At 44.7% G+C, this 262,010-nt stretch overlaps 3 protein-coding genes across 4 annotated transcripts; 2 read left to right on the forward strand and 1 right to left on the reverse strand.

Annotated features, from left to right (window-relative positions):
• Positions 1-19,318: 19,318 nt before the first annotated feature.
• NIBAN1 (niban apoptosis regulator 1) lies at positions 19,319-73,612 on the forward strand. The gene is made up of 14 exons (XM_058808296.1): positions 19,319-19,430; positions 44,700-44,830; positions 45,890-46,021; positions 46,734-46,848; positions 48,273-48,437; positions 60,417-60,532; positions 62,800-62,904; positions 62,999-63,161; positions 63,959-64,146; positions 64,395-64,556; positions 66,576-66,686; positions 67,232-67,339; positions 68,227-68,338; positions 69,387-73,612. Exons 1-14 carry the CDS (start codon positions 19,376-19,378, stop codon positions 71,051-71,053), a joined length of 3,330 nt encoding a protein of 1,109 aa, XP_058664279.1. The 5' UTR covers positions 19,319-19,375; the 3' UTR covers positions 71,054-73,612.
• Positions 73,613-74,245: 633 nt separating this feature from the next.
• Positions 74,246-99,640, forward strand: EDEM3 (ER degradation enhancing alpha-mannosidase like protein 3). 2 transcript variants are annotated; one of them, XM_058808373.1, is made up of 21 exons: positions 74,246-74,479; positions 76,154-76,199; positions 79,584-79,684; positions 82,074-82,113; positions 82,554-82,666; positions 83,281-83,434; positions 83,917-84,051; positions 84,444-84,549; positions 85,033-85,130; positions 86,360-86,485; positions 87,185-87,268; positions 88,208-88,291; positions 88,471-88,595; positions 89,105-89,270; positions 91,480-91,634; positions 92,403-92,556; positions 93,055-93,249; positions 93,990-94,155; positions 94,509-94,694; positions 95,496-95,543; positions 96,170-99,640. In XM_058808373.1, exons 1-21 carry the CDS (start codon positions 74,319-74,321, stop codon positions 96,577-96,579), a joined length of 2,853 nt encoding a protein of 950 aa, XP_058664356.1. In that variant the 5' UTR covers positions 74,246-74,318; the 3' UTR covers positions 96,580-99,640. The 2 variants fall into 2 exon arrangements, with proteins under 2 accessions (XP_058664356.1, XP_058664357.1); XM_058808374.1 differs by lacking the exon at positions 95,496-95,543.
• Positions 99,641-105,649: 6,009 nt separating this feature from the next.
• On the reverse strand, positions 105,650-207,778 carry C7H1orf21 (chromosome 7 C1orf21 homolog). Its single transcript, XM_058808658.1, has 6 exons — positions 207,651-207,778; positions 164,051-164,256; positions 146,639-146,733; positions 117,259-117,335; positions 113,720-113,780; positions 105,650-106,585 (listed from the first exon to the last, which is right to left on the reverse strand). The coding sequence occupies exons 2-6, from the start codon at positions 164,142-164,144 to the stop codon at positions 106,547-106,549; spliced, it is 366 nt and encodes a 121-aa protein (XP_058664641.1). The 5' UTR covers positions 164,145-164,256; positions 207,651-207,778; the 3' UTR covers positions 105,650-106,546.
• Between the last annotated feature and the right edge of the window lie 54,232 nt (positions 207,779-262,010).

A 262,010-nucleotide genomic window follows, 5' to 3' on the forward strand; every position in this document is an offset into this window, starting at 1 on the left:
AGCCCTGTCCAGCCTGGCCTTGGACACTGCCAGGGATCCAGGGGCAGCCACAGCTTCTCTGGGCACCCTGTGCCAGGGCCTGCCCACCCTCACTAGAAGAAATCTGGTAAAGTGCAAAACTATACACTGGCATGTAAATTAACAAACTGTAAACATTTCTGGGAACCTTTTGCTGAAAGAGACGCATAAAGAAATTCAACACATTTATGCTGTGCTAATGGTGTCCAGCTCTCTGTATTTCTAGGAATATTTGCTTGATTCTGTTTTATATTTCCTGTATGATTTCATAGTGGCACCATGGATCTCCTCTGCAATGTGGTGCTCTTTCTGCTTTTAAGGATGTGAGAAAAGGCTGCTAAGTACTTTCCAAGTGCAGGCTGTCCTCCTGCCAAGCCATCAGCATCAGGGTTTGTGCTCAGGGCAGCTGTGGTGCAGATGCAGAGCTGTGCTCCCCAGCAGGAGCCCTGCTGGCACAGGGACACTGCTGCCACGTCCAGGGGATTGGGGACCGTGTCCCTCGTGCTCTGCACTCCCTAGATCATACCCAGATACTGTGTCCAGTTTGGGGCTCTCCCTGCAGGAAAGGCATTGACAGGCTGGAGGAAGGGAAGGCAAGGCAGGCCCCAGGATGGCTGGGGCTGGAAACTTCCCCTGGGAGGAAAGGCCATGGGAGCAGGGCTTGCTCAGCCTGGGGCAGGCAGGGCTTTGGGGACCTACACATCCAGCCCTTCCTGTGAGGTTACTGAGCCAAGGTCAGGGGTGACAAGAAGCCAAAACAAGGTGTTCTAGATGAATACAGGGAAAACCTATTGCCCATGAGGTCACTCAACCGCAGCACAGCTGCCCAGCAAAGTTGTGCCATCTCCATCCTTGGAAGTTTTCCAAATGCAGGCAGTTCAGGCCCTGAGTTGACCCCAGAACTGACCTGCTCTGGGCTGGAGCTTGGACAGGGACCTCTGAGGGCCCCTCTAGCCCAAGTTATCCCATCATCCTGTGATTCTGCACTTGGGTGCAAGACAAGGAAGCCTGGGAGATGGATAATATTGTATTTCAATACAACACAATGCTCTGTGTTGGGAGCATTTTTGTTCTCTGCAGCAGGTAGCAAAACCATGCAGCATGAGAGCTGAGAGAGCTTTCATCAGCTCCTGCTTTCCACTGTTCCTGCTGTAATGGAAACAATTCTTCTGCTCCTTGCAGAAGGAAAATAATAGTAAAGAAAATTACTCCAGTCAACTGAGACATGTTGTTTCCATGTCATCCTTTCAGGTAAAATATTTATTACCTGTTAAAGTGATTGAAGGTCACCTGTTCATTTCCTTTCAGAAACCAGCATAGAGAGGGAAAGAAAGAAAATACTCATGGTGTAAAAATCTGGAGGGAGAGAACTGTAAATAGGAGGCAAAAGATGGGGAAAATCAGGAGAAAATGTCCATGTTGGTGCATTACTCCACTGTAACATTACAGTACATTATAGTAAAGCAAGATAAGGGTATAAATAAATTATAGCAAAGGAAAACTAAATGGGCATTGGCAGGATGAGGTAAGGTCTGCCCTAGCAGTAGTAAAAGAATCCTTTTCCCATGCCAGACAGAGCAGGAGGGATTTCTGAGGCATTTACCCTTTGTGCAGGGTGCAAACTGTGTGCAGAGCAGCTTTGCTCAGGATCAACTCAGGTACAGTGGGGCAGGAGGAAAAGGTACTGAGGTTCTGAATCAACTCTGGCTCAGGACCAATGGCTTTGCTACAGTTTAAGATTTAGATTCTTTAAAAAATAAAGCGGAGCAAGCAAGCTGTGTGATCTTTAGTGAAAAATGTTTGATGTTATGAATGGGAAAAAAGGGAAATTAACCAAGATTGCTCAGCACAGATTGGTACTGTGTGGTAACTGTGATGTGCCTCTTCCTCCTGCCAGAGCTGTAGCAGGCTGGTCAGAATGTCCAGTGGCAGTCAAGGGGAAAAGCCCTTTTCTGGATCTTAAGAGACCTGCAAGATAATACCCCAGTGATATATCTGCAGAACTTTGCAGATTGTGGCTTTATTTTGAGGCTTGTAGACAAAATAAGTGAGAGGGAGAGAGTTGGGGCCAATTAACTACTCACAGAGGTAACTTGAATAAAGGCAAATGGTAACAGAATCCATGTTGTTCAAGGATCAAGATGTACAAATTAGGGATTCTAATAGCTGTATTCCTCTGGAAAAGAAGGTTGGCATGAGACATTACAGACTCTTCAGTATTCAGGCCCTGCCATTATTAAGTATTTGCTTTCAAAAAAGTAATTTAAAATCAGTATTTTGTAGCCAGCATTTGACCCTAGAGGAAAAGATACTGCTAAAAACAGCAGCTGGTAAATCCAGAATGAGCTGGGAGTGGAAGAGATAGGAGCAGGTAGTAAAAGAGTAGATCTCATTTAGGAAGGGTCAAAGACTTATTTTTACCCCTCTGGTGTATCCCAAAAATTTCCATGTACTTGATCCCAGCAGAGCTTTAGTGGAGAAATGCACTGCTCAGGCAGTGAGCAAGCAGGGACACCAAATCTTCCACCTTTGATGGGAACAGTGCCAGGCAAAGTTCTTTGATGCAAATAGGGAAATAGATACCTCAAATATCTCAACTCCAAACTTGTAATATAACAAAACAGAAGGATGATGATGATGATAATAATAATAATAATAATCCCACAACCACAGCTGGGGAACAACAGCAGGACACTGCTATCAGTGACTGGCAGTAATTCAGAAGTGTTTTCATAGCACCATTCAGCTGCAGGGTTCAGAAAGTGATTGTATCAGCAAAATAAAAACAGAGATCAAAACTGGCCAAGAATTGGAGGAGTAGCTGCAAGATACTATTTATTATCTGTTTCATAAAGTGAAGTTTCAGGCAGTGATCAAAGGGCTTTGCCAGTTTAATAAATGAGGGATAGTTCCAAGTAGCACATCCTCAAATCACAGAAATGGCCACGCAACTGAAAAAGCATCTGAAATTCACATTCTTCAACATTCATGAGGGAAAACCCCAAACTCACTTAGACTGAAAAAAACCATGTTTACAAAATCTGTAGCCTTAGGGCTTACCTCAGAAATGCACTATGTTTTCAGAGTATGGTTCTTTGAGAAGATATATTACATCTCCTTAGCTTTGAAATGTCTCCAAGGCACATTAAGACATTTGACTGAAATAGAAGAGGTGGATAATTAGTGGCATAATTTGTAAACATATGCTTAATTGGGCTTTTGGAGAGGGGTAGCATGCATTTAATGCCTGGTATTAATTCTGCATTTGATATTTACAATAGTGTATTTAACAGCTGTAGGATGACAGAGCATGTAATCACTTAATCAGATAATTAGCTTATTACAAATATTTTCATTTGTCAAGATTTTTATTTTAGGCTTTACCTATATATCCCTTTAATGCAGCAAGAGAATTAATTGCACTCATCTAAAACTTGTTGTTCAGCCACTACAAAACACAGGTGGGACTTCCCAGCCATGAAATATGGGCAGCTTGTTCCACAGGGTGGGAGTAGCACACTGAGCACATGGGGTCCCTGAGGGGTGCTGTGGGCATGGTCTGTCCCTTGTAGCCAGTGCATATTCCAAATTCAGGCTGCAAAAGATAAGCTAATTTCTTCTATTCCCAGAAATCCAGGGCACTGAGGTAAAGGCCAAAGAGTGGGATCTCATTATAAGTAACTTGGGGAGAGCAAGAAAATGTTCTTTCTGTGCTCTGCAAAGGGGGCAGTGAGTAAAACAGAACCCAACTTTGATATCAAACTGGTTTTCCTTGTAACTTTGTTTACTACTTTTATTATTGTAAGTGGATTGAACGGAAAGAAATCTTGTTTTTTACCTTGCTTCCTTAGAAGATTTTGCACATCCTTTCAGAAGGGTTTAAGTAGTGTCAGGGTAAAGAAAGCAGAATGCTCCAGCTCTGGTGCCTAGCAGAGATGGTTTGAACTGAAATAGGGACATAATTAAACCCTGTTTACAACTTTTTAATCTGTCATTCAGCAAACAACATCCTGCTCTCTGCAGTAAGGAAACAAGGGTGTTTAAAGCCTGCCAAATGAAGGGAAGTTCTGTATACGATGTTTGGAAATAGTTTTAAAAGAAATAACTACATAGAAAGTGTTGCAAAGATGAAGTCAAAGATTTATGAGGTGTATAAGGTGTTTGTGGGATGAACTACAGGCTGAGACTAACCCACAGTAAAGCTGTTCCTTGCACTGATGAACTTTTCATTGAGGTGAAAAGAATGTGCTGTACCCTGGAAAACAAATTTAGCACTGTTAGGCTGTTCTCATCCTAGGGCTGTGGGTAATATTTTAAATATGTGCAATATTTTAGGTATGTGACGTATGACAACACAGCAGCAGGGTTAGAAACAGGAGAATATTGGGAGGGAGAAGCAATGCCTGCACGCAACTTCTAGGGACCCAAACAGGAGCTGGAGGCTGTAGATGGAAACAGTGCCACTGAGTGTTGCTGTTTTGAGGCCTGACTTGTAGATGATTAATACATCTACTGATCGCTAATTAGGTGCAATTAACAGCCTGCACACAACAGCCGCCTGGCTGATATTTAAGATAATTATCTGGTGCCCTCTAGTGGAGCAAGATATAATCGGACTTTTTTTTTTTTTTCTTGAAAAGACAGATTTATTTTTCTTCCAGCGAATGGCCCAACCAAGAACCTTTGCTGAAATCATTGAAGGGTTATGTTTGCACTGAAAATCGTGCAAAAGGTAAATAAGTGTGAGGATGACTTGGTCTGTTGTGCTGATCTTTAAAAGTAGTGTAAAGATCAAAATTTAAAAACCAGTGACCAAAAGTATATTTTTTAAGAGACAAGGATAAGGAGAAGGCAAAAAGGCAAGAGGGCAGGAGGATTATAAAAAGGGGAAAAAATACTGAGAAAAAAATCAGGATGTGTTTTAATGATTTTTGGATTAAGCATCTGCTACAGGAAATGAATGACTATTCCTTCTCTATTTGAGATCTTATTTTGGAAGATTTCCTGTAGCTCAGACTTACTTTGTTTTGTAGCTGTGCAAAGTCTGCAATCCTCGACCCAACTGTTTGAATGGAGGAGCTCAGGGGATGATTGTGCCACACTGTCCAGAGGCTGCTTAAATTGTGCAAGGCTGTCCCTGAGCTGTGTGTTTCAAATATAGCTTAGGGAGGTTTGCTTCTAACTCATCTGGTTTTTCCATTACTTGAACTTCAGCGGTGACCTCAAGAAAGGCTGGAAAATAGGTGTTTGCCAGCTGGGTCCTCGCTCCAAACCCACATGTGACTCACCAGAGCAGCTGTGCCCATTTCTTCAGAACACAGCTCTGCTCTCCAAATGCTGGCAGTTCCCCGACTTTCTGCTCCAGCCTGGACAGCCCTTGGCTTCTGTAGATCTGAGCTCTGATTTATTTGGGGGTGCTGGAGCCTACTGAACACACATTTCAGCCCTGCATATTAGGTAGGACTTTGCATTTGGAGTTTCTTTCCAATATCACAGTTGCCAGTCTTACGAATTAGGGATCTGCAGTGAACTTGGTAGGTACTAGGGACAGGCATTATATTAGGGTAGAAGTCTAAAAAAATAAATAATTTCTCTTTTTGGGTTCTACTTCCACTCTTTGATTATTTTCAGGCCAAGGGATGCAAAAGTGAGATTGTGGCTGTATGTTGTTACTTGCTTCTAAAGTCTCTGGTTCTGCTATTTGGCAAATTGCTGCCTTCTAAACAGCAGCAAGAACATAGTTTGGAGAAATACAGCTTACACCTGTTTTCTGCAGCCTCACACATCTACTTCAGATTTGCAGCAGGAGGAGAAATGGGATGTGCAATGCTGGTTGACGGACACAGCAGATGTCCATACATCAGCACACACACACACTCTGAATAAAGAAGATTTAACCTTTTGGTATTCACTGCAATGAGGCACAGGGCTGGCAAGAAGTACAGAACCATCTGTAATAATGGTTTCCACAGCACTTGTAAGGAACCTGGATTTGTGAAGTCCTAATTCTCCCCAGGTTTTATAATGAGGAGAGCTTTGTTGCTGAGTGTCTCTGAACAGTAAGACAAAGAAAGCTGTTCGGGTCTTATTTCTACACTGTTTTTTGTTCCTCAGAAGAAGTCTGTCAGAATATGGATTTAGGAGTTAATGGCCTGGAAGTAAAATCCCACAGAACGGAGTGTCTATGTAAAAAGTTGTCAGAATTTACTGCTGTCTTTAAAACCATTAGTGGAAAGGATAGAACCTATTTCAGGCAAAGAGGGAAAGATGGAATAAGCCATTTTTTCTCCAGACAGAGAAAATTATGAGTATTAATGTGTGGCCATTTTCGATTTCTGGCAGGACCCCTCTCCCCACAATATTTGTCTTGTGTTGTTAAAAATGGCAGCATTAATACAGTCTGCTTCCATGAGCCCCTTCATGGTAGCTGATTGGAAAGATCAATAATGTGCCTCAGATTGTGAGTCATTAGCAGCTTATTTTTCAGTGTTGATTATTACAATGTATGTGAGCAAGTGTGATCAAAGCAGATTATCTACAATACACAGCAGTGTGGTCTGTTGGAGCAGCACGTTTCCAAAGCTGTGGAAAGTGGTTTCAGAGAGAGCTGACAGATTACTACAATGTTTATCATTGTTACAGCCTCAGTGGGAGTCTGGTTTAATCTAATTAACATAACAGTGGGAGCACAATGACAATAAAAATTAGAAGCACTGAAGAACTCTATTATGTGGCTGGTGTGACTGGGAATGACAGACATTACAAAGAGTGCACAACAGGAGGATGTTAAAGGGTGACTACTGCTCAAAGAAACCTTTTTTTGTACTCGTGACATTAAGCTGAGGTTTATTTTTTTTTCCTACACTGTCTGCTCTGAGCACACACTCCAGGTGTTCTGCACTGCCTTCTCTGTTCTCTGAACTGGCTCAGCTGACACAATAGCTCTGGTCAGAGAATCTCAGACTGGCTTGGAGTGGGAAACCTTAAAGTTATCCCAGTCCCACCCCCTGCCATGGGCAGGGACACCTCCCACTATCCTGGGCTGCTCCAAGCCCTGTCCAACCTGGCCTTGGACCCCTCCAGGGATCCAGGGGCAGCCACAGCTGCTCTGGGCACCCTGTGCCAGGGCCTCAGCACCCCATTGAAAAAAACTTCTTAAATTCAATCTAAATGTCTTAGTTTTTGCAGGAGCTAAAAAAAAAAAAAAAAAAAAAAAAAAAAACCACAAAAAAACAAAACAGGTTTTTTGGTGTTAATTTAGCAACAATAGAAAACACTATCATGAGAAAACAAATTAAAACAAGCCTACTTCAAACTTTGGAAGCAATTTAAGTAGTACTGTTTGAAAGGGGTTCCAGGCATCTCTAGTGATAAGGTAAGGGGCAGTGGGATGAAACTGTCAATAGATACCAAAGCTTTGACTACCATAAAAATGTAGGCATTTTTGGGAGCTTTGTTCCACACTTTTGTGTTCTTTAGAATCTGTTGTGTTCCAGGAACAGGTATGCTGAAGTAAATCTCACAGGAGGCAGTTTCAATTCATGAAACCTGGTGGGTTCCTTTTCCCACTGCTTTCAGTGGTTGATTTTGCAGAAGTCTGGTGGGTTGGTGTGCATGGGGAGGGGAGACCTAAATCCAGAAGTGGAGGAACAAACTTTCACAAACTTCAGGCCTGGCATGTATCCTGGTCCTGAACAGCTCCAGCAGAAACAGAGGAAAGAAAATCATCTGTGTCTGAACAAGTCAGGGATACAGAGCTGTTGGACAATGAAACTGTGGAGTACATGCCTGATTTCACAAAGCAACCAAACCCAGATTTTTAATGTCCTTTTCTGTGAAATAAATGACAGCAATACTGTGTAGCCATTGATCAGAGAAGACTCAAACAGGCCACCCTGCAGGAGGATTTGTCCAAGGCACCTACAGACCATGAACAGTGAGTATCTATGAAATTTTACAGAAAACAGGCATCTACTCCTCATCCCCAACCTACAATAAAAAATCTTCTAAAACATATGCATCAAATAGCATAAATGTTGCAGCAGAGCATTGGCCAAAAGTCAAAGATCTCTCTGGTGTTCTCTTGGACATAATTTCTCTTCGTTTCTGGCAGTTTTTTTTTGTGATAAACTAGGAAAATATGATAAAGAGAAGTCTTGGAACAGAGAGTGGGGATGAGGAAGCCGTGTGAACAACTTGACCGAGTGTGAAAAAGACCAGAAGAAGGCAGGAAGCAGGAGAGAAAGTGGTTTGGTAATCAGCCCGTGAGAGGAGGAAGTGTTCAAGTATTGGAGCAACCTGACTCCAGCAGAAGGTGTCCCTGCCCGTGGTACAGGGTGGAATAAGATGATCCTTAAGGTCCCTCCCAACCCAAACCAGTCTGGGATTCTATGATTTTAAGCTGAGGACACTTGGAATTTGCTTTGTAAAGAAAACTAATTGCCTGGTAACTCTTTATTGGCAAAGCTAAGATTGCCTGGGACCTTTCTGGAGTGTAGGGAGCGGGCACAAGTTGGGTATGTGAAAACCAGGGAGGTGTGCGGGGTCAGGAGGGGCTTTTGTGTGGAAGGATTTTACCGGAGGAGGAGGAGGAGGAAGAGGAAGAAGGATACTCTGTCACCAGAACAGCTACAGAGGTGAACGTGCAGGAGAGGGCGCCCGACAGCAAGGAGTAATTTCTGGTGTGAAAACACCTCATTAAAAGGGAGAGAACAGCTGGTTTGAAGGTTTGGTTGAGGTTATATTTTGCATAACCTCCGAGAGTCAGAGCGGCCAATTGAGCATCCGTGGTTTTGGTAGCTAGTGCATTCAACAGGAGTGAAAATCTGATTGCTGCCACTCGTGTCAGCAACTCCAGCCTTCAGTCAGTGAGGAGTTTAATCTTTACAGTCCTCTCTAATTAGATGTGTGAGAGCACTGGGTAGGAAGTGTACAGCTTCCTTTATTTCTCGTGTCACAGCACTACCTCAATCCCAGCCGTGGACACCAGCCTCCACAGTGAGCTGGTTCCTTGTTAAACCAGAAAATCCTCTTACCAAGCCTCCACATTGCTGCCCTTGGTGTTGGTTGCCTGTGCTCCCAGAATGCTGGATGAGCTTTCACCTTGGGCTGTGTTTGTTTTCAGGGCTGTAGCCATGCAAGGCTTCTGCAGACACACAAACATTCAGAAGCCTGGACACTGGAGCACTGTCAGGATCTACTAAGCCATTTTTCCATGGCAAACCCAGCATTTAGGGGAGCTGCACTGAGTGGCAGCTACTTCTGTCCATGCTGTCCTCAAACAGAGTGTTCTTCCTAAGCACTTTCCCATCTGCTGCAGGTGCTCACTTGAGGCCAAGCTGCCACTGGGCTCTCTTTAAACTGAAAATTCAAACTCCAACCCTGTTTCACTGCTGGGAGAGCTCACTGGCAAGCAGAGCCCTGTGCACCACCGGTCCATAGCCCCTCTTTGTGCCTCTCTGCACTGCAGCCTCTACCACAGCTGCAGTCACAGCCCTGACAAGTTGCTTCTCCTTATCCTCCTTTGCAGATACACCTCATACACACACAGCTGTGGTTTGGGCAGCTCATTCTAGTGACACTTGTCATCTGTGGTGACCACACTTGGGGCTCGTGCTTCATGGGCTCCACCTGGAGAGCTGCATCCAGCTCTGGGAGCACAGCTCAGGGAAGATGTGGCCCTCTTGGAGCTGAGGAGGCCACAGAGATGCTCCCAGGCTGAAGCCCCTCAGGCTGGGAGAGCTGGGGGAGTTCATCTGAAGAAAAGGAGGCTCTGGGGATACCTTAGAGCCCCTTCCAGTGCCTAAAGGGGCTCCAAGAGAGCTGGAGAGGGACTTGGGCAAGGGAGGGAGGGGCAGGACACAGGGAATGGCTTCCACTGCCAGAGGGCAGGGACAGATGGGATGTTGGGCAGAAATTCTCTCCATCCCTGGTAGTGTCCAAAGTCAGGCTGGACAGGGCTGGGAGCAACCTGGGATAGTGGAAAGTGTCCCTGTCCATGGCACAGGTGGAACTGGATGGGCTCACTGCCCAAACCATCCCATAATTCTATGATTACACACGAATTTCAGTTCATTTCTCCTTCCTTTCAGAGGATTTTCGCTTTGCACAAGGCAGAACTCTGCAAAGGCTCAAGTGAGCTCCCCAAGCTTTGTTGTGGTGCATTGTTCTTGTCCATGGACTAACAATGCAGGCAGTGCCTTCAGCTGGGAGCCAGGAGCCAAGTGGAGAGCAGAGATAAAGAGAGGGAAGGAGGAGCAAGGGAGAGTTTGACCTCACAGCTTTTGTTTAAATTGCTGGTTCTTTTTCGTATTTCCTCTTGTAATTCTTTAGGTATTTAGGGAAAGAGAAGGGGACCAAAGCCAGACCATTATGCATGCTTAGTCCATAATCTGCACATTTTTATAATCTCTTTTTTTTGGTTTTTTTTTTTTTCCCTTTATTTCATTGGTTGTTTAAATAGCTACAGAAATATACCAGAGAAATGGAGACTAGAAATTTGCAAGGTTTTAATTCTGGGCAGTGTGCCAAGTAAAAGGTAATTGTTGGCAAGGCTCCGAGGTTAGCTTTGCGTGCTGCTTTCAGTCCAGAGCAGGGATCCTTACAGCTCAATTATTCTGTACAGACAAAATGCTCAGAAAGCTTCGTTTTCAAATGGGTTGAGCAGCTGTTAGAGAACCTAATACCCCCCATTTCAGCCTCCTGCCCACTTCTGTGTTCCTGGGCTCTCTGGTCCTTGACAGAGGAATGCAAGCCCCCCCCCCCCCCCCCCAGTTCTATCCAGCAAGATGTGGTAAAAGCCAGGCTTAAGGTAGCTCAACTGCTGAACATCCAGTGTGCCATCAGAAATGGAGCAAGGCCACTGCTGCTTCTTCTGCTGGTTATTTACACAGGCAAGAGCTCATTTGTGCATCTGAAACATCAAGGGAAAACACATTAAGGCTAATACAAACAACTTGCCCCAGGGAGAAATTCTGTCTGGGTTTAAGTGGAAGAAAATCGCTGTGAGAACAATTAAACATTGCACTGGGTTGCCAGGGAAGTGGTAAAATTTCCCTCACTGGAAATATTCAAGGTTTGGCTTGACAGAGCCCTGGACAGCCTAACACAAGGGTCCTGCTTCCAGCAGAAGTTTGGAGCAGATGGGCTCCAGAAGTCCCTTCCAAACTGGATTTTTCTGTGATCTATGATAATACTTTTAATCATCATGTTTCAAAGTTGGGATAACAGAAGAATGCTGTTATTTTCTCTCATGTTAGGTAAATGAGGATTCCAGTGTCTACGGAAATACTGACTTTGTTATGAAATAGAAAAGGAAGAAAAAGCAATAGTTGCATTTCACTTACAAACATTAGTGCAACTGACTATTGTCAAAACCAGTCTGGCAAAGCTGAACAGAGTAGGTAACCAGGAGAACATAGGTTTCTGCTAAACACCATCAAAAAAAGCAATAAAATCATCTCTTTTGATCTGCAGAAAGAGGTTTTCATGCAGTAAGTATGTCAGTGTGTTCAGTACTGCACAGCAAAACAGCTGGGACTGTGATGTGTCTGAAAGCAAGCAAGTTTTTAAATCAGTATTATGCTTTCCTATAACAGCCAAATAAGCACTGGCATTTAAAATGCTTTGAAAAAAACCACAGAATTACTAGAGTAATTTGATAGAGTTTATCAACTCTATCAATTCTCAATATTACTAGAGATGTGATAGAGTTTATCAATTCTAAGTAGATCATTGCTACACAATCAAGGCCACTGCTATTTCTTCTGTTGGTGGTTTAGAGAGGCAAGAGTGAACCCAAGGCAGGTACTGTGTTAGAAAAGCAGATTAATTGTTACCCAGGTTAACAACTAGAGAAGCAACTGAGTGTAAGAAAATTACTAGTACACTAGTTAACTACATCTGCACTCCTAAACGATGCTGAAAGACCTTGTGCCCAGGTTTTATCAGACAAATAAGTCATGGTAATAATTTCTTTGAAAGATTTTTGCTGCTCCACCATGAGGATGTGCTGGTGCTGCAGAGGAGGTGATGTCCTCCTGTCCAGGCACACTTTGGGTGAGTGCAGGTGAGCTGGAGAGGAGCAGGGGCTGACAGGATCCCAGGGATGAGATCCTGTGAGTGTGGGATTGCTGTCAGGCTGCTCGCTGGGTGGCTTTCCCAGCCCAGCAGCCTTGTGCTCTCAGCATCTACACTAAGTGAACAGAAAAACTTGTAAACACTTTGTGATCCATCTACTGTAAGTTTAAAACCTCAGAGGGATTAAGTTTTTTATAAAATCATCTGGAATGAAAATGAAGCAGACGAGACAATCACTTCAGAGAGGGGGAAATACATCAAAAATCCAAACTATTCAGCTTTCCTTTGTGTGTCTCCTTTTGAACTTTTGCAGCCCCTTCAGTGTGCAGGATGGTTTAGCAAATCCCACTTTATTTGTTACACATGCCTCTCTGGATAGGGTCCTGAGGAGAAGCTCCTCCATGGAAAATGGAGACTTGGAACAGGAAAGCTGTGTTTAAACCCCATGCTTGGGCCTAACGAATATACTTGGAATAAAAAGCAACCAAAACCATCTGTGGCCAGAAGAAGCAAATCCAGATGTGGTGGGGATTTAGCCCTCTCCTTCATTAATCATGTCTGCAGGATCATTCAGCTGCTGCAGCCTACGCCTGCTGGACTTTTGAGAGGCTGTTAATAATACAAGAACAGCAGCTCACTTGGGAAGAAAGGTTCAGTCAAATCTTTGATAATCAAATGGAAGTAGAATTTTTTTACTCCTCTATGCAGTGTCACTATGATTTCCTTAGTTAAGCTGAGAAAATGACAGGTTTAATTTCTGGATTTGGCATCTTGCCTCACTAAACTCTGTTCAGAGGCAGTGAGACGCCTCAGCCCTCCCTTCTGACCAGGCTGCCTCCTACAAAAACCTCCCTGTAAACTTATTCCTACCACTCAGGAAGGTTTTGGTCTTCCCAGGCAGGTGTGGCTGCCCACTTGAAGCCGTAAAGAACCCACTGGATCTCCACCAGATGGATTTTATTCTGGATGTTCTGCTGAGATCAGCAGATTGGGCAGAGTTTGCTGCTCTGCAGCCGTGGGAGCAGCGGGCAGTGGGCAGGGCACTGAGCTGTGCTTTATTCCCTGTTCCTGAGCACCACCTCTGCTTTCACATGAGGGAACAAACCCATGGGTCTTGTTTGACAACGAGGGAGCTCCAACAATGGATCTGTGAGGGCCTGTGCATTAGTTGTTTTGACATGAATGTCCCAACTAATTAAATTACAGCCTCTAATGGCAGCTGAGCAGGAATGATCACCTCATTTGTCATTTAACAGATTTCATAACTAGTGACTAAGCAGAGAAGGAAATGGTGTTTGAATTTACCAAATACATGTTGTGCATTTAAAAAACAGGAAAGTTCAACTCATGTATTTTATTTTAATTTACATTTACACAAAACCATGCCATTTCTTGGCCAGTGGGGCAGGCAACGGGAGTGTGCCACAGCTGGAGGTGATTCTTAACTCTAGGATTCCTTACTTTATAGGAAATAAAATCCAGAACCACATCTTCCAGTTTCTGAGTTTTGCATCCCTGTTCAGGGTTTTTATTCCTGTCCCAGATGTTTATTCCTGTCCCTCAGTCCCATGGCATGTCCTCACACTCCATTTCCCTCCCTTACTCATTCCCAGGGATGCTGGGTTTGCTGCACCTCTTTCCTTTCCTGTTCTTCTAGATCCAGCATTGCTCCCCAGCCTTCCAGAGGGAGACTCCAACTTCAAAGAGCCACAGGGCTGACATCAAAAGAACAGCAAACAAGCTTGAAACAGTGCTCCCATCAGGGTCCTGACATGGCAATGACAGGGCCAGCAGCACTGCCCCAGGAAAATGGGAGGCGAGGAGAGAAGTCCAGGGGAACTTTTCACCACAGGGCTGAAAGAGAAATTGCTTCACATCAAGGTGAGGCAGAGTCTCCTGTTCTTGTGGGATTACTGATTTGAGAGGATTTTTTCACTCCAGGTGTGCAGTGCTTTCCCCTCTCCACAGCTGCTGCCTGGAGCTGTACTTGGGACAATCTGTTTATTTGCAATAAATCAATTTTAGACTGTTTTAAAAAGCAGTCTTGACATGGCAGTTGGTAATGTGCCCGAAGTACTAACAGATTGTGTGTTTGGTTTTAAGGAGTATCACTTGCTCAGGATGGATTTGCAAGGGTTTGGTTGTACTCCATGAGAACTGGGAACCTGAATGCCACTGAAGGGCCCTTGTGGACAGAAACCAAAAGAGCAGAGCTCTCTGCAGAGAGCACCACAAGTACTGTGCTCTGAGAAGGAATTCTAGGGGAGCAGCATTCTTTTGTGGGGCTGACCTGGTGTCTTAAAGGTCCAGCTGCTGGAATCCTCCAACTCCAGAACCTCAGGGGTCAGAAGAGAGAGAACTTCATTACTGGGAAGTTCTCATCACCCCACCCCACCACACTCTTGGACTACAAAGAAAAGAGAGGTTTTTAACCTCGAGTTTTCTACCTTTCCACTCAAAAGTATTTGGTGTTTGAGGAAGAAGATGTGTGTTGTTTGGATATTGAGGGTGGAAATGCTCAATTTGTAGCAATACTGGTATCTAGCTGAGCCCTGCTATGGGCTAGGGCTATGTTTGTGTGTATATAAATTTATTAAATTTATAGAGAACTACAGAACTCTGCCATGTCACCATGAATGCATTATCAGAACATTCTATTGCAGGAGTTTCAAAAACCTCTCAGATTATGTATCACGTTCAATTCTGTGGGCAAAATTGACAGACCTAAACAATTTGCAAACAAGCAGAGTAGAATAATGAATGTAATTTGTAATTTGTTTTTTTATGAGCACTGTTTTTCAATAAGTAGTCTTATGAATGTTGTTCACATGTTGAATGTGAGCAACATAATAAAACATAATTGGGAAGAAAATAAGGAGTGAGAAAGGCAAGCAGCAAAGCCTCCTCCTGCTTTGAACTGTGCACTCAGCAGCTTGATTATATTTTGATCTACAGAACCTTTGAAAGGTAGAACTACAGATAAAATTATAGAATTTTACCACCATTTGCTACTGAAATATTCCTTTGCCTTGCCTTCCCTCCTTCATGAGTGGTTCAGCCTGTCATCCATACTTTTCAGTTACAAAAGTAAGGAGTTTTATCTGATTCCTTCATTTGAATAATGACCATAAACATAATTTTTACTTCTTTCCTGGAACATTCAGTTCATAAATGAAGCAGCACATCACACACTGTCTCCAGACCATGCTGTTCCATTTTATCTTGGTGAAAGAACGATACTTTCTCTAGCAAGAACAGCAATTCACTGGCACAACCACCTCAGGGTCTCTGTTGCTGAAGTTCTCAAGGTGCAATGGCAAGGGGTGTTAGATAATTTCCTTGGACTCCCTTCCCAGGAGAGGTTTGAGAAACTTTTGAAGTCCCTTCCAAACCTGGGCTGCTCCATGATTCTGGGATTAGGAACTTGTCAAAATCCACTCTCCTGTGTGTGGGTTTTCAGTGCTGGTTGGTCTCTCAGAATTAGGGCAGCAGCTAAAGCACAACCAACTCTTAACTTTTTTTTTTTTTAAGGCTATTTTATCAAAATGTTAGTTTTGCTTTTCCAGACAGAACAGCTGTGATTCTCTTAGAGTATCTTCTGTAGCTAGATTTTAAGACCTCCTTCTAACCTTTTGAAAATAACTCATAAGAATAACATTTTTGTTTTACTTACAGGGAAAGGATTCAGAATATACTTCAGCCAACAGTCTGTCCTGAGAAAAGGGCTGGTTTTATTTTGTCACACATCCCTCATACTGTCTGCAACCTGATTTTGACTTTCAGACAATAGTGATTAAGAGTTTCCTCGAGCAATAGATGATTATTATTTATTCATTACAGTTTCATTACCTTTGCAGCTGGCTGTGTCAACAGCACATTGTTATCCTGCCTACAAAGCCAGGGGCCTTAAAATGGCTCCTCTCCCTTGGAGAAATCCTAGAAGGTTCTTTTGGATAATGAATCATCTCTCCCAATGGATTTCACACACCTTTCACTTCAGTGCTTCTGTTTGGTAACAAACCATGTCTCTGAGGCAACCAGGAGGGCTGAGGGGGAGCACACACAGGGTGAGCCTGCCCTCCCTCTGGAGCAAAGGGCACAGCCAGTGCTCTTGTGCAGCGTGGCAAACAAGCTGGTTCCTTGGCAGGGCCCCTTTCCATCACACAAGGAGGAGCAGCCAGCAAGGTGGCCAAGATGTCATCAGTGCCTCTGAGGACACCTCTGCAGGCTGTCAGCCCTGTGGTTGTGTTAAGGACTGTGTGTTTCACTGACAGCCCCAGGGAGTTCTTTCCATGGTGAGCCTGTGGGGCTGGGAATGGATGGGGCACATCAGGGTTCCACTACAGTGGGAGATCAAATACATGAGATTGTGGAGACAGCCTCCTTCTCCCTCCCTCTCTCCCTTCCTTCTTTCCCTTTCTCCCTCTCTCCCTTCCTTCCTTGCCTCCCTCCCACCCTCCCCAAGCAGAATTTGGCAGTGACAGCGCACTGCACTTTTTGGGTACCAGAGCTCCCCATACTCCACTGGCTGCCTCATGGGTCCAGAGCATGAGGAAGACTGTGGTGATGTAAGAAACCACCTCCCTCCATGTCCCTGTCCCACAAGGGAACTCACAGAGGCAGCAGAGGCAGATCTTCATCCATTTGTTTGGAAAGAAGGATTTCTCCTGATCTCCTTCACTCAGGAATTCACTTTCATTTTGCCCTTTAGGATATAATACAACCTTTAGGATATAAAGGTGTTTAGAGAAGGAATTTTGGGGTGTGTAAAGATAAACACAACCCTTAAAGATCAAGATTTCATAGGAGAAAAAGTAGGAAAATACTTGTTTTGATTGTATTACTTTATCATGTCTAGCTGCAGTGCAGTTGTGTCATATCAGTTTAAAATTCAATGTGGCAAATTTCTTATCCTGAGGATGGTTTTTATTTTAAACAGTACATAAATAGGCTCATTTATCTTTGTTCTTGATTTGGTTCATGTTTCTTATGGTGTCGTTTTAAGAAGATAAAGACACAAGCTTTGCCATTAAAACACAGCATTTCCCTATCTTAAAAAGGAAATCACAGTCTTTAATTAGCAAGCATTTATGAAATGCCTGGGGATCTTGGGGATCAGGTAGTAGCAAAGTATAGAATGTTATAACTAGATAAACTCCTCAGTTCTCATTTTGTTTTTAGCCTAGCTGTAATTAGCCAGGGAGGTTTCCCACTCAGTGCACGTTCTGTCATCTGTTGTGGGATGTGAAGTTTCTGGGATTTGGGATAATTTCATCTGCTAAATGATGGGACAGAACTGCAATCCACTTCATGGCTCATGAATTCTCCAAGGTTTATCTCTCCAGACTCCTGGAGCTGACGTGCCCATTTCATGTGATGAAAAGCTCCTCAGCTACATTTGATAAACTATACACTGCACTGAGCAGAGCCTGAATTCTCCTCTCAGTTAATGCCTTCAAAAGGCACACCAGGAACCAGTATTTCCTCACTGGTGTCTGCTCACACAGCTCACAGAGATCCAGTGAGAAAACCACAGCAGCCACCTTGCTGAGAGCTCTCAAATATATTTAAAACAGAGCCTGGTTCACATTTGACCTCTGGAAGTGCTGCTGATTTAATGTTTTAGCTCAGCTGAGGTTTCAATATACTTGTGACTGGCTCAGTGATGCTCTGGATGAGTCTGCCCTCCTCAAGGTAGTGAAGCAATTGCTCCATCATACTTAGATACAACCAGAGAACATGAATTTTGGAAGGAGGGATGTTGTTTAGCACAATACTGAACTTGATGTCACATATCATCTGCAGGATTTCAAATCTGATCAAGTTCAGTGTTGGTTTAAAAACCCCAAAATGGTTGGTTTATTCAACCCCAAAGTAGTTGGTTTACTCAACCCCAAAATGGTTGATTTCTTCAACCCCAAGATGGTTGGTTTACTCAACCCCAACCTGTTCTGTGATCAGCTGAGTGGCATAGGATAAACCTCCCCACCCCACAGCACACGTCAGCAAAGCAGAAATATGTGAAAGCAATTTCACAGTGAGTGGCAAATGTGTACAAGCTGAATGAAAAGTATTTAATGGTAAAATGAGTAACTTCCAGTCACTGTGAGCCTCCAGCGTGTCAGCAAAATCCACATTCATTGCAACTCATCAGCTCTATACAAAACATATGAGGCCCAATAAGGGATGGCACCTTTCCCATGGCCAGTCAGCTGGATTAATGTTATAAAAACACCAAAAAAAGAAGGAAGTACTTTAGAAAGTCACATCTGGGTATGATGTGAAATTATTGTTCAGGGGCAGGAGAATTCAGATATCTGTTCCATACTGCCTTACATTGCTGTGCTGAGGATCTGCAGACTGGTGTGCTTGCCTGATTTAGGAAGTTGTTTCAATGCCTGGACAATATTTACTGAAGTGATGTGTATTTTAGTACCTGCTTGTGTAGGTTTATTGTTCATCTTGGAATGAAACATACAATAGCAATTTGCAATATTCCTGGGAAGAGTGGGACAATATGGCCCTGAAGACTGGGCCATAAATCACAGAATCACAGAAGGATGGAATGGGATGGGTTGGAAGGGACCTTAAAATCATCTCATTCCACCCCCTGCCATGGGTAGGGACACCTTCCACTAGCCCAGGGTGCTCCAAGCCGTGTCCAACCTGGCCTTGGACAGCGCCAGGGATCCAGGGGCAGCCACAGCTTCTCTGGGCATCTGTGCTACCACCTTTATCACAGAATCATCAAGGCTGGAAGAGTCCTATAAACTCATGGAGTTCAAACATCACCTCAGCACTGTCGCTGTCACCCCTAAACCACCGCATACATCACCCAGCGCCAGACCCCGCTGCCTCCTGGACGCCTCCAGGAGAGCCATTTTGGTCCTGGTTTAACCGAGCTTTTACTGCGGCACGGTCTTTAACGTGGCCTCTGGAGAAACTCCGGGGACAAACTCCGGACAGAAACCCCGGACAGAAACTCCGGACAGAAACTGCAGCCGTGTCTCGGTGGGGATGTGGATTTTGCGGTGACAGCGGGGTAGAGCGGAGTGAGGGCACAACGAGCGGCCGGGGACGAGCGTGCCTGAGCCCAGAGCCACCGTGGGGCACCGCGCGGCACCGCGGGTCCCTGTTGGTCCCCGTTGGTCCCCATTCGGTCCGTGCCGTGCCGAGCGGGGCGGGGCGGGGCGGGCCGGGGGCGGCGCCTGCGGAGGAAGCGGCGGGAGCGGTCCGGGCTCGGCGGGACCGCGGTGCTGCCGCAGCTCCGCACCCAGCCATGGGCGCCTCTGCCTCCGCGCCGCTGGACGACAGCAAATGCGCCTACATCCGAGGTACGGGCTGGGGCAGCAGGCCGGGTATCCCGGCTGGGGAACCGCCGGGAGCGCTCCGGGTGTCCCCGGGATCGGGAAAGCCTCTGGAAGCGTCCCGGTACCCCGGAGCTCGGGAAAGCCGCCGGGAGCGCCCCGGGTACCCCGAGAATCGGGAAAGCTGCCGGGAGCGCTCCGGGTATCCCCGGGGATCGGGGAAAGCCTCCGGGAGCCCCGCGCATCCCGGGCAGCGCTGGCAGCCGGCGGGACAGCGCGGGTTGAGCCGATTCTCGGCGTCCCATGGAGTTCGGAGCAGTTTGTTAAATGCGATGCTTTAGGAGTTTCCACTGCGGGAGTTAGTTGTAAGTAGAGGGTGAAACTTGAGAGAGTGTGGAGCGCCGCGGCTGAGCCTGCCCGTGTGACAGAGCCCGGCTCTCCAGACCCGGCAGATTCTGGGCTCTGCCAGGGTGAGCCCAACCAGCACCATATGGGCTGATGCTCTGCCAAGCCCGCTGGAGGCAGTGGCAACGCTGCTGGGTGGGTACCGAGGTAAAAAAGGTGGGTACCTTACACAGTCTGACTGTGTAAGGGCAATTCTTTATCCATTAAAATGTTAGAAGAGAGAGCAAACAAAAAAAAATAGGCTTTAAGTTATGTATATTGCTGTTAAACTATGAAGGAAAAGTGTAATTCTGGGGTTTGGGGTGTTTTTTTGTTACTTGAGTGGTTTGGTGTGAACCCAGCTGACTCTTACCTGTGCTGCTTATCGCTCAGCCAGCAGGTAGAGTATTTGCAAAGCAAATTTTAAGGCTGAAGATTTACAAGTGGGGTAAAAGTTTGCATGAGAAAAGAAAGCCCAGTTCTAGCACTTGATGTGTGATGCATGCAGAGCCTCTGGGAGCCCTCTCTTGGAGATGAACCTCTGTGCTGAGGATTTGGGCTGGAGGGACTCCTGGGTGATGCCCACAGCCCAGCTTGTCCTTGGGTTTCTTTGCTTTGGGATGTTTGTGTGGTGCAGAGAGAGTGCAAACATTGAGCTGCTGCTCTCTTCGGACTCCTTTGAAATCACAGTGGGTCTTTCAAGAGATTCTCATATTGGGAAGGATATTCAGTTAGTAAATGGCTTTTACCCAAACAGCAGTCAGCGGAGCTACTGGCCTCACACGCTGAGATTTTTCAAACAAGCCCTCCTATAAGTACTGTCAGTTTTTCCTGCCCCAATGAGGGTGGCTTCAAGTCCCATCAGAGCCATGAGGATGCAGTCCCCTGGATTTCTAATTTTCTTTACATTCATCCCCACGCTGCAGCCAAAATTGCATTTTCACAGTTCAGCATTCAATTTGCCTGCTGCTCACAGGGTGGGTACCTTGGTCATGCTGAGAGCCCTGCAGCATTCCAGACACAGTTCTTGTTTGCCCATCACATCTTTGCACGGGCAAGAGCCAGAGGGAAGTCACTGTGGAAGAAGGATTTAAATCTGTGCTCATCATCCCCTGGCTCACATCTGCTCTTGGTGCTGTGAGGATCCCCCACTCAAAGCTCCTGGCTGGAAAAATAATTAATGAGGCACTTTGTACAGAGGCTGCCTGTGAATCAGCACTTCCAAGGAGGAAAAAGAATTGTGAAGAGCATCTTAAATGGGAACAGAGTGAGGTTGAGCCAGCTCACCAAACCTACTGCTGATATTAGGCTGGAGTCTGTGAGAGTCAGGCCTGGCTGTCTGTCCTACACACCTGGCTGTGATTTATTTGCAGAGGAGCTCTGTGGTGAAGGAGAACCATGTGCAAGCACTGAATCTGTAGCTTCAATAAGCAGTATGTTTTTCAGCTGGCTTCATGAAGTTTGGGTGGGTTTTTCTGGTGGGATGGCAGCTTTTGGAGTTCTTTTCCTCCACAGGTGATGCAGGGGTGACCTCAGTAAAAAGGAAAGGGAGAGACTTGGTTGTTGTCAGCAGAGTTTTCAGTCCATAGGTGCTGGAATGGGACAGCACTGGTGAGGGAGGGAGATGGGGAGACAGCAAGCCAAAGAAGCCAGCAACACTCCCAAACTTTGTGCATTTTGGGATGCTCCCTCATGCTGGCCCAAATAGCAGTAGCCTCAAGACAGGAAATCCTGAGTATTACTTCAAGTGAGACCTTGGTGTAGTTCATAGTTGTTTTCATGATGGTGTAATTTAATTTCTTGTTGCTGTAATGATAATTTAATTTGTCTGGAATTAAATGGATTGTAAAGCCTTGTAGTTTACTCAGGCATCATTTAAGCTAAAGCTTAAATGTAATGAATGGAAATGAGGGGCTGAGCAAGGGATGTCCTGTGCAGGGCAGCAGTTGGACTTGATGATTCTTGTGGGTCTGTTCCACAGTTCCATGTTACAGCTTCTGCATCAACACAGCTACAGTTCTACAGGTTTTCTGACTTCTGTCAGTCTGCTCACGTTGATGTGGGATGAGAGGAGAACCAAATGAGGACAGGAATTACGTGAGATGTAACATTCTGTTGGGAACATGCAAACCCAGTCAGCCAGGTGCCTGTGTAACCCCTCAGGAGCCTGCCCTCAGCACAGGCACCCCCAGGTAGAGCCTGGGAGCTGCTTTGCTCCCTGTGCTTTCCCTGGTGAATGGGGTGAGCCTTGTCAGACCAGCTGGAGAAGCAAATCCCAGAGAAAAGCAGGAAGGCATCCCACGCAGAGTCTCAGTTACTGAATGCAAAGCCTGGGATTTCCACCTAAAACTGCTTCCAGCTTCCATCTCTTAGGGAAAATGGGGTAGGACTGAACACACACAGCTGTGTGTTGTTGTACATGGGACAATACTTAGGCAATATCGTGACTTGAAAGGCAGCAAATGTAATTATTGACCTGGTAATGTGCATGCCCTGCCTCAAACAATGCCTAAGGAGAGAACAGACAATGCCAGTGGGTGATTTTCCAGGTGGCCTTCACAGGGAATTGGAGGCTGTGTTTGAAACTGCAAGGGCAGGGATCTTCCTTGTGAAGTTTGAATCAACTGCCTAAACACTTAGTTGGGGATGAAAATGCTTTGCAAAGCAATTTTTGCACTCAGAAAATCTCTGTATGTGTTTATATCTTGTGAAGTTACAGTTTGCAAGCCGTTGCAACATCTTTTGTCTGTCAAGTAGAAATGAACAAAAATTGGTCAGTGTTGGGGGATGAACTCATGAATAAAATATCAGGAATTGATATTCCTTACTCCTGCCTGAAGGAAATGAATGAAATACTGGAAAGATGAGTCAGCAGGGACTCCTGTGAGCAGTGGGGACAGTTTGTGTCCTCTAGGAGAAGGTGTGTGGAGATATTTAGGGGGAAGTGGGAGAAAGCCAGACCACATGCACTGCAGCATTAGTAGTCTGGAAACCTTAGCAGTTTAAAGGTGTTTTTCTGTTCTGTGCAGCACAGGTCTGTTTTTCTAACCAGAGCTATGGAAAAATACATTTTCCCACCAAGATATTTTACATACACACACACTGTAAGCAGTAAAATTATTTAAAGCCCTCCAAAATGAAAATTTTATAGTAATTCCTCTAGGTTTTGGACTGAGGCCTTGAAAAAGATGACTCGTGGCAGAGATAATCCTGCTTTGTGAGATTTTGGTGGGACTACATGGGGATTATTCAGGATGTGAGTAAAACAGAGTTTAAAACATGGCAGTAATAATTAGGGGACTGGGAATTGGTCATGTGAAAAGAGTTTATTAAAAAAATTCATGCTCTCGGTTTGCTGAGGCATGGGCTAACCTTGTGATGGGAGTTGTTTGTTGGGTGAATTGTCTAATGATGCTTGAGCAGTGCTACACCCAGGAGGGAGCGGCCCAGGGCGGTGCTGGGGAGTTCTGGGCTCGGGGTGCAGTCATGAGATTCAGGAATCAGCTCACAGTGCCTGCTGAAGCAGCCCAGGGCTGTGTCCTGAGAGCTTCCACTGAGAGAGTGTGCCAGAGGGATCATCACTGCTGGGGGAAAGGTGTTGTTTAGTGACCCTGCTAGCAGGCAGGCAGCAATCAAGGATGAGGATCTTGCAGCTGGCACAGATGGAAATGCCCCCAAAGTCTTGGTGATTTTCCATTTCTGCAATCTCAGCAGCAGAAGTAGTAGGTGACCAAGCTCTGCTGTGCCATGAGTTGTGTGTCAGGACAATTTTTTTTAAATTTGCAGAAGTGGAAGGATTTCAAGCACCTAATACCAATTTCAACAGGTGCATCTCCAAAACAGCTCAGCATATGAAAAAAAAAATTAACTTCTCTGAAGGTTGCTTTTTCATAAAGATAGTTGGTATGCTTGACCATATCCTGGCTACCCATTTCTTTAAACAGACATCTGTCCAGAGGATGAGGCTTTGTAGTCATTTGCTTTGGATTTGTTTGTTTAAATGCATATTCTTCCTTCCCTTCTCTTCCATCTCTTTCCTCCCCCAGGCAGGTGGGACAGTAAATATTTGATTATTTGACCTGTGGCACCCAGGATTCACCCTGTGGATTTCCTCATTGTTTAGGAAGCTTTTCCCGGCAGACCTTTGTTGTTCTTTTGAGGTGACAGTGAAAGCTATTACTGAATGTCTGTAAGAAACTTCTTTCTACCCATTTGTTTTAATTAGGAATTTCAGTGTGCTGGTAATTTAGTTGGGATTTTGCACAATGATCACACACTGTAGGTGTGATCCTACAAGATGCAGCATACTTGAAAAAGCAGAGACTCCTATTCTGTCCCACTTTAGAGGCTGAAGAGGAGCCTGCTTTACCCTTCACTTGAAAGAGAAGATAGGAAATGGTTGTCAGCTTTCCAGGAAACCTGTTGAATAAATTCCAGTGGTGGTACAGAGATGAGTCCCACCAGCTCAGAGGGACAGAACCCTGACACAGCTCTGGAGTGAAAGCCTCAGCCAGGGTGCACAGAGCTGGCAGGAGGAGGGCTGCAGGATGGAGGAATGACTTGGAATTAATTGTGGAAAAGCTGGCCTTTTTTTGGACAGGCACTCAGGCTGGATGTTGGATTTTCTGCTTTAAACTGTCCCTTATCCTTCTGGTTTTAATTTGGTGTGTGACTGCAAGTACAGCAGGGTTCTGCACAAGTCTTGCTGCACTCCCTGCCTTTGCTTCCAGCCTGTTCCAAGCTGGGTTGTTCTGTGTTACAGAAATTCTCTCTTCCATTTTCTGTAGGTGAGCATGGCTGGGACATTGTACAGAGCAGGAGTGCCCATCCCTGAAAGGGGATGGAATGAGATGGGCTTTAGGGTCATTCCAACCAAATTCTACAAGTGGGGTCTCTCTGGATTTAACAGCATCTTAGAGGCTGCTTTTCCTTTTCACCTGGTGAGGTTTATGTTAAAAGCTGATTGGATTTGCCTGCAACTCCCAAAGTCTAAGGAAGAGGCAGAATAATATTTTCATTCAGAATCTTGTATTAAATCCAGAATTCATGGTAGTACCATCTAATCCAATCCAAATAGGGATAAATACCCACGGAAAGAAGAAGTGAGGTAAAGCACGCAGGAAATTCAGATTTCAATAAGCATGTAAGATTCTATTATATGCACCTTGCAAAGTTTCCAAGTTCTTGAAGACTGTAAAAAATGAGTGTTTTAAAGGAAAATCCTTCTGGCTTTCCTTGTTTTCTGAGAAGTTTTAGTGCTCAGAGAGATTGTTGCTTTTGGAGCCAGTAGCAGATTTTCATCCCATAGTTTTAATAAATGTGGTAGGAAGGAGAGGAAGCTTCTCTTTGGGTTTTATGGCCTTTAATTCAAGGGGCCAAGTGCATTTTCTTACTTTTGACTGAATGCAAGCAAAAGGCATCCAGGGATGTGATTGGTGGAAAAGGTTTTTGCCACCCACATGGGCAGAATTTACTGTCCTTGGTAACTTTCAGGTTCAGCTGTGGGAGACTAAGGAAGGATGTAACAGAAGGTGTATAATGGACAATTTGAGCATTTCTGTTGCTCAAATTGTCCATTATTAACTTCTCTCAAAAGCTCCACGAGCAATTTGGAAGTTTCCAACCATGTTATCTTGCAACAGGCACGGTCAAAATTTCCCTAATCAAAGCAGGTGAAATCTTTCAGTTTCCTTCATTGGTCAGTAGAAGTATTGTCTGCGATCACACCCCATTTGCCTTCTCTATGTGGCTTGAGGTTCCCCTAATCCCAGAAATCCCAGTTGCCCATTTGTGTCCCAGAGCTGCATTAGGCTCTGTGCCTGTTCAGCAGGATCATCTCAAGGCCCTGCACCACAGCAACCCACATACAGGAACTACCCTTGAAGATGATGTGCAGCATCACTGGGTCTGGAAGAGGAAAGGTGGCTTTTCTCTGGTCTTTTTTTGGGTAGTGTGAGGGGAGAGAAAGCACAGGGTTGTAGGGGAAGGCATGTGGTATTTTTCATGCTTTTCTTGTCACTGTAGAAGAAACTAGGTACAATGCTGAATTAGGCACAGGGATCAGTGGAAAGAATATCTCAATAGAAAAAGTGAGAAACAGGCTCATCCTTGCCCCGAATCTGTAATTGAGAGACACACTGTAGGTGTGCTGTGCCTTTGTACTTGATGTTTTCCACAATCTTGAATACTGGAAGTTCTTAAATTAGTGCAGCTTGGCCACAAATTTTAAGACACACTTTGCATCTGATAGACATTTTATTGGTATGAAAGGGAGAAAACGCAAGCTCTGAGATGATGAAAGCATCTTTGTTGGTGGTGCCTTTGGGCAGTGGCAGCTGCAGAGCCAGTGTCTAGGTGGGGAAGGGTGATATTCATAAAGTGCTTTTAAAGTACAACTTTCTCCTTTGCATGGAACAACCACACTGTTCTCTTCACACGTGGAGAACAATTAAAAGTTGTTTCTAGTTTTTGATCATACTTGCAAGCCTTTGACTTGCTTTTGCAGTTAAAGGACAGTAATGAAACAAGGCCAACTCTTACATCAAAGCAGGATTAAAGCTTGTGCAAATGGCTCAAACTTCTGTGAAGAAAGGGTTCTCCTGCCTGGGTCTCCTAAAAACTTTGTCCTGTGTCTTTCTAGTAGTCTTACATATATATAAAAATAAGTTTGCTGCTGATTCTGCACTGAAGCTTATTTTGGTATGGATAATTTGAGATTTTAGTGACTTTGTTTCTCTGAATATTTAATTAAGTGTTATATCTTGAATTCACAAGCCTTTAATTTTCATGCTTTTGTGGTATTTGTTAATAGGTCTGACCAAGTAGTTGCTGTTTCACTTTGGCTAGCACTGAAGCTTTAAGACAAAATATTTGGGTCATTGTAGTGCTACCAAAGTTGTTATGTAGTTATTGCATCTTTTTTATTGCATGTTTTTTAAAGCTAGGGAGTTGTCTTAGCTGCAGTGCAGGAAGCAGAAAACCAAAGCAAGGCTGACTCTTGGGCTTTTCTGAATACATGAGTAAGAGGTTAAAAGCAGTACGCGTTGCTAAAGTATGTGGATAGTTTTTGTATCGTTGAAATTCTTTTAGGAAACAAGTGAGATCAGGAGTAGAGCAGTTATTTTCTAAGTAAATATTTAAAGCCAAAACTGGTGATTTGAGTGACCTTTTGGGTGCTGTTTGTGATGAGATTGGTTCTAAGCCTGTAGCTGTGCCATGCCCTGCACCCTGTGGTTCCTGAGGAGTGGGCAGTGCCAGGGGTGACACCCAGGCTGTTGTGTGACACCATCACTGCTGTTGTGCACTCCTGGCTGGGAGCCCACCAGCCCAGGGTCTCCCAGGTGGTTTTTGGGGTGTAACTGGGGGAGACACCCCTATAACCATTGGGGAGAGATGGGTGCTGCTGCAGGTGCCTGGTCATGCTCAGAGGGACCTGGGCTGTGCCTCCCTTGGGTGTAGGACACCTCGAGCCAAGCTGCTCCAGGGCTGTCACAGCAGCAGCCACTCCACTCCTTGGTGGAAAAGAGCAGCAGGGTTTTGGCTTGCTGGCCACTTTCTGTACCGTGCCAGGAGCAAGCCATGATCTGTCCTCCAGAAGGAATTCTGCTTTGGAGCTTTTGGCAAAGTGAATGTGTCAGCTGATCTCCAGGCTGGGCTTTTTACACATCACTGCTGAAGGACATGTGAAGCATCCTCCTGTTAGTGGTTTCTGCTGAGAAAAGCTGCCCACAGGAGTGCCTGGCAGGCTGTGGGCTCTCCCCAACACCTCAGCACCAGTGATGCCTTTTCAAACCACAGAGAGCTTGTAAGGAGATCTTTGATAATGCTGTAAGACAGTCTTGTTCATAGCTCCCCAAAATGCTGGTGTTTTATCAGGTTCATTCTTTGTTCACAGCTCCCCAAAATGCTGGTGTTTTTCCAGGTTCATTCCATGTTGTTCATAGCTCCCCAAAATACTGGTGTTCTTCCAGGTTCATTCCATGTTCATAGCTCCCCAGAATGCTGGTGTTTTTCCAGGTTCATTCCATGGGAAGAGACCTTAAAGCTCATTCAATCCCACCCCCTGCCATGGGCAGGGACACCCTCCACTATCCCAGGGTTCTCCAAGCCCTGTCCAGCCTGGCCTGGGACACTGCCAGGGATCCAGGGGCAGCCACAGCTTCTCTGGGCACCCTGTGCCAGGGCCTCCCCACCCTCACAAGGAAGAATTTCTTCCAAATATCCCATCTATCTCTGCTCTCTGGCAGTTTAAAATCACTCCTCCTTGTTCTTTCACTATCTGCCCTATCCTTCATTTTTTATAAGCCCCCATAAGTTCTGAAAGGCTTCAACAAGGTCTTCCTGAAGCCTCCTCTTCTCCAGGCTGAACAATCCCAGCTCCCAGCCTGTCACTAAATGCTTTCACATCCAACCTTAGATTTAGAAAGAAATACCTACAGCTTCTGTATGTAATAAATCCATCTGGGGTTTCCCCTGGAGGTTTATGTTCCCTGTGAAGGGAGCTGCAGGTTTTGCAGGGCTCAGAGGCCACTCTGGCCATGCATACCAGATCCCTGCTGCTTTCCTGGGATAGCCCATTCACTACCAATTTTTGGTTTGTTGTGCTTGGGACCTCAGCTAAAAAAATTACCCTCACGTGCTGTATCTGGAAATTTTCTGCCTGCCAAGGAGGTACATGGGTGTTGCTGCTTCAAATTTCCAGAAGATGCCAGCTCCATCCCACTCAGTATCCATCTCACTCAGCCCCTCTCATGTCCTGTCTCAGGAAGGCATTTCTAAAGCTCTACATGGTATTTCCCTTCCTCTGCATGAAACCACAGTTGCTGTTTGTGCTGTGATTCTCTGCAGGGCATTGTTGTGAAGTTGGAGACACCGCTCTTGGAGCAGGATTTGGGATGTTAAATACCTTGGGTGAACACTCTAAAGACCAGCTTGCTTTTACTGAGCGTGATTGAGAGGATCTTTATGTATTTTCACTTGATAGTCCAATATTGCAGTGGTCACACAAGAGGAAAGGCAAGTTTTCATCATCCCCAGGCAAAGATTTAATGGTTGGGTCTGTGCAAAAGAAAGGACAAAAAGGCTTTTTTGTTTTTTAAGGTTATTCTGTAAAGTAATATCACTGTAATTTAGTCTGCCAAACACTTTCCAGTGTTTGCAGTTGCAGATGAGGCTTTGCCAGCCTTCAGCTGTCTAGACTGAAGTTTCCATGCTGAGCATCTGCCTGAAATAGCCATTTTGAGAAAACTGCAGCTAAAATGGATGAGGTTTTTTTTTTCATTTGGGTTTTTTGGTTGATTGGTTGATTTTGGTTTGTTTGTTTTTGGGGGGTTTTGGGATTTTTTTTTTTTTTTGTGCATTAAGCTAAAGAAACCATGCTTTCCTCTTCTTTTGAGCAGATCAGGCATGGTCAGCAGGCAAGGGAAGGGTTGGGGGCCATAGAGGTAGAATGAGGGAAACTGGAGGTGAGTGGGAAAGGTTTCCAGCCACTGCCCATGTTTTCCTGCTGGACTAAACCCTGCTGTTTCCATCTTTGTCCTTGGTGCAGGCCAGAAAAAGCTGCCACAGCAGCTCCCAGCAGCTGTTCACAGCCATGGGCAAAGCCAACACAGCTTTTGTACCTCGCAGTATTAAGTGAGAGTGGAAAAGCTCCATGGATCTGAAGCCCTGAACTCATTGCTGATGCTTGAAGGAGCCTAGGGTGCAAAGGCTTATTTTTGGTGTGGGTTTTCTACTGCCTCATTCAGTAGGAAACCCCAGATTCATTGCTTGGGTTTTTTTTCTTTCCTTCTGGGATTTCCTGTGCACCTGCCAAGCTGCAAAGTGCTGTGCAGCCTTTGCTTAGCTGATCTTGGTCCTGTTTGATTTCATGCCTGAGGAGTTATGGCTGTTAATTTGGGTCTGGGCAAACCTGGTGCCTAATTTTTTTGGGGAACTGACCATTTTGATGCTCTTCCCAAGTTTCCAGCCAGGTTCTTGCTGTGCTCAGGCACTCAGCACTTCTGTATATCAGGAAAAGAAGGTGGCAGGAGCCATGTGTGAGCTCTTCCTGTAAGTGCCATGTGGTTTTGTCCAGATTTACATTCTGCAGTAGAAACAGATCTGCTTCTCTGGAGTGGTGTTTACCTGCTTTTAGATACAAATCACGTTCCTGCTATTTCCAGGTCACTGTGCCACAAACTTTCAGAGCTCTGCAGTGAATGGGACAGGTACATATGAGGTAGAAGTTGTTTTTTTTTAGGTGTGATTGTAAAGGAAAGTAGCTTTAATTACTGCTGCTTGTGCTCCATGTGTCTGGACATGGCACTCAGTGCTCTGGGCTGATGACATGGTGGGCATCAGGCACAGGTTGGACTCCATGGTCTGGGAGGGTTTTCCAACCTGAATGATTCTAGTACTCTGTGTTTCCATCATGTCCTACCAAACCCAAGGGAAACAATGGGGAGAAAGAATGCCCAGAAAAAACTGAGACTGTCTTTGGTGTGACACACACCTGAGAGCTGTGACAAAAGAAGCTCCTGGGGGAGACTTAGGAGCCTGGGCTTGGTGTGTTCATGGTGATCCCTTAGGAGCTGTGGCCACGTAGTGGTGACATCAGAAACTGAGGCAGCACTGCGTTTGTTCAAGGAGGAAGCTGAGTTCTGAGTGAATGAAGGAGGAAGGCCCCATCTGAACTGAGCACCAACTTCCCTTACAACTGGAAAAAACACAAAGCAGCTCATCACATCCCATGCGAGAATGGGGGTGACTAAAGCTGGTACCAACTGGGAGACAGAGGAGTTACCAGAGTAAACAAATGTCCCACACCACTGAGTGTAAAATACTACATGGTAATTTTGAGCAAGAGCTTGTGGTTTGTTAGTTACTCATCTCTTGCTACACGGCCTTGAACGTGCAGGCAGCAGGAAGTGTGGTCAACTGAAAAGTTGCTCTTTCTGTAGCGCTTGGCATTGGCAGGTGTTACTTTTGTGGCCATAAACCAAATTCGTGCTTCCCTCGGGGGTGCTCCTAAAGCTGGATCTCCCAGGGCGTTGGGGCTGAGCACTGGAGGGAAGCACTGGCTGGGTTTGATTGTTACCATCTGCAGAAGAGCTGCTTTAAATAAAACCCAGCCTCTCTGACAGCTGAGTGTCTGCAGTTCTGCTGGTGAGGGGCTGCCCCAAAACCCGGGCTGACTGTGAGTGGCAATTGCACAGGGCTGAGTTTCTGTGGCTGTTGAGTTTGGTGCCTTGGCTGAACCAGTGCCAGGGCTGTGAGTGTGCACAGCCTTGGGAGGATGTGAGAGCTGCATTTCAGATGGGGCCCATCTCTGTGTTCAGAGGTTTAGCTCTGCTTGGATGATGAGAATGGAGACATCTGTAAAAAGTAACAGGCCCCCTGCCTTCCAGAATAAGGCTATGAGCTTTCCAGCTGTTGGCTAAGACAGGTTTTCCTGTTGAAATAGCTTTTGTCTGAAGTAAGTCTAAAACAATATGGTTACAGTAACTGAAAATATTTCTTTGTCAATTCTCGTTGTAAATCCAAAGTGTTTTGATTCATTGCTACTTCTTGTAGCAGCTGTTTGATTCAGAAAACCTTATGGAATCTTCCAGTGAAGTGCCTGCTGCTGGTAAAATGCAGTTTTGCTTATTTTGTGTGTTTTCTTTACCATATTGTGTGCGACTAATTTTCTTTTATCTTCACAGTCTCACAACTCCAGAAAACACTTTTGCTTTCCTTCAGAAGTCCTATCATCCTGAATAATGCAAAACAAGCCCCATAACATTCATTCATGTGGTGCTTGTTTGCAACCACAATAAAATGGATTGTGCCACATATTTGTCAGTTGATGCCATCCTATATTCATAAAATATGCTTGGGATCTTTTCTTAGTTCTGCAGTGTTTAAAGATGAGCTTATTAGGCATCTCTCTGATATGTAATTATTCTGGGTTGAATAATGTTAATCAGAATATATGCAATTTATATACAGTAGGTAAGCAAAGAAGAGTGTATGTTTAAAAAATTGGTTTGCCAGAGCAGATTTGCAATAAAAGTGGATCTAATGCCCTTAAGAGATTTCTCTTTTCTTTTTAATGCCTTTTTTAAAAAAACAAATTATGTTTGCTGGCTCAGTAAAGTTTTACTTCTGTATGTGTCTTGACTACATTTCTGTGTTTTATTTCAATTTCAAGACATGCTGTTTTACAAATCAGAGGAACCCTCAGAGATCAGGAGTTTAAAAAGCATGTCAGGTTATCTGCTCAGTCTGGAAGCCAGGGCTGCATGATTTCCTCTGACTTGGTTGGTGTTGCTCTGTACTAGTAATTTTTGAATGAGATAAGACCTGATGCTTTCATGTTTCTCTCAGCAGCTTCTTCTTAAGCAAACTAAGTAGATATTTTTAATACATCCAAACAAAAATTGTAATTTTTAGAACTCCAGCTGGCATTTAGAGCTTCAGCTTGGCTTCAGAGGCCCTGAGCATCCACCTGGCAACTGGTGGTTGGTACCAGCTGTTCTGGAAACTGGGGGAGTTGCCTCACACCAGGGGCAGCAAAAATAACTTTGAAAAAAATGCCTTTGAATTTTCAGTGTCTGTGTCTTCTTAGTGGCAGGGGTGCTTCTAAAGGGGAAGTAATTACAACAGGAGGACCTGACCTCATTTCTTGTTCAGAAGGGGTTGTAAGAAGACTGTCACCTCCCGAACAATGGATTTATGGCTGTTGGCTAAGGCACATGTCCCTCAGAGGGAACAGAATTGGAAACCAGGATGTTAAATCTGTGTTTTGTTGTCCTGACCTCAGCATTTCTGAGACTGGCAAAGAAGAGGTCCTGACTCCATTTAAGCCCAAACCTGAATATACTTTTCCAGAATTCTTGTTCTATTACACTTTTCCCTGCTCTGCTTTTTCCTTAATCAAGAGCCTGCCTATTTGTGTGAGGCTGCTGGGTTTATGCAAAAGCTGTGGTGAAACGGTTGGCTCAGGGATGCTTGAAAGGGCAAATAGCAGAGAAACAGTGTCTCAGGGCAGTGAAAAGTTCTGCTGCTGCAGGAGTAGCATCTCATTGGCAGGGGTGATTGATTGTATAGTAAAGGTCTTTGGGAGTAGTAATAAGGGGGGGGGGGGGGAAGTCTCTGAAAGGTTGTTGTGGATTTTGGAGCTATTCAGGGTGTTTTGAAGCCACACTGGATGCTGTTAAGTAAGAAGATATTTCATAGAAATTCAGGGCTCATCTCTCACCTCATCAGGCTGATGAAGTCCCATCAGCCCAAATGAAGATAGAAAATGGGTTTTTGTGGTTTTCCCTGCATTTGTTTCTCAGAAAGCCACAGGCTTGCCTTTAAGGCACCCCTGAAGAATGCAAACATGGCTTGAAATGTAGCTGTAGTGAGGAAATGCAGGCAGGTTTTGGAGGAATTCAGGTTTGGATGAGACTCAGAATGAGCATTGTTAGACAGGGGCTAAATACGTTTCAAGTCACATTGCTAATGATTACTTCTGCATTCACAAAGTGAAAATGTGATCTGATATACATAAATTTGCCAAGTAAAACCCTTATGGCACAGCTCTTGCATACTGCATTCTTAGGGCTGCTCTTTTCTTGGTGCCATAAATTTTGCAAAACACAGAACGATGAAGAATTTAAGTTTTGATACAGACAAGTGAAACATGCCCTTCTCCAGAAAGAGAGAATGTATCAGCATCCACAGTGGCAGGAGCTCAGATTGGATTGATGGGCAGAACTTCATAGAGACCTTTGGTGGAAGAGCTGAGACTTAGAAAACTGGAGCTGCATAACCAGTCATACAAAGGTGTGAGAGATGAAAGCAAACTGTTAAATGCGCTGGCTGAAGCATTGCCACCATGGATATAAACCAGGCCGTGAACACCTTCTGGGTGGTTCTGTGTAGCCCTGGGTCCTGGTGTGCAGGCAGCAGGGTTTGGTGTGTCTGTCCATGGAGGGTCTCCATGGAGGCCTCCAGAGGCACAGGGTCACTGTGAACAGCAGCAGAGCTCTCACCAACCCATTTCCCAATAAATGCTCAGGAACAAATTTCCTTTCCTTAATAACAACCTGCCTTTCTGAGCCCAGACCTCGCATGGCCCCACTGTACAAACACAGCACAGGGAGAAGGTGGTTTGGATTTGGTTTTGTCCTTTCAAGTCCTGTTGTCAGAAGCCCTTTTGAACGTGAAAGATAAATGGAGAGGAAATGAGGCAGCTTATCTCCCTTTTTTTTTTTTTTTTTTTTTCCTCAAGAAGGAAGGAGCATTGAAACATTGGGGTGGAAGAGCCAAGGAGCCTCAAGCACAGGCTTAGTGAGAGGGGCTATGGCTGAGTGGAGCTTCTTCCTGGGAAGTCCTCTTAGAAATGGAGAAAACAAACACCAGTGGTAACTATTGTCCACCCAGTGATGCTTTCATGAGTGTTTGAGGATCTGAAAGTGGTCTAGGAGGAGGAAGAAGAATAATGCACAGCACTTGGCATGCCAGGTGGCTGGAGGGAACCCCTCTGAGCTGATTTCTCTGAATAAAAGGGGGATTTGGTGAAACCAGCCCCGTGGCGGAAACAAGGCAACTGGGACCTGCAGAGCTGTGTGTCACCACCTTCCTGTCACAGCAAGTGACACTGTGGCTGTGCCTGTCTGTCTGGGAGTGCAGTCGGACACTCTGTTGGACTCTGGCCTGTCTCTGAGTTACGGTTAAAAATAGCAGCCTGAAAAAGAAAATAAATACTTTTGAACAGTGTGCCGGAACAGAGAGGCCTTAAACCCCCACGTCTGCAGAGGAGAGACTGTGAGAGGAGTGTTCCTTTGTGTGTGTCCTCTGTGGCATTCACAACAAATCCTTTCTGAACACAGTTCTTTGGTTTCCCTTTTCCTTTAAATCCCCCTGACCTGTGCCCTTGTCACCTGGGAGTGTTTCTGCCTCTGGTGATATGGGCTGTAGGAGCAGCAAACTGGGGACTATAAAGGTGATTCTTCATCTTTGATACTGCTGCAGAAAGTTAGAGGTTGTTTGGATTTTTACTTGACCTCTTTTCAGTATAAAATTTCAGGAATTATTCCTGATTTGGTAGCAGAAGGTGTATTTTTATTAGTGAGGTCCCAGCTTTAATTCAGAAGGAATCAAAGGCATGAATTCTGCCAAGTAAGGAGTGATTATTGAAGTTTAATGGGTCCTTTTAGCCAGAGAAAAACCCCAAAATATTTAGATCACTTTATTTTATTCTTTTACAGTGCTTTGGAAATACTGAGATCTTGATTATACCCTTGTTCAACTTTGAATGGGAGAAAACGGGAAAGGAGGCCACTGGCAGGTCTCTCATGTTGAGAACCCCCAGGCAGCCAGACAGCCATCTCCCATCTTCTGTTTGTCCTTTCCCATTCATTTTGTTTTCATTTGCCTCATTTTCTCTGCTTCTTCCCTTGAATTGTCCCTGGACCAGACTTAGTAGGGGCTTTTGGAGTGGTTTCATTGGTTTCACAAGGGAAGAGGCAAATTCTCTTCCTTTTGCACCCATTTCACAGCTGGAAGAGAGCAAAAGGCTGTGACCCATCCTGAAGTGGGACTTTGGGGCATCCACAGCTGCTATGGGAGAGTCAGAGCAAAGTGTGAGAGAGAGAACCAGACCAAGACTGAGGAGTGACAGGAGATGTGGTCAAGGTCTCCCTTTCCAGCAGCCTCAGTACATCTTGCTCCCTTTGTGCCACCCTTTCTTGAAGGAGATCAGGGGCTGATGCTCTGGTGCCACTTCTGCACTAATTTGAATTTTAAAGCTGATCTGTTGCATCACAGAGCTGCAGTTTCCCTTCCCCATCTGTAATAAGCACAGAAAAAACTGTCTTACACACGGTTGGGTGAGCAGCTCCATGTAATAATTATACACTTGTCTTCTAAACTCTGCCTTAATCGATGCTTTTTAGCAGTCCTGTGAAGAAACCTTTCCCACAGGATGAGGCTCCAGTGCTTCCTCCTGTCTCTTGTGCAGAGTGAAAAGCAAACCGTGTGGATTTCCTGAGGGACATTACCATCCATGGAAGGGTAGGGAAGGGTTTGTTTGTGAAAGGGGAGACCTTCAGTTGCAGGAGTACAGACCCTTTTAATGCCTGGCAGTATTCCTTGCAAAGGAATGAATGCGATCCTCTTTTTAAATCAGTTTATCTCTGAAGATTTAGCAGACATTTTCAGAAAAATAACATAATAGCTCTAAACATGAGAACAGACTACCAGCAAGGAGAGTTTGTCTAGTTTGTGTTAGCTAAGGCTTAGAAGGATTGACCACAGTGTAGTAGAACATTTTTGTCTTGTAGGTTGTGTCAGCCTTGAACAATTCCTTGAACAATTCCAATGCTGTAGCATCTGCATGGCCAACAAAGCCCATGTGAGGTCAGAAAGGGATCCCCATTGTATCACCCTGCTGTGTAACAACAAAATATATAACAGATCAAAGAGGTTTTATAAGCTTTGTAACAACAAAATACATGACACATTAAAGAGATTTTATAAGCTTCACTCGAACTTCTAAGTTTTATAAAGTAAGTTCTCCCATCCTCTGCCCAATGTTTTGCTCTAACAAGTTACATTTTCCTGCAGTCATATTCCATTATTATAACCTGAAACTATTGAGAGCCTGAACAAATGACTAAATATGCACTGCAAAGGAAAAATGTTTCCATTTTTATTGTTCAAGCTGAATGTAAAATGGGAAGTCAGGTAAAAAAAATTTTAAAATTCTTTGGAATGTGAATTGCAATTTACATGCTCCTCTTCTTGTATTATAAAGTTTTATTAGAAGCTTAATTTTATATGCATACATATATGTATGTGTGGATTTGTGTCCTTTTGAAAAGAGGAGGAAGAGGAATAAAACCAATTACTGATTTTCAGGAGAAGTTGGCTCTTTGTCCCCCTCCAAATGCCCTTTCACAGTTTCTGCCCTGCAGAGGACCAAGGCAAGGAGGTGTTGGCACAAGCAAAGCAAGCCAGGTGAAACTGGAAAAGGGCCCCAGCTGGCACAACTGTGACATGGGTATGGCCTTGGGCTTCAAAACTCTGAATGGTGCTTGTTTGGGTTAAATCTGTATATTCACCCAGGTGTTCTTGTGGGGTTCAGAGTGGCAAGAAGGGGCTCTGAGGCTGAAATTATTTCCTGTGGTAAAATCAAGTTGTGTGGTTGTGTTGGGACATCATTAAAGTAAATGTCCTTGCTTTGAGACCTCTGTTTAGTTTAGAGATTAGTCTTTGTTTTACCCTTCTTGCACATAGACTTAGCTGAAAATCCTTTGGAAATCATTGTATTTACTCATTTTCAGTGTATACAGCAGCCAAAAGTGAAGCAAATGCCTTAGAATTGATGAGGAAAATGATAATAAAAGAGGCTCTGGTGTTACCATTATTCTCATTTTGCTACTCTGTTTTGTGCAGTTTGTGTTTTTGTTGAAGAGAAATAGAATAAAATCCTGCCATGGAATAATGGCCTTCTGGTACAGTGCTTAAAAAGTGATTACTTTGTGGGAAATACAGTACTCTGAGGAGTCCATCTGGGCTGATGGTGACAGGAGTTGGAATGGTGAGGGAATAAAGGGAATTTAGGTAAGGAAATCTCAGCATAAATGAAGTTCCTCGTGGAAAGATGTGTGTGTACTCATAGCTTTGGCCAATGTCATGTACTCCCTGGAGTGATTTTGTGATAGAGCCATGTAGAGTGGTACAAATTGGCAAAGTAATTAAGAAAAAAGAAATTAGTAAAAATATCTCCCAGATTTGTATGAGCATATGCCAAGCATGAAAATATGTTGAAGGTGTGTGTGTGTCTGTATAAATTATTTATATATTTTTAATATATATATATAATATATATAAATACATAAATAGATAAAATATATATATTCAGAAAAAAGCTTCAACTAATGTAATGAAGGTGGTTATTTCTGTTATCTGTGTCTCTGTGTGTTTTTGTCATTTTGTCTAGTGGATGGCTGGGCAGTGAGGTAACTGTCACCCGAAAGGGAGGGCAGGGGGAATACATCATCCTGATTTAAAGGGTGATGCAGCATTGGCTTACATTTTTGGAATGCTGTTTAAATGTTCCCAAGAAACATTTTTGTGTGACCTCCAGTGATGTGTAACGTGGTGCTGAGATCTGGATTGGAGAAAGCTGCTCAAGGCATGCCTGGTGTCTGTGTCCCCAGGAGTGGCTCAACTTGTGGCTCAGGAATTGTAAAAAAAAACCCAAAACTTGAAAATCATTGACCTTCACCAAATTTTTTTATCACAGATCATAGTTTAGTTTCATGTGACCCACCAGGAATTAGATTGGGTTCATTTGGTTAAATCCCAACTCCTTCTGGTGCTGTGAAAGAAGCTTATTTATAAAGTCTTGTCAGACCTTATTCTAGTTGAATCTGACCATGAGTAATTGTTTCTAGACAGGGTTGCTGCTTCTCACCCCATTACCAAGAAAGGTTGGATTTTAGCAGCCTTTGAGATAAGCTTATCTGGCACTGTTAATCAAACCCTTGGCTTGTTTCAGCCTGATCAACCACAAGCACTGGCCCTTATGTAAATCATTATTATTAGGAATTTTTAGCCTGACAGAAGTGCAAAGGCAATTTGTGAAATCTTCCTTCTCCCATAAATAAGGCTTGGGCAGTGGGAGTGGGGGAATGAGCTGCAGGAATGAGTCTCTGAGTTGGACCCAAGAGCCATTCTGTTTGTGCAGGATCTGTGCTGTTTGTTCTTCATTTTCAATAATCATTCATCATTCAGGATTAACTTAAACCAGCAAGCTCCATAGTTAGATCACAAGCTTCTCTTCACAAAACAAGCATTTCTTATAGAGTGCAGGAGGTCTCACTGAGCTCAATCTGCTCCCTCTGAATGTGAGATGCTCCTGAAGCTGCCTGGGAGCAACGTAAGGATGGAAACCTTTGGAAATCTATGGGATAATTGAACATCTCAGTGCAAAATACAGCCTTGTGTAGCAGAGCACTTGAGGAAGAGCAAAGTATAGGGGCCAAACTGTAGAAAGGGAGATCTGCAAGGTTGGAATGGACCCTGTTACTTTTGCCACTTCTTTTGTCAGGGATCATGTCTAGGTGACCTTACAAACGTGTTTGTTTGGCTTGCTGTGAAACAAAAGCTTTGCTTCTGATGGAGCACAAATGTCACACCCACTGGTCTCAGCTGCAAAACTTGTGAAAAAATCTGTTTTTTTCACAAGACAGCATCAGTTTTTTCCTATAGAGAAGATGGACTAAGCACCTGAGGAGTGCTATATGCTGAGATGTGAGGAGAGGCTGATCTGAGGTGTGATGGGTGTTACCCACTGCTCTGCACTGACTTTTGGGTGACTAACGGGGATTTTGCCAGCATGGCAAACAGGTGATTTGAGGGTGTGTGCACACCACTGGAGTCACAGAATGGTAAGGTTTTATTGAGAGCACTCTCTATTAATATAAACCAAGGCTGGGATAAATAATTGGCTTCAGTATTTTACCAGGTGCAAACCACATGTTCCTGCATGGGAAAGAGGGGTGACTGCACCAACCAGAGCTGCTGGGTTTGGCTGAGTGCAAACAAAGCTGTGAGAGGTGATCCAGCCAGATCAGAACCTTTGTGTCTGCCATCCCTTTTTTGTCCTAACAGGTATTAAGTCATGACTCAGATTAATTGAAATGCTATTTCTACAAATAAAGATCAAAATGAGCTGTGCTTTCAACAACAATGAGAGTAGTTTGCATTGCCTTCCTAGATGAAGTCTGGGAGCATTTGACCTTAAACACTTCCTGGGTGGTATTGTAAATACTGCACAAGGAAGAAGAGTGTAGGGAAGAGGGAATCACTTGTAAATCCCACTCCTTGTAAAAGGAAAGAGGGAATCACTTGTAATCCCTCTGTTCTATACCCCAGAGCACTGGAAGGTGGTGGGCACTGTCAGGATGTGCCAAACAGAATCACTTTCACAGGTTTTCTGGCTACCAGATGCATTTAACAACTGATAATGATGTTTGCAGTGAAGGGTGATCTGAGGAAAAGCAGTTTTTATGGGGAGTTTCTGCTTCCTTCTCTTCCTCTTGAGCATCCAGACCATGTTAGAGGTGCCAGTACTGACATCCAGCTTTCAGGGCTTACATAGAGCATCTGCAGTTTCAGACATTTACCTCAATCAGAGTTGTGCTTTTCTTGGACTTGGGATGAAGTTGGCCCAGGAGCTGAACACTGGAATTATTTTGTTACCTCATTTTGCTGCTACCATGATGGGCTGTGAGAATAAGACTGTGTGGATGGATGGATGGATGGATGGATGGATGGATGGATGGATGGATGGATGGATGGATGGTAGTAATTTTAAAGCTCAATTTGCATTTAGGCATACAGTACATCTAGATTAACTGGTTTCTAGTTTACAATTGAAAAGTTTGCCCCCATTTGTGGGCTCCATCCTGGCTTGTGGAGCACTGTGTGGGTATGATCAGCTGAGCATTTTAGATTGTTTTCTGACAGCTTTGCTCATGGTCTGGCGGAGGAAATAAGACAAAGTGATTTGTTCCTGTTCTGTCTCACTGCTTTACTTGTTTGAAGTGCTGGGTGTACTGACATTAAGCACACACAGTGCCTATTTCTTTTAGGCTTTATTTTGTCCAGGATTTGTTTTAATGCAACAAATAATTTACTTCCTTTACTTTTATGTCCTCTGGGGCTTATATGGTGTAAGAACATACATCAGCCCCCAGACCTCCAAAGAGATTCATATCACTGGTCGTGGTATATTTGGAAAACCCTTTCCAAAAGGTGCTGAGTGCAGGCAATTGTGCTGTGAAGGGGGATTGTGAACATTTTCCTGCTCTTGGAAGGGTGCCCTTACTGCCAAACACCAATATTTAAGTGAAATAGCTTTTATGGCAAGTCCTTCCCTCTTTCCATTCTTCACTTCCAAATGGCTGAAGTTCTGGGAGTGTGAGCAATGACTCTCTTGTATGACAGCCAAGAAGTTATTGTTTTCTGACCTTTTTTCCTGAGCTTTCCTGACGTGCACCTGGACTGGCCACGTGGCAACGTTGTTGAGAGCAGGGAGATGTGGCAGGGCGAGCTGGATAGGCTGCAATGGGAGCCAGACCAGCAGGAATCCATTCCTGGGAGAACTTGCTGAAGAGTGCCCTTGTTTGGAAAAGCTGAATGTCAGTTATTTCAATAAAAGCAGTGAAACTGCCACTATAAAATTGGGTATTTGAGGCCATTCTGTGGGCTTGGAGTTACATACAAGTGTCCAACATGGGTGCACAATTAAAAGGTCAAAGGCAGGGGGAAAGCATGGAAAAAAGATCTGGGAATGATTGCTGATTTCCAGGGGAGCAACAGGTAGATGTTTCTTGTTTCTCAGTGCAGTGACATTTGTTTTAATTCTTAAAAGAGGTATCATAGCTCATGCTAAAGTTTGTGGTCATGTGCAGGGGCAGTTGTTCAGAGCAGGAGGTGCATCATGAAGTATTAGCAAAGTTTATTCTGGAGCAGGATCTAAACCTTCAACAAAGGAGGAATTCCATGTTAATTTGATGGAAATCCTCCCACCTCCATCACAGTTTTCTTTTCCTGTTGGTAATTTTGGTCCATGGAATCACAGAATATCCCAAGTTGAAAGGAACCCACAGGGATCAGTCATGATCCATCTCTCCAGCACAGGAGCAGGAGGTTGCATGCAGGCTCCTCCTGGAGCAGATCAGACTCCTCATTCTCCCAGGATAAACATCCCAGCTGCTGGGCTCCAAGTCCCATTTATATGGGCTGGAGCTGTGCCACTGCCAGACCAGCCAAGTGGGAGCATTGGCTGTGCTCCATATAAACAGCTCTGACGAAGCCAGCCACACTAAATTTGGAAAAGAATTAGGGGAACTCATTTTTCAACTGCCCTGGAGTATTTTATCTCCAGTTGCCCCATGTTATCTTTTCATGGGAAGCGTTTCTGTTACTCAGGACTGTTCCCATCATGTTTATTTTCAGATAGCATATTTTTATTTTCTGTAAACCAAAAGTTTAAATATCCATTGAGGTACAATGGATCAAGGGTCTGTCTGCTTCTCTTCCCACCTTCAGGTAGGAAATTCCTGTTCAGCTGAGCCCTGCAAGGCCAGGCTCTCAAATGGTGCCACTCACAATCTCCTTAAATAAACCTTTCTTCTAATTTTAAGAGGGAGGAGTATTTTTAATGCAGAGGTCCTTTGCAGCAAGTAGTGTGAAGATGGGAAGAAGTAACCAGAAACATTTGCCTCTTGATTCTTGTTTTGGTTTGTCATAAATATAGTCTGCACATAAAAATTACATCATCAATGTCCCATTTCTGACGTGTATGTTGTGATCTGCAGAGTTTCTTTCTCTCGAATCATTGTGCTTTAAGCTGATCTAAGCAGTACTGACAGTGAAGAATGACACTTCTGAGGCCATTTAGCCTTAATTGAGAGACTTTGCCAAAATTACAGGTATTTCCTGTGATTGTTGCAGCTTTCTTCCCAACACCAGAATTTTATTCTTTGTCCCACTTCCTCTACAAACTTTTACTGCAGGATGCAGGCAGTAGCCAAGTGAGGTGCAGTGTCCCAGAGCCCTCTCTAACAAATTGAGAGGATGATGCGAGCTGGAAAAGAAAAAGCCGCAGTGCAAAACAGGGGCAAACCCTGAGCAGGAAACTCTGCTGGGGCTGAGGCCAACAACATCCTACTGCTGGCTGGGCCCAGGAGGGAAAAAAATGCTCTAAGGAAGGTTTTGGGAAACTTTGTCCTTATTTGGAGAATAAGTCTATGCCTCTGCCCAAAGCAGGCTAGTTTTTATGGGGCTGGGATATTCTGCTGTAGCAGCACCATATCCTGCTATTATACCCAAGCACATCCTATAATCAGTATGTCTCTAAAAATCCATCTTAAAGCTGAAGATTTGGAGTCCAGATTGTCACAGGGTGCTGTCCCACAGTAACTCTGTGAAAGGCTTACCTGAGTGGTGAACTGACTCTGCTTCTGACATCCCTCCAGCTGAGTGGGATGGCTGTGCCAGTGCTGAGCCGGCTTCTCTGTGTGCCCGGAGAGGGCTCCAGGGTGTCAGGTCTGTCTCCCAGGGCTGGTGTGGGATTGGAGTGGGCAGCAGTGGGGCAAGAGGGGCTTTCAGTTCAGTGGAAGGCAGCAATCACATTGGTGCTTACACAGGAGAGGGCTGCAGCTCACCCCTCTGAGCTGGTGACACAGGAGAGGCTGGAATGAAAGGTGGTGTCATGGAACAGCAGTGTTGGCATTGCTCCTGAGCATGGGGGTGCATCTTATTCTGCACCACACTGCAAATTCACCTGCAGAAGGAGAGGAGCTAGAATGTAGGTTTGTCTTCTCATGCACATCTGTGTTAGGAAATTAGGGAATTATTCATAGAATCCCACAATGGTTTGGGTTGGGAGGGATCTTCAAACTCATCCAGTCCCACGCCCTGCCATGGGCAGTGACACCTTCCACTAAACCAGATTGCTCCTTGCCCCTGGCCTTGAACACTTCCATGAATTCCATTTCAGTAATACTGTGTGCCAGTCCTGGTCTAGGAGTCCATCTAAAGGCATTAATAAGTCTTAGTTTGAGAATTACCTTTTTTTTCTCATACAGAAAATATTATGTTTTTTCCCCACCAAGCAGAACAAAATGAAATTTTGAAAGCATCAAAATTGCTGGAGATGTGAAATTGCATTTCTTTGTTGTATGCTCAGTAAAAGCCTTTTGGCATGGAGCGCTCTAATACCAAGAAGAAAGGGATCTCTCCAGGATCCAGGGTGTTTGGGATGCTCTCTAGATCATAGGGCAGGTTCTGGTTTTTGCATTGCTACAGACTCTTTCAGTCACATAAATGCACATGCCTTTAATTTTAGCTTCACTTCCCTGTCTGCAAAGCACCATTATTTCAGTGGTAGGGTTAATGAGTTAATTGCTTGTAAATAGTTTTAAGATTCTCAGAAGTGAGACCTCAGTGTGTTTATTGCTGTTGCTGTTACCCATGAGATCTTGATCACAGTGAGACAATACCAGATTAGTGTTTATTGCAGCATGACTGAGGATATGTTTACATTAAAACAAAGATGAGTCTGTAGTGCCCAAGCCTAGAAAAATCTTTTGTAGCGCTTTGAGTCATCTTTAGAATCTCAGTAAGTGATAAAATTGGCTCCTATGGCTGAATATTAGCCAGTATCACTGGTTGTCTTTGAAAACTCTTTCACCCCTTGACCATCCCTGGCTCTGAGGCAGCGTGCCCCAGGGAGAGGCAGAGAGCATCTTTCCTTAGAGAAATGTATTCGGGGAATTCTTTGCTTGATCTTAGAAGAAAGAACGAAGTCCCAAACCCAATATTTTCCTGGGCAAATTCCCTCTGAATGCATCTCCAAGGGTTTCCTGATCTGTGCAGCAAGTGGCCCTCGGTACACTGAGGAGGTCTTCTCATGGAATTATGGAATGGTTTGGGTTAGATGGACCTTAAAGCCCATCCAGTTCCACCCCCTGCTCTGGGCAGGGACACATTCCACTATCCCAGAGTGCTCCAAGCCCCATCCAGCCTGGCCTTGGGCACTTCCAGGGATACAGGGGCAGCCACAGCTTCTCTGGGCACCCTGTGCCAGGGCCTGCCCACCCTCATAGGGAACAATTCCTTCCCAATATCCCATCTAAACCCACTCTATTTCAGTGGGAAGTCATTCCCCCTCATCCTGTCACTCCATCCCTTGTCCAGAGTGTCTCTCCATCTTTCCCATGGGCTCCCTTCAGGTACTGGAAGGTCACTATTGGGTGACCCTGGAACTGCCTTTTCTCCAAAGAGAAGAATTTGGGTCACTGGTGAGAAGTGCCTTGGTTCTGTGTTACAGGCTGTGAAGCCATGTATATGAAATAATTTTTAATATCTGTTACACCTCAGGGAAAACAGAGGCCACCATCAAGAACTTCAGCCCCCACTACCGCCGGCAGTACGCCGTGGCTTTCTGCAGGCACGTGCAGGAGGAGCTGGAGCAGCACCGCCACTCCCAGTCCCGCTTCCTGAAAACCAGGGTAGGAGGACACTCGTTTTCCTGCCTGGGACCCATGTTGGATTTGGGTCATTTTGGTTTGGGATGGAAAAGTTGCATCTGGGTGCAGGTTTGAAGTTTAATTTTTGAAAATTCATCTTTATTTTGGTCTCGTTTAGTTGTTGATCATGGCACGAGGAGAGCCATGACGTGAGTTTCTGGTACAAGGAGTTGGGCATTTGGACAAAACTGGTTCCTTCTTGCTGGTTACAAGGTTCTGCAAAATCTAGGGACAGATATCATACTTCCAGGGAGGAGATTATGTAGGAAATGTAATTAATCCTGTCATCCATGGCTCAGGGTTCCTTAAAGAAGATGGCAGTAATTCCCTTTGTGGAGTGAACTATGGAAAGCTGGTTTTCATTAGAGGGGGGACAAAAAGTGAGACAAAAGTCTCTTTATTAGAGGAAAATGCAGAGAACCTTTAGAGCCTTCAAGATTAAGAAGATAAAGAATTAAATGCTCTGAACATACTGGAAATTATGGATTTCCAATGCTCTTGAAATGAGTAAGTAAAGCAGTGGGGTGGGATAATAGAAGATCTGTGTCTCTCAGAAGAGGGATATCAGTTACTACAGGACAGATGCAAAAGCATTACAAACAAATGGGAAACAATTTCCTATATTATAATAAAACCCTGCTTTTCATATCAATGAAATATTTATATTATGTAGTGGAAAATGGGAGGTGGTGAACCCCAGGTCATCCTGCAGGAGTTGGAACTGGATGATCTTTAAGGTCCCTTCCAACCCAAGCCACTGTAGGATTCTCTGATGTTGCATTCAGCCTGTCAGCTGAAAGGTGAATAAATCTCTGTCTCAGAAATCTGGCAGTGTTTTGGAAGGCAGAGCTTTCTCCTCACCTCAGCTACAAGAATTTGCTTGTGTCTGTAGAACCTTCTGAAATCAGAGATGTTTATGACTCCAAATTGCATTTGAAGGCTCCAAAGCCCTCAGAGCAGCATTATGGAAATGTAGAAGTAAAAGCTTCAGGATGGTGAGTGGTGCAGAGGGGTCTCAAGTGTCACCAATTGTCCCTGTAGCCTGCAGGGGAAGCTGGGACAGTTCTGTATGAAGCAGAGCTGCTGCACTTCGCTGAGGACCTGAAGAAGTGGAAGGACAGATACGTCGTGATCAAAAATGACTACACTGTGAATTGCTTTGAGACCAAAGAGGTGAGTGCTGCTTCCATGGATCTGCTTGTGCATTCCCAAATAAACCAATAGGGAGTGGATTTGCTGCTGCTGCCTTGCCTTCAGCAATAGGAGGTGAAACCTTGTCCTCGTTAGGGTGGCTCCAGTGGGATGGCTGAGGGTACAGTCAAGTGCCCTGCCTTGGCCAGAACTAACAAATGGGACATTCCTTGGCCAGATACGTCAGCAAGAACTAACAAATCCTTTTAACAGCACTTGAACCTTCCTGTGCCTGTCCCAGAGCACTTCTCACTTCTACATCCCTGTAATACATCCCTGTGCTCCTGCAGGTTTGGGTGGCTCCAGGCTGGCTACAGTGGAGGTTTTTGCCTGGAAGCTGCATTAGTTAAGCTAGTCCTGGCTGACTAATCCAACTAATTGGGCTCTGGAGAAAATCTCATCCTTTTTCTCTCTGTTCCACCCCTGACTCCCCACCACAGCAGATAAGCACTGAGAGATTAGATTTGTTTTAGATTTGACATGCCTAGGGAACATTTCCAAAATTCAGCCTGACAAAAAGATTCTCCCTTTGTGCAATATTCCCATGCATTAGAATAATAGAATATCCTGAGTTGGAAGGGACCCACAAGGATCATGAAGTCAGCTCCTGGCTTTGTCAGTGAATTGTATATTTTGTTTTTTCTCTCTTCTTAAATCTCTATTTGACAATACTTTCTCTCTATTGATTTTCCAGGCCTACCAGAAGGGAGCTAGCCCTAAATATCACGTTCTTCCTGCAGGAGGCAAAGTCCTGACTTCAGAAGAAGATTACAATTTGCTTTCTGATAAACATTTTCCAGACCCTGTTGGTAAGTCCTGTTCAAAGCTGAACTGCCAAAGCCCAGGCTCTGTTCCTTACTCTGCCCTGGGAAGGCTTTCAGGCTCCAGTTTAAAATGGGGTAGCAGAAGATGCCCACAGCCCTTTTCCCAAGTTCAAGCACAGCTCCAGAATGGAAGAACAAAGCAGATGCTGTAAGCCAACATTCAGAGAAATGCTGGCTCCCTTTCTTCCCAGCACACCGGCACAAAGCTGCTGGAAGCTGTGCAGAAGCAGGGCAGGAACCACAGCACCATTGTTCCCGGGCTTTGTTAATATTCCTGGTTTATTTGTTTCCATTTTTAGATGCCAGCTGTCTGTGTTGACTCACAGCTGATAATAAGTCCCACAGAGAGGGCAGGAAGGTGGCTGCTTCTGAGTTTGTTGTTTCTGGGCCAGGAACTGCTGTGGTCCTGCCTGCCCCCGCTCTACCAAGATGGAGAAAATTCAGGCTTTATGGAAGCAGGTCTCACATTGCAGAGTCAGATTTGGAGAATGGGATGCCACATAACAAAAGGGATAAGGGCAACTTGAAGACAAGGATTTGTTTTTTGAGTCCTTTAAATCCCCAGGATTTAAAAGTTAGGTGTCCTGTCACACCCTTTCCCAAGGCACAGGGTGGTCAGAGGGCTTGGAGGTGTCCTGTGTGTGTCACCACAGCTCTGCAGCAGGTGGGGTTGAGTGATGTGGAGCACCCCAAGGGTGCTTGTGGACTTCCCATGGCTCTCCCTTCAGAAACATCATCACTTCATCTTTATGGCACTACTCTCCATCTGTGTGGTGCTGAAGATGAACCTCATGTGTCTGGGCTCTCAGTGCATGTCAGTGCTTCCAGATTGGGTTTGGTCATCCCTACACATGCTGTGCAGCATCCCCTGTGTGCAGGGACCCAGGGCAGGTGGGAGCTGGAGGTACTTGGTGCTTTCTTCACATCACCTACAAGGGTTTGAAGTGACAGTTTTTAAGGGCAATTGTGTGTGGAAGTCCTGGAACCAGTGAAAGCTGTTCCAGCTGCTGTTCCAACGTGGTTTATTTAATGCAGCTAGTTTCTATAAGAAAGTCAATATGCTCCTAAATGGTCTTTATGTGGAACAGACCAGAGCTCCCCAGTAATTTACTTATCTGCCATGAAAACCATTTCCCTACCAGCTACAATCCAGTGGAATGGTTTCTTTGAAATTTTACCAAAACTAGATTTTTGCCACCTTGAAGACAAAGCAAGAGGCCATCAAGTTGCTGTGGTGTGACACAGAGAGGGGGTTGATGCCAGCTGAGTGTGCCCATCCCAGCTGTGTCCCCCTGCCCTCTGTGCCCAATCTCCTGGATTGGGAAGGGGATTATCCTGCTGGCAAAGCTGTGGCACAGAGCCAGCCCTGAGGAAATGAGGAGCTCTCAAACAGAGGTGTTTCTGTGCAGGCTCGAGTGAGGAGGCGGCCACAGCCTTCGTGCCGCTCCCGAAGGAGTTCCCGGTGTACCTGTGGCAGCCCTTCTCCCGGCACAGCTACTACTGCTTCCCGGAGCCAGGGGCACAGCAACACTTCAGCGCCGTGCTGGGAGACTGCGTGCGCCATTCCAACCACGGTGAGTGAGGGATGGGGACGTTCCAACCATGGGGAGTGAGGGATGGGATCGTGTGGGACATTCCAACCATGGGGAGTGAGGGATGGGATCCTGTGGGACATTCCAGCCGCAGTGAATGCGGGATGGGATCGTGTGGGACATTCCAGTCATGGTGAGTGAGGGATGGGGATGTGTGGGACGTTCCAGCCATGGTGAGTGAGGGATGGGATCATGTGGGACATTCCAACCACAGTGAGTGAGGGATGGGATTGTGTGGGACATTCCAACCACGGTGAGTGAGGGATGGGACTGTGTGTGGCATTCCAACCATGGTGAGTGTGGGAAGGGACTGTGTGGGATATTTCTGGAAGGGCTCAGCCTGGGACAGTGTCACCCACCCACCCAGCTGTGGGAAAATGCAAGTCACTCACAAAAGGTGCTTGGCTTCAGCACCCCGAGGAATGAATCAACACAGCCCTGCTGCTTGCTGTGCTGGGAACACAGTTAGGTAGGGTTTGGGATGCAGTGGGTGTGAGCTCGGGGAGAAAACATGGGAATTGCTTTGGAAGTTGTGTAATGATCCAAAATCTATTAGAGGTGTTCATTACTAAGGCGCAGCAAACCCTCACCTGCATTTGCAAGCTGGCTAATGCATCACAGCTATAGAATCAGGAATCATGGAATGTCCTGAATTGGAAGGGACCCACAAGGATCATGAAATCTGACTCATGGCCCTGCACAGACAATAATAAGAATCCCACCCTGTGCCATACAGGAGGCCAGATGTGTACAACATGGAGGGAGTGCAGTCCCCCAGTACATTCCCATGTTGTTACACACACATCTCTCCTGATTAAACATTTGGCCTTTCTGCAGATGTTTCAATGGCAGCTCCAGCCCCAGCCATGGTTAAGCCTTGTAGTTGGTCCATGAATGGTGTGTAGGACGCAGTATTGATTGTCTACACAACGATAAATGTCACTTTCTGAGTAGGTTAGCCTAGAAAACTTTAAAAAAAACCCTAGTTTGTTACTTGCTAGGGTTGTAAAAACAGCTTTGCTCCCATGAAATTGGAAGATCATTTATGAATTGGATCCTTCAGAAAAAGAAATGCTTTCCTGGTTTTCAGATGACATTTTTTCCACCAAGATGCCCTCAGTTCCCCACTGGTCTCCAGGGTCTTCCATGTCTTTAGTTCACTTTGGAGTCCCATCTGCTCCTGCTGCCCTTGGTAGGAGATGGGAACACTCAGCAACCTCTCCACTGAACTCAGCTGCTTGAGTGTGAATCCCAGGCTTGTGGGTAAATGAATTGTGAGTGCAGGGTGTGAACAGTCCCTTTTATTTACAGAAGTGGCTCCTGGTGAATGCTTTTTTAGCTGCCACTTTAGTCGCCTGGTCATCAGCTTCATCCCACTGCCCTCAGTCAGCTTTCTCCTGCTGTCCTCTCTGGATCATTCTCAACGACCATCTCTTTTCCCTGTCTCCACTGCCAAAGACATTCCTTTAGGTTTCCTTTAGGACTCCCATTTCCTTGAGGAAAACACACATGACTGCATTTCTAGGTGGTTTCCTAAGATGTGCAGTTACTTGTGTGATGCTCAGGGCTGGCTGGTTTCAGGAGTGTTCTTCACAGGAAATGTGAGATTCCCAATCTTGATGCTATCCCAGGTGGTGTACGCTCCCCATTGCTGGTCCCAATGCTGCCCAGGTGCTGTACAATCCCTAATTGCATTCCCAGTGCTATCCAGGTGGTGTGCAGTCCCCTTTCCCAGCTATCCAGGTAGTGTACAGTGCCCTGACACTCTGGACTTGGCTCCTCACTGAGGTTTGGTGGGGAGATGGGGACACAATCAAGTTTTCCTGGCACTCCATGACTTGAAACCTGTTCATGATGTTTGGGGATTTTCATTTCTCTTCTGGAACAAGTGTAATGGGTTTGACAAAGCTTTTGGCAGCCTGGTTTTTTCTTAAAGTTCAGCACATCACTCTAGGGGCCAATCCCGAACTGGCAGAGGCCGTGTTAGGATGACCTAAGAGGTCTTTTCCATCTCCAAAGCCTGTGAGTCTGCACTTCATTATATTTCATATGGCTTAGCTATTGCTCATTTAGGCATCTGTTCCAGGATTTATCCCTCTCAGCTTTTCCTGTGGTCCTGTTTTTATCTGACAGACAATGCCTCAAGGCTCATCCTTACTTCTGCCCAATGGGGTGAGAAGCAGATAAAGACAGTCTGGATTAGGATCTCCTGTTGAACCAGGAAATTAATTTCAACAGCTATCAAGGAAGCAGGAGCCCCTTTTGTGTGCATTTCTTGGAGTTATCCCCTGGAGATCTGGGTGCTGCAAGTGGAAAAATGATCACTGACAAGCACCTCAGTAACCTGAACTCTGCCCTTGGAGAGAATTTTTTTCCCAAGGGCTTCATATTGATTCCTATTCATTTGCACATCACTGAAAAATACTAGTTTATTAATACTTCTTGAAGTCTTTTTTGCAATCACTTCTGCTGAGAAAAACAGGTGTCTGAGCAATCTTACAAAGTTACAGCTATGAGCTATGTGCAGCACAACGATGGCCAGTAGGGATTGTGGTAGAAAAATTTGACTGTGCTCTTTTATTAAAAAATAGTTGAAAAGAGGAAAGAACTGTGAAAAATCCTTCATGTTTGATTATGAAATATAATTTAGTGGGATAAGGAGCATGGACCAGGGCAACACTCACTCCACCTCTTCCCAAAGTGCCGAGCTCCCATTTACCAGGGCAGATTAGGCAAGGACAGGACAAAGACAGGTGTCATGCCTGATCAGAGGTAGCCTTTCTGTCCCTGCTGTGATCTGCCACTCCTGGGAAGGAATGTATTGCACTGGGCTTTAGCCAAGGACTTGGAAGAGCTCGTGGCTACAATGTACTTTCTTTCTCCCAGGAAGAGAGTTAAACAGGGAAAGCTGGAGTCAATCAGTGCTGGGAGCCGCCCTGACATTCAGCTGCTTCCTGTCCCCCTCTGGTACAAATGCCCAGCCCAGCCTCTGTTTCTGGGATTTCTGGGCAGAGCAAAAGCATGGGGATTTAGTGAGCACCACTGGGAAATGGCATTCAGATGTTTGGACTGTGGGTTGTTGTGTCGTTCCCATCTCGACTTTCCCCTTGTCTTTGCCCTTTATACTCACTGATGAGGGCTTGGTGGTTTGAGGAGACAATGATCTCCTTCAGCAGCAATGGAACATGAAGATCAAATGCTTTTTGGGTTTTCATGTGTGAGGTGGTGTGATTAGGGCAGTGAGAAGGCAAGTACCCAGGGAGCAGCGAGGAAACCCAGCAGCCTGGTGGGTGCAGGGGGTCCCTGGTGGGCACTGCTGGCTCTTCTCTGCTGCTTCTGGGCAGCCTGTGCTTCCCAAGTGTCACACCTACAGCAGTGCAGGATTTTTAACACTCCTCAGCTTTTTAAAGTTTAAAACTGTGCTTGAGTTTAGGTGGAGTGTGGAGGAAGTGGTTTAGCATTTTCCTCTGATTTTCTAATCTGCTCCTGCCAGGTTAGATGGGGGTGGCAGCATGGGATTCTTTGGTTTGCCTTATCTCTTTGATCCACAACCTGGACTCACCTGGTTCCATCTTGCTCCCTGTTTCCTTAGTGAAATGCTGAGAAGTGCACACCTCAAATTTGGGGGGAATCTGCTGCTGAAATGGCCACCTAGCCCCCAGTGGGGATGTTCTACCAGTCCCACAATGGCAACAGTGAGGGAAAGGCTCATAATATTCACAGGGCTCTAATATTAGCTATTCCTCAGGTTTTAATCCTTTATGTTTGCATGCCTTGAAAATCAGACTGAAGTTTCTTCTGAGTACTTCTTAAATAACTGGTTTTTTTAGGTCTTCTTGCTTCCTATTTGAGTTTCATTCAGTATTTGCTGTTAGAAGTGGGGAACCCTGACCACTTGGTGCTGGGATAGAGGGAAGTCTGCATGATGGGAAGGAAATGACAACTAGCTCATTCTGGGAGACACAGAGTTTCACTTCGTGATTTTAGTTTTTTTCGTCTGGTTTGATTTCACATCCACATCTTGACAATCACCCTCCTGACACAGGAAGCTGAGGGACTTTCAAAACCATATCCTGTCATCTCCAGTTTCAACAGAAACAACAACAGAAATTATTTTGAGCAATACATATATTAAAGAAGTATAATAAAGAAATACATTAGGCAAGAGAGAAAGACAAAAGCTTATGGAGGGCAGATTTTTTTCCTCCATCTCTGACCTTCAGGGTTGCCTATTATTGGTGTTTGCATTTCTTTTATCAGCTCTGAATTTATCTGACAGATGTTTTCCTCATAGTTATTTCTAAATTTCCTATGTCACATGTCCATAGTACCTGTATAGGACTTAGCAACTCTTGGCCCAGAATTCAGAATAATTCTGGGAGCACTGGTAAAGGTTGAGAAGCTGACATTAAATCCTTGAGCTGAGGGATGAACATGTCTATATATCTCTATGTACAGAGCAGAGCAGCTGTCAGGAGTCCAGATACCACTTTGGAAGGGTTTCTGAGGCTTCATGCCACAAACAGGGTGGCCTCTCCTCCCTGGAGAGGGAGATGAAGGGAAGGATTTTCTTGTTGCCTGTTTCCAATGGATGTGGAGGGAGCAATTAAAGGAGAACTGAGGAGGAAATTGCTTTTTATGACATTAAAGAGAAATGGTTTTGTTCACTGGAATGAAAGTGAAGCCTTTTGGAAAGTTTGTGTGGTAATTTGGGGTGGGAGAAAGTACAAATGGAGATAATATTTACCCCTTCATCTACCAAGACTTGTGCCTTGGCTCCTCTCAAGCAGCTGCTGTACTTGGGTTAATTAAATCTCTTTTTGGTTAATAAGATTAGACCACCTGTGATCCACATGAGTGGCTGAGACTGTGGCTGTTCTTTCACCAGTCCATTTCACTAGAAATACATTTGATGAGACTTGTGGGGTGTCAAAAAAACTCACTAAATCTTTCAGGACATGATATAGTGTTTTGGTTTTTTTTTTTTTTTTTTGTATAATTTAGGGTATTTTGCTTGAAATAAGACTATTTCTCCTCTTTCTAGAATGTTTTTCCTCTGCAGCATGAGTTCATTCAGTCAGCAAGCATGGCTTTTGCCTTTCCTGCCAGCCTGGTTTCCTACACTGTGGTGAGGATTTTCAGTCTGTAGGAGTGACATTCATTCTGAAACAGCAAGATGATGAATGTGCTAAATTCATAATTGCCATTACGTTCTTCCTATCCCTCCCATCTCAGGCTGATTATCTTCTTCTTACAGACTGCCAAGTGTGGGTGGTGCAGGGGAGCCACTGCCCTGAGCCCACCACCCCAGCCTGTTTTAGGAGCTGTGAAGACTCATTTGTGCAGAGTAAGGTGGTGTTCAGGCTCCAGCTTCGAAGCAGAGAAATCAGAGAATCATGGAATGGTTTGGGTGGAAAGGAACCTCCTGCCGTGGGCAGGGACACCTTCCACTGGCCCAGATTGCTCCCAGCCCTGTCCAACCTGGTCTTGGACACTGCCAGGGATCCAGGGGCAGCCACAGCTTCTCTGGGCACCCTGTGCCAGGGCATCACCACCCTCACAGGGAACAATTCCTTCCAAACATCCCATCTGACCCTGCCCTCCTGCAGAGGGAAGCCATTCCCTGTGTTCTGTCACTCCATCCCTTGTCCAGAGTCCCTCTCCAGCTCTCCTGGAGCCCCTGTAGGTACTGAAAGGCCACAATAAAGTCACTCTAGAGCCATTTCTTCTCCAAATTCCCACCTGCTCCAGAAATACAGTAGCTGGTTTGGAAAGCACTTGGAAAATGTCAGAAATAAGTGATACTGTGATCTTTTGTGTGTGTTTATGCAGTGCTCATTAATTTTTTAGACTAGGAAACCCACACCTGCTGGGCTTCCCACTGGAGGTTGATTGTGCCCTGTCTGGTGCTGCTTTGAACAGCTTCAATCTCGGTGCTGTGTGCTGATAAGCGAACAGTTAACCCTGCTCAGTGTTGGTTTGGTGGCCACGGAAGGAACTTGTGCTGCAAAGCCCTATTTGCTATAAGTACAGGGCTGTATCATGTTTGGAAGTGACCTCATCTAGCTTCTGTTGGTGGTTAGCAGCTTCACACCACAGGCTCTGTGGATGATGTGACAGCACACTGCTCACAGGAAATCCCCTGAGCTGGGGGGTGCATGCCTCTCAGCCCCAGAGCACCATATATATCTCACTTTGTTCTCAGTTTGGATGCTAACAACACAGGACAGCATTTTGTGAGGGTAAAATGTGTGTCCTTTTGTTTAGAGGGTCATTTTCAGCTGTGCTTGAGCCATGTCCCAAGCCCCAGGTAACCTCCCTTTTCCTGAGGTGCAGCTCCTGAGCTTTCCTCCTCTCCCCAGGTTCAAAGCATGTTCCTTTTCTTACCTGCCATCCCAGTGGGTTGGGACCATTTGCTTATTTTTTTGGAGACAGAATTTCCACAGTTTAATTTTGTTGTGGTTGATGGCCATGGCTTTTTTCACCATCTGTCTGTGGTACTTAAACGCAGCAGCTCTTAAAACATGCTGGAGCTCATGTGAACTCTTAAAAAGGGAAATAATTTTTTTATCATGCTCATTTATTTATATTTGAAGGCTGTTCCCTAATTGTGGTGCTGGAAGGCTGGCAGAGTGATTCCTTCCCTGCAGGAAGGTCTCTTGTTCCCTTATGGTCTCCAGCTGCATCCACCCCAAATCCTTGGGGGCTGGAGGAGTGGAAGCACTGTCTTTGAAATGTCAGTACCACTGTCCTGTCTCTTCAGTTGGTTTGGGGTTGTGTATTTTCCTTTTTTCTACCAGCTTTTGCTTTAAAAGGACTAAATTAAAAACCCCAGAAATTTATTATTTTTTAAATTACAGAGTGCGTATAGTGAAAAGCAAGTCTAAATATATACAAAGGAAACAGATGCCAAGGTGAGAGGGGACTGACTTGGAAGGCTGAGAAAATTGGGAAAATGTAATTTGCATTTATTAGCATGAAATCTATTCTCTTGAGGGCAACAGTGTCTAGTGGAAATAAGAAGGGGTGGAAGCACCAGCTTTTGAGACTGCACTTAAAATTCCAAATACTTCTTTATCTGCTTCTTACTATCTATTTGTAACATCATAAGAAGGCCCTGCACCAACACCTGTACTGAGATTTTTTTGTGTCCCAGGAAAAAGCTCTCTAAAGTGACCAACAAGAAGGAGCCATGAGAGATGCTTTGGCACTGCCTTTACCAGAGCCAGCTCTCCATCAAATAGATGAGGAAGCAAGGAAATAATATTGTGAGATCACCTAAAATCAAATGCAGTTTTCTACTCATTTATCATATTCCAAAAATTAATAGTAAGTGACATTCTCCTCCTCAGTGAAAGGCCACCAGACTCCTTGGTCATCTTCATCTCCTTCCAGTGATTGTTCTCCTGCCTTCTCCAGTCTTTGTCCAAGGCCTGTTGCTTTGAATGATTTGAGATGATATTTGTGGGCCCTGCTGTCTTGTAGGAGAGAACTAAAAAGTCATGAGTTTTTGTATTGGTTGTGAATGTCTTGTGTTGGGAAGAGAGAGCTGCAGTTCCTGAGCCTGGCAAGGCCTGTGGGCTCTGACATGTTCATCTCCTACAAAACCAGCCATCACTGGGTACCACATTGCTAATATCAATTAGTACCTGCAGGAAGAATTCCAGGATCATATAAATTTTATTCCCTGCATGCAGAATCTGGCTGGGATGCTGTAGGAAACAGAGGAAGCCAGGGTGGATTGCTCCTGAGTTTTGGTGGTCAGATGAAGGGCGTTATGTCAGAGTCAGGATTTCTTTAATTAAAACTTGTGCTCTGTGAGCTCAGACTTCTGGATTCTGGCTTAACACTTGTTCAGCTGTGTCTTTGGGCCCCAGCCTTGTGTGAAATGTCAGCCAAAAGGCTGAGGTTATTCTTCGTGGTGGAGCTCCCTTTGGTGAAGCACTTTACCCACAGTCAATAGATCCCTTCACTCTTACAGGATTGCAGCCGAGTTCCACCATTTACTCACCACTAAACTGTGTCCCCAAGTGCCATTAGTGACAGTGATTGTTCAGAGGGACAGTTTAAATGGGATGTGGAAAGAATCACTTTTTAACAGCTATGCCAATGCTATGAAGGCATCTTCCTGTGCTTGTAACTAAGAAAAACCATTATTTGAGTGATTTAACCTCCTCACCAGCAGCCCCAAGGCAGTGGTGTGCAGTACAGACGGATGCACAGTTTGAACTGGAATGTTCAAATGCAGATCTCATATTATCTTGGTTTGCTGGCAATCCAGTTTGAGCCAGAGGCAGCTGGAACACTCACCCTCTCTAGTAACGAGGCCCATCTGCAGAAGTTCTTGCACAGAGCTCTCCAGTGTAAGAGCAGCTGATCTGTGGCTGAGACCAAATCCATGAGGGCAGTTCATTCCTGCTGCTGTCATGGGACACATGGGAAGTGTTGGTGAGTCACAAATGGACAGCTTGTCCTGAGGGGCTGGAGCCATGTCCATCTCCAAGGGTGCAGCTGTCCTGCCATGGGCAGGGCTGGGAGGGCCCACAGGACCTTGGGAATGGAGATTTGCTCATCACTCCCCAAACATTCACCTGCCAAGGAAGGAGCAGCTCATAGCCTTGGGCACTCTGTTAGAAGGCTGCCATTCCCAGGGCAGCCCAAGCATGGGAGACAGCTGAGACTGGGAACAGGACCCTCTAAATTAACCCTTCTGCACCACATGCAGGTGCTCTCAGAGGGTGTCCAGTAGCCTGGTTCTCTTGGTGTCATTTTGATGAGTTAAGGTTTGACATAATTATTTTTTTTTTAAAGAGGAGTTCACTGCATGGAAGCTCCTTTGCTTTTTGCAGTCCTGAACTAACTGAGCCGTACCATTGAGACATGAGCAAGTCTGGGAAGATTTATAAAGTTATAGTGCTTCCAGTTGTCCTTCCATCTCCCAAAGTCAAAGGGAGCTTTATAGCAGTTATTCTTGCATTTATAAAAGGAATTTGTGGTTAGCAATATCTGGGCTCTATGCTTGGATATGTAGAGTCTCTAGGTAGGTTTTCTTTTTTTTTTTTTTAATTAAACAGAACATACAGAATTTTGTTTTAATCTCTACACAAAAAGGATGTTTTGTTCATTAGCAGCTGGAGAAGATGTTTGGGTGATTTTCCAAGTGCATGACATCTTGGATTAAGCACGCAGTATCAGTCTAGGTACCTGTAAAGCCTCGCTGGCCTTTTGCTGGAGAACCCTCAGTAACCTTCCTGGCTTTGTGTGAGATTTGGGTGAGGAATACTGCAGCCAGCACTGCACCAAGCTGCCCTAAGCTGCTCCCCTCTGTACCATCAGCAGGACTCGTGGATCACTCAGAATAGGATGGCTGAGGGAAGCCCCTGTGAGGGGTTCAGGAGAGGGGAGCACCCATCGTGCTTTCCCCTGGTGAGCACTCGTCCCTGGCACCACTGGGCTTTGCCGGCTGCCCCGTTTGCAGCTGCAGCTCTGCTGCCATGGCCCAGGCCCAGCTGCTCCCTCGCACGCCAGCGCGGCTCCCCCAACAGCCCAGCCCTTGTTTCCCTGGCCTTGCTGTGGCTGCCAAGCCACCCCCTCCTCCAGCCCTTCCATGGACTGCTGCATGGGATGGGCAGAACTCTGGCAGAATGTGCATGGCAGCTCCTTTCAGCTGGGTACAATTCCCTTTTCTTGAGCCCTGTCCATGAATGTGCTTCTGTCTCGTGTGCCTCGCCAGCAGCTTCTGCACAGCCCGGTACTGCATGGATCTGCTTGTTCAAAGCCTTATCACTGAGGCACTCTTTTCCTCCTATGGAAAGTGAGGATGAAATTGCCTAAACTTAGCAATTGCAGCAGCCTTGAAGGATAAAGCTTTCTTTCTGCTTGGAGTTGTTTTTGTAGCAAGACTGCCATGATTGTGTTTGTGTCCTGTGTTTACTGGCATAGGAAAGAATGTGGGATTGGGATTTTATGGCACTTGCAGCCTAATGTTTTTCCCATGAGCTATTCAGATGAATCACTCTTGGATTTTTAGCACCTTCTTCCCACTGCAGCACAGGCTTGGGGACAGTCAGAACAGAGAGAGAATACTCCCTTGAGCATGGATTTAAAACTTGGTGATCTTAGAGGGCAGACTCCTGTCAGCACTGGTGCATCACCATCTCAGCAGCTCCAAGATCCAGCCTCTTGGATGGTCTGTTGTCCCTTTGGGTTAGGAGGGAGCACAGCTGTGAAGGAGGAAAACATGTGAGTCATGATTGGAGGGCTGTGGGAGCTGCAGTTTTCCTTGCCTGCAGCCAAACCAGGCCCTCTTCTCATCAAAATCTTTTCAGTTTTATTTTGGGAGGACAAAAATTTTTGAATGCAATGTTCCACCTCAGTTGCTCAGGTGGAACACTCCCTTCTTTCATTGAAACTGTGATCAGAGGATGTTCTCTCAGCACTGAACAGCCTGATTTACAATTAATACTGGTTTGTGACTTGCCATGACAAATGCTATAAATCCTGGAGGCAGCAGTGAAGGTAGGGTTGGGATTTTACCTGGCTGATTTTTCTTTTTTTTTTTTTTTTTTTTTTTTTTTTGTTTTTTTTTTTTTTTTTGTTTGATCATTGTATGAGCTTGGAGATTTTGTGTTATGTCTTTGGATCTCCAAATATCTGCATGTGAAGAACGGTATCAAGAGAGGCACTGAGAGAGTGTTTATTGCCCCTCAGTGTGTTTAACAAACCTTCCTGCAGTCATTGCAGCCAGGTGAAACTCTGAAAAGGCAAATTTTGACATTTGGGCTCTGAGCAGATCTGAAACCATGCAGTTTTCAAGCTTCAAGGATAAAGCCCTGATGAAGTTAATTATAGGTTTCTGTAGCTTTTGTTTTTGTTAAGTGCATGGAGGAGATATTTCAGGCATTACTGTGGTATTAATCCTCCATGTTTCCCATAATTTCTCTAATTCCTGCATTGCCCTTGGCATTTATGCAAGGCTCCTGTAAAGCTTCTGTCTCAAGCAGTCTCATGAACAAACCCAAAGAAGTGTTGCTTGACAAGCAAGGCTTGAGGACTTCCTCCTGAGTCTTCTCATCACAATTATTTGTATGTATCAGTACCTTCTAAAGCAGCATAATTCCCTTTGAGAGAATCAACATTCTTGTTCTTCCTTCCTTTGTTCTCAGAGTGCACAACAGGACTTCAGCTGCTCAAGGCTGCAGCAGACCATCTTGGAGAGGGGACAATAAGCCTTTGTGGCTTTGTTTTCCCACAAGACAGTAACCTGACTCTCTGATAGTGAAGACACAGCACTTCAATCACTGAAGTGTTTGGGGATGGTTTTGTCACTCAGGTTTGCCAAGCAGCCACTCTGCTTCATGTCTTGAGGCCAAGGTGTCCCCAGGCCACCACAGGAAAAGCTCCCATCTGGCAGAAGTGGCCTTGCACAATAACCAGATATTCCAGAGCTCTGGTTGAACATTCCTGAAATATTTAGGGAAATCAGCATGATCTTGTCAGGAGGTTTTGTTCTTAACTGGTACAAGCATGGTGCTTTCTTTGTTGAGGTCTGTTTTGTTGTATATCAGTGAAAAACCATCTTGATCCTCAGTTTCTTAACAAAACAGAAAGTTATTGGGGAGTGTTTACTTGGGATTTAGCAATTTATTCAATGAGCTGCCTGTCATTATTGTGAACTAAAGAAGAAGAATTCCCAACTGTTGGCCCTGCCACATGCTGTCAGTCTCTCTGTGTGCCACCTCACATTGCTCACAGGTGTAAAGGCAAGGAATGAGTTTTCCTATGTTAATGCACTTCTAAATCTCAGTGAACACCCAGGGTCTCCAGGCATCCAGGCTTAGTAAATTATTTAAAAATATTACTACTAGGTGCACGTGGAGTGGAAAATGGCTCAGAAAAGGATGGTTATTTTTAAAGCTTATTTCTGGGTAAATCATTTATGTTACTTTTTCTTCTCTCCAGACTTTCTCAAACAGACCACGTATGAAGTGGAGGCGTTCTTAGAGGCCATCCAGTTCTTCCGGCAGGAGAAAGGCCACTATGGCACATGGGAGATGATAACTGGCAATGAAAAAGAGGTAAAAGAATAAATTCCTGATGGGGTTTTGGCTTTGGGTATTGCAGCTCTGAGGACAGTGAAGATTATAAATTCTCTTACCAAAAAGGGCATCTTAAAAAAGAAAATTTCGTAGATGGAAATACCTGAGATTTTAAGACCTCTCTTGCTCATATGTAAGTGATAATTCTATTTTAATAAAAACTTCTAAATCAGAGTCTTGTAGAGTAACACCAAAAATCTGTGTACTTCAGTTCTTCAGAAAAGAAATTCTAAGGCCAGGGTTTGCGTCCATACTTGGGCACCTGGCTTTGGAGCACTCTCGGTAGCTGAGATTACCCCACAACTCCACATGGCTTTTAGGGCATTATTTACACCCTGATTCATAGGGTTTTTTTCCAAACATTGAGCACTCAGCAGCAAATGTTTACTTGTTTACTTTAGTGCCAACCGCTGGCTGTTTTCCTTGATGAAATCTGGCTTCCCTTGGAAAGACGGAAAAAACCTTAAGGAGAGTGGTTTGTTTTAAGGAAGCAGATTATTGTTTTAGGAGAAGTCTACCTGTGAAATGCTGAGAAATGTGGAATCTGGAGAAAAAACATCTATAAACAGTGTCTTTCCCGCTGCCATCATGTCAGTGATTGAAGTTCCCTGCTAACATCTGATAATAAATTCTTTACTTTAGGAGTTACTTGAGGGGTTTTCTGTTCTCCCTTCCTCCTTCATGTTATGGGGCTATTATAGTGCTAGTTTCATTTCATGTTTTATTTTTCTTATTGCTTGCCAACATCTTACTCATAGCCCATAAGTCTCAAGAGAGCTGTAATCAGAAGACATCCAGCCTAGTTCCACTATTATCTTCTTAGCAATAATTCATTCTGTAAGTATAGTGTGTTCTCATGGCCTGCTTGGACCAAACATAATAATTATTTTAGGCAAATATCCAAGCTAAGTGAGTGGTTTGGAGCAAGCAGGCTGAAATTTGTTGCTGTAAAATCCCTAAAGAATGCCAAGAAATGTATTTGCTGACACTTATTTGTGGTGGCTGAGTCCCCACAGTGTCAGCTCACACTGGGGCTGCAGCATGGCTGGAGTGGGAGCGTGAGCCCAGGCACCTGAGGGAAGATCCACCAATGCCTTAAAAATGTTCCCAGAGAACTCAAGATTCTTCACAATATAAAATTGTGGAATCAAAGAATATCCTGAGCTGGAAGGGACTCACAGGGATCATCCAGTGCAGCCCCTGTCCCTGCCCAGACACCCCAACAACCCCACCCTGTGCATCCCTGGCAGCATTGTCCAAACCCTCCTGGAGCTCTGGCAGCCTTGGGCTGTGCCCATTCCCTGGGGAGCCTGGGCAGTGCCAGCACCCTCTGGGGAAGAACCTTTCCCTGACAGCCAACCTAACCCTGCCCTGACACAGCTTCATGCCCTTCCCTTGGCTCTTAAATCCATCTGATCTGTTCTCACGTTTATTATTTGTGATAGTTTGGGTTATTCATGAGATCTTTTTTAAGGGAGCCATTAGTTCAGGACCTGAATTAGTGAATTGCTTTTGACAGACATTTGAGTCAGCAGTGCTGAATATGAAGTGCTGCTGTGTTATTATCTTTAAGTACCTAAATGAAACTACAATAAAAGTGTATTGCATATTTGAGGTATTTTAGAGGTATATTACAGCAGGTATTGTGTGTTGTATTTCCACACTGGCTGTTTATGCCCTGTTTTACACTGGGCTGCAGTCAGAGTCCTTCTTTACTTGTGCTGCTCTAGTTTCTGCCAGTTCCCTCTGCTGGTGTTGGTGCATGCCTCAGATTCCTCTGGCAGCTGTAATACATGAGGTGCAGTGTCTGGGAGCACAGACATGAGTGAAAAAATCCCTGAAAATGGATGAAAATGGAAAGTTGAGGGGTGTTTTTGCACTCTGTATTGGGTCAGCCAGCAGCTGGGTGCAGCAGGGATGTGATCCTGAATGTAGGCTGTGCTGGACTGTTGGTGCAGCTTTCTCAGGCTAGAGACAATGTCCATAAATAAAAACATGGAGAGGGAGGCCTAGACTCCCAAAATCAGATGTTTATGAAGTCTTGCATATTTATTTGGTGCATTTGAGTGGGGCAGGTAAGGAAGGAGTTGCAGTTCAAATCTAGGCAGAGAGAGTGCAAAGCCTCTGTGGGTAACTCCTGGCAGCTGGGAAGGAGGGAGAGCTGAGCCACTGCCTGCACACATCACTCTGTGCTTCAGGTAAAGAACAGGGTGTGAACTTGGCATTTTCATCTCCTGACCATACAGATCCTGAGCAACCTGGTGATGGAGGAACTGCTGCCTAACCTGCAGACAATGATCCTGCCTAAAATGAAGGGAAAGAGGAATGACAGGAAACGAGCCTGGTTTGGGGTAAGGACTGACACTTGTAGAGTAGCTGTTGCTCATGGTAGCTCTCTGTGGGTGCTGATTCTGATCTCTGCTTCTCAATTTGATTTGGGTCCAGATCGTAGAGGAAACCTATGGCTTAGTCCAGCAGCAGGTGGCAGAAGGATTAAACACCTTGAAAGAAGAATGTAGAGAATTTGCAAAAACTCTTGAAGGGACCATTCGTTCAGACATGGATCAGATTCTGAACTCCAAGAACTTCTTAGCTGGAAAAATCAAAGGTTAGTGGAGGAACAGCTGTGCTTTGGAGCAATTCTCCAACGTTTCCCATTGTGTTGCTCAAATTACCAGATGTACTTGTTTTGAAATCCTTGTGTGTTTTAAGAAATCCAACCGGAGACATCAATTTTCAGAACACAAAAGAGGCTCTGCTGCCTTTGGTGGGAACTGATACCTGTGGCTACTGTGTCTGTGATAATACCAGGTCTTCTCGAACTGGAGCTGACAGGTTTTGAGTATCCTGATCAGAGCTGTTCCTTCTGCTTTCGTTTTTACTTGCACAGTCTTAGGTAGTGAAGATACAGGTCACGTGAGCATAATTAAAAAACCTGATCTCTAGGAATGCACCACAAAACCAGGTTCTGGTTATGTGACAAGTCCATGGGCTTTCAAAGAATATTTAAGCCAAAAGGCTTCTTAGGTGTTTTTTATTTACTGTGAAGTAATCATAATTTTGTTATGAATATAAAAAGGAATGTAAAGAGCAGGCAAAATGTTGTTGGTGTTGCTTAAGCTGTCAAATAAATAAATAAATAAATAGCTGGTAATGATACTGAGAGGTGCCCATTTCTCTGCCCTCACAGTGCCCCCAGTTGCAGTGCTTGCTTAGGTGAGGCTTGGGACAAGAGTTTTCATTGTCACTCATACAACTGTGAACTCCTTGCACACACTCATCACCTCTGTGGAGGTGTCACTCCAGGGAAAAATACAAAAACCATTGAATTAATTGTAAAGAGATAAGTTCCAATTACTTCTTTCACTGTCTCTAAATGCAATTTTGTCCTGTGTGACCCTCCAGCCAGTGTTTCTGAGACTGCCCAGAAGTGCTGCACAGAGAACATCCAGCCATTCCTCGCCTCCATCCTGGAGGAGCTTATGGGCCCCGTCAGTTCTGGATTCACGGAAGTGCGCGCGCTTTTTGACAAGGAAGTGAATGAAATCATCCAGGACTTCCAGAAGACCAATGACATGACCAGGCTAAAGGAGGTAAGACAAAACAGAGCTGTGGAGCCTTTGTACCAGCACAAGGATGTTCTGGGCTAGGCCTTGGCTGGCAGCAGGATTTGCTTTCCCAGGTGGAAGCACGTGAGCACCTGGTTTTGTCATTTAGAAAGTCTTGTGCTATTTGTGCAACTAAAGTGCAGATACCAGAATTTGGGTTAAAGCCAAATTGTTACATTCTCTATTAAGAATTCACCTCTGGTTGCTTTCTTTCAACCTGCATGGGAATGCAGAATGTGGATCAGCTCATGACCCTGCCCTTCAACTCGGTGAAAATGGAGCCCTGCTATCTGAAAGTGAACCTGCTCCAGGAGCTCCTGCAGGACCTCAAGAGTCGCTTCAAGGTCTATCACATCGATTTTGTGATTCAGAGGACACAGAACTTCATGCAAGAGGTACTGTAAGATCCAGTTTTTCCTCCTGGGAGAACAGGTTAGTTTTGTCCTGCTAATCTGCTTCAAAGGAATCTTGATAAGAGCTGTGAAAGAGCCTCAGAGTGTCTCTCAGGCAAGGAACAAGTAACAAAACCTGAGAAAACCAGCTAAAAGCTGCTTGACACTTGTATTTGTGAGACTCTCTGTGTGTGAGTTGTTCAGCAAGGCATGAAAACTTTGCATGGATCATCTGTTGCCCTGAACTTTCAGATTCTGAATTCCCAGTGTCTCAGCACCCAAGAAAGTTGTGTAACTAGTGGGGTGGCTAAAATTCACCTGATTCCCTTTCCCAAGGCTTGGTTTTTCAGGAAGGGTATTAAATGTGTTTTACCAAAATGGAATGTCTCCTCCTTGGTAGTTGATTTTCTCACTAACATAAAGTAAAGCAATTAATGTTAGAAACTCAGAGCCAGATGTTTCAGGGTGTAGGTACTTTATACAGCCTCACTTTTCAGGGGACTGGTGGAGGTGACAATATCATTCCAGATGAAAACTGAACTCCAGCTCTTTGTCCCGTCTTATGTGTGCAGGTACAGGCTATAAGTCTGCTTTGCCTGGATTCCTCCTGGATGCCTGGCCAGAAGTGTCTGAGGAGCTGGCCAGCAGACTGATTTCAGATCACAAGGCAGATTTGGCCTTGGAGCTCTAAACTGAACCCTGTGATTTTAATCTGTATTTGGGAAATTTACTAATCTGCTCAGTAATCTTGTGAAAGGGAGCTGGCCCAGATCTATGGAGTGGAAGTTATGAATATGGAAAACAAGTGTCTAGGACAGTGCTGGGATAGGGTTTTCCTACAAGCAGCTCTTCTGAGTACAGCCAGGACCAGCAGCCAAGGAATTACTCAGAAATAAAATTTGATTTCATGTCTGGGTCTTTCAGGGGGGACTATTCCAAAATGCTGCCAAATAAAGTGTCTTTCATCGAGTGAAGACCATGAGTCAAGACAAAGAAATAGACAGAAAATAAATCCCATATAAATTAAGAGGTCGCTTTTTCTCTGAACAGGACATGAGTCAAAATTAACAAGAAATAAGTTAAATTATAACAGGAGTTGTTCAAAACATGCTGTTATTGCATCTTCCTCTTTAAGAGGCTGGTATTTTCCTCATAAAAATATTGTGTAGTTTCCCTTTTTGTCCGTGGACGTTAATTTCATAAATAAGTGAAATCAGACATGTCTGTGTTAGTGTAGTATTTGGCTAAAATGTACCTCGGGTGGAGGGTGGAGCAGGATTCCTTGCCTCGGGAGCCTGGCATCCTCTAGTGGCCAATTTCAGGAAATCTAGGAGCACGGTGCTCAACTGGCTGAAGGAATGGCCCCCCTGCATATCTCCCGGTATTTCTCCAATAAGAAAACGTTAAAATTTGAACGGGAACAGCTAAAGAAAAGGCAAAGCCTCATTAAATAGACTCAATTACCACTTGCAGAACTGTTTGTCTGAAATAACTTCAGAGTAGGGGCATAATATTCTTAATGATAAGCTGAAAATATGGTAAATGCCAGCTTAGCATAATACTGTGAGAAATGATTGCACTCTGTGTGATTTTTGCTGATTATTTATTTGTATTATAATGAAAGCTACCGAAAATGATGTGCAGTATGATTAAATACTGTTTATTATGTGCAGTATGATTAAATACTGTTTATTAATGATTAATGATAGAAGTCAATGGGAATCTTCTTATTAGGGATAATGAGTTTTGACTGTGGTCTGTATACACAGATAATCAATTCTACATTTTGGCTCTGCTACCATCAGTTTGGGTGGGGACATGAGATCAAATCTGTACAAGAAAACTGGGACAGCATGACAATGATACCACAGCTTTAATTTTATTTATTTATTGCAGCATTTCAGTGCTCTTCAGAGCACCTTCTCAGAAACACAATTTAAATTAACAGTTGTGCGTATCATGTTTGCAGGAATTTGATATTACTGGTCTTTAACAGTTTTTTTTTTTAATTACCGTTTTTAGCTGATGGAAAATGCAGTTTATACATTTGAGCAGTTGTTCTCTCCGAGCCACCAGGCAGACTCAGCCAAAGTTGCAACAACCATTGAAAAAGTCAAGCTGAGAGTGCTGAAGGTAAATGTCATATAGCACATTTGCAGGCTGCCTTTCTGGAAACAGAATATATTTTATATGAATGTACCTCAGTATTTGAAAGAGGATAAGCTGAAAATATTGATTTGGTGCCACTTAGCAAAGCTGCCCATTTGGGGGATAAAACCTAGTTCTGGGCAGACACTTGCAGAAGTATTTGCATGTGCAGTTGCTTTAATTGTAGGTAAATCAGATTATTAATATGCTGTGGATCTGGATAAATAATTTTAATTAACTTTACAAGTAGCCTGCCAGTGGGATTGGTTACTCTCAGAAAGGGCAGTGCTGAAACACCCGGAGAGGGCAGTCAGGGGCTGTTTCTAGCCTAGGAGTTAAAAGAAGCAAAAGAGATCCCAGAACAGAAGATTTTGGAGTGATTTTGTAGGAGCTGGACTAACCTGCATGGCCATCCCAACCCTGTGCACCTGTGATGCAGCAGCTGCAGGCTGGCAGGAAGCAGTTCCCTGTGGGAGTGGTGAATAACCCAGGCACGTGTGGGCTTGTTTCTCTCTGGTGTGTTTTGGCAGCAATATGACTACGACAGCAGCACCATCCGCAAGAAGATATTCCAGGAGGCACTGGTGCAGATTACCTTGCCCACAATGCAGAAGACACTGGCTTCAACATGCAAACCAGTAGGTGTCTGGGACTAAAAACCTCAAAAACCAATAAGGGAAGGCAGGGGAGGAACAGCACTTTGGCAGTAATTCCTTAAAACTGTCAAAACAGGCTGTTTTGTCTCAGAGGACTGTGCATATTTCCTGCCTGCTCAGTGCTTAGATGTGCCACTTCACAGGCTGGGTAGGTGTGGAGCACAGGGACAAGCATTTTATCACCTGGTATATGCGTGCAGACACCTCATGTCTCTGTCACAGAGGAAGCAGTGGTGGAGCACACCTCCACAAGCCCTTCCTGTTTAGTTTCCCACCAGCCTTTTGTATTTGTGCCTCTGCAGAAATGAGCAGCCAGCTCTAGAAGCCAAAGTGTGGCACAGCTGACAGGCCCCGCCAAGTCCTGACCTTTTAATTGAAAACCTCCAGGTGATTTATGTAGGTGCCTTTTCTAGAAATGGGCAGAGGTCACTTAATTTACTTTTTTATAGACCACCAAGCAGCTGCTTGATGACAGTGATTCAGTTAGACAGATGAGTGTAAATCAGGGAGCTCAAAGTGTTACACACCTATTAGAAAAACAAAACCAAACCCCGCATCTCCCATGCACCGTGGATTTGCCTCCTTGGACAAACAAGTTGTGAGGCATTTCCTCAGCAGCTGTTTGTTTCAGCAGGCAGTGCTCTGCAGTGCTTTTACCTGTGGTTGAACTGCAGGAACACCGTGTGGTAAGTACATAATTGATTGTGGACACACGTAGCTCAGGGAGTCATAGTTCAAACAGTGCACCCCAGGAGCTGTCACGGGGTGGGGCAAGACCTGCTCCATGGCATCTCTGAGCTGTTTAGCTGCAGTAGGACTCAGAATCCCTCAGTTTTCTCTATCTGTTCCTTTCTTGCCTACCTGCACAGGAGCTGCAGAGATATGAGCAGTACATTTTTGCTGATTACACAAGTGTGATCCAAGTAGAGAACGTGTACGAAGAGATTTTACATCAGACACTGCTTGAAGAGGCCCTGAAAGGTGAGAACATTTCTGAGCTGACAGGGATAACATTGCAGCCTGTGGCCCATGAGCTGTTCCTTCAGAGCTTTCCAGAGCTCTCACCTGGCTGCTCCTGTCCCGCTTTCTCCAACACTGGTGGTTACGTCCCCACAGTGTTTTTTATTCGGCTCACTGAAGATGTGTTGCAAGGCCTAAAATCTGATTTATGGGGCAGCTTTACTAAATCTGTGGAACTCAGGAGTGGTGGCTTGGCACAAGCCTTTTTCTAACAAAATGTAATTATGGCAACTTCACTTTATCTCGATTCCCTGGGCCAAGGAGGGGGATTCTGTCCTTACTTGTGCAGATTTGGTGATGACTAAATGGCAAGACTATGCCAGTTGCAAGACTAAGAGAATTGCAAAGACTAATGGTAACAGAGATCAATTTTCTCAAATGAAATGAACTGCTGGATTCAGTTTCCAGTACTCACTGATGCCAATGCAGTACTCCTTGCAGATCTCTCTGCTTCTGTGTCAGAAAACGAGACTATTCCTAATAAATACTATATATACATATGTGTGTGTATATATATAGATGTATTATATGTATATGTACATACATACATATATATATACATTTATATATATATAAATACTTCTAAAATACTTGTGTCTCTCTATATGTGCTTGTCTGTCTATACCCTGGATAACAGACAAGCAGATGTACTGCACAGGATATTTTCACAGGCCATAGGCACTCCCATTCCAAAAGAGCAGTATAATAATTGTAACCAGCAGACTTATATTGGCATATTCAATGTAAATTCTTCTGCACTGAAGCATTACCCTTGTGCATTGTGGGTCCTCTGGTTCAGAAATGCTTGGGTCAATACTAAAGTGCCATTATTCAAAAAACAAAATCCCCGTCCCAGAAAAGAAATGTGAACTAAAAGAAAGCTGAAAATGAATGTTAGTATTGTGTTTAATATCAAAATGTACTACATAAACTTGGGAAAGCACTGTATGTTGTTCCCTGTGCCTCTGTCAGCCTTCCCAAAGCAGTGTGGTGTTTCTGTTTTATTCAGTGATCAACGAAGCTGCCGTTCTGAGGAAGCACAACCTGTTTGAGGATAACCTGAACGTGCCCTGCGAGAGCGTGTCCAGCCTGACGGAGCTGAGGACCCCCGTGGGATCAGCACAGGGCACCCCCGCCAAGGCTCCCGCAGCTCCCCGAGCTGAGGGCTCGGACACCGAGAGCCACGGGGACGAAACGCTCGTTGTGACAGGGAAAATCGTCTGGGAGAAGGATGCTGAGGAGGGAAAGTCACCAGACAAAGAGGCAGGCGCCTCTGCTGGTGCAGCTGGTGATCAGGCCAGCAGGAGGGAAGCAGTGGTTGTTACAGACATTGGTGACAAACAGGAGTCCCCTTCGGCTGGCCACACTAAACAAGGAGCTGGAGAGGGGAAAAGTGCATTGGAGAATGTATCAGAGTGTGTAGTGAGCACTGAGGGAGAACTCAAGGCACAGCAAAAAGCCATGGAGGAAAAAGTAGCTTCTGGGACTGAAACTGCAGTAAAAAATTTTGAAGCTAGCCCTAAAAAAGAACTGAAGGTACCTGAAGGAGCCGTGGAAGAAGAGGTGACTTCAGGGAGTCAAACAGTAACAGCTGGTGTGTCTGCCAGCAGCACTGAGAAAGCAAGCACAGCACAGGAAAAAGTATCTGAGTTAAAGCTCACCTTCCCACCTGAGAGTGTAACAGATACAGAGATTTTAGCGAGTGCAGAAAAGAAAAGTAACGTAGAAAATGAAACTATGGGAAAACTATCTCAGAGTGAAAATGCAGTAGGAACAGGGTTTGAAGGGGATGGTAAAAAAGAAAGTGGTGAGAGTACTGAGACAAAGATTGTCTCCCAAGATGAAAAGACAGGGAAAGCAGAGTTTGGGGATAGTCCTAAAAAAGACAGCCAGTCAGAAGAAAAGAGTTGTAAATCCCCCGATGATGTGAATGAGATAAGGAGTTTGCTGACGCTGACAGTTGAGATCCCAGCAGATACTCCAGCTGAGAACATAAAGGAGGTCTGCGAGAGCGAGCTGCTGAAGTTGCAGGAGCACCATAATGGGATCTACGAGTTGAGCGAAGTGGCTGTGGCAGAAATTCAGGTGAGCCAGAAGATGAAGAGTGAAGATGCAACGGAATGTGTGGAGTTCAAGGAGGAGCAACCGTCCTCAGCCAGCCTGGGGACAGATGGTACGAGGGTAGAGAGCGTGCCCAGGGGGGCACAAGCACCGTGGCTGGTGGAGAGCTGGGCTCCGCCTCAGGAGGCAAAGGCAGAGGCGGAGAGCAAACCAGGTGTGCGGTATGCAGGGGCGGGAGGTGAGAGGCAGCAGCCAGAGGAACGGACGGGAATTGCGATGTGTGGGCAGGAAGGAACAGGGAACAGCCACGCTGTCCTGGAGGACGGTGGGACACAGAGCCCCGTTCCCAGCCCTGCTGCAGATGCAGCCACGAGGGACGTGCCCATCCTGGATAGAGCCAACCCAGGACTGCTGGAGCCCGTGTGCCTGGAGCCGCAGCAGCGCCGGGAGCAGCCCAGGGCAGAGCGCACGGCAGACACAGAGCCGGGGTGGCCACAGGGGGAGCCGGGACATCAATCCTCCTCACACGCAGGAGTTCAGAGCACCGCAGGAAAAGCGATTCTCCCAGAAGAGCACCGAGAAGATGGTCCTGCACAGCAAAACTCTGAGGAGTAAAGAGCAGCTTTCAGCCCAGCCCTGCAGGACCTATTCGCTCCAGTAATCCCTGTTCAGTTTTGAATACTTGTTCAGGTCGGGGCTGGAGGAAATGCGCTTTGTTGTGGTGTCCCCAGCTCCTGCAGGTTTCCCACGAATCCCTTCCTGAGGGATGGGTGATGGGTTTCGTTCTGGTTAAAACCAGATTACTGCTGAGGAATCTCATCTGTCACTTCAAATCTGCTCCCTTTTAAAGCTAGAGAAAAAGTCTGGAAATGTGACCACTGAATGCTTCAAACGCCCAACTATCATCAGCCTATTTTAACAACTTAGCTGTTCTTAGGGATCCTCTTGATTTTTAAATGCATGGTTTTGACAAGTACCGCTCTGATTCTGGTGGTTGGTACTCAAGGATGCTTTTAGTGTTTGCATGCAGTATACAGGAAATAAAAACATTTTTTAGTAGTAAACAGAACCAAATAGCTGATTTAGTAGATTGCTGAAAAGCCACACTGTGCAAAATCTGCAAACTGATTACGTAATTATTTTCAAGTTTTGGCAGATCTGAAAGACAAGCAAATATTCTGATTTTAATTTTTTTTTCTCTTATTGCTGTATTTAAAAAGGGGAAAGTATGGGAGCAGGTTTCTCAGTCCCACTCTGCACTTCGGGGTTATTTAGCCTTCCAGAGCACTTTATGGCTATTTTGTTTTGTTTTGTTTTATGGAAGGGAGAGAAGAGAATGTTTACAATAACTATAACCATTAGGCAGGATTTCTCTGGTGTAAATCCCACCATAAAATAGATTCACTTACAGCTATTTCATAGAGAATATTGAGCCCTGCCATTCCCTATCTCACTGAGTTACTCAGGTCTGTAGACCTTTTTAGGTGTGGAAATCATGTAATAAGAGGCAACAATTGTGAAATACCAGAATCATTGCATCTAATTTCTAATGCAGATATTAACTGAAGTGACAGGCAGCCAGAGGTTGTTTTTCATGTGCTTAGATTTTGGAGGGCAGAATCACATTACAGAAGCAGTTATTAAAATGAGACAGTTGCTTTCATACAAACGATCTGTATCAAGCCATGATCTTGGCACAGAGTTGCTTAAATGTGTTTTTTGCATCTCGGTTTGCACAGAAAAGCTTGGAGATGAAACCCAGTATTTTAGTAAATTGGCCTTTCAAATGCAAGACCTCACTTTAGAGGTCAGTTTAAGGCACTTAAGAAATTCTGGCCTGGTGTTTGGAGCCTGTTTCTGAATGTCACACAGTGCAGGACAGCAAAGATTAATTATAATTGCAGCAAGGACTGCAGGATTTATGCCCCATAAAGACACAGAAAGAAATAACAAAGTCCAGGGAGCATAATATGTGTTAGCATTTAACTTCAGCAAACTGTGCAAAGTCTTTTAATGCTATCAAAATATTCTTTATTATTAACAGAAAATTGACACTAGAGGAACAGGCAAATATTACTGTGTGAGGAAGGAACCTTGCTGAGTAACTGGATTAACTACTCTGTCACTACAGTAAAATAAATGCAGTTCTTATTTATTCTAGAAACTGTACTGTGGTGTGGAAACGTGAAGGTCAAAGACGTTTTCCTTGCAGAAGTACTTTGACTCGTTTCCTCCTTCTATTTCATGCAGAAATACCAATTTGGAAACATACAAACCACTGCCAGCATATTATTTTTTTTTTTACGAATCATTGGTTATTTCACTGACAGCTGCTTCACTTTTACAAATCATTAAGTATTTTAAATTGGTACTGAATGTTAAGTGATTTCAAATTTATAAAGTGCTCTATAGAGTTACGCAGCAGCAAGCAGCCCTTTTACGCTAAAATTAGGGGACATTATGGGGTTTTAGTACTTTTTTCTATGAAAGACAGCATGGCAGCAAAAAATACTTCAGCCTCCTGCAAAAGGAAACTAATTCATTCTAATATGAATCAGATACATCTGTACAGAGAGCATTTTGCATAAGTATTTCCATAATGGTAATTTTGGAGTTATTACTGTGGCAGGCCTAGATCTGGCTAATATTTTCCTGTGATACGTGTTGCATTGCTGAATGCAGATGCTCAGATGTTTTTCACCAGAGAGATGGGTAAGGATGGGGGAGATTCAGCCTGTATAATTTAAATTGCAGTTCCTCGTGGCCATGGGACTTTTTTTGCTGGTTTTGGGCATTTTCTTCTGCCCATTTGCAAATGGATAAAGTAGTGCTTTTCTAGTCTACCACAACTGGTTAGCAGCGACTGCTTGGTTAGAAGAGCGCAGCAATCTGCAAGGTTACGTGGGACCACTGATCAGAAATTATAATAATGCAGCCATTCCCTTGTTTTTGTTGCTTTCTTGCAGTTTCCTTCTCAAGCCGTGAACTGTAATAAATAAATCGCTTTTCACGGCCCACGGCCGAGAGTCGGGTGCCTTGAGGGGAGCGGGCTGGGATGTGGAGCTCCACGGGGCTCCCCCTGTTAAGGGCCAGAATATGAAACACATGTATTTGTATTTGCTTGGAACTTTGTACAAACGCTTGTCGCGGAAATAAAGACGCTCTTCCCTTCCATTGCTGGGAGGCTGCTTTTGTGAGGGTGTGGTAACTTGGGGGATTTTATTAAAGAAACGTTCCTCAGGGAGCTGGAAGTGACGGCGGTGTTCCCAGCACGGAGAGGGGAGTTTTGAGGATAGCAGGGAGTGACAGCGTGAGGGGGAACGGCCTCACACTGAGCGTTGGACTGGGTATTTAGGAGGAAGTTCTTCGCCGTGAGGGTGGTGAGGCCCCGTCACAGGGTGCCCAGAGAAGCTGTGGCTGCCCCATCCGTGGGAGAGTGCAAGGCCAGGCTGGACGGGGCTCTCAGTACGTCCCTGCCCACCATGGGCTGCTCCGCACGGCCCCTTCCGTCCGGAGCCGCTCCGGGAAGTGCCTGCGGCAGCGCGGCGGGCGGGGCGGGGCGCGGGGCACGCCGGGAGCAGTGTGCTGTCAGGACGCGGGGCACGCTGGGAGCTGTGGTTCCCCACCCTTTGTCCACGTCGACCCTCCCGTTACACGTTCCCTGCCGGCTCACGTGACCCGCGCGCCGCGCTCTCCCATTGGCCCGGCGGCGCGCGCTGGAGGAGGGGCGGTGCCGGAAGCGACGGCGGCGCGAGGCCGTTTCCTTGGCTACGCCCCCGCGGGCGCGCGCGGAGGGGCCGGGCCGGGCCCTTCCTGCCCCGGGAGCCGCGGGAGCGGCGATGGGCCCGCAGCGGGACTAGCGGGCACCCGGCCGGCCGCCATGGCCCTCAGCGCAGCTCCGGGCTGCCGCGCCGGGGAGCGGGGGCCCCGCTGGAGGAGGCCCTGGAAGCTCCTGGCCCTTGGCCTGCTCTCCGCCTCCTCCGTGCTGGCGGCCGCCCCGGGCGCCGGGGCCATGAGCAGGGAGGAGAAGCGCCGGCTGGGGTGAGCGCAGGGACGGACGGACGGCGGGCCGGGGCCGGGCCGGCGTGTGCGCTGCCCGCGGGGCTGGGATGGGCTGGGATCGGTGACTGCAGAGCTTCGGGACCGCGTCCCCTGTCTGTCCGTCCGTCCGTCCGGCCCCGAACGCTCCGGGGGCCGCGCGGTGCCGGTGCCGGCCGTGCTGGGGCCGCGTGTGCCGGAGCCTGGCCGTGTCCGGGCCAGCTCACCCGGCTGCGGGGCACGCCCGGCCCCGGCTCCGCTCCGGGATTGAGCCGTGCGCTCTGGGAACATGGAGCTCGCCTTGGAGCTTCAGGCAGGGCTTGCTGAAAAGGGGCTAGGGGTGAAAGTGAGCAAAGGTAAAAGCAAATCCCCGCTCGGCTGGTTTAATTGTGGCCGGGAGAGTGCGGGAGTCATAAAAAAGGTAAATGTTGACGTGTGTTCTGCCCAGTTCTGTATGTAACCTAAACCGCTCGGTCCCCGTGCACGTACGTGTAAGACGCTGATTTTTTATCGCAGTTTTTAGCTGAAGGGTAAATATTACAACATATCTAGAAATGCATTTTCCTGCATGGAGCGGGACTTGTTAAAACAAATTTGCAATCAAGGGTATTTTGTGTTAGTGTGCTTCTGGGGGCAGTTTCATCGTCCTCTTCCCATGCGGTGGTTAGTTGTACAGAACAATAATGCAAAAAGTCTGCTGGAGAAGCAGTGTGGATACTCTCACAGTTGTTAAGGTTGGAAAAGGCCTCCAAGATCATCAAGTCCAGCTGTCATGTATAAGTTGATATTTAACTCCAGTGTTTACAGTTACTGGGATTTTCCATCATGGGTTCTCAGGATAATTTGTGCAGTCTTTTATATGTTTTCTTCACGAGGCTACACAAGGAGTTGAAATTTCATCCCCCAATTTGTTTTAAAATTTTTGCATTGCACTTAAAATATCATCTGATACCCCAGGCATGTGCAGGCCGTGTCCTGCTGTGGTTTGTGTTTGCCTGTAAATGTAAGTTTTAAGCAGTTGTCTGTGTGCTGCATCACCCAGCAGCTCCGTGTGTTTATCTGGGGTTTTTTGCCTGCTGCAACCCGAGAGGCACCTGGGAAAAGCACCATCCTCTGCTCTTTTGATGCCTTAATGCGCTAGAGTCAAAACTACTTCTTGAATTTCCAAGTCATTGAACTAAATTGGATATTTACAATATAATTGTGGTGTTCCTGGCTCCTTTATGTTCTGTCTTATCAGCAGAGATTGTGAATTATGTTGATGGTAGAAATTAGCATCCTTTTTTCCTTGCAGGGCTCCTTAGTGTAAAGGTTAGGAATGATCACAAGTAGTGCTGTGTCTTAAAAAACAATGTGTTTTTTTGGGAGTTTTTATGTGTGGAAGCATTTCTGTTCTTTCAGACATAGGAAGCAAAAGTAAGAATTTTCTTTAGTTTTTGCTTGCCAAGAGATCCCCAAATAATTTCATGTTAGGTGAAGAAGGAGTCTTTCCTTACTGGAGTGGACAAGAGTAGCTGAATCAAGAAAAATTATTATTCTGTATTTCATGTACTTGAGTAGAGTATGTTAGTGGAGGACCTGTGCCTGACATTCAGATATTAAAGTGTGATGTAAGATGGTGTTGTTAAAGGCCATTGGGAGACAGACACTAATGCTTTTCCTTTTTTTCTTTTTTAGAAATCAAGTGCTTGAAATGTTTGATCATGCATATAGCAATTATATGGTAAGTGAAATACTTGTTTGGTGTTTTTCAGAGGAGTTGTTGCTGACCTAGGGGAGAAAACAACCTACAGTACATGACATTCTATAGAAATATCTGGGAAGAAGGGGTGAAAACAGAGCTAAAATAAATAACAGCACCTGTAAAGCCTTTAAAAAGACCACAAGTGTTACTTTCAGGAGGGTTGTGAAGACTTTTAGAGTGGTAACTAAGAATTGCTTGTGGTAACTCTCCTAATCCGTGCCTGACACCTTTCCCAAACCAGTTCATCTCATGTCAGGCTATCAACAGTAAAGAATTTGGTTTGAAACTCCAGGAAATGGAACTTTGGGAGAGCTGTCTGTAGCATTTGATTCTGGAGAACACAAATTGATCTTACTTATTTTGTAGGTAAAAATGACATTTAATATTTCTTCAGTGGTAAGCCATGTCAGATGCAGTTTGGGTGTTCTACAGACTGTTTGCAGAAGAGAAAGGGAATCTGGTGCCATATCCCAGGGTGTGACTGTCATATGACCATGGGCCATGCTGGCTGTGGTTTCTTTTGCTCTGACTTGTGATTCCTGTGCAGGTATCCTCCTGTTCTGGATCTCTGAGCCATCCCACACACCCTGCTCTGGCTCTGTTTACAAAAGCTTAACAATAAATGGTTACTTGGAGTGCATTTCCTCAAGTAAAATTACTTTAAAATATTCTATAAGTAATACACTTCTGAGGAGACAGTGTGGATTTGACTAAGATAAATATAAAAGATTAATTCTTACTGGCTTCATGTGAACATTCTTGCACATTCTTTGTGGCTGTTACAGAAACCCCTCTGAAGTTGCATCAGTTCCTGCAGCACAAACTGCTGTTTCCTTGCGGCATCTTGCCACATGTCCCAGGTTCTGTGTTATGGGTTAAACTTTAATATGTAATTCATACTTAAAATCTCAGGAGTTTAAACTTCATACAGCATGGGAGATACAGGACTGTAGAGTGGACAGAAAGCTAAGCCAAGAGGATTTTCAAAGGGGTGCAGTTTCTCCTTTTAACTTAAGCTCTGGACTTTTGAAACCTTTAGCAGTTAAACATCAAGGCTTTTTTGGTTGTAATTTTTGTAATCTGGTTCCATGAAAAACACTTGGCTTGGATTTCCTCAATGGAAAACTTATGTGTTTGGCAAAATTGGACAAAATATTACAAGGAGCTGTGCTTCTACTGTTCATTGTGTGATAAATTGCCAACTGGTGGGGGTCTTGCCACATCTGAAGCAAGAAACTTCTGTCTGAAGGAGAGAGAAAACTTCAGTTATCCTGGAGACTTTGAAGCCAAAAGGATATTTATTTGCCACGTATGCTGGAGCACTAAACAAACAGAGAAATGTGACTTGCTTGTTTAAAGCTGAAGAAAAGATTAGAGTATCAGACTTGATTCTGACAACAGGAGAATGAAGTGTTTTTGCAGGTGTTTTTGAAACAGCCAGCTGAAAAGTTTTGATTTTCTGTTTCTATTAATACATATTTTAGACATTTGTATTTAGAAGACTGAAAATTCATGTTTGATTGCAGGGGAAATTCCCTTGCCTTTTTTTGTCTTTTTAAAGTTGTTAACAGAAGCTTAGAAAAAGCTGCTGGGTTTTTTCAGTCCTTGAACTACATTTGTAATAATGGGAATATTTCTCTTCTTGACTGTCAGAACATGTGAAAATGACATGTCAGTCACTTGAGGCCAGTGACAAGTTGGGAAATAACTCAGTGCAATAGCTGCTTATTCTCTGATGTAGGCAGAGAATAAGTGAACTTTTATTTTTCAAAATGCTTCAAGTTCTTTATTTGTAAAGCTAAAAGTTTATTTTTCCAGATTTTTTATCACTTCTCTTATCCAAAATTTAAGCCGAAGATCTCAGTTTTGACATTGTTTTTGTTGTGTATTTCTTTAATCTGTTTTTCTGAATACTTTGCAGAGGTATTCAGAAACATCTAAGCTGTACTAAAATGATCTAGATTCTGCCTTTTGTAGTTAAACTTGAGGAGAACAAAGACTTGAGCAAAGACCAAAACACTCAGGAGGGTGGTATACAGGGAAACAAACCATCAGTTTCAAAAGAAGTTGCTGTAAGAGCTGTTTATTTATAGAGGAATGTTTCTTTTTTATTTTTATTTCATGCTTGAATACAGATTATTTTTGTACCATATATTTGGAAAGATTTTGCATGTGTTTACTTGCGGTTTCAGTGCAGCAGTTGAAGTTTTTTCTCCTGCCACATGTTAGTTCTCCACTAGAAGTCAAACTGGAGACCTCAGTACAGCAGCCAGTTTCCTGCTGAAATAAAGAGAAAAGCTCTGTCCCAAACCACTTGTGTTAAGCTTCTAAAGGAGGCAATTTCATGTTTATTTGAATTAGATATATTTAAGATTCATTGTCATTGATGTCAGTCTTATATTTGTAATATTTGTAAAAGGCTCAGCCTTGTTAAGTTTTGGTGGTTTTTTTTGGTGAATGTTATCTTTTATGTCTTGTGTAGTAATTTATCAATGTTTTGTTTGAACTTCTGAGTTCTCTTACCTGTCACTCATTGTCACCCTCAGCCAGGTGAGTTCATTGTGCAGAGTGCAGTGAAGGCCATCGAGGTGATGGAGAGGCTGGAGCATCTTCCCTGTAAAGAAAGGCTGACGGAGCTGGGGCTGTTCAGCCTGGAGAAGGGAAAGCTCCAGGGAGTTTAGCAAGGGAGAGAGCTGGAGCTGTTCAGCCGGGAGAAGGGAAAGCTCCAGGGAATTTAACAGGGGAGAACTGGGGCTGTTTAGCCTGGAGAAGGGAAAGCTCCAGGGAGTTTAGCAAGGGAGAGAGCTGGGGCTGTTTAGCCTGGAGAAGGGAAAGCTCCAGGGAGTTTAGCAAGGGAGAGAGCTGGGGCTGTTCAGCCTGGAGAAGGGAAAGCTCCAGGGAATTTAACAGGGGTGAGAGCTGGGGCTGTTCAGCCTGGAGAAGGGAAAGCTCCAGGGAGTTTAACAAGGGAGGCTGTCAAGAAGACAGAGCCAGGCTCTTGTCAGGAGTGCTGAGAGGAAATGGGCATAAACTGAACCACTGCAGGTTCCCTCTGAACAGGAGGAAACACTTTTTCTGTATGGAGTTGAGCCGGTACTGACACAGGGTGCCCAGAGGGGCCATGGACTCCCCCTTGCAGATGCTCAGGAGTTACCTGGACATGGTACAGGGCAGCTGGGTCTGGGTGACCCTTCTTGAGCAGAGGGCTTGCAAAAGATGAACTCTGGAGGTTCCTTCCCACCTGCAGGGCTCTGTGGTGGCCGTGCAGGTTTTCTGAAGAGCAGCACGATGAGGATTCCTTTTGCAGGCTCCCAAGGGTGGCAGTGAGCACTGTAACTGATTCCCCTGTTTTGTTCCCAACAGGAGCATGCGTATCCAGCTGATGAACTCATGCCTTTAACTTGTCGTGGACGAGTGCGGGGTCAGGAGCCAAGTCGAGGGGATGTGGATGATGCCTTGGGAAAGTTAGTGTCTGAAATGGTCACTGTAAACATCTAGGAATAGAAGTACAATTGGCAGCCCATAAACCTTGTTTGTTCAGTTGATTTGGCCAGAAACTTACACTTGTAAGAAGTGTTTTTGTTGTTGTGAAGTTAACTTACACTTGTGTTTTTATTATTATAAAGTTAACTCATGTGAAATTGTACCTTAATTAGAAGAAGAGAATTGACCAGTGAATGAAATCCAAAAATAATTTTTTAATGGTCCTCCCAAGTATTTTCCATAGGAAAGCCTTCCAAATGTGTGCTGACATTCATGGTATTAGTAGTACAGGTTATAAGGGTTAATGTTGTGCTGAACATAACAGTAAACTCTTATCCATGATGCTGGCCTAATAAGTGATATTTAAAGTGCTTTTTTAAAGTAGAAAGTTTTCTGAAAACAAGCAGTCAAATGATTATCATGTGTATGATAGCCTGAGGCCTTTGCTGAAGTATAAAACATTATTTCAGACGTATTTTCTGTTCTTTCTTTCAAGGGAGTTGATAGTACAAAATACTGATCCTTTGGCTAGCAGAATGTAAATTTAAGGACTGTTTTTTTCCATGTTAAATGGAATAATCAAAGGCAAAGTTGACCTATTCTAAATGCATTTGTAATTGATACCTTTGAAAATGTGCAGTTTATAGATCAAATTCTTTAATAACAAACAGCTGATTTTTTTTTAATATCACTGTTTAATGTCTCTAAGCACAGTAATGTTAATCAAAGCTGAAATCCTTCTCTTAAATAGTGCTTCTAATTGTCTGTAGGATATTGAGCATGTTATTTTGGCTATGTTTTGTTATGTACAGATGTTTTTTAGTCTAGAGATTTCCATATAATCCTGCTGCCTTGAAGGTATGCAAAGATACAGCAGATGAAAAATGCAATGAAAATGTATTTTGAATCCATTCTTTTTAATGACCTTTTTTAAAAGTAACATTCTAGCATTTGAGTAGAAATACCTTCCAGCCCATTTGAGTAGAAATACCTTCCCCCCTGCTCTCTACCCTTAGATGCATTAAATTATTGTATGTGTTTATTATTTTTCTGTATAAAGGCTTTATTCTCTACCTTATAATTAGTTACAGTATTATGTAGCAGATTTCTTATCTAATTCCTGTTTCTTGCCAGCTGCCTCATCAGTTGTGTTCTCTGCCAGTCTTTGCAATCACAGAATGACAGGGTGAGGGAGCTGGGTCAGTTCTGTTTCCCTGGAGAACTTAGGAGCCTTCCATATAGATGTGAAAGGCATAATTTCTCTCCTCTTGTACAGAAAAAGTTGTGAATTTGTTAGGCAGTTGTGCATAGTCATTAATTAATATGTCTCCTGTAAAACAGCACTCACAGAATGCCCTTATGTCTTTACAAATTCAAGAGAATTATAATATAGGAACACTTAATTAGAATTTTGGTGTCACATGTTGCCTGCAAGGTTTCAAACACTGGGCACTTATTGAAATCCTTGATGTGTGCTCCTCAGTAGGCAATTTTAACTGTTCCACAGTGTTCAGTTTTAACACCATCGTGTTCTGTAAATTCTATTCTGTGTTGTGGGTGTGTCTTAGCATAGGAGGAGTTGTTGGAATTAGACATATTTAAGATACAATTATAGATATAATTCCTGGGATGGGGAAAGCTCCTTCAGCTTGGGATGCACTGGAACAGCCCTGGAGAAAACCTCTGATCCTCATTAGGATCTTCTTGTTTCAGGCACTGTGGAGCTGACATGCTCTCTTTTCATGGAATAATCACAGAATCCCAGCCTGGTTTGGGTTGGAAGAGCCCTTAAAGCCCATCCAGTTCCATGGGCAGGGACACCTTCCACCAGCCCAGGTTGCTCCAAGCCCTGTCCAGCCTGGCCTTGGGCACTGCTAAAATAGTCCTTTATTTTAGAATAAATAAAGTAGTTCTTTATTTTAAGCCTACCACTTGCTAGTATTGGAACAGTTTCTGGTATGAGAAATTTAGCTTGGAATGGCTTGTGATCTCAACATTTTTCCTTTTTTTTGAAAAACCAAATGAAACAGAGGCTGGAAAACCACTTAAACTTTTATGCTGGATTTCTAATAGATTTGATTGGAGACAAGAAATAAAAATTAAATTTATTTACCAGAATTTAGAAAGCATTGCAGTAAATAAATGTATCTGTAATCATAGCCTCTTTGTCAGCTCCTATTCTGGTCACTAGCAAAGGGGAGAAACTTAGAAAGAGGTTTTGATATTAAACATGTTGAGTACAGCTGATTGTTTTGCAGCTGGTGGTCTGTGAGAATTTAGTTTCCTCCCTGGTATCGGTTACTATTAAAAATCACTTAATTCCTACAGATACAGATCTGTAGTAAATCTGTTTTAAATTTTCTTTCATAGGTTTTCACTGACCTTAATTGATACCTTGGACACTCTTGTGGTAAGCTTAATCTGTTGATAAGCTTTGATAAAACAGAGAGATTGTTTTCTGATGCTCAGACTTATTTTTAGATTTCTTTTTCATGGCTGTTGATCTCTGGCTCTGTTTGAAGTGACTGTTGCTTGTGGGAACTTTGAAGTGCTGTGAGAATGGAGTTTGGAGTTGGTTGTAACAACTACAGCAGTTCCTTCACATTTCAGTGATACTTTTTTATATTGCTTTTATTTTGGCTCTAACTTAACACAAAAGAGTTATAGTCTAAAGCAAGAGGCTCAGTTGGTGGTGGGCACCTCTTAATAACTGCTGATGTATTTCTGGTTTAAATTGTATGTTCATATTTCTTGGGTAACTTTGTGTGCACTGAAATATCCTGTATGCAAATACACTGTGACTGCATTAGCTCTACTGGAACTGAACACCTGCTCACTGTTGTATTCCAGGTGTTAAATAAAACCAAAGAGTTTGAAGAGGCTGTAAAAAAAGTAATAAAGGATGTTAATTTAGATAATGACATAGTTGTGTCTGTCTTTGAAACCAACATAAGAGTCCTTGGGTGAGTAACATTTGTTTTCAAAACTCCTAAAAATGTGGATTTTAGGCAGGGTCTTTAAGACACTCTTCTGTACTATTCCACCTGTTTGAAATAGTTGTGCCTTTGTCAGAGAGTGGTTTTAAAATGCAAGGCAGGACTTGCTGCAGTGGTACTGGATCAAGCTGCCCCATCTCACTGCTGCAGGCACAGCTTTGCTGATTAAGAACCCCATGAGCATGCTGAGGGAGCAAGGGGGTTGCTTTGGAAAAACAGGTTTGCAAATGTCTCTGTTCAATACTTGATTTACCACATTTTGATACCTGGGGTCATAGATTATTTCAGCTTGGAAGGGACCTCTGGGGCTCAATGCTGGATGAGAGCATGTAATTTTAAGTTATTATATGACATTTTGGAGGTCTTGGTTGCTATTCCTGTCTTATATTGATGAATCCAATGATAAACAAGAAGAATTGCTTCCAAAATCCTGATAGCAAACCTTGATTATAATGGGAATTAAATCAGCAGTTTAAAAACTAGGGTCACAGTTATGTACAGGTCATCTAATTGTAGAGAGCTGTCCTTGCTGTTCAGATGAACATACCTTTTGAGATGTGGATCATTTCTCTTGTGTTTAGAGGTCTCCTAGGTGGGCACTCAGTGGCAATTATGCTGAAGGAAAAAGGTGAATATATGCAGTGGTACAATGGTGAACTCCTGCACATGGCCAAGGAACTGGGCTACAAGCTTTTACCTGCTTTTAACACCACTAGTGGTCTCCCTTATCCAAGAGTAAGTTCTGTTTCTGTAATGCAGGATTATACTGTAATCATGACTTCTGCTGTTTTGATTTTATATCTGTTTCCAAAATAATTTCTGTATTTATTAAGCGGCAAGAAAATTGAAAACTGATAAATTGCAGGTACTCTAAGAGCCAGGAGTAGTGAGGTATTTACAAAACTACATTTCCAGGAGTTCTTGTGATGGTTTGAGTTCCTGATTTGTTGCTAAAAAATTGCTCAGATTAGATTTTTATTCTCTTATTGTATTCTCTTATTCAAATGCCTAGTGAACCAGGCAACAGGATCATGTTTGGGAGGGTTGGGATTTTAAGTATTTGTGGATAGTTCTCTTTGTCTAAAACAAAGAGCAAAACCAGAGAGATCTGTTTTTTCTTGTCTTTAGAAAGAGCATAGATTATATACGTGTTATACAGGGAATGTAAACTCTTTCAGCTAGGAAAAATAAATATTATAATGTCTGTTTTTCTCTAGGTTAACTTAAAATTTGGTGTAAGACATCCAGAAGCACGAACAGGAACAGAAACTGATACCTGTACAGCTTGTGCTGGTACCTTGATCCTTGAGTTTGCAGCTTTAAGCAGATTCACAGGAACATCTATATTTGAGGTTTGCTTTCCACGATGTCTTATTTTTTGCCTTAGTGTAGTGTTTACAGTTTCTAATTTTGGAAAAAGAATTCTGAGTTCACTAAATGCATGTCTTAGCTGTGCTGCACAAAAACTTTTGTATATGTTGAGATTTGTAGTGTTTGTGGGTTTTCTTCTAAGGTTTGATTTTTTTTCAATCATTTTTTAAATCACAGGAAATAATTTTGGTTGAAAGTAGTTAGAGTAATACAGAAGTAAACAAAATAAATATTCTGAAGATCAGAAAGAGTTCTGAAATAGTTAGACATGAAACATCCTATTCCTTTCCTGGCATCTTAATTGAAATAGCCAGAAGAATCAGAGAGTTGAGTGTCTATGTTTCCCAATTCCCTGTTGCTGTTGTTGTTGCAGGAATATGCCCGGAAGGCGCTGGATTTTATCTGGGAGAAGAGGCAGCGCAGCAGCAACTTAGTGGGGGTCACCATCAACATCCACACTGGGGACTGGGTCCGCAAAGGTGGGGCCAGGGGGGTCTCACCCACCCCCAGCTTATCTGGGGGGGCTGCTGAACGTTCTTAATGGGATGGGCAGTGGAGGAACATGCTGCCCCAAAGCCTGGCTCTGGTAGAGAAAGTAGTTTTATTCATGGCAAAGTGTTCCCTGATCCTCTTTAATACCAAGAGGGAAGTGCCTTGGGATGAATTTTCAGAGACTGCTATAAATACATGAGAAAAATATAAATAGGATGGGAGAAGTGATGTCCTGTGAAATAAGTGTCTTTTAATGCATTTGTGTCCATATTATTATGTGCACTGGTAGTGCAAAGCCTTTGGCATACACACACAGTATTGTGTCTCTGCTTCCATCTGTGCCTTAATTCCAGTGAAAGGAGGCTTTTCCTTTCACTGGAAGAGCCTTTAAATTTAAAGTGGGAAAATGTGGAAAATACCCATATTGCTACATAAAGTAAACCCACCTTTTTATTTTCACCTGTTCCTAGACAGTGGAGTTGGAGCAGGAATAGATTCATACTATGAATATTTATTAAAAGCCTATGTCTTGCTGGGAGATGACAGTTTCCTGGAAAGATTTAACACGGTAAGTTAACACCTTGCTCAGGTTTGTGCCTTCTGCAATACAAATTTCAGAGTAATTGTGTTGTCAGCTGTTAGCCTGAGAAGGGATCTTTAGTAGAATTTCTGTGACTTCTGCTGTGTTCAGTGCCAGCTCTTTTTACTGAGGGTTTTTGCTAATCTTGGGTGATTAGCTGTCACATGAGCAGTTATTTTAACCCTGTCCAGTAAAACTCAGAACCTTGTAGGCCTTTATCCATGGTCCTAGTATGGGAGAAGCTGTATTTCCAGACCAATACTGCAAATGTTTCTGTAAAAGAATGTAAGGACCTCTTCTTCCAAACCATTGTACAATTTCATTCTGTCCTGGAACAACAAAAAAAATCAAAGCGTGAATCTTGCTTTGCTCTGCAGATCTTCAGGCCCAGGATGCATTTAAGTATACAAGCTGAAAACCATACTCAGTTTTTTTTAATTCATAAATTACTGAGCAGCTTTGGTCAGCATCATAATTCTTTCATAAAAGCATTATTTATTTTGAAAATAGCAATATCCATTAAAAACATCTTAAATAATAAAATTATTTTACATCATATAGCATGATTTTTTTATTAGAAGATAATAATTCCATCGTTAAAGTTGTAATACTTTAGGTGTAATGATGATTTCATGGTCCTAAGTTACATTTTCCTTGAGCTACATCTGTTAAGTGTTTCCTGTCAGTTTGGCTGATGTGCTCAGGATTGCACCTTCTGAAAACAAAGTTTAGGATTGGAATTTAGCAATGTGGCAAGTGACCTAGTGGGTTTAGAAGTTCTTCTGAGCCACCCAGTCTAACTGCTTTGTGTGGGTTTTTTAACCTCCTTTTCCTCCTGAGATCCATATGCTTTGGAATTCTGTTGTTCAGAAAAAGCAATTTCAGCTTTCTTTAGAGTGTGCTTTAAAATTCAGCCAAAACAAATGTGCCTTAACTGTGATATTCCTAGTTTATCACATGGCTGCTGGATGTACTTTTGTGTATGTGTATTCCTTGGAAATGTGGTAAGCTTTGCAAGTGTAGTAATGTGGAGCTTTTCAGTATTTACTACACTTGGTTTTAGTTTGCAAAACTAGAGATGAGGGGCACTGCCAAATGTAATAATGATTGGAGATGTAGTACTGGCTTTTCCATTCAAATGCAATGCCAGTCTGGTGATCTGTCTCTTTTTTGGGGAATGAATTGATACAAACTCTGCTTTTCCTGATGTTTGGCAGCACTATGATGCCATAATGAGATACATCAGCCAGCCACCTCTTCTCCTTGATGTTCACATTCACAAACCAATGCTAAATGCTCGGACCTGGATGGATTCTCTGCTTGCTTTCTTCCCTGGATTGCAGGTAAGGTGTAAAACCCAAGTACAGATGGTTTTAATAACAAAGAAATTATTAACTGGGTTGGATGTATGATTTTCAAGCCAAGTGTAGTAATTTGATTTTCAGAAATACTGAGAGAACATCCCTGACAGTGTCCAAGGCCAGGCTGGACAGGGCTTGGGGCAGCCTGGGCTAGAGGAAGGTGTCCCTGCCCGTGACAAGGGTGGCACTGGATGGGCTGTAAGGTCCTTTCTAACCCAAACCATTCTGATTCCATGATTTCTGTACTTAGTCTTCTGTACTTGCCATGATGCAAGTTAATGTGCTTTGCTGGCTGTGTTGAGCATCAGGACAAGTGTGTTCCTGTAATTTGCTTCCTTCACTCCTAGCCATGAAAATACTCCAATTAAGCTGCCTTTGTACTAGTAACTGGTTTTCTACTTTGTGTGCCATTGACATCTTTAAGATAACCTAAATGACATTTTCAAGTTCTCTGTAAATGTCAGAAGTCCTTGTTCTACATGGGCAATAATTTTAATGAGTTCAGTGATTTTGCTTAAAAAACTCTTAAGGAGTAGCTGTGACTTACACTGATAGGGATTAATAATTACAGTATGTAGTGACTGCTCTGTGGCTTTACATGAACACACCATGAGTGTTTTTAACCTTGAGTATTAGCCCTATGCTTGGTGAATTAATGATACTTTTATTATTTAATTTTAGGTGTTGAAGGGTGATATTAGACCTGCTATTGAAACACATGAGATGCTGTATCAGGTTATAAAAAAGCATAACTTCCTTCCAGAGGTAAGGTAGTAGTTTTTTGATTTTGTAGATCAAAAATTTGTAATTTTGATTGTGTAAACGGATTCTTACAATTCTTACATCAATTTGAGCAGTTGCAGATGCCCATTTGAAAAACCAGCAGGTATATATGTTATTAAAATCAGAGCTTCATTTCCACAGCATTCTTATGTGATTTGCAGTTCTGCAGGTCTGACAGCTGAGAGGATGTTCTGAAATTTTGTATAATGACTTTGAAAGTCAGCACACAAACACTGCAGATGCTGCAAGTCTTTAAGCAAGTCCATTGTGCACAGAAAAGCTTGTTTACCTGCTGAAGTGTGTGTCTTTAATCTGTGATGACTCAGATTATATTTTAAATGTTCTGACTCTGGGTTTAATTCTGACTTTCCTCTAGTGTAAGCTTATTTCTGTTAAAGAACATTTTAATTAACATCACATTCACCTAGTGTGGTTATTGAGAGCAAAGATTGCTAAGCCCTGCAATGACTTTTTTTTTTGAGGTCTTTTAAAATGGTATAATTTGACTCTTTATGGGGTTTTGGTTGGCTTTTTGTGTTTTGTACTTATGAAGGAAACTGTAAAGTGTCAGGTAGTTATATTTAAGCCAACAGACCATCCCCTAAGCAAAGATTTGGTTTAAATCTTACTGTGAAATAGTGGTGAATATATGACAGAAGTGGCTTTTCCCAGTGCTCATTAAGAGTGAATAGGTAGACTAGGAAATTTTTAGATATCTGACATCTAGCCTGTGGTATTAATTTAGAAACAGCTGCTTAACCATCTGTCAGTGTGCAGTGACACTTGACTGCACTGGAGGTGTCAGGTGGTAGGTATGTTTGCAAAAATGGTGTTTATCAAAGCTAGGCTGTTCAAGTAAACCTGTGTTTGGTTTGCATTCCTGCGTTTATTTTATTTTTGTCTGTTCTTTTTCATCCTCAGGCATTCACAACAGACTTCAGAGTTCACTGGGCTCAGCATCCTCTGAGGCCTGAATTTGCTGAAAGCACCTACTTCTTGTATAAGGTACAGTCACATCCACTCCTCTGACCTCTGAGCACTTTTTCTTGCACCTGGAGTTTTGTTGCTGTTTTATTTCAATACAGAACTGAGTGGCATATCTCCATCTTAACTTATCCACTGGAGCCAGTTTAGGATATAAACAAGATGTAATGGTTATAAATTTTTTTTGTTTTATTTCATAGGCTACAGGAGACCCTTACTACCTAGAAGTAGGAAAAACCCTCATTGAAAACTTGAACAAGTATGCCAGAGTTCCCTGTGGGTTTGCTGCAATGAAGGATGTTCGTACAGGAAGTCATGAAGACAGGTAAAGTTTGTACAATTATCTTTTAAAGTACAAAAACACAGAAAAAAAATCAAATTTCCCTGTGTAATTGAATTAAGATTTGAGGAGCTGTCTGTCTTCACTCTGATAACCAAGCCTTAAATTACCTGTTTGTAATTGCATTGAACTGTAAATGCATTGAAACAAGCTGTGCACTGTTTCAGTAGGGTTAGAGGCTGCTCCAGAAGAATATTTTCAGTTTAATAACCTTTCATTTGTCTGAGAGCAATAGATTAATTACTTTCAAGCTAAATATACTTCAAATCTGTAAGTTTGTCAGGAGGTTTATTTGTTTTTTTCTGTAATGCTCTTTTGTACTGAATGTGCTGAATCATTTCCCTCCAAACACAGCTTCTTCCAAGCAGAGGGAATGCTAATGGAATTAGCAGTGATAGTCATGAAGTCTTCAGAGATGGAGAACTAGGAATATTTATTCTACTGATGTTCTAGAAATGAGCTCTCCCTAAAGGATATCCCCTTTTTCTCCACAGGATGGACTCATTCTTCCTGGCTGAGATGTTTAAATATCTGTACCTGCTGTTTGCTGATAAGGAGGACATGATTTTTGACATTGAAGATTATATCTTCACCACAGAAGCTCATCTGTTGCCACTCTGGCTCTCCACAACAAATCAAACCATCTCTAAAAAAAATACAGTATGTAACAGCTCCAGTCTAAATCAGTTTCTGTGGTACACTTCCTTTTTTTGAGGAGAAATGGAAATAAAATCAGGAAAGATCATAGTTTGAGGAAGTGCACCAGTTTGAACACGTTGTTTAATAAGCACTGTTTCATCATATTAACAGTCACAAGAGTAGGAATAATGACTGGATTCTGCACTGCTGAACCTTGAGATACAAGATAGGAATTATTAGCAAGATTTTAAAAGAAAATCATTCCCCACTTCTGTATAAATTGGAAGATAATACAGTAGGATAATTTGTCCCCATCTTTATTTTTTTTATTATTTCTTCTAAAACCAAAGGTTTTCTTGTTTGTTCTTGTGAACAAATTTTGAAAGGTTTTTGAGACAGCTGTGGAATTAATTTGACAAGAAACAGAGCTACAGACAGATTAGGGATGTTTAATCACTTTAGTCCATGCAGTAGGCACCTATTGCATAAATATGAGAACAGTTGTGGGTTTATAAATCATTTAACCTTCCAAAATAACCTGGAGTGATACAACTGTGCCATGAAACATAATAAATCTTCACCTTTTTTTGATTTTGTGGTCAACAAGGTGACATAATTTGTCTGTAAGGCAATAAGAAAAAGGAAGAAGAGAAAGAGAAAATTATGTCTGAGACATCGAGGATACAAATTCCCTTATTTGTGCTTCTATTTTTAGCATTTTCTAAGAGTTTTAGAATAATGCCTGGATCAGAGGAAAAGGCTTATATTGTGTGTCAAGCCATATATCCTGGAAAAATCACTGTTTGATGGACTTTAGCATTAAGCAGTGACAAATTTTCAGTTATTTCATCTTAATGTCAAACACTGGTTATGTTTTAATGGATCATGGATTTGGTGTTAAATGTTCCTTCAGGGTGGAAATCCTACATCCTCTCTGAAATGTTCCTTCCCTGTGATTTATCTTTCCTCCTTGAGTTTTGGAAACAGGCTGGTTTTTGCACTAAGCAAGAAGTTTTCTGAAGGGTCTGAAGGAGCATTTTATGTAACTTTTGTTCCCAATATAAAAATTTAATACCTTTGAGACAGGCAGGGTTCCCACAGCTGGTGCTGTTCTCAGTGCTGGCCTAACTTAGTTTGTTCTATTGAGAACTGCAAATGTTAATGAAAAGCCAGTAGAGAGGATAGAATAAATTGCTCAAATGCACTTTTTTAAGCTCTTTGAGTCAAAGCTGCAAATGGGCATAATCCAAGTAAGCAAAACCCATTGAAAATGGTGTCAGGTGGCTGAAAGGCTGTGTCGTTGGGTGTTCCTCTTTTAAGGAATTTTATCTGAACAGATGGAATGTGTAAATGATTTTTAACATAAATACAGTGCTATTAAAACAAACTGTGAGAGAGATACTTGGTGCTATCAACCCAACATCCTGTTTGTATTTGCTCTCATAAACAAGAAAGGTCACGTTTTAGTAACAATCCTTTAGGTCTTGGGTTTTAGGGAGCCTTGAAATCCCTGATTTTTCATTGGCCAGTATGTTGCAAACAGGAGGGGTGAGTCTTTTTAGGTAGATGAATACTACATTAATTTTTATGGGTTATGAAATGAGCTTGCCAGTTATCTATAGCCAGTTATTTGCTAAGCTAAGGACATGCTAAATGTGGCTCCAAACCACCAGACATGTTCCACATGGCTTCACATGTTACAAACCAGCAATTTGTGCAGATGTTCACTCTGCCATCATTCCTGAAAATAGAAATTGTTTGAATTATATAGAGATTCATCCTTGCTTATCCAGACTTGCAAGTCTGTGTGGTTCCTGAGGAGGAGAATCTTTTGTTCACAAGAAAAGATGTGACATTTTTAGTAAGAATGACCTAAAGCCTGCAGCTGGTTACTCACTGTAAAGCCAGTATCAGGTGAAACCAGAACTACTGCCTTTGCTTGTCCAGCACATAAAATACAGGGCACTGGCTTTGTCATGAGCAGGCTTGACAAGGACTGTCTACTAGCAGAGGATTAGCTGTTTCTGAAAAAAAAAAACACCTAGAAACTGTATATAAATTTAGTAAATTACAAATTAAGAATGAGTGTTGTATTCATCTGTCCAAGGGGCTGCAGAGCACTGGCTCCCCTCTGTTGCTGCCAGATGTCCCCAGAACACAGATAAGTTATTGATGTTCTTTATGTAAAAACATAACCTGCATTTTGTTTACTCTGTATCTTTGATTTTAGAGCACAGAGTACACAGAGCTGGATGACAGCAACTTTGACTGGACCTGTCCAAACACCCAGATCCTCTTCCCAAATGACCCCATGTTTGCCCAGAGCATCCGTGAGCCTCTGAAGAACGTGGTGGATAAGAGCTGTCCCCGGGGCATTTCCAGAGCGTAAGATGGATGTTTCCTCTCTTTGTTAGCTCAGGACTGAGTGGAACAGGCCCTGCTCTGCAGGGAAGGAGAGCCATGAGGTGTGCTGGAGCTGGCAGTCCTTTTGGAATGGGCCAAAGGGATGATTCCTGGTCACAGGAAAAAATCGCTTTGGATTTCTCTCAGCAAAACTTAGTTTGTTTCCAGGTGGAATTAGCAAGTCTTTCAAAGCAAAAGGAGCTGAATGAGCTGCATACCTTGGCTACAGCTGCCTCTTGGAGTATTGCAGAAAGTGTGTCTCTATTTGTAAAATACTTTCTGCAGTCTCCTGAACAATTCTGAAAGTCCTCTTTGTGGTAAAGAAATGATGCTGCCACACATAACGGCACCCGTTTTGAGGAATTTAGGGCAGTGTTAAGGCTGAGGAAGTTTATCCTCCTGACCACCTCTTCTATATTTGTATTTCATGAATAAAACTGATTTGGAACTTTATGGAGCAAGCTGGGTTTGGTCAGTGTTGCAATAATGCAGACTATTTACAAATGAGAGAGTATATGGCAGTTTTGTTATCAATACTTGGGAAGGAGGTTTCGCACTATAAAATTATTGCTTATATAAAGGCAACTTTATAAAAAAGATAACTTGATTGAGAAGTTGCATTCCACTGAAGCTTGCACTCAGTGTACCAAGAATTCCAATCTTGTGATGGCAGAGAACTCTAGAACACTAGAGTTCTGTTTCAAGGATAATCTGATTTTTAAAGCTTTGATCTCTGATGTCTTTTGGCAGAGAGGAGAGTTTGGGAAGTGGACCAAAACCACCACTGAGAGCCAGAGACTTCATGGCCAGTAATCCTGAGCACCTGGAGATCCTGAAGAAGATGGGAGTCAGTTTGATCCACCTGAAAGATGGACGAGTACAGCTAGTGCAGCATGCAGTGCAAGTAAGATGACCTGGCAGGGTTTCATTTTTTAGAGCTCTCAGCAAAGTCCTCCCAGCAATGATACTTGACACCTGGAGCTTCAGGAGGGGCAGCCACCCTGTGGAAGGAGGCACATGAGCTGCATATTGTATCTATATTTAGGAGGCTGATGCTTGTTAATATTTTTCTCAACAACACTTTTAACTAATCTACCAGTAAATTAGGTAGAGGCTGCTCAGGTTGAAGTGATGTGGCCAACAGCATCTTGGCTGAAAACACTGCTTTCAGTGTGAGATACTTCCATCTCTTTATGAGGTCTATATATTTGTATATTTTCAGTTTCCTGGCTGCTGCAGGTGCTAAACCTTGTGTGAAATGATGCTTGAGTGGAAGTGAGCATCCACCCTGTGTGTACAAGTCTTTGTAGCAGTGGTCCAAGCAAACACAGCTTCAGCTTCTTTTCCCCAAAATTCCTCAAACATTTGAGATAAAATTGTTTATTGATTCCTTTCTGTGCAGGCAGCAAGTTCCCTGGATGCTGAGGATGGCTTACGGTTCATGCAGGAAATGATTGAGCTCTCCAGCCAGCAGCAGAAGGAGCAGCAGCTCCCTCCTCGAGCTGTGCAGATTGTTTCCCATCCCTTCTTTGGCAGGGTAGTCTTGACTGCTGGGCCAGCACAGTTTGGGATGGACTTGTCCAAGCACAAAGCAGGGGTATGTGAGATGTGGGTGTGTCTGTTCCTTTCTCTGTTGCACAGGCCTCAGCTCTACAGTACTGCTGTTGTTTGAGGGCTCCAGCTGATCCTCCAGGTGATCAGTTAATTACAGGGTTAAAATGACAGGCCCAGTGGTGACAATGACAGGGGTTACAGTAGTGGGGTGAGTGGCTTATCTGTCTGTGCTCTGCTCCTGAGTCAGCAGCCATGCTTTAGGATTTAAAACACATGCACAGCATGAGTTGCAAAGCAAGCTCATCCAGTCTGCAGTGCACAGCTAAGGAGATGGTGATTTAGGAGAAGTTTCCCTCTCATGTCAGCCAGGAGCTGGCAGAAGCTTTTTAGAGTTAGAGCAAGTTGTTCTAAGGAAAGCTTTTCTAGAAGGCTCTGTGTAGATGGAAGAGGGCAATCCACAGAGGCAGGGGTCCCTGTGGGAAGCAGTAGGAAAACCCATGTTGCAGCCCCAAAGAAGAGTTCCAGACTTTTGCAGTTCATAGGAGAAAAAATTTCCAGAGACAACACTTCCCAGGTGTAGACAAACCACACTGATTATGAGAATTAGGTTTTCATTCAGTCATTCTTTGCTTCTAGAGCTCCACTTTCAAGGCATAGATTGTCTGCACTGACACAAGACAACACTAAATGCAGTAGAATGACTGAAGGAACAAAAATACATGGGAATCTTTCACAAGCATGACCATAGTGCTCTAATTCTCTATTTTTGTTTTTTCCAAACAGACAAGAGGATTCGTTGCAACCATTAAGCCATATAATGGATGCTCAGAGATCACTAATCCTGAGGCAGTGAAAGAGAAAATTGCTTTGATGCAGAGAGGCCAGTGCATGTTTGCTGAAAAGGCACGAAACATTCAGAAAGCTGGAGCAATAGGAGGCATTGTCATTGGTAAATACAATTCCAAGTTCTTAATTTGTGTAAATGTAACCTAATTTTACAGATTTGAAGATACAGGAAAGCTGACAAGCTTTAAGCTGAGAAGCACAGCAGTTGTGCTTTCAGAAGATGAAGAGGTGTTTGGGGTTTGTCAGGTTCTGTGCAGACACAAGTTGGGATGAGGGGTTGTCAGTGTTTTTGCAGACTAAAAGTTGTTACTTTAAGGATTGCAGGGTGCTGTCAGTACTAACTCCTGAGGAATAATTGGGATAGAAATGAAAAGTGGAGGAAAACACAGGGGAGGCTGTTCCAAGTTCAGCTGATCTAACAGGAAGTTTGCCCTTTCCCTGGTACTCTCTGCCTAGATGACAACGAGGGCAGCAGCAGTGACACAGCCCCTCTCTTCCAAATGGCTGGGGATGGCAAGAACACAGATGACATCACCATTCCCATGCTCTTCCTCTTCAACAAGGAAGGGAACATCATCCTGGATGCCATCCGGGAGTATGAGGCTGTGGAGGTGCTCCTTTCTGATAAAGCAAAAGACAGAGGTAAGGTTTGAGGTGATTTATGTAAATCTAGCTCCCCTCTGTGCTGTGGCACAGTGGAAAATGGACAGGAATAATTTGCACTGCAGCCCAGAGGTGCTGTGGTTTTCTGCTTGACACTGAAATTAGTTTCTTATTAAAAAAAAATTTCTGAGAGATATCATTGATATCCACTCCCCTACAAGGTAACGTCCAGAAATGCTGTTCCTAAATGTCACTTTGGCTTAGGAGAAAATCCAGCCTTTTGGATTCCTCTTGAACCCTTTTTGTCATCAGCTGCTTTGAAGCAGCATCAGGAACAGAATGTTTCCAGTGCCCTACATTGTGAGCATCCCTCCCTCAGCAAGATCCCCAGTGACATTCCTGGGTCCCAAAAGGAGAGAGACAAGTGCTGGAACCATTTTGCCTATCTAAGGAGAAGTGGTAAACATGAGAAATAAGGCTGCTGACCTCAGATGTTTCGTGGGTGTTCTTGTATAATGCAAGAAAATTGCAAGCTAATACATGCCCAGTTGAAATGTTTGAATGCAGCAGAAAAATCCAGATTTTCCTCTTGTAAGCTTTCCTTGTAGCACTGGTGTGTCCAAGCAGAGTAGGTGAGAGCAAGTATCCAGAAAATCAGCCTGTTTGCAAAGGGGATATGCCAATATGCCAAAATCTTGTCTTGTTTTTTACAAATCCCTCCTGTTTATAACTGTGCTAAGTGCTCTGACAAAATGCTGAATAGAGGATAGCTCTGCCTTTGAGAGTTTGTAATCCATGTCTGCTTCTTCCCCCTCCTCGTGCTTCCGTTTGGAATCCCAGCAACAATCTTTAAAGGTAAAATGATTCCAAACTACATTATTGATAGCAGTAAGTATCCCATGTCAGCAGTGGCATGTGCAGTTAAATTCCCAAAAAATCCCGAAATATCAGTGTCCTTCTTATAGCCATAAGCATCAAACCCAGGGAAATGTGCATGACTAAATTGGGCAGTTGTTGGGAGCTGAGCTGGGACGTGGGAGATGTGAGTTACTTGCTTGGAGTGGGGAGGCTCTGGCTTTGGCTCTCTCAAATGCACAGTTCAGCAAACCTAGGAAACTCTGTCCAGCTCCCAAGTGCTCAGATGTGAGATCCTGGTGGATCTGGGAGCGCTTTAAAATCCAGCATTAAAGTTCAGTGCACGCAGTGGATGTTTGCTTAAAGCTGATGGAGGGTAACTGGCACTGACCCACAAGTCACTCCTGAAGTTTGAGGAACCAAAATGAACCTCAATGTACTGTTTGCCCTCCTTTAAAATGTTTTTACAAGGCTTCCCTCCTATCCCTCTGTAAAATACATTCTTCAGTACCATTAAATTTTCATATCACTGGAAAGTTTGCTCTTCCTTGAAGAAATAAGGCCAAGGGAAGTGACCTTGATTTTCAAATACATAATAAAATGTTGCATTCCTATGGTTGTTTTAACTTTTTTTTTTCTTTTTTCCTTCCCTTTCAAAGACTTGGAAATGGAGAATATGGACCAGAAATCATCAGAAAGTGATGCACACAAACCAAATTCTGAGGAAGCTCCTTCAGACTCTCAGGATGCTGGAGCAGTCGGTGAGGAGCCCGAAGGAGGAGGAGAGAGCTCTGCAGTTGGTGACCCTGATCCTTTGTCTGCTGCCAGCACAGCCAGTGCCAGTGTTTCCATGGCACAGGAGGATCCCCACACCTCTGGATCTGCAGAGGCCAGTGCTCCAGAGCCAGCATGCACACCAGGGGACAGCCAGCCTCAGGAACAAAACACCCAGACAGAGGCCACTTCCAAAGCTCACTGGGATAGCAAAGTCCAGCCTATGGAATCCATATTAGCAGACTGGAATGAAGATATAGAAGCATTTGAAATGATGGAAAAGGATGAGCTATGACTTGTAATAATAACTTATTTGTTAATAAACAAATGGAGACCTCTTTGGGTAGAAGTGAGGCTCTGATATCCAAGAAAACATATTCAGTATTGGGATGAGCAACCAGGTGTCACCTGGAAGACAACACAGAATTCCAGCACAGGCTCTTTGTATGTTTTAATTTTTCCTGTTTAAAAATGGGAACGTGCAATCAAAGCATTTGGGTGGCCCCGTGGCTGGTGCTGTGCCCCAGGTGGAGATGAGCCTGACTCCTGCCTTCCAGGCTCTGAGGGGACTCTGGGGCTCTGGGAAGCAGCTGAGCAGGGTGGGGTGACACACCATGGAATGGTTCTTGATGGGGCACCCACCATCCCCAGCTGAAAGCCTTCCTTACAGCAGCAGGGGAATTGTTTCCAGGTGTTTGCACAGCTGGAAGCAGACTGCTTTTGTCTGACATATCACAGTGCTGCTCTTCACTCCTTGCACCCCTTGCCACGAGGAACCACAAGGGGACCTGGGAGTTCCCCTCCTGCTCTGCTTCCAGCTGCAGGAATGTCCAAACCAAAGGCAGAGTGTGAGCAGGTCCTGTCAGGGAGGCTGGGCCAGCCATGGGGCCACTGGGGAAAGCTGTGGGAAGGTCCTGCTGGAGGCTGAGGGAAGCACACAAGGCAGGTGTTGAGTCCCAGGTGTTTCCCTTGGCCTCCCAGGTTGAAAAACTCCAGCCTGCCCCAAAATCTGGAACAGTCTCTGAAAGGACACAGCTCCATCAGCTGTAGCAAAACCTTTTTCTACAGGTTTGACTTCCAACAGCTTGACTCCATGTTCTTTTTATATCCAACTTGTGTGTGTGGTGTTTCAGGCAGGGAGGCCAGGGCCAGTGAGGAAGAGCAACAATTCTGGCTGTTGGCTGGATAGTTCAGAGTCCAGGGGAGTTATCCCAGGCTCTGGAGTTTGTTACAGGTAAGTGGGAGTCCAGATTTGTTATCCACATTATATTGAAGTAAAAATGGAGAAGTTTAAACAACATAGAGGCATTTTGACTGTGTCCAAAGAAACTGCCAAAAACTAACTTGATTTATATAAACTGCTTTTAGTGACTTGTGGTTCAAAAAATGGTTTTATATTAAAGACAGAATGAACACTGCCTATATGCTGCACCAGGCTAAAAAATGCAGGTTTATGTTCATCTTTGCAATGGAGTAAATAAAGAGGAAGCCCCAGTCTGGACTGTACCTTTGATTTAGCTGGTGAAATGACACGTGCTGAATATGCAACTGTTAATTAGCACAGCCATACTCTGTATTTATACTCTGTACAGTGAGCAGGGCAGTCCCAGGCATGTTGGATCCATGTACTCAGCCACACACACTTGCTTTCAAAAGCCTCAGAATGCACAGGCACCTTTTGAGAGCATGGCAGTCCATCTAAATATCATCCAGAACTTTAAATCACCAGGGTAGGAGGGAATTTGAGGAGAAATAGCGAATAAGTGTCCTTTGAAAGAAATTAGCTCTTAAATGGAGTTGTCATTCCTTTGCACAAGTAACTGTCTGGAGGCTTGGACTTGAAGCAGCTGGGGGTTTTCAGTTGGGAATGTTTTTATTTATGGGTTTTGTTACATGAGTTCACAGAAGGCATTTGACCATGGGAGCCTTGTAAGTGTCCTTGGTTCCTGGGAGTGCCAGGACACAGCCAAGTGCAGGATCAAACCATGAGGTGCAGATCAAACGTTTTCACTCAGAGAATTCCATTGATCTGTCAGTGCTCAGTGCCACAAAAGGAGCATCTTTGTTCCCATGCTTTCTGACATGGACATCATCTTCCTTCTTGATAGCTCTTTTGGTGGAAATACTTATTTTTATATCCTAGAGGCCTCTGGTCATTACTATCTCAAAATAGCAGCTAAAGGTTTTCTTTTTTTTTACTTGCAGATTTATGTGTAGATGTCAAATGTTATTAAAAGGTTAACTTTCCTTGCCATCACCAGCTCATTTTTAGTAACTGCTTTCTCCACCTGTTATTAGAGCAGCAGGCATTACCTTTCAGGGATCCCAGAACTCCATGTGGATTTAGGGGGCAGCATTTTGGTGGTGGCCTACCTCAGATTACTGTTGCCTCCTTCCTTTTGAAGTGGTTTTTGTTTCATTTAGTTCTGCTTCACCTTTGAAACCATCACAAGAGCCATAGCTTTGTTTACAGACCTGAATCAGGCAAGGCTGACCTTTTGGGAAAGAGGAATTAAATTGGGGGCACAGTTTTATTCAGGTTATTTTCACTTTGTATCTCCTTATGAGGACATAGGCTTTGGTTTAACCTGTTCATATCACTCTGGAAAGAATTCAGTTTTCTGTTACTATCATCTTAAAAAGCAAAAAGAATGTATTCATCAAAAAGAAAAATCTTTTTGGAAAGGGGAGAGAGTGTTTTTCCCAAATGTTTGGAAGTCTGCTCCCTGCATATGGAATATTGCTCATCATTAATCAGGAATCACCCTTAGTGTATAGCATTGTACCTTTCTTTGGTATTGAAAACTGAAGAATTCAGGAATCACAGCTGCAACTAGCACTTATTCCATGCCATGTAATTCAGATTAGCCAATTAATTTCTCATTTGATCTTAGAAGAATCTTCTAATTGTTTACATTTATTGTTTCTTAATGAAGTTTGAGAATGAGCCCAGCTCTGGTTCTCCTCCTCCTGCCAGTGTCCCTGAGTAGGCACCAATGAGTGTGTGTTGAGAGGTGAAAAACAGGACATCTTATGCAACAGGCATCAGTCAGAACATAGAAAACAAACCATTCTGTGAATGAAAATTGTATGTTCAGATTTTATAAGATTTTTGGTTTGTTTGTTTTTTTAGCCAGACCAATTTACAGCCGTATATTTTCTTATGGAAGATGTCTAATAACAGGTGCTGTAACACTATTGTTGGGTTTTACTCTCTGGTGATAAATGTACCCAATATTTCTAAGGGCAACTATGTACTGTGATGTAAAAGTCTGGGCTAAAATGTACATAATCCGTGTACATAATTGTGTACTTGATTATAACTGCTGATTGTAAAGATTTAATAAAATGTAAATATTCTGGTCAAGCTGTGCTGAACTGATGCTCATTTCTGCATTGCTGTTGGCTGTCACTTTGAGCAGGGCAGTCACACCAGTCCTTCACTGGCAGCCTCAGTGCTGGAAAAGCCTGGAATTTTTGCCTGAACCCAGAGGTACTGTAACAACCAAAACACCACTTTTGAAAGTCTAGAACTGAAACTGGACAGGCTCTCAGCAACCAGATCTAATGGGACTATTTCAACCTCTTTTCTTTATGACTTGGGCATTATTGTTTTATGTTTAAGATCCAGAATCCAGACCCTCAAAAGTTTGTTTTGACTGCTGCATCTGTTACATTTAGAATGAAAAAAACAGGTCTCACTTGGGCCTGACAAGGTGAGTCTTTGAGGGGTGTATCCCTCATCCTTCCTCTGTTATGAACTCTCCTCCACCACCTCTATTCCTGTAAATTTTTGCTCTCTGGAAGTTAGGATTAAGAAAATTACGATTAAGATGCAGGAGTCCTAAAGTCAAGTCTTTATTCAAGTGCTGAGCAGTGATTATGATATGAAGTAGAAACCATTGCCAGCCTTGCCAGGAAAGTGTTAAATTCCTTCAGCCTACTGTTTCCCATTTTCTGGGAACATCAGGACTTAGGGATTGGAGTATTTTGGAGCAAAGGCCCTTTGTGCCCCCTTCAGGAAACAAGGGACACCAGGTCCTCACTCCTCTTATTAAAACTATATTTATTAATTTATGCCAGTGGATGTATTGAGGGCCTGTAGCTCAACTGTCACATTTCCATTTTCCCTGCAGGTGTGCCACCCTTCACCCAGAGCACTTGAGCTGCTCTGACCAAAATTCAGCCACAGCTGCTGCTCATCCCATCAGTCCCAGTGGCTCAAAGCTGCTGTGGCAGGAGTTCCATTTTCTCCCCAGGTGCTCCATGACAAGGTAATATTAATAAACATTTCCAGCTGGAATGGAGCCTGTAAAACCCTGTTAGCTGCAAAAGTTCACCCAGGCTATTGATGCCCAGCACTGGCAAATTCGTCTCACCTAATGCTTTGGTGGAGAGCACAGAGTGATGGGCTGGGGCCCTGCAGAGGAATTTTAGCCAGAATTGTGCCTAAAAGCCTGTGTGGTACCTGCAGGTGTTTTTGGGGAGCAGTGGGGCCACCCCAGAATGTCTTGGATGCCCCACTGGCTGCCACTCCAGGACAGACCTGATGGCAGCAGTGCAGGGCAGAGAATGAGAAGCAATCCAGAAATCCAGATTGATCCTTAAAAAGCCCAGCCCAAACCCTGCCCCAGCATTTCTCTGCCCTTTGCCTGGGGCTGCCATCACTCAGGAACATGGGGCTGGTAAGGAGCTGGCAGATTTTGGGCCCAGGGGACACGCAGGGGTTCAGGGAGGGACACAGAGCAGCAATGTGGGTGAGAAAAAGGATGAGCTGGTGATGCTGAATTTGATGCATTTCAAGATTTCCCCATGGACCTCCTGGCAGGCAGGTTGATGGTTTGAGATGTGCTTGAGGCTCCCCTCTGCAGCAAAAGCCATTTCCTCATCATCCTCTGGCCCAGTGCTCCTGGTGATTGAAGAAAATGAGCAAAAAAGGCTTAGAAAGGCCTAAAATAGATGAAGAATCTGGGGAAAAGATGCTCAGGTGAGGACAGAAAAGGCATCTCCACCCCGTGCTGGCTCTCCGGCGCTTTTATGTAATGGAGCACGTGGCTCCCCACGTTCCTTGTGGGGCTGGACACGGGTTCTCTGGCTGCCAGGCTGGAGCATCTCCCTCAAATGATGTCAATCTTCACTGCACTGGCATTACAGCATCATAAAAAATTACAGAGCTGCTATTTTGGGTAGCAGCTCTCTCCGAGTCAGTGAATAAATGCAGCTCCATATGACTCACTCCGGGGGATTATTAATAGACACAAAAGCAGAATGCCAAAACCCCAGGAATATGCTCTGTTCCCACATGGAGCTTTCTAGCTTCTTGCAGCAACTGCTCTTGAGAACTTTTTGTCTCAGAATTTAATTCAATATACAGCTACATTAAAAGAATTAAATGTACAAATGTTCCGTTGAGCTCGCACCTCGGAGGCTTTGGCAGGGGCTGCTCTGCAGGGATGAAGGATGGATGCTCCAGGGTGCCAGGCTCCATCTGGGATGGCAGGGTGGAGAAAGGGAGTCATTTCAAGAGGGAAGAATCACAGGGAGTCATTCCAAGAGGGAAGATTCACAGGCTTCTCCTTTTGCTGCCATGCGTGTCCATGGGGCTGGTGCTGGAGTTGGCTTCTGTGAAGGAGGTTCACAGTCCCACATGTGTTGATGATGAAGATGATGATCCTGAGGATGATGATGGTGACTCTCCCATCTTCAAACTCAGAGTGAGCATTTCCCTGGATGTCATGGGTAGATGTGTGCAGCTAAATTGAAAGAAAATATGATTTTTTTATAAAGCAAAGACATGAACATCTTTGAGTTCTATCAACTTTCCCATCTTGAAGAACCCTGAGCTGGGGCTTCTTTCCCTTTGCTACAACAGCACAGTAACAACAATAGGAATTTCAATCAGGGCTTACCCAACTTTTTTGATGTCTCATTTCCCAAAAACAAAGCAAATAAGGTGCCCTTCCAAAGTCATCCCTGCATTTCTTGTCTCCTCTTCCCCGAACTCCTACAGAATTAAACTAAACAGAGAGAGATTTCAACCTGAAAAAGGAGAGTTGCCCAGCAGTACCAGGACCCAAAAGCAGATTCCATAAAGCCACATTAGCAGAAGTGCCACAAATCTGTGGTTTCTCAGTGAACACCCTAAAAATTGCCTGTACCACACAGTGTGGCTGAGATCAAAGCTTTTGATTTTCCAGAGTGCAAGTGCCATTACCTCCCCCCTGGGCTGGGGCTGCCCCAGACACGTAAAAGCTTCTTTAGCACAGGGGATGTTGCTCAGACTCCCCAACACCCCACAAAGGAACTGAGTCAGACAACTGATTCTATAGCCATGGAATTCCCGAATGGTTTGGACTGGAAGGGACCTTAAAAATCATCTTGTTCCATGGGCAACATGGAACAAGGCATGGGCAGGGACACCTCCCACTGTCCCAGGGTGCTCCAAGCCCTGTCCACCCTGGCCTTGGGCACTTCCAGGGATCCAGGGCAGCCACAGCTTCTCTGGGCACCCTGTGCCAGTGTCCCATCACCAAGGTGGAACTGGTAATCACCCTTTTGTGCAAAGCCCATGTGACATCTGCTCTTTGACAGACACACACCTCACCCAGCCTCTCCTATCCTGAAGGCCTGGTGTATCAGCCAGGCTGATCTGGAGTTGAGTCATTGCTGACTCCAAATGGAAGTGACAGGAAATTACTGTTTTACAGACCTGGTAAAACCAAAATAGCTGGGAACAGAATATTTCTCTCCAGGGCCATTCTCATGCGATGACAGCGATGTCTTCGGAGCTCAAACACGACTCCCTGGTGCTTCATGGATCCCTGTGCTCCCAGTTCATCATCCAGAGTTTAAATCTTGCTGTACTCTGGGGCAGTCACCAGGAAAGAGGCACACTGCAAAAAATCCTGGGATTGCTGAGGGCCTGCTGCTCCTGCTTTTACAGGGCATGGAGAGGGGCACTGAGCCAGCCTGGAGTTTGTGGCAAGGCAGGACACAGAGGTGGCTCTGCTGGATCCCGGCAGGGAGACCTAATTCAGAAGAACCAAACCTCTGAATGCAAGGGAAGAAATGGATGTTAATTGGGGGTGGAAGGGACTGGGAGGGGGTGAAGTGGAACTGCCAGTAATTAAACAATTAAACAAGAGATACAACAAGGCCCAAGGCTGGGCCTGGGGTGGGCAGCAGCTCCTCAGTTCCCCTCTCAATGCTTGGGGGAGGCTCCAAGGAGGAAAACCAGCATCACTCAAAGGGCTCTGGACAAAGGAAAATGCACTTCAAGGGACAAGGTTGATTGCAAAACCCCTCCACCACCATTCTCTCCAAGATCCCAGAATATGATGTGGAGCTCAGGAAAAACTGCATCGGCCTCCTGAAGAGAAGATTGGGGCTCAAATCCCTTCCCTGGCATTTTGAGAGGAGCCTTGAAATCCCATCTACAGCCCAGCACAGCATACCAGATAGGAGCAAGTTCTCCTTCCCTTCCCAGCCTCCTTTCTCCACACTGCTGAATGTATTTGAGCAGAGCAAAGCAATGGGGAGGTAGAGCTCCAAGGAGAGATGCATTTCCAGCCAGAGTAATCTGCTTGTATTATTACAGACCTTCAGCTGCCACATACATTTAGACTTCTAAAAAATCTGCCAGGGTTTTGCAAAGGTGGAAGAATTCCAAACCTCCTGCCCATCCCAGTGCCTCCCAGCACCACAGCCCACCCAGGGCTTCCCAAATATTGCCATCTACAGCTCCAGCAGGGAGGCTTTGACTCATCCACAAGTCTGAAGCACCTGCTGCTGGCTGGAATACGAGCACAGGTAAGATGGGAATTGCTTCTCCTCTCTCCCAAAACGTCCAGCGAAGCACAGGTCTCCAGTGCCAGCAGCAGCAGCAAGGAAAATGTTAAATAAAAGAATTATTAAAACTAAGAGGTGGCTGAAAGAAAGACCAGGACGTGTCTAACACAGTGTTTGTGTCGGACATTTACACACAAGATGTTCCAAAACAACAGACCCAAGCCCATCACTCCTGCACGACTGTGAAAGCTTTTCCAAAGTGCTTTGCAGAGAAGGGTTTGTGGGACCAAGACCCAGGACTCTTTATTAATTAAAGTGTTTTAAATAATTGAAATGCACAATCTCTCAGCTCTCCCAAACATAGTCACCTGCTCAAGAGCTGGCATAAATTATGGAAAAAAATCATATCCAGGAGGAGAGAGACATCACCTTGAAGAAACACAACAGCTCTACAGCACTGAGAGATGCCACAGCCCCAGGAACAGCGATGGGATGGGAGGGAGGCAGTGAAACTTTGTCTCCAGGGGGGTCAGGATACTTGGGAGGGGCTGCCTGGCCAATGCAGCTGCTGAAATGAGCAAGGATTTAGGGAAATCAGAGCTGGCTGGTGGGTTTTGGCCACTAAAAGGAAACAGCTGAATACACCATAGAGGACCCTGACACTGAGCTTTTGTAGAGGAATCTGCTGAAGCTCCTGGGTTGTCTGAATCCTGGGACAGCAACCACTGGGCTCAGGCTCAGGCAGCCTGGGGAGCCTGCAGAGCTCAGAAAGCGCTTCTACCTTTACAAACAGGCTGGTTTGCAGCCTCACAAACCTTTACAAACAGGCTGGTTTGCAGCCTCACAAACCTTTACAAACGGGCTGGTTTGCAGCCTCACAAACCTTTACAAACGGGCTGGTTTGCAGCCTCGCAGCTGCTGCAGCTGGATGGGCTCACACCCAGCCCTTAGGAGCAGCTGCCAGGTCTGTCCCCACTGCTCATCCCCAAAATCCAGAGGTAAATCCAGTGCAGGGATGGCAGCAGAGGGAGCTGGGGGCTTCTGGAGATATTCCAGGTACAGTACTGGTGGGGAATGAAATCTTCTGATGTGAACTGTCCAGCCCCACTCAGAGCCCACATTCAGGGAAACCTCTTTAGTCAGGAAACTCAGCAGTAACTCAGAGATCTGCAGAGGTCACAGGTGATCTTTGAGGGACTCAGACCCTTTAGAAGAATCTGATTTTCAAAAAGCCCAGTGAAAAATGGCCAATATTTGGGCTGAGTGCCCCACTCCAGTGTCAGCCACACCCCAGGAGATGCTGTTAATGCATCCCCAGTCTGGTCCACACCCATCCCACAAATGAAATCCACACAGTGACAGCAAACTACACTGGCAAAGCTTCTCCACTGGCTGCAGGGCAAACCCTGCCCCACATGACATCAAAGCTGGAAGAAATATCAGCACAGGTAACAATCTTCTTTGAAATAATAAATACAAAAGCTGTATTTTTTTCCTTTTTTTTTAACTCATGACAGCATTTGTTAAAAATATTACATCTGCTTTTGAGAAGGTAATATCCTCTCCATTTAATATGGAAAAATAAACTCTACAGGACACACAACACATCCCCCCCAGTTGGCACAGAGCTGCTTTAAGAGATCAGATCCACGGGACACATCAAGGCAGAGGAGAGGCTTGGTCTTCCTTGTCCCCAGACTCTTAAAACATCGTGTTGTAGGAATGGTAAAAGACAAGAATACATAAAAACAGTAAAATGTTTATTTTCTTAGAAAAAAAGAGATTCAAAATGATTGTGATCACACTCCCATTCGTGCTCAGCAAAGCCAATACTGCAAGCTTAGTCCTTGATTAAGATACCTTTTAAATGAAACCTTTTTTCCTCTTAAAATACAAGTTCCTGCTCCTGTATCACTTCCAGTATTTCAGTGATAACATGCTTTTAATGGATAATAGTTTCTCAGCTTCTTCCCAGCTGAGAAACAAGGCCTGCCATGGCAAAAACATCCCATCTCCAAAGCTTGGAATCACCAGCACTAACAAGCACTCTGGCCCCAACACGGATGGACACACAGCTCGGGGGTGTTTCTTAGATGCTTGGACGGTCACTTATGGAAGCTTGGTATAACACTACCTCATCTGATAGAAAACAGGCCAGAAGCCTCAATAAAATCAACAACGTCTTTTGGATTAACTTTTAAGGATTTGCTGCGTATCTGGACACAGAAAAAAGTGAGAAGTTGCAACAAGTTTTAACTAGCAGCAACAAAAACAGTTCCTTACGAGTTCTTAGCAATATTCCTCATGTGTTCATTAGGAAACACTGTAACTGAATGGAGCATATAATGTGGAAATGGTCTTCTTCTGTTTATGGAGTGCTGTTCACTCGAGCAGACGTCCCAAAGGTTGTATCCAGAAGGCTGGGTTGGATCTATTTACACTGGAGGTGCTCCGGGGCGAGGGCAGAGCTGGCACTATGTGACATCCTCCTCCTCTGAACAGTAGTCACGACCCTGCAGGGACAAAGGCCAGGCAGTTGGTACTTGGAGAAGCACACAGCAATAAATCCAGGCAACACTTGCTGAGAGCAGTGCTCTGAACCTGGGGGGTTTAAATTCAGAGCTGGGCAGAAACCTCAGACACAGGGAACTGGCAGGAAACCAGGAGGGGAGACACTTCCCTTTCTGTCACTATTAATCTCATAAACATCATCCCCCACATAGTGAATTCCAGGGGGGCTCCAACAAACTGATTTACAAACCAGCTTTATGCGAAGATCCACCTTGATGGACACAGCCCCGAGATTTGTTGTGAAAGGATAATCTCTGAGGCAAAAGCAACAAAGCACATAATCCTATGAGCAGCACAAGGCAGCTGCTGAGAACAAGAATCCCTCATCTGATAACCCCAGCAGAAGTTTAACCCCAGAGCAAAGATGCCATTGGTATTGAAATGAAGCTTGTACTGCAGGGGATTCAGCCTAAGCTTCACCAAACATGGATTTCTTATCAGGCCAGTCATGTAATGCCTTCTATCCCATCCCAAACACAGGTGTTGGTGTGGAGCAGCATCTCTCTGGGTGTTTATTCCCTTTGGGATGGCCTGGAGCAGGCACATCCCATCCCATCCCTCCCTACCAGCTCCTGCAGAGCACCAGGAAAGGAGCCACTGTCCCTGCTGCCCTGCACAAAACCAGCTGGAGCTGAGCTGCTCAGCAGAGGCCACACAGGGCATCTTGCATCAAACAAGTGCCTCAAGTGCAGGACCCAACATGTGCACCTCTGGACCATTCCCCATTGCTCCTGGGTGCATCACCTGAGCACCTGGAGAAGGAGAGCCAGAAAGACACAAAAAAAGGGAGGGATGTTTGGTAGGAGTGATCTGTTGATTTGGGGCACACAGCTGGGCTGCACATCTGGAACAAAGGCTCCAAAATGTCTCTGCAGTCTCAGTGCCAATGGTGGGACTGCAGAGCTGGCTTTGCTGGAGCCCAGACCCAGCAATGTGCAGGGCTCTGACAGCTCCCAGTGGCCCAGCACTGAGAGCAGAAGGGTTTTCTAAGTACAGTAAAATAGCCCCCAAGAGACTCATCAGCCCAAGTTCCAACTCAGCTATCACTGACCCAGAAAGAAAGGGGAAAAATTACATTTTTTTAACTAAAAGCTGTGACTCAAAAAGAAGGAACACTGAAAGTCTTTGCAGTGAAGCACAAATATCTCGGTTTTCTCCAGGGTAGGGAGCACATTTGGATAAATCCAGGAGACTGAGCTGGTGGTGATGAAGGCTTTGTCCAAAACGCTTCAGAGCTGTGAAAGGCAGCAGCAGTGACTGAGGGCTGAGCTCAGAGCATCTCCAGGACATCCCTTCACTCAAGAGGGAGCCCCACGGCGCAGCACTCCCCACTGGAGGCCATCACTGCTATTAAAGCCTGGAGCAGACCCAAATCTGACAGAGGAAAAGCCATCCTGCACTTTCCCCTTCTACTCCTCCTGCTTCTGGGTGTGCTCCCTGGCTGCCAAGGGCACCAGTTCTCAAATGGACACCAAGAACTGCTCCAAACCAAGGTGCTGAGCCAGTCCTGGCCATGGCACAGACACAGCAGCTCCCAGCAAGGCCTGGAGGCCACCAGGAGCTGGGCTGGTCCTTCCAGATACATCACATCCACCTGCACTCTGCTGGGCATGGGGACACATCACACACACCTTCTGGTGGTCTGGCCAGCCCAGGTGATGCCCAGACTAAAGTGAGTCCCAGTGGTGCCCAACAGAGCTTGGGTATAAATGTCACTCCCCAAATGCATTTCTGTCAGTAATAACAAGGTCAGCACTGCTCAGGGAGATCAGAGAAGGAATAATGTGCCCTGTTGGCACAGCCCTCCCCACTGCACCAGAAACGCAAGACAAGGGCTGTGCCCTCAGTGCTCCCTGGGAGGGGCTGGCAGAGGGAAGGCAGCTTCAGCCACAATCCAGTGAAATACTCTAAAATGTCCATTTTTGGCCTGTGGGTTGTTTCAGAGGATGCCTCCCAGATGCTGGAGGAGATGATCCCCTGGTCACTGAGAGGCTGCAGTGCCTGAGATGGGAAATGGTCAGCTCAGAGCTGGCAGAAACCGCCCTGCTCCAGTGCTGCAGGGGCTGGACCAGGTGGCCTTTAAAGGTCCCTTCCAAACCAAACCTCTCTCTGATTGTACAACTCCATGGCTGTTAGTCAAATTCTGTCTGGGGGAGCAGGCTCCTGCATCCAGAGGGGCCACAGGCACGGAGCAGGTGGCTACTAAAGGAATGTATGGGCCACCCATGGACCAAGCAAGTTGTGGGGTCAATCTGCATGGGCCATTCACTTCAAAGTTGGCCTCAATGATTCATGTGGGTCCCTTCCAATTCTGTGGTTTCTGAGAAGTTTTAATGATTGAAAGTGTAAATGAACTATGTTGGGGAAGATGAGAACTGTACTATGTGCCTCCAAGTCCAGCTAATCCTTGAGTAATCCCATCTCCCACCTCTGCAGTTTCAAAATACAACTGTCAGCTTCTGTGGATGTCCACAGAACACCAGGAGTGTTTCTAAATGAGTGAGTGAATTTAAGCTAAATTAAAGAGCAGCCTGATGTGCTTTTCCTGCTGCCTGCTCCCAAACCAGAGGGGCTCATCCCCCTCTCTCCCCTTGCTGCACCTCCAAAGTGCCCCCCTCCTGATGCCCCTCCAGGGGATGCTCATGGTATCCTTTAAGGGAATAAAAAAGAGAAAGAAAAAACTCGCAGGAAAAAGGCCTTTTCCCCATTGTGTGGGTGACAGGCCAATAAACAACCTGGCTCAATGGCCCCTTGTGCCTGAGGAGTGGGCAGGCAGGGAGGGACAGGAGCGTGAGGATGGAGGGGATGCAGGGGAGGGAGAGAAGGAAGGGGAGGCAGAGGAGGCAGAGCTGGAGAGGGCCAGCATCAGCCCTGTCTCCTGTGGGCTGAGGGGCTGGGGACACAGTGCCCCCTTTGAGGGCCCACTCTGGGAACCCTTTTCACCAGGCTGGTTTTGTTTACAGCTCCCAGAAAAGACGGCAGGAAAATGCCGGGAGGCGGCACTAAATCACAGCGTACTCATTTCTGTCCCTTTCTCATTTTGTTGGGAAAAATCAATGGAGTCATTAAGAGCAATCCACTTTGCTAATGAGTTTCAGCTTAATCACCGTGCCCTGGGTACTACGTGGGGCTGGCAGCCCTCTCCCAAGGGCACTCCCTTCCCTCCATCCCACACAGGGAGCTGCCTTGTGCCCCCTCCCTATGCCATCACTGACCAGGGATGCAGGAGCTGCTGCCAGCCATCCTTCCCACGGGATGGGTGCTCTCCCACCAGCTCCAGGTGAGTGCATTGGTGCAGAAATCCCTGCACATCCACCCCAACACAGTGCTGGTGCTCAAGACCAAGCTGACCCAGGAGAGAACCCAGGTCATTCATTCACTTGGCTGAATACCAACACAAATGGCCTGATGCCAGGACATGTTTCTATCTTCTGAATCAGAGCTGATAGTTCAACACCAGATTTATCCCACCACAGGAGTGCAGTGATTGTCCCAGTCCTGGCTGCAGCCAGTGGAGACCATTTCTGCTCTGCTGGGCACAGCAGATCTCAGATTTATCCAGCAGAGTTCCCTTTATGAGGGCTGTTCAGTCACTCTGTGCCTCCTCTGCTCTCCAAAGCCACATTTCTGTGTATTTCTGCCTTCACTCTCAGGTCAAGCAAATCACTTGTACTCCTGACCCACATCTTTCTAATTTACTCCAGGGAATGCTCTCCTCGAGCTTAATTGCTGCTATTACCTGTTGCTCATCCTCCACTGGAATATATTTCTGTGATTTCAGGCTAATTTTCAATAAATGATGATAATGCTGACAGCAGATGAGCTGCCTCCTTCCCACTGCCTGTCTCTGTTCCATCTCCCCCTGAACTCTGGATCACAGGTGCTTTTTGTCTCCCAAAGCAAAGCCTGTGACTGTTGCCAATAACCCCAGTGAGTGGGAAGCCCCAGGAGGACTCTCTGCAGCTGCTGCCAGATGTTGGGAACATTTCTGAGCCTGCCCTGCCACCTCTCAGGGCCTTGTGCTGCACACAGCTCCTTGGTGTTCCCTCTGCTCTCCTCTCCATGCTCTGCCACAGGTCAGAAAGTGTCTGGACAAGGTTTTTTGGAACATGGTGGGATTCTTGGGGTTCTCCTGTGAGCTGGACTCCGTGGTCCCTGTGGGTCTCTGCCAGCTCAGGATATTCTAACTACACACTAACTACAGCTTCTTGTGCTGTCCTCTGCTCAGCCCTCTCCAGCTGCTCCCCTCTAACCTATAACTCTGGCTTGGGAGTATTTTTACCTCAAATCCTCCTGTTTCTGAAAGGACTGGGCTGACTCCAGCAGAACCAATATCCAAGCCCACATTGGAGCCTGACTTCCACATTCCCAGCCAGTCCTACCCCAGCCCTCATCCCAGAATTTCCTCCTTCCTTCCAGCAATCCCTCTGGATGGCATTACCACCACCACAGGCAGCTCTGTACGTGCCAGCTCAGGCCCAGCCCCTGAAGCAGGGACAGACTCACTCAGAGACAGAGCAGATGTCCCCCTCTGAACGCCTCACAGTGTTTTGACACTGAATTTTGGTAGACAGAAGCTCTGTGCTTCATGACATTCTGCTTTTTACCTTCAGGTGACATTTGCAGGAGGCAGAGCAGCTTTGCAGGGGCAGCCAGGAATGCATTGCTGGGGGCAGAAGCTCTCCAGACTGTTTCAATAAGGCTTCTTTTGATCTCCAGGACTCACAAGCACTTCCTGTGTGTAACACCAGCCTGTGTTCTTTCCATTTCCCACCCTGGCTGCAGAGTTTTATTCCACACAATGGCTGTGCCAGCTCCAAGCCCCCTCCTGCCCAGTGCTCACACTTCAGAGCTGCTGCTGGGTTCTTGCATTTGGTGACCCTGGGGGGATCTCAGTGGAGATGAGGGTGTTTTTTTGCTCCTGACTGGAGTCTCCATCACACATCCAACAGCCCTGGTACCCACAGGAACACCACAAGGGTTGGGACCTCACCAGGCACAGGCAACACCCCCCACACCTCCACAGAGCTTTCCAGCTGATAGAATCCTGCTCAGTGTCTGCTGCTGCCCTCCATCTCCCTGCAGAAGGCACTGAAAATGCTATTTAAGGATCAGACAAAGCCCCTCATATTTTCCAATCTTTTTTGGCATTTGTGACAACACTTAGAAAAAAAGCGTGTTCTGAGCAAAGATGAATTAAAAACCCCAAAAGTTCTCCAATGAAGATTATTTCCTCAGGCACAGGAGGTCCCCAGGGAACACAAATCCCACATTCAGCTGCACATTAACTCCTGCCAATCCCATCAGCTGTCAGCAACTTGGTCTCTTTGACAGATAAACTGTGGATTTCCTCTGAACAGACAATCTCCTGATCCCCAGGATAAATTATCCCCAAGATAAATTAGCCCTGGAGATCACCTGGGAACAGCTCAAAGGGGATCCAAATAGCTCCAAGCACAGGGGACAGGGTCAGCTGCACCTCAGTGTGGCAGCTGGGGAATGAGGGTGTTAGTGCCCTGACCTCAGGAACAAAAATTAACCAAAATTCATAATTAGGTACAGCCTGATGGCATTGTCTGGTCTGCAGATAAGACACATCTTTGGAAAATCCATTTTACTGGAGATTCTGTGCTCAACCTTCTAGAAGGTGATGATGTCCAGGAAAAGCAACCTGAATATTCATAGGGTGATGCATTTATTCAAAGGAGATATAGCTGTATTATGGATATGTAGAAATTCTCATTTTAAATGCATTAGGTTACATAAAATCTCACCCCTGTGAAACACTGGGTACAGAAATATTCTTCTCAGGAATCTATGAACTCCTCACTTTTACTCTTCCCCTTTTATGTCTTCTTTTGTTTTTATAATTCTTATTCTTTGAGAGGAAAGTAACAAATGTGTTTCTTGGGACAAATACAAGATGCACCCACTGGAGCACTCTGAGTCCTGGGACCAGGAGTGCTGGCAAAAAAGGCACAAGTTCAGAGCCAGCAAGCAAAAATTTCCTTCTACTCCACAACCCAACATGACAACTTAATAGAACAGAACAGAAAAGAGCAGAAGAGCAGACTAGACTAGACTAGAAGTATTTCATTTGGAGGGGACCTACAATCATCAACTGCCTGAGCACTTCAGGGCTGACCAGAAATTACAGGGTGCTGTTAAGGGCATTGCCCAAATGTCTCAAACACTGACAGGCCTGGGGCATCCAGCAGCTCTCTGGGAACCCTGTTCCAGTGTTTGACTTCCCTTTCCATAAAGGAATCCAGTCTGAAATATCCAGTCTGAAACTGGGAGTACAAATTAGTACTCAGTGTACTGTACTCAGAACAAATTAGTTCCTCAGTGTACTGCTACTGAGGAAGCAAATATTTAATATAAAGTATTTAAACAAGATGCACAACTCCCAAACAGGCAGTGTGAAGAGTAAATTGGTGTGTGAACATCAGCTCCCCCATCTTCCTCCCTCATACTCCCAAGGATGAGCTGTGCTCCAGCTCCTGCACTGCTGTCTCAGTGGAGCCAAACGTGTCATTTAAAAGCTTTCTGAAACACAAAAGCTGCTCTCAGGACAGCTGAGATATGCAAAGAATTATTCATTCTCTTCTTCCAAACATCTCCAGCACCATTATTTCACTGGCACAGCCCTGGGGAACACTCACAGCCACACCATCCCTTGGAGCCAGTGGCTGTTTCGAGGAGATTCAGCAAGAATTCCTGGGCTATTCCAGCCACTACAGCATTAACACTCCAGTTGTGATGAAACATCAAATCAGCAATGACGTAAAACCCCACTTTTACCCAGCATGTATGTCCTGAACATCTGAGTTACCCTGCCATGAATCCCAGACTGGTGACATTCCCCCAAAACAAAGGATTCTCTCAGAACCCCCTGCAAACTCTTCACCCTCCTGGTCTTCTTTGCACTTGAGCTATCTAACCAAGGAGCTGGAGGGGAAATCTTGGGCCAGACCCCTCCAAACCATGGAGGACACAGAGAGCTGCAGCAGGCAGGTCACTGTCCTCCCCATGCATCCTGAGGGACACTGGATGCTCACATTCCTGTGCCTTACCTTTTCAATTTTTTCATCAAGCATTCTGAAGAATTCCTGTTGGCTTTCAGAGATGTGCATGCTGGAAGGCAAAGAAACAGTATCAATACCAACAGCATTTATCCCATTATAGAACATTATAGAAGAATGAGAGACCCCCCTCCTTCAGGACAGAAGGTTTTCCAGGACTGCCAACCTCACCACCACAGAATGAGACACCAACAACATGACATTAAAGACTCTGTCCTCTTGTCCTGCCACTTGTAATGGGGGAGAAAAGACTGACAACTGCTGTCCCCTCCTGTCAGGAGCTGTGCAGAGCCACAAGGTCACCCCTGAGCCTCCTTTGCTCCACGCTGAGCCCCTTTCCCAGCTCCCTCAGCCCCTCCTGGTGCTCCAGACCCTTCACTTCTACCAATTCTTCAGCACCAAGAGGCTCAGTGACATGATTTTGCATTAGTAAAGAGGGCTGGAAAACACTCTTTTTTCATTGTCTATTAAATGCTGATGGTCACACAGGACCACAGGTCCTTCCCCATAGGGAACCTGCAAGCTAAAAACCCAGACAGGATGAGGAGACACAGAAAGGGTGACAGGTGTTTATCTATGGGGCAGGTGTTTATGGGTTTTTGGAGTGTTTATCTGTGCTAGGGGATGGTGAGAGCCTCCCTCCTGCAGGAAGGTGAGGCTGGAGCATCCTCTGGAGCAGCAGCAGGGAGGAGCACTGGGCCCCCAGGGAAATGTGCCAGGGACTCCATGTGCAGCACAAAAAGATGCAGAGAGGGGAGGATGGGGACCGGAGCCAGCGGTGACAATGATGCCAAATGGTCAGAAGGACACACAGCTCTTGGAGCCGTTCCCCAGCACACAAAGCTGGCTTGGCTTGCTGAATTCCCACCCATCCCCTCTTCCTCAGAGGGATCCTTTCAGCTGTAATGAGTTAATGCTCTCCCTGAGTGCCCAAACCCGGGGCTGCACTTCCCCACAAAGCTCAGCATTGAGCCCTCCCTGCTATGGGCTGAACGTATACAAAGATCTGCTTATGTGGGACATAAATGGAGCTCAGTTCACACCAGGAGGGCTCAGAAATGGCATTAAAACCTAAAGCTGGTGATTCAGGAGCAGGAACAATTCACCTTTCAGTGGTTGAGAGAGTTCCTGTCCCCAGCTGTCTGCCTGTTCCTCAGGTTCCCACCTCCTCCTCAGATGGGGAAGAGATGCTCTTTTTGGGACAGCTGACCCCATCACCTGCACATTCAGGTGCCTTGTAGAGGGATTTTAGGGCAGTGCAGTGCTTTCTGAGAAGGCAAGTGCTTGAAAAATAGTCTTGCCTTTACAACATCATAAATCCAGTTTCTAATAAAATAATACTGTAGTGACTCACCCCAGCCATAATTCATAAGAGAACTAAAAGAAGGCAGGGGAAAAAAAGGAGTATTGTGTATGTATTTTCAGTCATATCCCTGAAAATTCCCACAGGATAATCCTACAGATCAGCTCCAGTGGAAGATGTCCCTGCCCATGTCATGGAGGTTGGGTTAGCTGATTTTCCATGTGCCAACCCAAACCATTCTGAGAGTTTGTGATCTGGCAGGGTAAAAGTGGTCTGAAATAACCACTTCCATTTGATGCTTCAGGCTGCTGTCAGTCCCTGGGTTATGAACCTGTCCCAGGGTACTTGGTGGCTGTGTTTGATCATTCAAGGTGTCAGGGAGTGAGTTTGGTGATGAAAAGAGAGAACAAGTGTCTGTGAGGTCAGAGCAGAGTGCAGGGGAAGCCCTGAAGGTGTGGCAGGTACCAGGACTGGGTGTGAAGAGGAAGGACCAACCCTTCTCCCTCTGCCAAAGACCCCCATAAAGCTACTGCTGGCTCCCTACATCCCCTGGTTTTAGAGTCCAAGGCTCTGGATGGAAAAATCTAAATCCTCCTGCAGGGGGAAGAGCCCTCACAATCTTACTCTTCAGCTGACATCAAAATATTGTAAAGGAATTTATAATTTGGCACTTAGTCCATCTTTTGTTTAGAAGTAACACCCATTGTACCAGAACAGTACTGTAAGATCCATCTAATGATCTATCTATTAATTTCTGCTCTTCCAGCTGAGTGGATCTTTTCCACCCAATGCCACCCCACCCTGAAGTCAGAATTGTCATGGCTTTTAGATGATAAACCTTAAAATAAAAATTGTACATCAGAACAGCTGTTTGCTGACTTGGCAATTAGCAACTCAAACACATGTGGCCACTTTATTACTAAACAGAAATGCAGTGGTAGGTTGGGCAAACAGCAGAGCCTTGGGCAAACACTGGAGGTTCTACCCAACAACCTTATGTTACATTCTGCACCTCTCTGGGAGTTTCCTTATTTTTGCAGGTCTGTGATAGAAATATTTATCTCTCTCAATGCAATGTAAAAACCAGGCTTTTTGGTCAGTTCTGATTTCTGCAGGGACTTTTCAAATTAGAGTTTTATGAAGGAATGGAAGCCATGGCCCCATGCAATTCCTCTGCCGTGGATGTACCAAAAGATGACCCAATGAAAGAACAGCCTTTTTCTATCCCAGAGTAATTAACCTCATGTTAGAGCATCTTGAATACATCTCTGACCCTGCTGGGAAGGACTGAGCCACAATAATGAAGCACAGCTTTGCTGAAGAGTGCTTCTACCTCCACCTCCCTACCATGAATTTCTTTGCAATCACATCCAAAGCACTTGGCTTTTCCCTTTCAAAAGGGGCTGAATTACACTGTCAGCTGATTAGGAAATAACTGAAGTTTCCAGACTTGAAATCGTGTTCAAGGCACTTGAGAGGCAGCAAGCTTAGGTTAGTAAGTGCCCTGAGGACAGGGCACAAGGAACAGTATTTCCACTGGTGTTCAAAACCCAGGGCACAAGGAACAGCATTTCCACTGCTGTCCAAAACCCAAATCACAAATCTTTATCACTTGTTCTTCACGCACCGGATATGTGGCTCTGTGTAACCAGTTATTCCTCAGCCAATTAGTGATTAAAATGTAACACTGAGTTAGGAAAGAAATGAGTTACTACTATCAATAACCAGCTCTGCCACAGGAGGCAAATATTTCATGTAACACTGACTGATCCCAGGCAGAACATGGGCATGGAACTGCCAACCAAGCAGCTACAGAACAAGTTCATTTTAACAACCTGACCATTCCCAGTCCCAAGCAGAATCAGCTGCTAATCTAAACCAGGAGCTAGTAAAAACCTCCCTGGGACTGACCCAGCTGTATTTAGGAACATTAGTGGATATAGAGAAGTTTTTCCTGTGTAAGTTGTATGGAAAGCTGAGAAATAACACGGGGTCTTCTCTTGGGCACAACAGGATGCATCTCACCTTTTTTCAAGTCCTGCATCTTTGCTGTGCAAAGGAGAGGATGCTTCCCATCCTTGGGACACAGGTGATCTTACCTCTAGTACTCAGCATGACTTTAGGGCTGCTGGGTCATCTGGTCTTTGCCTAGGCAGTAATTGTGAACCTCACAGACACTGCTTATATTTATCTTTATTTTGATTTAAACAACAGAAATTGAACTTACTTTGCTCTGGGTTGATGTACTAATCCTGGGATCTCTTTATTAGATTTAAGTCTTGAATTTGAACTGGCACTTTTTTCCTGAAACACACAAAGAGCACACAACAGCATCAGTATTTATGAAGCACACAAAGGTGACAGGCATTTGTCATCAGGGTGTCACACCTGGCTGGGTCCAGGCTCAGCTGAATGAGAAAAGCTCAGCAAAAATGAAATTAAAGGTAACACAAGAGATGAAATGACCCCAGGTGGGCAATTTTTAAACACCCTGGGCTCAGTGGCATGTGGAATTGCCTCTGGGTCACTGATGAAATCCAGGGATCAAACTCCAGGCTGGCCGGTAACTCTCCAGCAGGCCCTGGAAAATGGGAGGGTGCTCATATAAATCAATAGCAACAGCAGGCTCCAGCTCCCTCAGAGCAAGGCAGAGCACTGGGAACGCAGTCCCAGAGTCAGCCAGCACCCCAGGCTGGCTCAGAGCAGAGTGGGAAACATCAGCAGCAAGGAATGTCTGCAGGAGGAAGCACAGGTCAGATGTGCTGGGAAAGAGCAGCAACTGCTCAGCCACGAAACTGGGCACAAGGGGCCCAAGGAAGCAAATCAGCTCTGGAGATCCCCAAAATAAGGATGTGGGGATGCTGGAGAGAGTCCAGGGAAGGCCACAGAGATGTGTCAAGGTCTGGAGCCCCTCTGCTCTGGAGCCAGGCTGGGAGAGCTGGGGGTGCTCACCTGGAGAGGAGAAGGCTCCAGGGAGACCTCAGAGCCCCTGCCAGTGCCCAAATGGGCTCCAGGAGACCTGGAGAGGGACCTGGAACAAGGGAGGGAGGGAAAAGACAAGGGGTAATGGCTTCCCACTGCCAGAGGGCAGGGTCAGATAGTATATTGGGAAGGAATTGTTCCCTGTAAGGGTGGGAAGGCCCTGGCACAGGGTGCCCAGAGAAGCTGTGGCTGCCCCTGGATCCCCGGCAGTGTCCAAGGCCAGGTTGGACAGAGCTTGGAGCAACCTGGGGCAGTGGAAGGTGTCCCTGCCCATGGCAGGGGTGGCACTGGATGGGTTTAAGGTTCCAAACCAGTCTGTGTTTACAGACAAGAACACAACCCTGTCCTTTGCAGAGGACCAGAACCATTAAAAACATCTTTAAAAAGGCCTGGGAGGGGAGAGTTGAGAGGCAGCACTGCTTGGTAAGACCTCATCATCACCTCATGAGCTTCTGTAACCCAAAATTAGTGCAAACATCTATCTCTTATCTCCAAAATCCTTCACAGGGATACAGCCCCTTTCAGATCTCCCCAGTGCCATGTGTTAGGGAAAGCTGCTGCTGAAGATGGGAGAGGTCTGAGTCAAATCTCAGAGCTCACCCTCTCCACAAATCCCTCTGAATTCCTTAGGCACATCACACCCATGGCAATTTAAGAAACATAAACCCAAGAATCAGTGGTTTTGTGGGTAATTTTGGTGGTTTTATTTAGCCTTATTTAGTCTTTGAATGTCTGAATCACACAAGATTTTGGAAAGGGCTACTAAATCACTGAATTAAAAAAAAAAAAGGAGGCTGTCTAGCAGTTAATATTTTAAGGAATAATTCTACAAGGGCTGTAAACATCAACTGCCTCAGCATATTTAACACTGTTTAATGCATATCTTCTAATCCTCCTAACCAGGGAACAGTGCCTTGCATGAAAATAGCAGTGAGAGAGAAACAAGCCCTTCTTCCAGGCCTTAACAAGGGTGTCAGTGTTTGCTACACCCCACCAGCCACTGCCTGCTCAGCATCCTGTGATATCACACCAGAGCAGCAGAACAAAAAACAAAATCACTTTTTTCAAAGCATCTTCCAATCTCAACAGTGCTAGGAGGGTGTGACATGTACATGTTGTGTGTGATGAACACATGTGTCTGTACACAGACACACAACCCATGAGCTCATGTCTGACTCACATGGCTGTCAGAGCAGAACAAAAAGAGAGGCATGGGTCTCATGGAGAAGAGAACAAAGCCATAAATCAGCTGAGGCCCAGCCTCCTGAGCCTTCATCCTCAGATCCACTCCATGGGATGGGAAGGGAAGACTCTGATCTACAGCTCCTGTGTTGGAAGCTGTGATAAATCAAGGCAGCACAAACTCAGCTTTCCACATCTCTGCTCGTGGCTTGGTGTCAGTGCAGCTCCATCAGGAGCTGGAGTCAGTCCAAATCCCAGCCTAAAGAAAATTCTGGCACTTAGCAACAAATGGAAAGACACAAGAAAAGTATATGTTGCCTTCTCACTGTGGGTCCCAGAGCAATATTCAGAATATTAACTGACACATATGGGGAAAAGAGAAATAAAATTCCTGTTTAGCTGACTTCAAGATTCCAGAGTTTACTCTTTCCCTCCTATTGCTCCTGTTAATTACCACACCTCAATTATCTACTACATTTCTCCTATTTAAGCAAAGAGTATGTTATCTTTTCCATCTGTTGCTCAGCAGGAACAGACAAAAAAGGAAGAGTTAAGAGAAAAATAAAACCCAAGCAGGTCTCAAATTGGCTCATTGCTTTGTTTATAACTCTTATTTACAGCAGTGATATTTCATTACAGCAGTGATCGAAATATTGGCTTGGATACAAATAGATATTCAAAAATAATTCTTCCAAATGCAAACAAATACAATATTTTTTCCTCATAGCTCTGAAGACAAACTGACTCATCAGAAATTAATGGCTTGGCTTCTAATACTGAGCTAACAAAAACACCTTGAAGTGCTTTAATGCAGTCAGATTGTTCTTCCAGACTGACTTGACTTTGGCTGAAGGGTCACTTCTGGCAGTCCAACCTCATTTTCTCCCTTATTTAACATTAAGTAAGTTACCATGCACCAGAAGAACCATAACTGGTTTTTGAGACCTAATCTATTGCAAACTGAAATGAATATGCAGAAGCTTGGTTTTAATCGAGCTCTGCTTATAAGGATTATTTACAATAAATGCAGCAAATGCTGCCCCACACCACAGGCTTGAAAGGAAATCCCCCAGCATGCTGCATTTGTACAGCAGCAGTAGCAAAAAAGGAGAATAGTGGACATTTTATTCCACATTATTTTGCAATTAATCATTATCAAGGTAGGGCTGTCATCCAATCAAGGTGATTTCATGTGATAGATTTGTTAATTATTGTTAATTCCTCCATAAAAGATGCACCATCTCCAGGATTTCAGGGCACTAACAGATGGCAGTGACTCTGCTGCCAGATGCTATTAACACAGCAACAGCCACTACTGCCATTATAATTAAATATCTGTCAACATTTCCCTTGATGCCTCCCCTCTGACGAGCCCATTTCTAGAGACATGTGAACTTCATTTGAAGTATTTTGCTTTTCTTCATAAAGGCTGCCACAGATTGACTCAGGTAAGCTGCTAACAGTCCTTGTAAAATAATATTCCTGATTTATATCAAGATGACACTTTCCTTCAAAGGAGCCAACAGCACCTTTAGCTGCTTTCTGGACCTGAGCAAATCATCATTAAAGTCAGTTAGAGGAAAAATGAAGCATTTGTTTTCTCTTTATGCCATAAAATATTCTTAAAAATAATTGTTTTTGAAAAGGAGGAATGAAATGCATCAGTTAGAAATGGACTGAATGATGAGATGTTAAATTTCAATATGCCAGCCCAGCAATTTTTAACCTCACTCAGTCCTGAGCACCAGGCTCAGGTAGTAATATCTCTCATGGGCTGTCAGCATGCATCAGGATGAACAAGGGAGAAGCACTGACCCATGAGATTTACTCAAGTTTCCTTGCTTTATATGTACTTAAGGGCTCATTTTTTGTGCTATCCTTTGGCAGGAAGAGAGCCTCTCTTCTTTTCTCTACCTACCTAGAAGCAAAACCACCTGAAAACATTATTTAGGGTAACTTTATAACAAAGGGGCAAATCAAATATGGAAAAATCTCAGATACTAGTCAAAGGAGATTATTCTTGGATGCAATTTCATCAGAGGAATCACATTAGCCCTGCCAGAATGTGTACAGGCATCCAGTCCAGGAGGGTGTCAGAAACAGAATGCTTTACTAAATACTCTTGCTGCGCCAGGTCAGCCCAGCATGAAGGAGCTGCCCAAGATGCCCCACCCCTGTCAGTATCCCCATCCTTGGAGAGGTCTAAAAGCTGCCTGGACTTGCCCCTGGGCAGGAGGTTCTAGATAGCCCTGCCTGAGTCACAGGGCTGGACCATGGACATCCAGAGGTCTCTTCCAACCTCATCCAGCCTTTAGTTACATGATAAAGTATAATCAGAGGCTGGGAAAACCCCCTTTTGAGTAGGTTTGTTGAGTTTTATCCCCAAGCAGCAGTGGGAGAGACTGAGGCCATTCAAGCATGCAGCAGCAACCACAGTGCCTGGCATTAATTTTGGGAAAAAAACCTGATTCTGCAAACCCAGCCAGCACCATGCAGTGAGTCTGCACTGACACAGGGAGTGCAACCCAGGCTTGGCAGGGAAAATTCCTGTGCTTTCACCAGGGATTCAAAACGTGTTCCAGAGGGCAGACCTCATCCTGAAACCAGCCACTCAATGGAGCTCCTCCTTCCCAGGAAAACTGCTGGGAAATTCTGCTGTAGGAACTCCAGCACCTGGAATGCAATATGGAAAAGCAGGGGTCGTAAAGCCCAAAAAAACCCCAAACCTTTACTCAAAATGGGATAAAAACAGGTTAAAAAAAAGAGAAATGTGTAAATCCTGAGCAGCTTCCTGCAGCCCACCAAAAGGCCTCCATTGCTGTGAAGACAGGGAATGCTGCTTTCAGTGTTTATTTACCAGTCATGCAGAGGGGCACACACGGTGAGTGGGGCAGTAACACATTGATAATTCTTTTTAAATGCTTTTGAGATGTTAAAAACTGTGAAGGGATTATTTTCAGAAGAACATCTAACACCCTCTTTACACTCAACTCAAGCTGCAAGAGCTCAAAAATCAGAAAAATCCAGCCAAAAGTATAAAGTCAGGGGGAAAATAAAGAAGAAAACAAAGGAAGATGAAGGGAAAAGCTCTCTCTGGAGTGAGTTGCAGGGCTTCTCCTGCAGTACCTAAATATAGCTCACCCTCAGCCCAAGACAGTGGCCTTTGAGCTTTGATGGAGGACATCATTGAAGAGCAGGAGATAAAAAAATGAGGGCAATTCCCAGCACTGAAGGGTTTTCACAGAGTATGTGTTTACTAAGTCTAATGGCTACAACTTTCTACGCATCCTCATCATCTTTTCTCCCAGGCAATATTAGAAAGTCTGGGCTAATTAGTTACAGTAATTCCAGTTAATTCTGTCGAGTAGCAGCCAAACACCAGAGCTTTGTGTGGAAAGCAGACATGGGAGCAGCAGCTGGCCTGATGACAGGGAATTAGGGCAGGTAAACAAAAGAAATTACAAATAAGGCACATAAATGATAAATAAGTCCTACCAATAAATCCTGCAGGGAAACTCTGCCCTGCACATTGCCATCCTGCTCCCTTTCAGAGCTCTGAGCTTTTATCAGCCCACATGGGTGAATCCTTGGGGTTCTTTATAGCTTGGGACACCAAGGTCCAGAAAAATAAAATCTGGATTTCCATCTCAAAGTTCCTTTCTGCACACAGACTGATAAAACTTAAGGTGTCCCTTAGAGAAAACAAGAGGAGTAATCACTGGTGAAATGCCTCTGTTGTGAAATATGAGGACTATGCTGCCCTGACAATCAGGGTTTTCTGGTTCCTTCAGCCTCCACAGCACTCTAAAAGGTCAGCCAGGATAAGAAAATGAGCACAGTAGAGATAAATAAAGCCAGAACATTGTCTCCAAAGGTGCATGAAGTTTCAGGTGACATGGGAAATTGCCTTGCTCCTGCAAGGAGCCCTGCTCATCCATGTAATAACCCCAGAGAGCACGGCAGGAAGCAGAGGAAGGGACACGTCTGCAGGACCGCCAGCAGGAGGGGATTTGCAGAATGAAGATACAGAACATCCCCTCTCCTTGGCAGGAGGCTGAAATCTGTCCCTCACTGCTGTATGCCCCAGAAATCCAGGTGGCAAGGTGCCTTAGAGCACAAGGAACAGTGGCATCAAAATATATCCAAAATACTGCAAACAAAATGCAGGAAGGGCAGGAAGAAGACCTGCTCTCCAGCTCTCATTAATATACCTGATCTTCAATGGCTTGGGTACATCAGACTGGTTGAAACTTTTATCTAGCAAATAAAAAACAGATAGAAAAAAGTTTAAAACTCCATTGCTGATGACGTGGAAGACCAGGCTGACTCTTGAGGAAACCTCAGAGAACATTTGGCAACAAAAAGCACTTGGCAACCTTGCACTTCTGCAGGTATGTTGCTCTTCTGGATTGTTATCTAGAGCCACCCTAGACAACAAAACCTGGCTCAAAAATTAATTTTCTGCTTAATAGTTCTCTGTGCCATCAACTATTCTGTCTCTCTGGCTTAACCAGCTTTTATAGAAATACACTTATTTATAGTAAATGCAGATATTACTCATGCTCCCAGTTCCTCATGCGTGTCTCCTGAAGGCCGTTTTCCACCAAGTGCAGCAGCACAGAAAGAGCTGGCAATGAGCATGAAACAACAGGACTGGATAAAGTCTGTGAAACATTGACAGCCAGGGACAAATGGTGTGAGAGGGAGTTGGGGTGTCAGGGTATTCCTGCTCCATGAAGGCTCCTTGCTGGAAAGGCAGGAAGAGTTTTTTAAAGAGGTTTATGGCCTTCACACCTACATGAGAACATAGCTGGAGAAAGGTGTGTGCCGTGGTTAAATAGCTGGGTCTACATTTTCAGCAGCTGTAGTGAATTCTAAAGCTGCTTTTCTAGAGCCAAACTGGTCTTTTTCAGCCTGTTTTTGGAACATGCTCTACTTTAACCCTCTGTAAAATCAGTTTCCTGAGAGATGCCTTCTCATGCAAGAAAAGCCTCCTGAGACCTTCTTGTGCTGTCAAAACCAAACAGGACTGACACAGATGCACACAGCTCCTCCCTCACTGCCTAAATACAACATTTAGGGTTACACTGTAGGATGAGCTGATGGAAATTATGGTGACCACCAAACAGCCACGCTGAGGAGGTGGTAAAAATAGCAGTTGGTTCCCTCCACCTGAAAACAAGAGCATGGTGATGGTGCTTCCTCTGGAGTTAGGGTGGTCACTGGTTTTCATCTGTCAAATGCAGGTCTGGGCTGACTATGCTTATTACATTTTTCTTATTACATCCAAGCAGTTCCATAAAGTGCACTGACATCCTCCTAGATGTCAGGATAATGACAGTGTCCCATTAACCAAGTCTTAACAGGGAATTTAGCAGACACATGAGGTGGAGCAGCTTGGCCGTGAGGGAAGGCTGAGAGAATTGGGATTGTTCAGCCTGGAGAAGAGAAGCTTCAGGGTGACCTAATTGTGGCTTCAGTGCCTGAAGGAGTCAAAGGAAAACATGGAGAGGGACTGTTTACAAGAAATGGAGTGCCAGGACAAGGGGAATGGCTTCCCACTGCCAGAGGGCAGGGTTAGATGGGATATTGGTGAGGAATTGTTCCCTGTGAGGGTGGGCAGGCCCTGGCACAGGGTGCCAAGAGAGGCTGTGGCTGCCCCTGGATCCCTGGCAGTGTCCAAGGCCAGGCTGGATGGGACTCGGAGCACCCTGGGATAGTGGAAGGTGTCCCTGTCCATGGCAGGGGATGGGACTGGATGGGCTTTAAGGTTCCTTCAACCCAAACCACTCTATGAGCTTTCCCCCATCTTGTTCTAACCTGGGATTTACAAAGGATGGAACAAGGGAAATCAAAGACCAAGTCCTTCTGGGTTTGTTGCCTACGGTTAAGAGGAAAACTTGAATTAATTAACGATGTGGTACAAATGAAAAGACACTGTTACAACATAGGTAAGCAGAGTGAAATGGTAGCAAGAAATTAGGAATGATGTAACCCTGAGAAGTGAGATAACAGAAAACCAAGAGTGGTGCTACTCAGCAATACACATACATTAACTTCAGGAAGGGTTTGTGTGTTCCAAACTAGCAAGAATTCGCTACAATAAGCTCTTATTCTCCCAGCACTGTCCAAGGCTCTAATTTTGAGATTTTCCGTAATTGCAATTATGTAAATGCCATTGCTGGAACATATTTTCAATGTCTGTATTTTGCTCCTCTCAATGTCTGTTTTATTTGCATTAATTCTCAAATTTGCACCAGGCATAAGATTTAAGACCCAAGAGAATGAATAACAGCTCTTGCTACATGGCAAATTCCAGCACGCCTGGATAAAATGTGCATTTTAAAGGATGTAATAGTTGGAATATTATTAAGTATCACATATGTACTATGACACACACGAGAAACATTAGGACTGCAGGAGAAGCCTTACATCTGATCTGTGTATTCTGTACCACCTTCTCCTTGTTTTAGTTAGCAGCTACTTTTGAACAGCAGAAAGAATCATTATTGTTTCAAAGACTACAGTGGCCTGCTTACTTACTGCATTTCCAATCCTCAGCTGTATAAGCATGGATTTTGCCTGGATTCTCCCAACACATTTATCTGAGAGTAATACTGAGAAGAGAAACCATATACATCAGAATGGAAGACAATCATAAACGGTTTAAAAATTTTATAAGCCATTTAAATCAGTAATGGAGGCTGGGTTTTAAGTGTTTATCTCCTCTAAGTCTCCTTGGAAGAAGAGCAGATAAATAAGTGTAACTCAAGTGCTGGCAAAATGAGGCACCAATATATTTCAATGAGGATGTAGAAATATACCTCTGATGCTCAGGGTGGTGCAGGTTAGATGATATCCAAACCAATACTGGGAGAAGAACTAACCTAAAATACAACTACAGGCCTGGAAATATTCAAGCCCATCATTTAGGACATTAATGGTTAGATTCAATGATCTTAGAGGCCTTTTCCAACCTTAGCAATTCTATGATTCTTTCAACCTAAGATGACCTGTATTTCAGAGTCCCAAAATGACTGTATGCCTGTTACAGCCTTTAATATCCACTCTGCTTTTCCATCCTCTCATCTTCTGCATCCCCTCTTCCCAAAACCACTCCTTGTAGGTGGAAGAGGACATGGAGGAGACTCAAAATGAGCTCTGCCCTCCTCTTCCAGAAGGCAGCAAACCTTTCCTCCAGGAAAAGCCCAGAATGAGGTGTCAGCTCCCTTGGGAGCGACCAGTCATGGAAAAGGAGACACCATGCTGTGCAAGATCAGGCAAGCAGGGATGGATCCATCCTTCACCCACAGAATTTCAATGTCTCTCTTGATCAGAACATGAAATAGCACAGTGAAATCCTACAAGATCAGTCTCCTCAGATCTTCACCTGGTATCAACCATCACAAAAGCAAGATATTTCAAAATACCACCCAATTGCACCACCCCAGGGCATGGACCCAAACCACTTCAACAGATTTCTGTCTAACCTGTTCTCCAAACTCCCATCCCACAGGTTTTCCCAAGAGGCTGTCTTTCATTTCACCACTTCCCTGAAAGTTCAAATGTTTAACCTACTACCCAGCTTTAATCCTTGCCTGGTGCCTTCCTGCCTCTCTCATGGAGAAAATACGATTGTGGTGCCTTTTAAAGAAACATTTCCTACACTGGATGACTTGTTTCCTTCTGTATTTTTAGGCTAAACAAATCAATTCCTTCCATCTTTCATTACAGCTTACGTTTGCTAAGCATCCTATTCTTGTCATCCCTCTCTGGCTCTTCCCCATTTGCCCACATCTTTTCTACTGAGCACATTTCCAATTTCAGCCACATTATTTAAAGCCCCTCTGAAGTCAGGATGGATCACATGCATTGCTATATGTATTTTTTTTATTCCTGTTTTTAATTCATTACCTCAAACAAGCAAGGTTGACCTACAACAGATATAGGGTGCACCTGGAAACTATGCATTCATACTGAAAAAAACTAAGGTAAAAGAATGTTGAGGGAGAAATTAGCTAAGCTCACCTTCTCTAATGGCTGCAAAACATTTGTGGTACAGTGCTCAAGATGTCTCTCACACCAAAAAAGTTGGTGAGGATGGTCTGTCTTCCTGCCTCAATGCTTGAAATATTAAACAAAACAATTTGGTGCTAACAGAAATATCAGGAGGTAAAAAATCCACATATTCTGTGACTCACAGATCATCAGGTCTCCTTAAAATTAACCAGAATCACATGTAACATGCAAAACAGGTGTTCTTAAATAATTCCAATTTTGCTATCTAAGCGAAACTGGCTTCCAAGTCTATAGTTGATTTCCAGCCATTTGCAGACACCAAGTTTTAACATAAGGTCTATTTTCTTTTCAAGTGAGGTGAGTGAAAAGATAAGCACCTCTAAAATTTTTAACAGGGTTGTGCCATCACAGGAATGTTGAAAAGGGATGGACCAGCATGTCCCAAACAAGAAAGCTCTCTGCCTGAGTCAGAAATTAATTCCAATGCATGGTCACAGGCATACTACTTACAATGAGGAGAAAACTAGAGTTTAGTATGGAGATATGGCCTCATTTTTCACTGCAATGTTGTACTATTAGCATTCAATTACTTCCCTACACTTAATTAACTCCTTGTTGAATCTTAATGTGATAATGAGAACTTTAATTCAAACCATATACCATGTCAATGCTATGATCCTAATAGCAAAAATAGATTTTATTTAAGTCACCCAAGCCCCATAATTCCTCTTCCTTTTTATAACACTGTGATTCATACAAAAGCACAGCAGATGCATCAGAACAAGAATCTTTCCCAATTGCCACTAAAAAGATTAACAAAATCTATTTTGAAATCAAAATCAGTTGGCTGTGATTAATAGTTCTCACTTGTTCATCTAACTGCAAACTGAAGAGCAGCAGAGATGGTGATCGAGGCTCTCTGAAGACCCTGTATGTATGTTCAAGCACCTGGTTAGATCATTCATTCTGACAAAACTTTCACCTTTTGAACAACCCACAGCAGAGACCCCATTATACGAATCCCTCTCTTGGCCCTTCCATGCCTCACACTTCATAAACACTCAAAACCAGACTAGAGACCTACCAAACCCAGAACATCAGGCTCCAGCAAGGAGCTCACTTGACCTCATTTGAAGAGAAGGCTCTTCAACTCCATAAGAAACACCAACAAAAAACAGATCACATAACTCTACAAAGATAACTGGAAACATTGTGCTTGGCATATAGCAGCCAAACCTAACAATCTGACAAATCTCCCCTAAACTTCCCAACCTGAAGGATTGCAAAAGCAGTTTTGAAACAAAGAGGGGCACAAAGTGTGTGTGAGGATCATGTGTTTACCCCAGCAGTGAAATGCAGAACTGCTCTAATTCCCTGATTCTTCATGAAGAGCACAGCCTTCCACATCACTGAGGCTTTGCGATGCAGTGGAGTATGTGCTTAACAAAACGTGCCTAAACTTACTGCTAACAGTTTTCCTGATGTGAACTTCAACGCTTTGCTCCTGGATCTGCAAAGCATTTGAAGGCCCAAAGGTCCTTAAATGTCACTAAACATGGAGGTGCCTAAATCCCCTGAAGGTCAATGGTGCACAGGCCCACTTGCTGCTCTCCTGAACCACGGCCTGCACGAGTCCTCCAGCATGTGCTGAAGAGTTATCTTGCAGGTATTAAACAGGATGATAAGAGGAATGACTCCATGCTGGAAGGACTCTGTTTAGAACAGCTGGGTAAGGCCTGCAGGGAGGGAAGGCTGAGGGGGAAGATGGGAGAACAACTTGCCCCAGGAACAGCATCCTGTGCCATGGGCAAAATTGCTGAAATAACCTTCAGCAGAGAAAGGAAGGGTGAGCAGCAGATGGGGATCACAAGATGAGGGCACATTTTATGATGTTTAAACTTCACTTAAACAACAGTGATCATCTGAGTATAATGAGCAGAAGGAAATTTGTTCCTTTCAGCCAAGGCTCCTGCACTCCTTTTTTCTAAGTGAAGAGTCACACATGGCCTAAACTTACAGCTATAAAAAAGCAGGTGGTAACACTGCACTGTCCTAATTAAGTTCTAGGGTCATTAAATCCTTTCTGTTACCATGCACAGGGCTTGCTGCTTTGCCTCAGCCATTGCAAGGCCTTGCTATGTGCTGCTCATCCGAGTTCCTGCCTCAAACCTGAGCTCCTGCACCCATGGACTCTCTTCTCCAGCCTTCCCATGCACCTTCCTGTGGCTTTGGCAGCACCAAGTGAGCAATCTGTGATCATGCAGCGCCAGACTGGGATGGTTCTCAGCTCTCTTTCCCATCCCCTCACTTCTGAAAGGGCACATCACACAGCTCACTCAGCAGCTGGGGTGCAGGGAATGCTCAGGATGTTGTCAAGGCTTATCTGGGAAGACAAGTCCTTAGATGATTAGCTAGCCTTTCCATAATCCTCAAATTCAGAGTTTAGTTTAAGCCCCAAATTCCTGGGGCTTAAAATTGCTTTCAATTAATTTTAATACCAGGCACATTGGGCCCTACAGCCAGCCCCACGGACACTCAGCACATGCTCTCCTGAACTGACCAGAAACTCTGGCCAGCATTAATAACACAGTATGTGTTCTGAGAATATTTTTCAATATCTAAAGGTATTTATTTTCCTCTCAGCAGGACCCTCTTTCATTAAGAGTACAACTTCACAGTCAGTTTGGAATCATGGTTTGGGTTGGAAGGGACCTTAAAGCTCATTCTGTTCCATCCCCTGCCATGGGCAGGGACACCTTCCACTGTCCCAGACTGCTCCAAGCCCTGTCCAACCTGGCCTTGGACACTGCCAGGGGTGGAGCAGCCACAATTCATAGCCATTTGACTGAGGTCTGACACTAAACAAAGAAGACTGCAGAGGAGAAGCCATAGATGTATCAGGACTAAATCCTTCATTCCAAACATTCAATAAGCTGGGCTTCCCAAATGAATTTGGAAAGCAAATTCTGCAGCATAATTATCTTGCTGAAAGACAAAAGGATCTCTCAAAGTGTTGTTTAAAGTTCTTCAACATCAAAGTATAGCTTTAAACACTGTAGAGTTGCTATTTATCACAAAAACCAGAGGACAGTGAATAATTTCAAGACAAGAAAACTAATAAAATAACTAGTAATACGATTTAATTCTACATGCAGTACTCTGCTTCTTCTTATATCTGGTCTCAGCTATCAGCCTAGTGTAAAAGCCAGCCAAGAATTCTTCAAGCCCTGCCAGGGCTACAAATACTAGCCAGAAATATTTGTCGTATCACAGCTCAGTTTCCAAAAAGTAAGATGCTGGACTTTTACAGCCAGAAAAATACAAGGCGCAAAGGACAATAAAAAATGGACTTACTTAATATTGTTGGAATGCATCAGATCAAACGAATCCAAGTACTCTTAATCCTGTAGGACTGCAGCATGACAAATACACTTCATTTAGATACTCAGCCCCTGTGAGTCAAAGCAGTCTGGAAGATTCAGCCTCACAATTGCTGGATGTTACTCAATTAGCGTGAGGCAATGATTTCCAGCCCTCAGCAACCGAGGCAGCCTCCTCCTCTGGAGAGCCAGACAGCTTTACCTTGGATTAAAGTGATCGATTTTTCCACTGTGTGCACAGAACAGCATTGTCAGGCAATTTGAGTTCACTGGCCACGTTATTAATGGACTTTGCTAATTTTTTCAAAGCACTCATAAAATACAAAAAACATGGTGTCCTGTAATGAGGTGTAATTGCAGCAGCAGCTTCTGCAACACGTGTGTCTCCAAGGAGAATGTGTTGACACAGACGTGCCCTTAAGAAGTTTGGGCTTTATATTTCCTTACTGTCAGGTATAATATCTTCAGCCACAGGCAGTCCTTCTCATTTCAGCCAGCCCACCTGCTGCAGTGAGTCCTGCTCCCAGGAGAAAGACACCAACAGGAATGAGTGTCTCCCAAGGAGACCTCTTTGCTGTGTAACTCAGAACCCAGACATTCAGTAACACTAGTCAAGGTAAATCCCATGTACAAACCTAACAAATGAGGAAAACATTATGAACCCTATTTCTTCATCTTGGATCAGGAAAAAATTAGGACCAAACCCAAATTCTGCATCTTGGCTCAGTCACAGGTGTGCAGATGCCCAGCCTCCAACCAGGAAAGCTGCTCTAATACCCTGTTTTCACCCACTCTACTGTAAAGCACCAGCAATGCTCAGCTGTCCAACTAGAATATTTACCTACTTAAAGTGAAAAAATGCCCTGAAAACTGTCAATGACTGGAATCAGGAAAGTTGTTCAGATGAGTTCATGTGTAAATATATTAAAGGTACTGACTCTGGAAGAAATGTAAAGCAGGATATGTGCACTATTTTAAAGAGGATAAGAAAACCCTTCTCCAAGCTCATTCTGACATAATATAATGATGTCAAAAGTTCACTACTTACATGTCTGTGCTAATTGATCAGAGTGGCTGAATCTAAGCTGTGACTAATACCAAAGTGCAAAGCTGGCTGAGAAGAAGGTACTTTACAATGGAACATTGTTTAAATGGAGGAATACATCAAGGCGGATTTTGCTGGTATCTGTCCTGCAGCTGGATTTTCACTAGGAACTGGGATAATAATGAACTGTAGACTGTAACTGCTTTCCAAAACCCCAGAGAGCACCAACCCAGGAAAGGCTCGGTTTTGCAGGACTCTAAGTTATCTTGGCAACTTGGAGAGATGTCCTGAAAAAGTCAGGCGATCATTCCACAAGGGCCAAGTCCAAGGTAGTACACCGGCAGAAATAACCAATGGGATACAGTAACACATTGATATATCAATAATAAAATAACCAACATGGAAGCACTAGCTTTTGCAGTAGCTCTGCTGGACAGGATCTAGAAGCTTGCTGGACACCAGCCATCAGTATCCTGCTCTTGAAACCAAGCCAGGCTTCGTCCTGATGCCTCTAAAAGCTGGGATGGCTGCAGAATGAGTGACTTGGCTACAGCCACCAGGAAGGTGTCAAAGAGCAAGAATGACAATGGCTCCACATGAAGTGGAGAAAACACCCCATGAACCAGAGCTCCTCAGCCTCCAAGGTGACAGCAGTGACTCACAATGTTCTCCTGCTCTCCATAGCTACCACCACCCCAAGGACCAACAAATGGGTCAGCAACACGGGGATCTGGATGGCAAAGTGTTTAACTAATACTGTGGTGGCAGAACTCCAGCCCTTGCTCTGTATTCTTCACAATCCCAATATGCCTTCCCTCCTCTATCAATCCTATTCCTAGCTATCAATCCCATTTCATGCATTCTCGATCCTTTTCCTAGTCCACTCCCACAACTTTGTTCCTGACAACTTCTTTATTCATGTAAGGCAATGAGCTTGAAGCAAGAGCAGAATAATTATTTGGTATCTCCCACCCCAGAGTTAAGTTCCTCTAACTCAATCATGAAGAACCGCTGGCAGCTCCCTATTTGCCAGCAAGATACACCAAAGTAATAAGTGATTTCACATTCTGCTTTTGAAGGCAAGCTATTAAATTCACATACTGTATTACTTTAATCAAGAATAGTTAATTAAGCTGTTCCACTGACATGAATTTTTATCATTCTGCACCAGCCATACATTACATTTTTACGACTCCGGCCGGGCCCATGATGCATGTTTGCAATCTGTCTTTCCAAATTAATCTGTCACCACTTGTAAACTCAAAGTGTATCCAATACATTTGGTCTCAAAGGTAACTGGGCCGAGTCTGGGGACACTGGGTACTGGAGGGTGAGTGATGCTGAAGCACCGCTTCACAAAAGGGTTTCAATGAATTACAAGCCACCCACCACAACACAAATCACTCTGTTAATATTTTAGTCTGTTTGCCTTGTTTTATTTCCTTAAGTGAACTCGGCTTCATGCTCTATGCTACCATTCATAAAATCAATTCAATAACTTATATGCTCATAGTAATCATCAGCATCCATAATGCAGGAGTCATAAGTGCAGGCCATAAAGCAAGGGAGATCTGGAGTGTCAGGTTATTAAAAACATTAACATATGATATGAATCTAAGTCTAAATTTATTACAAGCAAAAACCCCTCAACAACTTTCTGTTCCCGAAGCTTAAGGACAGGCTAATAACACAATGTTTTTCTAGAAAAACAGACTTCAAACACAGCAGCCAAGGAGCCAGATATGGATCTCTTATCTTTGAAAAGTACTCACAGAAGTAGAATAGCAAAAAGAAAATAAAATGACATCACTATTTAGCTATGTGACTTAATCTTAAGAAAACGGGTTTATGAAGTAAAAAAGTGAACAAAATGAAAACTTGGACAAGTTTTTCAAATATTAACTGGGAATACTCTGTTATTATGCTGTGAGAATCACCTGGAATTTACCCCCAGGAAAACAAGGAACATAGAAAAGATGTGTCATACCATCTAGCCTTTTGTGAATCTATGCCATCAAGTAAAGTCAAGCCTTCCATAATCCCATCCAACCACTTTTATTTAGGTTTTCTAAAAGACAGACTGACGAGGTTGATGTGAACTGGCTCTTTTCACACCTGACAATTTTACATATTTTTTTAAGGCAATACAACCAAAGGAGGCAGTTTAACATGGGACTACTGGATCCCCAGCTCCATCAAGAACCCACTGAGCTGGCCCTGGCAAAGTCCTTTGTCTATGGAGACAAAGAACAAGCACATCCGGGCACTTAGGTCACTTATCTTTTAATGAAGATAGAAAAAACTACTATATTTTGTTTATTTTAGTAAGAAATAAAGTACAGCCAGAAAACAGCTACCAAAACCCAAGCAGGCCCACAAGGAATATGCAAGTCTACTCCACAAGCCCTTGAATTGGCTCTTGGCCCTCCTATGTATTTTTCCCATTTAAGAGATTTGTTTAGATAAACTCACAAATATGGGTATTTACATAGCATGACAGAATGGTGTATTTAGAGATTTTAAGTACAGGAACATTCTTTTAGGCCCATCATAAAACGAAAGCATGCCAAATTTTAACTAAATAAACGTGTTCTAACACCGAGAAACTTTTATAATTAATCCTTGCCTTAAATCATCTCAGAGAGAGTTATGAGTGTAATTACCGTCAGTTGAGACACTGCTCATGTTACTGAAATGGCTGAAAGCAGACCCTGGCTAACAGACAATCTGAATCCCTCCCATCCCATGACCAATTTACAGCTAAGCCCTGACTCACTGCATTAAGTCCGAAAATATTTCTCGGCATTAGCGACAGCTCATTGCGGGAGGAACAACAGACACAGGCGTGGGGGGGAAAAAATCCCCTCCAAACTCCATTGCTTCACGGAAGGGATGAAGATAATACATTGCTAAAATAGCCTTTTTTGATGTTGTAATTTTTTTTTTTAAGATCACCAGGGCTATTCTTAGAGGAGTTCCATGGTGTGCAGGTTGCAGCGAGCAAAGGCTTGGCCGGTGGCCAGCCCTGGCTGGGTTTGCTGCGAGGCTGAGCAATGCCTTAGCTCGAGGAGAGATTTCTGCTTGCTTTCCTAATGAAGAAGAGGAAAAGAGGATGCAGAGAACTCCATACACAAGCAGCTAAGAACGAGCTGTACTCTGGAAAGATGTGCCACCGTCTCCTTGCTGTCACCCAAGGCCTGTTTCAAGGCTGAATGTTTTCCCCGGGAAGGAAATGAGTGTAAACACTTCAGAGGCAGCGTTCCCATACGGATGTTATTCTTTGGAAAAGCTGGGCAGGATGCAGTGGCCTAGAGAGCCAGGAGATCTCCAGCAGCAACAAATCCCACAAATATACAAGCTGCTAAACTTGTGAATGCAGCCAAGCCCGTACAAAAAAAAAGTAAGGTACGTTTTGACCTTGACTCACTCTTAGACACTGTGAAGCAACTCGAAGCTGGTTATTGCAGAGCCCCAGCAGTCAGCTGAGATGGCTGAGATTTCCTGTGCCTAGCTCAGGTGACTGCTTGTCTAAGGAAATGAGCTCTCCAACTCTACAAAGAACTTGCTGATGCCAGAGAAGTTGCTGACACCCCTGGATCCCTGGAAGTGCCCAAGGCCAGCTTAGACAGGGCTTGGAGCAAACTGGGATAGCAGGAGGTGTCCCTGCCCATGGCAGGGGGCAGGACTATACAACGTTTCCCACCCAAACCAGTCTGTGATTCCATGATTCCATGAAAAGGAAAGGGCAATGTGGCAAACCCACAGCATTTCAGCAGAAGTGCCACCCTACCAGCATTGCTCCAACCAAAACACCCTCTTGTTCCGCCACACCTGAAAGCCAAATCTGCCCCTCCTCTCTCCCACAGCAGCTTTGTTTCTTTGAAAGGCTAAGGGAGAGGAGAAAACCAAGGGAAAATGGCAGCCTGATGGCACTCCCTCCCAAACTGCCCCTCCACATCATGGAGCCATCCAAATATCCACAGAATCACAGAGTTTGGGTTGGAAGACACCTTAAAATCCACCTCATTCCACACCCCTCCATGGGTAGGGACACCTTCCACTACCCAGGGTGCTCCAATTCCCATCCAACGCTGCCTTAGACACTTCCAGGGATCCAGGGGCAGCCACAGCTGCTCTGGGCACCCTGTGCCAGGAAGAATTTCTTCCAACTATCCAATCCAACTCTGCCCTCTGGCAGTTTAAGGCTATTCCCCCTCAGCTGTGTCACTCCAGACCCTAGTGCCAGTGCCTCTCTCTTGTAGGCCCATACTGAGGGAAGAGGACAGCACAACACCCTTGTGGCACAGAGCTTTCCCCTCACCAGGCTGTGCCTTTGTTTTTAGCGTCCTTAGCTTTGGAAACTCCCCCCAAGCTCACTGCCCTGGAAGTACAAGGGTTTTGGAATAAAAGTACTCGTTTGGATGAAATTCTGGGGAAGAACTGGTAATATGGTAATATGCAGGCCCATTCTTGCTGTGTTTGCAGGCACAGCAGCTGCTTCTGGTTCCCAACACTTGCCTTCAGGTGCTGCTGCAATACAAACTACATTTAAATACATACAAACACACACACACACACACACACACACAATTATAATATGATTACCTTGTTAAGAAGCACTGGCTTTGTGTTCCCATGCAGAGATTATCTGTTGGCTTAATTTTTATTTTTTTTTAAAGCTGCCTGTCTTTGATGGTATCCCATGGAAAGATTACATATTAGATAGAGCAGCACATGGTCCACACAGACCAAATGTGGGAGATGAAAGCAGAGCACCCAGAGCTCTGTTTGAGCTCCAACACTGCTTCTTCCAGGAGCAAGGAACAAACAATTTAAAGCAAAAAAAAAAAAAAAAAGATTTTCTTCTCCGTGAGAATAAACATGAAGCTTCATATTAACTTAGGCCAGTACTACTTTGATATCTGTATTAACCACTCCTTTCTATCAGAAATTATTCATGAATTATTCAGGAGATTTTTTTAACATACCTACATGTAATTCCAAACTCTGTATGCACAAGAGTCTGAATTATCTTCTCAGCTTTTTCAGAATACTGAAGTACTTGCCTTTACTGGCATCAACTTATTTCCACAGAGATTTTCTTTCCATCCCTGACTTTTTCTTACTTAAAAAAAATCCTGAACTCTTGAATGTTATATTCTTACATTGTTTCCCCTCCTCCCTGTCCAATTTCTTACTCTTTTTTCCATCAGCTGAAATTCAGAAATCCCTTCCAAAACACATTTGAGTCCCCCAGCTGCCTGCAGAGCAGCTGGTCTTGGCTATCCACAAAATCAAAGGGAAACAACCAAAGTCCAAAAGCTCAATTATAGTGAGAAACAGACTAGGCTGAGCTCCTTCCAGCCCTGGTGCAGGAATACACAGTGCAGAAGGAGGGACACACTCACTCTTTTATTCCTGGAGGTGGCTGAAGCACTTCTAGTTCAGCTGGAGGCAGCTCAGATCCTTTTTCCTGGGGGACTGCACACCCATCCTGCTTTAATCCACCATCGGGGATAAATTCCCCCTCCTGGGCCACCCACCAGCTCCCTGAGGGCCATGCCATGGCTGCAGCCCTGCCAGGCTGTGGTGAGGCTGCTGTGCCCTTCCCAGAGCTCCCAGAACACATCCCATGTTCACACCAGCTCCTGGGGAAACCTGGACCTGCCAACCCTGTCACCCTAAGCACACAGCAATTAAGGCTAAAGAGCTTTAGGACCTGTTAATGCAGCTAATGAGCTTCCCCAGCAGCTCTCTTTCCCTTTCTCTAGAGAAGACACCAGTAAATCAAGATCTTTCCTGCTGATGTGTGCCCTCACATCCCAAAAACCTGGGTAGCCTATCCCCTGCATTTCCCTGGGAGAATTAAGAAGTCCACTCAAAAATGTTCACCACAGTTTCAAGTAATTTTGAGCAAAACACCATTTTCTCCACTACAAATGTGAAACATTTCCCACCTTTGCTCACATCTAGCGGCAAAGCACAACCAAAACATGGAACAAGCAAACACAAAACTCCAGCTTGCAGTGGTGGGAATGTTCCTGCTCAAGGATCTCAAGGATGATGTGAGCATAAAATTGCATAATAGATGGAAAGTTAACCAAAGCAGTGACTACCGAAACTGAGAGATCACAAAGGCTGTAGGGATAAACACCTAATGAAGCACCTAGGGATGAATTTGTTGTTATCTCCATGCTCTACTACAGTCTGGAATTAGCACCTCACCAGACATGGAAATCCCAGACCCTACATTTCCACCACAACCACTTTGACTCTAGGAGTCCCTGAAAAGCAAGTGTGAGCAGACCACATGATATCCGTAATTAAAGGTGAACAGATGAAAGGCTGAGTTACTTTGCCACTATCACAAGGAGGTCAGGAGATCCCAGCTCACCACTGGCCAGGAGTGCTCCACACTCAGCCTCTCAGGCCACAGCAGCTGCCTGCAGTTACAGCTTTAGTCTCTATCAGTGACTTCTGATGATTTTAGGTATTTCTGCATGATCCATTCTGCCTGTATCTCGCCTTATGCTCTGTTCCCAAACAGCAGAGTTAATAATTAACACCTACTAGGCAATTGCTACTAGGCAATTGCTGAATAGCAAGTACCAAAACAGAGAATACAGAGAGCTTCTTTATCCTCTTGCTGACAGCTTGCAAAATCCTACAGCTCATCTTTCTTAAAGCTTCAGTTCTGCAAATGTAGGAGATGCTCATGTTCTTTAAAAAAAATAAGAAGAATAAAAATGAATCTGAAGGTTCCTGGAACTCATAATTGTGGAAGAAACTCTTAAATCAAGAACTTGACACCTTGCCATGACTGCTGACTGTTTCACCAACAGCCCTGTGTCCATCCTACTCAAAAGCAGCTTTCCCAGAGAGGGGGGGGGGGGGGGGAAATCCCAGGCATAAACTCACCTGTTCAAATGATACAGGCATGGAAACAACACAAGCTGTATGGAAAATGACCTGCTTCCACAAGTGGCAGTGGGAATGCCTCTGCAGGTTTTGCAAGAATCCTTTCCACCAACAATGTGGGCTGGTCCTGAACCATGTTCCTGAGAGCTGCCCATCACTGATGGATTTTCTCCACCATCAAGCCCACAATTACATGTTGCTCCTGGACACTGTTATTTTAGCACACTTTGAAAGAAATAGAATGACATGTTTTTAAGCTTTCTACTTTAAATCACATTCATCAAGAACTTGAAAATCCTATCATTCTACCTCTCCACAGGGCACTGTGCAGATTTATTCAACAAAGGGGGAAGAAGGAAACAAGGTCTGGTCTGAAGCAACGCACCTGGAGCTCAACGACTTTTTTATGATCTTATGACTTGCTAAAAATATTTATTAATGATGTTCATTTATCTTCTAAATTTTCACAATTAAATACTGGAGGAAAAAATGAATACTTCCTCATCACAACCATTTTAATGGAATCCAGAAGAAGAATATTAATACCCAGTGCAATCGTTTACTTTGATGTCTCTATAATATGTAGTGACCCGTAAGTGGAATGAGCTAAAACTGTCATAAATTCATTATGAGAAACCATTCTTTGAAGAATATCAATGCAAATTTGAAATGAAATGAGCAATATGGAAATGAGCTAATTGCACAGCATTTAAAATAACTGGCTCCAGTAGCAATGTCCTTTCTGTGCACTTCTATTTCAGCTGCAAAAAACACTGGAGAGGCTGGGTTATGAAAATTGAAATGCTGTGATTACTTAGCACTGATAGTGATAGGGCAGCATTCATTTAGGATCTCAGGCTCTGGGGAAAAAAAGAAATCCAAAGGATGATTCTGTAATTCTCATTTCTCTGAGAAAGGGAACCTCAGATGGCATGCAGTGTGAAACGTGCCAACCCAGGCCCCGTCAACAAAGACTGGAGGAAAATACTGTATATTCCCAGGGAGTTTTTTTTTAGATATCAGCTAATGAAAGTAGAATGCCAAATTTCTCTTAGTATCCTACAAACGTCTGGCTTGGAAGGGACCTTAAAGCTCATCCCAGTGCCACCCTCTGCCATGGGCAGGGACACTTTCCACTATCACCAGTTGCCTCAAGCCCCGTCCAACCTGGCCTTGGACACTTTCAGGGATGGGGTATGAGACATCAAGAACTACAGAGGTGTTTTCCTCCCTGGGTCTGGAATGCACCTTTCCCCAGTGGGGCCCAGCCCTGCTTTGCCCTCTGTGTCCCAGCACTGCTCAGAGCAGCTCTGCCTGGAGGAATCCCCACTTTTGCCCCTGCAGGTGCCGGGGCAGGGGTGCCCACCCACCTCCTCTATCCCAGGGTGAACCCTGCACCTCGGGCAGAAGGAGCTTGGTATCACACCCCTCCCTCCTGCACCTCCTTACTTTTGAATTTTAATCCCTGTCTTCCCTTTGCTCACTGATTTTGGAGCTGCATTTTTGCAGCAGCGGCTTTTGTTTTGTGGTTTGTTTCTTTGGGTGGAGGGAGGAGAGTCCAGATGTGGAGCAGCTCCATGCTGGGCTCTGAGGAACCTGTGGGACCTGTTCCCACAGAGCTGCCCCGGGCCCTGGGCTTTGGCTGACACAGCACCTGGGCAAAGTGGATGCCTGTCCCTGTGAGAAACCGTGCTGGGGAGCAGGCTGGCTCTGGAGCCCTCCATTCCTGCTCTCTCCAACTCCCAGCAGCACAGGAGCTGCATGGATGAACACCACAGGGACCTCTGCACATTATCCCACCCCCAGGCACATCTGCTGATGCTCACTTTGTCCTTTCAGCACTCCTATGCCCCAGGACCCAAAGAAAAAGGGTGTTTCAATTGCTGTTTTTCCCTCCCACAACGACCCAAGCTGCATTTTGCTGTGGTTTTTTGTGGGTTTCACCCTGCCTGGGCTCCAACACAAGAACCAACAACATCTCCAAGATTTTCATTAGCTGAGCCTATATACATATACCTATATATATATGTGTGTATATATATATAGATAGATAGATAGATATACACACACACACACATATATATATATACACACACACACATTTATGCTGCATCTATAAGTACTGGCATTCCATACCTCAAGAGGCTCCAAGAGAGAATTTGGACAAGGAGCGACAGGACAAGGGGAAATGGCTTCAAACTCACAGAGGGCAGGGTTAGGTGAGTTACTGAGCAGAGACTTCTCTCTGTGAGGGTGGGGAGGCCCTGGCACAGTTACCCCTGGATCCCTGGAAGTGCCCAAGGCCAGCCCAAGGGGCCTGGAGCAACCTGGGACAGTGCAAGGGGTCCCTGGCAATGGCAGGGGGTGGCACTGGATGAGCTTTAAGCTCCTTCCAACCTAAACCAACCTGGGATTCTGTGACCTGAAAGCAGACAGGAAAAAAAGGGGGGCAAGATACAGAGAAATTAACAGCATCTCATATATACATATATATATATATATATATATATATATATATATATATATGTATATATATGTATATATATATAAGATACATTTCTAGATACCCATCCTTTAGAGAGGATAATGAACTAACAGGATGAAGTTTTCCCAACACTTGAACTGGAGCTGACCCTGGGCTGGTGGAACAGGGCTCCTGGAGAATGTCACCAGCAGCAAGGAAAGCAAATGAGGGGCCAGCACAGGATTTAACACACCCAAACTCTTCAGGATGGACAAAACCCAGGAAAACCTCTTTTTTCTAAGGGCTTGAAGGCTCTCAGGCATTTTTGGTTTCTTTCCCCTTATAAGCAGAGCGTGAGCAAGCTCTATCCTGAAATGGTGTGTTCTGAAATACTGCCATGGCACAGTGGTTTGAAATAAATAATTAGGACATTAGGGAGAGAAACTCTCACACTGGAATATGCATTAGTATGTGCTAACTTCAGTTTTTAAAAAGCTCTTCACAAATGTGCTGCACCAGTGCTGAAATAAAAATGCAGTTACGCATTTACAAGACTGCAATTCAAAGCTTACCTAGCAATAATAAGCAGCACTGGCTTTAAGTATTTCAAAGTACCACATTAATTCTATTTCCATGCTTAAATTTGCCCTTGTGGTATTTTACATTTGTAGAAAGGAAAACACCACAAATACCCCCAATAAACTCAGTGGTGGCTACTCTATTTCTTTTAGCTGGCTTATTTTTTTTTATTTAGTTTTTTTAGCACCTAGATTGGGCAGGTTGGAAATAGAATAAAAATGTATTTTCCTAAACTGATGTGGAATTCAACATACACCAATCTTGGCACTGCACATCAAAAATATTTATGATTGATGCATCTATAACATGCATTTTACATCTTGAGTGTAATATATATATTTAAATAGGGGTCTTCCCTTTCACATATTACATTTGATACGGTTATTAAGGTGTTTCATTCTGCATTTTCTGCCAGGCTTTTAATTTCACACACTTCATCTATCAGATATTACTGCCTACTTTATACAAATCACTACAGAAAATGATAACTGGTGTTGAATACAGAGTCAGGGAGGCAGGGGGTTTGCAATTCCAAGTAATATGGAGCTGGGTGATAAATGGAGAACAGCAGCTGGGCTGAGAAGCTCAAGAGAGACAAAAATCACATTTGCAGGTAAGTGGAGTGGAAATTTGTGGAAATTGGGTAAAACAAAAAGCAAAACATTGTTATTAAAGGTGGAGTGAGAGGTAGCAAGAGCAACAGAGGCAATTTTCTCCCAGCTCCAGCAGGAATTCATCTCAAGCTCTAACATGCAATTTCACCACTGAACTCCAGGATGAAACACAGGATTATATCTAATTGTTTTAGGGGTTTGGATAACAAAGCATAAAAATCCCAGTAAGTGGCCTTTTGTGCCAGTACAGCCCAGAAAATGATGAATAAAAGTTATAAAAACATCCAAAACCTGAATGCAATAAATATCAAGATAACTACCCAACAGAACAGAAATGCAGCTTTAGGGATTTGGTATTTTCAGGGATATCTGTACTATGACAGCCCAGTTCACAGGAAAATTGATCCAGCTCCTGAAGTTTGCCAAAGCAATGCTAAGCTGCAGGAACGCCACACACCTTCTCATTTTACCTCTTCTGGCAGTAATATTTTACAATAGAAAGCCAGGAGTGCTGTGTGAGTATGGAAATGAGGACAATTAAATCTGCCCTATGATGAGTATTAAAAAGGCTGTTATGTAATTGTACTCTGTGCATTTAACATGATGATATAAGAGCTAAACAGTCCCCTCCAAACAAAAAGTTAAAAGGTCTTTATTAATATGTTATTTATTTTGGTCATACCTGCTTGTAAAATATTAATATTGCCTGAGTTTTGGCATTTTAGCTTTCACAGTGACAAATCCACCCTCAGCTTTAGGGCCAAAAAAACTCCATCCAGATTTGCTGAGTGGCAAAACTCCCATTGTTTTGGAGAAGGCTTAGCATAAAATCTTCCCCCAGGAAGATGGAGAAATGCAGAAGAGGTTTTGTAGAGCCCCTGTGTAGTCCTGGGGAGCTGAAGTTGAGTTTTAACACAAGCTGGAGTTCAGCACCACATGTGGCACCCTAGCACCAAGCTGGGCATGGAGACAAAGCCCAGCATCCCAACAAACCATCCCAGGCAGGACTTCTGCTTCTGAACTGACAAATAACCATCTTAGCAGCTCATTGACCTCCAGGAATAATAAACAGCACTGCACACACATTACCTTCCATGCATCATCTCACATGAAAATTAGCACAGCTCCCATGTTTTCTTACATGTGGGTAAAAAAAAAAAAAAAAATTATATATGCACAAAGCAACACTTGTGATTTAAAAAACATGCATAATATGTAGTACAAATTACTTCTGTCTTCAACCTATCTGCTAATTCTTCACTGTCCTGACTCCAAACATCCCTGATTTAGCTGAGCAGCCACCAAAGCTCGTGGTGCAGTAACAGCATCCAGTGCAGCCCCAGTTCTGCAGTGCCTGATCCTGCTATATCCCATTCCCACCCTGCAGGCTGGGATGTGGATGGGACATGGGACTGCCAGTTCAAGTGCAATGACTCTGGCTTTGTTTTGAAGGTAGAGGTGCTCTGGAAGGTGTCAGAGTTACCTCTGGCTTTGTTTTGAAGGTGGAGGTGCTCTGGGAGGTGTCAGAGGTACCTGGAATGAAACCAGGAGCAGTGAGATCCCAGTGGCAGGTGGAGAACTCGAGAAACAACCTGACTAAAGAAGTGAATCAGTCCTATGGATACAAAGGAGCAGCAGGAAAACAAGCTTAGTTTATATTTTCTTGTTTTTTTCTCCCCTTGTCAAAAGCCTACATGTTAATCCAAAGGGGCCTTTGATTCCAGCAGCAAATGTCTTCTCATGAAGCATCTTGTGTTTCCCCTGGCAGACAGCCCCAGCAGAGCCATTCCTGCTGGCACTGTGTTTTGGGAGCATTTCTGCTCCACTGTGCCAGACCTGCCCAAGTGTGGAGCCTGCTTAAGCCTCAGGTTGAAGCTGAGAACGTGGTGATTCACTGACAGAGCCTCAGCTCTCCCACAGATACCCAAACTGGTATCAGCCCTTCTCTGGCTCTCCCTCAAGCAGAATCAAAGCTGGGAGTCTGGCCTCAGCACCCAGTGTGGAATGACAGCCTCCCTGATGACTGCCATGCCCTCCCATTCTCTTCATCTGCTCATGTGACCTTCTTTCCCCCTGACTCAGAAATGCTGCAGCACCAAAGGCAGAGATGGCAGCACATCAAAGAGCCTAAGATACAAGGGAAGCAGGTTTATTTTCACTTGAGCTGAGATTTTTTTTTTTAAGCAAGACTTCAAAATACCTTAAAAAAGTAACAGAGATGATAATGGGATCAAAAAATTCCATGGCATCTGAATAACACAATTCAAGCACCAGAATCAGGGGATAAGATAACCCACCCAGAGCAGTTCCCAGACACTGAGGTTACGTATCTCATCTGGGCTGTGTTCCTGAAGGGAATGTGAATTTGCAGCCCCATGACAATAAAGAAATTCAGGTTAAGAAACAAGAGAGGAGAAAAAAGGGCCAGTCCCACCACCTTTTCTTGTTCCTAAAATTTCAGTTGCCTGGAAATGGCTGATGAGAAGATGGGATTATGTAAGTGCTTGCCAACTTCTCACACACTAAGGAAATTAAAGCCTCAGTGATGGGTAGCTTAACCCATCCTCTAAGCAGTGAGCTAAAACATGTTTACTAAGGAGAACTCCAATAGTGAAACCCCTTTAAAAAAACCAGAAGTGATGAGGACTTGACAATTCTCAGGATTAAAAAGCTGCATATATTACAGACAAGGTAATCTCCTTACAGTAAGAAGAGGAAAAGGAAAATAAAGCCTTTTTGGTGAGCAAGACAGTTTTTGTTTTAAGGCATATCCATCCTGTCTGGCTGAAGACTTTCTTGTGTTATTGCTTTTTTTTCTCCTGATAAAAAAACATGACAGAAGACCTACACCAGCCTTCCAAATCCTTACTGTTACATTTCCCAACAAACTCACTGCTCCCAGCAAACCTGACCCACCAATAACAAAATACAAAGCACTGTGCTGTTCCTACATTCAATCAGGTGAACACTTGGGTGCTACAAGATAGCTAGCACCAATCAAAGTGCAAAATAGCTCGAGCTAGTTTTGAGTGGACATTCAGCAAGTGTGTCACCCCAGCAGACCTGAGCTTTCCTGAGCCCTTCCCTGCTGTCATTGCACTGATCTGGGCCCTTCTGCAAATATTCTCATTTAACTACAGCTGAAGGCCAGTGTAAAATGTAACACACAATGAGAGTATATCCAGAGCTGGAAGGGACTCACAGGGATCACTGACTCCAACTCCCAGCCCTGCAAAGGACTCTCCAACAATCTGCTAAAAACCTCTAAATCCTGCTCCAAGCTGAAGTTGCACCACCCATTGGAGCACCAGCTATGCAAAATTGCAGGTAGCAAATGGCTGATCTGGAGGTTGAAGAAGAAATCATCTTGCCTGTAACTCAGTCACAGGACAGGGCAGCAAAATAAACTCCATTTGCTACAGGAATGCACCTGTAGTTGTGTAATGTATGTGTGTCTAGGAGATGAAATATAAAGTAGCCAAGTTGCTGGAGCTCATATTTTCATCAAAAGTAAAAAATCCCAAACAGTGGCATTTTCTACAGCTGCCCAATAATAGCAAAAGGCAAATCCTCAGCCGGTGATAATGGTGATGGTTCCACTGGAATCTGCTGCTGCTGTTTCCCCTCTGGACCTGCAGATGGAGGGGGGAAAACCCAACCATTCTATGTGAATAAAAGCTGCACTGAATGAGTGGAACCAGATGGGAAAACTTGCACCCAGCTACAAGAACTGTGGGATGTCTTTGAAAACTTCGACTGGTCAAAGCCTCAGCCAGACAATAACAAAACCTACAGTCCTCCAGCTTTGGAAGAGAAGCAATAACTTCTCAGAAATGCCAGAAGTGACTCAACCATGATTTTTAAGCTCCTTCAACAGCATCTTAGTTATTTCAAGTAGTCCTAAGAGTTTGCCTGTGATTGCCTTCCCTTAATGGAACTGCGAGCTGGCAAAGTGCTCAAATCGGGGCAAAAGAAACACACATGATTTTTGTGACTGCTGTGTTATGAATATATTGTTTTTTTCTGTTCCAAATTGCCTTCCCTGGGAATTTTAAAATACAGAAAACCAGCAAGTATCTACATAAGTAGGTCATTTTCTTAATGGCAGAGAAGCGCTGTTTTACTCCAGCTTGTTTGTTAAACAGACACATATTTCCAAATAAAGAGTGTTTTCGGATCTGCAAGGAAGGGGAGTGACTTAAAATCATGGAGGCACTCACTCCAAGATCAGGTAGAGCCTAATTCAGAAAGACAAGCAGGAAAAAGTTGCATTTTGCACCTTCCATGCGAGCTTTGCAGGGAGCTGTGACATTTTGGAGAAAATCCTCTTGCCGCGCACAAGCCGGAGCTGGAGGGTGCTGCATATTCCATTACAAAAGCAGAGCCACATTATTTATTAGAGAAGTGATAAGTTCAATCCTTACCAAGTTTTCTTGGTTCCTGGCTGCTATTTTCTGATCATCTTCTCCCCCATTTTTCATGTATTTGACCTCTTCCACTGGTTTGATCCTATACTCATCTGAGCACCAAGAAAAAAAAAAAAAAAGAAAAAAAAATTGAACCAGTGTAGTTCAGCAGCTGGGATAAAAACCAAACTAAAACCAAAACAGCTGACTAGAATAGACCCTAGTTAAGCAAAGCAACTAAAAATTACATGTATATCTTTTCAAAGGCTTACATGTAACTAATACAAAGGAAGTTTCTCCTGCCTAAAGCTTCAATAAGAATTTCAGTAGCTCTCTGGACTAGTATAGCCACAGCACCAGGAAACAGGGATGTTCGGTGTGTAGTCTCTCCCAAATCCCTAGTTTTCTGTTTAATATGGTCAATACATACAAGTTCTTTGCTCCTGCACCCTCCCTGGATATTCACTCTCAGTGGACCAACAAGCCACGGACAGTGGCTACTCAAGAGAAGGCTGCTCACGGGTGTTCCCTGCACAGCAAAGCTGATGGAGGACAATGAAAATGTAGGTTAAAAGCTGGAAAAAAGCCAACCCACACCATAACCACTTTGTCCTTTTTTAAATTCTGTTTTTCCTACTGACACAATGCACAGTCATAGAGTGATTTCTGGAGAAAAGGCCCCATGCTGACCATCTTCCTCTTCCCACTTCCCCCATCAACCACCATTTTTCCTGCACACAAATGTTACCCAGACAGAAATTCAGCCTGAAAATAATTAAGAAAAGTAAGATTCTTGGTTCATCCTTAATATTTATCAGCTTTTTAAGTACTAGAATTCCCAGTTCTAGTGCCAGTATGGAAATGTTACCTAACATACAGGTGCTGTACCACAGTAAACCCAAAGCTCCAACAAGGGATTTTTTTCCCTTGGTAGGACAAGACGGGATTTCAAGAAGAATGATTCTTCCTTGCAGCCTGTGAATCCAGTTCTTGCAGGACCAACACTGCCCTTGCTCAGTCGCTTTTTGCTCTGCTTATCTTTGCAGCATGTGAGTCTATTGGAAAAAACACCCAGAGTTGTGCATCCACCCTCCTACATCCAGGAAAAACAATGCAGAAGAGAAACTCCATCCCACAAAGGTGGAAAATATTAATACAAAGTCAAATGAGACACAGCTCACTTGGAATAAAGGGCAAAACCATGGCAAATTAGAAGACACTGCACAAACTTCCCTCTTTTTCTTTGGGTTTTCAAGCAATTTCTCTCACTTATACTAAGGGAAAAACAAAGCACAAATAGATTTTTTTGGGTTACTATACTGTTAAAAAAAGAATCAATATTATTTGGACAAAGTTGTTTTCAAGAAACTGTTAACCACGAGTCTAGAAGTTAAATAAGCCTTGCTTTGAAAAGTAAGGCTTAGTTTAAAAATAAACTTGTTTCAAAAAACAATCTTGGTTTTGCATTTGGTCTAGTCCACATCTATACATTTTGTTTATTACAGAGTTCAAAGAAACTGAATCTATCAAATAGAAGCATCTGAGACACAGAACCTCAAATCAGATGGAAGAATTTAAGACAATATTATCAGACTAGTAAATGTGAACAACTCTGAGGGTTTTTTTACTTTTATTCTTTTTTCCCAGTGTAATTCAGCTAGTCTGGAGATGACAATTCATAAGCCCAAAAAGGCTGAATGCAATAAAACCTAAGAATTGGAAATAGTTGATTGACTGCAATTATCTAACTTACATTTTCCTCCCTGCCTCAGTGCTCTGTGTTGTGATTAGCAATAAAACCCACACACAGAAAAAGCATCAAACTCCCACAGAGGCACACAGGGATCTGAATGGGGAAACAGATGAGCAAGAGAAAGCAGCACAAAGGACATTTCCCAACCCACAGCCAGTCCAGGAGCACTGGAGGAGAGAGGAAATTCAGCCCAGCCTTGTGGAAAACGAGGAAGGTATGGAGGGGCTGATGTTCCATGACAAAAATAACCCTGAAATGTGTCTGCTGCTTATTCCAAGAGATTAATTGTGATTAAACACACATCCAGGCAGCAGCTGATCCTGTGGGGATGGTGCTTCCTTGGACACATCATCCCTTGGAGCAAGTCAAGCAGGGCACCAAGGAGTCCCTGACTGATAGCCAGGATAATCAGACTGACATGTGAAATTCTGATACACCCGCACAGGACAGAGTCTCCCTAGAGATCAAAAATTTTAAATTCACAATAGATATGGGCACAGATCCTTCAAATGCTGCATCATTTGCCATATGCACAAAGTAGCTCTGAACTGATGGCAGAAAATCTTGCACAGATTTCTTATGATATTTCCAGAGCTATTTCCAACAGTGTTAGTAAACTTCAATACTTTCCTGATGATACAATAAGTATTCAATTATCTCTGGCACAGCTGGTGTTACTGTCCCCTCCATCCTACCAACTGCAGAAGTGCAGACAACTGGATAATTTACACCCAAGGTATGCAGCAGGAAGAAAGCTTTGAAAAATAAACCAGCAATTTTTCATAACATTTTCTGGGCAAGTGGAATTCACCACAGCAAACAGCAAGTCTTACTCTGGAGAAATCCAACTTCTCCTCAGGAGAATGGCTTCCCACTGCCAGAGGGCAGGGTTAGATGGGATACTGGGAAGGAACTGTTCCCTGTGAGGGTGGGCAGGTCCTGGCACAGGTTGCCCAGAGAAGCTGTGGCTGCCCCTGGATCCCTGGCAGTGTCCAAGGCCAGGCTGGACAGGGCTGGGAGCAACCTGGGACAGTGGGAGGTGTCCCTGCCCATGGCAGGGGTGGCACTGGATGGGCTCCAAGATCCCTTCCAATCCAAACCATTCTGTGATTCTGTGGATACAGATAAAAACAAAAATCAGAAAGCCCCTGCAGATGGTGGTAGAATCAGCCTAGTAATAGAAAGCGTCTTACAAAATTAATATAAATGTCCTGGCTCTAATAGATGGTGTGTGTTTGAGCAGAAGAAATCTCTGCTTGTATCTCAAAAAGCAATACAGCTTTGACACAGTCTAAAGCTGAGGATCTGCCTTAAAGGCCAAGAGATTATCTGCTGGGATGAGACCCACTGGGGAAGGGGTTGAGGGGTGGGCACTCAGCCCCCAGTGCCTCAAGGAGGGATGAACAGCCCAGAGCTCCAGGCAGCTCCAGCAATCCAGGGGCTCTCCGCACACACCCTGGTGAGACCAAAAGGCAAATGCAGCACTGGCCTGTGGAAAGGCAGGGATCAACTTCATTTTGCTTAATGACTGAGCCATAGCAACTGTTTTATCAGCCACACACAGAAGTGAAGGGAGCTGATCAGAGATTTGTTACATTTGAAGCAACATCATTACTCATAAGCTCTCCTAGTTCCCTATCACAGGCAAAATCCCTTCCTTAAAACAAGGAGCACTGATATTTTGCAATGGAAATATTTAGCATTGAGTAGTCTCTTGCTGGAGGGAGGTATGAATAAATATGATTCCACTTTGCAAGGGAAAAGAACAGCTGAGTAATTATACAGAATTATACAGCTAGGGAGGACACTGCTTGCTGGTGTAACAGAGTCTTATTCACAGGTAAGACAACACCCTTTATTTCAAATATATTAAATATAGGAATTAAAATAATTCTATTCAGAAGATGGGTCTTGCACTGCACTATGCTGTATTCAATGATATATAGACTTCTTTTGACTAGGTGCAGACAAAATTTGTGTTCTATAGATCCTTTACACATAAGGCAAGGTGTTCAGAAGCTACAGATTCTGAGCTATTTATGAGCTTGTTCTTGTTCTAAACCTACTGTCAGGATGAAAGCTCTGCAAGTGCAAAAGGGATGTTTACACAACACACAGACCTGGAAGCAGATCATGAGATGTATGGTCATTAATAGTTTGAGGTGAATATGAAAATTACATTAAAGACAGGTTGAATGAATGGGCCCTTAATGGCTTTCCTGTAGGTATGTGCAAAAAACTGCTAACCTGGTTTTGTTCAGTAAGTTAAGAGTGACCTGGAGTTGAAGAAGTAAAGGATGATAAAAACCATCTTCTAAGTTTTACCTTCTGATTTCTACTGAAGCAAACACAGCATTTTCAGGTATTTTGATGTGAGTGATCAGAAACAAATCCAGAGAAATCCTGAAATGTTGACTGAGATCCAGCAGGACCTCATTAAGTCTGCCAGCTAACAAGACCTTTAAAGCTGTAAGACATTCAGGATCAAGAAAATCTGTACTCTATGTGTATTTACCTTGGTCTTTTCCCTAAATACAGTTTTATACCAAAAAGAAAAGTGAAACATGTTCATGCTTCTTTCTTGCATAGAACTAAAAATCAAGTAGTGAATATGATAAAAAAAAAATAAGGACACTATCACTCAGAATGTGATATAGCATGCATCCTTATGCTCCTTTTCAGGAGTATAAACAAAATCAAATCCTCTCTCTTCCATTGTGTGGTGTATTACATAAAATGAGAAAATTTCCAATAACTCATATGGGGGAGGAATGGCTTTACAGGACTGTCACAGCAAATCCTGAGTTGAAGAGAAGCAACTCAATTAAATCAAAAGAAAAACAACATAAATGGACCACAAAAGACAGAAATATTGTAAGCACAACACCCACCACAAAATCACAGGATATAAAGCAGAAAGCAGAAATGCTTCTAGCTCCAAACTGTGGAAAGGCACAGGGAGGAAGAATTTTGAAGTTGAATATGCTGCAAAAATTCTCAGCAGGCAAATCTTATGAATGAAGATCTCCATCTGGAAACAGATAATTCCACTCAAACATGTCACCCCAGTTGCCATGGCAATGTGACAAAGAAAAACAGCACTCATTAATAACAATTTCAGTGATAAATGAGCATATCAACTTAGAATATTGAAACAATTACTGCGTGGGGGGCACAAAACTGTGGTGGTTCCCATGAGAAAAATGTCTTCAGCCCTTCCAGACACAGCTGTAAGTGCCTTTACCACAGGAATACGGGCAACGACATCAATTCCAGCTCAGTTTAAAGGAAAGAGCAACACCAGAAAAAAGCATAACTTTGTCAAATACATCTAGAGTCACTGTGACTTTCAGAGAAATACTTGGTTAAACAGCAAGCCTTTAAAAAAGTAAATGAATAGAATGCTGATTTACACTGATTCCCATTTCAGACATCTAAGGGCAAACAGATTTGGTTCCACTGTCATCAAGAGGGATGATGGGTGAGCCTATTCTCTAATTTTAGCAAGGTATCAAGTATCAGGCAGGAGGTGAGTGGTACTTCAGTGATACCACCAAAAGGGAAGTTTCTAAACACACCTTCATCTATCTTCCTGTGCCACATATTTTTCTGCAGTTTCTCTTGCCTTTCTATCACATGACATGCCAGGATTTATCCTCCATCCCTGCTAAACCACAGGTCTCCTCTGTAAAATAGGAGCTTTCTGTCTAACAAATTCCTCTGCACTGCACTTGGTTCTGCCAGGTGCAGAAAGTGCTTCTACTGCTGTGAATGCCACAGATCAAAGCTCCACGTGCTCCCCTCTCCCAAAGGCTTGAAAGCTCAAGGCTATATTTAGATAAAGGACTGAATCGCTTTCTCTAAAAATATTTGTTAAGAACCGTAAGAGATTTTGATGCAATTTAACTGAAACATGGAGCAGCAGGTGAGCCACTTAGATGCTGAGCACAGAACATGCCAAACATCCCAGAATGGTTTGGGTGGGAAGGGACCTTAAAAATAATCCAATTCCACTCCCTGCCATGGGCAGGGACACCTTCCACTGTTCCAGGTTGCTCCAAGCCCCATCCAAACCCAGCCTTGGACACTGCCAGGGATCCAGGGGCAGCCACAGCTTCTCTGGCACACCCTGTGCCAGGGCCTCTCCACCCTCCCAGGGAACAATTCCTGCCTAATATCCCATCTAATCCTGGCCTCTGGCAATGAGAAGCCATTCCCCCTTGTCCTGTCACTCCACCCTTTGTAAACAGTCACTCCATCTTTTTTGTCATCTCCCTACAGGCACTGCAAGGCCACTGGAAGGCCTGAAGCTTCTCTTCTCCAGGCTGAACAATCCAATTCTCCCAGCCCTCCCTCACAGCAAAGCTGCTCCATCCCTCTGATCATACTGATGGCCTCCCCTGGACTGGCTCCAAGAGCTCCCTGTGCTGGGATGCTGGAGCTGGATGAGCTCTCCTGGAGCCCATCCCAGTGCCACTGGAAGGAGGAACACTCCGAGATCCACAGCTGCACTGGGAGGACACCAGCAGTGGTGGGCCCAGCTCTAGAGAGAGCCAGGCTACACATCAGGGGAAAAAACAAAATCACAGAGCACCAGGACAGTCAAGGAGCAGAATGAGATGGCCTGGGTGGCTGCAGCTTCCAGCACCTGAGTCATCAGCCTTGAGTGCCACAGGCTCATGTGCATCTGGTCTGGAGGACTGGAAGGGTGAGAGGAGTTACTCAGGTTATTCCAACCCTGTTATGTATCTGGGTATCAACTGCCTGGATCCCAAAAATCCCCAAAAAAGTCAACAGTCAGAGAAAGTAGTTGAAAAAATCCTGCAAATTAATATTTCTGGGACTAATTATTAAGAAATGGAGAATATCTAAGTTATCTTCTTAGGTACTGCTTCAAGCACTCGCAGAAAGCAGCAGCTCTATGGTTCATTTGAGTCTAAAGGGTTAAAGCATTTGCTCAGCTGTGGGGGTGGGTTTCTGATCCACTTGGATGTGGGCTGGGAGTGAAATTTCATTGGAGATCAACCAGTATTGGGTGAGCAGCCTGTTGTTTTACTCATCACCAACCCTCAAAGCTATCAATTCACAGGCAATTCCTGATCCAAGTGATCATGGTTTTACTAACATGAATAGAATAATAAAAATAGCTTAGGAAATAAGCCAACCCATTTTTCTCAAAGGATTATCTGAAAATGCTCATTCAAATTTCCCAAATTAATTTACCTTACCCTAATCCAATCTAAAAATACAGTCACTGCTGGGAGTCGAGGCAGTGGACACCAGAAGATACTAAACAGAGAACAGGTGCATGAGCAACACACCAATTCTGCCAACAAAATCCAAATCCTCTGACAGAACAGCTCTTTAAAAATCAACACACCACACAGACTGCAGCACATCTGCAAAGACCACACTCAAGCACTTTTCCTTCCTCCTACACAACCCTGACACGTACCCAAGGAATGCCAACAACTGCTTCTGCAGATGGCAGATGTGACCAATAGGGCTGGGTTTTTGGAGGGAAAAAAGGGATTGAGAAAGTCAGTGTAACAAAAGCCAGTCCCTAAGAGGAGGATTCCTGCAAAACTGGAAGGACATTCAGTGAGACAGGGGCAGCTCTTTCCTAAGCTATCCCACAGCCCTATGGCATATCCAGTGCTTCATGAAACATTAACTCCCTCAAGGGTGATGCCCACCTGAAGAAATTTAGCAACTTCCCTTCTATTTTACCAAACCTCCCTCTGCAGGCCCAAGCCATGACATCTTTCAGCAGCAAAGGGATGAGACCTGTCTTATTCTTTAAGGCCAACAGCTCTGACAAAACACAGCTCCATTAACTGTCCTGGACATGATCTTGGTCCTTGCTGCTGGAGAAGCACAACCCCTCATGTTTCTGTATGAGCCCACCCCTCCCCAGTGCTGTCAGCAGTTCCCAGAGCTGCTCACAGCTCTCCATCCCTTGGCAACTCTGTCCTCTCCCAGCCCGATGTCTGCCTGTGGCAGAAGGTGCTGTACCAGCCCCTGCACTGCTGCTGCTCCTCGGGTGCCTCAGTTTGTGTATCCTGCATTTTCTGATTACTTTCCCCCCAGTTTAAAGGTGGCAGCTGATGATGAAGCCATAATTCAGCTCCCTTATTTAAATGTATAGGTTTAATTCTCAGATTTGGCACGTGACTCACAGAAACAAACCACTGTACATCAGCTGTCACAGCAGGAGATGTGCAGCCGAATCAAGGAGGGGGTTACTTGCCTCCCACCTTCACTTGCTTCCTTCTTAGCTCCCTCTACTTGTTTTTCCTTCTTGGTTCCTTTCATCACTTGGTTTCTTCTTGGTCAAAAAGTCTCCAAGGCTACTCTATGTTTTGAGCTGTCATCTAGTGCAAGCCCTGTGAAACTTGGAGTTGTACATACAATTTTCCATCACATTATGAGTTAAGGATTGTTTTAACTAACCTCACACTAGGGGCACAGGCCCACTGCTCTGTATCTGCCAGCTCTACCTTAGCTGGAGGTGGGTCAGAGGAACCACAGCCTCAGAGGCCATTTCATTATCTCAGGGAAGATTTTAAATACAACCTCAACATCCCCAAATCCAGTTAATGCTAAACACACAATCTCTGCCTTGCTCCCACTGTCTTTGTGTTCAGGATCTGAGGAAACACCATATGTGAGATGGTATTGAAAAAACCTGCCATGTGATCATATAATTAAAGACTTTTGTGCACTCCTCTGTAATTACAAAGCCAAAGAAGAGTGCTGGTGGTGTGCACTCATAACTCTCTTTCAGCTACCCAGACTTCTGCTTGCTGAAACTACATAACGCATATATAAATATATGTATATATATATACACACACAGACACTTTTTTTTTTTTACCTTTTGTTTTCATTTAAGTAACACAACTTTGAGGCAGACACCAGGTTTTTTAAAGGAAACCATTTCTCAGGTAGAGGAGATTACAGCCACAGTGCTTGGCAGGAAGAATACCCTGTAAATGCAATTATCTAGCCCACTAAAAAGATGAAATTGAGAAATGAAAGCAGCAGAGGGAACAAGCAGCAGAGAGATTAATTAAAGGAATGGTCAGGGGGAAAACAAAGAGTCTGTGCCTTGAAAACATGACTGTTCATATGAAGTCCCCAGGTGGGTGTTTGGATCCAGGCTGCCTTGAACACAGCACAGCCAGCTTGGAAAGGCTCCTTCAACTCCATTTCACTGCTCTGGTTTGAAATTCTCCCTCAGTAAGTTTAAAAAAAAAAAACACCAAGCACAAAACACTTAATTCTTTTCAGGTTTTTCAATGTCATTAATGAAACTCCCAGTCCCTGCTGACCCTCCCTTCACCCCCATCAGTCTATGTACTCCACGGAACATTCCTCACTTTGGCACAGAACCTGTCAGGGACTATTCAGTTCCAGGAAAAACACCTAACTGACCATTTCTGTGAGCATCCCTCGTGCAGCACTGCAGGCTGTGCCTTTCACAGCCTCTCTAAGCTATCCACCCACCCCAAACCACTCCTGAGCAGAGCTGCCCCAAGCATTCCCTGGAAAATAAGTCATTACCACTCCACACCCTCGAAATTACACATCTCCTATTATTGCAAACACAGGATGAGGTGCCTTCAGTTTCCTTGTCAATAAAAAAGCCAATTCCTCTTTCCTTAACAAGCAATGCCATTCTCAATCAGTCAGCTATTAAATGAGATTGTTGCCCCGCAACAAACGACTTGAAATGGATTTTCATACCCTTCCTGGGATAGTAACTTTTGTCTATTAATATTGGGCTATCAAATTTTCCATGCTCATGGGCCTCCAAGAGTGTTTGTAAATCAGCAGCTATTTCATTTTTATTAATTCCAACATGGAAGGGACTGAGTAAGTACTCAGAACCAGTAACATCTCACTGTCAGTATTTCTTTAAACCAAGAGGGGAGATCTAATGAAAACTTGATTTACAAAATACAGCACACATTTCCAGATGCAAAAGATACAGAAGTTAATTACATTATTTTACTTACAGACCATCTAGCAGCTCCAAAAGTAACCTATTGGAAAGATTAATATTTTACTCTGGTTACAGATTTTCCATGCCTTCTACCCTTCCCTTTGGGCAATCCTTTTTAAAAGAAAGCAAAATACTGATGTCTGAAAGAAAAGAGTTTAGTAATGGCTAAAAAACCAACCAATTCCACCCTGTGCATCCCTGGGAGTGTTGTCCAAACCCTCCTGGAGCTCTGGCAGCCTTGGGGGCTGTGACCACTTAACAAAATACAGGGGATAACATGCACGCAAATGTAACAACTACAACCATTACACAATTCAGGAGACTTCAGCGGAAAAAACCAACCCATTACACCCCCTTTTTTCCCTCTGAATAGCTGGAGATCATTCATAGAGCCATAACTCCTGGAACAAAGGTGACTGCACGCTCCTTCCCAGCGCCACAGAACACAAAGTGCTCAGCACCCGAGCTGCCTGAACAGCCCCTGCAGAGCTCCTGTGACAAGAGCAGAAAGGAAAAACAGAATTTAAAAGCACCCTAACCCTGATCCTTTCTGCCAGAGCCCCCACTCACACAGGTAAGAAGAAAAAGTGCCTGGCAGGGCATAATGACACCCCTCAGCAGAAGGCAGGCTTTGTTTCTCACAAGCATATGAGGCAGAAGTCTTAATATTTCCCATTTTGCTCCCATTTTTCTCCGGTGCTAGCTCAAGGCAGAGCACTGTCAGTCTTGGGCCTCTGACCAAGGAGAACATGAGACCACTTAGTTGTAATATTTATTTAAAATACCCATGATGGCACAGTGTTTTTGAGAATTACCCACTGAGAAAATGCCTTCTATGTTCCTCTGTCCTATAAAGGCACCTCTGGCTGTGTATGCCAACGATACACAAATACTTATTGGTTAGGTACCTTTTCTTTGTATTTAACAGCTATTTCTACCAGTAGATATCTCCTACTATAAAATTACAGCCTTAAAAAGTTCAGTTTTGTGTTGCTGAAATGAATACACACCCATGCAGCTACACCAGGTTTACCTGGGGAACTGGGAATTATTCCCCAGAGTGAGTCTTTTCTGCCCAAATTCCAGGCTTTGGTTTTTTAGTTCTCCAAATTTGTGGCCCAGTAATAAAACACATGGAAAATGGCTAAAGGAACACTGCAGTAACTGAAAGTAAATGGCATTTTTACCAGGATTTTTCCTTGTTTGCATGTCCAGGTAGGCAATGAATGCCAGAGATCATCTTGAAAAGATTAAGTGAAAAACTAAGTGTGTCTGTACCATAAAATAAACGGATTTCCTTTAGCACCAAGGCTGCCAGAAAACACATCCTGGCTCCTTCCTAGCCAGCTCCAGAGGCGGATGTATGGCCCTATTTATAGCCCACTAATGTAATTGTGAAATGCACACCCCTTGCACTCCATTTCTATGGACTGGGACTGCACTCTCCATGGGGCTAAGCAGCTTGGAGGAAAGGTCACACTGCCTAGAATAACACCCCATTCTCTCTGGCCACCCTCCAGGGACTGCAGAGACTCGGGGTCCCTGGGAGCCCTCAGGGTGCTCTGATGCTGATGGAGAGCTTGCAAAAGGGGAAAGCTCACATGAAAATAAGCAGCAAGGAAGTGATGACCTGCCTTGTCAGAATTCAGGACATCCCTCTGGCTGTCCTGGACTGCCAAGATCACTGCCAGGGGGCTCAGAAACCCTGGCACAGAGCCCAGCATGCCTGTGGTTTTGATTATGACCCATGAAGCAAGTTACCAACCTTCTATGAAGATCTGCTAACCACAACAGTTTAAGTAGAATAATAGTGAAATTTATCACGGGGTGAAAAACAGATTTTGGGGTTTTCAGAATGGGGGTTCAGGAGGCAAGATGGAGGGATCTGGACATGTCCAGCCTTTCTCCTTCTTCTACTTGGCCTCCATCTTCTGCTGTGTGATGTTGGCACTTAGAGATTGGTTTGGAGTAGAAGCTCACTGTCTAACATAGGTGACAGGTATTGGAAAGCTATTGTAAATATTGTATATGTAGTTTTTTATATAAAAAGATAACACTGCCCCAGGGGCAAGCAGAGTGCCTCTGACTGTCCTGCTGAGCAGGCCTTGGCAGGTCAGGAGAAAGGATTTTATAGATAAGATACAATAAACAACCTTGAGACCGAGAAGTTAAGAGATCTGACTCCTTCGAGTGCCAGGCTGGGAAAAGAGACTTTCTAATGTATCTTGGCGTGGCTCTGACCAGCTAGAGATCCCGAGACTGCCTGTGATCAATTTCTGCTCCTAAAATAGGGATATCAACTGTTTGCCCACCTTGGATCATCTTCTGTCTCTGTGCTGTAAATCGCCCCTGGAAGTGGCGAGTCCAACTGTGTGTGCATTGCTCCAAACCCAGCACTGCAAAGATCTGGGTAAAACAGCTCCCTTCCACTGAGGAGAATGGCTGTGCAGAATAATTCCTTCATCTAACACCATGACAAGGGGCTGTAAAAACAGTCCAAGAAGATTAACCACCAGAAGAAGGTCACTACAGAGTGTGAGGGCTGTCTAACTAATTTATGGATACCTGTTCTAAGTCCAGCTCTCTTTCAGGTAGGAAAAGCTCAGCATGTTTCCATGGCAAAGATCTTCTATCCATTCAGGAAAGACATCTCTTTTTGGGTCTTTCTGATTATTTTTTTTCAAATAGGCACCGAGAAATATCTTCAAACACTGTTACTCTACTGCCTGGACCATTTACAACTAAGTAATTTTACAGCATCCAGATATCTAAAAAGCTGCTCTCCCATCACTTCTGAACTGTTTTTTTTCTCTGCTGGATTGGTGAAAATAGACACTGAAAACTAATGTTGCCAAGAAAGGCAAGGTACCTTATTGGAGCCCATAGGAACCTTTCTACAGACTTGGATGTCATCCCAAAGAACACCATTTTTTCCAAAGGGGAAAAAATGGGGAAAAGAGTAGGAGAAGGGAGAACTATTTCATTCACCATCATTACACACAGACCACAATTAATGGACATCTGCTGTCAGTCCTGTGTGCACTAAAAGGCCAGAACCAGCCCCTTGAGAGCCCACCTACATCTCCTGCCCATGGATCCAGGAGCTCTGCTTCTGCTGAGACCTGGGCCTCCAGTCCCTGCCAGAGCAGCTCTGCATGCCTCTGGTCCGGCCTCTGGTCCCATCTCCTGGAGGCACCTCAGCCCCACACTGCAGGTATCTTCTCTCCCATCTCTCCTCTCCCTGTCTCAGCCTCATCTCCTGGTGCTCCTCACTGCATTCCCTGGATCTAGTTCATTGCCATGCCTGGGACTGCTCTTTTTGTAACTTTTATATATCTATATTTCTGTGCTGGAGAGGGAGGAAGAGCTTGTTTTTTTACCACTCAGAGCCAACCCATAGTCCAGAGCAGCCTCTTCCCTCTTCTGCAAAAGCAGCACTTTTCCCAAGAGCTATAAAGATGAGCCACTTCTGCACATAAAATGTGAAAATAGTTTTAATTCATGTGGAAAACACTTTTTTTTGCACACATTGATCATGAAAACATAACTAGACAAAACCTGAGGGTGCGGTTTGGTTTTGTTTTGATTTTCTTTAAACTCTGTTGCTTCCTCATGGTAATAAAATAGTAAATTATTGACTTGCCAAGGGTGTTCTCAGAGTTACACAAATACATGATAAATACATCATAAACCTAGATAACACATGCAATTTTGTTACATTTCCCACATGAATACAACCAGGGTGGGTAGGGTTTGGTCCTATTCCTTTCTCTCACTTCCTGAAGCCCTTGTTTAGAGCTGCCCCCTGTTTACTTAGATAAGAAGCAGGCTATCAGCAAATTGCTAAACAAGGCAAGGAAAGAGAATCACAGAATGGGTTGGGTTGGAAGGGACCTTAAAGATTATCCTACACCTGCCATGGGCAGGGACACCTTCCACTAGCCCAGCTTGCTCCAAGCACCATCCAGCCTGCCCTTATGCATTAATCAATCTTTCAATCTCATTACAATACTTTACTGCTGAAGATTTCCTTTCCTAGCCCTCTCAGCTGTTCTGAGATAAACTGCTTTATAAACTACTGTGCTTTGGGTTCAGCTTTATTTAGACAGGTTTAGCAACTGGAGCTGCTCTTAATAACAGAAATCCCACCATGATATTCCCATTTTGTCAGGAAATTCTGACCTGACATGTTCACTCCCCCTTTTGCAAATCACCCAAGAGCTCCATGGAAACATCTGGATTAAGCCTCTCAGACTAATGAACACATTCTAGAACATTTTTTTCTCCCCAAATCACATTATCATTTACTTTCTTACAGAAAGAATTATTTCAATAACCTCCTCCTCAACGGAACATCCCATAATTTTTTATAAAGGCACAAATAAAATTAATCTACAGGAGATGTTATATTATTAAAACATATGCTGAAATCAACAATGCTCAAGGCTCTATCATGGCATTTTGTTCTTCATTGGTATTTACATATTACAGTTCTTATGTATTGCTCTGGAAATCAGCTTTGAAGTGGAATGATGAATAAATGAAGATTTATTATTACTATCCTTATTAGAGGGATTTTAAAGTCATTAGAGACCAACAGACATAATAATCATATTATATTCAATCTTCTCTAGAACATCTCCTTTGATAGGACTGCTAACTCAATTATTTAAATATATATTACAGCAAAATGCAGCATGACTCCCACAGCTTGGGACAGGGTGGAAATTTTTATGTTTTGGTTTCATTTACCAGGATTTGTCCTTACAGAATTCATGGGTTTTATGATGGGTTTTTTGGTTTTGAACATCAGGATTTCAAATTCAAAGTGAGCACCTGGCTCAATGTGTCTGCTCAGCTAAAATAAAAGGTTAAAAGCTGGGGAAGAAATAAGGTACTGGAGATCAATTTTAACCTACAGTGACTTTTAAAAGTTAAAAGAAAGAAATGTTTCAGAAGCCGCGATCTCCCAATAGTCAATAGATTTGACTGCAACCAATCCCACCATGAAAGAAGAGAAAGATCCAGAGGTTCTGAGGAAGAGCCAAAGCAGAACTGCACCACTCTGAGAAGCTCAGAAAATTCTCTCTGGATTCAATGTCAGTCAAGTAAAAACTACTCATTGGGAAAGAAAATCCAAGCACTGCTTAACTGGAAAGTGCAGTCCTTACTATTGACTCCTCCTGCCTGCAGCTTGTCTGGGGCAGGTGCCCAGGGGGTGCAGTCACACAGTGAGGGGCAATGTCCTGTCAGCCACATCCCTCAGAGCCCACTGCCTGCCAGGGAAGGCAGCACCAGCACCCTGCTCTTTCCCTTTAATCCTATCAGTGCTGTACAAATCCCTCGGGACTTCCTCCCCTAGTGAAACATCTGAGGCACTGTGGCCATCACAGCCATGAGGCTCATCCCTGCTGCTTCTGCACAGGCACCTGATGTCACCTTGGTCCCCAGGTGCCAACCCTGCCTGTGCTCCCTGTCCCTGCACAGTATGGCTCATGCTCACTGATGTTTTCAGGGTGCTACTGACATATCAGCCACCTTCCAACCCCACCTGACTTCTGCTTCCTTTACTTTCCAGCCTCCTAGCCAAGAACTAACCTCTAATTCCCCCTCCATCAGCTCCTGGCTCCTCATTTTCCTACCACTCACCTTGGTTTAGCTCTGCCTATTCATACTGCAGGGGATTTTCAATCCCTACAGGCAGCACAGATACTCTGCTCGTGGCCACTGGCTGGGTGAGACACTTCTGTCCCTTCCCAGAAATAAGAAAGGAAGCATCAAGGTGGGCAGGCCCTGGCACAGGGTGCCCAGAGCAGCTGTGGATGCCCCTGGATCCCTGGCAGTGTCCAAGGCCAGGATGGACAGGGCTTGGAGCACCCTAGGGCAGTGGGAGGTGTCCCTGCCCATGGCAGGGGTGGCACTGAATGATCTGTAAAAGTCCAGCTCAATCTCCTCCTGCACCCAGCCCCTCACCTACAAGCTGTCTTTCAACAGCAAGGGGAAAATGTGACTTCTGTGGTTACCATTCAGTGAGTTAAGTCAGACTCCAGCTCTGCTTAGAAGGAATCAGTCATGGACTCAGGTCTTTAGGAATGACAAATCCCACACCTAAACTAAAGCATGGGCCAGGAAATGGTTAAGAGCAGGTAGTACTCCTGACAGTAAAATACAGAAGGATTTACAGCCCTCAAATGGATCCCAGAATACCTAAATGATACTGCTGACACCAGTCCAGCTCTATAAACGGGAGCTTTTTAAAATCCCTTCAATCTTCTTGATCCTCTGACTCCAGAAGCTACTTTAAGTTTCCTGCGTTGAAGTTATGATCTTTGGCCCACAGCATGTGGTTAAACCACCACCAAAAAAAAACAGAAAAAGACTGAGACTCACATTTGGCCAAAAATTGCTCCCTCACTAAGTATAAGCTAAAATCTAAACTCAAATTCCTTTGAGCAACTGATAGAATTTTCTGTTTATGACAGCACTTAAAGCCTATTTTAAACAAAAGCAATGTACTGAGCTGACAATTCCAAACCCAGCATCTCCCAGGGATGAGAAAGAGGACTGAACAGCCCTGAAGTTTGTTCAACAACTGCTTCAGGGAACACCTCTGGGAATTCTTACTCTGGGATCCACTGGGAGACCAAGCCAGCCCTCAGAAAGGCTGGAAAAAACACCAGGGAGGTTTGGTGTACTCATTACCAAGGCACTTGTTTTAAGAATAAAAGTACTAAGGCAATTTATTCACAGCTTAACTTTCAGGCAGATATCCAGGCAGATCTAGAAATTTCATTTCTGAACAGTCTCTCAGATAATTCCTGACATTTTAAAATCTGTATTTAAAGATTTACATCTTTATCTAAAAAAACCTTTGTGTCTACTGACAGAACCTGGGGCAAAAAAAAAAAAAAAAACCATGAAGCTGACTATGATTTTATCTCCTATCACTTTACCTCTCCTGATGCACAGACCTGGATCACAGATCAGTCTTCACAGTGAACCAGATGTTTTCCTCCCACATTCCCAGCTTCCCAGCACCACTAAATCCCTCAGTTTCTAGTTTCACTGTACCTTCAAACCCTGTTTGCTACAGGACTTCAGAACTAATGTTTTATTGCTTTGCAGAAGTGAGGAATTACTTTTCCTACCAAACGGATTTTCAGTTTTTAGGAAATGAGCCAATTATGTTGGTACCCAATGGCATATAAACGTATAACAGAGACACATATATAAAAACATATATAAATATATATAAATACATGTATAAATATATATAAATACATATATAAATGCATATATAAATATACTTATATAAATATATATTAATATATATATATAAATACATATAAAAATATATATAAATACATATATATATATATATACATGAGGGGGTGCAATTTGTTGTCTTTGAGCTATTCCAGGACTTGTGGAGGTAAAGACAGTGTAGTACCGTACATCACTTAAAATGTTATTTTTTCACTAAGGATTTCACCTGTTTCAAGTGTCATGGTACCCTCCCCTGGATGGGCCAACTGCTCTGCCATTGTGGCATATTTGAACAGGCATTTTGCTTTGTGTTTGGTGAAAGGTTAAGACTCCCTCGTACACCTTCCAGGATGGTTTCGGTGGACTCACGGTGCAGGGACAAAGACAATCCCGCGACACTCACCCCCAAACACATCTCCGTTCTGGTAGTTCTTGCCCTTCTGAGTTTCCTCTTCGTTTTGAACAGTGGACACATGCTTGGCGGAGGCACAGCCCATAGCTTCATTCAGACAGCTCCAGCTGCACCGAACCACAGATCATCTCTAGCGACGCCCGCTCATCCTGGCAGGAGGAATCCACCTCCCCGCGTGGCTCCCGCGTGCCTTCCACCTAAACACGGCAGAGAAAGAGGAAAATGTTCACACACAGCACCCTCCGCATGGTGAGCTTCGAGGAGGTAAAACGTGGAGTTTGTGAGGAGGAGCACAAGAGCACAGCTTCAGGCTGCCAAAACCATATTCCAAAACAGTTGGTCATGATAAAGGTGCCTCCAGCCTGCCCTGGGACAGAGCAGTTGAACTTAAAGCCTCCTCCAGCCTGATTCTTTAATCCATGGCTTGAAGAAAGTAACACGCAGCTCTGTTTCCCACCCAGCCAGCTATTCTCACAGAACACAGAGGGTTTTGGGAGAGGAGATAAGAAACCATCAATATCTGCTCCTCCTGCTCCTTTTACCAATCTACCCATCAAGCCAGATTTCTTAAAAGCATTTTACTGATGAAGAGCTGCTAATTGCAAGTGTTGGGACAAAATAACCCCTCTAAATCAATTAAAGATCTTGTGTTCCCAAATGTGAAAGGCGATAGTCAGCTGTATTATCTTTTCTCTATGTGTTCATTATTCTACTCAATCCATAAAACCTCCATCGCTCAAAAAGACGACCAGCCCCATTTTAAGATGGAATAACACTCCCTGAACAGTCCAGATGTCACATAAAACAAAAGGGAAAAGAAAAATCAAATCCAGAACTGTAATGCTTTAGGTTACAAAGAAATTCAAATTAATGAACTGTTTATTGCTAAATGGTTCTGCACCGGAACAAAAGCTACCTCAAAGTTTGGTGAGATGACCTGGTTTGCCTTTCCACCTGCCAAACTTTTCCAAAGAAAGAAAAGTCAGAAACTCTCCCTTTTGCCAAGTTTATCAGCTCAGCTATAGCATAAGATCATACACACCATTTCTTAATTCATTACTTCTGAGCATGTACTTTTACAAGGCTCTGGCTCATTTTGCTCCATGCTGACCACAAGATCATGTGTAACATCAGACTAGTACTCTTACCTAGGGAGATCTGAGTGAGATGATGTTTAAGGTCCCTTCCAACTCGAAGCATTCTGTGACACAGCAGTATCCATTCCAGCAGAAATGGATAATCCCAAAGGAAAAGGTGACTTTCCTTTCCCTGAGCACTCAGCACTGGGCAGCTCAGTGACACACCAGCACATGGTCTAGGAGGGTTCTGCTCCTGCCTCTGCGGGGATTTTCCTGCCCATTCCCAAAGCCACAGACATGAGGATGGGGCAGCCAGGCTCAGAGTGATTCCATTCATCAGACCATGGCGTTCAGCAAGCAAGGGGAAGGACTCTGGATGCAGAACCACCTCTAACTACTACTCACAGGCAGCTTCCCCCTTGCCTGCACAGAGCAGTGCTTCTCCTCCACTTGGCAAGGGCATTCCAAGTATCTGCTAACCCCTGCTCCCAGCAGCCACCCTTCCCTAGTTTTATTTCAGTACATCCCCCAACATGCTCTGTTCCTTTTTTCCTTCTCTTACACAGGCACAGTTGAACCTGAATTTCTCATTGCCCCATCCTTCTCTTCCCCCTAGACAAAGCTAATTACTCACCCCAAAACACGGGATTTTATAGGATCACAGAAAAGCTTGCCTTGGGAGGGGCTTTAAGCTCATCTCATTGCAACCTCTGCCATGGGCAGGGACACCATCCTCTAGCCCAGGCTGCTCCAGGCCCCATCCAACCTGGCCTTGGACACTGCCAGGGATCCAGGGGCAGCCAATGTTTTGGGCAACTAAAACCAAGCATTGCTGCTGTTAGCGGAAGGGAGTGATCACACCCCTCTCCAGCTATTTTAAAACCCTATATGGTTACATAACTTCCCCCATCCCAGAAAACCTAGATTTTACAGGAAAAGTCACTATAAAGCCAGGGAAGTCCCTCAGTTTTTGCAGTTCACGGAGGGTCACAGCTGACAGTTCATCCTCTCCTGTATCCAAGTGGCAGCCTGCACTAGGGTCTTCATCTCACTGCTGGGGGAAACAGGGATCCAAAGGGATTTAAAGCATCAGCCAGGCTGTGCTTGGAGATAGGTAAACACAGGGGTGTCAGAGATGGAGGAGAAACAGCAGACTGGGAGAGGGAACTGCTACCTGGACTGGAAATGAAACGGGGACTTATCTTCCCAGAGGACATAAACTGGGTTAAAGGCAAGAGCTTTTAATGGACCAGCTGGAACAAATGAGGGGGTAAACATGACCAACAGAGTCTGGCTGTGTGACTGACCAACTGACTTCTGGTTTAAAATACAATCAGTAGTATTATTCCAGGGAAAAGGGTGTGGCCAGCTATAGGAAAAGGAGCAAGGGAAGGCTTGATGTAACCCTGGAAAGGATGTGGAGGTGAGACCTGGGTAGGAGGCTGTGTGCCCACCACAGCTCAGCCTCTCTGAGCAGCAGAACTGCAGGCACAGAAGTACCTGTTGAATGAATTATGCTCCTGCCTTATTCAATTATTTTTCCTGTTTCCTTTTCTGCCTCTCAGCAGGGACCGTTTACAAAAGGGAAAACAGCTGCTTAGTAATAAAACCCAAATGTATTTCACAAAGGAGCAGTGGGCTGGGTTTAGGAAGGAGATTTTTTTGTGAAGCTTTATACAGCCAGCATGCAGCACAACAAACTGCAAAATACTTAATTATTGATTAGTGCTCAGGATGGTGATGGTCCCAGGACCACTGAGCTGCATGAACAATCAGGAGCAAGGGGATACAGAACAGGAATGCAGAAGGATAAAGCTCTTTGGGGGAGAAAAGGAAAAAATATCCACTGTCAAATCTCTCATGCAGCATTTTGGTAGCACACATCAACCTCTAAAAATATGGTCATGTTTGAAGGCATACTGTGATTAAAGGAAACAGATGGGGATACAAGAACTGGAAGTTTCACCTTTTACATGAAAGAACAGCAATCACAGCAGCACCTGAAAAAGCCATTCAATTAATAGTTGGGTTATGGAGGCAAACTTCTCCTGGTGCCAACAAACTGGGCTGAGAAAGCTACTGAAAAATGACATCCAAGGTGAGTCTAACACCCCGTTCCAGGCATGTTCCTTGGACTGCTGTTAACACAGTGCTGTGAGACACAGGTAACTTAACACAACACAGGGATAGTAAAGGATTTAATACCAAGAACAGAGTGGGAGGAAAGCAGCATTAATTTCACAGGGGATGAAATCCACAGTACAGGGCAGCAGGATGGTCTCCAGCCTTGGGAAACCTCCCCTGCCTGAGGACCAGAGCCCTCAGGAATGAGGTGTGGGAATCACTCAGAAGTGAGGTGCTGGTCCTCACTCAGTGGGATGGCTGGCAAAGCTTTGGGGATGTGAAACACAGCACTTCACAGGGCACCAGAACAACACATCCGCTCCTCCTCCTCCCCCACTTCTGCACAAATGTAATCTTCCCTTTTGTCTTCCAGAGCATTTTGGGGGCACACAGATTTTCAGAAGCCAAAAATAAAAAGAAGAAGAAAACCTCAAACCATTTGCAGTTCATGTTCACCACCCACCATCACTAATTATCAAGATTTGAGAGGCAATTTGCAGGCTCCAATCTGCAAAACGCTGGTGAGAAAAATCTCTCAGGCAGATCAAAAGGGTCTACACCACCCCCAAATGAAATGCAGCAGGTTGAGGATTAACATCTTACACGTGGGTCAGAAGAAGACTAGAGGCACTCTCAGATGCTTGCTTTGTACCCCAGGTTTCTTCTGAGCTAAAAATGGGGGAGCTCAACTGTTAGAATAGAGAATACCTTTGGAAACCTTCAGCAATTCCTTTTTTCTTTCTTCTGAGCAATGTCTATGATGTGTTTTTTTCTTTTATCAACTCTTTCAGCACTTCATTAATCCACTCAATACGCCCTCACCTCTTATTTCTGATGGTCAAAGGCTGCATCCTTGACAAAACACATTTTGCTTCCACAAACACGTCATACAAATGGAGGACTTCCAATGTTTTACAACAAATGCATGTTAATTCTTCTATTACAACAGGTGTATTTGTTTTCATCTTTATTGCATTGAGATAACTGATCTTGCATCATCTTCAGGCTGCAGGTACATCCACAAGTTTCTTTCCGTGCTGACCACACAGGAAATCAGGTTAAAATTTCACAGCACTCAAGAGATCAAAGCAACAATGCAACCATGAAAAACCCCCAAGCTACAAAAGCCACCCTTGGCTTTTCCTATGAAACAACCTGTTCCAGGCAGAACTTGAGGATTTCACTTACTGCTGCTAATTACATTTATTTCATATAAGAAATAGGCCTGTTTGATTTCCATTTCATTTTTTTTCCCAAGAAAGCAGAAATGAATTCTGAATTTGTCCTGCACAAGAGGTACTGGTAGTTAGCACCTAGGACTTCTCCACTGCAACATCCCTCTTCCTCAGCTACCTTCCACCACAAAAGTTGGCTTTTTGGGTTTTATTCATCAGCCAAAAGGCATTTTTGGAGCTAAAAAGATATTTTGTTTTTGAAGTGCACCAATTGCCTAAGGAGGGAAGGAAAAAAAAAATATTAAAAAAAACATTCATCTTTCTCCTTCTTCAAATTATTCAAATTGTCATGAATAGGGCAGTTATATTGAAAATTAACCCACTGACTTGCTAAATAAGCAGTTCTAAATGAACAGCAGAATGAGTGGTGCAAACATTCTAGAGAACACCTTCCAGTGGCACGAGGGGGAAAAGAAAAGTCAAAGTGAGTGGTGATTTCTGTTCCTTGGGAGTCATGGACAGAACGTGCTGCCCTCAGCCACTGGTACAAACAGCCAGGAAATGAAGCATTTTCTGCCCTTCTCTGAAAGGTTTGCCCCTGTGATGCTCAAGTCCTGTGTTTATTGCAATTTCAGCAAAATTTGCTGATCTTATTTTCTTTTGCTTGCAATCAGGATTTCTGCTGATCTGGTACATGGGGTTTTGATATATTAAAGCAACAAGTGATTTCCAAATAGAAAAGCTTTCAACAGCATCTTGATACTTCCTGGGAGCATCTTCTCCTTGCTCAGACTCTTAAGGAGAAACACCACCAGTAAAGCCATGGAAAAAGATTTCAAACATCATAGAGTAGAATACAAATATGGAAGGGAAAGGGAATTGCATTGCAATCATCCTCTCCATTCACACAGGGTGGAGTTAAAGTAAAATCAGTGTGACAAGCCCAGCAGCACATGAGATGTCAGTCAGATAACTTACCATTTTTCCAAAGAAAATTAATTACATTTCGTTCTGAATTTCTTTTAGCCTGAAATACTTTAGGAGTAATGATACAAAGATTACCACCACCGTTACAGAATGCAGTTCTAATATTTAATAACTTTCCCCCCTCTATGAGCATTAATAGACAAAATTTTGAAGATAGATGAGATTTAATTGGCTGTCAACACTGTAGAATATTTTATTCCTTTTTATTCTTACTCTATTTTATTCTCAAACTAAACATTTGAGAATATCTTATTCTTAATTATTCTTATTCTATTTTGTTCTCAAACTAAATATTTGTTTTTGTTGCACACAGAGATGGCCTGTTTCAGAGGAGAACCCGAACTTTTCAAACATATTTCAACTGCACAACCTCTTCCAAACCAGTAGCAGTTCCAGAGCTTGCCTTTAACAAAGATGCAGGCACTACTCAACCAGATTTCCAAAGATTCAGGACATTTACCTTCAATATTTTCAGAAATAAACATGAACTTTTCATAAAAAATAAGACTATATGACAATATGCAGAAAACACCTAAACATTTCCTGCTTCTACAGCAGAAATGGTTGTTAGACGGACATGACAGAGAGATGTTCACAGAATCATGGAATAGATTGGATTGGAAGGGACCTTAAAGCCCATACCATCCTACCCCTGCCATGACAGACATCTTCCACAATTCCAGTTTGCTCCAAGCCCTGTCCAGCCTGGCCTTGGGCACATCCAGGGGCAGCCACAGCTTCTCTGGGCACCCTGTGCCAGCACCTGCCCACCCTCACAGGGAGGAACTTTTTCCCAATATCCCATCTAACCCTCACTAAAAATGACTACAGTCAACACCAAAAAACTAAAAACCCACCAGCAACCACCATGAGGGATCTGATTAAAAGCAACAAGACCTGTCCACTGACTTTGGGTGGCTCGAGGTCACTTCCTGAACCTCCAGTGTCGTGAAACAAAGACTGTTTTGTGATTTATTTCCAAAGGGATTTTGAAAATGCAGTGCTGGTGGTGGCACCCTGGGCTGATGTGATGTGACACTAGGCAGGACTGCAGAAAAGCCAGGTTCCATTTTCAGTACGTGACCTTCTTGTGTATCTAAGAATAATCTCCAGCATTTACCGTAATGGGAAGGTAGCTCAAGCACCTCTAAAGTATAAAAAAAGCAAGCAATAAGCTCTCCCATTTAATTTTATTTCTGTCTTCATGGTTTAAGAGGTTTAAGATGCTTTACTGAGCAGGACACAGTAAAAGGCCCTGAGGTACAGGAACAGAGATTTATACAATATTTAATACGCTCCAAGCACAGGTCTGGGCATCATCTCCCTCTTGAAGACTCACTCCCCTTGCTCTGCCTTAATAAAATAATTTAAAGATGCAGCCATTACATCCAGGCAGTCACCACCATCATGTCAAACCACACTAAAATAATTGATGTAGAGTCTGCAGTCACTTCATCAACAAGACCCTGCTGCTTTGGAGGAAAACCTTGAGGGATAATTACCACACTCTAAAAACAGCCTTGTTCTCCTGAATTCCTCTCATCTTCCCACCAGGGCTGAGGGATCAGTCTCCAAATGTCAACACTGACTCTGGCCTGGAGCTGAGCTCTTTTAAGGACTGCCCCTCTCCCACAAAAAGCAGTGGTTTAACAAGTCTCTCCTAAAAATGTGAAGCACATACTTCTTCATTTCAACAGGAAAAGCATCAAGGACCTAATACCACCCAGTAGTGTGGTAGCAAAGACCTGGAATTTTAAGACTTGAATGTCTGATTTTCATTTCTTGTTCTTTCACAGTTTGATTTCCTTCCCAAACTACTTCTTAATCTTTCCTATGTGCCATCATGAAGGTAGAAATAACCACACTGAGATGGGTCCTAATGCAATTATCTATAACTGCACATTTGCAGGGTCTCACCTCCCTTTAGACCCACTGATTTATCATAACTGCTTTACAACGAAAAGCCCCACCAGCTGACTGGTTACCCCCTAGAAAATTCTTTAAAATATCCACAAATGTGATGACAGACCCTGGCATCTCCAGCTCCATCAATGAATGATGAATTCATAAACAGCAGCAAGTCACCTCTCTGTTTGAAAATCCAGCACAGAATTACCCCACCTCACAAAACTGCTTTGACTCTGCCTTGAATATACACTCTCCAGTTATGCTGTGAGCTTCCAGCTTCCACATGGAGCCCTTTCCTCGCATGCTGGTACAATATATCCGGGCCCAATTGCTGGCCACAGAGGAAGAGGAAAGCAGCTGCAGCTGGAGAGGGGTGGCTGGATGTCCCTGGATGTGTCTGCACCCACACAGAGCCCACAACCCACCCCCAGATCACTTCCAAGGCATTTTTCATCCCAACAGCTACAGCAGGAGCTACTTTATGTGCCACTGAGGATAAACACAACACAGGACAACTGAAGGGGCTGAGATGCTGGGGACCTGCTGCCAATGTGTCAGCAAGGAAACATTTGCCATATGCACGTCTGCTACTGCTGCTGCTGTGCAATTAGGGGATGGAACAGCTTCAAGGGGCCTCCTCTTCTGGCAGATGAGCTAGAGAAATAAGAAATCTTTCTTCACTAACCTGATAACACTTAAATGACAGAATAAGTGCAGAGATGCTGCTCAAAACCACAGGAGGTGACTCATCCAGGCTGCTGAGAGCAATCCCAGCACAGGCACCCATTCCATGCACGTCTGCCTCCTCCATGGCTCAACCAGCAGCTGCAATCTCGCTAAAAATCAGCAGGTAAAACTCAGGATAAGAGCTAACAAAGCAGCTCACTTCACTCTTAGCTCTTCTGAACAAATGCATAGTATTTCTCCTGGGTGTTTTTGGTTTTTTTTTTGGTTTTTTTTGGGGTTTTTTTTTTTTTTTTTTTTTTTTTTTTTGTTTTTTTTTTTTTTTTTTTTTTTGGTTTGGTTTTTTTTATGATTTCCTAGCTGTAGTCCCGTGGAAATGGCACAAGCAGGAATGAAAGGGATGCACAGAGCAATCTGCATTCCCAAAATGACACTACTGACTGCTCCCTCCTGCTTTGCAGGATAACTCCTCAGCATCAAGGAGAACACAGGATTTTTGGTGCTGAAGGACACAGTGCCTGAATGTTTGTGCTGGCTTGGTTTGATCCAAGAGCCCTATGCCATATGCTACTCAATCTCATACCCTATCCCACAGGTTATCCCTGAGAATCCCCAGCTGGGAGGGGAGCTGAGAAAGCTGCTCTGACAGCAGCAGAGCTTCAGAAACCTCCAGCCCAGAACAGGGAGCTGGAAAAACACAGGTGAGAGAGGAACCAGGTTCTGCTCCTGTAAAACCTGTTGTGATCCATTCCCTATTTTCATCCCACCCCTCCATGCAGTACCAGGCACAGGAGCTTCTGGACATCCCTGATGGAGAAAAAACATTTCCTTCAACACAGATTTAGGAGTTTACTCCAGTCCCAGCTTTCTCCTTTTTTTCTTTCTTTTATTTAAAAAAAAAATCTTAGGACATCATCAGTTACAGTTCCATGGTGAGATGCTGAATGGATACATCCATAACCAAGCCTACATGTTCACAAAATAACATCTAAACCATGTTTCAGCCTATGACATAAATAAATGAGCAGCAGACTAGCCAAACCAATTGCAGTATTTTCAGTTCATGTTAACACAGTGATAACTCAAACACAACCAGGCAGGGCAGAACTGGATCAGTGGCACAGGAGCAGGGAGGGCTGCAGATGTCTCCTCCCACTGATGACAAGGAGCAGCCAAGAGAGCAACAGCCCTCACAAGGATTTAAAACGCAGAAACCAGCTTCTGTCTTTTTTTAACTACCTACGTCTTATTCCAGTTGGTAACATCCTGTTTCTGTATTTTGACTTAAGGTTACATTTCCTAAAAGTGATAATTTTATGTGTATAGGGAGCTGGGCCCTCTTCTGCATTTCATATACCTGCATAGTGCTCTTCAGCTTTGAGCCAGAGTTTAAGCACCTATTTAAACTCAAAAACCACCATTTAAAACCAACTGTGTATAAAGCACAACTTTCTGATTGACAGTGTAAACCTTTCCTGGATACCATTTGAATTTATTAAAACCAAATACCATGCAGAATAGTAATGATGAAGCAACTTTTGGCACAAAAAAGGTTTAAGAAGCATCTTTTTGGAAAGGTCTGTAAGGTATTGGTTAGATATTGAGTTAGATATTGAGTTAGATTCTGCTCCAATGCATGCAAACACCATGCCAGGGCTTCCTGCATGCACAGCATGGATGCAGGGACTGCACAAGGCATTAAATAATGTAAATCATCACTGCAAAGTGTGTGTGTGCCTTCACATCTGTGCAGGAACAGTGAAGGGTATAAACTTATCTGTGCTGTTGACCACCAAAAACTGAATCTGGAACTGACCTGGCAAGCAGGAACCACCCAAAATTATTTTGGGTCCTGCTTCCAACTCCCTTTAAGCAGCACACAGACAGTAATTGAGGAAGGAGCAGGGGATCCCATGTCAGTCCAGCTTCTGGATGCAGGGAGATGAAGTGCTGGCTGGTGTCCTGTGAAAGGTCTATCCCTGAGCAGGGGCAGGCTGGAGGAAACAACCCTGAAAGCACAGGACAAATGGAGCGTTCTCCCACGCCCCCTCACAGCCACACTGTGGCCAGACCACAGTGGCATTTTCCTGCCAAATCAACACATGAATAGAAGGGGGGGAAGAGCCCAGCTGGAAAGAGCCTCAGAGCAGTCAAAGCAAGGAGAAAACTCATACAGAGCAGGGAAAAAATACAAATTCTGCTCAGCTGTAAGAGCGGAGAAAAAATGTATAATAAATAACTGAAAAGGCTTCCAAAGACTATTGAATACAATCAGTAGGAATTGAAATGTAATAGGATTTTTTTAAGAATTGTAGTGTCAGAACAATACAAATGGCTACAGGATCATAATTCATGTGGAAAACCCAGGTCAAAATAGGCCAGAGCAGGCATCCAAACACGCCAAAGCTCTGCAGATGCTCCTGCAGTTTTCTCATGAAGAGAAAACTGATGGGGGGAAGAGTCAATGCAACTGTTCAATTTGTGACAGTGGAACAAAATAATACAAGGCCCCTGAAGAAATCAGAAATATGGATTGCAAAAGACTGAGGCAACTTTGAAAAGCAAGGACAATGTGAGTGCACAGTCTGTTTGGCTTGAGGAGGGACAGAGTAGCGACTGGCTCTGAGAGTGTAAATGCATCCCCCAGGCTGGCCACACTGGGACCCTCACTCACACCTGAGAGCAGAGGACACATCCACAGGCCAGTGAAAATTTCCCCCACCATACTGCTTTCATCATCTTGAGAACAACACTGTCTCAAAAGTATTCCCCAAGTTCTTCCACTGTACTCCAAGCAGATCTCCTTTTTTGTGGGGATCAACTGAGCTTGGGGATCAAATGAGCTCCTCTAGGAGTTGAGTCCTTCTCCTTCTGCCCACAAGGATTCTCCTTACAATTACTTCATTATTCAAATGTTCAAATACTGCTCCCTTTTCCAATTCAATTAGATATTCTATAGTGTCAGTTATTACATAATGTCACAGGGTAAGGGGCCAAGGAACATGTACGTCTGTGACCTACCCACACAGCCATAAAGAATTCACCTTCAACAGCCTTCAAACCTTATGGACTTTGGCCTGCTGATTATTTGGGCAGAAAACCATCACATTTCAAAGGTGCTTACACTCAAGTGTCCAAGGCCAGGCTCGATGGGGTTCTGACCAACCTGGTCTAGTGGAAGGTGTCCCTGCACATGGCAGGGCATGGAATGAGATGAGCTTTAAGGTCCTTTCCAATACAAACTGTTCTGGGATTTTGTGATTCAGCAGCATAGCATCAGCTCAGTATTTTTGAAAGCCTCTCAAAAAGGTTGTCAAGGTTTTATAATCTTCCCCAGAGACTTGTCTCTGAAGGTTTTTTTAACCCTGTCACGTTTTTTAATTTGGGAAGTGATGCAGTGTTGCCTAAATTCCGTTTATATTTTGTTCATTGTTTTGTTGTTATTTCCCACCCTGTGTCTAGCAAGGACTAACTGCAGTAACCCAAGGTCTCCATGTCCAGCTCTGCAGGTCCAGCAGGACCACTGCACTGTCCAGGGCCTGTGATTCCCCATGACAGAGACACTTGGACACAGCTGCATCCCCTGTTAAAAGGCAGCCAGCCACCCAGCAGCTGGAAACTGTCGAGCTCAAAGGCCCCTTCACTCCCACATTTAGCTTTCTGCACATGAAAATAGCAGCTGCTTTCCTGAGAGTCAATTCTGCAATCCCTTTATGGGCTTTCTCTCTCTCTTTTAGGGTCAAGTGTGAGGAGGATTCCTTTTTAAAATTAGAAAAAGAGATAAGTTTATGAAGGCTGAATCAGGCTGGCTCTCTTAGATACACTTTTATCATGTTAGGAAAGCAGTACTGAGACTAAATTCCAAAAACATTGAATTGGATATTAAAAAGAAGAAGGAGGGAGAAAAAAGGAAAATGGGAGAGCCAATAGTGCAATGTGCAAGGTCCTGCAGACTGAGCACCTCCCTCCCAAACCCATGCTGGGATGGTCATGGCTGTGCAAGGAGCCTGTAGCTGGAAGCTGATTCAATGTTATTTGCAAGAAAAAACATTTAACTGAGTCCGGTTCCCTGGAACAGCCTTTAACTCAAAACAACACAACTGTAAATGCTGGTGTCATTTATAGCACCTGTAAATCACCCACTGCCAGACAACTGATAAAGCCAGGCTCAGGAAAACCAGCGTCCAGAGCAATATGCACCATAACACCATAAATCCTTCTCACTATTACTGTATTTTTCCATCCCCATGTCATAAGCAAATTCTGTGCAACTGAATTATAATACTGTAGCTGAGCACTTCCCAATGATATTTTAAACAGACTATTTAAAGGTGCCTTTATCCCACTGCAAAACACATCCTCAAGACAGCAACAGCAGAGAAGCATCCGCCCCAGAAATAATAACTGGATTCTTCTCTCCTGACTTTGTTTCTCTTCAGTTGCATGTTTTATAACTAAAAATCACATGACAGAGAGCCACTATTTTCTCATCTCCAGTGAATCATTTAATACATATGCTCATAAAAAACCCTTACTGCATCCAGGTGAAGTTGACATTCTCAAAACTCCAAAGACTAAATCCAGAATGTCACTGTGAGAGCTTGAAGCTAAAAAACAACAAGGATAGAAACATTGTCTCTGGTTCATCAAGAACAACCAGTTTCTGTTCAAGGCCAGGCTGAACAGGGCTTGGAACAACTTGGGCTAGTGAAAGATGTCCCTCCCATGGCAGTGGGTAGAATGAGATGGGATCCCTCCCAACTCAAAATATTCTAGGATTCTATGACAGGTTTTAAAAGATGCTGAAATAAAAACTAAAAATTCTGTTTTCCTTTTTTTTTCTTACTTCCCCATCGCTTAAAGAGAAACAAAGTCTAAGTGCTCAGGTTTACAAAAAATGCTGTTTAAAACAAACAAAAAAAAAAAACAAAAAAACCCCACAAAACAAAAAAAAAAAAAAAAAAAAAAAAAAACTCAGGACATTCTGCCCAGAAATCATTTCACTTTGCTTTCTGATAGGCAGATTTCTGTAATTCACCACTCCCTCATCTCCTTTGCTGTGTGGTAACACCTGAGCCCTTCCTATTTATGACAGCAGCACCACCACCCCTGGAAGGGCTTTTCAACACAGCCAGACCCAGGGCTTGGCTGGAACCTGCCACAGGAGCTCGCAAGGAATCCAAGCAGCAAGAGAAGCAGTTATGATAAGAAATCAGCTTTGTGTTGCACCAATATCATCCTGCCCCCTCCCAGCGGGATGATGGAAGTGACTGCTTACTGAGATGGAAGAGACCCTCTAAAGTCCACCAAAACACCAGGGAAGGAGAGAAATGCCATGGGAAGAAGGGAAGAAGTTGCTTAGCAACTCTCTTATTCTGGCAGCCAGCTGGATGAAAGAAGTCAAAAAGATAAAGGAATTAAACATAGAAACTTTGTTTCCTCCAAGGCCCTCAGCTGACCTGAGTCACATTACTCAGATGGTTTTTGATGGGCTAAATCAGCCTGTGCCAGTTGTGGATACAGGGCAAAAATAACAGGAATCAGCAGCTACCCAGTGAAGAAATAAAGCCGCAGAAACCTTGGAAAGGCAGACTTGATCAGCATCAGGATCTACACAAAGCAGCCACTTGGATTTCCATACCCAAATGCCAACAGCTTCCTCCCAAGCAGCCCAAAAAGTGAGTTTCTGAGCAAGCACCAGAGATCAAACTTTAAATACAGCCAAGATGCCAAACCAGGATGGGGCATTTGCCAGCCAGCACCAGCTGGAATGGAGGCTGTAACCCCAACAGCTCAGTTAATCCTCTCTTTTTAGTCCATGAAAATATCTCATAGAGGCCTCTGCATTCCAAGAACAAATGATAATTTAAGTTTAAATGTGGCAAGAGGAATGATGTGGGTGCCCACAGATCCCAGGGCTCAAAGCTGGGCTTTCCATCAGCTTCAGCCTGCCCAACACACAGATCCCCTAGCTGAGATCCAACAGAACTTGATGCAAATGAGTGTTTCTGTAGCTACAGCGGTTTAAAAAGAAAAATAAAAGTATTGATTTTTGCTATTATTTGACACAGAAGATCAATCTGCATGTGACTAGTGCATTTCAGTCTATAATATAACTGATAAAAGTGTAATGGAACATTAATCTTAATTTAGGGTTGTTTAAGTGCCTTATGAGGGGGGAGGAGGGAAGGATCTGATTTTATATAAGCCAAAGTACAGCCTCAGAGAGGGACATAAACAGATTTTTTATCAGTGTATAAAAAACCAAGACAGGTATTTCAGAGCACAGCAGACTTATTCATAAGGAGACAAGTAGGTAATCCAATTTTACATTATAAAATCCCAAAATTTTGTATTTTTACCATGGCACTTAGCTTTCCTTAATGGTTTTAGAGTGAAAAGCCAGCCCAGGCTGGCAATTTCCCCCTGAGCCCCCAGCACTTCTTTCTCTCCCTGCAAGCTGCCACACACCCTCACAGAATACCAATGACATGGGATGGGACAACTGGGAACCAAACCAGGGGCTCCAGAACAGGCAGCACAGTGCAGCAATAAAATCCATTTATTTTAGCAAACCAAACTAGACATGAGGTAAATACACTGCCCTGGGCCCTTCTCACTGCACAGGGAGGAGTTAAAGGGTGCATTAAGGCAGAGCTTGAGGTGCATGCTGTGCCCTGACACTTCCCTGCTTGATTGGCTGATATAAAGCCATAAATGACTGATTTTACCCACAATTTACCTGGGAAAAATATTCCATTTCCCATCCAAGCCAGCTAGAGTGGGAAACACTCTGGAAAGGTCTTGAAAAATATAGATTGATCAGCCTTACAAATTGTTTGAAATCAGAATTAAATAATGATAGTGTTTGAAAGCAACTAGAGGAAGATGTTAAACCAAGAAATGTTAAGCTTTAGTCAGAGAAGTCAGTGTGCTTGGTTTTTTGGAATAAAGAAAATGTCATGTTACTCGAACATTCAAAAACCAGGGACAGTGACTAGAAGGAGCTTTACTGGAGACATCTGGCTTGGAAGGAACCCCAGAATGTTACCTGGCCTGCCAGAGGGAATAAAAGAGAGACATCTTCACCCTCAAGAGGCTTCACTGAATGTCAGTATAAGTGAGGAACTCCTCTGGGAACACTCCAGAGCCTGACCTGGGCCTGGTGAGTGGCCCTATCACCTCCCTAGCCCTCATTAATCCCACTCCAATCAACTTCAGTGACAAAAAACCACCCCAAAACCCCAGAGCAGCATTCATCCTTGAATACAGATATGGGCTAAAACACATTTCCTGCAAGGAGTGGCCAAGGAACAGCTGAATATCATGGGTGGTGCTAAACTGCAAATTCATCCAGACTAGAGAAACTGGCAAAATCCCAAGGGGCCAGAGAACAGCCAGACAATTAAACTGCCTGAACTTGAAATAAACTTATCTTGACAAGCACAAGGTAACACAGATTAGAAGGAATAATGTACAACTGTGATGAGGGTGTTACTGTAGACAACTAATAACAATGTTTCATTGGGATTCAGAAAACGCAGTGAAAAACTGATAAAAAACAACACAAAGCTAGATCAGCACTGTGGTATTTTGTTTTTTGCCTTCATTTCACTATTTACCATAGGATATTCTGAATACTGAGTTAAAATACTTTTTAAAAACTACAGCAAAACATGTGTACTGATTTGTGTAACAAGAAGAGCTGTAACAGACACATTTTATTTTGGTAATCAGGACTACATCTCACAATCATCCCCACACTGACTTTGTTTATGCACATCAACAGTCAACTGGTCTCACCAGCAGAAGGCTTCACCCTGATAGACTGTAATTCAGTAGATCTCTCACAAATTCTAAAAAGCCCTCTTGAAGGCACAGCACCATTTCACAGCAAGTTCTAGTCAGGAAAACACTCTGGAGAGGTGTCATGATGTGGCATCAGAACACACCAGGCACTTCTTGCAGACTATGCCTGTCTCAAACAATCTCTGGTGAGAGCCCCACGAGCCCCTCACTGCTGGGACTCTTTCAGCAGACCCATGAGCTGCAGCTCCTCTTCCCTAATTTCCACCAGCCAGGGGATGTTGTTTACCCAGATTAAATTTTCATGCTCAGCATGAGAGACTCCACATGCAGCTCTCAGTGCCTTCCCTAAGAGGGAGGCATTTGTATTCCAGAGCAGCATCACAGGCAGCTCATGCTCCCAGACAGCTCCTTGCCAACAGCCCTTCATTGAGCCTTCAGCTCAGCCCTGAGCATCCCATTCCATCAGCTGCCCTGTCAATGGATGTTTCCCTCCCTGGAAAGAAGCACAGTATTTTGTACAAGGAGGCTCAGTCAAAATAGCAGAGAAGGAGAGCTGAAAAACAATCCTGGCTGGCACATTTCCTCCCACTTCCCCAGACTGAGGGCAATGCACTCTTCCCACTTGGATCATTTCCTGTTGGTCCCACACACCCAGTCCGTACATTTTCACTCGTCTCATACTAAGAGTTACTTGAATTTCCTTTTTTCAAAGAGTATTTTTGTCACAGTGCAGCTGGGGCTGCCATAATATATTTTGGACTGCTTTTTTACCTCTGGAGTAAAACCCTACATGAACTTTTTTTTTCCCCTCTCTCCTTAGATATTTTATGAAACTTCATTAGATGTTTCAAACAAATTGCTGCTGGCTACAGAGAAAAGCCCAGCCACCTTCAGCTCCTCTAGATATCCTCTTGGTTCAGAGAGCAAAATTTGTATCTTCCAACTCCCCAAGGTAAAAGAGCAAATCTAGGACAAGTCATGAATGAGCAAGTGAGCAGCAGCTGAGGGTACCTCTGAATAGGTGTTCCTGTTCTCCCCTACATCTTCTCCTCTGGCATGAAAATGTCACAAAGGTGTAGCTGCCCATACAGATATATATAAAAAGTATGTGTACACACACACACATATATATAAATATATGTGTGTATATCCTCTAAAGGCAAACAAAGCATCTAGAAGGCACCAATACACACATCTTTGCACTTCAAAATCAGGATTCCTAAAAATGCCAGTCCTTACTTCCTGCTCCTCCTCCCCCCGTGGTGCCAGGCTCTCTCAGCTCGAACAGATTTAAGAGCACTTTGTGCCAGAGCTTCTGCCAACTGGTATCCAGGACAGAAAGCATCTCTCATCCTCTTAAACATCAGAACTGCTTTCCAGAGGGGCTGCAAGGCAAGCTTTAAAACTACTTTCCGGTTAATTATCCCAACACTGGCTTTTAAAACATTTTCCAAAACCATTGCAAATACTTCCCCTGATTATAAAAGCTGCATTTATTTATTGCCTTTAACCTAAACCTCAAATAGTGTTGATTAATATTAATCCAAATGAGACCTCCCCCTCTAAATAACAGCACTGTATGGAAGCTCTAAATTAAAATCAAGTGTATTCTGAGACTGTGCAGCTCTCCTCCAAGGAGCTGGGAAGAACTGCCTGCATGAGAGAGGAAGGATGGGGTGGGGAGGAAGGGCCCATAACCCCTGTGACACGTGCATGTCAAGCTCCCCAAGCCAAGGCACTCCCAACAACTCCAGATGAATTTCCAGTAATGCTGGCAGCCTTCATTCCTGTCAGGAACAGCCCCAGCCTCCAGATTTATGTAATTTCTCCTCGATGCCAAGCAACAGACAGCAGCCTCTGCTGAGCTGCGCTCTGATGGCTCAGGTTAAGAATAAGCCATGAAATCACAGCACAATTCCAGATGCCAAGCAAAGAAAAGGCCCTGCTCTCCATGGCTTCCCAAACATGAGATGACAAATTTAAAGGATTGTTCAGACTTTCAGTGCCTGGCTGAGCAGCAGATTCACAGGACAAAGCAAAGTGTCTTGCAACAGAGCAAACATCTCTGGTTGCAACAAATAATAATAATAATACAGGTTTTAATTAAAACACAGCTCTCCAGGAGTATCAGTTTGGTAGCTGCTATGAAAGTGCATCACTTGGAAATTGTTTTGTTCAGGGTGGGTTTGGGGCTTTTCACTAAAAACAATGCAGCTGTTATGCACTGACAATATTCTTATTATGCAAAACAAAGCTTTTCATGCTGTACTAAACGCTTGAAAGCAGGAGACAAGGACAAAGTATAAATGTTGACAAACCTACCATAAAGAACAGTGTCAGAAACCTTCAGATACTAATAATATCCTTTCTCAATTGTAGCCTTCTATTGTTAGAGCTTCACAGTATGGTGATGGGAAACAACACACATGAAAAATAAAATAAAATAAATTTTAAAAATTGCTCATGCCATTCATAAACATGATGTATCCTATCCCCTGCAGAAGATAAACCAAGAAACAGATAATTCTTACATAATTAAGATAATTCTTACAAAAACAAATAAATCAAAACAGTAGGAGAATGGTACAACTCTAAATCATAAGGAAGGTATTAAAAGCCTCCTGCTTGTTTGGCTTTACCCCTGCTTTGAATTTTACTCTCATCTGCTGGGCAGAATCTTGTTTTCTTGTTTTAGATAACAAAAGCACACTTGGGAGTTTGATAGGATGCTGTCACATGACCTCTCTCTACACCCAAAAACATTTGTCTCTGACTGCACATATTTTACAACCTTGAATTCCTTTGCTTTAGTTCCAGCCAAAAACAGCACTTCCAAAAAATTATGAAAAATTCATCAAGGGCCTCCTCAATTCCTACCTGCAGCTGCTCAGCCTGTAAGGCCCCGCTAGAGGTGAATTATTCACAAAATTAGGTTTGAACAAGCACAGCTGCCAAAGGAACTTGTCTCATTTCACCAGGTACAGCAACAGTGAGCGTCTGACCAAGGGTGCTGAGCTGGGAGTGAGCAGTAAAGATGAGGAGTGACTGTACCAAAGTGAGACCAAATTAAACTCCTGTGTAGCCAGATCCACCTGGCTCATCCCCCACACAGTCACCCCAGGAGGAAGGAGCCAGCCTGGCATCACAGCCCTGCCACAGCTGACCACATCCACACTGCTCCTGAAGCTCTTGAAGGACTCAGGACAGCACCACATGATGGTTTTGATAATCCTTTGAGACAGTTCCCATTCTTTATTTGAGCATTTCTTTAGCCTGATGCTATTTCATTGATAAGATTTGAATTTATAACATTCTGGCCTGAGGGAAGCCTCAGTTCACCCAGACAACTGAATCCTGGCTCCACTCAACAGGATTCCTGCATTGCTCAGGATTGTCACCACAAGAGGTGCTACAAGCACATTACAGTATTTATACTGTAAATACTAATTTTAGACTGTAAATGGATGATACAAATCAGTTCTTCTTTTGTATACAGATAATGCTGGCCTACAGAACATCTATCATCTTCTAAATATCATTAATATCTCTTATTATTCACCTTAGAGCTTTCTCCTTGCACCTGAAAATCTCCTTCTGGTGTCTCTGCAACCTGCCCTTATCATCAGCCTGTTCTAGAAACATCCTCACAGGTGAGACCAACCACACCTACCCAAGCATGCGTTATTATGTTATTATTATGTTATTACTGCATGGGCAAGAGAATCATTCCACCAGGACTTCAACATTCCCCATGGACTGTCTTCTATTACCCAAAAAGACTGCGAGTGTTTCACCCAAGGTGAAGAAGAACTTTGTCTTTCTCAGAGAGCCTCTGCTCCCAGCCTGTGACATGGGGCTGGTGTGGCAATGCCACCTGAATGTGCCTGACTGACCCTGACCCCATCAACAGCTGCATCACAAACCCCTGGCTTTAACAAAGCACAGGGGGAATATTCAAACCCATCTGGAGCTGCTCTTCCAAGCACTGGAGGAGGACTGGGAGCAATATTGATCCTACCTGACTCATCTCCCTGGAAAACACAGCTCCTCTGGGCATCTCTAAAGCCCAAAAATCTGCCATGCAAAAGCAGAAACCTCCACTAATCCCTGGGATCAAAGAGAAGCTTAAAGCTTCAGGGATTTGGCTATCCTTGGAATGGTGCTCTTACAGAACTGTGTGTCTGTTAGACACCTTCACTTCTGGCTTTTTTTAGTGGCATTTGGAAAAACAGTACCTGAGGTTTATCCTTCAAAATGGAGATATGCTGCATTTGAAGTCTGAGGGTTTTACACAAATCATATAATTAGTACTTGGACAAAAAGATCAAGAAAAATTTGTTGCCTTTTTTCACTGTTTAAGTGCAAGTATAATTTTTAAGAAAAAGTTGGCTGTCTGCCAAGAAAAAAAGCTCGTAGCAAATTTTTTTTCAGAGGAAAAGCATAATGTCCTGTTCAGTTTGCAAAATCCTGAGTATTCCTGAAGGCAGGCAAAGAGTTGAGGAGCATTAAAGGTTTTAATGCTATTGCAATGCAAATACTAAACCTTTACAAAAAGAAATTTTAGCAGACTCCCTAAAATGCATCTTAACACTGCATCTTAAAAAAATTATATTTGCCAGGCATCATGATAGCTTCATGAATAATCTCTCATAAACCAAGAGGTATGAGATTATGTAGTCAACAATTGCCAGGAGTGCAATGACCTAAAGGGTGATCACTGCTGACACATAAGGGGCACAACCTCTTAATGGAATAAAAAAGCACTTTTGCAGGAAATCACAATGATTTCAGAGCTGTTATTCTGCAAACATTACTAACCTGCCCTATATACAGATGAAATTGTACATGAGGCATAGAAGCACTTTTCAGCACATTATCCACTTTTTAAAATAATTTGTATTTCAGGAGAAAAGGCAAAACAAAACCAACTCCCCCCACCTTTACTAAACAGCCTTAACTTCAACTGCAGAGCCAGAGGTGTTCAAATTGTAAAAAGTAAGCATTTGATAGCTAGACAGACTAGAGAATAAAAGCTCTGTACAGACAATGATAATTGAAATAGCAAATTTAACATCTTCTCAGATTCCTGGAGCCAGCTTCAAATCTGGGGTAGGAGCTGGCAGAATTTGGATTCCAGGCACAAGCCAGAGGTGCCCACTGCCAGCAGGAACAGGGCTTGGGGAACAAAGCACAGGGGCAAAATGCTAAGAACTTTCCAACTTGCTTTAAAAAAAGAAAAAAACATTTTGGTGTTATTTCCTGTGTCCCAAATGCTCAGAGAAGCAAAGGCAAGAAAAGAAAAAGTGCTGTGGAAAAGGTGCTTCCCAGTGCCTAAAGGGGCTACAGGGGAGCTGGAGAGCGGTTTGGGGTCTGAACCAAGGATTACCTTCATTTTCTGCCTCATCCAAAACTTCATTGTGACAGCAAATCCATATCCCAAAAATTCAAATACTCACCCTGTTCAACATTCCCTCTCAACACAACATCCCACAGGGCTTCCCTTCTGATGCAAGTGGTTTAGTACTTACAAGCCAACCAACACACTCACTAAAGTGCCATTCCCTCAGGAAAACATTCAAATGAGCTCCTCTATTAAATTACAAAATAGATCAGCCTACAGTTGTTTAACATGCACTCGAGTTTCTCTTACAACAGGCATCCTTCAGTGTTTAGCAGGAGCATGTTCCTCTACTATTCAATTATCTTCTTGCTGAAGAAACATCAGACCTCTGAAATGAAGGTGAACCATTTTTACCATGCAAACACCATGGATGAGGATATTTAGGACACCACTCATATCACTAATGACAATATTTTATTTATATGTAGTCTACCTGCATGAAATTCAATGAAAAAATTGGCTGCAGGCTGCAAAAGCAGGTTTAAAAATGGATACCATTATTATTCAGCAACATTAAAATCCAAGGGAGGAGAAAACCCCACCAGTCTTAACTCTGTGGTCTGCCTTTTATGAACTTAAAATCTACAGAAGAATTTTACTGCAGGGTATTCCTGTTGATAAATAACAATAACAATCCAGAACCCTGATGATCTGGATTAGAAGGTTTCTGCATCTTCAGCAGGATTTTTTTCTCTAGAAACACAAGGCAGCTTTGACCAAGACTTTTTCCACAACTGTGAAGATGCCTTCCCTGCAGGGAGGTGGGGAAATATCTTGTTGGATCCCTTACCAGCTTCTCACTCCATACATTTTTAAAAATCTTTTTTAAACAAATGAGTTCAGTTTCATGAGCTGTGACTCCAGGTGAAGATGCAGAGATGCAGGTCACAATGACACATTTATCACTCTGCACTTGGAAGTCTCAATTCCAGACTAGCTGGGACCATGGATTCATGCTCCAAGCATCCTGACCCTGGCATAAACAGGAATAGCTACCAAAAGCCACCTATACTGCACAGATGGAACCAGGACCCTCAAAGGCACCAAGGAAAACTGCACCAAGGCTGGGACAGAGCAAGGCAGAACAGACCAGGGAAAACATCCAGCAACAGAGATATCTGCTCTTCCATGGGTCAGGAAGAAAAAGTTCATGTAACGTTCACAGAGCACAGTGTGAACATAGTCAGGGGGAAAAAAAATTGTGTTGTTTCAAATCAATTGAAAAGAAGTCAATAAAGGAAATTATCACTGCTTTGGTAGGATTCCAGCTCCCAAAAAGCCAATGAAATCTTCCCCTTCCCTGTGCATGTGTTTTCTTTGTACATAAAGGAAGAAAGACAATTCCATTAAATGAGAAAATGAACTGATTTAGTTCTCAGTATCAGGCTTCGTTTTCAGCCACTCACAAAACCCAAATTCTTACAACAGGAATGCACTGGCAATCTGGCAATAAGGGATTTCATTTCAATCCTACAGACAAGAAGCTCTGCCAGGCAGGTCAGTGAGACCTGAAATGGGAGGAGCTCTTTGCCAGGGCTCTCTGCAGATGTGCAGGACAAGATGCCCCATCCTGCAGCACCAGGAGGACCAGCACTCACAATTATTCACAAGGAACTCTCTGCACTTCTTCTGCCCTTTACTGCTCTCAAGGCTGCATCCACACACCTCAGCAGAAACAGAAGCTCCAGCGTTCCCTTGATTCTTGTACTTGAAAGAACTGTTTCAGATGACAGCAGAAGGGAAGAGACTGATAATGGGAAGCAAAAATTTGGTGGGGAGTAATTCAAATGTGAAGCTGTTAATTTAACATGCAAAATTCTTGCAGAAGCAGCAAGGGATAGGAAAAAAAACAGGAAAACAAAAACAAATGCTGCATCTACTGTAAACAAGTGTGAACACAGGGAATAAATATATCTACCTTCCAAACTGGGATTTGACTTTCTAATCTCCTGTCTACAAATTTCACATTTGCTTCTTTTTTAAAGACATGTTCTGTGAAGGATGTCACTGCAAGATTAAGACAAGAAGTAAGTGTTTCAGCATTTAGAAAAGAAACAGGAAAAACTGTTGTTCACGATTTCTTGAATTCCTCAGAACACAGCAAACAGCTTCTGCTCCTGTTTAGCAGAAAGGGTTTACCACCATGTAAGTAAAGAGTGTCCCTTGTTACCAAACAGGCAGCAGGGAGCTGTGACAAGCTCAGAACAATTCTAGGCACAATTCACAGGCCTGCAGATAAGAAAGGAGGAGTTGAACAATTTAAAGCAGTTTGTGGAGGAGAGGAAAGAGAGTTGCATGCAATTTCATGATTACTTCAACTTCTGTGGTATGTGGGAGCAGCATGAGAAAGAATCCCTCTGTGCTGGACACTGTAAAATGGAGCAAGGGCAGGCTCCCCCAGAAAGCCTGTGATTAAAGCATAAAACAGAAGATAAACACCAACACAAGGTCACACAGAAGACAATTTGCAAGTCCTACTCAAATTAATTTTACTTCTATATACACAAAAAACTCAAACTGGGTTAACAATAAACACTTCAACTACTATCACCCAGCCCCTATAAAATGCTGCTCGTTCCAGCCACCAGGCCAAGCTTTCAGGGTATGGTGGGTACCACACAGAAGATGGAGGTACCACAATTATCATCTTACATAGGTGCAAAGAGACACCTAAACATAATTGCAGTGGGTTCCAGATTAAAATAGACCAGCCCTCAGCCTGTGAACACAATGAATCACCCTCAGTTCAGAGGATGGTGTCCTGGCTGAGGCTGGGAGAGAGTTCATTTCCTCTCTAGTAGCTGGTGCAGTGCTGAGGTTTGGATTCCATGCTCATAGGCTGACCCAAAGCTCAGGACACTGCTGGGCTCCTGACAGGAGCAGTTCTATGGGAAAACGGGAATAAAGCCTTTTGGGAGGAGTTTTATGGGGAAAAGGGAGATGGAGAGAGAGCAGGATGAATCTCATATACACAAACTGACAAGGACAGACACGCAGTGATTGATGCTGTACATAACAAACACAACTGGGAAGAGTCTAGACAAGCTTTCAGTGTGTAAATATCAAATTATATGAAACACGCTGGAGGGACTTGTAGCAACCTCTAATTTTAAGGTTCTACCCGAAATTTAAAAGAAAGCCAGCAATACCTTCCCTGCCTCCTTGCCTAAGCAGATTCTGCTGATTTGCTTAACCAGACAAATCACACAAACCCTGTGGTTTATAAACACCTTTGAAAGTTTATTCTCAATGAGTAAATTGAGAAAACCTATAGGTCTGGGTTTTTTCCATGAAGAAAAAGTAGGTGAGGGAGGAAAATCCCCTCTCCCTACATCCTTCCCCTTCATTTTCATAGTGAACTACAAAACTGCATTGTGCCCAGCACTGTCACTGTCCTGCCCAATGCTCACAGGATGGATTCTATTTTCCCTTTCAGAACGACATGAAAATAGTTTCCCACTGTTTTCTTCCCAAACATTTTGCCTAAATTATTAAAAGGCAACGTTAACTGCTCCTGCCACAACCTTTGTGCTCTGTAAACACTTCCCACAAAGCACATCTGAACCACTAATCCTTTATCACCTCTCCAATTTCAGAAATGCATCAGTCCTGCAGTTAAAACTCCTCACATGCTTTTGTAATGGGCAGCAAAACCAGAAGTCAGTGGTAAACTACATAATCTGCTAAGTAAAGTTAAAGGAAAGATTTGAGGGGTCTGAAAAGGGGGTTTGATCTTTCAAAAAATAAAAAATAAATAAGTGACCTACAAGATGAATGCAGGGAGAGAACTCTAGAGGGATGACCAGGATTGTATCAAAAAGCCTCAAGTTTTAAGAGCAACAGATGTTTCCTCTGAAATCCTTTCTTCTGGGACCAAAGACAAATCCCTGGGTTTCTGCTGGATGCAAAGCCACCAGATGTAACTCGCCTGTCTCACACCAGCTATACATCAGTGCTTGCACATCTGGGAATTCTGCCATGGAGCATCACATAATGTGGAAGAAATTGGATTCTCCCCACACAGCTCATTCTTTATGTTGATTCCCTCTGAAAATTCACTTTTTTCTCTCTTCTCTTTAGTTTTTGTCCTTCTTAAAAGAAAAGCTGGACAAGGAAGGTTTTATCAGACGTATCTCAAAATGCTGAAATTGCTTCAAAGGTTTCCTGATGAAGAAATATCAGCACAATAGTGAGTTTTTAACAGAAAACCTGAATCCCATGAGAAAAGCTAGTATTTTAAGCAATTTAATACTTCTCATCTCCTTATCAGAATAGTACTGATTTTCTTTTCAGCCAAAGCACTTCAAACACACACATACTTCAATCACAGCAAGCTTGAGGGCTCAAAGTTACACATATGCCAAGAGGGTCTGGTGAAAGACAACCAAAACCACCAGCCAAGACTTTTGGTCCAGTAGTGAAGTGCCCAGCTTGCCACAAGTACTTCCATGGCTCATAGTGGGCCAAAAGCAGCATTGTGTGTTTATTTTATTAATAGCAAGTTCACTTATCTTAAATATACCTGACATCACCATTGCTCCACATCAGATGCCATTCTCCAGCTCTGTCTCCTCCTCTCCTCCAGGCTTCCAGTAAAATTAGACCTTGCATTAAACTTCCAGTAAAATAATTACAGTTGGCAGGTATTTTTCAACACTGATTTGGAAGCCAAGAAACCAAAGCAAAACAAAACAACACCAAGTCAAGCATTACTCAACTTCCCTCAGAAATAGCTTGTTCTGTAGATCAAGCACTCACTGGCAGATGGTTTTGCTCTCCACTATTTCATGTGCTCTATGAACTTCACAAAAGCACTGTCTGTATACCTGACAAAATTTCCTATGATAAAATAGGGGGAAATGTCTCAAGGCCTTCAAAACAACAACAAAAAATGATGACAGAGAAAAAGTCCTCCCCAAATGCAGTGGACATTTTTATTGTGGAGAAAACAATGAAAAGAAAAAGGAAAGCAAGAAGGAGCTTCACAAGATTTCTAAGCAGTATGCATCACCACCATCACTTTCTTCTGCATGCAGATGATATGCTAACAAGCCCTTTAGATAATTTAGTCCATATATATGCTGTGTAGGTGTTTGCTAAAACACTAATGCCAGCATCCAGTCACTACAACAGGTTTGCTTTCTACTTTATTGCATTAAAAATTGTTAGAAGAAGTCACAGAAAAATGTGACAAGAAAGAGAACTCCATTTTCAGAAGTATTTTAAGTCAGTTCACCTCCATTTATTTTTCACCAGCAGCAAGGCTGTTGTTAGGGCTGTTTCCTCCTGGCACTGCTAACTCAGCTTTCCCTTGATTCCCACACTTTATCATTCCCCTTTCCTGTTTTTGTACTCACTGCTGCCTTTTGAGGATGCTGAGCAGAGGCAGGATGAAAAATCGAGAGGAGAGCCCTCAGCTTTCTGAACAGCAGCCTCAGGAAGCAAAGCATTTAACAAACACACTGGAATGCTGATCTTTAATTTTCAGGTCATTTAGCTAAAAACATGACGTACAGAAAGGAAAAAGTGATGTTCTAAAAATCCTTGAGGTTTCAAAAACAACAACTCTGTCCATTCAGAAATCATACCTAGCACTTTCTCCTCTGTCTATACCTACCACTTCTGTCTCATTCCACACTCTTAAGAAAATTCAGGATGTTTAACAAAAAGCGAACCAGGTTTGACTGCAAACATCTTTTGCCAGGATAACTCTCAAAATTGCCTAAGGGCTTGAGACACCCAGATGCTTTAACTAATAATTGAACAGGACACTGAATTTTGTATAGCTCTGAGATGGCTCTGAGACCTTTGTGTTTTTTTTTTTCCCCCCACATGTACACAGCAAAAAGGATGGATCATTCTGGAGATGAGTCACTACTGAAACAACAGAATAAACTCCTGTGAAATGCTGTGGGGTTTCTGCTTAACATTCTCTAACTGCTTTCTGGGATAATTTGGCAAGGTTCTGGCAAACGCTCCTCCCACAGAAATCAAGCAGAGATTTTGTCAGTGAAATTAATCTAAAAGTGCTTAATATTAATTTCAGTCTCTGCTTACCTTCTCCTCCCACTTCAAGTTTGCTTCCTCCCAAAGCTGACAAAGGAGAATGGAAAGCCACCAGGAGCAGGGTGACTGCTGACTCCAAGATTTCCACACCTCCAGACAATGCCCCAGCATATTTGCTACTGCCTGAATATGTACAATGCTACAACGTGGTTTAGATTGCCTTCCATTTGTAACAAGTTCAGCAGGAACATCTTTTGGCTAAAGCAAATTAACACATGGAAAATGGGGAGGGAGTGAAAGGTAGGGGTTAGTGAGGCTTTGGTGCCAAGCAGTCAGCAGAAAACTCAACATAAACCCAGAGCTTCCTGCTGCCATGGTCTGTCTGCACATCCACCCTCCCAAAATCCTGACAGACCTGTACACTCTCAGTGGGTACAGGCACCACAGTAATTACTGCCACCCAATCCAATCTGCACACAGATCACTAATTAACTCAGAACACGCAGAAGGTACCCAACCCAGAGTCACAGATAATGTCCCTGTCTGTCACCAACGCTAATCTCAGGGTCATCAGGGGACACTAGGTGCTTACCTGGTCAGCTGTCCTATGCTGCAATCTGCCTCATTGTCTCTGCATGTCTCCTGCTACTCATTTATCCCTATTACCTTCTTATTTATCCTTATTACTTTCTTATTTATCCATATTACCTTCTGGCTCTGCACAGCTCCCTGACAGGTTGGGCTCTGATCCCAGGGAGCAGGGATGGGACAAGAAAAAATGGCCTCAAACTGTGCCAGGGAAGGTTTAGACTGGGAATACTGGATTGAATATCAGGGAAATTTCTTCACTCAAAGGGCAGTCAGGCCCTGGAACAGGCTGCCCAGGGCAGGGATGGAGTCACCATCCCTGGGGGCATTCACAAGACATGCAGATATGGCCCTTGGGTGCATGGGTTAGTGGTGGGCTTGGCAGTGCTGGAGGAACAGCAGGACTCAATCTCAGAGATCTTTTTAAACTTTAATGACTCCAAAATTGTACTTAAAAGCTACAATATAGATTATTATCAATGTTACAAATATACCTTCAGTTAGGGACACTTGCACCTTTTATTAGAGTTGCTCTGGAGGAACAGGTAAATTCCTACCATCCCTGCTTCCACATCTGCACAGAGGCACTTCAGCAGACTGGACATGGCAAACTCTTTGTTCTTAGGGTCACTGCCCAATCACTTCAGCCATTTTATACTGGAATCTGATGCAGAATAGAATAAACTGCTTATTTACTGTACAAATTATAGTAGGACTAAAAACATTCTGATTGGCTGTGCATAGTTGAGTAGGCAGAAAACATAAGGAAAAATGCAATCTTAAAAAAAGTGACCAACTCTGAAAGTAAATGAATTTTTCTACTGGCTTCAAAGAGACTAAATTAAGGGAGTTTCACCAAAACAAATCATTAAGTCTATAAACATGAAAGTGAGTTTTGTCACCAGCAAACATTCGTACACCAGAGACACTGAGTAACAGCACACAAGGAACAAGTGCACTCACAGTGTGCTCAAAATTCACCACTTGGATTGGACTGTCAGTCCCTTAACAGATGATAATCCATCACTCCTCAGAGATGGCAGGAATACCAGCACTTCCTTCAGCACTCATTGGAGAGGAAGATGAGAAAACAATGTAAAAGAAATTAAAGACAGGCAACTTCCCCACTCCAAAGCCAACAGAACAGTTGCTCCTTTTCATCAATGGGGAATGCACTTTACACCTTCATTCCCTTGTGCTGAGCAGAGCTGGTTGGCATTTTGACACCATTTCACAGACAGGAAAGCCAAGGGCAAGCAGCACAGCAGAGGCAAAAGAAAGTTCCACCTTTCCATCCCTCTGCTCTTATATCCATGGAAGAGACAGTCTTTTTCATTTTCAAATTTGATGGCAAACTTTCATTATATTCCTTTGCTTTCCCAAACTGTTGTCATCCCAAAAACAGCTGGGGATGCAGAGAAACAAAGAAAGAAGCAATTCCTTCCTTAGGAAGCCTTCATTGGAATCCCCCAATGCCCCCAGCCATCCTACACTGACCACACAAGCTCACCCAAGACTTTAAAGGTGAGTAGACAGTACAGTTATTCCCAACAACTACATCCAGTCTGTGAAGTCCATTTCATCCTGCACCCAAGGGAAACCAAAAGCAGACAGGTGGGAAATGGGGTGTAGAATACAAAACCATCAGGTAGTAACCCTCCCTCCTACCCCAGCTCAAGTACAGGGGCAACTCTTCTCTCCTCAAAGAGTAACTAAAGTTGTAGGAAGCACAAAGCAGCAAGTCAGCATGGACTGACCACCACATCTATTGGGCTCTCCTGTCCATTTCCTCATTCCTTCCCTCTTCCCCACCTTGTGAGCTTTGGAAAACCAAACTCCTTGCTGAAAGGCACGACTGCACTTCCCAGAACAACACCTGATCTCATCTGGGGTTTCCTTGCACCAACATAATACAACTGGTAATGTGGTAGGGGGAAATTTAAGAAGAGGAAATGGGAAATGGTGCCAGTGCTGGAGAAAGGAAACTCCAGAAGAACAGCTTTTTGGCTTGGAAGCAAAATTAACCAAGGAATTTCTTAAGAGCTTTTTAGAAACACCTTAAAGTTTTAAGCCAATAAAGAAGACCACCATGGAACAACTTTAGGTTGCCTAAGACTTTGCAGATAGCACACACATGAGGTTTCCTGCCCAAAACCAGCACTGGAGCTCTTTGTCCTGGACACCAGGCCCTGCTGCACATCCCTTACCTCTGTGCCTTCCCTCCACTACCTCTGCTGACAAGCCAGCTCTTGTTCCTTGGTGTCCTGCCAGGACCTCTCCTGTCAAACATCCTGTGTGCCAGCACAAGTGGCAACATGAAACTGCACGGTGCTGCTCTGGCTTTTGCAGGTCACTGCAACACCACACAGCACGGGTGGGGACAAAAAACAGAAATACCAAAGCCTCCATCTACAGAGCAGGGCCTTTAACCAGGCAAAGCTACTGGAATCACAAATCTCTGTATTCCCACAGCCAGCTAGTGCTCCCTCTTTCCCAACAGTGTGCCCACAATGACACTGATTTCTTCCATCAACCCCATCCCAAGTTTATCCATTAAATTTCACCTATACCCTCACTCCTCCCCCAAAAACACACACTCAATTAGCTACAGTTAAGGTACCACAGTAAAACGGATTTTAATCAAATGCAGTTTCTTTTTCTTCTTGCTGCTGTTGCTTTGCCTTTTAATTACTTATCTACTTGTCTGTTTTGTAATCAAATCCCAGAATACAAAGCAGCACCACTGAGAATCAGGGAACTAACACAAGTGGTGATTATTTTGCTGTAACACCAGTTATCTAAGTGGTTTGTGGTAGAAAGAGAGATGGTTTAGGGAACAAACTAGGGGTGCAGTCAGAGATCAAAAGAAATACTGCTCCTAAGTGGAATATTAACATTTCCCTATGGAAGAGATGACAGGAAGATCAGTAAAGCACATTAAGCAGAATCACTGCAGACCACAACTGGAATATTTATAAGCTTTTTGGATGATCTTTAGTATTGCAGAATTGAAGAAAAACCCTGACTGAATTTTTCCTCTTCTGCCTTGCCCATACCTAGTGGTGCTGTTCAGCATGATTCCAGTGACAAATCTTCTGTCTGGATCCAGCCCAACTCTATGTCACCCATTAGAAGAGAAGAGTGCACTATGAAGAAAACCAACACAAAGCCATGGCAGCCTACAGAAATCAGCTCTGGCCCTGAGCACTCACTCAAAGTTTTCATTCATAACACACACCATATAAAGGATAGGAGAAAGAAGCATTTGATCACTTCTGCCCCTGACCACACACCTTGGGACAGCAATGCAAAGCACACGTGAGCCCTTACACAATGTCTTACACCAAGTGCCTCCTGCTGGTTTTGCTAGGCTGTGCCTCAGTTTCTCCTGCTCACGTTTCCAGCCTCATGCCATCAGCTATTTAGCTCTTCACATTCCATCTTAGCACTCCACCTTGCCACCTCCTTGTTCATTACATTTATGAACATTATACTCCCACTCTCTATGTAATTTTTCTGGTTACTGATACCAGCTCTGGATGGTGACAACCCAAACACAACATGCTCAGGCTCTGCCTTAACCCCAAAATGAAGAGTCAGCCAAAATGAAATACCCAAGGCCAGGCCAGATGAGGTTTGGAGCAACCTGGTCTAGCAGAAGGTGTCCCTGTCATTCCAGGGGTTGGAATGATATAATCTTTAAGGTGCCTTCCAACCCAGGCCATGCTATGAACATCTGGGAAATCTCCTTTGCTGGGCATCATGGTGGCCAACCATTACCCTGAACTTCTTCCTAGAAGTCTATTTTTAATGCATGCTAAGCCCAAGGTACCTAAAGATTCCAGTCTGTATGAGGTAGGTAGGGACAGCAGAAGGGTGGTGGGAGCTGAAGTTGGAGGTCAACCAAACACCAGATGTTCAGGGGAGCCATACACCTTCTGAAGAGGGCAACCAGAAAGACATGTGCTAAACTTCATCTATACAAATTTTCCTATTTGTAAACAAATTAACATAGCCACAATATATGACTATAGATCTGTCTTCCAGGAGCAGTGAGTCAGAATGGCTGTTTACAGTTATTGGCAATGCAACCCTGCAGTCCATCAGCACTGCCTTCGCCCTGCGGAGGCAGGTGAAGCTTCAGAAAACATCAGGAAATAGGGATGCACACCCCAGCCCCAGGACTGCACTCTGAGCATTAGTACTTGTCATACGTTGCAAGAAGAAATACTCTCTGTCGTAATGCTGACCTTAAAAATAGTATTTGACAAGCAAATCTATAATGGGAACAGAATTAAGATACTGAGGTTCAAGTTGATCAAAGGATTTTGAAAAATAATCCAGATTTTACTCTGGATCAAACAAAAACAAACAAAAACACTTCAAAGGCGAGAAAAAGAACCAGTTTTTACTTTTGTGATAGCAAAGCACAGAACAAGATCAGAGCCTTACCACAAAGACACTGTTGTGGCTGCAGAGAGCCTGGCTGGGCAACTCCCACCACAGCAGCTCCACAGCCCCCTAGGAAAACAAGCTGTGGTCTCCCAACTCCCATCCCAGGGCACCATTCCCTACCCCCATGTCGTTTTTCTCCTAGTCCAGCAATATCTGGAAGCACATATATGTTCTCCCCATTATCACAGGCTTTGAAGCTCTTTTACCAGTGCATGCTTGTTCTCTTTTTTCCTCAATTTTCCCTAGAACAAAGCAGCAAACAGGAGAGAAACCAGGGGAACTGCCAAAGACAGATGCACACAGCACTCCTACACTTCCAGGTAACCACAAACAACTGAAGGTCCACGGCACTGCCCCTGAGCCCACTGTAATTTCCATCAGTTTTAAACTTTGTTCTAGAGCACCTCGAATCTTTCAACCTACTCAGCCTGGTGGCTAATGACCAGATAGGGATGAGGAACAGGAGACTGGAGACAGCTTCCAACCCTTACCACCAACAGGCACACTGTGCCTTAAGGGCCAAAGTCATTCCCATCTTCTGCTTTCCATCCCTCCTTTGCCATTTAAATCAAGGCCCAGAACCAGTCCTGCAGTCTGAAGGTCTCTGCACTCCTCCAGTGCTGGGGTTCTTCCCCCTCAGCATTGGTCAGCATTCCCACAGCTCAGTCTGCACCTGGAAAAAACCTTATGGATATGGGTGCTAGCTCACAGAGTTTGGTTTCACTGGCACTGAAGCAGCAGGCTGAAGCTCACCTGCTACTTTCATTTTTACACCCAGCCACATTTAGTATTTTTGAAAGCAATAAAACCATTTCAACACAAAAATTCATGACATGTTAGGGGAGATGATAGCAGGTAAGGAATGGAAAATTATAGATGAGGAAAAGAAGAATGGGAAATTGAACACTTAAGAAAGCAGAGAGGTTACCAATTAAAAGAATCCATCAGCAAACCAGACAGCACCATTCACCAGGTAGCAACTATGAAACAGAAAACCAAAAGTCTTCAGAGCTGCCTCCACTCTTACCTGCAGTTTTTATTCCTGAGGATATTCAGTCACAACCAAGATCAAAAGCAGAGCTGACCTCATACTCTAGGAAAGCTCAGTGATTTTGGGGGATAATTTCCTTATCCTTATGGCATAGTTAATTCACCTGGGATCTTCCCTCCCACCTCTGCCTCTTCCCAGGACTGCATCAAAACTTGCCTTGGCCAGAGACAGCTCGGGAAGCAGCTGACACTGACTGTGGTCAACAACAGCCTGTTTGTGCCTTTTCAAAGCACAGGATGATGCAAAAACGCCCCAGAAAAGAGTTGTTTCTTCTGCATTTGGCTTAGGGCATAAAACATACAGGAACACAACAATTATCCTGGTTATTTACACTCCACTAAGGAGATAAGGGCTGTGACGACAAAAGCTAGCAAGTGGGTTCTTCATGTGCTTTCCCAGGATAGCAGCAGCTCTTGGGAGAGCAGGGTGGAAGAGAAGAGAGGAGGCATTGCCATCAGTCTTCATCACAGCCAGGTCATTCCTGTACCTCAAATGAAGTGTTTTATTTCAAAAGCAGGTCTTTAGACTGGTGTGGGTTTGCACCTTGGGTTTGTTTTGGAGGGCAGGTAGGAGGGAAAAGGCAGCAGTAGAACAACTACCTGCCTTACTCATCTACAACAGGAGCAGAGAAATCTGTCCTTATGCACTAGAGGCATTGTAAACCTCAGAAAAACATGAGCCCTCAACATGATACATCTAATGAACATCTTCAGTGAACTCCCCTTGTTTTGTGTAGCCTCCCTAGCCCTGTGCTGCTGCCCAACCTGTTCTGCCTACAAAGGAAAGCCAGGGCAGGGCCTGGAAGGGTTTGGAACAATTTTTTCCCAAGCAGCAACATCGCTATGTGCTGATTCTGCCACATTTGCTATTGCTTCAACCTCAGCACCTTCAGAAGCCCAAAGCCCTGAGGCTCTGCCTGGCCGATCTTCCCTGACTGGGCAGGAATGCCATCCCAATCCTGCATTTCCACCAGGACAGGAGTCAGGGCCTGGCTGGCCCTCACAGACACTGGGCAGGAAGGGCAATGGCATCATCCCCAGCCTGGCAGCTGCTGGGTGGGAAGGAGCTGGGAGGGAGCCACATTTGCTATCACTTCAAGCTCAGCATCTTCAGAAGCTCAAAGCCCTGAGGCTTCGCCCAGCCAATCTTCCCTCAGTGGGCAGGAACACCATCCCGATCCCACATCTGCACCAGGACAGGAGTCAGGGCCTGGCTGGTGCTCAGACACAGGGCAGGAAGGGTGATGGCCTCATCCCCAGCCTGGCAGCTGCTGGGCTGGAAGCAGCCACATTTGCTATTGCTTCAAGCTCAGCACCTTCAGAAGCCCAAAGCCCTGAGGCTTTGCCCAGCCAATCTTCCCTGACTGGGCAAGACCACCATCCCAATCCCACGGCAGGAACACCATCCCAATCCCATGTCTGCACCAGGACAGGAATCAGGGTCTGGTTGGCCCTGACAGACATGGGACAGGAAGGGCAATGGCCTTGTCCCTAGCCCGGCAGCTGCGGGGTGGGAAGGAGCCACATTTGCTACTGCTTCAACCTCAGCACCTTCAGAAACCCAAGGCCCTGAGGCTTTGCCCAGCCAGTCTTCCCTCAGTGGGCAGGAACACTATACCAGTCCCGCATTTGCACCAGGACAGGAGTCAGGGTCTGGTTGGCCCTACGGACACGGGGCAGGAAGGGCGATGGCCTCGTCCCCACCCGGCAGCTGCTGGGTGGAAGGAGCCAGGGCACAGCCCTAACTCCCAGCTAAGTTGGGTGGCTGAATCAGCGCGGGTGGACAGCGATTTACTGCTGACACAGAGCTGCAATAAATCACCACCTTTCTGGAGCAAGCAGGAAGTTGCAGGGGTGACTTAGTCATCCTCCATCCTGACGCCATTCCAGGAGCAGAGCCACATACGTCCCCCGGCTTTGGGCTGTGCCCGTGGCCCAAAAATAGCTTTTAAGCCAAATCCTGCAGTCATCATTCAAAGCTGAAACCCTTTTATTTACACTCAGCAAGAACTCATGTATGTTTTTGACGATGCTGAGAGTAACCAGTGCTTAAATTATTTGCTTAGCAAAGGAGACTATTTAACTACAAGTTACACCAAGTATGCAATGTTTTCTGACCCACATAGAAGCTAATAATTTGCATTTTATGGAACCACTTTGCATAGACAACCCATCTTAATGGCCACAGCTTACTGTACAAGAATTAATAATTGAAAAGCAACTCGTCAGCACTGTTATTTGTGTTACAGGTAACTCACAAACCTCATTACACTGTAGCATTAAATTTCCAATGACCTTCTGGAAAGCTGCTCGCTCTGAGAGTCTTTTGTTAAGGCATGATCTCTCAGAATGCCAAATAAATGCAGAGAAAGTATGTGACAGCTACCCAGAGTCTGTGGGAAAGGCCAGGCAAAACACCCCATCAGAAATGTATCAGCCTGATCCCCCCTTTGGCTGAAGAAGTGACTTCGACTTCATGAATCCCCCCTCTCTCCAGCCAGTCACTTGACCACGCTTCTCTCACAAATTTCTGTCTTAATGCCAGATTAATCCTACTTCATCCAGTCCCCAGACATCTAAGAAGCTCCAGCCCTTTTTCTCTCAAATCATTGACTTTCAAACCATTTCTGTTGCGGCACCCAAGCATTTGCTGTGGATGAAAGAAGGCTCAAAGACTAGCGCAGAAGTGTAAAGGCAAACAAAAATTACATGGCAAAGCCTGGGATTTTCATAGTCTTAGGGAAATTAGGTCCCCTGAATCCCACAGCAACTCTGAGAAGAGTCGAGTGCATAATTTTCCATTATGCTTGTAAAAAATCCTCAAATAAATGTACAACTAAATGCAGCTTCACGAGGCTGAGCGTTCCTTATTCTCCTAAACGTTTTTACTGAGCCTGACATCTCTTATTCCACGTTTTAATATCTGATTTTTCACAAAACAGCTCAGAATGGTAGTTGCAGGAAAACCCAGCTCCGAGCCCTGTTGTTGGGGAAGAGCAGCAGAGCAGCCCCACATTTGGAGCTGCCTGTCCCGCTGACAGAGGCTCTCTGTGCTGGCAGCACAGTCACTCCTCGCTGTGACGTCTTTGCTCGGGGCTGTGCCCCTACGCAATCTGCTCCAGAACATGCTCGCTGACTCCTGCCATCCCCAAAGCTCCTCCGGCATGTTCCTGCCGACTGAAGCAGGAAGATTTGGGGCAGCCACGGGCTGATTTATCTCTGTGTGAATGCCTGCCGGTGTAATTTGCGCAGCTCTACCAAACAAAACATTTTCACTGCCATAGCAAAGGCAAACTTGCCCAAATCCAATTTGTTTGGTACTTAATTAGCATCTCTGCTGCAATGCTGGAGACAAAAGAAGGAAGCACTCCCCTCCTCCCATGAGCATCAGGACTTTTTAATCTCAAAGGTACACCTTATCCAACATGACCAAAGCAGAAAGAATACAGCTCCCTCTTACTATTAAATGAGATCATCTCAGGAGCTTGTTCATCATGAGGTTTTGATTTTGATTTCAGCAGCCCTGGCTGATAGACTCCCACACCTGAAAACTAGGGAGCAATTTAATAACATAAATCATAAGAAAAAACAATTCTATCCATTAGTTTCGAATGGTAAAAAAAATAGAGATGGGATTAGAAAACCCTGGCTGGCTTTCCCTTCACGCACTAATCAAACAATTCCCTGAAGTACTCGCAGGAGTTTCTCCTCTCCACATTTCTGTGGCAGACGAAGGGGAGAGCCAGATCTGCTCCTCTGGATTCAGTCTGGCTTATTCAGCAGCTTCAGCTCTGCTATTTCAGATTCCTGCACAAAATAAAGGCTCAGAAGGGAAAGCTGAGCCCCTGGGCATCCACCAGACCACAACTACTGCACGCACATAGGCTGCACTGGGAGGAGAGGAGCAGCAGCCTGTCCTTCAGCATCACATGGCTGGCCATGCTCAGCAGCCCAAACCACAGCCTGAAACAGCCTAGCTCAGAGAACGCCCTGGAGCTGGGCACAGGCACTGCTAACAAAAGAGCAGCTCCTGCACATTGGCAGTGCATTTACTGCAGTCAGCCTGGCAGTGCATTTGCTGCACGTCAGCTGTGCTCCCTTCAAGATGCAGCTGGAGTGAGCAGGCCTGTATATGAAATGAAGCAGCAGGATCTTAAGTGGATATTGCCAGAGCAGAGAAACATCTTAGTCATCCCTCCAAGCTGAAGCAGAATGTTGCCAGCCCTTAGAAAGACAGCATTTGTTTTGGTTTACCAGCCGATTCTTCCCTCAGACTGTTTTCCACTGGAGAAGTGCAAATGTCTGCTACTCAGAGCTTTACTGAATAGCAATTTAAAAGGAATTCTTCAAACACAGAGGTGAACTTCACCAACCTGCTTCCCCAGGAACAGCACACCGACATCATGAAAGTGCACAGGGCATGGAAAGTGCTGCTGCCACTGTAAGAAGGGAGCACAAGCAACGCGTTCCTTCCTCGGTGTCTTCCTGCAAAAACAACCTCCCTGCCCAATATTCAAAACTGCACAGGCTCCACAAATCTAATTAGCCATGACTCCAAAACGCAGAGCTCTGTCTGTCCAAATGAATAAACATTAAAGTTGTTTTGCTTTTATTTAAAAAATCTTGGGACAGGATGAGATAAAAATCCTAAGGAGGAAAGTCTAAGAGGTAGTACCTCCCCCTCCCCGAGTAAAGAGCTGTCTTTGTGTGAATAAACTGGGCAACCTAGATAAACTACTTCTTGTTTATTATAAAAGCACAAGTTCACCAAGGTCCTTTTATGTCCTGATGTATGAAATTATTCCAGCTACATATAATTTCACAGAGCCAAATGGGTAAGGCTATGGTATTTATAGATACATTCAGGGCTAGAATTTTGGTTAGCAGGAACATTTTTATGGCCTCAACACCTAACACACTTTTCAGAAAATGCCCACCTGTATATATAGATCCTGGGAAATTTTCCCTATTAAATACATATCTCAAGTGAACTTGCTCTTTATCTTTTTCCAAACTTGACAGATAAAGCCCGTGCCTTTCTCCTAGAGATACAGAAACAGAAGGAGAAGAAACTGAGGCCACTTTCATAGCAAGAGGAAAGTCTGTAAGCCCATTCTGATGCTTTCAGACACATTCACTGGTTTGGTTTTTTTTATTCTCCAAAACAGGGCCTCAGATTTCCTAACCACATGCCACACATTAAGACATGAATCTCTGTAAACAACTCAAAACACCAAGAGACAGACAGGGCTCCACAAAAAAAAGAGGAAGAATCATTTTCTCTCATTCAGGTGACAAATTAGGAGCTCACAATGGTTTAAAAACCTGTTTCTCCAAACTTCTAACCCAGAGCCTTGCCTGAAGTCTGCTCAGGACTGGATCAACACTGCAGTTAAATCACTTGGCACTGGCATCTCTTCTCTCCAGAATTACCTTCCTTTGAAGCAAGCAACAGCAGACATGTAGGCAAGGGATGCTGTTGGATTAACACAGCTCCAGAGATCTTATCCATATCCATACACTGTTGTTGTGTATAGCATCATTATGTAAGCCTCTCTATTTTTAAAACAAAACATTTGTCTGGTCAGTCTCTACTATTATCCCACCCTGTAAACCATCAGGCTGAAATTCCACCCACTTTAATCATAAGTTTACAGGCTTAAGGGTGGAAAAGTAGTAGAAATGACAAGACCAAGAATTTATATTTGTTTTAGAAACATGAAAATTCTACCCTTTTTTATCAACAGGATTTCAGAAGCCACCACAATAAGGGCACTGCCCAAGCTTCTGAGGGAATGGGCACAGCCCCAAGGCTGCCAGAGCTCCAGGAGTGTTTTAATAACGCTCCCAGGGATGCACAGGGACTGGAGGGGTATCTGTGCAGGGACAGGGTTGGACTCCATGCTCCTGATGGGTCCCTTCCAGCTCAGGATACCCTTTGTATGATTCTGAATAAATTACCAACATTTGAAGAGCTCATTTTAATAAGCCAAACACAACTTTACCACCAGTATCCAGAAGTCTGTGACCCAGAGGACTCCTGCAACCCAGACAGACTCCTGAACCACAAGCACAAAAATAAATACTGTAGGTCAATTAACAGCCAAACGATCCTGCTTCTGTGCCACACAAAGAAAAAGTGGAATTTAAACCACAACTTTGTTACCACCCATCTATTCTTGAAATGTTAGAGGATGGTGCGGTGGAAGCCAATCTATAGAACAGTTCAGAGACTGAGTTACTGCTTTTTCTGCATCATGCAGCACTTAGTGGAATCTGTATTACTTAGCTTCAAGCTCTTTAAAACAACTGTTGAATTCTGTTCTCTGCATTCTCACTCATGTCCTAAAACGTGGCACCAGATCCCTTGCTAAGATTTACTTTGGTAAATCTTCCAACAATGTTGCTTGCAGCAACTCTTTTGTCATCTGAGTATTTCTGAGCTGAGACTCACCCCAATCTATGTCAAGGATGCACAGCTGCAGAAATCACGTCTTGTATTTGAACATTTTTTGCATGCAGTCACCTAAATCTGACAGCCATAATGGTACCTGTGCATGAAGTGTGACTGCAAACAGGGCTGGGATTATACCTCACCACAAATATAAAGCAGTCATCTTCACTCACCTTCTAAGATCACTTAGCATCCCTACATAGAGTTAATTTCTGTGTGAAAATATAAAAAGAAATATATTCTTCTAGAATTCAGATGAAACTGTAAAATGAAAACAAAAAATCCTTTTCAGACTGGGTTCCCCAGCACAGGAGGTTCTGAACACTAATGTCATGAAGTTTTTCAAAACTAATTAAGACTTTTTTTTAGAGAAGACAATCCATCAGTAGCTATTAAACATAGTTTAATTCCTCCCTGGAGCTGCCACCCCAAAGGTCTCCTAGGGTGGTGACTGCTACAAGGGTTTAGCAGGAGGAGAACTGCACTGTTCCAGTTTTTCTATGCACCTGGGAGTGGTCCCATCAGAGGAGCTACCGAGCCAGACGGACCTCTAGTCTGACAGAGACTAACTGCTCTTACTTCATTCACAAGATTGAAGATGACAGGAGAGCAACCTGTTAATAAATCAGAGCTGAAGTAAACTTGTACCAGTAAAAGAAATAGCCTTAACATGACTGACTGCATATCACATTGCACACTGCCTCCTCTGAACATCCTACAACACAGCCTTAATAGCATTACCTATTCCCTGAAGTACCTCTTTGGATTCCAGTGTACCCAAAATGTGCCTGGGTACATTTATCACAAATGTTATGCAGCACATAGAGTAGCCAGCGGCACTGTGATAGACATTTGCAAGTGCCTGTGAAATCCCTTTGCAATTACATACCTGGTTATATAGAATTAAACACAGCCAGCAAGGAAATAAATAACAATAATAATAAACTCTGGAGTATTTTTGGGCATGTATTCAAAATGTAGCCCTGTTTCATCCCCTGCTAGATTAGAGGATGGAAAAGCAGGATCCTCGAGGGTCCCTTACCTTTCCCTGAATGAGGGGAAGATTGGAAGGCTCAGGCTCCACACCAACACAAAGGCCTCTGGAAAACTGACTGCAGGAGTTGCTTACTCCTCCCTTCCCCCAAACATTTGATGCCATCACACCCTATATTTTCAGAACAAGTTGCCCTCCTGGAGCAGCAGAGCCCAGGCGAGCCCACCATGGTGCAGCTGCAGATGGGGGACCCAGCACACACCTATGGAGAGGTCTGTGCTGACCAACACCTCCCTCTCCTCCCCACACTCTGGATACTTCCCCACATCCCAGCCTGCCCCTTCCCTCTCAGCTCCTGCCACCTCCAGCACGGTGGCAATGCCTGCGTGTCATTGCCTGCTTGCTGAGCAGATTCAGGGAGACAAGCCCTGAGAACCTCTCCTGCAGCAATGCCACCGCCACAACAGTGACAAGAAACAGCCAACTAATAATGGACCAGTTGAGGGGCTGCCAGCTTCAGCAAACATGGCTGGAATTGTATTTTTTGTTTAGTTCAGGAAGCTTCCAGTTGAGCATCAGTCAGCTTGCTTGACCCAAGCCCTGGACTGCAGTAGCCCAGAGGCTGCACAGCACCCCAGGCACCAGCGGCTGTGCACAAAGATTTCCACGAGGCCTTGAGTTGTCAACTAAATGAAGCCAAAAGTAAGTTTGCCCATGCGTGCAGGCAGCACCTAAGGCGCTGCAGAAGCTCTTGGAGCACTGACAATCGATAGTAAGTACATCATAATCCCAAAGAGATTGCTGAAAATTTGTTTAGTACATTACTGTGTCCACTCATTGTGTTTCCACCCAGTATTTGCAACACGCTAAGTGCAGCAGATCTGCCCGATGTAAACAGCTGCCCTAATCCACGCTGTTCTATAGATCGTGTTTACCCAAGGCTGAATGATCATTTCAACCTTTGTTAATCTGATTGCATAACAAACCACAGCAGCCTGAAATAACCAAGCTGCTCTCTCCAGCACACATTAGTTGAAGTCAGTAATTTCAGCACCCTGCTTCTTCTCAAAAACGGACCAGACCAGATCATGGAGAAAGAACAAAACAAACCAAGTACCTGGCCACTGCTTTCACAGCCAACCACCAGACACATCACAGCACGCAGATGCCACGGGGCACATTCACACCTGGAGCGGGCTGGGAGCACAAAGCAAAGCAAAATGTTCCCAAGCCCTGAGTTCCACTGCACAACTGAAGCACATTCTGCTGGAGCTCGCTCACAGCTCAGCGCAGGCTCTCGAGCAAACCATACAGCGTGGATTTCCAAAACATGAAATTGCACGTACATAAACAAAGGCTGTAATTTACACGGCAAGATCCTATGAAAGCTTATCTAGCACATGACATCACACCCATAAATTACAACTTAAAGCACCTGTGCCAAACTGCTCCCACCCCGAAATGAACGTGATTAATATCATCTGCTCGTCCATGCCCATGCCTCTTGGGAATAAACACACATGAAGTACCTCCCAAGACAGAGTAGTATTTAAAGATTCTTCAGACAATGAGAAGATTTATAATTATTATTGCATTGCATCATCACAAAGCCTTAAACAAATCAAGCTGTCTCATCATATGACACCTAAGATAATACAAGGTTAAACAGCATCAAGCAGTATTGGTTAACTTCGCTTGTACGGAAGGACAAATACCCCTACAGCCCCTGGGCACGGGGATCTTCAGCCTCACAGCCATTATTAAACAGCAAGTTAGACAAGCAAAATCAAAACACACGGATTTCTTTGAACAGGCCCAGAATCAGAATCTTCCCATAAAAATCCAAGCAATCAGGGTGTAGGGAAAGCGAAGGGCAAGCGAATGGGGAACTGACTAAGGTAAGGGATGTGTTTCAGCATCTCTCAGCTTTAGTTCACTGGTCCATGATCAGCTTGGGAGAAATCAAGAGGCGGTATCAGGAGCTAACATTACACTGCCTATTGATCACAGCCAGCTTTCCACAGCACACAACAGAATTCCTCCTCTGGACTGATGATAGCCGAGGAGGCTGCCTTATGGCACAACTGGCAGACAAGACAGGCATCAGCCGACTCTCTAACCAAAACACGCCTGAATACCTTTGTAAGGCAAAACCAGCCAAGTATCTCCGCTCCAGGCATAAATATCTGCTCCTCCGAGTCCGCAGCTCCCCACAAATAATTGCCAATTATCGCCGTGCCCCCACGCTCCGCCCGCACCGGGGCACTGCCCCCGCAGCAGGCCGTGCGCCGGGAGCGGAGCGGCTCCACCGGCTCTGTCCGCGCCGGCTCCATCACGCTCTGCCCGCACCGAATCCCCATTTCTGCGCGTTATTACCAATCTGACATCACCCCAGAGCAAGCACAGTCTGACATCTACAGTTAACTCGGCGATGGTGTAAGTGCCGCCCGGCGCACGGTGCGCCCGGTGTTGCAATACTCTGCTGCCGAGCATCGAAAAAGAACGTAAATAGACACGGATATGGACACGCAGCTATACGTACAAACCCGCCGGAGAGCGGCTGGCAGGGCTCGCTCCCGCCCCGGCCGTGCAGCCGCAGCCGAGCCCCCCGGTGGCGACGGCGACGGCCCGGCAGCGCCGGGGGGGCTCCGAGCCGCCCACCCGCAGCCATTTCCCTGCCGCGGCCGCGGGTCCGGCGCTCCCGGCGAGCCCGCTCCGCACAAAGCCCGCCGGGCCATGAATAAAACATCGCCCGGAGGCGGCGGGCAGGGGGGTCGGCATACGAGAAATAAGGGAATGGAAAGGGGAGCGGGGGAGCGGAGGATGGGGGGCTCCACCCCGCCCCTGACCCGCGCTGCCCCGGCCCCGGGCGCTCACCTCGGCAGCCGCGCTCGGAGCGGCTCCGCCGGGCCGGAGCGGGCGGCGGGCGCGGGCGGCTGCGCCTCCCGGGCGGTGTGCGGCGGCGGCGGGGAGCGGAGCCGAGCCGAGCCGAGCCGAGCGGCCTCTCGGGGAGCGGGCGGGGCGGAGCGGGCGGGGCGGGGCGGGGCGGAGCCGTCACCGTGGGGAGGAGCCGCCCGCGGGCTGCGGGGTACCGGGAGTGCCCATCCCGCGCTCGGATCCCGGGGTACCGGGGGTACTCATCCCGCACACGGACTCCGGGTACCGGGAGTGCTCATCCCGCACACAGATCCCACGGTACCGGGAGTGCTCATCCCGCACTCGGACTCCGGGTACCGGGAGTGCTCATCCCGCACACAGATTCCCACGGTACCGGGAGTGCTCATTCCGCACTCGGACCCCGGGTACCGGCACCGCTCATCTCGCACTCGCACCCTGGAGTACCGGCACGGCTCCTCCCGCACTCACATCCGCGGCGTCGCGGGGCAGGGGCTCTGAGCGGGGAGGAAGCAGGTGCCCGGTGAGGTCATAACACACAAATGCGGAATAATGGAATCGGTGGGGGAATGAGGGACCTCTGGAGATGGTGCAGTTCAAATTCCCCCAAGGCAGGGTAACCCGGAGCAGGTGAAACAGGTGGGTTTGGGATATTTCAGAGTTGGAGATGCCACACCTTCCCTGGACAGCTGTTCCAGGGTTCTGCCACCCTCCGTGCAAAGAAGTTCTTCCCCATCGAAGTGGAGGGTAAGCTCCAATATCTGTGTCCATGGACAGGACCCAGGGAGCAGCTGGAGCTGTGCCAGGGCAGGGTCAGGCTGGAGATCAGGAAAGGTTCTTCCCCAGAGGGTGCTGGCACTGCCCAGGCTCCCCAGGGAATGGGCGCAGCCCCAAGGCTGCCAGAGCTCCAGGAGGGTTTGGACAATGCTCCCAGGGATGCACAGGGTGGGATTGTTGGGGTGTCTGAACAGGCACAGGGGCTTCATTGGATGACCATGTGGGTTTTTCCAGCTCTGGATATTCCATGGTTCCATGTTGTAAACTTCTTGTGTTTTAGTTCTTGTCCATTGCTCCTTGTCCTGTCACTGAGCACCACCGAAAAGAGTCTGGCACCATCCTCTTGGGACCTGCCTCTGGGATATTTATGTGGCTCTCAGACACAGCCCCCTGTGCCTTTGGTGTCCATGCCCCACTCAGTAGGAGAACAGCAGAGTGCTTCTCTTCCTTAGCATGGAAGTTGTTTTCACAGGAATGCAATGCCTATCAGCTCTATGGCACCATGCACCCAAACTTTCACTGGAAACCTGTGTTCTTCTGTTCACAGAGGCAGAGTTTTTCATGAAAACAACAGAAAAACTGGAGATGGAGGTGAGGCCTGTTTGAAGATTGGGTTATAAAAGCTGTCTCAGACTATTCCTGCCAGGAAGTGCTACCATGTGAACTAGAAAGACTCCAGCAAGCTTACATCCTTTTCATCACTTACAGTTTTAGTATCATCCAATAAACCAGGCAGATAAGTTTTCATCTAAGGACATTTTTCCTTCACCAGGATGAAAATGCTGAAATAAATAACAGTTTGTTTGCCAAATCCTTGGCAAGATCCCATTTGAAGTAATTTCTACTTCAACTTTCTAGCAATTAATTATTTTTTGCTGCACTTGAAATCACTACCAGAAAGGTGCACATAAACAACATCAAGACATTCCAGAAGAGGGAATATTTTCAACTCTAGGTTGATAACTGTGAAGTTTGGCCAACTTTGTTTTTCTGCAGAGAGCCTGATACTGTTTCCAAAGAAAAGTGGTGCTTTTACAGTGAAACATATATAATTGCTATGCCTCTATAAACTCTGCTTCCAATAAAAATACCCATAAAAGAACAGCAGGAAGCAAACATATTTTGTTTAGCTTCCACAAACAAACCTTCCTGATGTTTTCCTGATGATGTGTGCAGCTAGTTAACATTCATAATAATTATTTACATGAAAATCCATTTCCTTATGCACAAATTTGTTGATGGAGTCTTTGTCTGCCATTCTCGTATAGTCAACAATATGTTTAAAAGCAGAAAATAGTTATTTCCCTGATTTCTGGTGTTTGTTTTACTCATTTCTGAGATGAGACAGTGCATACTGGAGAGCTATTTTTAGAAGCTGAAAAATGATAAACAGTGTAAACAATTTCTGATATCTAGGACAATTTTGGTATTAAGAGTACCATCCGCTGGGCCTGTGCTCTGTCCCTGCCTAGTGATGCTCAAACCAGGTATTAGTTGGTTAACTCACAAATAAATTACGGGTTTAATATCAAAACCAAGTGCTGGGGGGCTGTTCCTGCAGGAGGAGGACAAATTTCATCCTGACTTTTTTTGTACATGAGAACAGAAATTGGCTTTCCTTGTTCAGTTCTCCTGCTGCTGTGGGGATGAATTGACTCAGATCTGGGAGAGTCATGGACTAAAAGTAGGCAAAGACAAATATTCACAAAGATGAAATTTTCATTATTTTTATAATAATAAGCCCCTCAAAACTCTTGGAAAGATGAAAGATGAGGAATATATTTGAGTATGGAAAGTCAATGACTTGTACCTGGTTGTTTTCTTTTGAAAGCAGCTCCACCTCTGTGCCAAAAGAAAAGAACAAGCCTCTTAAGATAGCAGGTAAAACAGTGGTGTAGGAGCATCAATTTGGCCTATTTATGAGGGGAAAAAAGATTTGGCTTTCATCACAGTACTGCAGTGCAATCAGTGTGTGCATGCCTTGCATGTTGTCTGAGTTATATCAATACAGCAATGCTAATGAGACTCTGTCTTCCCCTAAAAATGGGAATGCAGTTCATTGTTTATGCCCAAAGTATATGTATTGTACCTGTGTCCTACTTGTTATGGGTGAAAAATAGACCATTTCTTGGATCAGGTAGCTGCTAACAGCACAACTGTCCATGTTTCAAGCTGAAAACTGTTTCAAATGCCTAAGTTACCCTGTTTATTTTCTGATGATTTCCTGATACTTCAGTGAAGCTCTTCCCTTCAGAAATGGGAGAAATGAGAGCAGTCATGGCTCACCTTATAAAAGAATAAGTGAAATTGCTGCACATTTTTCCCAATTAACAGGAGTTCAGAAGGAAAACTAAAATGTTGCACAAGCTGCTGCCAGAAACAGTTTAAGGATTTTTATTAATTGTTATCACCTCGACCCTGGCTATAGTAAAGCTCACTATGACAAATTCATTTCCCCTTCAAATGTTGTAGTCCCAAAACATTGAACAATTTCCTAACTGTGTTGATATTCAAGGATTTTTGTAAACATAATCCTCAGGGTTGGAAAGTATGGTCTTGCATGTGCATGGACTCTGACTGTCAGTGTGATGTGGTTATTCCTCCGTTCCCCAGGACTGCTGGAGAAGCCAAGTCATGGCTCACATTGCTGTTGCTGCTGGAGAAAGCATGAAGGACACAGAAAGGCATGAGCCCTGCAGATGCAGCTTCCTCCCATAGATTTTGCATGTTCTATAAAATTTTAGGATGTCAGGTACCAAAATTTTTATAGAATGCCAAAGTCATTGAGGTGAGTTTGATGCTGCAAACCAGCAAGCTGCTCTTTGAGCTGCTCTGCTGCTTGACAAGTGACACAGGAACAGACTTGTGAACTTCCCAGCTCCTTTTTAATGGTGTATTAACATCAAAGACTAGCTTTACATATTTAAAAGACTACAAATTAGCAGACATTTGTTTTGCACAGTCTGGCCCTGCTTGTTGCATTCACTGTCGTTATTAAAATGGAAATGGATGTTAATCTGCAATACAGAAAAACATGGACTTCAAATTCTGGGCATATAAGAGAATGCATTTTAACCAATAAAAAATTATCTCTGAATAAATAATGCCCTTGGAAGTAGGAACTGCTCTCATTCACCTCACCCAACACTACACCTGTTCAGAGGGCAAAAAGGAGAATGAAATACTTTAAAAGAGTCAAAGATTATTCTGCGTCACTTAAGGCTGAATAATTCTCCAGAGTTTTCTGTTTTACAACTTCATCATCAGAGAGCAGAGCCTACATCAAAATCCTGGGACACAAAGCAAGCCCAGCTGTAGGAGAAACCTACAGATACATCTGGGAATTTTCAGGCAATCTTTACTGATCCCAGTTCTGTGTGCAGCGCTTGTTTCTTTACTCTGCAGATTCAATTATTCTGTTTATACCTGAGCTTGCAATTAGGAAAGATAAGACAAAATAGGTAGATAAACCCTCCAGTAAACCACCCACATTTTGGAACTGTATAAACAAGAAGAAAATGTCTGTGGCAGAGCATCCAATCCTGAGGTTCTAATTCCAGATTAACAGTTTAGCAAAACTGTCTGTTAATTTCAGACAAGGGCTGAGAGAGGAAAGACTAAGCAGGGACTTTAGTTGTTAGCTGTTCAACATTTGGATGCAGCACAGATACTGCCAAAGTCATACACTGGGGTTTCAGCCTGGAGAGTGCTTCGTGCTGGGATTGCAATCATAGCCCATGTGCCTGTGCTAGAATAAGATAAATCAGTGAAGATCACAGAATCATGCAATACCCACAAGGATCATCAAATCCAGCTCCCAAGATCAACTTTTATTTGTGTGCCTGAAGGTCCAGTTCACCAGAACCCCTGCCCCTTTTATTATGGCACTTCTCTAAACACAGACAATATATGGTCTGAAAACCCAGGGAAGGAGTGGCAGGTGAGCATTGGGTGCTGTGGTCCTGTTCAGGTCACCAGCAGAAGGTGCCTCTGCCTTTCAAGGTGCAGAATTGGATGCAAAGCACAGGCTGAGTTCTGCTCCTTACTGAGTTAGCACCAAGAAAGCCAAGAACATTTTCTTCTAGGCTGCACGTTTGTTTCTCAGTACCAGTTAGGCTTGCATGACTTTCTTTTTTAGCCTCTTATGCTTTAGCACAGCTCATTCTGACACTAAATGATACAGAGAACACTTGTGTGAGCTGTTCTACCTCCTCCTGGGGAGAGGTGCACATCTCCTTTTGGGAGGGACACTGCCCACTGGTGATTTCTTCTCTGGCACAGCCATTTGCAAAGCCCAGAACCACTCCCACTCCTCACCTCCCTCAGGAATATACTCAGCTTTAAGTTAAAGCACAGTTTTAAGTTAGAGTTTTAAGTGACAAAAAGAAAACCTATAACAATAAAAGCAGTTTACTTGTTGTGATCTCAACTGTATCTCCTACATTAGAAGGTAAACACTGTTAAATTTTATGTAAATCAGTCTTTCAGGGGGCCATAAAAACACTGCTTGCAAGAACATAAAACAAAAACAGGTGACTATAACAGTAATGGAAAATTTGGGGATTTTTTCATGCATTTTATACACAAAAAGAATCCCAAACAAACAAAAACCCAACAAACAACATTCTAAGTTTATAACTAGTTGAAGGATGGCTTTGAGTAGTAGAAGTGACATGGGTGGAGTCATCATTTGCGCTCTACCCAGGGCATTTATCAGCATCACAGCAAGGGACTGTGTGCCATGTGCAAACTTAAACCTGTACACAGCCTTTATCAGATCAAGTCTCAGGTCTCAACATCTCAGGCTGGCAAACAGGGATTCAATAAGTAGCCTAAAGGGCAGAGTGGACTGAGAAGAAAAGCTACAAGCCATGGCTGAGTCCGTGTTCTAACTGCTGGCACAACTTCCCCCTTCTCATGCACAGGATGTGGGCATTAAAAGGAAATATATAATTGGGTTTTCCTGCATCCTTTTCCATAGCAGAAAGGAGAACACACTTACTTGAGAATACTGCTGTCTGTATGGAATTGAAGGTCTATTTCCTTGTGCACCAATGTGTGTTATTCCCTTTTAATTTCCAAGCTGAGGAAATAAAGAAAAAATATTCTTGTCATTATGCTGCTATTATGGCAGAGAATTTAATTGCATTCAAATCAAGGCAAAGTTATGATTCCCTTAGAAACTGTAACTTGGTCCAAAACACTGAGCTCTTCTGGAGCAATTGTTGCTGCACACCTTTGGAGAAAACATTAAGCTGACAGGAAGTGTGTGTTATGGTTCATAAGGGAACTATTCCATGGAAATCCCCAGCTTGTAAGGATATGTGATTAATTATAAATGCACTTTCATCATAGCTTTTACATACAGGTGATGATACAGAGCTGTGGGTTAGGAGTTGCCTGCCTTCTCCTGACATCTCAGGGTGAGATACCAGTGCTCCAGCAACTCCTCCATGGATCCCTTTAGAGTCAGTGAAGGGAAATAAGGACCTCCAAAGGCTGGTTGGTGCTGAAATGAAGTGAATTACCTTCCCTTGTGTTTTGCTGGGATAACTGGCATGAGCACAGACACCCACATTCTGGTATCTGAGCCATGTAAGGTGAATCCACTCTTGAGCAATTTGATGGTGTTTAGGAAGACAATAATTTCCCCATCATTTTTGGGAGCTTCCTCTCAATAAACATATCAAAAATCTTGCCTTTGTTTCTCCCCTACATTTTTAGTGTCTATCTATCCTTCTTCCTCTTTGTCATTTTCAACTTGCAGATCTGTGAAAATGCTCCCACTTCATCAGTACCTACTGAAAAAAGGGGTTTCAATTCATCATCAAAACAAACTCCCTTGCTCCCTAGGCTGCTCAAAAGGTTCTGTCTGTGAGGAAGAAAGAAAAAGTCAGTAGAGAAGGATGTTCCTTACAAAAAGGCAGTGATGGTATCACCAGCAGATTTGTCTTTATCATTTCTGTAGGTTAGACACAGAGAGAGGAACTGGGATGGCAATAGGAGGCATTAAAAGGCAAGTATTCCACTAAGTCATAATATAAACTCAAGGTGATTTAAAGTTGCAAATCACTTAAGAGTTCATTCCAGGTAAGTTTAGTTGGTTTAGGGACATGTCAGAATAAGTGTTTAAATTGAAACATGTTCATATATGACACATTGTTTGGGTGTTATTTATGCATGTTTAAGCAGAATGAAAAATGTGCTTTCCATCATGTCTGGACAATGCAGACCATTGTAGATTGAGAAATTCAGATTCAATTCAATGCCCATTTCAAAGATTTATACATCCCAGAGAGAGAGAGAGGCTGTTTGGTTAAAAATTACATGAAAACATTCTGGCCACTATCAAACCAGTGAAAGGCAGTAACTATATGCAGTTCTGTGTTATTTGTTATCACAAAATTCAACTATATTTCTTTCTTTGAAGTCCAAAGACCTCTGTGAAGTGGGGTCTTCTCACCAACTTCTTCTGTTGCTGAACAGTAAGGGGAGCTGAGGGGAAAGCCAGGACAGGTTCACAGGATGATGTGGAGAAGGCTGAACCACTTGCCCAGGCCTCCCTGAGTCTGCTTTGGTACAACCTGTCTCTGAAGAACGGCACAGAAAATCCACAGATGTCCCTTATCCCTGAGCAGGGTCCCAAATGGATTGGGTGGGGTGCCAATCTCCTGTCACCCCCTTCAGAAAACATCTCTGCAAAGAGGAGAGACGCAAATCTGCCTGTGGGTCAAATGGTGCTTTTCATGACAAAAAGACAATGGATACCCAGGAGAATGTCAGTCACCAGTGACCATGGGGACTGGAAGGGAATCTGACCTTAGGAATAAAAGAGAGACATTTCCTGCACAGACTGAGCCTGTGACAGTCCATGTTAATTGTAGTTTTACAAAATAGCTGAGGTCACTAACAACTTCCCTAAATTGCTGAGCCACAGCAGAGGCAGGAGTTGGGTACATGACTGTGTATTAACACTCACCCAGATAAATACAGAGATAATGCAGAATTTTCTGGCTGGGGGTAAGAGATGGAAGTCTTACTGACAGTGCTACAGGAGAAGAAAGGAAAGCTGGAACCCTTCTGCATCAGCTCCAGCAGCATCTGTAGTCTGCTGCTGCTGGGATGTGGTGCTTCATGCTCCAAAAATTACGGAGGCATCTCCCCTAAGGTTACTTTTGCCCTGGGAGTCTGAAGGAACTGTAAGCCAAACTAAATATTAACTTGCTTCCAACGACTGTGGCAGTGTCATTTTTTATGGGTATGCTACATCTGAGACCATGCAAACATCTGTTACTGGTTTGTTGTTTGTTTTGAGTCTGTGTGTGTGTGTGTGTGTGTGTGTGTGTGTGTGTGCTTTTTAGGGAAGGAAAGAACTGCCAGTCTCTGGAGCTCGCTGTGACTCACAGGCCCAGGTGCCATGCTAAAGAAAAGTTGGATTGAACCACACTAAAAGAAAACACTTTAAAGATACTTAAACAAGTCTCTGCTAATGTTCAGGGATGGACCACTTCATCTGGCTTCTAAAACCCCTTGATTTTCATCATCCATGCCATGGTAAAGGGAGATTTCCCACCTTTGCACAACTATGGTAAGGAAATGCAAAGTGTTGTTGCCTCCCTTGGTGGCCTTGGGGCTGTGCTTGCCTCTGTGACCTGCTGTTGGCATTGCCCCAGTGTGGGGCAAACCTGAACATACAGCTCATGCTATTTGTGACTTCTGCCCTCAACCAAAAAGGGAATTCAGCTCTCAGTACCCAGTGTGTGTCCAGAAAAGCTTTCACAAATGGAAGAACAATGTACCATCATCTTTGTTGCAAACCTTTCTCATAGTTTCTTGTGCATCTCCTTTCCAGATATGTCTGAGTGATGTGCAAAGCCTGATTGAACCTGAACTGTAAAGAGCAGCTGAAAACACAGGGTCTAAAGGCATCTGTCAGCAGTGGCCGTGGCATTTAGTGTCATAGCAGGTGTCAGTCTGGTCTGCCCTCAAACATTTTTCTTACTCCATGTCAGGCTTTGAGGTGTCTGGATGAGCAGGACCTCGCATTTCATTAGTTCATTTAACATGCAGAAGGTGGAGGAAGAAGCCTTACCTATTTTACTCTTTTAGCAGATGCCCATGCTTGTGACTTTAGCTGGTGGTGGAGCAGTTAAATGAAGGAAAAAACAGAGTAACTAAGAGATTGAGCACATCCCAGTTATCAAAAAGCAGAGGATGACTGTTTTTCTGTTTTTGTTTCAATGAGGATCAAATCAGACTCCTAAATGTCCTAAAACACATCCCAGTAGCTGGGGAATGAGACTGCTTGATTCATCTGTGCAACCACCTGTGCTCCTGTACTTCCTTTTGGAAAATAACTGCCCCATTAATCTTATTCCATTTAACTGGATTAAGTGTTATCTATATTTTGTGTACTGTGACCAGAGAGGAGCTTGCACACCATGCATAATCTCATTATGTGTTTGTGTGTACAACCAGAGAAGCACTGAAGGAGGTTCAGCCTCGCCCAACTCCGTGCTGTTGGAGAGGGAGGAAATCAGCCCAGTAACTTCTGAGACTGCATGGAAATACACCAAAGCTTGTGTTTCTATGGTCCGAAAGAGCATTAGGTCTCCTTTGAGTGTGACTAACCATTTCCAAAATAAAAGGAGCCTGTTCTTCCCTCAACATGGTGGGGGCCAACATTGATGTCCCACCCGGGCACATATTGGGTTTGTGGGGACACAGTGTCACTTTGGCCACTCAATTTCCACTGAAACAGCAATAAACTCTTCTTGGTTCCCTACCCAATGGTGCAAAGCTGGATTTGGCTGTATTTGAAGAGGACTTTAAGGATACAAATCCCAAGCATTATGATTTGTTTCAACATGCATGTCCTGCTTGTAAAGTGCTGTGTAAAACCCAGCACTGCTCTCAGCCAAAAGGGTATGAGGAACAATGCAAGTGATTCAGAAATCAGTGAGTGCTGCAGAGCCCATAAAACACAGCAGATGTAAATAAAGCCAGTAAAAGAAAGTCTGCATCCTACAAAGTTGTATTGCAAAAGACTCTCATAACAATTGTTGCAGAATATGATTTGTATTGTAGGGCAAGTCCCTAGTATCTTCTCTGGCAAAAAAAAAAAAAAAAATCATAAATCACAAGAATCTTTTCCAAGATGCTCTAAAAATACATAAATCTTGCAGGCAAGGAGATGAGTTGGAGACTGGTACACAATTTGCCCTGCAGCAGGCCAGGGAAGTCAATCTGCTGCTGAAAGAGAAACAATTTTCCTAGATTTATAGACTGTAAATATTTTATTTACTCTCCAAAGAAGGAGTCCAAGGAATGTATACAAAGGGTGTGCAGAGCTGTGTTTTCTTTGGTTTGGTGTGCCTGTGAAAACAAATTGAAGCATTACTGGAAACCAAGGGAGTTCAGGTGTCCTTTGGTCCCACTCTCCACAGGGAGGGACGGGGAGATCCCTCAGGCACATCCATCCTGCAGTGCCCTCACACACCTCTGACTGCAGGAGGAGTTGTTCAGGCCTTACTCTGAGCTGAGAAAATACAGATGAAACATGAATACAGAGCAATCTGGAATAATTTCCAATGCACGAGCTCGTGTCCAGTATAATTTGAGTGCTCTTTCTGCTTTTAGCTTTCTTGCAGCTGGGTCTAAGTGAGCTGTGACAGAGCACAGCCTCTCCCTTGCTCTGTACCCTCCAGGCTGTGCCTAAGGGTAACGAGCAGGGGTTGGTGTGTACATTTTCCAAGTCTCATTAGAGGTAGCACTAATATTTACCTGTTTGCATTTCAAATGAGAGGGAGTCTATTTAACATCATCAGCAATTTGGTCAATATTGACTGGTGGAGAGCTGGATGATGTTTTCATTAACTTCAGCGCTCTCCAGCTCGGTGGATTTCCCCAGGAGATTGTTTTCTGTCACCAGAGTGTGACCAAGGCTGTGGAGGAAGGGCACTTATAGAGCTGCCTACTAAAATCTCAGGTTGTTTCCTCAATGATGCTAAAAGGCTCTCCAAGCTTTATTCTCCATCATTGTTGCTTCTGTTGCAGAAACCAGATGTCTGTGCTTGGTCCATTAAGCTTCTTCTCTTCCTCCTCCTTCTCTGTGGGCTCAGGTTGAGCCCCACAAATCCTCAGCTGCACGTGGAGAATTGCATTCTTGTCCTTTTCCTGCCACACTGTCCCTGTCTGTGGTACAATTGATACTTGTCCTTCAGCATCTGTGCTATAATAATACAGTTGTGACTGCAATTCTCCATTCCTAGGGTGTGGTTAGCTGGGAGGAGGAATACAGTGGGTTTCTTTATTCATGGCTACCCTCGTGAAAGCACATTATGGATGACGCTGATTACGCTGCAGTTTTCAGGGGCAGTCATCACAGCATTCTGTAGACAGAAGTGGATTTGTTCTCAGAATTGGTCCAAGGAAGGAAAGCGTCCTGATTCCCATGCTAGAGATGGAAAAGCTAAGGCAGAAAAGCAAGATGACTTGCTCAAGGAGTTGTCTGTGGAGGAAGAGTGGGAGTGGAAATCCCATCTGCCAAAGAAGGGATTAATCCAGACTACAGGAAACGTGGGAAATGACTCAGCTGCAGATGATAGGAAGGTTGAAATGCAAGTGAAAGCTGGCCTGAAATCTGGATCAATGTGAGAGAGAGGAGCTGCATTTCTGAAACGATGCAGAAGAAAGGCCCTGTGCATGTGCAGCTGAAAGGGAAACCAATGCCTGGGCTGGGCCTGGGTTTATCAGTCAGAAAACAGAGACTGAACTGCAAGGTCATCTCCACTTGGCTGGAGCCCTGCTGGGCAGCAGGCTGGGAGCAGAGCTGCCTGCACACAGAGAGGCTGAATTCCTGCCTCTGAGCAAAACACCCTCCCTGGATCAATAGTTCTGTTCACAGCAGAGGTTGCTAGACAGGGTCACAAGAAAGAACTTGTTCTTCTACTACTGAAAATTCTCCATTTCTAGCCAGTAACCATTGCCAGTTTCTGTCTGTTGTATGTTACTGGGCTTAAGTTCATGTTACTTCACATATTTTAATATTTTCTATCTTTAAAAGTCATGGCAAAATAATCCTCTATCATGCTTCTAAGCATTTTTATCATTCAGAGTTTTTTGCATAGTGACAGAGATTTAGGTGAAATCTAAAATTACAGACACAAATTATTCATATGAATTTCAGAAACTTAATCTACACTGGACCAAGTCTATCAATCATCTATGGTAGTTTTTCACTTTTCCAATATTTCCCAGGCAAACAATTCCCAGGAAGATTATTTCAACTCTTAACTCCAATCTTTCTATTCAACCACCAAAACACACTTTGACCTCTGCATCATCTGATGCTCCTACTCAGTTCTTTGATAATTCACAGACTTCACAGAATGACTGGGTTGCAAGAGACCTTAAAGATCACCAAGTCCAACCCATGCCCCAGCACCTCAACTAAACCATGGGACTGAGTGCCACATCCAGGCTTTTTGAAACACATCCGGGGATGAGGACTCCACCACCTCCCCAGGCAGGCCATTGTCACCCTTTCTGTAAAAAACTTCTTCCTAATATCCAGCCTATATTTCTCTTGGTACATCTTGAGACTGTGTCCTCAGGTTCTGTAATCCACACTGATGTCATGAAAGACATCATAGTGAACAACATAGTGAAAAAACTAGTGAAAAACACAATGTAGTGAAAAACCTTTATTCCTAAAATAAAGAAAAACCATGTCTTAGGCACAGGATGAAAAATTCCTGTCAGGAATGACTTAGTTCAGCAACTGTTTTCTCCCTGGCTTCAGGATTTCACAGTGCTCTTAATGAAGAAATATTGCATAGTGTGAATAAAACTCCAGGCTTGCATCACCCAGTGCTGGAAGAATTTACCCATGCCTTCCTTCCAGCTGCTGGCAGAGCAGACACCTTGGTGCAGAGCAGTGCCCAGAGGAGCAGGGACTCCACAGGAATGAGCAGAGCCCAGTGAAATGTGAGCAGGTGCATTTTCCCTGCGGACAGCTCTGACAGCTCCTGTCCCCACGTGGGCTGCAGGCTGGGAGCAGGGATGCTTTCACAGCAGCTCTTCTGAGCTCAGAGAGCAGAACACGAGGCAAATGTAAATCCTCAGGACAGGGCACCTCAGGCAGCTGAGTCTGGAGAGCAGCTCTGGCTCATTTTCAGGGAAGGCTGATGGGCTGGCTCTGGTGGGCTGGCTCTGGTGGGCTGGCTCGAGCAGTTCCCCTGGCAGCCCTGCAGTGGATGAACTCTCAGTTGTGTCCATGGTGTGAGGGGGCTGCCTGTGTTTCTGCAGCTCCTGCTTGTGCACACCTTGGGGCTGCAATTTGCTGCTGCTTCCTGATCTTCAGCTGAAAGGAAAAACAAGGAAGTGTTGCCTCCCATGACCCCAGGATGCTGCATCTCCTCTGGCCAGACCAGAAATGTCCTGAGCCCTCCCTGTTATTGTCCACTGGCATCTCTTGGGACCACTGTCCAAGGATTAAAATGTACTGTCTAAGGAAACACAGTATTCCTGCTTGATGGGAAGCAACTGTCCTTCCTGGGATCCACACCTTCCTGACAGAGGCATTTGCTGATTTCATTAAGCAGAAATAACCCTTCCCTTCTGATAGCTGGTTTTAATTTACCTCATCCCTGACACAAAATTTCCTCTGGATGCCAGTGAGAGTCTTGAAGAAACTTCAAGAAATAAAGACCCAATAAAATATAAATAAAATATACCTCTAAAGGGTGTAGTATTTTAGAAGAAAGGCATCCTTTAAAGCAGTCCAGTGGGTAGTGAACACGATGCCTTTGAAGCTGGCAAGCGCCCAAACCAGCTTCAGTGTTTAGATAACTGAGCATCCTTCTTTGCAACCTGACTGTGGGAGAAACTGATGCAAAGATAAAAATTTAATTTGCAAAGAAGAGAAGAACTGGCAGAGACATACACATATTGAGACCTGAAGAGATAATTTCTTCATAAAATTACACATTGAACTGGTTTATTGCTGCAGAGTTCGAAATCTTGAATGACGTTGTAAATGCCCGGGTATCTTTGCAGTCCCTCACTGGGCAGGCACTGCCCAGGCTCCCAGGGAATGGGCACAGCCCCAAGGCAAAGTCACATAGATAGAGAACCAGGGAAGTGATCAGATTTTATGATCAGCCCTGAAAAAAGGCATAGAGTAATAAAACAGCTGTGGAAAGAGAAGGAACAGTTTGCCACACTGGGCATAGGCAGAGCCTTGTACCATGGAGGCAGGATGTTCATCTTTGGTCTGGGTTGTGTGTATTTTATTGTTCCATTTGCAAACTTCCTATCTGATAGCATGGGAAGAAATATGTATTCTAGGCAGATACCTCAATAAAGTACAGATTTGTTTAGGGGAAAGCCGGATGTTTTCAATGACATGTAGGAATGCTGAAGCTAAAAACCATCAAAATAGCTACAGCTTGTGGTGCATGTTAACACCAAGGGAGCCTGCTTGAGAACACCGTGCAAAGAGCTGCCCTTCTTCCACTGGGGTGGAAATTATTGCCTGGTTTTTCTTGTTAAATGAAAAATGTGCTGCATTAAAGATTTGCTTTAACATAGTATTTTATTCTCCTCATTAAAAAAAGTGAAGAATAAAACCTTTCCTTTTCAATAATAATTTCAGATGTTTTAAATCTGAATCATCCTTGTTACTCCACATCACATTTGGAAGATGTGATTGGGATTTGGAGTGGGGAAGGGATTGTTCAAAGCTCCTCCACAATGCCATGATTAACTAAAAAAAGGCTTTTAAAAATCTCATTGAAATAATATGTATTCCTGATTTAACTCTCATATTTGTATGCATTTAGCCATGAGAAGGCAGCCCTGTATGTACTCCTGCTGCAGTGTTTAGCTCTTGCCAAAGGAGCTTTCTGGAAGGCAGCTGGAACTGTGTCATTTTCTCTAATTGATTATTTTAAATATACTGGACTTCCATACAATGGCAACTGGCCTTTGAGCAAGGCCATCAAGAAATTGAAATGAGACACAACCTTGGCAGTTTCCAGGACACAAATGGAGCTCATGGACAATGGAGATGATTAGAGAAATGTTATTTTGTTAGCAGTGGGAAAATACTAAGGAGGAAGCAGAAATTTTGAGGGGTTTACAAACCACACCAGAAATGAGTGTAGCTTCTAGCTGCAGCTAGAGCGGATGTTTTTTCCTCTTGCTGTACATGTCAAGTTAAAATTCCAGCTCTGTAGAAAAAAAGAATTTTCTGCCATGAGGGTAGAGAAAACCTGACATCAGTTGCTCAGAGAGGCTGTAAAATCTCCATCTTTGGAGATATCCAAAATTTAACTGGACATGGTTCTAAGCAGCTCTCTGTGCCTGCTCTGATGAGGAAGTGGGAGTGAGTAGAGGTCCTCTGGAGGCCCCTCACAACCCCTGTGTTTCTGTGCCAACAGCAACGTGGTCTCTTTCATCTGCACATCAAATACCACTAGAGGTGGATCTGTGCAGCGTACAGCGATATCACCTGTGATTATAAAAGTGCCCAGCAGCATCCCTTTCCATATTGGGTTTAATTTAGATTTAAAACAAGAGAAACTGCCACCATTCCTGTTCAGTAGCAGCTTGGTGAGCAAGTTTCTGAGCAGGTATGAGCCCAGCTGGAAATCCTGGAACACAACTGCAGCCCAGGAGGATTAATCAGAACAGCAACAGCGACTACAGCTCCAGCCCCCAGCTAAAACCTGGAGCACAGACCCGCCAGGAGATGACATTAATTTGTTCCAGGGGATGTCCTTGCATCACAGGGAGCAAACACATGGATGCAGTGTGTCACAGGGGCCCCGAGGGCACGGGGATGACGTGCACCTGTGACACGTGGTGGCCTCACTGCTGCAGGAGGGGCAGCCCTCAGCCCTGCTCAGCAGTGCCATGCAGGACAGGATGTGAAGGAGGATGTGTCCCCCACTCAGAACAATGTGAGGCTTATTTTTTTAATCTAGTCAAAATACAGAGACTGAAATTTGGCTGCAAACCTGGGCCAGCCTGTCTACGACAGCAGAATGAACCAAGTTATTGAGACTTGGTGCTTGGAGGTGTCTTTGGATTTTTACACCATGAGATTCTGAAGCTGCCTACTCCTTTTTTTTAGGGATCCCTTTATGGTTAAGCTGAAAAGTTATATTAATTTCTTAAAGCTTTGCCTACTTATGCCTGCATTCCTGTTAAGCTCAAAGTCAGACTGCATCCATGGGAGTGACAGCTCAGATGTGAGTGAAGGGCCAAATGAAAATTATGTGGAGATCTCATTTGACAAGGCCACTTCAGACAAAAGAAATGTTAAACAAATAGCCTTACACAATGGGAAATGGTGAACTTGGGCTGACCCTTGCTGGTGGCTGGGTGCCAAAGGAAAGTTTGAAGCTACCCACATGTTCCCTTTTGGAGAGCTCTCTGGGTTTAATGTCCGGCGTTTGTATATAATTTAAAATGGAAAATGAAGAGTGTTTAATTATCTTCCCAGGGTATGACAGCTGATAGAAATTAAAATGTCTGCCCAGAACTCCTCTGCTTCACCGAGCAAATCCTGGTAATTGCTCAGATGATATAAACCTGGGCTGTATTAAGCCCTAGACCACAAATAGACAAGACTGGATAATTTTGCAATGCAAAGATAGTACCAAAGAAAATGAAATTATTCAGGTGCATCTCCCTGGATGAGCGTTGCTTTTGGGCTGCCATCTGCTGCCACAGGCAGTTACAAGGTCTGGGTAACTTCAGATTTGTCTGCTTGAGCAGGGAACACAAAACACTGGGGGAGAACACCTTTTCACTGGGTAGATGGAGTTAGAAGAAACTTTTCAGCTTTCAGGACCACAAGTCCTTCAAATTTTAAATTAAAACTTCATTTTCCCTGCCTAATATAAACCAAATCATGGCCAGGAATATGAACTCTGCCTACCACAGAAATACCCTAATATCCAGTCACCTTGCTATTACCTTCTGGTATTCCAGATTTACTTTTTGTTGGCCTCTACAGAAAAGCTGCAGTCCAATATTTTAAATATTCTGATCATTGCTGTCTGGAGTAATGGCAGAAAACAAATTACTGAAGGGATTGATCTCATAAAGCAAACGTAACTGTTTGAAATTGAGAGCTGCCACCACCATCTGATGGCACAGTCACAGTTGCAGGAAAATGCAGCTCAGGGTTTTAGGGAGGAGGAGCACAGACCTGGCCAAGCTGTTTTAATGTTTGTGCTGGGCATCCTCCTTCTAACTCAAGATGCAGCTGAGGTTCAAATGCAAGTGTTCTGAGAGGCTAGAAGGTGCTTAGGGGCAGGTTTGGGGATGTTGGTCTCTTCTCCTAAGCAACAAGCAATAGGACAAGAGAAAATAGATCATGTTGCACCAGGAGCGTTGTAGGTTGGATATTGGAAAATTTTCATTGTCCAAAAGGTTGTCAAGCACTGGTACAGTGTGCCCAGGGCAGTTATTGAGTGTGTCCCCATCCCTGGAGAGATTTCAAAGCCACGTGGCACTTGTGGACATGTTTTAGTTGTGGCCGTGGTGGTGCTGGGGCAGCTGCTGGATTCCATGGACTCAGAGGTCTTTTCCAACCTAAATGATTCTAAGATTTTGTGGTTCTATGTACCCCACCTCAGCCCCCATTTTTAGCAAGAACATTTCTTTCTCCTGGTAGGAGAAGGAGGGATACCTCCAGATGCTCAGAGCTTCGAGTCAAAGATGCTCCAAAGGTGCTGTAGTTGACTGGAGGAGCTCATGGACTTGCAGGAATTACAGCCTGTTTCTCCCCATCCCTTTCCTGTGGTGGCTAAAAATGCTTGGCTGCAAGAGGAGCCACAGAGCCCTCAGGCCAAGGCTCAGGGCACTGGTGAGATCAGGCTGACACTGCCTGCATGTTCTCACTCCTCCCGGGGTTTGGATGGCCGGGTTTCAGAGTCAGCTGTCTCGTGGGGATCCTGAGGAGCTGCCACAAACCCAGCTGCTGGCACACCTTTTCCTGGTGAACTTGCTGGGTCGGACGTGTTTTTCTGGGAGAAATGTGTCTGCTCTCCTCTCCTGCCACAGGCTCCTGAGGCAGAGCAAGGTGGCTGATGGCCTGGTTGCACTGATGCCATTGTGGGACAAGGCTGGCTAGTCAGGGAACACCAGTGCCAGGCAAATCCTTCTCCTTGAGAGGCCTTTGGAACCCCCATGGCCATCTCATGGAAATACCCATGGTACAAAATGGGCCTGAGGAGTGGTTTGTCTTCTGAGGAGAAGATAAGTTGGGTGAAATGTCATTGTTGAATAGCAGGAGGAGCAGAACGGGTCAGTCCTCCTCATTACATCCTTCCTTTGCAGAGATGATTTGACCCCAAGGAGCTGTAAAAATAGACTGCAAAGCAGCTGAGCCTTTCACATGGGCCACACTGCAGCAGGGGTGGGTGCTTTAATACCTGAATCCACAGACTCCTTGCAAGATAATTGCCCATCTCCCGTAATTCAGCTGACACCAGCTGAACACTTTCCAGCATGATGACATGCTCAGTGCAGTTTTCAGGGACAAATTATAAATATTAAAACAAATTATAAACATTTCTAGCTACAGGCTAAACACAACTTGGTTTGCCAAGTGGGGCTGAATGTGAGATGTATTTCTGCTGATGCAGGAAGGCCCATGAACAAGTCAACCAGCTTTCAGATCCTTTCCTCTGCAAAAACATTAATCCATGGCACTAAAGTTACTGTGGAAGCTATCAAAATGATTAAAAAGAACTCATGTATCCTGGTTTCTTGCAGACTGCTGCACCTCTTGCACTGCTGTAGCCCTAGGTCCAGCAAACCTCCTACAATACACAATCATAGAGCTCTGCTCTCTTCAAAACAGCTTCAGTTCTTCTCTCCTCTTCTCCTGGATCTTTTATTTCATCAGTTCCTCTCTCATGTCACCCATGGCAGCACAGAAAATGTTCTCTCTTCACCCAGCCAGAGGACTGCACAAGCAGTTCATTCCTATGGATTAGTTGGTGAGTACATCCATGGCCAGCAGCATCTGCTGAAGGCAATCTCTGGGAGGAAAGTTCTCCCTGTCACTCCCTCTGTGGCAGCACCAATAACATCACTTTTCTCTATGTGCTTCTCTATTCTTATGAAGTTCAGAGGACTTTTTTTTTTTTTTTTAAGGTCTTTACTGCAGCCTGGTTACTCCCTTGGATTAAGCTGATCACAAGCTGATGGCAGCAGCCTCATTTCCACAGGAAACCAGGCTAAGAGCCTTCTCCTCACCTGCACTTGGAGGCTGCCAGTTTGACAATCTGCCAGAGCCTGCCTGACAAAGGCAGACCTTCCCATTCTTCCTCCTGAAATTACTTTCCCATGGAGCCTAAAGGTGAGCTGCCAGGTCATTGATCTCACTGCAAACATGGTGTTGGCAGGAGATCTCCATGGGGATGAAGTGTCTGGCAATGACACATGCTGGCTTCCCCTTACATTGATCTGTTACTAACTGCTCCCAAAATGCAGAGGAGTCACCAAAAGTGAGCCACAGGCCATTGGACTTATTTTCATTAGTAGCTCCAAAAACAAGTCACCCATTCAAAAGTTAGACAAGGGCATGGCTTGTCACAACTTTATTTCAGCTTCAGTTCCCTTGCAAGTTCATCCAGTTTTTGAGTGGAGCCCTTGCTTTAATCTTTAGAGGAGCACTTAATGCCAAGTCAACACAGGAGGCTGCTTCTTCCTCGTCACACATTTTAAACCAGGCAATGTCCACAACCGATCTGATAACCAGGCCTCACCAAGAGCTTTGCTGGCACCACTTGGGGACAAGACTCTGTGGTCCAGAGGAAGTCCTTGACTAGCTGGTGATAGTAGTTTTGGGCCCATTTTCCACTTCTGCAGCAGAAGACAGTGTCATGTCAAAGCACATGCTAACCCCACATTCCTGAGCTCTGTCTGCTCCAGGGAAAAGTGTCTGTGAGCCAGGGAACAGCAGCTGAGAGAACTGATTTAAGGTGGATATGAAACTTTAATGCTGGCACTTCTCAAGTGCTTGTACTTGCAAATCTAACAGCCCCTGTTTAACACCAAAGTTTGCAAATGTTCAGGCTTTTTAAAAGGAAGATGAGCTCCTGACTGTATCCAGAAATCCCACCCTGAGCCCATCAGAACCAACCTGGGCCACCAAAGAGGCTGAAATCCTTCCATGTGCTGCCCAGACCTCTGCCTTAATGCCTTAGTGATGAATGACAGTGCAGAGAGCATCCTCAGCAAGTCTGCAGGTGACACAAACCTGGGGGGAATGGATGTGCCATCCATGGGCATCTCAGCAGCCTGGAGAAATGAGTTGGCTGGAGCCACCCAAATTTCAACAAGAAGTACGAGGTCCTGCCCCTCTGGAGCAACAGCTCCAGGCACAAGAAGGTGCTGGGGGCCACCCAGTTGGCAAACAGCCTGACAGAATCCTTCCCTGGCTTCCCCAGAGCCTGGCTGGGGTGCCCTGCTGGAGTCCCAGTGAGGGGAGCAGGTGGCACCTGCCTGCCCGCAGCTCTGGCTGCCTAGATTTGTGCAGATCACCATGGAAAGATGTTAAAACAGTCATTTCAAGGGCTTGGCATGAAGTTTTTGCGTTGTGCAAGGGACTCAGGCTTCTGCTAAAGGAAATGGAAACCTGCAGAACTTGTGCATGATCTGATTCACAGCCTTCTGTTCCTACCTTGTACCTCCAAGTCTATTTTAATGCACTAAGAGATGGGACATACACCCTTTTTTCCATGATGTCTGTCTGGGACAGTGAAATCACAAAGTTTTTAACATTAGAAAGAGAGCAAATTAATTACGGTGCCCAGAACCCTGGGGAGATCAATTTCTCAATTCCTACAGAGGTCTGAAAAGAGCCAGGGTTTCAATGTTTTCTCTCACACTATTGGGACAGTGTGAGAGAGCAGGATGAAATGTCTAAAACGTTGTCAGGCACCAGTACAAAACGTGACTGAGGATATTTCAGTACATGCCAATGTGCCCTTCCAGCTCTGTTTGCAGAAAACTTCTTTGTCACAAGAGGTGCTCAAGGAGCAGCATGGAGCAAGAGAGTGTCCCACTATTGATTTGCATCTCTGGGAATGCACAGATTTTTGTAATTTGTCCTGTTAACCACAATCTCACTCAGTAGGAGAGATTTGTGACTGCAGCTATGAATTTATTAAAGCTACACATGTCACTCACCAACAGTTTATTCCTAACATGATGAAGAAGAGCTGGAATTTCCCTCTTCCCTTTATCACGTGGAAGTGTCTAACCAATGCAGTGGACAGAAATCTCATTTTTACACCCTGCCCAGGATAGGCAGTGTCTGCCAAGAGGAGAAGAGCTGGGGCTGTGCACACTGAAGGGGCTGGAGGTGCTGTCTGCAGCAGTAATTGGCAGGAGAGAGAGACTTTCTCCTGAATTATTCAGAGCTGTTAACTAGAAGCCAGTCTAGGGTGAGATGAGGCCATGGCATTAATTTTGGTGTCGTTTAGACCAAGACAAAATGAGTGGCAAATCTATTTTCACTGTACATACACAAAGACAGCTCCTCTGATGTGTCAAGGCTTTCAGCTTTTTCATCAACTGATATTCTCTCACCAGAAAATCTCTTGGCAAATTTAATCACACCACAACAAGGGTATCACTGGTCACCAAAGCCTGAGTGCACAAAGATGCTTTGCAATTCACATCCTATTCCTTCCTGCTTCACTAGGTTTTGAATCTGTTCAGGGAGGATGAATTACATGGTCAAAAATTACGCATGGTGGGTTTCATGGCTACCAGCCAGAAGAGTCTGCACTCCAAACATGGCACTTAGTCCCTGTGGCTAAGCCTGGTAAGCAGCAATTGTAAATAAAGCTCTGGGGGAAGCAGCTGGCTTGGCTTTTATCTTGGTTTTCTAAATTATGCATCTAAGTCATGTTTCTAAGTTTACCCTCCATAGAAAAAGGCCAAAGTTTAACTGGCTTTTCCCCCTCTAACTTCTTCAGCCACAAAAGTTTCCAGTGGTGGAACAAATTCCTTCCAAATGCCAATCAGCAGCCTCAAACCCAGCATCCTCATCTGCAGCCCCTTGGGGGAATCTCACCCTACACTGGGGCCTTTGGATGATGCATTTTAGCCCAGCAGTGTCCAGGGGAAGGAATATTTATTATTTCCCATTCCCCTGGGTGCTTCAGGGCCATTTACAGACATGGATATGAACTTCTTGGGTTTTTCCACTGGAGCTGGGTGCCTGAGGCGCTGCAGTGATGTTGTACATCTGCCTAGCACACCAAGCATTACTTGATGAGCAAGAGAGGGACAAAAAAAAGCAATGTCCTCAAGTTCCTCAGTCCCTGGGACAGATCCAAGCAGTGTGGCTGTATCTTCAGCAATTTACATTGTGCCATGGGTGCTAACCATGCCAAAGGTGATCAAAGAATGCAGTTGATCCTCAGTATTCTCAGATTCCCCCTTACTGTGGTGCTGCTGAGCTCAGCAGGTGAGAGGACCTGACCAGGGGCTCATGGCTGGGTTCTCAAGGGCTTCACATGGCTGCAGGCACAGCAGGATGACCACAGGCTCCTGCAGGCAGGAAGACAAACCTGGGATGCTTCTGGAAAAATCCTGCCATGCAACTTTCCATGAACAGATGTGAGACTTGTGTTCAGGGTCCCTGCTGCTCCCTGGCTCCTCTCAAGAATGAGATTGTCAAAGTCACTGTCTTCTGTGTTTGCCTTCACTTGTGCTTGGAACTAGTGTCAAAGACATCCTCTCTTCCGCTGTTTTACCAGTGACCCTTATGACCTGCTACCTTGGATTTGCAACTGAGGTTGAGTCAAAGTTTACAGGTGAAGAATGATTTAACACCAAAATCAGGTTTATTGAAACAGGATCCACTTTCTAACAATTTCTCTGTCAGTTGCTCTAGCATTTGGGATACATCAGTGTCCAAATGTCATAAAATCATGAAATGGTTTGGGTTGCAAGAGACCTCAAAGCCCATCCTACCCCTGCCATGGGCAGGGACACCTTCCACTATCCCAGGTTGCTCCAAGCCCTGTCCAACCTGGCCTTGGACACTGCCAGGGATCCAGGGGCAGCCACAGCTTCTCTGAGCACCTTGTGCCAGGGCCTCAGCACCCCATTAGAGAGACAAAAATTAGCCATTTTGAAGGCCTAGGTTGCTAGTTTAGAAATCCAAGATGAAGCATTGCCTTGGAATTGCATTTGAGGCACCTCCAGCTCAGGGCAGGCCCAGCTCAGCATCCATGCCCACGTTCTGGCAGGTTCTGGGCCAGGTTCCCTGGGCAGATGGTCCCTCAGCAGCCTGGATGGAGCCAAGCAGGGCCACAGGAGGAGCGGAGGAGAGCAGGGACACCAGGAGAGCCTGAGGGTCTCTGTTCCCTCCACCCAAGGACAGCTCCCACCATGGCCAAGCATGGCAGGGACAGGAGAGCACGGACACCCTGACACAGCTCAGGGCTGGGAATGCCTGTCCCCTCACCACCACTCCCTGTGGGATATCTGCCTGTGTGACAAGGGCCATTTCCTAGGAGAGCCCAAGAGCCACTCCCAGGTTTCACATCTTCATTCTCCAGGGCTTCTGGAAACAAATGGAAAGTATTATTCCCCTGATGTTTTTAGCAAGCACATGCCAGGAACTGGCAGGAAAGACTGAGCATGCTATTTTATTTTTTTTAGCATGTGGTGGGTGTAAAATCTCAGGGCAGTGACTCAGGACATGAGGGGAATACCATTTCCTGATGGATGCAGAGTGTTGAGCATCCATGGTGACTCCCCCAGCCCTGCCCATGCCACTTGTCATCCTGACCTTATGTTCCAGTCTGAGGGCAAAGGGGCCTATTTTTTCCTTTCTGTTAATTTTAAAGATATAAATATAGAGTGAAGTGACCTCCAACCCCCTTGGAAGTCTTTGAGTTTAAAGCCAAACATGTGAAATTTAGCAGTAGCTCTTTTTTATTTATAGGCTGATCATTGTTTAGCTTAGCATGAGGTTGTGCTGTGTGCCCACCAGCATGGTTAATTAGCACAAGGTCAGCAAGCTTTGCAGAACAATGACATATTTTCTGCTAAAAAATTATTTTCTAATAAAAATTAGATAGTGTACAATACATATAAATTAAAATAAATATAAAAATAAAAAGTGTCCAATGTTGAAACATGATGGATTGTAAAAATAATAATACAATAAAAATAAATAAAATATTGAATGATTTAAATTTCCCAAATACATTTTTGGAATAAAGTTCTGATAAGACTATTTATAATTTTATATATAATTTAGAATATATATAACATTTATATTATTTATATATTTATATTTATATATAATTTATAATGTAATTTTATAATAAAGAAAATTTCCTAAATACATCTTTTTTGTTTGGAGTTCACCATTCACCAGGGCTCAGGTCTGGATTCCACCCCGACTCTGATACAAGTCCCTGCAGTTTTATCACCCAGAGCTACAGTCAACAAGAGATGTTGACTGTAAGGAAAGAGATGTTGATCTCTAAGGAAAAAATTCTGTTCCCATAACAGCAGCTCTGAGGAGGACCCAAGTGAGCAGCACTGACCAAAAATAGGCTGTGATATAAAACTGGCTTAAAATTGAGACCTTTCCTGGAACTGTCCAAAGCTTTTTATTTTACCCAGGGTGACTGCAGGACTAATAGGACACATGTCCATTAGTCTGCAGGAGGTTACTGGAATGAATAATAATGGATTTGACAGCAACCCCGAGGTAACTCAGTGGCTCTGACGCTGCTTCCCAGCTCTCCCATGTTTGGCTTTCATTATCCCTCATTTCTGCCTTCTGCCACATGCAGGAAATTTAAAAAAAAAAAATTGGGACATTATTTTATGGGAAAAAAAATTAAACTATGATCTATATTTCTGTTTAGAGAGGACTTTGCTTAAGGGTCAGGGCAAGGGGCACAGCTATGGTGTCCCCTTGGAGAGCCAAGCTTTTTCCCAGAAGGCTGGGAAGTGTGAAGTTACAGTGATAGGTGACTGCATCACAGAACAGTTGAGGATGGGACCTCTCCAGGTGTTTCTGGAGGTGTCTAATCCAGCCCTCCACAAAGCTGGACCAGCTTGCCCAGGGCTGCATCCAGGCAGTGCTCCAGGGCTGGATAGTTCACAACTTGGTGCTTTGTCCACCCACCTGCACAACAAACAAGTTCTCATTATTTTTAGGTGGAATTTCACACTTTTCACTTTGTGCCTGTTGCGTCTTGTCCTGGCACCACTGAGAAGACCCTAATTCATCTTTACCCCTTTCCATCTGTTTTTAGGTAGGACAGAGACACAAGCAAAGTTTCCTTATGGAAGATGAACATGAAGGTTGGACCTGAGGAGGATTTATGTGGAGAACCATGGTTAATTTTGCTAAAACAGGAGCTGTAACTGTATTAGGATCATCTGTGACTCCAGAAGAGCCCCAGCCATCATCTTTTATGTCAGAGGGAAGCAACAGAACTGTCTCCTGGGAAAAGCAAGAGCACTTTTCCCAAGTTTGGATTCACCCAAAGCTGCTGCAGATGGAGGAGATCCCAGGCTGTGGCTGGGGACAGGAGACTGCTGGCACCCTCCAAGGGCAGGGGGATGCTCTTTTCAGCCAGGAAAAGGTGATTTTGGAGAGTGGGTGATCTCAGGGCCATGTGGAACCAGCATGGCCTCGAGGAGGTGCAGAGGAGGGAGAGCAAAAAGCAGAACTCCCAAGGACTCCTGCCAGAATAGAGGGAAGCTCTTCCCAGGCTGAGCCCCTGGAGGGATGGCACAGCTTGATAAGTGCCTGCAGAGACACCACAAGTGTGAGTAGTGAACCAATGTCTTTTTGAGGGTACCAGAGAACTGCAAATATCTGGCCAGGCAGAGCTCAGAGCAAAAGCCTGCTTGCAGAGTGTCCTGCTGCCCCCAGAGAGGGCCAGCATCTCTAGCCATCACTTTCCGAGCTCTGCAGGAAGAAGGGACGTTCCTGGTGAAGGGGCTGGATCAGCTGGGTGCTGCTTACTGTGCTTTGATGCTTTTGTACAAGTGAGAAGGAAGAAAGGGACCCAGGAAGCCAAATTTATATGAATTTTGCACAGAGCTCTGTGTTCAGGCTGGCAGTCCTAATCCTGCTGCATTTCCATTTCACTGAGAAGAAAACCATTTGGTTCTGAGATAGCTCTGAGTAGCACTTCATCTCCTGGGTGGTTGTTTTCTCTGTGGCGTGGGGGGAAGTGCTGTGCTCCAGAGTGACATCCCTTGTTATAAACATAGATTGGAGCTCCGTCTGTTATGGGAGGCATTTCCTCAGCTAGGACACACAGAGAGAGAGCAAGCACAGTGTGCAGCTCCGCTAGACCACAGGCAGAAATGCTCATTTGAGCCACCACAACATCCAGCTTGGAGCAAAGGCTGGGCTGCTGCTCCCCAGCTGGAGCACAGGGACCCTGTGCTGGGTGTAATACCCTCCCAGGAGCCTTGTGTCTGCAGAGCCACCTTCTTATCAGGCTTCCCTGTGAAGCACAGCTCAGGGCCCTGGCTCACTGAGCGCCACAAGTGGGAGCAAACTACCTACAGAACCCCGGAATTAACTGGATTTGAATCACTTCCATTTCCATGATGGGAACAGATTTCAGAGCTGCACCCATTTTTGTGTAACTTAAATAAATTCTAAGTGTGAATTTGGCTTGCTCAGCTTCTTCATTGGAGTCAAATTCCTCATCAATTGTAGTCGTGAAACATCTTTCCCCTCCACCTCTATCAAAGGCTGAATGTACAAATAATTTCTAAAAACTTTTGGCATTTTCACACAAATTGTTTCACTCGTGCATTAACAGTGGAGCAGCATCACTCTGTGGTACAACCACTCACCCCCTGCCATGGCAAGCTGTTTCCTGGAGATGGGTACCACAGGCCCTTTGAAAACACCCAGCGTGCTGCAACATCCTCAAAGAGCTCCCATAGGTTCAGGATGGCTCCTCTTGTCCTCTGGAGACACAAACAAAGCACAGAATGTACCAGTTGGGATGTACCAGAGTAGATCTGTATACCAGAAAATATGTTGCTTGCTTCTATGACAACACTGGAAACATGAGGGAAATAAGACACTGCACATCCCACACATGAAAGAGCTGAAGCTGCCTGCAATCCTGCAGTGACCATAAAGCCCTTTCATCAATTAATATTTGTGTTTATTTGCATGACTCAGGTGTCTTGGTGCACAGCACCTGAGCCTGACATCTCCCTCCAAGAGCCTCCACAGCAAGTCATGAGCTGGTTGTGGCTGTGGTGCCTCTGATGCCAATTTTAGGAGCCCTGAGGTGAAGGGAGCCTGTGAGGAATGAGCTGGTGGCAGCCCTGTCTTCTGCTCTCCTGATTATCACAGGCAAGAGCACAACCTCCCACTCTGCAAACAAGATTATCTGTCAATGGTCTGCTACTGCAGAATTTAAGCACTGTCTCTACTAAGGGTGCTCCTAAAAGCAAGGTCCAAGTGCTGGACATCCCCACCTGAATGCAAGGTCAGGATTCTGTGGATTTTCCTTTTTCCCCCTCCACCAGGAAGAGAAAATGTCTTGCCTGACCCTCATATGCTGTAGAAGCAGCATGAGAGTGAGGACAGCTCATGGAAAGCTCTCTGGGCCTGTCTTTGTGAGGGCAGGGAGTTGTGGGTGCCAGTGAGGGGTGGTCAGGGCACTCACAGCCCATTCATGTCCCCAGTCCCAAGCTGGGGAGTGAGGGAATGACAACCCCAGGAGTGACTCCAGGTGTAAATGGAGCCCTAACCTGAGCCCCACTCCCAGAGTGTGTCAGTGGGGACTCAGGATGGAGTCTCACAGGTAGGAAACGCTGTGCTCTCCTGACTGGGACCTGTCCTGTCAGTTCAAGGGCCTAGGAGCTGCTGCAGCCCTGAAGGAGGCTGTGAGAGAGGGCTCACTTGGGCTGACTCCTCATCTCCTCTCCTCCAGCATGGGGAGGTTTGAAGGCGACATGGAGGTTATTTGCCATCGTTGTGCACTTTCCCCTTCATTCTCTGCTTCCAACTTCCCTTGAGCCAGTGGGAGCAGGGGGAGATTTTTCCTGAATAATGTCAGCTTGTAACTAAGAGCTTGGCATCTGGTGGCTCAGAGGCTGAAATCATTTGTGCTGCTGTCTGCACAAGGCTGGGAGTGATGCAGAGGAGGCAGCTTTAATTAAAACCAGCAGCCATAGATCATGAAGCAGCCTTATCAACTTGCAGGGCTCTGGAGAGGGCTGGGCAGTGGGGATGCAGGACCCCAGCAGGACCTGGAATAACAGCTGGGCAGGGAGCAGAGATCCTGGGGCAAAGCAAAGCTATCAGCCCTGATTCTGAGACAGAGACCCCTAAACCCAGCCTGCTGAGCCATGTGTGACAGGGCTGAGCCAGTGCTGAGAGGCTGCTCTGTGCTGCTGTGGGGTCAGGCTTTGGGTGGGGACATCCTGGGGACTCAGTCACCCCCACCCAGTGCCCATGGAAGTCTGAAACTCTTCTAGACTCCTGTTGCCAAACCACTGAATGGCCTCAGGTGTTTGATGTGGGGCAGCAGTGGAGATGAAAAATATTTTGTATATGTATAAAAAAAATTTACATCCCATGCCTGGAAGTGGTCAAAGGCCAGGTTGGACAGGGCTTGGAGCAGCCAGATAATGGAAGGTGTCACTGCCCATGGCAGGGAATGGCACAAGATGATCTCTAAGGTCCCTTCCAACCCAAACCAGTCTGTGATCCTATAATTATATGCATAAAAAAATGCATTTAAAAAACCTTGCTTACAAAATCTTTATGCAGCAGTGCATACAAATAAAAATCTCTGTGCTGATAGTGCTGGAGAGAACATCCAATTGTATAAGCCAATATCTATAAATCCCTGTTCTAACAGGTGAAGCAGCACATTTAAAGAGAAGCCTTTGGCTTTGTGCTCAGGATTAAGGCAGGCTGAAGCTCTGCATTCTGCCCCTGGCCGTGGATTTGCATCACCAGGGTCTGATCTGGTGCTCAGTGGGGCTCAAACTGGGAATAGGCCTTTGCTTTTCATCAGAGGTTTGGATTTGCTGAAAGCAGCTAGATGTATTATTCATGAGCATCTCCTGTGGAAGTCACAGACCAGTTTTCCTGGACTGCATTCAATGGAACAGATTTCCATGGAGCTGGGCAATGGGGTTGAAAGTCTTGTGTGAAACTTCTGTCAGCTACGCACAGAGAAACTCATGAACATCCCAACCCATAAGAGACTACAAAATACTGAGTTTGCTGCCTCTAGGAATTTGAAAATTACAAGTCAGGCCTCATCATAACTTCTTTTTTTCTTTCCTTTTTTTTTTTTTTTTTTTTTGTGTCTCTTTAATACAGTGAAACCTCAGGGTCTTTCTTTGCTTACTGGTGTGTAAACATTGAGTTCTTATTCTCAAACACTCAGGCCGTCATAGTTGTGGAAATAAATCTATTTCCAAATGAAAAGTCAGATTCTATGGCAATAATAAATCTAGAGAAGCTGACTGCATGTCTCATAACTCTTTTGGGGTGAACTGAACATCCCTGCAGGTCATTGCCACCACCTGAGGTGGATCTTCTCCCTCTGGACTTGTGTGTAGTGCAGGTTGTCACCCCTGAGCTTAGGAACTGGTAGCTGGTTTTGAAAATCTCCCAAACTGAGCCTTCCCAACCAAGCAAAGCACATCTGAGGGAAGAGCTTGAATCTGTGGGCTGGATGAAGTGTTCAAGGTGAGGCTGGACAGGGCTTGGAGCAACCTGGGATAGTGGAAGGTGTCCCTGCCCATGTTGGGGTGGAACTGAAGGAACTTTCAGGTTCCTTCCAACCCAAACCATTCTGGATCCTCTGATTCTGTGCATATCTCCAAATAAAGGCTGTGTAAAAGGAACTTTCTTGGCTCCTGCTTGTCCAGGAGGAGCTGGAGCCTGCACAGTCTGTGCTGGCAGCAGGGGCAGAGAAGCTGGCAAAGCACAGATGTGCCCTCTGCTCTCGCTTTAGGATGACATAAAGAGATTATTTTAATCTTAGGTCTGAACTGCTGCCAAGTTTCATTTTATATATATATATATGTATTTATTTATTTATATATAAAGGAAGGCAAGCATGGCAAACGTATGGGTACATTTTAGCCATGTGAATTATGCTGCATCTGTTCCCATTCACTCTTCCCTCCTCCAGCTCCCACATCTGACTCCTTGGACTGATCCCATTGCTCTGCCAGGAGGGTGGTGGCAAGAGCAGCAAGCACCCAGGGATGATGTTCAGCTCAGATATTGAGGTGTGTGATCAGCTGCAGTGGGAAAAGCCAGCACACACAGAGGACTCAAACTTCACATGTAGGAAAGTTTCATAATGGAAAACAGCAGCTACCCAGCTTGTGTCTTTCGCCCTTGGAAGACAACATAAGCAGAAGAAGTCTTTCCAAAGTTACCCATTTCAGTGAAATGCTGCCCTATATGTCCCTAATTTTGGAAACTTTGGGTTGCAAAGTGGCTTCTGAAGAAGGTATGTAGCACTTGTCTAGATGTGATGTTGACTCAAGTTCATCAGCTGCATTTAACCATCCAACACTTTGCCTATTTCAGCATGAATCTCACTTGCTGTTGAGCATTTTATTTCAAAGCAGGTCTCTCTAAACCATGTCCCTGTTTGTGAGGAAATGGGGCATCTCCAAACCAAACTGGTATGTGCTTCCTCCTGTGCTCACCTGGGCTGGCAGGGCAGTGTCTGGGGTTCAGGTTGCACTGGGAACATTCAGCACAGCTCTGCTCACAACCTTTCCACCTCAGCACTTAATCTCTCCTGCTGGCAACCGTTGCTGTTTACCCATCCAAACTGAGTGTCCCTTCCTGGAGCATGTCCCTGCCAGCAGGACCTGGTGCCATGGAGGCAGCTGGCTGATGAACTGGGTTACAGCTCAACCTCTGCTCCAGGAGACCTCAAACCAGTGCCAGTCATGTCACCAAAGACCAGGAGCTGCCTTTGCCTTCTCCCAGAGGGAAAGCTCCCCAGCACTCAGCTGTGGTGTTCCTCAGGGCTGGGACAGCTTTGGGAAGAGGATCAGGCTGTGAGGATCAGCTCCCTCAGAGCTGCCCTGAGTGCTGCAACCCAGGGCTTGTAAAACTCCCAGCGGCGGCAGGTTCCTGCTCTCACAAATTCCTGAAGCTTTTGGGGAGGGCTGAGCCTTGCTGGGCTGTGAGGCTCTAAGGAGCTGGGCCAAGGAGAGTGGAATTAGAGCCTGTGGGAAGCTTTCATCCAGAAAGCCAAGCTCTGACTCAAGCATCTGTACTGGCTTTGTGCAGGGGCTCCCATTGCTGTGAGTGTGGGTGTTCCAAAGGGCTGGGAATGCTCCCTGCCATGGTCGGTGTTCCCATTCTGCCAGGGGACACAGAGAAAGGGCTTGGAAGGGAGGTAAAATAATGGAAGCTCTGTTAGCCTGTCTTAAGTGTGAAAAAGCTCAGAATAAAATTGCATGGGCTTTTTGAGAACTCAGGAGATGGTGTTTGAGTGTTCCATCTGGGATGAGAGCTCTCCCAGCTCTCACTGCTGCTGGGGAAGTTGGGCTGCTGGGTATCAGAGAATTTGGCTGCTGCCATGTCACAGCAGGCTGAGTCATTGACTGCTGGGTCCTAAAAGTGCTCTGATTTTCCTCCTGCCCTCTGCTCCTGTGCTGCCTCACAGGTATCAGTGTGAGCAGGGATGTGCAGACCCTTGGGATCCCTCCAGCACAGAGTTACAGAGATTTCTGACTCAAAGCTGGGTTTTGGCTTTTGTTCTCTGTGTTTTTATCTTAGCAAAGGAGTCAAACTTCTTATTTCTTCAGGAAAACAAACTCTTCAGGAAGATGGCAATCCTTTGGAAGCTTAGAGGTGCTGAGGCTCCATGCTCATTTCTGGTGGCCAAGGTTTGACTCTGGTGCCTGAGACTCCCTGCTCGAGCATCCACAGGATTGCTTCTTGTCAACTTGCCAAAAAGAATGATTTTGGTACTACTCAAGAGGAGGGTGGGATATTTCTGCTCTCAGCCCTTGTACAACACCAAGTCTTGTGGAGGCACCTAGAAGGGATCTGTGTTTCCAAAAACACGAGGGCTCTGAGCTTTGACGGTCAACCAGTGAGAGTGCTTTTATTCAGGCTTTTTAAATATCTACAAAGCTTTGGGTTTGGTGCGCAAAGTTTTCTGTGTACATGTATTTTTGTTGTCTCCTTGCAATCTCCTTTTGGCTTTGACCTCTGAAGGGCAGTAAAATGAATCTGTTTATAAGAGTGCTGAGCCAATGTGGGGACACCTGGGTTTTCTTGCTTCTTCTTATTTTTTTTAGGGACCTTCAGCAAGTTGCTTAGTTCTTTTGACCTTCCCTTCTTCCCTGGCTTAGATACTTGGAAAATGCACTGTAAAAGACTCAGTAATACTGTAACTTGTGAATGAAAAATGAGAATTACTTAGAGATAAAAGATTTTTAACATGGTGGGAACGTCTCCTGGAAACTTAATGCAGGATATCAAACATACAGTGTATTTAAAACGTTCATAAAATCAGATTTTTATTCTTGCAGAACTTTTAAATGGCTCCTAAGATTGATGAGTACTGGCTGGCTGTGTATGTGGAGACTTGCCTGGAATTAATTTAAATTTCCTTGGAGATCATGTGACTTTCTTGAGGCTGAAAGTCCCAAATCAAATATTTCTTGTGACAATCAGCACGTTTGCTCAATGCATTTGTGCCAGATGCAAACATGCTATTTTTTGCTGAAGAATAGGGCAAAGCAGTGATATCACCCTCCAGTTAAGTTCTGTGGGTCAGAGGCAGGGAAGGGCAGAGGACAGCCTGTCCTGCTCTGGGACAGGGCTCACATAGCCTGGTGACACAATTATAAATGTCCCAACAGGTCTGCTGGGTTCGCTCACTGTAAACAAGTGCCCAGAGCTGTGTCACATGAGCTGGGGTGTCCTGTAAGCAGATCCCTCACTCTGGGACATGGAACGTGTCCCAGACCCTGCAGGGGCAGGGACACGGGGGGACAAGGACCCCAGTCTGGTGAGGCCTCTCTGGAGCCACATTTTAAGGAGAACCAGCAGAGGGTTTCCAGGCACAGCTACAAGAAGAGTTGTTTCTCCTGTTTGCTGTAAATGTAGGCAGGAGGACACCCTGAGATGCTGAGCAATCTTTGCTGGGGCAGCAATTGGAGATACCCAGGAGCAAGCTCAGCCTGGTGGGCACAGAGCAGTGCAGGAGGAGCTCAGCCCACGTTTGTGCAGTGGAACACTGCCCTGTCACAGACACCTTTTATGAAAACTCCTTTCCTTAGGATTTCTCCTCCTGAGAAGATGAGAGGCCTCAGGAGCAAAATGTAAACAATGGTTATCTGCTGCTGTGGAATGCAACAGGTGGATCTGGGATTGGTCTCATGTGGTTGTTTCTAATTAATGGCCAATCACAGTCAGCTGGCTCGCACAGAGAGTCCAAGACACAAGCCTTTGTTATCATTCTTTCTTTTTCTATTCTTAGCTAGCCTTTTGATGAAATCTTTTCTTCTATTCTTTTAGTATAGTTTTAATATAATATATATCATAAAATAATAAATCAAGCCTTCTGAAACATGGAGTCAGATCCTCATCTTTTCCCTCATCCTAAGACCCCTGCGAACACTGTCACAGTGTCCTGTCCCAGCTGGGTGTGAAACCACCCTGGGGTCTCACCTGCACAGCCCCAGGGGGATGCAAAACAGGGGGTGGCCACTCATCACCTCAGCTGCCAAAATCTGGGGGGAAGAGACAATGACAAGTGCTAAAGATGGCAATTATACCTCCAAATAAATTGTCTTCTGTGGCTGGGAGATGCACCCCTACTGAGTGAGTAATACATGGGAAGCTCTGTGGGTGTCAACAGGGACTTCATTGAGGCTGATGTTTTATTCCTGGTGGAATTTGTTCATTTTTTATTTCCCCAGTAGACATTTGGAGTAAGGTCCCTGCTTGCTCATAAGCTCCCAGAGAGGTTTTCAATGTCAGTATTGATTAGTAACATGGATTTTATGATGAGGTGCTCTAATGCAATATCCTCTGAATAATTATTTCCTACCTGTGGTCAAACAAAACATTAAAGCAACACAATACTAATATCTTCATATGAACTCAGTGCTTAATTACATTTTCTTCAAATGGATGCTAAATGACAAAGATATCTTTTCATGGACCAGAACTCATCACTATTGCCTTATTCAAACTTATTGATACCTGTCATGTGCTCTGTTACTTTCTGTGCAAAAATCAGCTCCTCTGGTGCAAAATTCTCTCTTGAAAGGACCATTAACAGCAAATCATCCTGTGGGTATTTAGTTAAAGAACATTTGAAATTTTCAGCTGAAAAAAGGAAATTGATTGGAAAACCCTCTGAAAAACTGGAAGACTCTGCTGGCATCAGTCAGCTCTGGGGCTGATAAATCAAAGCTTTGCCAGCTTTGTGTCTCACCAGGAGTGCCAGTAAGTAAGGTACAAGGTGGTTCTTTGTCAGAGCCTTGGTGTATGTGTGTGGTAGGAATGGAGCTCTGGACTGGTTAGGCATCAGAAATCCCCTCTGGAGAGCAAGATCCATCTGTTTTCCCAATCTCTCCCTGGGTTCTGCACTTGGTTACGTGACTTCCCCTTGAGAACATTTCCTCTGAATATTGTTCATAAATATTTCCAAGAAACCAACAAACTATTGTTTGGCTTCTGTCTTTATTTTGTTCTTTATTAATTTTTTTTTCTGGACTGCTTTTCAGCAGGGAACATTACTGCTGTGGGTCTTTTCAGCAGGTTGGGGAGGAAGGGGATTATTGTTCCTGGGGGTTTGGGGCAGTTTGTTTGGATGGCTGTTGACTTTGTTGTTGTCTTTTCCCTCCATTTCTGACAGTCTGGGGAAGTAGGTGGTTCCCTGCTTTGTTTTCTTGACCATTTGTGAATTATTTATACAGGCAGGCTTTTCTGGAGTGAGATTTTCTTTGGGTTTTGCTGTTTGCTTGTAGGGTTTGTTATATCTTGGGGCACTTTTTGCTGTTCAGCTTTTGTTACCCTGAAGTTCAGTTTGCTCCTTGTAACTTCCAAGTGGCTCCTGTGGCTGGGAGCTTCTGTAGCTGATTCTTGACAGCCTGACTTACAGCCTAAAAGTGCTTTTCCCTTTAATCCCACTGCTCAGTGAGAGTGCAGGGCCAGGAGCTGGGCTGATCCCATAAGGCCTTAACAAAACTCCATCACATATACACAAACAAAACCCAAAAAACCACAGACACAAAACCCCCAAACACACAAAAACCACTCCAAATAATCCCAAACACATGCATTAATTTGCTTTACCACTCTACAGGCCACACTGGGTATTTTATCCACCTGCCTTAGCCAATTCCCTAAAAAGGCCACCCCCAGAATGTGTTTTATCCCCAAGGTATCCCTTCAAAAGGGTTTCCTCCTTGTCTCTCTGCCTGCCCTCCTGAATGCAATTGGGCATCTCCAGTGTACCAGGTCAGCTTTAAAAGATTCAACAAAATTTACAGCTGTTTGCACAAATGGCGAAAATTTGGATTTTCTGTATTTTTAGTTAAACAAATTAAAATTTGGAAGGTAAAATATTAGGTTGGGGTGTTTTTTCTCATTCCGTTTCATTACTCCTACATGCACTAAGAGTTATGAGCTGCAGGGAGCTTCCTCCTGCCTTGCTTTCTTCCCCTCACCTTATCCACCCTGAAACATCTGGGAGGTGAACATCTGGACCAGCCACAGAGGAGGAGAGGCAGCACAACCTCTCTTGCCATGCCTTCCCACTTGAACTTCCACCAACAGGAAAACCGGCCCCAACCTTCTCACCAAGCCCCTGGCCTGGGAGCACCAGGATGCTTTTTACACCCAAGGTGCCCTGAAGCTGTTTCCTTAACTCTGTCAAAACCTGCTTTGGAGAAGTGACCTGGACCCTCTTTCCCCCTTTTTCTGGGCTCCTTCCCTTACCTGCACTGAAATCTCCCAGCTGGGAAGGAACTCTGACTTTCATTCCTTTGGCAATTATCAATTCCCTTTTTCTGCAGCCCTAAAAAGTAAAAATGAGCAGGCAGTTCCTTCAACACCTTCATGAAAAGACATAGAAACATTGTAAGCTGATTTCACTCCTGTCTCGTTAAAGGGAAAGAAACAGCCAGTGGTATAAATATGCAATTAAAAATAGCAGCAATTAGAGTGTCTCAAGAATGAAACAGGAGCTTGCTGTGAGGTAGAGCTGCTTTCCCTTTTGCCTGTGCTTCTAATTCCAAACTCTTTGACGTTGGGATCTAATCTTAACAGCTGATGCTCAACTCCTGTTTTTGCCCACGCATGTTAAATGTCATGGTGTAAACTCAGCTCTGCCTCAGACCTCTGCTGCCTGTCTGTGGGGCCACACCTGGAAACCCCTGCATGCTTTTGCATGGATCAGCTCCGTTTTTTCGTGGACAAAAGAAAAAGATGCCTTCTAGGGTGAGCCTGGGGCTCCTGCTCTCTCATGTGCTGCTTGGAAAAGCAATATTTGATGCAAGCTGAGACTTCGGCATCACTAAAGATCAAACAGTCCCTGTTTCATAGAATCCTGCAATGGCTTGGCTTGAAAGGCCCTTAAAGATGATTTGATTCCAACCCCCTGCGATGGGCAGGGACACTTTCCACCAGACCAGGTTGCTCAGAGCTGTTCCAGCAGAGCTAATTGAACCAGGACAGACTGGGGGCCTCTGGAGCTCCAGCTGCAATGCTGCAGCATCCTGGAGACACTTCAGTGAATGCAAACACTTTTCAAATGAATTTCCCAATCCAGATACCCACCTGCACCCTAGCTGCTCAAGCCTGGCTGACCCAGTGTTTGCCCCCCACTCTGTCTATGTTGTGCTTTTCTAGTTGGTATTTCAGAGCTTGCAAACACAGAGGTGACCACAAAGGATATATTTCCATTAATCCTTCTCATGCCATGCTTCTGGAGCCAGCTGCTCCTCCTGCACCAGTCCATGTCCCCAGGTGGAGACATTGGGATGGGCAAAATTGATGGCAAATGGAGATTTCAATTCTCTATATTGCTCAGCATCCAATCCCTTGTGCCCACAGCTGCCTTCAGTAAGGAAAGCAGAATACTTAAAAACCAGCACATTTTTCCCTCCTCTTCATTCTTTTTGACATATTCTGGCTGTATTTCTAGCCTATTTTTTACATATTGTTAGTAAAACCTGGAAGGTTTGAGGCTGGGCAGGGAGGCAGCAGCAGCAAGGCCCAGTTCCAAGGAGTGATTTCCATTTGGGAATCAGAGCTCTGTGCAAAGCATGGAGGTGCCCTGAATTTTTCAGGCACTGTCTCCCATCTGCAGCAAGGAGTTTCACGGGCACAAACAGCATCTTGTGCTCCTGACACATCCTATCCCCTCCACAGCAGCCTTGAGAAACAGCAGAGAGCTGCTGTGACCAGACCTATGTCTAGACACTATTGGCTTTTTGTCATTAGTGTTGTACACTCAGACCCTTGCTAAGAATAACAGCATTCAGTGGGTTCCTCAGGTTCTGGGCTGGACATGGGCATAACTCTGCACACAAGTGGGTGGATGAAGAGGACCCTCACAGCCTGGATCCCTCTCCCTGCAGGGATGCACTCACCTGGAAGCAGTGCAGATGGAGTGGAGTTTTACAGGCATTAGGCACTGGAGGGCTGCTGGCCTCACAAAGAGCTATTTCAGCATTCCTATCCCCTGTGCTGCTGAGGGCAAATGGATGCTGACTCAACCCTCTGAGCAGCCCTGTGTCCCTGCCTGTTATCATCATCCCTTAGTTCTTGCTGTGACATCTGTGTTTGTCCCTGATGAGATGGCAATTTCCTTGGGGCAGGGAGCATGACTCAAACAGAGCAGTTTAATTACCCCAAACACTCTTTCCATTGCTCTCACAGGGATTTTGGCTCCTGTTTGGATAAAGCCATGGCTCAGGGAAATGGCTCTACCAACACAGGGTTGGAGACAGTGCTTGAAGCAGTGCCAAGCTCTGAGGTTCTCCTCACTGCAGGGATGTCCTCACTGCAGGAAGGAGGAGTGGATGGAGGATGGGGAGGACACAGCAGGGTGAGCCAAACAGGTCACCACGGTGCTCCTGAGGTGGGCCCAGCACACCATCAGGTCTGGATGGGTATTGGCAATGCCAGGCCGCAGCTCCTTCTGGGCACATGGGGAACAAACACAACCTTGGTGCTCCTGCTCTCCCTCATTTCTGCTCAAAGGGTGGCTGCTCTTTGCAAACAAGCACAGGCTGCAGGGCCCCAGGTCACACAGGGTGGCCACAAGCACAGGAGTGGCCCTGCAAAGACAAGAGAAGAGAAGCCTGTCCTGGCTCTGCAGGCCCTGGAATGAGCCTGTTCCCAGCTGCATCCCGAGGGGGTGACCCAGCACAGCGCAAAGCCCCAAGCAAACCCCAAGGCCCCACGCTGGCTGATCCTGCTGGCATCCAGTCCAACCAGGACTTCTGGCACCTCAGTGCTTCCTTCAGTGCTGCGTGAGCCCTGGCCCTTCTCTGGCCCTCCTTGCTCACAGCCTTGGTACTATCACAAGATGCAGATTCTTGTCTAAATGCTTGGGTGAAGTGTTTGCCTCTTTTGTTGTTTTGTTCTCTAGAGAGTTGTGCTTAGCTGGCCATGCAGTGGGATGTTTTTCCTGCTGTAGGTCAAAAGGAAATTGGGAAGAACTGGGTTTTTTATTCAAGGCAGGGATCTGCCTCCTGCATGGCATCAGACCAGCAAGTATGGAAAAGCAGCATCTGAGATGTGAAAGAAACCCAAAAACAGGGACCCAATCCTTGATGCCAACACCCATCTGCCTTTTACTAGATGCCTCCTTCATCTCCACTCCTGGGGAGCACAGAACTGCCCCAAACACAGCTCCAAACACAGCTTTCACTCGTCCTGTCACAGTGCCCAGCTCCACTTGCTCCAAGAGCACTCTCAGAATGTTTTCCTGCCTCTGTGCAATCCCCATGCTCTGTTTGCTTCTCCTCCAGGCCTTTAGCTGAAAGCACAGCAACATCTCCTGGAGCAGGGCGGCTACTGCAAGCTCAAAGGGCCACCATCAAACTGAGTTCCCTCAGTTCCAGACCCTCTGGATTTGTTCCCATGGTGCCAGGGATGCCCCAGGGGCAGTGTCCTGCACATTTCCTCACCTTTGGGAGGAGAAGGAAGGACCTGCTGTTGGAAGCTGCCTGTTCATTGTTCAGATGTCCCTCAAGAAAGTTGATCAGACCTGAGCAAGCAAACACCAGGTTGTGTGAAGAATTTAGAGGGAAACCAGGAAAAAGGAGCTGGATTGGTGGCATCACACTAAAGGAGACAGGAGGGATTCGCCCCATCAACAAGAGGTGCCAAATGCTGGATTTTATTACCAAATGGTTTCCTGTAAAGACAAGCAACTGGGGATGTGCACAGTGGGTATCCCTGGCCCACGAATAAGGAAATTGGAAGAAGGAGCCACCAAATGAGGTCCTCTGCATGGAAATAAGGCAAAGTGCTGTCCTTGCTGGCCTCCTCAGTGAAAATGAGGCAAATGCAGAGCAGCAGTGAATGGCACCTCAGAGGAAACACAGCAGCAGTGGGGCCAGGCAGGATCTGTGTCCCAAGTGCATCCTCCCTGTTTGCAACGACCCCACATCCTGCTGCCACCTCAGGGTACAGAGCCCAGCTGGATGCCAGCCCAAGCCCACCTGCAGCTCCCCTCCCTTCTCCTTCTTGCACAAAAAGGTGGAAAACCCTAGAAGCAAACAGTTGCTCCCCTAGCTTGGAGGGAACTGGAAGGAGAGTGAGGATGGATGTGAATGCAGATTTCCTGTCTGGTGCCATGAAAAGGCATTGCTTGTACTACAACAAGCCCTGCAGCCTCAGCAGATAAATTATTTGTTTAATTAGAACTGCTGTCCTTGATGCATCTTGACTTGCTAATTAGTATTTAAGTGCTTGTGAAGTAGTTTGGATGTATTCCTTCAGCATCAGACACGTCTCCATCGCCGTTGCCATTCCTTCCTCCTGCCCTGTGCCATCACCTAAGTAACATCATTCCTGCTTCCAGACGGGCGGAATTCTCTAAAGCAGGAGGGAAACACAAACTTCTTTGCTTATTCATGCACAGGGAGCTCTTATTTGCATGAGAAGAGATGAGGCTGTGGAGCAGCACGCCCTAAAATCTGGGGAGAAGGGAATCTTTGCACTAGGCAGGGAATAATGAAGCACAAATGTGGATAAACTGATTTTTTGTCTGTTCTGCAGCATTTCTAGGTTTTTACACCCTGTTTTCATCACACAAACCACTCCACTCAGCTGATCCACAGCAATGGTGGGCTGGGAGCACCCCTGGCAATCCCAGTGGTGCTGCAGTGGGCAATTGCTTTGGCAGGGAATGCAGGGGGATGTCCTACATGACTGGGTTCCAAAAACAGGCATGGGTTTCTGAATGGGCACCACGGCTGCTGCGTCAGTCAGAATAAATTGGGTTCAGCTAAACTGGGTTCAGCAGGCATGGACAAAGGTGCAGCCATAGGGGAACTTGTTGGAGCTGGACATTAGCTGAGGAGTTTGTTAAATTGCCCCCACAAGCAGATGAACTTTGAATTACCCTCACAGGGAACCTCAAACTGGTTTGGGCTTTTTTTTGCATGTAGTATCTGGCAGCTGTACAAAGCACCAAAAAAAATCCCTTATTTCACAGATTTCCTCTTAGTTTTTGGAATGTTTTTCTTTCTGTAAGCATGAAGATAGGAACTATTAAAACCCATTTTCAGCAGTTCTCAAAGCACACAGTCATGGCAGCTGCTATTTATGAATGATATTTGGGAGGTTCTGTCAATGGAGGAACAAACAGATTTTTGTTCGTGCACAATTCTGGATATTTAGCACACAGAGGCACTTCCCAAATGTTTTGTGAGAACAAAAAGCCCTTTCCCTGGCTGTTTACAGATGGCTTGCAAAGAATAAGTGAGATGTTCAAGCGTGGCTGAACTGAGCAGCTGTTGAGAGCTCAGATAAATGATTTCCAGCCCTGCTCTTCCCCAGCTCTGCTTTGGAGGCTGCAGAAGGAGACATTGCAGGGTGATGCTGCCCATCACATCAGGGGTCAGAAGGAAATCTTGCCTCATTTCCATTGTCCCCACCTGCCCTTTGGAAGGTTATCCTTTAAGCACTATCACTGCTGGAAGCTTTTTAGTGTTCAGGTTGCAGCCATGACCTCATGGGCTTTTTGGAGATGAAAGAAGCTTGTGTGAGCAAGGAGATGAAGACAAGCCCTTGCTCCTGGATGCCATGTGCCCTGGGATGTGTCCATCTTTGTGATGAAAAATGCACACATCATCCCCTTTGGTTTCCCCAGCATTGATTCTGAGCTTGTGTGGCTTCAGCAGGGCAAACTCTGGCTTTCCACATTTCCCAGGCTCTCTTGTGTACCTGCTGTAGTGATGAAGTGCTGAGACGAAGAACGCAGCATTTCTTTCAGAGCCAAGTTGGCCTCCAATTCCTGTGTTCCCAATGTCTGCACCCAAAAAAAGCTGAGTCAAATAATAAAATAAAGTCACCTGTGAGGTATCCTCTGCATCCCCCATCACCAGAGCTAATAAGGTAATCCCCCATTAGGCCATTAAAATAGGTTTTAAGTCCCAGAAAGATTTTCCTTCAATATAAACAGAGGGTTTTTCTAAGTTTCTTTTACTTCTCCTTGTTTGCTCATGAATTGGGAATCTCTCACATCCTATTCAGAAGCTGTTTAGGATATTTCTTTCTTTGTAGGTGGGGTTACTGAGCCTGCAGGAATACTTGGCTCAGACTTTACAGGAGGCAAACTGAGACCTCAAAGGCTATTTGAACCAAAACATAATCAAAGTAAAAATGCACTTCTCTTAGGAAGATGTTTCTGCACAGCTGGTCTAGGGCAGGAGGAAGCCCTCAGAGCTTTTACAGGGATTGTTAGACTGGACGTACCACTCTGCTGTGCCTGAAACTTGTGGAGAGAATGCCTTCCACCTCTGAAACACAGGCTTCAGCCAGGGATCCTGAGGGGAGGGTGAACCAGCAGGGTTTGTCTAACACATCATTGTGCATCAATCTAGAACATGGAATAAATACCTTCACAGTCAGATGTAAGACATCCCTTAATTTTTCATGGTGGCTTGCTCTGGAGTGTCAGAGTTCCTACTGGAATATCCACTAGGAAAAAGAAAGGATGAGTGCTTTCTACCCTGACACAACAAGGGAATGGAATAACAAAAACCTTAAATTTTCATCCTTTCTGCAAGGGGCAGTAAGATGGCTTGCTCTGCCTTAGATCCTAACCTCATCCATGGATTTCTCAGGCTACAGAAGTGGATTAAATCTGGTCCCAGCTTATGTCTCTTGGGTGGGAATGGGTATCACATCAACCTCTGTCCTGCACAGAACAGGGACATCTTAGGGACATGTTCAAGGCAGATGCTGCTCTGGGTTTTGTGGCCAGCTTTGGGAATGTGTCTCTTTTTTTGGTCCCCAGACACAGTATGTACCCAAGAGTGAGGTTATTATGAAAGCCCTCAGAAAACTGAGTCAAGGTAAGCAACACTCCAGACTGAAAGGTCATGGAATCACAGAACATTTTAGGCTGAAAAAGACCTCTGAGATCAACTCCAGCTGTTCTCTCTGCACTGCCAAGGCCACCACTGATCCATGTCCCCAAGTCCCACATCTACACAGCTTTTAGATCCCTCCAGGGATGGAGCCTTCACCACTACCCTGCACAGCCTGTGCCAGGGCTGGACAGCCCTTCCCATGGAGAAATTTTCCTGGTATCCAACCTGAACTTCACCTGCCACAGCTCGAGGCTGTTCCTTCTCATCCTGTCCCTGTTCCTGGGAGCACAGTCTGATCCTTCCAGGCTGTCCCCTCCTGTCAGGAGTTGTGCGGAGCCAGAAGGTCCCTGAGCCTCCCTTTCTCCAGGCTGAGCCCCTTTCCCAGCTCCCTCAGCCACTCCTCATTGGACTTGTTCTCCAGTAATGGTGAAAAAGCCCTGGGGACTGGTTAGAAACTTCAACTCGGGGACTGGTTAGGAACTTCAGCTCCCCCATGGGTAGAACCAGCTGGGCAGGAGAGTACCCAAAATCTTTATTGTTGGTTGAATTTAGTTTGTGGAGTTTTCTGTAATTCAGGACCAGTAAAAGGAGGAGTTGTGACCTGGAAACTCACTGCCAGATTGGTGTGGACAGGTCCCTGTTCCATTTTCCTGGAGCAAACACCATACTGTGTTTCCACCTCTGGGACGCTGTGCCCCCACTCACAGCAGCTCATGCTGGCTGCTGACACACAGCCAGGGCTGTGGGATAGAAGTCTGCAAGAAGATCCATATTTCATGAGGGATTGCTGATGTGACAGAGAATGCCCAGGACAGGCTTCACTCAATCCTGCTCACATGCTGGACACTCCAGTCACCGCTCTTTAGACTGATGGCCCAAGTGCATAATGGAGAATTAACAGAGACCTGGGGGGACTGAGGAGTCAAGTGTTTGACAGCAGTGCTCTGCTCTCCCTGTTGTTCTGACAGCTTCCCTGTCAGGCCTCATCACACAGCCACTCCTGAGTCTGAGGGATGACAAAAGGAATTAGCTCAGCTGAGCTGGATGACGTTGGAAACAAACATCTCTCATCTGCTGAGCATTCCCTCTTGGAGCTGTTCCCATCCCAATGGCTGCAAGGGGATGCTGGGCACCAGACACCTCCTGCTGCTCCCTTCTGCTGAAGGATGAGTACCCAGCAATGGCATCCCAGAGCTGGGACAGGCACCTGCCACCAGGAGCTCTCATCCTGGGACTGTCACCATGGCTGGGTTCTGCTCAGCACCTTGGAGCTCACAAACGGTGCAACTGGAGATCAGCAGCTCCAGTGCAGTAATGCACCACAGTGCACTGATCAGCAAGGCATGCACAGGCTGTTGGAGTCAGAGGGAAGGAGCTCTGTGGGCCTGGAACACTCTTGGATTGCATCCATGCTCCCTCTGAAGCCAGCAGGAGCTGCCTTGTTGTGATGCCCTGGAACAGAGGCAAGACAGAGGTAAAGGAATAAAGGAGGAATTAATTAAAAGGCCTTCAAAGGACACACCTTGGTCAATATAAGAGCCTGGCCATGGTTCTGCCCAAGATGGATGCAAAACGGATGACCAGTCACAAATTTTCCCACTTTTGTAAGTTTTGGTCCATTTCCATATTGGGGGTCAATTGTCCAATTACAGCTTCAGGTTATGCAGTCCCATCCTCTCAGATTGCTCTCCTCAATTTGCTGTTGTTTGCACTTCTTGAGCCTGAAGCTGCAACACTGTCCTTGGTTCTCAGCTGGAAAAGGATTGTTTTGTCTAACTAAACTGTGAAGAGAACTTGCTAACACTTTATATGCAGCTCAGAGTCACACACTAAGGCAGTACAGAATCTAAAAAATATGAAAGCTAAAACTTAAAGCATCAGTTATACTATTACCTTCTCCTTCTATTTATCTTGGATGAACTCTAAAACAATGGTTTTAGATATCCATGCTGAGAGCATTGATATTGACATGTGAAAACGCCATCTTGGAAAACAGATCTGCTCAAGGCAGAGGATTTGTTTTAAAATCAGAGCAGATCCACTGCATGTGTCAGAGGTTTCTCCCAGACCTGTGGGGTAAAACCTTGCAAGGCACCACAGAAGCAGCCAGACTGGTGGAGGAGAGTATTGAGGAGCAGATTTCTTCTGCTCTAACAGGGATTTGGGATTGGGACTTTAGTTAAGCACCTGAGAGGTGCATGTCAGTGGAAAGAGTCACCCTGCAAGTATTTGTGTTTACTGTATGCAAAATATCAGCACAACAGAGCAGGAAGGGACCCAGGGATGGACCAGCACCACCCACAAGTGCTGGGGGCTCACCCCACCCCAAGCTGGGGTACTGACTACATCAGCCATGCTGGACCTGCAGTCAGCTTGTTGCAAAGCAATCTCTGCTCATGAACATAACTTTAAATGCAAAATGCAAAATGAAGACCTGAATCCACCTACAGAGTCCAAAGATGAGCCCCCAGTTACAAGACAAGTCAGTCTGAAATGAAATCAATTGTCAGTTGAGGTGCCACCTTTGTGCCACCAAAGGACACAGGAGATGCATTTCAACCCACTTGAACAATCAGGCCTGTTCCAGCACCAACAGTAATAGTCACTTTTCCAGACAGAATTGACATTATAAATGCATTGTTGGTTAATTTGCTGCTATGTTAAGATCATTGATTCTACAGCTACCTCCTTAAGCAACAGTGCCTGAATACAAAGTACCCAGCAGCAAAATTATAACTGTATTTGGATGCAGAACACAACCTTCTTATCACCAGACTTCAATGCAGAGTTTCGGGGTTACTCATGCAAAAACAGCTTGTCTGAATGAGTGAGCATGTGAGGGCTGCTCCTCAGCCTGTAACCAGCAGCAGCTGGGAAGCAGCTCAGCAATATCTGCCTTTCTAAGATCCAAACCCACCTCCTGGTGGAGCTCAGAGCCATGTGAAGGAGCCCACGTGTTGGCCCATCAGCAGCTTCCTCACCCTGCTCCAGCCAGAGCACATCCAGATTTGCTGCTTTGGATGGGGTCATCCACCAGATTTACAGCTGGCCTAGCATTTTGAGGACATTGAAACAGCATGAGTTTTAGCACTCATAGGAGCAGGACCACACAGGTGATCCATGAAGATGCTGGTCCTCACCTCAGTGGTGGAATTCCAGCTCTTGTGGAAAAGCTCTGTGCTGGAAGTCTGGTGGAATGTGTCCCTGTCCATGGCAGAGCAGGTAGGACTGGGTGATCTTTAAGGTCCCTTCCAGCCTAAACCCTCCTGGCATCCTGTGATTCTCTCTTTTCAAAGCTCCCCTCCACAATTTGGCACTATATTTGTTTATAACTTCTGCCTTTCCCATCCCAGCCTTACAGGAATGCATTGTGCTCCTAGGCAGGAGTTGTAAGGAAAGCTTCCAGGCAAAAAACTATGGGAAGGGGGTAAAAAGTGCAGGAATGTCCCATTCAGGGGGAACAACCATGAAAAAACCAGGGACCACGAGTAGTATAACTAATGGTGAGGAACAAGCCAGGAGCCTGTGTCACACAGCTGCTGGAGCAGAAAGCAGAACGATAACAGAGCAATGGGATATTTTCCCTTAAAGTTTGCATTGCTCTCCACAGGAGCACAAAAAGACCTCTGCTCACCTTGCTCTGACAAGTTATAAATAGAGGTTAAAAAAAATTATTAAACTTGACCGCTCGTGTCCACCAAAAGAATAAAAAACCTTTAAACCCAAATTATTTGATGTAAGTAGGACAGTCCAACCTTTATTCTTTGCCAGGAGGTTGGTTAAATAAATGCTTTTCTCTGAGTGAATAAATGAACTTCTCAGTAAAATCTGTCAGAAAAAACTCCCAGTGGACAAGGCATTGAGAGGCCAATACTGACACATTCCCAGACACTCAGAAATACTTTTTTTCCTTATCAATTCTGCTTTTGAGATAAATAGCCCCCTCTCTCACCTACCCCTGTGTGTTTTTACACACACCCACACACAGATATGTATATATGAATACATAACTATTTATTCCCAAAACTTAAAGCAGCTTTTAAGTCACATGATGAGATGTAAATACTCATCTCCCAGGCTCATACCCTTGCCTGAAATATCAGGTGTGCTCCCACCTGGTTTGGAGCTGGCTCTGGACCCATCAGATGGCAAGCAAGGGCTATAGATCCTGATCCTATACATCCCCAAGTCACTCCAGCTAAACCATGTTTCCTTGGCAGCTGAGAAGTGGGATAATAAGATTTCTACTCCAAAGATACGTGCCCAGAGCACCAGGCCTTTAATTATGCAAAGGACTGGAGCCAGCTTCCTCCTGCCTTTTCAGATAAGTGGTTTCACCGAGAGATTACAGCCAGCAGAATTTGGCACCTGGCTCTGCTGGCACCAAGGGCCCTTTGTTCTTTGCCCATGCAGTCTCCTGCCACGGAAATTTGTGCTTATCCCAGGATCCACCCCAGTGGATCCAGTTGCCATGTCAGCAGATTAGTGCCCACAAAAGAGCAGCAGCAGCCCTGGGCAGACATTTAGCATCTCCCAAAACCTTGGGGCTGAGCGGTGCCGATGCTCATTTGTGCTCTTTGTCCCTCATGGGAAAAGCTGGCTCCAGCCCCATTCTGCTCCAGTCCCTCTGCCCTGGGAGCCAGGAAGGCAGTGAGCAAGCCCTGCTGCTGCTGAGCTGGGTGCTGTGGAGGCTGTTTTACTGCAGAACAAACTGCTTCTGAGTGTGCCAGTGGTACCTGGGCCATGGCAAATCGCAGGAACCAGCAGAAATCCAGCAAATCCCTCTAGTGCTGGCTTGGCACCCTCAAAACACCTTTCACTGTCTGATAACTAGACACAAAACCAGCCTTGTTTTCCTCTTCTGCAGCCTCATGGTGGCTGGCCAGCCGAGCACCAAGGCAAGGGCACCTCACCCAGGGAGAGGCAGCACAGGGCTGCCTCCTGACTGGAGCCATTCCTGCTCTCAGACAGTTTCATACCCAGAAATTAGCTGAAATCAGATCTGCAAAAAGTGTCCTTTAAGTTCCTGTGGATACAATGAATTGCTGCACTAGCATGAAATGTGCAGAATGGGTCTTGGGAGCTTTGGGAGAAGCAAACTCTGGTAGTAGAAGGTTGGGTGGAGGCTTTGGAAATTGCCTTGGTGTTTGGTTAATGCTTCTAAGTGAAGTGAACACTAAAGCTAATACTGACTTCAAGGGGAAGGGGTACCCCAAGGGTAAATCCTGGAGATAATTTGGATACTTTCTCTATATTTTAATGTTTACACAGAGGAAAGACTTCACAGCTGCATATTTACGGAGACTGTACAGAGTGAGAGTGACATCTGAAGAAACACATAGGCTTTCTTCTCCAAAGAGAAACCTGGATTGAGACAAAAATGACCTAAATAAACATTGGAAGATCATAGGAAAGTATTCCTTGGAGGCAGAGTAAAGGAATATATACATGCAGATAAGTGTTGGGTATTGTTCTTTGGAGAATTTCAGTGCATCAAAGGAGGCTGGTATCAGCCCTGGAACAACATCAGAAGAAATGTTGTCTGAGGAGAAGCAGAAGGGCTAAAAGAAATTTATCTGGGCAGAGGAAGGTACAATGGACTCACCAGTTTTAAATCCTGAGGTGGTTTCTGGCTTTTCCATGTGTTGCTCACTGGGACTGAGAAAGAACAACCTCTCCCAGCTCAGAGGCTTGTGAGCAATGGAGAGATGGACAGGTGGAGTTTGTGGTGGGTGCAGGAAACAACAATAACTTATTGGGTCGGATTATATAATAAATATCATCATTTATGGGCTCAGATGTCTATTATAAGCACAGAACAAGGTAACTACACTTGTATCTGCTCTATCCCCATGTTGGAACTGTTCAGCACCCCATTGTGTCATAAACCCAGAATATAATTTAAGAAGGATAAAAGCACCAAAGCAAATGAGAGATGGACTTCAGGAATGCTTCAATGGTGTGTACAGCATGGAGCACTGACCTCAGAGCGCAATTTAAAAGGATATCATAATACATCAGTCTGGAAGCAGAATGCACAGTTTATTGCAATGAAGAAGGAAAAATCCAGGGCAGAACTCACTCACTCCTCCCCACCTCCATTTTTCACTGTAGGTAAATCAGATTACAAGAACTGCAGCTTCTGAAATGACTGTAAACTCAACTAGCAAACTGCTGGGCCTCCTGAGCACCTCCCCATGTGGAAAACAGCATAAAAACTAAATACAGCTTCAGGAAAGAGCTGTGTTAAGTGGCTCGTCTTCAGTGTGCTGTCTGTGTGGATGAGCTGACACTGCCAGGTACAAAGAACAAACAAGCAGTTGAAAACAGACCTGTTTGCTCTGATCCAGCTGGGTGTGTTCTGCCCTCTGGTTTGTCTGGGTGATAATGGCCATTAGGTGGTGGGTGGCTTGTCATTATGCACTGTCCCCATCAGCTCAAGAGGGCTTGGAGTAGTCACTGAGCTTCGTTTTCAGTGTTAGGCTCCTCCAGGTTTCAAGCCTTAGCCAAACAGCCCCTCTGCAATCCAGACCCTGAGTGAGTTATTGCAGGGCTGGATTACCCCACCCTGCTGAGACCCAGCACTGGCAAAACCAAGTCACTAACACAAATCCTCCTCCTCTTTCTTCAATTCCATGGCTTACACTGCCATATCTAATACTTAGGAATATTTAGGAAACCTTTGACTGCACAGAAAGCTGTGCCAACCTAGAACAGCTTTAGCCCGAGGTGCTCTTTCAGGAGCACTGAGAAAGGAAAACTTGAGATTCCCTTCAGCGCTAATGAGAGGCTCTCCTGGGTACTCAGTAAATCTGGCCAGAGCCCATTGACCACAAGTTCAAAGACCTGTGAGGTTATTGTCAGGCCAAGGAGATGCTGCACTAGAGAGAAACCCCACAGGGACCCCACAAAGAGTGTTTGTGTTTTGAACATCAGTTTTCTCCCTTTCCTCTCTTGGCTTTGCAGGACCCTCACAGGGTCTGGGTCCATCCTGATACCTCTCACAGCAAAGCCTTTGAAAAGTTTTGCATGAAAGAGATGGAAATAAATGGGAGATTTAGGTTCCTTTCCCAGCCTGAAGGACCAGCCAAGCATGTTGTGATGCATTTCAAGGCTGTATTGGGCTGGCACATCACCTGGACATGAAAGGGCTCTTCACACTAAGGAAAACCCAGTAAATGTTGGAATTATTTCCTGGGGAGGAAGCTGAAAAACTACCAGCACAGAGAGCTGGGATGGTGCCCAGTGCTTCCCTGGGGAAATTATCCCAATTCCCCATCTCACGCATCTCATACCCAGGGTCCCAGGACCACCACAAGCACATGGTTTTTCCAGGGGACACTGCTGCCAGCACATGGTTTTTAAGGTGTCTAAGGAATAACCCTGCACAGCCTAAAACTCTTTGTCCACCAAGAAGAGAGCTCAAAGAGCTTTTTGTACTGATGCTCCCACACTGGATTTATTTGCTTTTATTTTCCTGCCACCTTGCTGTGCTTCCTATACACCATCTATCATGCCATTTATATACTACATTTATATGCATCTACCTCTGTGCAACCCCATGTGGCAATGCAGTGTGACCCAGGCTCAAGCCCTGAAGTGCCCAGGCTGAGGCAGGGATGGCAGCAGGGAGGATGAGGAGAAAGAAAATTGTTCCATGTGTGATTGCAATGGGGAGATGCAGGCGCAGAGGGGGAAAACCTCTGCAGGCACTGTAAGGGAAGGAGGAATGGCTGTGGATGTGCACCAGATCCCACTGGCAGAGCTGTAGGCACCAGCTCCAGCACTGGCACAGGTGCAGTCACATAGAAGAAACATCTCCTGTCCCCTGGGGCTCAGCCTCTTTCCTGGGAAGTGAGGATTCACAAAAATAGGAAGCTGGAAATGCTACTACAGAGCAGCTAAGTACAGCCTGGCCAATGGAGGAGCTGCAGCCCTCAGTCCAAAACCACAGGCAGAGAAAGAGAACTCCTCATTCCCTGCCAGGATGAGGTGGGATGGAGGGAGCTGCTGGCCATGGTAGAGCTGGCACAGCTCCAGCCCTTCCTGGGTCCTGTCCCTGGGCATAGGGAGCAGAGACCAGAGCTGCAGAACACACAACTGAGCTGCTCTCCTAATTTTGCCATCCTTGGAGGTGTTCAATCTGTTTCTCTCCCCATGAAAAATGACTTGGTTACAGTTGTATGTTTGCCAAATGCTGATTTTGGGGGCTTATTCCCCCAAGGCAAATAAGAAGTGGAAGGTGGATGTGGTGTTACCACCACAGAGATGCCAGCAGCGGGGCTGGGGCTCAGCACATGGATCAGTTGTCTTTGTTTTGCTTTTTAACAGCCAATAACCAACTTGGAAAAGTAGGTCTGGATCCAGCATGGAGGTAAGCAAATCACTTACATCACAAGGGAAATTGCAAATGTACTTTGGGAAGGGGAAAAACATCCTTAGATGCCAGTTTAGCCCCAAAAGTGAAGTTTTCTTCAAGGTGTGAAGACTTTATGGTTTAGTTATAGCTTCCACAGCAGGTTGAACTAGTGAAGGGCAGTAGAATTACTGGGCATGAGTAATTAAATTAAATTTAAAAAATAAGCTCTCCTTATCTGAAACTGAACACTGGAAATTAGTAGACACTTGCAGTCTTAATCTCTGTTCCTCAGATCTCTGTCTGCAAAAGGAAGCAGCATCACCCCTGTCTAATTTCCTCATCTAATTACACAGGATTACAGAGCTGGCAGCTCACTAATATTTATGCTTTGTTTGAGATTCCAGTGCAACACCCCAAAGGCAGGACTTCTGTGTTCAGTGTCACGTCCAGACACCCTTCGATTAATAACTTATAAAGTAACATGCTAATGAGAAGGAGAAGAAAGACTTTTGAGTGACTCCACATTTACCAAATGGAAAAATAAGTATTGAAACCTACAGCAAAGGACTTTTCAGCACTTATCCACAAGATCAAGCCCAGGATGACAAGACCAGGTTCAGGATGCACAAGCACCCTGGATTCTGGGATCTCCTAGTGCCAGGCTTTGCAGCCCTGAAACTTCCCATCACAGACCCAAATTCCCTCTTGTTCTGTGGTACCAAACCCAAGGAGGGCCTTGCTTGAGGAGACATCCCTGCTGCTCTTTACAGCCACCACAGTTGTATCAGGGGAGGTTTAAATTCGATATTAGGAAAAATTCCTTCATCCAAATGGTTGTCCAGCCTGGCACAGCTGCCCAGGGCAGGGGTGGAGTCCCCATCCCTGGAGGGATCTAAAAGCTGTGTATATGTGGCACTTGGGGATGTGGGTTGGTGGTGGCACTGCCAGTGATGGGGGTGGTTCATTTCAGTGACCTTACAGGGATTTTCCAGGGTAAATGATTCCATGGTTCTGTTATGGGAAGTCTGTGTGTCTGGCAGGACTCCAAGGATGAAAACCAGCACTTCAAAGCTGCTTGGCTGCTCAGGCCATGCCAAACCCTGCCTGGGTGCTGCAGGGGGAAAGGGGCAGCAGCAGAGAAGGGCTCCACCCACTGCTCCACTCTGCTTTTCTGCTGGATTTGTTCAGTTTCAGGTCTTCTCAGATTTTTTTCTTAGAATCACGGCATCCCAGAATGGTTTGGGTTGGAAGGGACCTTAAAGCTCATCTCATTCCACCCCTGCCATGGGCAGGGACATGTTCCACTGTCCCAGTTTGCTCCAAGCCCCATCCAGCCTGGCCTTGGACACTGCCAGGGATCCAGGGGCAGCCACAGCTTCTCTGGGCACCCTGCGGCAGGGCCTGCCCACCCTCACAGGGAACAATTCCTTCCCAATAGCCCATCTGACCCTGCCCTCTGTTAGCTTAAAGCCACTCCCCTTGTCCTGTCACAACATTCCCTTGCCCAAAGTCCCTCTGCAAGAAGGTTTAAGTAATACCATTTCCTTCAGGTAGGAAGAATTGCCCTGGCAGGTGTTTCTGCTGACAGAGTTTACCCCCTCCTTTTGTTCAGGAGAAGCAGGCGAGGTGTGCAAGGGGAGCTCTGCAAAGCTCCAGCATTCCCAGGGGAGGAAGACTCCGGCTTGGCAGTCTCCAAGCGCCCTCTGGTGCAGACACAGCCAGCAGCTCCAGCCAGCTCTGCCCGGGGATTTATCCAGCAGAACATCCATGCCGGATGTCAATGGGGCTGTTTGGGGTTATGGAAAGGGGGGGGACAGCCACCCTGCCCTGTGAAGGCAGAGCTCTCCAGGAGAGAGAGCCTTTGGATCTCTGCTCCCTGTGACAGGGACAGCACCCAGGGAATGGCTGGAGCTGTGCCAGGGCCGGTCAGGCTGGAGCTCAGGGAAAGGTTCTTCCCCAGAGGGTGCTGGCACTGCCCAGGCTCCCCAGGGAATGGGCACAGCCCAAGGCTGCCAGAGCTCCAGGAGGGTTTGGACAATGCTGCCAGGGGCGCACAGGGTGGGATTGTTGGGGTGTCTGGGCAGGGACAGGGGCTGGACTGGATGATCCTGAGGGTCCCTTCCAGCTCAGGATATTCTGTGAATCTCTGTTGGCTGGACATTGGCACAAGACTTGCTTCAGAATTTCCCGTGATTTTTAATGGTAAATGGGATGGGTCTGGTGGAACTGGGAGGATCAGCTGGTGCTTGGATTGGAGCAGAGAAAGGAATAGATGGCTCTTCATAGACCATCCAGGCAACGCAGCAGAAGACAGGAAACTTGGAAAGAAAGAGGCTTTTCCAGACAGCACAGAAAGATAAATTTGAGGGTAACCAAGGGTATGAAATGTGGGCCAAGAGGGCAGTGAAGAATAGTAAGAAATTTGCTGAGATAACTACAGCAGTGAGAAAGAGGGGAAATAAAAAGCAATGAAAAAGATCAGCAGAGCCATTCTAGATTGGCACTGAGAGCTCAATGGCCAGGCAAGATACATGAGGAGAAACATGCAGCCAGGTGGGGGTGCAAAGAATGACTAACGAGGCATCAGGCAATGGATTCTGTCTGTCAGGTGCTGCAAACACAACACCCAGCATGGGGCTGAGCAGGAGTCAGAGCATCATTAATTCAGCGAGGTCTGCTGCAGGCAGGGATCCGGGGTCTCAGTGGGAGCATCTGAGAAATGAGGGAATGAAACAGAAAAGCCATCAGCTCCCTGGATACTCTGAAATATGAGCTGCAGCTGCAGCTATTTTTAGAAGCATGAAATATCCTGAGTGGGAAGGGAGTCACAAGGATCAGTCATGCAGTCCAACTCCTGGCTCAGGACACCCCAACAATCCCACCCTGTGCATCCCTGGCAGCATTGTCCAAACCCTCCTGGAGCTCTGGCAGCCTTGGGCTGTGCGCATTCCCTGGGGAGCCTGGGCAGTGCCAGCACCCTCTGGGGAAGAGCCTTTCCTGATCTCCAGCCTTCCCTCGGGTCCTGGCCCTGGAGGACTAGAGAAGGTTAACAAGTTGTCCATGTACACAGGACATGGCTTGCAGGCTAGTTAGATTCTACTGAAATCTGCTGAAAACTTCTTGGACGAGCCATTAAACATCTAATTCCTATAGCTCTGCAACACTAGTAGGTCCATTAATAAATTCATATGGATTCTTTACTAGGAAAAAAAATGTTTTAAACAAAAAGGCTTTTGCTGACAGAAAAGAGGAAGATTAAGATGGGTTGGCTTTAGCAGTAGCAGTGTTATTATCTAACTGCTGGGTCCCAGCAGGAGATCCTGTGGAACCTGTGCCAAGATCAAGGATGGGTTACAAGAGCCCACGTCTTCCTTCTAGTGATTTCTGAGAAACTCAAGTGTTTTGTAGAGATGCTGAGGGCCACTTTCTAGGGAGTGAGATTGTGCTTAAGATGTGGAAGCAACACCCCTTTACCAGGCCTGTCCTCGCTGCCATGCCAGCATGCCCAGGAAGCAGAGACAATGCTGAGCCAGAGATTCCTGCGCTGCTGCCCCAGAGCACACACAGCCACGGAGCCC

The sequence above is a fragment of the Ammospiza caudacuta genome, chromosome 7 (assembly GCF_027887145.1).
Source record: "Ammospiza caudacuta isolate bAmmCau1 chromosome 7, bAmmCau1.pri, whole genome shotgun sequence".
In the NCBI taxonomy this organism is placed as follows: Eukaryota; Metazoa; Chordata; class Aves; order Passeriformes; family Passerellidae; genus Ammospiza; species Ammospiza caudacuta.

What these genes read in the sequence shown, in the direction of transcription:
- NIBAN1 (XM_058808296.1), top strand. Translation starts at nt 19,376, where the DNA reads ATGGGCGCCTCTGCCTCCGCGCCGCTGGACGACAGCAAATGCGCCTAC. An exon ending in GGAAACGAGCCTGGTTTGGG is followed by an intron (nt 62,905 to 62,998) that starts GTAAGGACTGAC and finishes ATTTGGGTCCAG; the next exon opens with ATCGTAGAGGAAACCTATGG. An exon ending in GCTTGAAGAGGCCCTGAAAG is followed by an intron (nt 68,339 to 69,386) that starts GTGAGAACATTT and finishes TGTTTTATTCAG; the next exon opens with TGATCAACGAAGCTGCCGTT.
- EDEM3 (XM_058808373.1), top strand. Translation starts at nt 74,319, where the DNA reads ATGGCCCTCAGCGCAGCTCCGGGCTGCCGCGCCGGGGAGCGGGGGCCC. An exon ending in TCCTGGAAAGATTTAACACG is followed by an intron (nt 85,131 to 86,359) that starts GTAAGTTAACAC and finishes GATGTTTGGCAG; the next exon opens with CACTATGATGCCATAATGAG. An exon ending in CTTTCTTCCCTGGATTGCAG is followed by an intron (nt 86,486 to 87,184) that starts GTAAGGTGTAAA and finishes ATTTAATTTTAG; the next exon opens with GTGTTGAAGGGTGATATTAG.
- C7H1orf21 (XM_058808658.1), bottom strand. Translation starts at nt 164,144, where the DNA reads ATGGGCTGTGCCTCCGCCAAGCATGTGTCCACTGTTCAAAACGAAGAG. An exon ending in GTACATCAACCCAGAGCAAA is followed by an intron (nt 113,781 to 117,258) that starts GTAAGTTCAATT and finishes TTTGCCTTCCAG; the next exon opens with CATGCACATCTCTGAAAGCC. An exon ending in TTGATGAAAAAATTGAAAAG is followed by an intron (nt 106,586 to 113,719) that starts GTAAGGCACAGG and finishes TTGTCCCTGCAG; the next exon opens with GGTCGTGACTACTGTTCAGA.